Raw genomic sequence first — 285,312 nt, forward strand, 5'->3', positions numbered from 1 at the left:
TTCCAAGGAGATGCAAGAGACAGGTTTGATTCCTGTGTTGGGAAGATCCCCTGGAGGAAGCATGGCAACCCACTCCAGGTTTCTTGCCTGGAGAATCCCACGGACAGAGGAGCCTGGAAGGTTACAGTCCATGGGTCGCAAAGAGTCAGACATGACTGAAGCGACTTAGCACGGACACACATCCTTACAGTAGAGGAGATTAGGACACAGAAATGTGGGAGTGCAGAAGAGAGACCAATTGAAGACACAGCAAGAAGGTGTCCAACTACAGTCCAAGGATCGAGGCCTCGGGAGAAACCCAACTTGCCAAAACCTGGATCTGGGCCATCTAGTTTCCAGAACTATGAGAAAAGAGATTGTTTAAGCCACTAAGACTTTGGTATTTTATTATGGCAATCCTCCTAGACTAGTACCACTGCTGCTGCTGCTGCTAAGTCGCTTTAATTGTGTCCAACTCTGTGCGACCCCATAGACGGCAGCCCACCAGGCTCCCCTGTCTCTGAGATTCTCCAGGCAAGAACACTGGAGTGGGTTGCCATTTCCTTCTCCAATGCTTGAAAGTGAAAAGTGAAAGTGAATTCACTCAGTCGTGTCCAACTCCCAGCGGCCCCATGGACTGTAGCCTACCAGGCTCCTCAGTCCATGGGATTTCCAGGCAAGAGTACTGGAGTGGGAGAAACCAAATCATAGCAAAATACCATTCCTCAGAAGTAAAAGGAATTGACTACATTGATTCAATGTTTCTAGAAACTGCTGATGATCAGTATCTGTTTATTGTATATCCACTCTGTTTGGGGCCATGTATGGCCTTGTGTACAAAGCAGTGTTCTTGTCTTTGGGGTCCATTCTGCCCCAGATAAGGTCCAAAACAACACAGAGTTTCAGTGTCCTGTGTGGATTTTTTTTATTGCCTTTGCTCCTAATAATGAGGAAGAAAGGAAGGAAGTTGCTCCCTGCTCTTCCAAGACACAGCTTCAGATTTTAAATTGTAGCCAGTGAGGGATTCTGCCCCAGAAAAGATCCAAAACCACACTGAGTTTCAGTGTCCTGTATGGATTTTTTTTATTGCCTTTGCTCATAATGATGAGGAAGAAAGGAAGGAAGTTGCTTCCTGCTCTTCCAGGATGTAATTTCAAATTTTAAAGTATAGCCAGCGAAGAGTCATGCACCTTATCTCTCAGCGTCTGTGTCCTCTGGTGGACAGACTGCAAACTTAGATTGAGTGCTTAGAAATTACAAGGAGAGAGAAGGGGTGGGAAATCTGCTCAGGGAGATAAGTCCAGGAAATAGAGGCAGTGAGTCGAACAGAATCCATGAGCAGAGCAGTCAGATTGACCGGGGCTCTTTAGGTTTTGTGTGACCCGATTAATTCTTTGATTCCCATCACATAACAACACATACACACACTCACACACAGAGGCACATTCGTACATATTCTCAGTGTAAAGGAGGATCTACCTTAGCATGAGCAGCGTGGGATGCACAGCAGGGAGCATCCAGAGCAGGGGTGGAGGATGACTGGGGCTCAGCCACCCAAACAGGGATAAGAGAAAGCGCCTCCCCCAGCTGACAGACTCACCCCTCACCCCCACCTATACATCAAACCTATGTTAAGCTTCCCAGGATTGGGGATGAAGAGGTGAGGTTATTGGAGAATGAATGGGACCATGCTTTAAAGCAAAGAGGCGCTCTGAAGACCAAAGATTTTTTATACAGTTTAGATTCATTCTTCTAAAGCCCTAAGCAAGTTTCCCCCCGCCTTTAAAGTTATCTCTTCATGGATATCAGTTGACTAATTTTATTTTAGTAGATAATCCCTGAGGTCTTTTCCAGCTTAACTTTTCATAACCTTAAAGAACCCTGGTGGCTCAAACAGTTAAAAGTCTGCCTGCAGTGCGGGAGACCCGGGTCTGATCCCTGGGTCGTGAAGATCCCCTGGAGAAGGAAATGGCAACCCACTCCAGTATTCTTGCCTAGAGAATCCCATAGACAGAGGAGCCTGGGAGGCTACACGCCATGGGGTCACAAAGAGTAGGACACGACTGAGAGACTAACTTGCACTTTCAAGGAGCACATTACTAACCCCATCTATGGTTATCGTTTTCCAGGTTATTGGGAGATGGTCCCCTTCCTTGCTTCTGTTTAAAAACTGTAGAATGTTTCCTTCTTTTAATAATTCCAGTGTGATTCCGCATAGGGTGATGCTTATCCATCACAATGAATTAAATCATTCATTCGTCAGGGGTGGGAGGATGGGTCATAAGAAGGGCCTGAGTAGTATCACTTTGCTCTTTCTGAGAAGGCAAAGGTTTGCAAAGACTATTGTCTTTGCTCTATCAGTCTGGCCTTGCTGCTGCTGTTCAGTTGTGTCCGACTCTTTGTGACCCCATGGATTGTAGCCCGCCAGGCTCCTCTATCCATGGATTCTCCAGGCAAGAATATTGGAGTGAGTTGCAGTCTGGCCTTACTCAACCCTAAAAAAGAGGAAGGAGAATAAAATTAAAAGGAAGCATCAGTTTCAGGACCTCTTATGGAAAGAGTTGCCTTCACAATTTAGGGGAGAATGAATTGGTAACTAAAGGATTTGAAACATAATTGCACAGAGTGGAAAAGCTGGTCCATCTCCTTGCAACACTGAAGTAGAAGATAATTGTATTGGTTGAAAAAAAACAACAAACCTTTGGGCTACCCTCTGAGAAAAATGCCACAGAAATGAGAGTGGACTTACCCTGACTGCCTAGGACAGGATAGAGAAATAGGATTCCATATTATTTGCCCTCTTCCTTCCTTAATGACCCTAAATTAATACAAAGAAAAGATACGTGTATATGCATTACCAATTTACTGTGCTGTATAGCAGAAACTAGCACAACGTTGTAAATCAGCTGTACTCCAATAACAGTTTAAAAAAAGAAAAGAAAAAAAAACAACAACAGAAAAAGCCACCCTGGGCCAAGGCCAATTCTATCTGACATGAAGGTCTTTGGCATGTTTTTTAATGAAGATGATAGTAGTGGAGTGATGAATAGAATATTGAGGAGAGATATTAACAGAATTGGGCTTTCCAGGTGGCGCAAGTAGTAAAGAACTCACCCACCAATGCAGGAAACATAAGAGATATGGGTTTGATCCCTGGTTCAGGAAGATCCCCTGGAGGAGGGCATGGCAAGCCACTCCAGTATTCTTGCCTGGAGAATCCCATGGACAGAGGAGTCTGGCAGGCTACAGTCCATGGGGTCCCAAAGAGTCAGACACGACTGAAGCAACTTAGCACACACGTATAAACAACATTCCTCATACTTTAATGCCTGAGGAGAGTCTTTTAAGAACCGAGAGACTTTTGGCCAAGCGCTTCCAACTTCCAGAGGAAAAAGATGCTATATAAATACTTGCCTGATCAAATATTGGTCTGAAGTGTCATTATTATTATTTTGGTGACCTTCAGCTTTGACAGACAGCGGACTTTGGGGTCCTGAAGAGAGCATGGCCGCTCAGCATCACTTCAATGCACGCAAAACAATGTACCCCACTAAACACAATAAACACTGGAGACCCATCGCCTGCCTTGTGAGTTCCTCTAGGGAACCTGGCTTTCTTAGATAAGAGATCAAAAGTGGAGGGTATGTTTTCATTTTCTTGGTGTGTGTTTTTAAATCAGACTTTGTGAACTAAGATGTCTCCTAGAATTCTGGTTGAGGGCAAGAGGAACATAAATGTATTCCAAATCCTACTTTATCTTTGTAAAAGATCTGACTGGTGGGTGGCACATAGATGAACTGAGTATTTGATTCAGGAATTCTCATTGTTTTGAAGGGATCTGTAAGCTGGCCTTGGAAAAAGAAGGAAATTATATGTCACTCTCTATGCAGCTTGCATGATGCTACCTTGGTTCTCTTTTACAAGAATTGTCCAGAACACAACAGGGTGGCATGGAGTAGACCTTGAAGACATAGGGCTCCCCTTCAAGTGGATGGTATTCCCTCCTGTCCCCTCTTGCCCTCTTCCCCAAGTTCTGACTAGAGACTGAGATGGCCTGGGTGCGGCAATCAGAACTTGCTTGATTTTAGTTAAGCTAGTCCCAATGTCCTTTGTTAACTCAGCTGGCCACCTCTGCTGGCTGGCTTGTCCTTTGAGGTCCCTACCTTTTTCAGCCCAGGAACATTTTTATCTAAGGGATACCAGCAGCAAAAAATCAGAACCAGGCAACAGTGTGCCCACCAAACATTTCTCCAGTTGGCTGGACAAGTGGCAAATGGGCAACGTGGCTTCAGCTACTAGCTAGGGGGGCGGGTACCCCAATCTTTTTACACACCCCCAGGTGATTTCAGTGTGCAGCTTCATGAGAGCCAGTTTCTTCATTGCCTTAGGAATTCCTCAGGTCAGAATACCACCCAGGGCGAACATTCAACAAATTGTTTGGCTTGGTTTCCTTGCAAGGACTGACAGGGGTGGGTGATGATCACATTTTTTCAGTTGGGCAGTCCTTTCGATCTGGAACCAAAATAAATTTTGGCCTGCATCTCGAGCAGAGAAACTAGTCATAGCTGTGGGGCCCAGGACCCAGTGATGATAAGGACTAGCAATCTTGAGTCCTTATCTCCTCCTGTATCTGGCCTTCTTGCTTCTATAAAGTAAATCGGGAAATCTCACCGCAACAGGCTTTCCTGTGAGGAGGCTGGCATTTCCTGCCTGCCCCAAAGGGGACAAGGATGGAGGGAACACATTGCTGATGCTGAGGCCACGAACTAGGTGATTTTCAACTGCACCCACAAAGATCAACAATGGTTTACGTTTGAGCTACAGAGGTGGTTATTTTCCAGACACATTTTCCATATAGCTTTCCTACACATGGAATAAGAAAAAAAGAATCCATAGTTACTTGCTTGAATACACACACACACACACACACACACACACACACACACACAAGCTCATTCACACATATGTACTGCGTGGATATTCATCTGACATTGATGAAACTGACATACTCCGACAAACTTCACACCATTAAATTGGTGATATTAAAATTAGGTCATATTTTAATGCACTGGGGAAGCTGTTCTATAAACTTCACGGCTTAGCATTTTTTCAAATTTTGTAAACAAAGATTGCTTCTGCAAAGAGAATTGCCTTTCCTCACCTCTATTTTTATTTCAATCTTAACAAGAGTGCTATTGAAAGGTCGTTTACGCTAATAAAGATTTCACATATCAAAGAGACACCAGTGTATGTAGGCAACTTGATTTTGTTCTACTATCAGAACATTTACATGATTATGTTTTATGCAGCCCTTAGAGTCATATGCCATTGGAAAGGACTCTAGAGAATTCAAATTCAATTGCCAGGTGAAGAAACAGAATCTGAAACAGAAATTACATTTTTTATGGCAATATTTAAATATGCTCTTGCAGTACGTGACACGATTATTGCTATCACCATCTTTTACTGGTACTTGATGAAAAGTGAATCACAAGCGAGAAACCCGAGTCTCTTAGAATCATCTTTTACACGTTATCGAAGTAACGTGTTTTAGACATTATCTAAGTAATTACATAAGCAGTTTGTCAAACTTTGCAGGGGGAGCCACAGGGCCTGGCTAGAACCCAGATCTTTTAACCTCTAATCTCATATTTCCTTGTTGAGTTTCTATCCATGTGACCCTTGAAATAAAGTACTTTTCCATCTCCTTTAGGTGGTGTTGGGGGTTGGTTTTTCACTAACAATGCCAATTCACTGACTTCATCACTTCCTTTTCTCTTTCCATGTTTAAGGCATCCAATGTGACCTTCCACTTCCCTTCCCTTCATCCCTAAAGGAAGAGTGCAAAGATAGTAGAGTTGAGCTTGCATACCCTTCCCCAAATGTCCCCATATTACGTAAATAACCATGGCATGACTACAAAAACTTAGCATCAGTATAACACCATTCACAAATTACAGACTATTTCAATTTCATCAGTTTTCCTGCAGTGTTCAGTATCTGCTCCGGGGTTCAGTTCAGGGCCCACATGACACTGACCTGTAGGGTCTCCTGAGCCTATTCCCTCTGTCATAGTAACTCAGTCCTTCCTTCTAGTCCATGACCTTGACATTTTGGAAGAGCACTGGTGAGGTTTTAAGTATGACGTTCCTCTGTGGGTTTGTCTGAAGTTTTCCTCATGATTAGATTGAGGTTATGTTTTGGGGAAGAACACGTAGAGATGAGATGTTTCCCACAGGTCATCATTCTGGGGCATCCATGCACTGCTGGTGATGTTGATCTTGAGCACCTTGACCAGGACCCCACCCCACCCCCCGTACTTTTTGCCTCTGTAATTAATAAGTATTTTGGGGGGGAGGGATACCTTGAGATCTTACTTTTTGCTCATTAATTTTAACATTTCACCTTAAGCAATAATTACTTTAGTGCCTCTATGAAGCTCCAAGTCCTCATCATTTAAATGGAGGCATGTCATCCTACAGATTATTCACACATGGAATACTTGATCAAAGGCGGTATTGGCCACAGAAAGGAAACTTTGAGTGAACAATGTTGATAAAAGTTCTCTATCACCGTCTCACCATCACGAGATTCTGTTCTTCCCACAGAACTGTCCTCGGAGCTGGTGAACCCTGGTGACAAAAATGAAGCTATTTGCATTCAGATTTTTTTGCTTGATTGGAAACCAGGCTGGAACCATATCACCAGATTCTCAGTCTAAAGCGAGGTGCATTCTTTGATCCTCTGGAGTCAGTTTTTCAGGAAGCTGAGGACAGCCCCTCAAAGGGTGACTGGGCAGCATCAGCGAGTGGGGACCCAGACACAGGTTCACAAGAGTCCAGGAAATGCAGTAACACCCGAGCTCGGGAGATTTGTTCAGGTACCAACCTGGTGGGGCTCAGGGATCTGGAAAAGTTGAAGCACCCGGGGCTCTCCATGGTGGGTAAGTCTTCGTCTTTCTTCTCCGATTCCATTTCCTGCCTCTAACGGCCACAGCTTGATCGTTGAGACTTAGCCACCCGTGACTGTTGAGGGAAATAGAGGGAAAATTGAGCCGCTGCATTCATCTCCTCCTGGCATAAGGGGCAGGGCCCAGTCAGAGACCATCACTCACTGTCACCCTCCGTTTTAAAACTATTCTCCTAGGACCTGGGAAAGAGACTCTGAGAATCTTATAGAAGAGATACTTTTGCATTTTTCTTTTTTGTCTTTTTTGAGCTTTAAGGATGAGGAAGTCTGTCTCTGATGGAGAAAGACAGAAGTCATGCCCAACCAAGGGGCAGTGTTTAATTCTAGGGAGGGAGCCAGAATAGCAAGCAAATATTGAGAAATGGATTTGAAGAATGATGCAAGTTGGAGTCCCAGCCATAAGAGCTATAGTTATCAAGGAACTATCCTGTCTAGACCATCATCTCTGCTATTCAACCACTGGAAACTAATGCTGGTCATTTCCCTTCATCTGGGCCTCTGTTTTCCCAGTCTTTCAAGTGGGGATATCAGGCACTGTTGAAATGAGGTGAGACTAGCCAGGGGTAGCAGAGGTCTTAAAAAAACCCACCCTAGGTCCATGTACAGAGCACCATGCCTTATGACTTGATTCTAAAAATTCACTGATAGTTAAAAATACCCTGTTGACACAGGCCTGTCTGCACCCTCTGATTTTTTACTTTTCATGCAAAAATTTATGTTTTTCCATTTTCCTTGGCCAAGGTTCTGTTACTTGAAGGTAAGATGTGGGAAGTCCTTCAGAGGTTCAATAGGAGACAGAGAATTGGATATAGTTTTTCTCTCTGGAAGGAACTTTCATCGAGATTAAAAAAAATGTTTAGGCTCTGCTTGCTACTGTAACCTCTAGTCTTCTGCCAAATGGCAATACAACAAAGAAATCCTCCTTTTCAAGTTCTGGTTAATAAAACAACACAACGCAAGACAAATAAACAGAAACAGAAGGCTTGAGCTCGCAGAACTTAGTGAGTCCATGTGTGCAGTGAAAAGGAGCCACTGTGCCTGGCCGGGCAAGCAACGTCTCCAGAAGACCATGGTACCCCAGACATGGGCTCAAGGTCTGAGACCCACCGTGCATGCACACGTGTCCCCAAGCCAACAACATGGCAGACTGGAAAAATCTCACCAGTTGCACCCCCTTTTCTCTCTCTTGCCTCCTTGCTCTTTATCTTTGGTTCTTCTTCTCATGGAGACTAGAGCTGATGGCTTAGCTTCTGGATGTCATGGCTCCAGACTTGTTGACTGAGTGGATAGTGCTCAAAAGAGTGGATGTCCTGCAGAGGTAATGGTGACTTATCATTTTGGGTGCTTTGGGTAGAACTGAATGAGCAACTGAATTATTGAAACTCTAAGCTCAGCCTTCTCAGGCTGCTGGTCTTTCCTCTTCATGATGTTATTTCTTAGGGCTCAGCTGGGAGTGGGTGAAGGCTTGTGTTAGGTGAGAGGTGGGGGGTAAGGTGCAGGGGAGCTGGTGGCCTGCAAGTACCTAGAGGATTCATGCAGCGCTTGCAGTGTGAGCTAGAGGCAGGAAGGTGACCGCTCAGGAAGCAGTGTAGTAACAAAACCCACCCGTCACTTCCACGCTTCTCTTTTCTCTTCGACCTGTGAAAATGCTCTCTCCCTTCTGCCTGCACTGGACTCCCTCTCTCCACCTCCCACCAGTGGCTTTCAGCACAGGATTGAATGTAAGCCCCAAACCCATGAGGAAAGCATTTCCTAGTAGCCGTCTTTCCTCGGCTCACAGGGAAGTGGTTTCTCAGCTCCTCATCCCTGTTCTCAGGGGACATCTTCAGGCCATTAGGAGGCCGTATCTATGGATCAGCTGCTGCTAAAACCTGGAAGCAGAGTAAACCCAACACTTGAAGAACTGTTAAGGATTTATGATGTTTCAGAGGAGAAACTCTTCATAAAAAGCTGGCCAGCCAACTTCTCTGCAATGTGTTAAATAACAAACCAAGGATGGAGAGCTGTTTTTATCTTATTTGGAGCAAATTACATGACAGGAGAGACCATGAAGCAGTTGGTGGGATGTCCTTGGAATTCGAGTACATGGAATGTTCACGTTTGGGGGGATTTCACGCATTCGGTTGCTCGTCCTTCAGACTCGTTACTTCTCCTGCTTTTGATAAATGTCTCTAGGAGATCTTCTGGGGTATATGATTCTTGTGGATTTTGCAGAACTCTCCCCCAGTTTCACTTTCTTGCTGGGTGTTTTATTGTGCTACCTGCTAAATTGCTTCAATTGTGTCCGACTCTTTGCAGCCCCTTGGATTGTAGCCCGCCAGGCTCCTCTGTCCACAAGAGTCTCCAGGCAAGAATACTGGAGTGGGTTACCATGCCCTCCTCCAGGGGATCTTCTTGACCTAGGGACCTCTTGCATCTCCTGCATTGGCAGGCAGGTTCTTTACTAGATTAGATTCATCTAAACCTCTGTTTTTGTGGAGGATGATCACCACAAAGAAAGCAGACCTGGACGATGCCCTCAGTAGGAAGCATTAAGTTTTGGACACCATAGAGGGCTTGATGGCTGCCTACATGCCTTCCTGTCCCTCCTCCTTCTTTGGCACTGACCACATCCTGCACTGTTGAGCCACCCTCCACTCCAAGGATAGCCCACAACTTGACTCCAGGGTAATTCCCTCCTTGAACTTGGTTGGCCCAGGAGTAGTCATGAGACCTTATCCTGTTTGAGGCCAAGATCGCAGAGACTCCTAGGAACATTTTTTCTCACTTTTAAGATAAGCAGCAAATACCCCTTTTCTCTCTCTGCTTCATTTTCTGTCAATGGCCTTTTTAAGATCATGAAGGAAGCTGATCTAAGAACAAGGCTGATGCCCCAAGGAAGGCAGCTTGAGAGCCTCTCAGGGAAACGTAGCCAGAGTCTTGACTGCATGTTCTTAGAAGCTGCCCAACCTCTGGACATCCCGCTATAGGAGCAAATAAAATTCCTTATTGTTCAAGCCATTTAGCAGAAATTATCTTAGCTGATCTAGGGCTGTAGACCCCTAGCACAGAGGGCTTCTCTTATGGCTCAGACAGTAAAGAATCTGCCTGAAATACAGGAGACCTGGGTTCGATCCCTGGGTCAGGAGGATCCCCTGGAGAAGGGAATGGCTACCCACTCCAGTATTCTTGCCTGGAGAATTTCATGTACAGAGAAGCCTGGCGGGCTACAGTCCATGGGACAGCAAAGAGTCGAACATGAGTGAGTGACTAATACTTAGAGTGCACCCAGGGGAAAAGAACACAGGAATCTGAGGCTCTAGCCTGGAGTCTGGGGCTACCATGTACTAATTATGGGCCTGGGAGCAAGATGGGTCAAACTTCCGTGTTTGATTTCCATGTTAAAGGAATGTGATCATCTTTGCAACAATGTCACAAGGCCATGTGTGGGTCAGATAAGCCAGAGCTTTAAACATATAGGGTCAAATGTTATTACCACCCTTTTCAGTTCAACTCTATCATTCATTTTGTCATTCTATCATATCATTCTATCATTTTCATTTTGTCTTCACCACATATCTTCACCATAATTTTCATCATACTGAAAATTACAGTGGCTAATTTCACCAAGAGGTAATGTGTGTCAGGCCCTGTGCTAATTGTCTTAATGACTGAGCTCATTTAATCTTATTGCAATCCTATAAAGTATGTTATTATGTTCCCATTTAACAGATGAAGGAAAAGTATTAGAAAAATTAATACTTTTTTCAATATTATTCATCTAATATGTGGGGGACCTTCCTAGTATCTGAGGATAATGGTACTTGCTAAGCATGTGTGAAAAGCTCTGACCAATCTAGACAGCGTATTAAAAAGCAAAGACATTACTTTGCCAACAAAGTTCTGTCTAATCAAAGCTATGGTTTTTCCAGTATTCATGTATGGATGTGAGAGTTGGACTATAAAGAAAGCTGAATGCCAAAGAATTGATGCTTTTGAACTGTGGTAATGAAGAAGACTCTTGAGAATCCCTTGGACTGCAAGGAGATCCAACCAGTCAATCCTAAAGGAAATCAGTCCTGAATATTCATTGGAAGGACTGATGCTGAAGCTGAAACCCCAATACTTTGGCCACCTGATGTGAAGAACTAATTCATTTGAAAAGACCTTGATGCTGGGAAGGATTGAAGGCAGGAAGAGAAGGGGACGGACAGAGGATGAGATGGTTGGATGGCATCGCTGACTCAATGGACATGAGTTTGAACAAGCTCTGGGAGTTGGTGATTGATAGGGAAGCCTGGCGTGCTACAGTCCACGGGGTCGCAAAGAGTCGGACACGACTGAACAACTGAACTGAACTGAAGCATGTGTTGAAGAAATTGTCAACAATTGCACAAAAATTGCTACCAGTTCTCCATTCTGTATTAGTCTTGCTCCCATTTTCTGTGTTTTGCCATTGATGCTGTCACATCTTTCCTGCACTGCTCCCCAAGTTCTGTGCTCAGTCACTAAGTCATTTCTGACTCTTCGTGACCTCATGGACTATGGCCCACCAGGCTCCTCTGCATATGGGGTTTCCTAGGCAAGAATACTGGAGTGGGTTGCCATTTCCTACTCCCCAACTCCTTAAGTTAATACAGATTTCCCTTTCACGATAACTACTCTACTTATTTACCTCACTTGTAAAATGAATAGTTTGTGCTGGTGGTGTTTTCACCTCCCCGCCGTGTGTGTGTGTGTGTGTGTGTGTGTGTGTGTTGGAGTATTAATGGAAATAATGGGTCTTTCCAATATTTTGAGCCTGTTAAAATAAGTGCACCTATCAAGGTGTCTGAAATAGTGGTTTACTGATCACAAATTGTATCTGTAAGTGATTTAATATCTTGCCTGAAATCTTGGAGGTGGGTATAGATTCTGTGTAATAAGGGTAGGGGCTTCCTTACTGTCAAGACCAGCAGTTTGCAAGTGAGGACGGTTTTACACCCATCACTCTCTCGAGGCACTGTCAGCCACGTATGGAGACATCTTGAGCATCAAAACCAGGAGGTGATTATGTGCTATTGACATCTAGTGGGTAGAGACCAGGGATGCTTTCAAACATCCTCCAAAGGCACATGACAGCCCCCACAACAGAGAATCATCTAGCCCCATTTGGCAATTGTGCTGAGGTGAACCGACCCTGGTCTAGACTTCCCCAATGTCCAATGCTAACCTCTTCTTTCCATGCCATTCCTGCTGGGTTAGGACTCTGGCAACTCATCCTGTTCTGAGGAATTTGTATGAATGGAATGCTCACAATTTGATATCCACAATCAGTCTCAGCAAAATCCTGGAGCCTGGTCAAGGGTCCTTCTACTGGAGTATCCACAAGCTTTTTGCAGAAAACTGATGATGAAAGGATCTTGCCCCAAAGAGTTGAGGTCAGCACCTTTTAAACAAAGAGGGATGGTTTTTGATCTTTCAGTTCCTAGAGCCCCCCTTCACCCTGCCCCGGGCACTGAGCTTCCTATGATGCTTGACTGTCTCTTCATAGGTGTCCCCTCACTCTTGTGCCCTCAGGTTTACTTCTATTGTCCCAGTCCCTGACACGTTGCAAAGTCCTGTCCTCAGCACCTTTGCTCCTCTATTGCCAACCTAGTTTCCCATCATCAAATCTCTTTACAGCAAAGTGTATGATCACTTTCCTTTCCTTCTGATTTATACACATCATGATAACACACATGATTTCCCATTTCACTCAGGACCTTCCCTTTTCATTCATAGGAGTTTAAGTTAGAACTTTAAAAAGAACAGGCTATTAGAATGTCTTCTTTTAATCTTACACTGAAGTTGAAATTTTTCTTACAGCCTGTAAATTCCTCTAAATAACGACAAGGGAGTCAGGACACACAACAAGGAAAGAAAAAAAATGAAATAGATGAAAATGTCGAGATCTTATTTCACTGCATTCGAGATTTCATACGTTTTTCTGCTCCCTGCACTTTGGAGTTACGAAGGAGCTAGTGGTGTAGAAGATAGTTTTATGGGTTTAGCCAGATGTTATGGACATCTGGTGACTAGATGTTTGTTTTTGAAGCATTTCTGAATGTTATGCTCAGAGGATGGGAACTGGGAGTTGAACGGTGGCTGCTCTGACCAGTTTAATAAACAGTATTTGCTTTGAGAGCAGAGATTAAGGAGAACAGAGATTAAGGGGCAGAAGTAAGGAGAAGTGGTTCAGGCTAGGCAGAAGCAAATTTTTGCTCCCTGTGCTTCCATTTATTAATTTGAAGATGAGACTACCTGATATAATAGCCACAGCAATAATTCACAGAGTGTTTAGTGTAAGACAGGCACTGTGCTAGTCCCTTTGCATATGTTTTCTTATTTACATTTAGCTCTCATAATGTTCATCTGTGATGCTCCATAAGGATGTCTTGTAATACTTCTAGAATTCACATTATTCTTTTTCTGCATTATCTGGATACATGCCATTTTTAGACTTAAACATGTGGTTCTCACATTTAGGAATTTTACTACTACCAATCCTAATATTTTTTGTTTGCTTGTTTCCCATGTGGTGTTGATGGGTTGTCTTAAGTTGTCCATGTTCATTGGTCCAATTTGCTTAGAGAAGTTTCCAGGTTCATGGTGTTATTGTGAGTGTGAAAATCTTTATGGGAAATGAAATTCTCTACCCCAAAGTCAAAACTTGGACTTTTGTTTCATAAATTCTAGGGTGCAACTAGTGAATCAGTTGATATCTTTGAAGAAAGGGCTAGATTTTCTGGAGGAATACCTCTCAAACTTGAGCTTTTTGGAGGACTATCTCTTGGACTTGAGTTTTTTGAAGGACTATCTATGGGACTTGAGTATTCTTTCTATTAGAGACAGGCTGAGGAAATAGAAGATTGCATTTGGTGCTCAAATTCATATTTCAGAAAAGGAAAGGCTGCTATAGGGATATACTTGGTGAGTGGATTGAAGGCTAATAGAGAATACTGTCGGAGAAGGCAATGGCAACCCACTCCAGTACTCTTGCCTGGAAAATCCCATGGATGGAGGAGCCTGGTAGGCTACAGTCCATGGGGTCGCTGGGAGTTGGACATGACTGAGTGACTTCACTTTCACTTTTCCCTTTCATGCACTGGAGAAGGAAATGGCAACCCACTCCAGTATTCTTGCCTGGAGAATCCCAGGGACGGCGGAGCCTGGTAGGCTGCCGACTTTGGGGTCTCACAGAGTTGGACACGACTGAAGCGACTTAGCAGCAGCAGCAGCAGAGAAGACTGTGAACAGAATTCTACCTCTTCCCAAACACCGTGACTGACAACTGTGACTGTCATCCCAATGAATTAAGTTGTCTCCTGACGGGAGATTTTCTAGAGTTGGAGCAAGGTTGTCAGCGGCCTTAACAAGAAGGTTCTAAGGTAAGTGCTTAAAAAAAAAGGTGGGGGGGGGTAAAAACAGACAATATATGCTGAATGGAACAAAAGATCCAAAGAGTCTTTCAAGGAAAAGAGCAGGGTGTTGCGATCAATAATTCAAGAGGTGGGCAGAAAAGATCTTGATGTGGGAGCCAGAGACTAGTGGTCTAGTTAGAGTCCAGAAGAAGCTGGGAGATGTAGACCCAGCTAGCCCTTGGTGAGGGGTCCGGAGCTGGCCTTTCAGACCCCACCCCCCAGTCCCAACTGTAGCAGTGGAGCAACACTGGAAGGGCTCAGAACAGCATGTGCCATGGTCAGTGGTAAAGGTCTGGGGAACTGGTGATACAAATGAGCAAGCCTGTACCTTGACCTAGAGGCTTCAAGAACACCTGCCCATTATTTGAAGACTAGAGACTTCTCATAGCTTAGAGGGCTCACAAGGGATTTGCCTGTTGCCTTGGAGTGAACAGGCTCAGCGTACTCAGATGAGGCCATGGCGTCTTGTTTCACTAAGTTGGTGGAAGGATTTCATTTATCAGGAAAGTCCTCAGCTTCACAGAATGAGGAGGGACACAGAGTGGGGTGAGTAGGAATAAGACATACACTGGAAGACAGAATGTGTTAAGGAAGTGTCTTCAAAGGTGATATCCTCATACCTCCTCTAATTTTAGGAGAGAAGACTGATTTGAAACAAGCAAAACTAGTGTAGGGAGTTTTCAAAAAGCTTATAAAGCAACTCTGAAGACCATAGAGCCCCCAAATAATTCACATCTTACTTCTCTTTTTCTACAACTTTTCCTTTCAGGATGGAGCGGTCAATGACATCAAGATAGGGCTGGGAACCAGGACCCCTCTATGTCACATTCTGTTCAGTTCAGTTCAGTTCAGTCACTCAGTCAAGTCCGACTCTTTGCAACCCCATGAATGGCAGCATGCCAGGCTTCCCTGTCCATCACCAACTCCCAGAGTCTACCCAAGCCCATGTCCATCGAGTCGGTGATGCCATACAGCCATCTTACCCTCTGTTGTCCCCTCCTCCTCCTGCCCCCAATCCTTCCCAGCATTAGGGTCTTTTCCAATGAGTCAACTCTTCGCATGAGGTGGCCAAAGTATTGGAGTTTCAGCTTCAACATCAGTCCTTCCAATGAACACCCAGGACTGATCTCCTTTAGGATGGACTGGTTGGATCTCCTTGCAGTCCAAGGGACTCTCAAGAGTCTTCTCCAACACCACAGTTCAAAAGCATCAATTCTTTGGCACTCAGCTTTCTTCACCATCCAACTCTCACATCCATACATGACCACTGGAAAAACCATAGCCTTGACTAGACGGAACTTTATGGGCAGAGAAATGTCTCTGCTTTTCAATATGCTATTTAGGTTGGTCATTACCTTCTTTCCAAGGAGTAAGCGTCTTTTAATTTCATGGCTGCAATTACCATCTGCAGTGATTTTGGAGCCCAAAAAATCAAGCCTGACACTGTTTCTACTGTTTCCCCATCTATTTCCCATGAAGTGATGGGACCAGATGCCATGATCTTAGTTTTCTGAATGTTGAGCTTTAAGCCAACTTTTTCACTCTCCTCTTTCACTTTCATCAAGAGGCTCTTTAGTTCTTCTTCACTTTCTGCCATAAGGGTGGTATCATCTGCATATCTGAGGTTATTGATATTTCTCCCGGCAATCTTGATTCCAGCTTGTGTTTCTTCCAGCCCAGCGTTTCTCATGATGTACTCTGCATATAAGTTAAATAAGCAGGGTGACTATATACAGCCTTGACGTACTCCTTTTCCTATTTGGAACCAGTCTGTTGTTCCATGTCCAGTTCTAAGTGTTGCTTCCTGACCTGCATATAGGTTTCTCAAGAGACAGGTCAGATGGTCTGGTATTCCCATCTCTTTCAGAATTTTCCACAGTTTATTGTGATCCACACAGTCAAAGGCCTTGGCATAGTCAATAAAGCAGAAATAGATGTTTTTCTGGAACTCTCTTGCTTTTTCGATGATCCAGCAGATGTTGGCAATTTGATCTCTGGCTCCTCTGCCTTTTCTAAAACCAGCTTGAACATCTGGAAGTTCACGGTTCACACATTGCTGAAGCCTGGCTTGGAGAATTTTGAGCATTACTTTACTAGCGTGTGAGATGAGTGCAATTGTGCGGTAGTTTGAGCATTCTTTGGCATTGCCTTTCTTTGGGATTGGAATGAAAACTGACCTTTTTCAGTCCTGTGGCCACTGCTGAGTTTTCCAGATTTGCTGGCATATTGACTGCAGCACTTTCTCAGCATCATCTTTGAGGATTTGAAATAGCTCAACTGGAATTCCATCACCTCCACTAGCTTTGTTCGTGGTGATGCTTCCTAAGGCCCACTTGACTTCACATTCCAAGATATCTGGCTCTAGGTGAGTGATCACACCATTGTGATTATCTGGGTCATGGAGATCTTTTTTGTACAGTTCTTCTGTGTATTCTTGCCACCTCTTCTTAATATCTTCTGCTTCTGTTAGGTCCATACCATTTCTGTCCTTTATCAAGCCCATCTTTACATGAAATGTTTCCTTGGTATCACTAATTTTCTTGAAGAGATCTCTAGTCTTTCCAATCTGTTGTTTTCCTCTATTTCTTTGCATTGATCGCTGAGGAAGGCTTTCTTATCTCTCCTTGCTATTCTTTGGAACTCTACATTCAAATGGGAATGTCTTTCCTTTTCTCCTTTGCTTTTCGCTTCTCTTCTTTTCACAGCTATTTGTAAGGCCTCTTCAGACAGCCATTTTGCTTTTTTGCATTTCTTTTCCATGGGGATTTTCTTGATCCCTGTCTCTTGTACAATGTCACGAACCTCTGTCCGTAGTTCATCAGGCACTCTGTCTATCATATCTAGTCCCTTAAATCTATTTCTCACTTCCACTGTATAATCATAAGAGATTTGATTTATGTCATACCTGAATGGTCTAGTGGTTTTCCCCACTTTCGTCAATTTAAGTTTGAATTTGGCAATAAAGAGTTCATGATCTGAGCCACAGTCCGCTCCCGGTCTTGTTTTTGCTGACTGTATAGAGCTTCTCGATCTTTGGCTGCAAAGAATATAATCAATCTGATTTCAGTGTTGACCATCTGGTGATGTCCATGTGTAGAGTCTTCTCTTGTGTTGTTGGAAGGGGGTGTTTGCTATGACCAGTGCGTTCTCCTGGCAAAACTCTATTAGCCTTTGCTCTGCTTCATTTTGTACTCCAAGGCCAAATTTGCCTGTTACGCCAGGTGTTTCCTGACTTCCTACTTTTGCATTCCAGTCCCCTATAATGAAAAGGGCATCTTTTTTGGGTGTTAGTTCTAATAGGTCTTGTAGGTCTTCATAGAACCGTTCAAGTTCAGCTTCTTCAACGTTACTGGTCGGGGCATAGACTTGGATTACCGTGATATTGAATGGTTTGCCTTGGAAACGAACAGAGATCATTCTATCGTTTTTGAGATTGCATCCAAGTACTGCATTTCGGACTCTTTTGTTAGGTAAGTGCAAAAATAATTGCAGTTTTACATGATTGAACTTTGCCATTTAGTATTTGAATACATTCTTAAATAAAAGTGATTGTTATACATCATTTTAATGAACATTTCTCACTTTTTTTGCTAATGACATTACTTTCATTAGCTTTAATACATTAAAATAAAAAGTATTTTTATTTTAGACTCTAGAAATGATATTAGACAAAAAGCAAATTCAAGCAATTTTTTAGTCCAAACTCAAAATTTGGTGTAAAGCCACAGAGACAACTTGCAACACCAGCAACATATTTGGCCCAGGAACTGCTAATAAACGTACAGTGCAGTGGTGGTTTAAGAAATTTTGCAAAGGAAACAAGAGCCTTCAAGATGAGGAGCAAAGTGGCTGGCTGTTGGAAGTTGGCAACGACCAATCAAGAGCTGTCATTGAAGCTGATCCTCTTACAACTATGTGAGAAGTTACTGAAGAACTCAATGTCAATCATTCTATGGTCGTTCAGTATTTGAAACAAATTGGAAAGGTGAAAAAGCTCGCTGAGTGGGTACCTCATGAGCTGACCAGAAATTAAAAAAAAAAAATTGTTTTGGAGTGTCATCTTCCCTTATTCTATACAACAATGAACCATTTCTCTATCAGATTGTGATGTGCAATGAAAAATGGACTGCATATGACTACCAGCAATGATCAGCTCAGTGGTTGGACCAAGAAGAAGTTCCAAAGCACTTCCTAAAGCCAAACTTGCACCAAAAATGGGGTCATGGTCACTGTTTGGTGGTCTGTTGCCCGTCTGATACACTACAGCTTTCTGAATCTTGGCAAAACCATTACATCTTAGAGGTACGTTCAGAAAATCAATGACATGCACCAAAAACTGCAACACGTGTAACCAGCACTGGTCAACAGAAAGGGCCCAATTCTTCCCCATGACAATGCTTGACTGCGTGTCACAACCAATGCTTCAGAAGTTGAATGAACTGCACTACAAGGTTTTGCCTTATCTGCCATATTCACCAACCCCTTGACAACTGACTAACTCATCTTCAAGCATTTCAGCAACTTTTTGCAGGGAAAACACTTCTACAACCAGCAGGAGGCAGAAAATGCTTTCCAAGAGTTCACTGAATCCCAAAGCAAGGATTTTTACTGTACAGGAATAAACCAACTTATTTCTTGTTGGAGAAAATGTGTTGATTGTATGGTTCCTATTTTGATTAATAAAGATGTATTTGAGCCTAGTTATAATGATATAAAATTCATGGTCTGAAACTGCAGTTACTTTTGTACCAACCTAATTACAAAGAAGAAACCTTTTTAAAAATTTGGAAATCTTCAAATTAGAAAGGATAGTTTGTGAATGGATCCTCTCAATAAACAAAAAGAAAGATTACCTTCTATGATATCAAATTTCATGTACAGTTTAAGTATCTTTACCATACAGGACCAACCAAATACTTTTAACTCTATAAAGTTTCCATTATTTCATTTCGCCAGAGAAATCTTCCAGCAAATAATTTGCTCAGCTTGGAAAAATTTTAACTAGCCCTTTCCATATCGATCAAGTTCAGGGACAATATATTTCATGTATCAGTACTCTATAAAGTTTAGTCTTAGAAATGTGGACTATATTTTTAATATTTATTAAAATTTTTTCTTTGTCGGCTGACTTATTTTAGGTCCACAGGCATGTGCTTTTATTGCATTTATTGTAGGCTTAATTCACGTGTTCAGGCAACTCTAGCATCCTTCTGTTCATGAAGATCATTTAAGATGAAAGGCATTAAAATAAGGTAGACTCTGGATAGCAAAGCATCTGTTTAATACAACCCTTCTTTATATTACTTATTTCTGGTGCTGGGCATCAAAGAAAAAAAAATGAAAAGTCGGCAATGTTCTCTTAAAAATACGTCAAGGGCCCCAACTCTTTAACAACACAGGAAATGTCAAATATTATATGGATATAAATAACTCAGTAAAACAGGGTTACAAGAACATCTGGCTTTGCACAGTTCCACGCACTCGGCTGGCGCAGAGATATTTCAGTAATACTATCCAGTCGCTGGGTTGTGTGAGACTGTGGGGCACAGAAGGGAATTTGAGTGTCGAGTGAAAAATGTGCTTGTAAAAGGGTCTGAATTGTTATCTGTCTAATCCGTCCTAATCTGTTCAGTCATTTGTTCCGGGGGCTCCAAAGAGGGAATACTGACCCCCTCTGGAAGCTACCCTCTTAGACGGACACTCCCAGAGCCCAGTGTGAGGGGCGGAGAGTGGAAGGTTAATGATCCTTAAGACACACTCTGTCCTGTTGATAACTGGAGAGATCATTTTAAAAGGGACATCTCAATTTTCAGGGGAAATTGCAGCTTTATTTCAGCTCTAACATTGGGAAATCGTCGGCAGGGAAGGATGGTGACACATGTCTCCTTTGTTCTGGTCAGTTCTGACCCCTTTGGGCTTCGCACTGTGTATTCCCTCCTCTCTCTACTGCTTCTTGGTACCCAGTGAAGGCTTCCCCGGGGTCGGATGGGCTGGGGAAAGGTGGTCTGTCTGGTCTAAATCCTTGGGTGTTCACATCATTGTGCGCACTTAAAAAAGAAAGCGAAATCCTCACCACAAATACACACAAAGCCTTCACACAAGGCACTTAAGGTATCCTGCTGTCCTCTCCGTTATGACGTTCAGCATTATTAAGACTAAGAAAGGGCAATACCATCCACCTCACTGGAGGGCAAAGACAAACATAAATGACCGGTACCTCTCAAATTTTTTCGGGCTCATTCCCAAATAGCGTTCACTTGTTTATTCTGCAAATACTAACTACCATGCACCAAGCTCTGTGGTAGGTAAAAAATTCAAAAGTCCTTCTTTTGCCTTCAAGGAGCTTGCAGTCTGAAGGGGGAGGCAACACTTGAACGCTAACAGTTTCAATCAGATCCAACCCAATCCATGCCAATCCAGTACATTCCGGTCCAATACAGTGTATTCTAAAATAATGTAAACCGTTGAAAGAAATTAATTACTAGGTAAAGTACTTGCTTAAATAATTCCTACCAAACTTTTGAAAATCTAGTCATACCGATATCTTTCTACATCTCCAAGAGTCTTTTAGGAAATTAGTTGATCATCTGTTAAAGTCAAGTCTATGCTGGGGAAGCACAGGTGACTTATCTGAGCAGCAGTACTGACCAGGACTGGGACGGGAAGCAGAGGTAAAGCTGATTTCCAGCTGAAGAAATTGTCTTGAGGTGAAAGAAATTCCTTTCTGGGGAGTATGATTGGTAAGTGTGCCAAACAATCTGGCTTGTTCAGTGGTACCTGGAGACCCCAAATGTGTGCTCAGTTGTGTCCGACTCTTTGCGGCCCCATGGACTGTAGCCTGCCAGGCTCCTCTGTCCATGGGATTCTCCAGTGCCATGGGCTTCCTAGGTGGTGACAGTGGCTTAAAAAAAAAAATCTGCCTGCCAATGCAGGAGGCACAAGAGATGTGGAGACCCCCAAAGTGCTAACCTTATGGCATATTTTTTGTTCTTGCTCAAATGTGTGTGTGTGTTAGTCACTTAGTTGTGTCTGACTCTTTGCGACCCCATAGACAGTAGTCCACCAGGCTCCTCTGTCTATGGGATTCTCCAGGCAAGAATACTGGAGTGGGTTACCATTTCCTTCTCTGCCTTTCTCAAATAACCTTATTCAATTCACCAATTAATTGGTTAATTTAACCAATGTGTTTCTATGGAGCATCTTCTAGGAGTGAAGGTCTGTGAGAGATGCTAATTCTTTGTTTTCAAGGAGCTCAGTTGGATGGAAGAGCTGTGTAAATGGATACGAGCAACCTCATCCCCCTTGAGGAAAGAAACTTTTGGTTAGAAGGTAAAACTCCAAGGAGGATGGGTTGGAAATCATTGGATGGGTCAGAGTAATTCTCACACTAAATATTCAGAGGTTAAATTGAATTTTTCATTCCAAATTATCCTGATTGGCTGTATACCTTGTTTGCATTAACTGAATAATTTCCCAGAAACCTTTTACTGCATTCTCTGTAGACTTGACTTGAAAGGGAATGGTCAGTCACCTGAATTACAGGCTTTGCATAGACTGGGAGTTTGGTTCTTTAGAATGTCAAGGGGGTGCCCCTTTAGGTTTATTTGTTGGTGGGATCCCAGCCCCCGCACATCAGCCAGCCCTAGATGAGCACTGCTGAGCATCACTTGCCAACTTGCCCTCCTGCTAGTTTTATGCAAGAAAAAACTGCCCCCATACACCACTGAGATCGTGACAGGGGCCAGTACATTTCAGGATATTCAAATTGACAGAAACTCCAGCCTTCTGCTCTTGCCCAAGTGGCGTGATGTAGCAAGACGCCAGCTCAGAGCCATGGGCTGCCACGGAAGGTTCTTGACCCTTTCTGCAGAGATGGAAATGCCTGGGGGGCTGAAAGCTTTGGCAGAGTTGAGATAAATACTCAGGTTACGGCATTTTTCATCTGTTTAACCAGATCTCATTATGTTGTCAAACAAGACTGTGGTGCTTGCAAGAAACAGCGACAGTTTTCTTGTTGAGAGTTGAGACGAGATGTAAGAATTTATTTTTTCCATGGAGGTTAATTTCCCTAATGCTGGGATGCATTAGGGAAACAAAGTTTTCATTGGGATGGAAGTGGGGCTGGTGGTGGAGAGAGTAAAGTTCTCAGAGTCTTTGAAGAAAGTTTGATGACACATAGAGCCCCCACCTTGCTGGTGGAGAAATGAAGATTTTAGGGATCATCTTGCTTGAATCCTCTGCAGAGGACTTTCTCAAGGCTCCCTACAGAATCTTCCCCTAATCATATACTCCCCTACTGTGGCTTCTCTCACACACCCCTTCTGTTGATTCCAGGAAAAGGCTGCTTTATTTGTATTTAAAGTAACTTCTCTGTCTTTTCCAGGTTCAGTTAACTTTAACAATTGCTTAGTCCTGATGATGCTCAAAAGCTAGGTAAATTACCGTGCTACATAGACATTTGTTTGATTTGTATAGGAGTCATAGAAGAGCTGTACAAAAAAGATTTTCATGACCCAGATAATCACGATGGTATGATTACTTACCTAGAGCCAGACATCCTGGAATGTGAAGTCAAGTGGGCCTTAGGAAGCATCACCACGAACAAAGCTAGTGGAGGTGATAGAATTCCAGTTGAGCTATTTCAAATCCTGAAAGATGACGCTGAGAAAGTGCTGCACTCAATATGCCAGCAAATCTGAAAAACTCAGCAGTGGCCACAGGACTGGAAAAGGTCAGTTTTCATTCCAATCCCAAAGAAAGGCAATGCCAAAGAATGCTCAAACTACCGCACAATTGCACTCATCTCACATGCTAGTAAAGTAATGCTCAAAATTCTCCAAGCCAGGCTTCAGCAATGTGTGAACCGTGAACTTCCAGATGTTCAAGCTTGTTTTAGAAAAGGCGGAGGAAACAGAGATCAAATTATCAACATCAGCTGGATCATCGAAAAAGCAAGAGAGTTCCAGAACAACATCTATTTCTGCTTTATTGACTATGCCAAGGCCTTTGACTGTGTGGATCACAATAAACTGTGGAAAATTCTGAAAGAGATGGGAATACCAGACCATCTGACCTGTCTCTTGAGAAATCTGTATGCAGGCCAGGAAGCAACAACTGGACATGGAACAACAGACTGGTTCCAAATCGGGAAAGGAGTCCGTCAAGGCTGTATATAGTCACCCTGCTTATTTAATTTACATGCAGAGTACATCATGAGAAATGCTGGGCTGGAAGAAACACAAGCTGGAATCAAAATTGCCGGGAGAAATTTCAATAACCTCAGATATGCAGATGATACCACCCTTATGGCAGAAAGTGAAGAAGAACTAAAGAGCCTCTTGATGAAAGTGAAAGAGGAGAGTGAAAAAGTTGGCTTAAAGCTCAATATTCAGAAAACTAAGATTATGGCATCTGGTCCCATCACTTCATGGGAAATAGATGGGGAAACAGTGCAAACAGTGTCAGACTTTATTTTTGGGGGCTCCAAAATCACTGCAGATGGTGATTGCAGCCATGAAATTAAAAGACGCTTACTCCTTGGAAGGAAGGTTATGACCAACCTAGATAGCATATTTAAAAGCAGAGACATTACTTTGCCAACAAAGGTCCGTCTAGTCAAGGCTATGGTTTTTCCAGTAGTCATGTATGGATGTGAGAGTTGGATGGTGAAGAAAGCTGAGCGCCGAAGAATTGATGCTTTTGAACTGTGGTGTTGGAGAAGACTCTTGAGAGTCCCTTGGACTGCAAGGAGATCCAACCAGTCCATCCTAAAGAAGATCAGTCCTGGGTGTTCATTGGAAGGACTGATGTTGAAGCTGAAACTCCAATACTTTGGCCACCTCATGCGAAGAGTTGACTCATTGGAAAAGACCCTAATGCTGGAAGGATTGGAGGCAGGAGGAGAAGGTGATGACAGAGGGTGAGATGGCTGAATGGCATCACAAACTCGATGGACATGGGTTTGGGTAGCCTCTGGGAGTTGGTGATGGACAGGGAAGCCTGGCTTGCTGCAATTCATGGGGTTGCAAAGAGTCAGACACAACTGAGTGACTGAACTGAACTGAACATATGATCCATGTGAAAATCCTTATCCATAGTCCTATAAATGGACTCACTGAAACAGAACATCTGCATTTTAGAAAATCCAGAGCAAATGTCTGTTAAGTGAATCTTTTCATTAGCCACTGACTTCTAGCATGGTGCTCTTTATATTTGTGCCATGTATTTCACATATTAAGCTCATTTTTGTTTTAATCATAAAACTCTATGATATAGCTTAACATTTCAAAGTTAATTCTCCCTTTAGAAAATATTTGAGTCACTGGTTTGTGAAGGTGATCTTATGATGTTCCTCTCCCACATTTGCATGACTATTTTAAAATTTCTCCAGTGAAGAATGGATACATGTGTACATAAGGCTGAGTCCCTTTGTTATCCACCTGAAACTATCTCAACATTGCTGATCAGCTATATTCCAATATAAAATAAAAAGCTAAAAATAAAAATTTTAAAAACATAAAAAATTTTTGTGTACTTAAAATGGACAAGTTGTGGTGGTGTGGTGGTATTTAGTCACCAAGTCGTGTCCAACTCTTTTGCAACCCCATGGACTGTAGCCAGGCAGGCTCCTCTGTCTGTGGGATTTCCCAGGCAAGAATACTGGAGTGGGTTGCTGTTGCCTTCTCCAGGGGATCTTCCTGACCCAGGGATCGAATCAGCATCTCCTGCATTAGCAGACGGGTTCTTTACCCCTGAGCCACGAGGGAAGCCGTGGGCAAACTTTAGAATACGGATATTATGACTCAATTAAGCTATTTTCAAAAAGCTGAAAAATCACAATTTCACTTACATATTTCTTATTAATAAATTAAAGCAATATGTATTCAAGGAATTCAACCTTTCGGTTTTCAGATTCTTTCAACAGTTAATGAGGAAAGTGGGTCCAGAAACATTCAATAAGTGTACTTGTCCAAAGAATAAAATATTTCCCACTTTGTAGTTCAGGGGAAAAACGAAACTTCTCAGCTCTCCTAGACCTCTAGTGCTCTTGCTTCACCTCCTGCCCTGTGGAGGTGGTTCTGCTTCACTGGGAAAAAGGAAACCACCAAATGGGAATCCCTTTAACTTCCTGCCACCAGATCTGCATCTTGTATCTGCCTCTGTATTTCCCTTCTTCCTTCCTATGGCAGTGGAGAAAGGTCTCTTAAGTACCTGTTTTACAAAGCAGGAAACATACAGCATGACCAGAAGAGCTGTCTAAAATCTTGTATCCAGCAAAGGACAACAACAGAATTTGAACTCAGGTCTCCAGATGCTTTGGTCTTACAGACCTTCGTTTTTTTTGTTTTTTCATTTTTAACAGACTTTATTCTTTTAGAGCAGTTTTAGGTTTCCAACAAAGTTGAGAGGTAGGTATAATTTTCCATACAATACATTCCCTGCTCCCACAAATGCATACCCTTTCTTAACAGCAACATCACTCACCAGAATGGTACAATTTTTTTTTTTTAAACCAAGGATGAATCTACATTGACACATCATAATTACTGAAAGTCTATAGTTTACCTAGGGCTTCCCTGATGGCTCAGTGGTAAAGAAGCTGCCTGCCCATGCAGGAGACGCAGGTTAGATTCTTGGGTTGGGAAGATCCTCTGGAGAAGAGAATGGCAACCCACTCCAGTATTTCTTGCCTGGAAAATACCATGGACAGAGGAGACTGGCAGGCTACTGTCCATGGGTTTCCAAAGAATCGGACACAACTTAGCGACTGAACAAAAACAACAAATAGTTTACCTAAGGGTTCATTCTGGATATTGTATGTTCAATGCATTTAGACAAATGTATAATGACTCGTATTCATTGTTATAGCACCATACAGAGTATTTTCTCTGCCCTGACACTACCCTGGGCTCTGTCTGTTTACATCACCACTGCCTTGCCCTGCTATCTGCCTGCTGTCTGGCCACCGCTGATACCCTCAGTTTTGCCTTTTCCGGATGTCATACCATTGGAATCATACGATATGTAGCCTTCTCAGATTGGCTTCTTTCACTTAGAAATAGATATTTAAGCTTCCTCTATGTCTTTTCATGGCTTGATAGCTCATTTTTTTTAGCACTGAATATCCCATTCATATTCTTGATGGACCACCATGTATTTTTATTTGTTTATTTTTATATGTATACCTATGGCTGATTCATGTTGATATATGGCAGAAACCATCACAATATTGTAACGTAAGCATGCTCCAATTGACAATAAAATAAAACTAAAAAATAAAAATCATTTGTTTTTGAAAAGAACATACAAAAGAAGATAACAAGTGAAAGCACATCAGTGAGCATATAGTTCTTTTATTTCAATACTCTCCATAAATACTCAGCCAATCTTAATTTCTCTTTCCCTGTAGGTTGCATGGTATCTTACCTGTGTATTTGTAGGGTGTTTTTCCTGTTATCCTTATGTTTACAATAAATTTCCGTATCAAAGGGTGATAATATATACTTGTATTTTTGAAGTAGTAGAAGAATTTTCCTCCTGTAATATGGATATTAAATTGATACCATTTACTTTCTTCATGTATGACAAAAATGGAGATTTCAGCCCAAAGCTGGAAAGAATAGAAACATTTGAATAGTGGGGAAGACCTGGATTAATGACAGGTTTCTGTAGCACTTTATGTCCACAGAGCCTTTTTGCTTGTATATTGCCAAGGATACTATTTTGAGTATTCAAGATGGTTGGGAGTGAAAAACTCAGTTTACAAGTTTTTGAAGCAGCTCGGACTCTGTTTAACATGAGGGGTCCCTGTCAAGTCCTTCATCGCATTGTGGCTTGCTCATCTTCCTGCCTCCAGTTCTGGAATAGTTGATACAGAGCAAATTTTTGCTGAATTGGAAGATCCTAAAAGTTACAAGTGGCAGAGCTGTGGAGCTCTGTGAGCAGCGATTTTGGAGCCAGACAATCTTGGGTCCCGAGCCTGCCTGTGATGCTAATTACCTGGGTGTTTGGGGACAAGAACTCCATTACTTTGTGCCTTATTTTTCCTGCATGGAGAATACTAGTATGCCTCAGAAGGTTACTGTAAAGATTAAATGAATTAATACAGTCAAGTGCACCAACCAGCTGGCCTTGAGAAGTATTTGGTGTTATCATTACACAGGGCCAATATTTGACTCAGATATTAATTGAATATCTGTCCTGTGACAGGTTGACCGAGGGCAGATGCATCTCTGTCCTGTGCCAGGCGTTGTGCTCAGCTGTGGGCAAAAGTGTAAATAGGATCCAGTTTCTACCTTATTTATACAGTAAGGGGTTCAAACAAGTAAGCGGGTGATTGTGTGTGCATGTGTGCCAGTCACTCAGTTGTGTCCGACTCTTTGCAACCCCATGGACTGTAGTCCGCCAGGCTCCTCTGTCCATGGAATTTCCCAAGGAGTGGGTTGCTGTTTCCCTACTCCAGAGGATCTTCCTGACCCAGGGATTGAACCTGTTTATCCTGTGTCTCCTACACTGGCAGGCGAATTCTTTACCACTGAGCCACCTGGGAAGCCCAATCAGGTGATTACAACAGTGATTTTATATACATACATATATAATTTTATATATAAAATAACAACAGTAGTTATTTTATAACTTGGTCCTGGGAGCTTTGGGAGCACACAGCAGGGGTCCCTTCCCCAGTCTTGGCAAGCATTTCCTGAAAAAGTGGAGTGGAAACTGACCAAGACCCTTCATGCCTATGGAAGGAAGTGAGGACTCAAGATCCATTCAGCTCATCGTTGCCTTGGATTTCCTGGAATATTAGGGATTTAAGGACAAAGCTATTAGCAGATGTGCTTATTCATTTAAATAATCGTCTCAGCGCCCTTCCCTGGGGCAACAGCAGTGACTGCTACGAGGTCGCAGCCTCTGGGGCCTATACGTGGCGTTTCGGGGATTATTTGGTCTCCTGTTTATCTTAGCTTGTGCCCAACTGGGCACCATGTCTGGGTCCACAGTGTGTTGGTTTATCTTCAGAAACACTTCTTCCTCTTCTGGACACTTCCCCGTAAGTTTCCTGTTTCCCTCAGAACTGACGTATCCTTAGAGACTCTGGGCTCATGGATGAAGCCCACGCGCCAGGAGAGTCAGACTGCCCTGAGCACTCCACGGAGCAGCTCTTTTTTCTTCCCTTTCTTTCCTTGGTCCCTTCCTTCTTTCCACTTATCTCTCCACTCCATTCCCCACTTGCCCCAAATCCTCTGACTTCCTCTGTCAATTCCGAAGGAGGATTTCCGACACCTTGTCATCCAGGGCCTCTATTAGGGGCAGGGGGCCTCTTGAGTCCACTTCAGCTTTGGACAAAGCAATTATCTTGGTGCAAGCAGGTGAACAGAATAAAATCTGCAGGTTATTCAAAACCTCCAAAATCTCCCCTCTGCCTTACAAACCCTTTGGCCTGGCAGAGCATTAATTACCCTTACTCACTGAGGTCAAGGCAATAAAGCCTGTTGAGATTTCAGATGCTAACTGCTGCTGCTGCTGCTAAGTCGCTTCAGTCGTGTCCGACTCTGTGTGACCCCATAGATGGCAGCCCACCAGACTCCCCTATCCCTGGGATTCTCCAGGCAAGAGCGCTGGAGTGGGTTGCCATTTCCTTCTCCAATGCATGAAAGGGAAAAGTGAAACTGAAGTCGCTCAGTCGTGTCCGACTCTTGCGACCCCATGGACTGCAGCCTACCAGGCTCCTCCGTCCCTAGGATTTTCCAGGCAAGAGTACTGGAGTGGGGTACCATTGCCTTCTCCCAGATGCTAACTAAGAGAAGATAAAAGAGAAGATAAACATTGGTCACTGATCCCACAGTACGAATTAGTCCTCTGCTACCCCTGCCCCAGTCCTGAAGGCATAAAACCCAAAACACGGGATTTTGTTCATTTGTTTTTGTTTTAATTTTCATTTTATATTGGAGCATGGTTGATGAACAATGCTGCGTTAATTTCAGGTGTACAGCAACGTGATTCAGTTATACATATACGTGTATCCATTCTTTCTCAAATTCTTTTCCCATTAACATGATTACAGAATATCGAGCAAAGTTCTCCAAGCTGTACAGTAGGTCCTTGTTGGCTATTTCAAATATAGTAGTGTGTGTATGTCTATCCCAACCTCCCAGTTCATCCCTCACCTCCCCACCCTTCCCCCCTGGTAGCCACAAATTCATTCTCTAAGCTTGTGAGTCTGTGTCTACCCAAACATGTGGTTTTTATAGGAACTAAAAAATCTGGAGAATGAGCGCTCTTACCTGAAAGACGGAGGTTTTGCCACAGCAGAGGCCCTGTTGGCATGGGCTTTGAGAATCTGGAAATAAGGGTGCCTAGTTTTCCCCTTCCTGTCTTCCTCTCCCCTGCCCTCTTCCTTCTTCCTTCCTTCCTTCCCTCTCTCTCTCTCTCCCCTCATCCACCTGGTCAGTGAACACCTATCTGTGAATGCCCCTTGCAGGCAGGTGATGCTCTGTCTGCCTTCAGGGAATTTGAGGGTGAACAGCTGAATGAAGCAGGATGACAGAGGAAACAAATGACGAGCCTGCACAGTAACAAGTCTCACGAGAGCTGGAGGCACTCCATACCCATTCTGGTGGGATCAGAGACATTTTCTCGGGGCATTTGAGCAGGAACTTGAAGACAAAATAAAGATTTTCCACCTGGACTTGGTAGCGGAAGGACTGAAAGTCCCTTGGACTGCAAGGAGATCAAATCAGTTCATCTTAACAGAAATCAATCCTGAATATTCACTGGAAGGACTGATGCTAAAGCTGAAGCTCCAATACTTTGGCCACCTGATGAGAAGAACTGACTCACTGGAAAAGACCCTGATGCTGGGAAAGATTGAAGGCGGGAGGAAAAGGGGCCGACAGATGGTTGGATGGCATCACCGATTCAATGGACGTGAGTTTGAGTAAGCTCCGGGAGTTGGTGATGGACAGGGAATCTGGCATACTGCCGTCCATGTGATCGCAAAGAGTCAGACACGATGGAGCAACTGAACTAAACTGAACTGATGCGGACAGATGACACATTGGAAAAGTCCCTGATGCTGGGAAAGATCTAGGGCAGAAGGAGAAGAGGGCATCAGAGGATGAGATGGCTGGATGGCATCACCGATGCAATGAACACGAACTTGGGCAAACTCCAGGAGATGGTGAGGGACAGGGAGGCCTGGCGTGCTGCAGTCCATGGGGTCACGGAAGAGTGGGACACGACTGGGCGACTAAACAACAACAACAACAACCCTGGATGAAGCAGCTTGGGAGCCTGGGGTGGTCTGGGAGGACAGCAGCCCCCTGGGTCTGGGGACGGGATGTGGGCAGGACTGGGGGAAAGTGGGAGAGAGGGTGACTGTGGGAGGTGGGGGAGATGAGGCTTGAGAAGGGCTTTGTGGACTTCTCTACACTCAGGCACTGAGGGAGCTGGTTAAAGCAGAAAGCGCTGGGTGACCTCTTAGCAAGCATCTCTGTCGTGTGGAAGTGTGCTCAATGGTCCTCATAAATGGTCCTTTTCTTGTAAATCCGTGTTTCACAAAGGAAGACCGAATGCCCTGAGTGAGGAGCACGCGGAAGAGGGAGGAGGCCAGTCTGCTGGGAGTTGTGGGTTTTCCTTGGAGCCGGTGTTTGAGGGAATAGACAGCATGGAGGACCTCACACACACAGTCATCAAACACAGTGAAAATATGACCAATGGGGAACTCATCGTCAACGCGCTAATTAAAACCAAAATCCATTTGATTTTTCTTAGATTTTCCTGTTTGGCTTTGCACAAATGAAGTATAATTTACTGGAGTCTCCCTTCTCTCTGGACGGCTGGTGCCAACCTTGGCCACCTTGAGATTCATCCCTTCGTAGGAGAGAAGCAAGGGGAGAGGACAGATTCAAGGCACAGGAGCTTCTCTGGTGGCTCAGTGGTAAAAAATCCATCTGCCAATGCAGGAGACACAGGTTCGATCCCTGGTCCAGAAAGATCCCACATGCTGTGAAGCAACTAGGCCCGTGCCCCACAGCTACTGAGCCTGTGTTCTGGAGCCTGGGAGCCACAGCTATTGAAGCCCACAGGCCCTGAGCCTCAACTAGAGAAAAGGCCCTGGCAGCAACAAAGACTCAGCACAGTCAAAATAAACAAATAAATACAATTATTTTTAAAAAGGTTCAAGGCACAGAGGACAGACAGTGAACAGAGGTGCTTGTGTGGGTGGCTGGCCTTATCTGTTACACCTCCCTTGAAACACCGGAGACTTTTTTAGGAGAGGACCCCATGGACTTTGTGGGTCTCCTACAAGTGAAGCCCCATGGAGGCTGGAGGTAGTGGGGAATAATCCAGTGGGAGGGACGGGAGACGTAAACGTGTGTCCGGTCAGCACCTCCTGTTTATTGCTTTTGGTCCCCAGGAGTGAGACTTCTAGCCGCCTGTGGGTCTCTGGGGTCCGGAGGAACGGGGGAGGGGGGGCCCTCCTTCTCCTGCGGGACAGAGTCTATGGTAGGAGATAGAACAACAGCAAATGGGAGGATATTGCCAGAGGGACAGAGGCAGCCTTGCAGACCTTGTGTTTGCCCAAGGCAGGACCTAATTCTGGCTCGAATCCTAGGTCAGTTTTGTCTCCAAAGTCATTTTGGACCAAAGCTCAGGCATTCGAGGTCAGCTGTGTGCAGCCAGGCTGCTTATCCCTACGACACAGTCATGGCCGGCCGGGCCCGTCTCGCCCCTCCGCCAGTTTGCTTTCTCTCGCATGCACGTGGGGCCCTGCTGCGGCTCGTGCCTCCTCCTGTCCCCTCCCTGATCCTTGCCAGTGCGGCCTCAGGAACCATCAGTCCAACTTTTCATCATCCTCTACCACTTTTAAAGGACATTTTAAAAATACAAGTAGAATTTTTCAACCCAAAGTTGTGGTCTCCTAATTCAGCTGGACTCAGAGGTTTCCACCCACTCTGTCACCGGTTTGGGGTCATCTGTTTTCATGACCTTCCCATCCTGCTTCTCCCCGCTCTCTTCAGGCTCCCTTTAAATATTCCAATCCCTGATTTGCATGGCTGTCCTTCCCATTTCACAGAAAGGAAAAGAAAGAGAGAGCGGAACAGGAATGTACTTCCCCCCACGCCACTGGCTGCTTACACATGTCTCTGCAACTTTCTGCATTGTGTTGCCTCCTTCTCAGCTCCAAGCAGAAGGGATTAGACTGCTGCAGTGTGGAGCTTGACTGTCCAATGCCAATTGCCCCTGTCCACCTGACTCTTTCTGTGTTTTCCAGGAATCGTAGCTGTCTCTTCCTATGTCTTAGCATCTCTCTCTGTTGCTTATCCCCTTTGGCTTATAAAGGTGCCCAACTCCTCCCCACCTTTCACTGCCTCTTTCAAGGACACCCCCCTCCCCACCGCCATCCAAGTTCTCTTGCTTTTTGTGCCCACCGTCCCTGGAGCAGTTTTCATCTGAAGTCTCCATTCCCTCTCCTGACCTATACTTCAGATCCACTCCAAACCCTGTCTTGTCCAACGGATGTCAGCTCATCCAAGAGCACCAAAGGGAGACTTATTTTACAGACAAGAGCTGAGGCTCAAGACAGTCACCAACTAACAAATGGCAAAGCTAGAATTCAGAGGTAGATTTTATTTATTCTAACATCTGTGCTTTCTCCTGATGTGATGCTGATGGGAGGAGCCGGCTGTTGGTACCTAGATACCTCTCTGGATTTGTTCTAAAAAGCAGATGGTGTTGCGGGTAGGTGGAAGGGAATTTTAGAAGTTAGAGGCAAGGAAACTAGTCAAAACAGCTTTCTAGTTATGGCAACTCCTACTTACCCCTCTCCAATGCTCAATCTCCTCTCTCAAGCGCACTATCAGATACTTACAAAGACCAACATGTGGCATGTTTAGCAGAACACATCATAAACACCCAGTGATTATTTGCCAAGTGAATGAAAGCCCAGGCAGGAAAAGAGGCAAATGTCCATGATATGTGATCCTCAATTGTGAGTGGGGAGGAAGCCCCGTCCTGGCTCATTACTCCTTTGGCCTGGAAGGAGGCCATTCTCCAGGTCGCTCCAGCCATGCCTGAGACCCCTGGTGAACGGGGCAAGGAGGGCGTGTCTCTGAGAGGCAGCACACCTGTGTGCAGGTGCCAGGTGGGTCTGGCTTCCTCTGCTGTCACGTAGCCACTTCCCACTGGGAAAGGGGGATATCGGTGTGTTTACTTCATGAGGTTGCTGGGAGATTTCAGCAAGCTTTTGCAGCACGGCACCTAGGACATGGGGACTGTGAGAGCTTAGATGCTGCTGGTGTTTAGTGATGAGGATGCTGATGGGGGTGAAGAAGATGTCATAACCCTGCTGTCAACTTAGTGTACCCGGCGAGCAGTGCTTGAGCGCCTAGTGCATGCTGAGAACTGTGCTCGGTGGGACGAGTGTGGGAATGAACTAGACCCTGGATGGAAGGAGACTCGGGGCTCACTGTGATGACTTCTGCACTCTGGGACTTGAGTGGGCAGCCTTCCTAACAAGTGAACACCTCTGGTCTGACAAGAGCCTTTGAGGAGGGACTCCTCCAGGATCTCAGGGGCCCCCCTTTCCTGCTCTTTCTCAGAAAGAGGGCTGTCTTTTGAGCCTGAGTGCCCTGGGGCAGCCAGGGTTATGAAAAAGCCATGGGGTGGGGACCTGGGCAGGATCACGTTACCTGCCTGGGAGCCCCTGCTTGGTAACAGGAGCTTGTGAGAGCCGGCGAGGCTCCAGGCTTTGGGGAACCCCTGGGCTTGGCGAGGTGTAGCACTCTATGAGTTTTAGGTGAATGGTGCTCTTTGTAAATAAATGGTGCTGGGGCAGTCTCTCCATTTGGTCCTTTTTGCCAAATGCACTTTGCCCTTCTTCTCCCTTCCCAGGATGGCGAGACAGAAGGGAGTGCCCAGAGCCCAGGGCATCAAGAACAAGCAGCCCCTCCGAGTATCTGCTGAGCGAGCCACCTGAGGCCAGGGTCTGCTTGAGCTGGGATCGAAACTTCTTATTCCCAGTCAGCTATCCCATTTGGGTCTCATAGGGACCACTCTTCATGAGCATTAAAAAAGGAAAAACTACAGAGATGCTAAAGGTCTGGGCCTTTGGGGACACGAGTCATTTCTTTTCTGGCTCAGCTGTTGCCTCTTCTTTCACAAAGGTCACCCAGTGTTGCTGGGTGGATGTGATTTATCTTTCTTAAAAACGGCGCACGTTTTAGAGGTGAATTTAGTAAAGCTTTTTTTCTAAACAAGATTTTTTTTTTTTGCCCCTTTACCTCTATTTTGTTGCAAGTCCTCTCCTAGTTGGATTCTGGTTGTCCCAGAATCGCATGGTGGGAGGGGCTTTTCTTTGGTGATTATGTGCTTTAGATCAGGAGTTGACTGGGGCTCCTTAGCTAGCTCCTTCATCATCAGTGCAGCATGTTGTGCCCAGGAAAGAGGTGATAAATGACTTTTAAACAGAAACTCAGGCTGAGAGAAGATGTCACTGGCTCCTTGGGAGGTCACTGCCCTGCCACTTTGCCCCCACATCATTCCAGTGCCAGGCCAGGCAGGCCTCCAAGTGGAGGCTCAGGTTTCTCTTATAAATCTCCAGCAACTTCTAAAAAACCAAAGAAGCTAGGACAAATTGTTAACCCTCGGCGTGAGTTCCCACCACACCCCCCTCATCCTGCCTTTTCCACCATGTGCCCCCTTCCCCCGTGCCAAGTCCCTCTTCCCAGGTCTCCAAGGCTCGGCACACTCTCCTTTGACCAACCGTTCTTTTCCCTGTTGTATTTGGCTGATGGTCCTTCCCAGTAACTCAAGTGGTTCCTCATCTGATAAGGTTCTGTGTGTGCTTCCAACATGGTGGTCACTGCCCTGCTGTGCCCCCTGGCCAGGACCCTCCACCCTCCACCACAGCATTGTCACGCATGCCAGCTCTTGCCTGCCACAGGCTCTGAGCATCTCAGGGAAAGGGTCCTCTTGTCTGCCTGCCTGTGGGAGTGGGAGCGCCCAGAGAGTGGGAGCCTGGCTGAGCTTGCTGGTTGATGCGTGGTCCACGGTGAACACAGCAAGGGTATCGCGGTGCCTGACGCATCAGGGACCAGAGCGGCTGCCCAGTTGCTAGTTTGGGCCTCGCCTGTTTCTCAGCACCTCCTGTGAGATCTCAGCCTCTCCTGGGTTGCACCACCGACATTTGAGCAGAAGGGGTCTCTCCAGGCGCAGAACACAGGTTCCCTGCACTAGAGCCTGGGAAGCTGCTGAGAGGAGCCTCGTCTAGTGAGGAGCAAGAACCAGGCTTCCTGGACAATCCCGGCCTCACTGCTGTACAGAGCAACTCTGTGCCTCTCCTGTCTCCAAAGGAATGCTCCTAAATTTGGCCTCCAGCTGGAAGGCGTGCTTGCAAGACCCTTCCCTATGCAAGACAGCTTCTCACCTCCCTCCTAGCCCTAAACTCAAGTGTCCTTTTTGTGAAAATAAAGTACATAGGGAAGGAGTTTCTCTCTCTTCCTTTTTAAAAATATTTTAATTATTTTAATTTAAACATTTCATTTTTAATAGTAATTTTATTAAAATAAATATAATTATTTGTATTTTAATTTATTTTGTGACAGCAATTATCATGTCCTATAACTGCCAAATGGTGTAAGGTAAAACATAAATTAGACTACATGGTTTATTTTAATTGAAGAAATAGTTGACTTGCAATGTTAATTTCTGCAGCATAGCAAAGTGATTCAGTTATATGTATATATACATACAGGTATGCACATTCTTTTTTAAAATATTCTTTTCCATTATGGTTTATCATAGGATACTGAATACAGTTTCCTGTGCTATGCAGTAGGTCCTTGTTGTTTATCCATCCTATATATAATAGCTTACATCTATTAAGACGTTTCTCTTTATAACAACATTTGTATGTGTGTGTAACATGTATCATTGGGAATTTCTTCCTGAACTGAATTTTTCTCCTAGTGTCACAAGTTAATATCAACAATCAGCATACTAAGAATTTATAGTAAGAGTTAATTATATTTTTTTGAATCATAGCATAATTTATCTGGATGTGGTATGCCAATTGACCGAACACCATTTACCTGTTCATTTTCTGGTTAATTTGACACATCATTCTCATATTCTATTTCCCCACAGTAAGATAGCATCTCATATCTGTCAGGATGGCTGTTATCAAAAAAACAAAAAGACAAAAAGTGCTGGCAAGGATGTGGAGAAATTGGCAGCCTTGTGTACTGTTGGTGGGAATGCAAGATGGTACAGCTGCTATGGAAAATAGTATGGAAGTACCTCAAAAATTAAAAATAGAACTAACATATGATCTAATACTACTACTTCTGGGCATTTGTCCAAAAAGAATTGAAATCAGGATCTTGAAGAAATATCTGCAGTCCCACGTTCATTACAGCACTTGTCACAGTATCCAAGATATGCAAACAACCTAAAGGTCCATTTGGTTTCCCTGGTGGCTCAGCAGGGAAAGAATTTGCCTGCAGTGTGGGAGACCTGGGTTCAATCCCTGGGTTGGGAAGATCCCCTGAAGAAGGGAATGGCTAGTATTCTGGCCCACACCAGTATTCTCGCCTGGAGAATTCCAAGGACTTATGGGGCCCATGGGGTTGCAAAGGGTTGGACATGACTGAGTGAGTTTCACTTTCACTTTAAAGGTCTATTGACAGCTAAGTGGATAAGGAAAATGTGGTACATCTGTGTATACAATAGAATACTACTTAACCTGAAAAGACTTCCCTGGTGGCTCAGAGGTTAAAGCGTCTGCCTCCAATGCGGGAGACCCAGGTTTGATCCCTGGGTCGGGAAGATCCCCTTGAAAAGGAAACGGCAACCCACTCCAGTATTCTTGCCTGGAGAATCCCATGGACGGAGGAGCCTGGTAGGCAACAGTCCATGGGGTCGCAAAGAGTTGGTCACGACTGAGCGACTTCACTTTCACTTAACCTGAAAAAGATGCTATTTGACACTATGGATGAACCTGGAGGACAGTGTGCTAAGTAAAATAATCTGGTCATGCAGGAGTTGGGGAAAAAAGTGTAATTGTTCAGTCATGTCTGACACTTTGTGATCCCATGGACTGTAGTCTGCCAGGCGCTTCTGTCCGTGGGATTTCCCAGGCAAGAACACTGGTGTGGGTTACCATTTCCTTCTCAGGGAGTCTTTCCAACCCAGGGATCAAACTCGTGTCTCCTGCATTGGCAGGTGGATTATTTACCACAGAGCCCCCAGGGAAGCCCAAGCATCTTCTTATTTACCCCTTTTTACCAGTTCCCTGCATGATTGGTAACTGTTATTGCTGAGTATTAACTCATTTTGGGTTCTCCCTCCCACTTAAGAGTGGGAAGAGGAGCTTGGTCCTGCTAACGAGACTGTAGCCGGCGTTCTTCCTCTAATGCCACGTCCTGTTGAGGTGAAGGTGGTAGACAGCATTGACTCTGTGTTACAGGGTGGACCCATGTGCCCAGGGGGTCAGGACACTAGTGAGCCCCTGCACCACCCTCTCTCCAAGTCTGCGTCCTCATCACGTCGTGAGGACTCCTAACCAGCCTTCCTGTTACCAAGAGTCCAAGAACCCCGAGCAAGGGCCGAGTTGAGGGGAGAACCCATGGGTCTTGGCTTTCATCTCTGTAGACAAGATGTAGACGTGATCCATTGTGTCACTCTCTAGAGTCAACAGAAATGGAATGGCTTAGATTTCACTGAACCTGTGGCATTCTTTATTTTTTTTAAGAAGTCAGGATTTATTAACTATCTTAATGGGCTAATGAAACTATGAGACCTTATAATAACTTCTGCCAGTTATATTGACAGGTGTTTACAAGGTGAAATATTGTGGTACCTGTAATAGGAAAGATGGAAATTGTCATTTATACATCTGGAAGAACAGTCACCTCTGATGTGTCTATTTGGGTTTTAGGATGCTGCTGGCCTCTGTTCTTCTAAGACTTCAGCTTGTAAGAACCAAGGTATGAACCCTCCTAGGTGAGTAACCATCTGCTTAATGCTGTCTATTTCTTTTTTTCTTTAATTTGGAAAATTTGATATAACCTTTATTTTTTAAATTAATTAATTTATTTTAATTGGGGGATAATTTCTTTACAATATTGTGCTGGTTTTTGCCTTACATCGACATGAATTACCTAGGAGTGAACCCGAGGTATTCTTAAGGACCACTCATCACTTCTTTTCATTGGTCAGGAGATATCCTGAGGGGTGACATAGTTTTGTCTTGTAGATTCTATGAGAATTCTCCAGATGAAGAACTTGAGTTGACTAAAAATGGGAATCTAATAATAGGAACCTATTATATATAACCTAATAATTATTAAACCTATCTTCTATTTATTGAGCATTTACCCTGTGCCAGGCTCAGAGTGAAGCAGTTCTCATTTCTCTTTCCAGTGTTCCAGGGGCCCCGCCTAGAAGTTTGCAGGGCAGTGGGATGAGTCTAGGCTCCCAACCACACCACCCAGCTTCCAAACCAGCTGTGAAGGTTTCTAACTCTCTCTGGGCCTCAGTTTTCTCACTGGTATGAAGTGGATAATAATAGCACAGAAATCATTGGGTTTGGGGAAGTATGAAATGGGCTAACACATGCCGAACACTTACAGCCTGCTGCACAGTAAGCCATCCAAAAATGTTATTTGCATCCATGTTATGCAGAAAGGAAAGTGGAGTCAGAGAGGTTAAGCAACTGATCTTTGCTGGAATTTCATCCCAGCCTGTTTTATGCAAAGTCCAGCCTATTTCTGACCTGCATAGCCAGCCGGGTGACCACAGAGCTGAGGAGGAAAGAAGCGACTTGGAAAGGAGCGTTTGTACTGATTCTACCTTCCTGCAGAGACCCTGTCTTTCCAGGCTGGTTCCTGCAGGTTCCTCACGCTTGCTGCACTCCTTCTTATTGGCCTTCAGAGGGCACCATTGAGCTGCATTCACGCAGTCCCGGCCAAGGCACCCCAGAAATTACACAGGAGGAAAGGAAAAGGAAACTCAGGCTGAAATCCCAACTGCTAAGACTTTTGTCTTTACGACAAGCAGCTCTTACTAAAACAAAATTGCCCCCTTGCAGGAAGAAGGGGACTTTTCAGAAGTAAAGGTTATTACAACGTGTGTTGTTTTCTTTGCTCCAAGTACTTTAAAAAGAAAAGGATGAAGCTACCTTAAAACACACACACGGACACACACACACACACACACACACAAACACACACCCCTCTGGAAACAGTGTCAGACTGCAGCCTTAACCTTGTCAAGGATGGAGTCTTAGCCTGGCTGACCACCGAGAGAAAAGACAAATGTTTGTCTCTGGTTAATGCTAACAGGAATCTAACCCGTCAGAGAGAATGGGAGTCCTGCAAAATAATTGAGAGCAATTTACCCTTTGCTTATATGCCAAACCTGAAGTGCTGAACCGGGTGGCTTCCCTGGAAGCTTTCAACAAGAAAGGCCAAGTGTCCGGATGCTCCAAGAACCGACTGTGCTCACCTGGGACACTAACACGCCCACCCTCTCGCTCCCTGGACTGACCCCGGATGCCGGCCTCTGCCATCGGCCTCCTGGAGACTTGTCACAGTCCCCATGATTACTCTTTTATCCCATAAATGGTGCATGCTCATGTGGTGGCTATTTCTGTCTCCTCCCAGGCAGAGGCTAAGTGTGGAAGAGCTCCCGGCTCCAAAAAAAAACAGTTTCAATCCCACTGCTCCTGGACGTGATTGACAAGCATTTTCTGCCCAGCTCTGAATGGAGGCACCTTCAAATGCATTAGACCAGGGGTCCCCAACCCCCAGGCCCCAGACCAGTACCTTCTGTTAGATCAGCAGTGGCATTAGTTTAGAAATAAAGTGCACAGTGAGTGTGGTGCTCTTGAATCATCCCCAAACCATCACCACTCCCCACCACTCTCCCCCGGCCACCATCCTTGGAAAAACTGTTTTCCACGAAACCAGTCCCTGGTGCCAAAAAGGTTAAGGACCTCTACATTAGGCCATTTTGTCTCTGCCAACAAGCTCTGTGACCATCTCTGTACCCTGTAAATAATCTTTGTACCCTGTAAAACGGGGTACAGAGGGATAAGGTGGTCAGAATGCCACTCAGCTATGAGGATTTTGGGAGGTTCTAGGTCCTCTGATGTAAGTCCAGGAGTCTTTAATGGCCAGATCTTAGCTGAGGATGGATCACTCAGCTTCACTGGCTCTCTCTCCTCTCTTCTTGCAGGGCTTTCCAGGGTTGTGCTGTTAAGATCTCTTCGCTCTGTCTTCCCCTGCCCCATCCCCCAACTCATGCCTCCTCTCACCCTCCAAAGTTCATCTTTATCCAAAGGCCCTTCTTTTGGGCAGAGCCATCAGAGCCCATCTGGTGGCGTCTAGGGTGCACACAGAAGCTTCTTCAGGTCTCCCCCAGGCCCTGATTCTGGCCTCAGCCTTCCTGGCTTCATGTTCACGTCCATCTCTTGCAGCCCTGGCATGACTTCCGCTCTGTAAAATGCAAATGCCTCCATAAGGGATGAATGACTTCATCCCTAACATCTTTGTGTGATTCTAGTTTACAGCTCCTTTGCTGACAAAAATTAGGATTCGGAAGTGGAAGGAGGAGGAGCAGGGACCAAGGCACAGAAGGGTGTAGAGCCTGGTCCTAAGGATGGGTCCCCAGCCCACCACGGTGACTTGAGCTGTGCTTCAATCCAGGCCATCTACCCTGTTTCAAAACATCCCTGCCCTCCGCACCTACCCAAGTCAGCAGAGAAAGGTAGAGGTAGACCTGAATATTAATGGTTCACCCCCTAAGCCCTTTGAAGGCATCGGTGAGGTCTGACAGTACATTCTATTTTCCGCTGTGCTGTGTGGGTGACCATGAAACACTCCTCAGGGACACAGAAAATCAGATTTGACTCTAGAAACCACTTAATTCTGTTCCTGGAAGGGTCAGTTGTAAAAACGGAGCTTTCCTTCGAAAGGACTTTAGAGCACACACACAAAAGAATCAGAGACACAGTTAATCTTTTACAGGCTTCAGTGGGGTTTTTTTTTCCTCTTTCATTTGTTTATGAAATGTTTCTGCTCCTCACCTTTGGGAAGAAATTTCACAGCCCCTCTGAATTTGCCATTACTCGAAGCACTGGGCTAAACCTTGTCCTCAATTCAGCTCAAGAAAACCCTTGAAGGAGCTCTCCAAGTCCATCTTTTGGATTTCAATCCTGGAGAATCTTCAAAGGTCTGTACCTCACTACTCCATCAGTAACCCCAACCCAAAAAGAGCACCCTCTGGAGCCCACCGAGGTGTGATCCTCTGGCAATCATCTGAGCAATGTCCAGGTCACTGGGCAACCCCAAACACACGTAGCCAGGCTTCAAGTGGCTGGTGTCTTTTCTCCCCAGGCAGGAGGCAGCTGGACTCTGACTTCCTACTAGCAGCTCATAGTCGGTGACCAGGAGCACAGACATGTCCTGTCCTCACCCGGTCCCTTTCTTCCCTTAGTGTTCGGGCAGGGTGGTCCTGAAAGGGGCCTGCTGCCACAGCCTGTGTGCAGTGTGGCCTCTGAGCTCACGGGGTACGGGCCCAGGGGAGGAGGAAGGAGGGCAGTGGCCCCCGATGTTACCGGGCAGCTCCCCACGGTTCTGCTCTCTCTTTGTCCCTCTTTCTTTCCTTCCCACTCTTCCCACCTGGTGACTTTTGTCATGAATCCCTTTCCTCATAGATGATAGAGTCCCTGATCCCCGCTCTCCCAACACTTCTGGAAGATTGGAGGAAGACAGGCAGATTCCCCCATCGGGGTCATTCTTTGCAGGACACCAGCGAAGACTGCTCCTCAAATGCGGGAGAAGAGAGCCAGTGTCTTTTGATCTCTGCAAGGGGCCCGGCTGCCTCGCAAGACCTGGCTAGGCTCAGAGCCTCCACAGGGCCCCGGGCACCTCCAGCCCCCAGAAAGTCTTGCTGTGGGGTATGGCAGCGCCAGTTTTGGTAGGGAGGGGGGCTTGGCAAACCCAAGGGCCTCCTCCCTGCATTTCTTTTGTCACATCTGCTGAATTCGAGCCTTGGAACCAACCCCACCCACTTCCCAACAATCCGCGGCATCTAATTGCTCCTTCCTTTTCATTTTATTTAGTAACTGGGTTCAGCCCAGGAAACCCTGGCTTCCAATCTTTGAGTGTTTTGACTCAGGGACCGTAAACTGTCTGATTTCTTGGACAAACACAATCTTGAGGAATTTTTCTCTTTACACAATGGCCTGGCTGTGTGAATGTCATGGTTCCCCATTCAGGCCTTGGTAGGTTTTTATTTTTTTTCCCTTCCTACAGACGTCAATCTACTTAAAATAAATATTCCCTTTGGTTTTGGGGGCCCTTTCCTTTGGATTACTCACGTTTATCTCTGGGATTAGAAAGCAGCTGGGAAGCAGAGATAGGAAGGCAGGAGAAACCGGCCACACCAAGAAACCCAAGTCATATTGGAGATTTTTAGCCAGTCTGGAGCTCACCTTTGGCTTTGTGGATTATACTCATTGACTGTATGGGGCCATCAGCCTGTGTGGTTTCCTTTTAGGAAAGGCTGCTAACTCCCCCAGCCCCCACTTCCCCTCCCCTGGGACCCCTCCCTCCTCTGCAAACTCCCCCCACCCTGGGACCCCGAGCCAGTAGTATCTCTGAAGCAAATCTGGTCCTGTTTCCCCCGTTGCCCCATTGGTGTTGTTTAGTCCTAAGTCTTTCCAACTCTGCGACCCAGAGGCAATAGCCCAGCAGGCTCCCTTTGTCCAAGGCATTTTCAGACAAGAATACTGGAGTGAATGTCCACTGTCTCCCCCATTCCCCTACCGGAAATCTCTGAGGACTTGAATTAGAGTCCCATTGCTCAGCCAAGGTGGGCCCATCACAGTATGGCCATGACAACTCGCTTCTGTTTTTGTAGCTTTCCCTCCGTAGACCATGATACGGGTCACCGGAGACCAGGGATCCTCCCGCCTTGGCGTTTGGCATGTGTGATCCCTTCTGCCTGATACACCTTTTCCTTTTCCTGTTGGATTCTTCCTCCTCCATAAAGACCCACTTTAGTTTTCACTGTATGACAGTCTTGCAGCCTTGCTCGTGGCTACCAGTTTTCACCCTGCACAAAGCTGCTGGCTGACTACTGTTCTTATCATTTCAACCCAGATACACTGGTCAGTGCTCTTTTCTTTTTCTCTTTCTCCCTCTATGTCTTCCTTTTCATGTCTTCCCTTTCTTGGTAGCTTATAAAATTATCTTTGAAATCTCCACTGGGACCCCTATGGTATCTGGCATTCTACCAAGAAAAAAAAAAATGAAAGATTGCCATGCTGACTTTTGCATTATCAAATATCTTCCATGCCTTGACACCGACCAGGCACCTTCTGTTTGCTATCTCACTGAAATATCACACCCACCCGGGGAGCTAGATCTTATTTTCTGTTTTCACACGAGAGTGAGGCTTAGTGAGTTTAATTCCTTTTCAAGGTCACACTGTTAGCAAAGGTGGAGTTCAGACTCAGGTCTCTCTGAGCTCAAAGTCTGGGTGTTTTTTCGCTGCCCTTTGGCACCAGCACAGGGACTCCAGGGCTGAGAGGGCCTGGGCCCCAGGTTAGGTCTCATGTGAGCCCTTGACCTTCCAATTCTGAGAATGAGATGGAAGTGTTAGCATGCAGTGCTCAGGATGGTTGCTAAGTGCAAAACAGGTTCATCAGAAAATGATCGCCATTGTTCAGCATCAGAAGAGAGTAAGATTCAGAGGGCTTTTACCCGCTTCCCACTCTCAGTTCCTATCCCAGCCCAAATGTATCATGCTTTGGCTCAAAGAAGCTCATTCTTGGGGAAAGGGGTGCAGTGAGTCTGGATTGCTGGTAAAAACCAGGCTTTTGTGTCTTTGGATGTTGATCAGGCAGGAGTAGGTTCATGGATTGTGGTGGCTCATGTCCAGTTAGAACTGGACATGGAACAACAGACTGGTTCCAAATAGGAAAAGGAGTATCAAGGCTGTATATTGTCACCCTGCTGATTTAATTTATATGCAGAGTACATCATGTGAAATGCTGGGCTGGATGAAGCACAAGCTGGAATCAAGATTGCTGGGAGAAATATCAATAATCTCAGATACACAGATGACACCACCCTTATGGCAGAAATCGAAGAAGAGCTAAAGAGCCTCTTGATGAAAGTGAAAGAGGAGAGTGAAAAAGTTGGCTTAAAACTCAACATTCAGAAAACTAAGATCATGGCATCCAGTCCATCATTTCATGACAAATAGATGGGGAAACAATGGAAACAGTGACAGACTTTATTTTTGGGGGCTCCAAAATCACTGCAGATGGTGACTGCAGCCATGAAATTAAAAGACACTTGCTCCTTGGAAGAAAAGCTATAACCAACCTAGACAGCATATTAAAAAACAGAGACATTGCTTTGCCAACAAAGGTCCATCTAGTCAAAGCTATGGTTTTTCCAGTGGTCATGTATGGATGTGAGAGTTGGACCATAAGGAAAGCTGAGTGCTGAAGAAATGATGCTTTTGAACTGTGGTGTTGGAGAAGACTCTTGAGAGTCCCTTGGACTACAAGGAGATCCAACCAGTCCATCCTAAAGGAAATCAGTCCTGAATATTCTTTGGAAGGACTGATGCTGAAGCTGAAACTCCAATACTATGGCCACCTGATGTGAAGAATGGACTCATTGGAAAAGACCCTGATGCTGGGAAAGATTGAACGCAGGAGAAGAAGGGGACAACAGATGATAAGGTGGTTGGATGGCATCCCCGACTCAATGAACATGAGTTTGAGCAAGCTCTGGGAGTTGGTGATTGATAGTGAAAACTGGCCTGCTGCAGTCCATGGGGTTGCAAAGAGTCGGACATGATTGAGCAACTGAACTGAACTGAACTGATGTTCAGGTACTCTGTGGAGACCAGGTAATGCTGAGTGAAGGATGGAAACGCTTATGTAAATGGAGTGTTAGGGGAAGGTGGGTGGAAGTTGGCAGGGGAGGGGAACACACAGCCCTCAGTTGCTCTGAGCTGGGGTCAGACTGGCCTCTGGTCTTGAGCTGCTGAGTGAGGGGTATGAAGGTGGGTGCATTCTTGGAAGGACTCAGCATGATTCCCACCTGCTTGGCTCCTGTTCTTTACTCCTCTCCCTTCTTCCAGAGCTAGAATCCACTAGAATCAGCCCGTGCCTACTCTTTGGAGCGCCTACTGTGTACAAGGCACTAGGAAGTACACAATTGTAAGCTGCAGACCCCGTTCTTAAGGTTAGGCTGGGGAGGGATAAGGTAGCGCTAGTGGTAAAGAAGCCTCCTACCAATACAGGAGACATAAGAGACGCAGGTTCGATCCCTGGGTCAGGAAGATCACCTAGAGAAGGGAATGACTACCCACTCCAGTATTCTTGCCTGGAGAATCCCATGGACAGTGGAGCCTGGCGGGCTACAGTCCATAGGGTCGCAAAGAGTCAGACACAGCTGAAGCGACTTACCACACACGCACACGGACTTACTCCTTTAACCTTTATTGAGTGAATGCCTTACTATCTTCAGGGGTGAGGTGGGGCGAAGACCCACACAGCATCACATCAGGTGGTGACAGTGGCTGTTGTGCATGAGGAGTGTGGAGAGCAGGGAGCGCGTGTGGAGCTCACACCATTCTCCAAGGAGCCGTTGGGAAGCCCCACAGAGTGGGGCATCCCTGACCCACAGCCAGGTCCGAGCTGACCACCAGTGCAGAGCCTGGGCATGGAGCTCCCCTCTGCTGTGGCAGGAAGACCTGTGGTCTGCCAGTTAGTTCTGCATATGGACCATTCAGACAGCAAATTGAAACTGGCTCTTGCCCAGGAAATCCAGTAGATCTGTTGTCCTGCTGACCCGATGGTGCGCTTTAGTTCCAAGGCCCCTGCTCAGGTATCTTCATCCTCCCTTAGATCTTTTCCTGTGATTAGTGAGGCAGCAGCTCCCAGCGTGAGTGCATGTCTCTGACCTGTCACTGTCTTTCAGCACTGCTTTCTTTGTTCCCCAGCCATCAGCCGGGAGCTCAAGGAATGCCCAAGGCTTGACCCTGTCTTGGCCTCCTCCCCTCTCAAAGAAAGCCCATGGTCACCTGGCTTTAGAAACCTCTTGTCTGGGGCTAATGGCATCTCACCAACAGTATCAGCTCCAGTGATGGTGACGTTGGCAGTTAACAGTGACAAAGTTTCCTGGTGCCCAGATCACAGTCTGAGTATCTACCCACCTCGGTTCTTCAAAAACAGGAAGTCACCCCAGGCTGGTGTAAGTCGGCCCCAAACCCAGAAGCTTAGATCTCATTAGCACTCAGAAAGTTGGTATAAAACTTGGCAAGTTTGGTGTGTTTTTGCCTCTTCCAGACGCCTGGGTGTTTCTTCCTGTCCTCACTCTCGGCTTCCAAGTCAGACTCGGGCTTCTTGGTTGAGACCTGGAGGAAGAGACAGCGGCAGGGAGGCTGAGCCCCTCCCAGGGGTTTAAAGACCTCTCGCTCTGCCCACAGATGGAAGATAAGGTCTCAGATCCTAGAACCTAGGGGTGCTTGTGTGTTATTTGGTCCAAACAGCAGCCTTAGAACCAAAGTGATACATCCATGTATTTCACCATCAGGAGTAAAAATACTCTAAAAATACCAGTCGTGCTTTTTAGGAGGAATGCTTTTCACTTTGTCCTAAGCTGCTATTTTGGGGGTAGATCAAGACACAGACACGATGACTCAGGCTGATGCTGATCAGGGCAGGAAGAAAAGAACAAGACCAGGGGGTCACGCCTGCAGCCTGTGTTCACGTCAGGACAAGAGCATCCTGCGTCAGACACGCAGGCTGAGCCTGGATCATCTCCCCTGGGTCAGGTGACGGGGTGCAGCCTACACATCTAACCGGCATAGGCCTTCTCCCCCCTGGTCTGCTGCAGGCACACATGCCCTCTGTCTTCCTCACCTTCTAATCTCCATCCACTCTGATCTCTTCACCTCTTCTGAATCAGAATTCCTTTCTGTGGAAATGAGTGGCCTAGAGGTCTGAGAGAAGGAACAAATAGCAAATAAATGTGTTACCTTGCTGGTTGTCGCTGAGATGTGGCTGCCACCTGCCTTGCATTTGATGATCAGCTGCAGAAGTTTTCCTAGGTGGTTCGGCAGTAAACAACCCGCCTGCCAAAGTAGGAGATGTGGGTTCAATCCCTGGGTTGGGAAAATCCCTTGGAGAAGGAATGGCAACCTACTCTGGTATTCTTGCCTGGAGAATCCCATGGGCAGCAGACCCTGCAGGCTGCAGTCTATAGGGTGGCAAAGAGCTGGACACGACTGAGCAACTAAGAAACAACAACAATGTCATAATCTGGAAAGGGCTTCACAGGTGAAGCTGGCTTCTGGGGAGAGAAGGGGGGATTTGAAACCAAGATCCAAGAAATAAATCCAAGAAAGGGATGTTGTGGGAAGAATTCATGCTGGATAATCTCTGAGGACCTCTCCCTGCTGGGGGAGCAGACTTGCTTCCCCCAGCTCTCTCTGCTCCTCATCTGCCCCAGGGCCATCCCCAGGCTCCCCGTGTGCCATCTTGGCATCTTGTGCCAAACAAGCATGCAGGGAGGACTCCAGACTCCTCCGGGCTCCGCTGTGCTTTGTGGCCCAGAGGAGGGTGATTGGGTGGGAGAGAAGTTGAGAAACTTTACAATTTTGTCTGGGGACATTTTCGAAGTCATGTTTTAAGAGACAGATCACATCCGATGCAACACGAACCCATGGCCAAGCCATGAGATGCATATGTTCTCAGGCTCTGGAACCCTATGGGAAATTTTCTATAGGCCCCCACAGCCTGGGAAACTGGCCTGGAGGTTTTATAGAGTGACTAATATCCTACAGGGATCCTCCGGGTCCTAGGACTCGCACTGAGGTCAGTAAATCAGCCCCTCTTAGAGCAAAACCCCTGGGACCGTCCGTGTCCATCTGGAAGAAACTAGTCACAAAAGAACGGATTCAGGACTTAAAATTCTGTTTCCCACCTCTCATCCAGCCGTGTGTTTACACATCATTTTATATCTTCTGTTGGGAAATCCCTAAGCATCTAAAAGGCAAACAGAGATTCTCAAGCTTCAGGCAAAGGTATAAAAATGTTGGATGAAGGGAAGAGAGTGGTGCTGAAGGAAAAAGGAGAGAGAGAAACATAAAGAGAGAAACAACAGAGAAAGAAGTGAAATGGCCAAGGAGAGGCTGAGTCTCCTCTCAGCATTATAATGCTGTAATATTATAACGAATAGTCCAGTCAATCCTAAAGGAAATCAACTCTGAATATTCATTGGAAGGACTGATGCTGAAGCTGAAACGTCAGTATTTTGGCCACCTGATGCGAACAGCTGACTCATTGGAAAAGACCCTGATACTGGGAAAGATTGAGGACAGGAGGAGAGCAGGACGCAGAGGATGAGGTGTCAGAGAGCATCACCATGAGTTTGAGCAAACTCCGGGAGATGGTGAAGGACAGAGGAGCCTGGCGTGCTGTAGTCCTTGGGGTCACAAAGAGGAGGACGCGACTTAGTGACACAACAATCCCGTCACATTTGACACTATGTGTCACCACTGTAGATGTTTAATTTGTAGGACTGGGTGAAACATTGTCACAGAAACACAAGTTCTTTCTCCCCCCATTTGGGGATATTGACCAGCAGGGGATGGGATGTGTTTACTTGTTTAACTGGTTGTTGCTAACCTGGGGGCTCGTCCCCACTGCCAGACAAACATGGCATCTCCTCTGTCACCGTCCGGATGGAGAAGAGTCTCCCACTCCCTCATCACCATGAGCTGCTGACACCCTGACTTCACACTGTCAGCCCGAGTCCCCGGCAAGTGGATAACTTTGTGACTCGGTGTGATTCTTCTGCATCAGCAAAGGTAAAGCTTGAGGCTGGGAGAGGTCTGGGGAGGCAGAGTGGAGACAGAGACCTACAAATGCCTGAGATTTGGATGACGTTACAGGGCTTCCCAGGTGGCACTAGTTGTAAAGAACCCACCTGCCAATGCAGGAGACATAAGAGATGGGGTTCCATCCCCAGGGTTGGGAAGATTCCCCTGGCGGAGGTCATGGTAACTCAGTCTAGTATTCTTGCCTAGAGGATCCAATGGACAGAGGAGGTTGGCAGGCAACACTTCACGGAGTCATAAAGAGTTGGACAGGACTGAAGCAACTTAGCACAGACACACGGTGATTCTAAATCCTAATTTGTTGCTTGTATGGTTTTGTTAACTCTTCAAGATGGAGTTTCTCCCTATGAATAATGTCAGAGCATCTCTGCAGATCTCGTATGTTGCATGTGCATGCTTAGTTGCTCAATTGTGTCCGACTTCTTGTGACCCCATGGACTGTAGCCCACCAGGCTCCTCTGTCCATGAGATTCTCCAGGCAAAAATACTGGAGTGGGTAGCCATTTCCTTCTCCAGGGGATCTTCCTGACCCAGGGCTCGAACCTGGGTCTCCTGCATTGTAGGCAGATTATTTTAGCAGTGAGCCACCTGGGAAGCCACATGTTGTGTAGGGAAATCAATCAATAACAGCTCTTCTTAGAATCTAGTATAGTTGTCTCCTTCACCCAGATGAAACTAGAATCCACACTGCCAATATGCACAGAGGGGAGATTCTGTAAATACTTGTTTAGTAACATTGAAAAGCTATTCAGGACCCTAAAACCCACGTCTCTGGACTCCGATGCAGGGCTCTTTAGAGTCAGTTTCGCCTTGTCCTTCTCTAAACAGGCTTTTTCTCTGCTTTCAATCCCACAGGCAGCTGGAACCGACTCTCTTGGAGGATGCGATGTGGACCTAGTGAGTTTAGCTCCCTGGAACCAGCAGAAGCAGCTGCTTCTTGGACTAAGAGACTGAGCTGGGGGCTCCAACCAGAAGAGGAACTGGCAGATTACGCTCTCGCCCCTGCTGGTCTGGCTAGAGGTTGATAAGCGATCTTCAGAGAACTAGGGGGAGTCGTCTGTCCCTGCTTCCTTGCAAAATCATGACTCAGGAATATGGTTCACATCCTCAGGATGGCAGAGAAGCTAAAAATAAACCGTGACCAAAAAGACCCCGGCAAGGGCCGGGGGTGGGGATGGGAGAGGGCGGGGTGGCAGTGGAGAGGCGGGAAAGCGAGAAAGAGAAGAAGGGGGGAGGAGGAGGGGAGAGAAGACCACACAAGGAGAGGGAGGGGTGGAGTCGGAGCCTTGACTCAGAGTGGGGAGGGGGGAGGGAGAGAGAGTCCTGGAGAGAAGACGTGTCTACTGCACGGACATGCGATTAGCTTTGAAATGGTGACACAGGCTGAACGCTTGGCTGAGGGTCATCTCTGCTCCCTTTGTCCCTAAATGGCAATGTCCAACGCTCAGCATTGGACTCCATCTCCCTCGGTGATGTCCCGAATGTCGTCAGTCACCAGTTCTGTGCTGGGAACCCCAAATCTTCATCTCTGACTCTAATCTCAACCAAGTCTGATCATTCTGTTCAACTGCCCCCAGCAGTGGGTACCAACATTCCTCTGAGGGCTCCCTGGGATCTGAGGTGTGGGGAGGGGGGTGTGGAGGGGGTAAGGATTGGGGGCCCAGCTAGTTTCAGTCTAGCACATCTCCCTTTGATCTATAGGGTTGGCCAAAAAACTCGTCTGGGTTTATTCAGGAGATGTTACAGGAAAAACAGAGCACACTTTTTGGCCAAACTCATATTTTATGTATTAAGTTTCCTCCTAAGATAGTTTTCGGCGACTTAAAAAAAAAAAATGAAAATTTGCCAACTATTGACTTTGGGTTGAAACTGTCTTTGCTGACATTTAAAATAACCCTAGTTAAAGTGCCCACCCCTATGTGTTCCCCACCGCCCCTCCTCCTTTCCTTCACTGTTTCAGCCATCCTCCCAGTGTGCAGACTCAGAGCATGGGAGGAGCATGGTTCCTGCCTACACCAGATCCTGCCTGCATGCATGTGGCCTGCTCAGTCGCTCAGTCATGTCCGACTCTTTGCGACCCCATGGACTATGACCCGCAAGGCTCATATGATTTCCCAGGCAAGAATACTGGAGTGGGTTGCCATTTCCTTCTCCAGAGGATCTTCTCGACCCAGAGATCAAACCCATGCCTCCTGCATCTCCTGCATTGGTAGGCAGGTTCTTTACCAATGAGCCACCTGGGAAGCCCATGGATCCTGCCTGTTGCCATGGAAATGCTTCTGGGGTTCAGCACTTTCTTGCCCACCTGCTATGGTCCAGGACCCTTGACCCTTGCCCCCTAACCCCCCCACCCCCCACCCACCTGTTAGGACCTAGATGGCTGTGGCATCTAACTAGCCTGTCTCACCTCTCCTGCTTTGTTTATGTCCCTGTCTGACAAAACCTCTTTCACCTACACTTATGCTGGTGCCCACCTTTCGAAACTTCCAGTGCTCCCGTGGCCCCTCATGGAAATCTTTTGACCTGAAGTCAAAAGGCCCTGGGTGGGTGCCCCAGCGGTTTGACCCATCACTCTATCTGGTCCTGCCGTTTTGGGATACAGACCTCTTTCAGTCCCCCCCCAACAACCCAGGAATGTCCCCCACTCTTTAGAACTTGCCCAGACTTGCCCATGTTTTGCTTTTAAAGTCTAACCTTCTCTATGTCCTTCTCCAAGACACCCCTATTTATTTCAGCCTAAGGATTTTTGCAAATCCTTGCAGTCTCTCCGGTCTGCCTTGCATAGCTTAGTATTTGTTTACACACAGCTTATCCCCAAGCCTGGCCTGGGCCCTGATACCACACATGCAGCTCCCAGCCCCTAGCTGGGAGGCCCTCCAGCCTCTGGCTCCATGGAGCTGGCCCTCTCTCCTGCCCCCACCCCTCACCAAGGCACAATGGGCCACTTAGGCCCACTAGCCTTGTTTCTGAGCCACAGTCTCCTGGGGTGGGGCAGGGGGTGTGGTGGTCAGGCCACAGCCTGACATAACTGCAACATCTATTGCTGCTTTGGATTAGTTCCAGCATCCTCCACCTTGATGCCGCTAGCAGGAGTGTCATCATGCCCCCAGCCTTTCTTTTTTTATTTTTTTGGCTGCACTGCATCTTTATTGCTGTGCCTGAACTTTCTCTAGTTGTGGTTCACAGGCTTCTCGTTTTGGTGTCTTCTCTTGTTGTGGCTCCCGGGCTCTAAAGTGTGGGCTCAGTAGTTGTGGCACACGGGCTTAGTTGCTCTGCCGCATGTGGGATCTTCCTGGACCAGGGATCAAACTCCAGGTTCCCTGCATTGGCAGGCAGCTTCTTTAGCAGTGGACCACCAGGGAAGTCCTCCAGTCTTTCTATTTCCCTTCCTCAGTGGAGCCCCTTGGGCACGTTCTTATTCGCTGCACTGGAGCCACTCTGGCCTCTTCATCTCTCGGAGGGCCAGGCTGCCTCCAGCCAGGGCCTTCCCACCCCACCTCCCTTCCTGCTGTCTTCGGCTGGGTCACTCCTACTCACCCTCCACATCCCTGGGGCACGCTAGAAGTCACTTCCTGGGGGGCACTTACCCTACTGGGTCAGATCCCGCTGATACTTGCTCTCAGAGCATCCTGTGCTTTTCCTCCACAGCACTTTGCACACATGCAACCATGTGCTTAGTTCCTTGTTTACACACTTTCCCCCAGTGGCCCTATGCACCATTTGGATGAGGTCCTAGCTGGTATTATTTTCTGCTTTGTCCCTAGTGCTGAGAACACACAGTGTCAGGCCCAGGGCAGAAGCTCTTGATTGAAATCTACACAAGATGTGCTGTGGACGTGACTTGGAAGTCAGAGGCCAGTTGGTCCAGGACCCAAGGGTATGGCCTTCCAAACACACTGTGAGCTTGTTTGCCTTTTGCCTTGTGTTGAGCCAAGAGTCTGCTTGGAGGGGATGTTCTTGCCCTCCTGTGTTTTCTCTCAGTCCTTGAAACAGAAAGTCCGGCTTTGGCTCAAATTTTCCACTCCTCTAATATCCATGGCAAAGTTCCCCTCCCCATCTCCCAATCTCCCCCAGCCCTGGCACAGACTGGAAGCTGGCAGATGAACGGACACAGAAGACAAAGCTTCTGCCAGTCCTCCCCTCAAATCTCTGGGCCAGTTCCCTTTCTGTCTTCTGGATCTGCAGGAGACTCCTCACACCAAGTACTGGGAGAGGCAGAGCTGGAAATCAGGAAGGGGTGAGAAGGAGTCACCTGAACAGGAGCACAGCCCTGGGAAAGACAGCTCGGAGCGGGGGGTTCAAGGTTGGTGTCTGAGATGTAGCTGCAGAGCATCAGTCATGTTGGGCAAAAAAACTCCACTGTGTGTTCATTTACCACCCACCCACCCATCCTTCCACGCACCCACCCACCCACCCATCCATCCATGCATCCTTCCAGCTAGTGTTTACTGAGTGCCCACCACCCGTCGTGTTCTCACGGAGCTCACAGTCTATCGGGGATGTCAGGGCCCCAAACAAGTCACCAGATCATGAATTACAGATCGATCTTAGGGCCTGGAAGGAACAACAGGTTTCAGGGTGGGGAAATGTTTGGCCTCTGCTTTGAACTTTAAAGGTCAGAATGAGATATGTCTAAGGTGACCAGGTTCATCTTGCTTCCCTTCTTCCACCCCACCCAAGGTTTGTTCTATCTTTCAATAACTTTTCTTTCTTTTCTCATCTCTGATCCATTCTCATATATTTACATCCCAATTTCCTGCTTTCTAAGTTGTCTCTCTGCTGGTCTTTGGTCTTTTTATGTCTTTGGTTCCTATTTATCAAGAAGTTTGAAAACCTCGAAGCTTTCTTTTTCTTTTTCATTTGGCTTATTCCAGTGAAAGCCCTGGAGCCCCGCATTCAGGGTCATCCCCCCAAATCACTAGGTCTCACACACTTGGAAGTGAGCTAAAAGGTAAATGTACCCAGTCCTTTGATCTTCATCTTTATCCCCCTCCCCCAGCCTTTCCCTCTCTCTGTCTTTCCTCATTCTCCACCACTCCATTCCTTTGCTCTTTCTCACCTCCTGGTGTTTCTGTCCTGTTTGTCTTGCAGGATGACAAGTGGTCACAAGATATGAAGGAGAGCCTTTCTGCTAGAGCAATTTGGTTTTTTTTTCCAGGCACGTGGAGAGATCTTGTTTCAATTATCGCCTTTTTGATATGGGTCAAGTTGATTTGCCACAGTTCTGTGCCTTTCACTTCATCAATGCCCGTTTTTGTCCTGTTGTCTTTGTTCTATGAAACTCGTGGGAGAAGGAACTGGGTAATTTATTTTTCTCTTGCTGGAGAAGAGAAGACGCAGCGATGGGAGGATCCAGGAACATCTGGACTGTTCTTTTTGGTAAGTAGTACCTAGCTTTGTTAAATCTTCTCTCCCTTTCTTTCTTGATGCAAAATACTTGAACAGTAGAAAAATGACATGTAATATCTGAGTGATCCTTCTCCCCTGAATATCAAGGAATCTAGGCCCAGTGGCCAGCTAAGGTAGCAAGCCTGGAGGTACCATGGAAATAGCAGGAACAACAGTGTGGCCATTAATTAGCTGGGCAACCTTGGGAAAGTTACTTCATCCTACTGAGCCCCATTTTCTTCTTGTTCAAATGAAGACAGACTAGTAATGAATTCCTAGGTTGTGTGTGAGGATGGACTCTATGAAGGTATTTAGAACACCCATTGAGGTGCCAGACGCACTCCCATCATTCCAATTATTATACATATACTTAACCCCTCACATTTGATTCTGCAAATTGTACAGAGCCTGGGCCATGCCTTTGGGGTGCAGCGAAGAAGCAGCCAGGATTGGGGGCATCAGGATGCAGACACGGTCCCCTCCTCTGCCCAGGGGGCTGGCTCTGAGCTGGGCGGTCAGGGCCCCTCTCCTCAGGAGCTGTCATAGCTCAGGAACTGGCCCCTGTGCCAGCATCTGGATCTTCTTAGATCTAGGTCTGGACTCCTTCTGCTTGTCTTGCAGAATCACTTACCAGCAGCGAGCAGGCGGGGCTTTGACTTTCGTCTCTGTGGTCCAGCCAGCTGACTTCCTACCCATAAACAGCCTGGAGTGGGGCAGGAAAGTTACTCCCGGGGCTGTGTGCTCCCTCCGTGCCTCCCTGACCTCGGGTGCTGCCTACCTGATGCTAATGCAGGGCTTCCTCTAGTTTTCCTTCCTTCTTCCTCCCCTTAGCTGAAAGGTGCTTAGGCACTGGATGGAAGATTCAAAATTGTTTGAAAGAGTGAGTGTGCAGGGCTATCTCCACTCTCCATCCCATCCTTACTGAGGTGCTCCTGCCAGCCACCCCCTTCCCTCAGGCTTCTTTCCACTTCCTTGCGATCCTTTTAAATCTGTGAACTCGTGATCCTTTTAAATCTGTGAACTCGTGAGTCCACGAGCAAAGGCTGGTTGCAGTTTTGGAATCTGATCTTCCATTAGTGGCACCCTGGAGATAACACCCGTCCTTGTTCTGTGCTGGGGCCTTCTGGGCTGCAGTCCTCAGGTGGGGTTGGGGAGAGTACCACCAACAACAGGCAACTGTTCGGGGGAAGAGGTTTGGAGGCTTTCAGGTGACTCTGGAAAAAGAATGACCTCGTTTTTGTTTTCCACTTGAAACGGCAACCCACTCCAGTATTCTTGCCTGGAAAATCCCATGGACAGAGGAAACTGGCAGGCTACCATCCATGTGGTCACAGAGAGTTGGACATGACTGAGCACGCACGCGCATACCCTCAGTGCCATGGGACACCGTCCTTCTCTCCCTTTCTCCTTGCTGCACTTTCCTCCCTGGACCGTGGGGACGCCCTCCCTCTGGGCCTCCTCTTGTCTCCCTGGTCTCCATTCAGCCCCTTCTGAGCTTCCTCTTGACGTTGGAGGATCCCCAGCTCTCCTTTTAACTCTCTTCTCCTTACTTGAACCCAGCCAGGCTCACAGTTTGGGGAGCATCTAGAGCCGGCAACCTCACACTGATAATCCCTCTGACTCCAGACACACACGGACCTCATAACATGAACATTTCAGGACTCCTGTGGCCTCAGGTGGGTGTTGGGTCTCCCAACACAGCTTCTCCTGGCTTCCAGGTCTGAGACTGAGATCCTCGGAGTCTTGCTTAACACTTCTGTTTCTCCCGACCCATATTCAGCTGTTGGTCAGTAAGTCCTGCTGGCTCTGCTCTTAAGCTCTATCGGGGGCCTCCACTGCTCTGAGTCCCCTGCATGGCCACCCCTGGGCTGAGCACCTCCTGCCTGGAGCCTCCTCCCACCTCCCTACTCCAGCCCCGCTATTGGCATTGCAGAAACTGGATTGGACAGACCTGGGTGCCCTTCCTCCCTCACCTTCCTCCAGTCTTCTCCCAAATGTCGCCTCTATGATACAGCTGCCCTGACCTTTCTATGGAAACTGGCATCACTCCCTTCTCCCGGCTGCCAGCCCACTCATCTCTATCACCTGCTCTATTTTGTCTCCAGGGTGCTTAGGTCATTACTATTTTTTTTAAGAAAATTTTACTTTATTTTTCTTTTCCATCAAATTGTCTTTTTTTTTTTAACTGAAGTATAGTTGATTTAAAATGTTGTATTAAAATTTGCTGTACAGAAAAGGGATTTGGTTATACGTCCATATATAGTCTTTTTAAAACGTTCTTTTCCATTAAAATTTATCCTAGGATAGTGACTGTAGTTCTCTGTGCTATAAAATAGGACCTTGCTATTCATCCATTCTATATAAAAAGCTGTGGTGTTGGAGAAGACTCTTGAGAGTCCCTTGGACTGCAAAGAGATCCATTCAATCCATCCTAAAGGAGATCAATCCTGGGTATTCATTGGAAGGACTGATGTTGAGGCTGAAACTCCAATACTTTGGCCACCTCATGCGAAGAGTTGACTCATTGGAAAAGACCCTGATGCTGGGTAGGATCGGGGGCAGGAGGAGAAGGGGACAACAGAGGATGAGATGGTTGGATGGCATCACCGACTCAGTGGACATGGGTTTGGGTAGACTCTGGGAGTTGGTGATGGACAGAGAGGCCTGGCGTGCTGCAATTCATGGGGTCGCAAAGAGTCGGACACGACTGAGCGACTGAACTGAACTGATATAAAAATCTTATATCTGCTAACCCCAGCCTCCCACTCCACCTGTCCCCCAGTCCCGCCTTGGCAACCACCAGTCTGTCCTCTATGTCTGTGAGTCTGTTTCTGACTCAGGTTCATTTGTGTCATATTTTAGATTTCACATATAAGTGATAGTCTATGGTATTTGTCTTTCTCTGTCTGACTTACTTCACTAGTATGATCATCTCTAGTTGCATCCATGTTGCTGCCAAGGGCCTTCACCACCTCTCTCCTTCCCCAGGTGAGGCGGCACCTTTGTCTCCCAGCCTCTAGAACTTAGTGAGGCATCCCAGGAGCTCTGCAGTGGATGGAGCTTTGCTGTTTTTGGAGGCTGGCCTCCTCTCACCTGCAGATCTGACCTGAACCCCACTTTCTGAGGCAGCACCCCTGACCAGGCAGTGTCTCCCCACCCCACCCTCCCGCGCTGTCTGCAGGTCTCTCCTTCAGGCCCATTGTCAAAACTTGTAAGCTCACATTCGCCTGTCTGCTCGCTTGTTCGTTGTCTGTCTCCCCAGCTGTGACCCTGTTACAGCGTGTCGGCTTTGTTCTCTGCAGCGTTCACAGCCCTGGCAGAGGCCTGCGGAGAGTGGCCTTTTGATCCATTTTGGTTGAATACTGTGAATACACATTCTGTGTATTTTCTTACTTGATATGAGGCTCAGAGAGGCTGTGTATTTGGCCCACAGACAGAAAACCAGGTGGCAGAGCCAAGCTTGAACCTGGGTCTGCCTGACGTGTGTGCGTGTCTGTGTATGTCTGTGTGTGTTTGTCTGTGTATATGTCTGTGTGTGTTTGTGTATATGTCTGTGTGTCTGTGTATATGTCTGTGTGTCTGTGTATATTTGTCTGTGTCTGAGTGTCTCCGTGTGTATATGTCTATGAATGTGTATCTGTGTATCTCTGTGTGTTTATGTGTGTGTGTGTGTGTGTGTCTGTATGTCTGTGTGTGTGTATGTCTATGAGTGTGTATCTGTGTATCTCTGTGTGTGTGTGTGTCTGTATGTCTGTGTGTGTGTCTATGTCTCTCTATGTGTGTCTGTGTGTGTCTGTGTATGTTTGTGTGTTTGTGTCTGGGTATGTTTGTCTGTCTGTGTGTCTGTGTGTGTGTATATCTATGAGTGTGTCTGTGTATCTCTGTCCGTGTGTGTGTGTGTCTGTATGTCTCAGTGTGTGTCTATGTCTCTCTGTGTGTGTCTGTGTGTGCGTACATGAGTGTCTGTGTGTTTGTCCCCAGTGCCACACTGTGCAGGCCGCAGCATCCCGTGTGGTGGTCCGTCCACAGCTGGCTTCTCCACTGACCCCGGCAGAGCAAATACTGGCGGGAGAGACTTCTTCCCTCCTCTTTAGGGTTCTTTCTCAAGAAGCCTACTCTGGAGGCCCTGGTGCCCAGCCCCGTGAGGCCCCATGTCTACCTGAGGCCCTCTCAGCTTCAACAAGCCCGTGGCCTCCCAGGGGACGAAGGACCAGAGGTCCCTCGTCCTTGGACACAGAGCCTGGGGCCAGCCCGGAGGCTGGGGGCATGCAGTGCACAGGCGGTCACCTGAGCCCCCTCCCACCGCAGGGTCCATCGTGTCCAGACCCCGCAGCTGAGCAGCAGCAGCTGCCCCTGCTCCATGAGGCGAGCCCTCGGGGGCACAGCTGAGAGGGCCCAACGGTCCCCAAGCCTCCCGCCCGCCGCAGGTGTCAGGCCCACAGCTGCGTCCCACAAGGATCCGCTGCTCTTTTCTGCAGAAGGGCAGGGTGAGGATGATGCACTGCAGGCGCTTCAGAAGCGGGGAGGACCGGGCTGCCCTCGCCAGCCGAGGGCAGGATGTCCTGACCCGTGAGCCCGAGAGACTGGGGGCCACGCCTCTGACCCAGTGCCCGCGACCTGGCCCAGATAAAGATTTAGGGAATAAAGTCTTAATCGATGTCATTTTTATGAAATTCTTCTCAGGATGCTGATAGCAACTGGCTTCTACTGAGAAGAAGAGAGAGAAGGAAGGAAGGCAGGTGGGAGAGAGGAAGGAGGAGAGAAGAAACAAAGAGAAAGAAGGGAAGAAAGAAAACAGGAAGAAAATGATCTCAGCGTCTCTTTGGCTCTGTTCTGTGCTCAGGGCAAGCCCACAAACCATGATGAGGGCACACAGCTCCAGCTCCTGGTTTTGCTTCCAGGATCCGAGACCCAGCACCCACCAGCTGTGCCCACAGACGAGACTGGCCAGCCTTCCCGGTCTTCCGAGCCAGTCAGAAGATGGTGAACGTAGAACATGGAATTCAGGGTCCACGCAAACCTGCTAGGGCCATTCTGGGAGAAACGGGCATCGCACACAGACCCACAGGGAGCTGGATCCTGAGCGGGGCCTGGGGGAGCAGCCACAGCTCAACACCCTCAACCCCACCCCGGTCAGCCTGGCACCCTGGGCTCCGCCCAGGCCCACTCATCCACACCTGTGCCTGCAGCTGGGTCCCCGGGCCATCTCCACCCTGAGCTGTCTGACAGTATCGCCTGTTTAAGGCAGTATTACGTCTTGAGGCCAGAGGCACGCGCTAAGGGAGGTCAGCGGACACCTCACAAGTGAACCCTCTGTACTCTGGAACCTCACGGTCACATGTCCTCTCACCTGTTGTCCTGACTGTTCCTTGGCACCAGGAGGCTGATTTGAACTTTTTTGCCTGATTCTCAGCTCAGCCGCAGAGCCTGCAGGCCCATCCTAGAGAGAGTTTTCCCCCCTCCACTGCCCCCTCTCCCCCACCCACTTCTGCCTTCTCTTCCCCAGGGAACCGGATCCAGCTCTCTGTGCCCCCAGCCCCAGCTGGATCTTGTACAGGAGCTCCGATGTCTCAGCGCCCAGGACAAGCCAGTGATGTCGGCTCTCCCCTGATCGGCCCCTCAGTGGCCCTCCAGGGCTGAGCTGCGCTTGAGCCTGACCTCCCAACTGCTGGACTGGGCCAGTCTGGTCCTAGGCGGCTTCCCAGACCACATCACCCCAGGCCTTCTCCTCTGCCTCCTCCTCTGCCTCCTCCTCCATCTGCCGCAGTCTCCAGTCCCAGAAGCTTTCATATCAATGCTTGTTCATGTTAGGGTGGCCTACGCCGCAGAGAGAAGAAATGTCTTGCCTGGGACCCTGGGCTAGTTGGAGCATTGTCTGGACAGTGCCTAATGTATTTAGACCTTCTGTCTGTGAGCTTCCCCCAGGTTTCCCCTGGACCAGCAAACCCCCACATCTGTGCAACACGAACCGGTGGGCACCCTGCAACTACTGAGAACCCAGAACCAAGCCTGACCCCACAGTCAGACGCTGGCTCCCCCCACCCTTGGCTCCCCAAGTGGCTGTTCCTGCCAACCCAGCACCAAACGTTTGCCATCTCTGCTCCTGCAGGTGGCAATTTGCATGGTGGGGTGTACCATCTCCCATGAGATTTTGCCTATCTGAGTTTCTTTTCTGCTCTTGGGAGGTGAACAGCTTCTTTAAAAAGAAAGAAAAACAAGACCCCAGTAACTCTGCTCGGAGGCAGGCCTTAAGGTGTTTCAAAGCCTCCGCGGCTATTTCTGGCTCCATTGTCGTCGGGTCTGAGAGGAAGGCCTCATGGCAGTTCTCTGCTTTCAAGGCAGAAACAGGACATTGTTTCTCCCGCTTTGATTTAATGGCCAAAAACAGTTATAGGAAACTGTTCAGCAGATGTTTTATGAAACTCAGAAAAAATTGGGTCTTTGAGAGGGGTTATTTTTAGACTAATGCTTCCTACCATTGGGGGTTTGGTGCTCACAAAAGGAACAGAAAACGGGAGAGAGAGAGGTGGAGAGAGCTTTGAACATTTAGACCACCACATTTTATTTTTTCTGCCATTTTCACTATGAATTAAATGTACATGGGAATCCATGGAGGACAGGATACAGAGGAGGTTCCAGGGAGGAGTTGTGCATTTTACAGTTTCCTTTCTAAAATGAAGGTTTGCTGAGTGCAAGAAAAATCTCTGTTTTTCATCTTTCCCCACCTGCTTGATGCTACATAGAAATGTTTTTTTCCTTGCCACTTTGTTTTCTTGTCTCTCTTTGCCTGAAGTAATCTTTCCTTCTCTCATCCCATCCCTGCTTCCTTTTCTCTTCTGTTTCTTTTACCTATTTCACTCTAAGGCATCATTTACACTCAGGCCAGGAGCTTCCTCTTCCAGGAAGTCTTCCCTGAACTCTCCAGGGTAGATTGTTGGACCTCCTCTGAGATACACAGACCATATTTCAAACACTGCATGTACTGCCTTGCTTTACAATTTATTTATATATCTGGCTACTTTCTCAGGCTGTCAGCTCGATGAAGTTGGGAACTCTGTTTTAATTATCATTGCGTCCTCAGCATTTAGCACTGTTTAAAGTTCAATAACAGTCACAGAATAAATGTTTCTTGAGAGAAGGGACTGATGAAGAATAAAGGGATTGAGCAAGTTAGGGAGTTTCATCCAGTTGGAAAGGTTTTATTTAACCTACAGGAGCAGAAATGAAGTTTGCTTGGTTTTTTTTTGGTCTTTGCTGTTCAAATCAAACCAAAATCTGTTACTACTATAACGTAATCAAGTAATTATTATACTTTGAGGTGGTTATTATGATTTCCAGGAAACAGGCTTTGAGACAATAAACAAAAGAGCTGACGTGAGAGCACTCAGCTTCAGATATTTAATTAAAGCCTTTTGTTTTCTCCACTCTATGGAGAGAGTCATATTTAAGGCAGCCTTGGATCCCTGGGTCCAGGTAGGATCCCTTGAAAGGGTACAGAAAAGGGAGCCTGGGAAACTAAAGCAGACTTTTCCTCCTGCTTTTCTGGGGCCACTTCCAGCTGGAACAGGAGGGCAAGAATAGCCCCAGATGAGGAACAAATGACCTTTCACGTTCTCACTTGTCCCGAGGCCTCTGGCCAGTGTTTCAAAGTCAGGTGAACAGAACAAAGGCTAACGGCTTCTAACTTTCTGGAATGTCCTGGAACTCAGCCCAGGAAAAATGAGGTTCTCCCTTGATTTAACCCCATCAATCATCATGGTCTCCCTAATTTCTGAACACCTTATCAAGCACTTCCCAGCTTTTATCTGGTGGAGGTGGAGGTAAGATCTGCTATCTGGAAAAAGCATCAGCATTGCCTGTGAGCGGGCCAAAGGCCACATCAGTGAGCTCTGGGCAAGAGTGTTCGAGTTTCCTGGAAGCTGGGCCTGGGTAGATCTCCCTGCCGTGTTCCAGGGCCCTGGGTGAATGTTTCCATATCCTTTTATTTCCTTAGACCTTTCTTTTCGAATGCTAACTATGCTGCAGTTAGTTACTATGCTAAGTTCACTAGAAAATGATGTCATTTAGCTTTATTTAAGACTTTTTAGAAAGCACATATTTTTTTCCTTATTATTAAGGAACATTACCTTCTTACATCTTCAATAACCTTAAGAACTGAATTCTATTCTTACCCCCATTTTCCAGATGAGAGAACCTGAGTGGATAGAGAGCTTGAAGGAACTTGCCCAGAGTCACTGAGCGGATGAATGAAACGCTGAAACTCGAGGTCAGGTTGGGCTGACACCATAGAGTTCAGTGTCCCAGTGGATTCTGACTGAGGCCCCGTCAAGCTCTCTAGTGGAACCTTCTTCCCTTTCCAGTCTTCGCACACTCCCTCGGACAATCTATTTCTAACTCTCCCCAGAGTTGTCTGCCATCTTCTAGGACAACTTACGGCATTTCTTTACTCTGACTTTTAAATTCTGCAGGCAAAGACAGAGACCCTCCCTGCTGAAGAAAATAGCCTCAAAGCGAAAGACACGTGGAAAAATATGAAATGGCGGCGGCTTTGAAAGACTCTTTTCTAGAAGCAGAACAAGAGTGTAGTAGGCAGACCTAGCAAAATCTTGTCCAGGGGTGGTAACTTTCCCCAAGGCGTTGCCAACCTGATTTATTCACTTCCTACTTAAATCAGCTACAATCTAGCAGTTGGTATAGAACTCAGGGAATACTTGTGGAACACTTCTGGACCAGCCAGGCCAGGCTAGGAGACATTGTGGTGGCAAGCGCCAAACCTCAGTGCCTCAAGCTACAATTGCTACTCAGGCTGTTTGAGCTCGGCAGGTTGGCAGGGGCTTTGTGCCATGGCATTTGAGTCACTCAGGGCCACGGGTTACTCGGCAGCTGTCACCTGACACATGCCCAAGAGAAAAGGAGAACGGTTGAGACTCTTCATGGCTTCTCCAAGTTTCTGCCAGAAGAGCTCCAATTTCATCACTGAAAACAAGTCCTAAGGCCACTCCCAACGTCAAGGGTGCAGGGAAGTGAGTTCTACCACATGCTACACTGAGAAGGAAAAGCCAGCTTTCTTTGGTGAATAAACTGGAAGTGCTGCTGACAAGTGTAAAAAAATGGATAGCTAGTGGGAAGCTGCTGTATGGCTCAGGGAGCTCAGTTCGGAGCTCTGTGATGACCAAGAACGGCAGAATGGTGCGGTGGGGTGGACGGGAGGTCCAAGAGGGAGGGTGTATGTGTATACGTATGACTGAGTCACTTCGTTTACAGCCGAAACTAACACAATATGGTAAAGCAACTATATTCAAAAAAAAAAAAAATTGGACATGATTAATTTCAAGTTAGGTATTGTTGAACAAATTCCCAGTCCTGCCTTCAGAAGCTTTATATGGAGTTGAGGAACTAGGACTTACCATACATCAAATAGTTAAAGGACATTATGAGTTGGTATATTAATAAAATGATATATCCTGCCAAACTACAGGATTGGGGGGAATAGTAGGGTTTTAGATACCGTGTTTCAGACCCCTAGGAAGAAAATGAGGAGAATAAAAATTCTCCTGATCTATTAAATTTATTATCACATTTTTATATTATAAAATATTTTATGTTTTATTTTCATCCATTATGTCTATTATTTATTGAATTTATCTACTATAATTTATTAAAGTATATATAATTCATATATTTAATTATATTCTGATCTATTAAAAATGCCCTAGATAATAAGATGTTCAAATAGAAAAAGCAATTATACAAAATTTGAGAATGAAAGCATCCTCCAAGAAGATCAGATTTAGCATCCTTAATTCTTCCCTCCTCTAACTCCATACAAGCCTCCACTAACCATTTAGATCATCTGCTCACTCATCCCCCTGATAAATGTCAAGCTCTAAGAACAGATTCGACTTTATCTTTTATTTTCAGTTCTTATAAAATATATGGAGCCCAGTTGTTGTTTGGGTGAGTTAATCCTGCTGAGCCCATGATGTCACAGGTTTCTTATAAGGAAGAGTTGAGGACCACCCACAGAGAGTCATGGGCTGCAAGAAGTCTTTCTTAGGAGAAGGGTCTCTGCATTTCTGTCCTTTCTCCAGCAGACTAGCTCTCTCACATCAACCCTGCAACACACCTTCTGTTCCCTGGGCATCTTCTTACTTCCACCTCTCATCTGACTACTCCAGGAAGAAAGCACCTTCCTTTTCTATTGCTTCTGCAACAGCGATTATTCAGAACAAACCTTCTTCCTCTGCTCACACCAGAGTCAACATGGCCAGAGGTCTTTAAAACGCTGAGATTTTAAAGCTGAGAGGGCTCTGGAGGGACCCACCAGCCCACCACTGTTGTTTTCTTTGCAGAAACTGGAGGTTTAGTGAGCTTAGAATACCCTCCCAAGGCTTCCTAGCAATCACTGGGAAATCTAGGCTCGAATCCAGGTCTTTTGAATCACATTTCACTGCTTTTCATACTCTATATTTATAGATGCATATTTCTGTTTGGACTTTTGACTAACTTTACACTGATACCTGAGACGTTGTATTTTCCCCTTTATATCAAGATAATGTTTAAAGTGATGCAGGAATGACTAAAGGAAATGAAAAAACGTAGTTTACATGCAAGGAAAATAATAATCCTGTGCCCAACATAAACACGAGAATCTCACAGAAACCTCTTCACCAGCTCAAATGACACCAGTGCTACAGGGAGCGAATCTTGAAGTCCACCAGCGGAAGTGGACCGTTGCGTCAGGATGGCGTCAGTGGGCAGGCACTGATTCTCCTTAAAGGTTCTCATAGTTTTGTGGAGAACCAGTGAGATCTGGAACCAGATTTGACTCAAATCTCAACTGTAGGGATTTCACTGGTGGTTAACATTTGACCCTCCAATGCAGAGGGTGCCAGTTCACTCCTTGGTCAAGGAGTTAAAATCCCACATGCCTCACAGACAAGAAATCAAAGCATGAAACAGAAGCAAGATTGTAACAAATTCAAATTCAATTCAGTTCAGTTCAGTTGCTCAGTCATGTCCGACTCTTTGCGACCCCATGAATTGCAGCACGCCAGGCCTCCCTGTCCATTACCAACTTCCGTAGTTCACCCAAACCCATGTCCATCGACTCGATGATGTCATCCAACCATCTCATCCTCTGTCATCCCCTTCTCCTCCTTCCCTTAATCTTTCCCAGCATCAGGGTCTTTTCCAATGAGTCAGCTCTTTGCATCAGGTGGCCAAAGTATTGGAGTTTCAGCTTCAACATCAGTCCTTCCAATGAACACCCAGGACTAATCTCCTTTAGGATTGACTGGTTGGATCTCCTTACTGTCCAAGGGACTCTCAAGAGTCTTCTCCAACACCACAGTTCCAAAGCATCAATTCTTCGGCACTCAGCTTTCTTCACCGTCCAAACTCTCACATCCATACATGGCTAGTGGAAAAACCATAGCCTTGACTAGATGGACTTTGCTGGCAGAGTGATGTCTCTGCTTTTTAATATGCTGTCTAGGTTGGTCGTAACTTTCCTTCCAAGGAGTAAGCATCTTTTAATTTCATGGCTGCAATCACCATCTACAGTGATTTTGGAGCCCAGAAAAATAAAGTCAGCCACTGTTTCCACTGTTTCCCCATCTATCTGCCATGAAGTAATGGCATAATCTTAGTTTTCTGAATGTTGAGCTTTAAGCCAACTTTTTCATTCTCCTCTTTCACTTTCCTCAAGAGGCTCTTTAGTTCTTCTTCACTTTCTGCCATAAGGGTGGTGTCATCTGCATATCTGAGGTTATTGATATTTCTCCCGGCAATCTGGATTCCAGCTTGTGCTTCCTCCAGCGTTTCTCATGATGTTTCCCATGATGTACTCTGCATGTAAATTAAATAAGCAGGGTGACAATATACAGCCTTGACATACTCCTTTTCCTATTTGGAACCAGTCTGTTGTTCCATGTCCAGTTCTAACTGTTGCTTCCTGACCTGCGTACAGGTTTCTCAAGAGGCAGGTCAGGTGGTCTGGTATGCCCATCTCTTTCAGAATTTTCCACAGTTTATTGTGATCCACACAGTCAAAGGCTTTGGCATAGTCAATAAAGCAGAGGTAGATGTTTTTCTGGAACTCTCTTGCTTTTTCGATGATCCAACGGATGTTGGCAATTTGATCTCTTTTCTTTTCTTTTCGTTCTTTTTTATGTGTCAGATCTCCAGAATTTATTTATCTTCTTATTACAAGTTTGTACCCAATATAAAAATGACAGAAGAAAGTCCTTACCAGTAATTACATGAAATGTGGAGAACTGAACATCAATCAAAAAGCAGAGACTGGCAGAATGGATTTTTAAAATATAACCCACTATACACTATCTACACAAAACACACTTTCAATGCAAAGGTAAAAACAGATTGAAAATAAAAGGAAGGAAAAAGACATGCCATGTAAACAGTAACCAAAACAGGACTGGAGTAGCTATACCGCTGCTGCTGCTGCTAAGTCGCTTCAGTCGTGTCTGACTCTGTGCGACCCCATAGACGGTAGCCCACCAGGCTCCCCCGTCCCTGAGATTCTCCAGGCAAGAACACTGGAGTGGGTTGCCATTTCCTTCTCCAATGCATGAAAGTGAAAAGTGAAAATGAAGTCGCTCAGTCATGTCCAACTCTTCGTGACCCCATGGACTGTAGCCCACCAGGCTCCTCCGTCCATGGGATTTTCCAGGCAAGAGTACTGGAGTGGGGTGCCATTGGCTTTTCCTGATCTCTTTTCTAAAACCAGCTTGAACATCTGGAAGTTCACGGTTCACACATTGCTGAAGCCTGGCTTGGAGAATTTTGAGCATTACTTTACTAGCGTGGGAGATGAGTGCAATTGTGCGGTAGTTTGAGCATTCTTTGGCATTGCCTTTCTTTGGGATTGGAACGAAAACTGACCTTTTCCAGTCCTGTGGCACTGCTGAGTTTTTCAGATTTGCTGGCATACTGAGTTCAGCACTTTCTCAGTGTCATCTTTCAGGATTTGAAATAGCTCAACTGGAATTCCATCACCTCCACTATAAACCTTTAAAATGGTCCACATCAAAAAAAAAAAAAAAATCTTAAAAAAAAATATCCCAACTGTATCTTATTTTTGAGCTTCAGTTTTGTTATCTGTAAAATAGGTTAATAATCCCACCTTGGTGTAGGAAATGGCAACCCACTCCAGTATTCTTGCCTGGACAATCCCATGGATGGTGGAGCCTGGCTGGTTACAGTCCATAGGGTCACAAAGAGGACACGATCCTGCCTAGCTTAATTTAAATGATTGTCCTTTCCATCCAACAAGATGGTAAAAATGAAGTGAACACAAAAATTGAATTAAACTCTGATTCACAAAAGTTAGTGTCCAGAGGATTATTTCTTCTCCTGAGTTTGAGGCAGAGATAGAAAGAAAGTGATTTATCAAGGTCATTGACCATGGCCATCCTTCTAGCTCACCCATCATTTAGGGTTTTGATAGAAAAGAGGCTAAGAAGAGAAAGTATAGCACTGAAAATCACGGTGAGGGTCAGATGAGGACCAAGGCAGGTAGGAAAGGAGGACAGGTTACCTCTCAGAAGTGAGGGCTGAGTTAAAATTACCTGATGGATAACAACAATGATACTACCTCTCACTTCTCTTCTCTGAAAGCACCGCTTCTCCAAAAATAAATCAGAAGCATAAAGGCAGTACCATATTGTGGTCCATAATACGGGCTGAAGAGTCAGACTAACTTGAATTTGAATTCACATTTGCTTGGATGTGACTTTAAGCAAATTATTGAACCTCTTGGAGCCTCATTTTTTTTTTCTTTCGGCAAAATGAGAATAATGATAATACCCCTTCCCTGAAGGACTGTTAAATGAGATAATACAGGTCAAATGTTTAGCTCAGGGGCCTTCCCTGTTAGAGCAGTGGCTAAGACTCTGTGCTCCAAATGCAGGGAGCTGGGTTCCATCCCTGCTCAGGGAACTAGATCCCACAGGCTGCAACTAAGAGTTTGTGTGCTGAAACTAAGACCTGGTACAGACAAAACAAGTAAATAAATATTTTTTAAAATATTTGGCTTAGGACAGAATAAATAGGAAGTATGCAGAGTGTTAGCAGTTACTAATATCAACCAGGTAGCAATTAGGAGGAGAAATTCTTTGTGAATTTGAGCTCTAACTCACGTAGACACTCCCCAGATGAATGAACCCAGAATCTTTGTGCCCTTTTCCCCTTCCCCTCCTCTCTGATAAATGTGTACTCTTTTTCATCTAGTCTTAATTAAAATTCTGTTGAGTATTTTAAGTGTTGGTAACAATCGAAGGCAAATGAGACAAGGAACTTGCCCATAAGGGGTTCTGTGAATTAGGACCAATTTAGGAACTTCACTAGCTGATACAATTTTCTGTATTTCTGATCAGGCACCCAACTGATGGGATGTAAAAGTAAGAATACGCCATACTCCCAAGATCCTACGAGGATGGTCAGAGCTGCAACTTCAGGTCCCTGACAGCCAATGAGGTTCCAAGAGCCTTGCCTGAGAGTACAGGCTTGGCTTCCATAGAGCCTCCACTGCATTGTTATAACTGGTATCATAATTAGCTGAGGTGAGGTCTTGTTTCCTGTTTTTTGAAGCCACGTTTGCTGTAACCTCGGATAAATACCCTCCTAAGCAGTCATTAGACCAGGAAGCATTTTTTAGGGCCTATATCCTGTTCTGGCAGAGAGATGGGATCAAATGAGCTAATGGGTCTTTCCATGACTAAATGCTGTGACAGCTGCCATGTTAGCAGTGGCAGGAGCAACAAAACAGTGAGCTGTCCAGTGTGAGAAAGGTTGAGTTTTAATTTCCATCAGCATAGGAAAATAAGGAATCAAGGCCACCATGTTCATTGTTAGTGTGGAAATTAAAGTTAGAATGGAAGGTTGTTGGAACCCACCTGTTCTAGGATGTGTCATTGACTCACAACCAGAAAGGGTACGTAACAACAAATAATAGTAATAATAGCAACAACAATAATGATATAAAAATAAACCCCTTGGGATTATATTTTAGATCTGCAGAGAAAACATGTAGTCCATACCTCCCCTGTTTTGGTGGCGGGGCTTCAGAGAAGTAGAAGATCTGAATGGTGCTGAGGCCATTCATTCATTGAGTATTTATTAAAAAAAAAAAAAAGATGTAGTCATAGTGATGGGGGTTGATATGAGGTCTGTTCCCCCAACTCTGTGTGGGGAAGATGGGGCTCAAGTCTTTCCCTTCTAGCGAACATCCTCCCCAAACCTTAGCTTCCAGCCAAGTGGTTGGAATTTCTATTGTCAAGCACTTGTCTGCTGGTCGGATAATGACATCTACTGGTAACGTGGCCTTGGGAAAAGACCAGAAAACAAGCCGGTCAAGAAACAGAGTGCAGTCCTGTCTGGGCAAATAGGCTCTGATCTGAATCAAATCTGAGCTTTGATGTCATTATTTATTAAATGGAGAAAATACGGTCTTGCCTTCAAAATTTACCTGGAGGACAAATGAATTAAAAGTGTAAGCACTTTGATAGTTTCGGGTGAACAGTGAAGGGACTCACCTATACATATACGTGTATCCATTCTCCCCCAAACCCTGCTCCCATCCAGGCTGCCACATAGCATTGAGCAGAATTCCACGTGCTATACAATAGATTTTTGTTGGAGTCCCTTCATTGTTCACCTCAAACTATCACAACATTTTTAATTGGCTATACCCTGGTACAAAATATTTTTGGTGTTAAAAATTTAAAAAAAAAGTCAAGCCATAAAAAAAGTTGTAAGCACTTTGAACTTGGAAAAGAATCAACACGCAGCTGAAATGATTCTCCTCCCTCTCTTCCAACCCTGAAGTCTTGTTTCTTTTGTTTGTCTGAATTGTGGAATGTTCCAGGTGCCTGCTTCAGCTCCATCTGGCTGCAGGGTGACTGGGCATGGCTGGTTTGACCTCAGAGACAGTATCCAGCCCGCGGATGTGGGTGACACATAATGGAGCCAGAACAATTGCTCCTGTTGGCTGCCTTCCTCTGTTCCCAGGTCCCTCCAGGGACCATTTTCTCACCTCCTTCCCAGTTTGTGAGGAACACAGAGACACTGTAGAGAGGTTTCTCCTTTCATAAGCCTGACCAAAGAGAATCCAGCCATGGGGTCACCTTCTCTTACTCTTTCTGGCCTGGTGGGAGGAGAATGGGTGTCAGGCACATTTCAAAGCCATTTTGTATAAAATCAATGCTGCAAGTCAACAAGAAGCCTGCACTCAGCATTCCAGGCAGGGTTTGCCAAGGAACAAAGATCTGATTCATACTAACTCATTGACTGCCTTATTTGTAATTTCCCCCTTAATATTATAAATGCAGGCGACGAGGAATGTAGGCTTCTCAGATGAGGATTTGCACAAATCATTTTTGTTTTCTATTTTCTGTATATTTCTTGTCCACCCGCAGCCCAGCCCAGCCCAGCCCAGCACACCCCTGTGGAAGGGCCATCACTCCAGGGAGGGGAACCCGAGAGTCGTTTGTTTAGAAGAGTGGGGGAGAGGTCCTAAAGGGCACCTTTACTGTCTTTTAGAGCCCAGGGCACTAGAATGAGTTCTTAAGAAAGGAGAGTCTTTAACAAAGTCTTTTAGAAAGACTCCCCAGAGTCTTTAAGAAAAGAGATGGAGGCTGGCTGCAGGTTCCTGTGAAGTAAGTTTCCTATCCACTCCCCTCCCCACTGTTTGTTTCCCTGGTATACTCTGACTTGCGTGGGTGGCTGGCTGTAGCATGTTCAGTACATCAACACCTTCCTCAGAAGATCTTCATTCAGTAAGATCTTTGGGGCTGTTGACTCATACCGAGTCCTTTAAACAAAGCTATGGTTTTTCCAGTAACCATGTGTGGATGTGAGAGTTAGACCCAAAAGAAGGCTGACTGTCAAAGAACTGATGCTTTCCAACTCTGGTGCTGGAGAAGACTCTTGAGAGTCCCTTGGACTGCAAGGAGATCAAACCAGTCAATCCTAAAGGAAACCAACCCTGAATATTCACTGGAAGGCCTGTTGCTGAAGCTTCAATACTTTGGCCACCTGATGTGAAGAGCCAACTCATTGGAAAAGACCCTGATGCTGGGAAAGATTGAAGGCAAAAGAAGGGGGCTGCAGAGGATGAGATGGTTAGATAGCATCACCGATTCAGTGGACAATGAGTTTGAGCAAACTCTGGGAGACATTGGAGGACAGGAGAGCCTGGCGTGCTGCAGTCTTGGGGTTGCGAAAGGTTGGACACAACTTAGTGACTGAACAACAGCAACCTTTCAACAAAGTTTGGCACATTCATTTGCATGTCTGAAATTCAAAAGAACTAACCTCTTCTTCTCCACAGTTTCTGGCTCATAGAGTCTGAGAAAAATGCTGTCAGGGTTTCCTAGAGCTTAGAGTTTGCACATCTCATCTCCTTGGAACCCTGAATAAAGGAGTAGAATGTTATGGGCAAAGCCACCATTGAAGAGTTAGAAGATGGAGGCATATAAATGTGTTAAAAGATTTTTCTAGGATTACTGTTTCTTTTGACTCCAAATTCTACAGTCTTTCAAAGATCCTCATAACTTCCTTAAACACTAAGTCAGAGAGAAATAAAGCAAATTTTTATTTTTAGTATTTTCTTGGTAAGAGATTTTTCTCATCCTGACACACCAAATGTCATAAGGGACATGGTTACAGGCCAGCATCTCCCAGTACAAATGGTCTTCTCTTTTAAAAGTCAGAGGGTTTTTTGTTGTTGTTGTTTCTTAAGTATAAAAATAATATATTCATGTGATACTGAAAAGTCAGACTTAACAAAATATTATGAAATACAATGTGAAAGTCCATAGTCTCATCCCACAGCCAGTCACACCCCATAGAGGTAACAACTATTCATATTTTCAGCTTTTTGCTAGCTAATTCCATATTATATGGAATACTCTTCTTCTGCTATTTCTTGGCTTAATCACTTAAAAAATACCAGTTGACCATCGACATAAAACAAAATATGTCACTCACTTACACTACATCCAACCCCATCAGTTTCCCAATGTTTAAATGTTTTAGGTTTTTATTTTCTTTCAGTTATCATTATAACTTTGAATAATACATCTCAATTTTTAATTCCTTGATTCATCATCTTTAGACAATGTCTATGACCCTATGCCATATGAAAGAAGGAAATTAGCACTCTTGTGTTTCTCTCCATCTTATCACATTTTAAACAATTCATTTATTCACTCACTGATCATTTACTTGTCTAGTAAATGTTTGTTGAACCTTTGGTACTTGCCAGGCACTCTTCTAGGGGGACAATGAACAAAACTTGCTAAGTATCTTCCCTTTTGATGAGAGAGGCGGCAAAGAAGAAACAAATAAACAAGTAGATACACGTTACGTTAGATAGAAATTACTATGGAAAAAAATGAAAGCAGATGAAGGTAGATAGGAATTAGTGAGAGTGGAATGGACTGTTTTATTTTATAGAAGAGTCAAGCAAGAACTGCACTGAAGAGCCAACATCTTTACGTGATATGTGTGAAGCAAGGGAGGGAACTTCATGGAACTGCAGCTGAAAGAGCAAGTGCAAATGTCCTGTGGTAGACATTCCTTGCTCTCTAATCCCTTTCTATCTTAGCCCAGAAAGGCATCTGGGGGATTCATAAACATATCTAAAAGTTTGTACTCATGTCTTGTTGCATTGAAGGCTGCCAGAGGATTTGCAACTAACTTTCTAGGCTCTAAAATAAATGAAAAACCTATGCATGTTTTCTACCAAATAAAGGTACACTGAGAAGCTCCTAAGGGCCAGGCACTAAATGAGATGCTGGAAATACAAAGATAAATGAGCCCTAAGTGTAAACAAACAACCAATATGTAAAGGGCTTCCCTGGTGGCTCAGATGGTAAAGAATCTGCCTGCAATGTGAGAGACCAGGGTTCAGTCCCTGTGAAGTTTCTCTGGAGAAGGGAATGGCTACCCACTCCAGTATTCTTGCCTGGGCAATCCCATGGGCAGAGGAGACTGGCGGCTGTGAGAGTGTGACAGTCCATGGGGTCACAAAGAGTCGGACACGACTGAGCAACTAACACAAGGGAGCAATTACTTATTGGGTTTATGGACAAGGTAAATGGGAATGTGAATACCTGATCCTGTAGTGATGTTACTGGTGAAAGGGTAAATCTGTCAGGGGAGATTCAGAGAGGAGAGGAGATGAAGACTGAATAAGATTTTGCTAAGGGGAAGGCAGAGGAGAGCATTCTGAATGGCAGCAACCTTATATAATACCCAACAACAAATACAGCATTCCCATCAAGAATTTTTATTCAATTCAATCTAATTTCTATAGATTTAAGAGTAACACAAGCATATTACCTTTATTTTTCCCTGAAAAAGAAAGCCTAAGAAAAGGAGTTATAAAGTAGCAGGACCAGAGGAGGACTGTAAGCAAATGGTCACTACACATGGCTTTCTTCTGATTTTTAAAATACAGTGTGTGTGGCTTTGGATTGGAGGAGACATGTGAAACAGAAAAACCGGAGTTGGATTAAACATCTGGAGTTTGTGGTCTAACACTGGTAGGGTGGCTTTGGTCACCTTACTCTCCCACAGTTACATCTACTTGTTGCTGCTGTTGTTCAGCTGTCGGTCATGTCTGACTCTTTGCCATCCCATGGACTACAGCACGCCAGGCTTTCCTATCCTTCACCATCTCCCAGAGCTTGCTCAAACCCATGGCCATAGAGTCGGTGATGCCATCCAACCATCTCATCCTCTGCAGCCCCCTTCTCCTCCTGCCGTCAATCGTTCCCAGCATGGGGGTCTTTTCCAACAAGTTGGATCTTCGCATCTACTTGACTTTGAAACAATAAATTGTGTAACATATCCAAATGTTTGAATGTTGTTCCTCTGCTGTGTGAAAGTTCTGCTGCTGCTGCTAAGTCACTTCAGTCATGTCCGACTCTGTGAGACCCCACAGACAGCCCACCAGGCTCCCCCGTCCCTGTGAAAGTTCATCTTCCTATAAATTCTATCAACAGGGCCTGGTTTGATATATTTGAAATGAACTACTTCCTCTTCCACATAAAAAATAGCACTAGAGCTCATCAAAAATAGTAGAATTACAGATTCTTAGAGCTCGATGGAACCCTGGCTGTCATCTCGTCCTGTGGAAGAAACATCTCTACAGCCTCCCTGCTGGCTGGCCCTCCAAATCCAAAGCTTTTCCCGGCTCACATTTCTCATTTGAATGGCTCCACATCTTTAAAAGTTCTCCAAACACTCAAAAGCACTCCATCATTTTGATCTGAAATATGCTTCCCTGTAATATTTATCTACTGATCCAAGTTCTGTGACACTTGTCTATTATGAGGCAATTTTAATTCCCACAATGAAATATTATGACAGTCTGCTGCAGGGAGACAAGGCAGGATTCATCGGAGCTATCATAAACAAAATCTCCAGTCCCTTTCATATGCAAAGCATTTCACTTTCAAAGCATTTTCTCTCTCTATTATTTCATTTTATTTTTCAACATTTCAACGAGAAAAGACATGCTAGGCGCGTAAGCAACAGCAAGGAAAGATGTCTAGTTCTCTAGACATGAACTAGATGTCTAGTTCTCTAGACATGTCCAGTTCTCTAGATGTGAAGATTATTGGTACATTTAGTATCAAGGACGAGGATGGGAGAGGAATCAAGAAGGAAACATCTCAGAGGGTGCTCAGTGATCTGATGCCGCCATGCTTTGGAATCCTGCTTGCTGATATGCAGGAATACCAGTGCCTCCTGAGATATGGGATGCACCAGGGCTATTCCTTGCTCTGCTCCTATTTCATACCAGAATCTCAAGTCTCTGGGGTCAATGGCATTCATGATAAAAGCAAAACATCAGAAGCTTCGTCATATCTTCTCTAGGCTCTCTGATGAGATGTTTGGGTCTTCTTGAGATACCCAAATTGAGAGGCTCCAGAAATAGGCAGAGATAAAACTCAAGTCTGTATTCCATCTCTTGATCTTTGTTGGTCTTGGGCCAGCTCCATGAGCAGCTTGGTTAGACCTGAAGGGTAGGGAAGGGAAGAGAGATGTCCTTTCTTTCAGGCCATGGGCATGAGAAACACCTAAGAACTCAGTAGTGCAGGATTGTATGTGGAACTCAGGAAACCTGACACAACTGTGAACTACTGTTATCATTCCTCAGGGATTCCTTTGAATTCCAAATTACTGGTGAATCAGGGCCCCCATCCATCTTCATCGTCTACAGTGGAAAACATTGTCTCTTCCTTGCTTCCTTTGGATGTGAAACACAGAATCTTTACTGGCCCCTTATAAGAGGAAGATATTTATGTTTCTGTTTCTGGTCCAAAGGAAATGAATGTGTCTTTAACATTTTCTCATAGTCTCTCTCTGGCTGGAATCTTCAAGAAAGCAGAGTCTTCAAGTTCTTGGAGTCAGTTTCTACCCCAGGGGCTCAGAGCTCAGATGAGCCCCCAGTATACACATGGAAGTACCTGCCTTAAGCTTGGGGCTCAAACCAGACCTTGTACTTCACAGCAGGAGACTGGTGCTGAGTTTGCAGAAGCAGGGAAGAAGCCAATCACCCATCTTCTGGTGAGCAGATCAAAGGCATCACATTTCATTGTTTCAGGGGAAAGGAAATGGAAAAATAAAGGGAAAGCAAATCACATAATGAAGGGAAAGGGGAAATCCCTCTCATGTGGAGAGTCCATAATAGGCAATGAGGAGCAATTAAACAGTTTTATGACTTATGTATCAGAAGTCCTCTTCTGGGACTTTCTAGAAATTAACTATATAATCTTATCTCATGGATAAGAAAACCAATGCCCAGAGAACTTTCCTCCAAACACACAACTACTTTGTGGAACTAGGAATTGAATCCATGTCTTATGATTCTTTTTATTGCTTAAAGAGTCACTATAAAATGAAGGCTCAATCTTATACTAAATTTCTAGATGTTTTTAAGAATACACGTGAGCATACCAGATAAAATACTGTAGGGGCAACAATTTAATGGCATGAAAACTAGGTTTAGGATTTATAATTAAGAAAAAATAGGCTAAAATACCATGTGTAATATCTATTATTTTTTATTTTATGTAAAACAAAAAATAAAAATACCTATCTACATAGAAAGACTACATTTATCCATGGAAATGTTATTACTGACTATCTCTGGATGGGGGGTTGATTATAGATAAATTTAATCCGTTTTTATTTTTTCCATATTTCTCAATTTTTAAACAACAAACATGGATTACTTTTGGATTAAAAAGGATAATAAGTACTTGGAAAAAGAGATAGAAGGAAGAATTGTTCTTGGAGTCAAGGTTAAAGTCCTTGAATGTGAATCTTGGAGCATGATTTAAGAGTAAGAGTATAACTTCAATATAAATTCTTTTAGCTTCCTTGGATTTTGCAAGACTAGAGAGCTGAGCTCTACAGTCTGGACAAGCACCAGCCCTTCTGTACCTCTGACCCATCACAGTATTTTGCCCTACTCTAAGTTAGAAGTAACAATGCCTTTTTCACTTTTATTTATTTTTTGTTTCTTTTGGACCTCTTTGGAAATATCTGTTATCTGAACACCCAGAATTTCTAAAAACTCACTTTTGAAATGCCACAAAAATAAAATAAAGAGTGGTGGACTGTATCCTGCTGTACTCTGGCCAAGGATGAACTGTGAAGCACGTTGCAAGAAACAGCCCTAATTGGGAGTTCAATTTCATTAGATAATGAGTCTGATTCTCTCTGGTTACAAGCTTCTCTCTCCCTGGGAGCAAGGTCAGCATCTTTGCTATTCCACTCTCTGGATGGTGCAAAGGCTGAGTTTAAGCTTTTGTGATTTCCTTCACTGCCTCTTTGAAAAAACAAATGGTGCTGTAAGTAACTTGTTTGTGTGCTTATTGGGTAGTCAGAATACTGGATTGTCAGTATTCTATTAAAAATGTTTCTTTCCATTCTTCATGCTGGCCCCATTCCAAACTAGTACTGAGATCACATTTCTACACACCTCTATGCTGTGAGGAGTTTTCTGTGGCCAATAGCCATGGATAAGAACGAGTAAGATATTTCCGGAATTTTTCAGACCTGTAACTCTTAGAAAACAAACTAGTAGTGAAAAAAAAAACAACAACAACCCAAACTCTAGATTCTCAGTCCAGCAATCACAAGTCAATTGCTTCCATTTTGCTTATCCTTAAGGAAAAATAAGATGAAAGATGCATTGTGGCAACTACTCAAGTGGTAAGGGAAAAACACACCAGCTGTAGACTGAATTACCCAAGATAACAGACAAAAAGAAATCTAGTGCAAAGTGGTGACTCATTCTCTCTGTTTACACAGCCTGAATCTTCTGGTTAATTGTCAGTTTTTCACTTTGTGCTATGTAAATGATAAATTATTCTTCTGACATGCTTATTTTTGTGTTGATTGAAAAAAAAAGTTTATGTTGGAACAGTGGTGTGATGTGTACTCTAGAGAGAGAGTTGGGTGCCAGAATTTGATATCATGTTATGTGACAACAGCAGGAGCAATGAGAGAAAGATTAAAGGTCAAAGAACCAAGTTAAGAAATTATGAGTTAATTAGATAATGTAGAGCCAATATTCAAATGTCCATCTATCCATTTGTTCATCCATCCGGTCATTCATTCATCCACTTGTTACTCCTTCTGTTCATACACTCATTCATCCATCCATCTATCCCCACTCACTCATCACCTCCATCAGATACTCATATAGTCTTCAGTTTTCTGGAACAATAATAAGAGTTACAGGAACAATGGTGAACGAGGTTGATCCATTTCTTGCCCCTGTGATTTTACAATAAACAAAGAAGACGAACATTACACAATTAATTACAGTATAATTTATGCTACAAAAGAGAAAGTCATATACTATTAAAACATAATGAGATGACATAGTCCAGTGAGAGAAGAGAGAAGGATGTTCAGAGAAAGTCTCTTTGCAGAGGTAGAATTCAGGTCGAAACCAGATGTAGATGAATGTCTGGGACATCTGGGTCTTCCTAGCTTGTCTCTTTGGTCCCTGAGTTCAGGGATCATCTTGACTATGTTGAGGAAGAAAGGGAAGTATCCAGGATAAAGATGTCAGCAGCAACCCTGGCATTTGGTTGAAATGGCATTCCAAAAAAGCTCAAAAACAAACGAGTCTACTGCCAATCATTCATGAGTACCTGACCAAAATAAAGAGTACATTACCCACTGATGATGTTGCTTTCCATAAATCTCTCAATGCCTTTATGGCTGTGACTAACTGTGGTTATTGGACTTCTGTCCTAAGTATGTTTTGAAACAGTAAAATTCATGATGATCTTTTGTGGTATCTGGATCACTCTTTCTTCTTCCTGGCTTACTGGGGGCTGAACTATCAACTGAATCCCCAGGCACTTGATGTGAAAAAGAGAATTAACCCATCAACAGTTCAATTAATCTGAATTTTGCTCCTTCAGTCCTGGTTCCTCTAGCTGCAAACACAGACTTCAACTCACCCAAGATACTTCATACACAACTGACAATGGTTCCTACAGACAGGCTAATCATTTAGCTTTGAAGCTGTATGGTAAATTTACCTATTAACATTCTCTTAACCTAGAGTTGATCTCTCTGATTCTGTCTGCTTATCTAAAAAGGGAATGAAACTGCAAAATCCCTAAATACTCTTCCCAGTTCACGATCTTATGGCTTCTAGAATAGTAGATCATGATGGTCTGGTTCAAGGAAGCATATCTTGTCTGAGCAATTGCTACTGGGTTAGGTTGCTTCTATGTCTTGATAACTGTAAATAATGCTACTATGAATGAGTTCACATATCTTTTCAAATTAGTGTGTTAGTGTTCAGTTCAGTTCAGTCGCTCAGTCATGTCCGACTCTTCCCGACCCCATGAACTGCAGCACTCCAGGCCTCCCTGTCCATCATCAACTCCCAGAGTCCACCCAAACCCATGTCCATCGAGTTGATGATGCCATCCAATCATATCATCCTCTGTCATCCCCTTCTCCTCCTGCCCTCAATCTTTCCCAGCATCAGGGTCTTTTCAAATGAGTCAGCTCTTCACATCAGGTGGCCAAAGTATTGAAGTTTCAGCTTCAACATCAGTCCTTCCAATGAACACCCAGGACTGATCTCCTTTAGGATGGACTGGTTGGATCTCCTTGCAGTCCAAGGGACTCTCAAGAGTCTTCTCCAACACCACAGTTCAAAAGCACCAATTCTTCGGCACTCAGCTTTCTTTATAGTCCAACTCTCACATCCATACATGACCACTGGAAAAACCATAGCCTTGACTAGACAGACCTTTGTTGGCAAAGTAATATCTCTGCTTTTTAATATGCTGTCTAGGTTAGTCATAACTTTCCTTCCAAGGAGTAAGTGTCTTTTAATTTCATGGCTGCAATCACCATCTACAGTGATTTTGGAGCCCAGAAAAATAAAGTCAGCCACTGTTTCCACTGTTTCCCCATCTATCTGCCATGAAGTGATAGGACCAGATGCCATGATCTTAGTTTTCTGAATGTTGAGCTTTAAGCCAACTTTTTCACTCTCCTCTTTCACTTTCATCAAGAGGCTCTTTAGTTCTTCTTTGATTTCTGCCATAAGGGTGGTCTCATCTGCATATCTGAGGTTATTGATATTTCTCCCGGCAATCTTGATTCCAGCTTGTGCTTCCTCCAGCCCAGCATTTCTCATGATGTACTCTGCATATAAGTTAAATAAGCAGAGTGACAATATACAGCCTTGACGTACTCCTTTTCCTATTTGAAACCAGTCTGTTGTTCCATGTCCAGTTCTAACTGTTGCTTCCTGACCTGCATGCAGGTTTCTCAAGAGGCAGGTCAGGTGGTCTGGTATGCCAATCCCTCTCAGAATTTTCCACAGTTTATTGTGATCCACACGGTCAAAGGCTTTGGCATAGTCAATAAAGCAGAAATAGATGTTTTTCTGGAACTGCCTTGCTTTTTCAGTGATCCAGCAGATGTTGGCAACTTGATCTCTGGTTCCTCTGCCTTTTCTAAAACCAGCTTGAACATCTGGAAGTTCATGGTTCACGTATTGCTGAAGCCTGGCTTGAAGAATTTTAACATTACTTTACTAGCGTGTGAGATGAGTGCAATTGTGCAGTATTTTGAGCATTCTTTGGCATTGCCTTTCTTTGGGATTGGAATGAAAACTGACCTTTTCCAGTCCTCTGGCCACTGCTGAGTTTTCCAAATTTGCTGGCATATTGAGTGCAGCACTTTCACAGCATCATCTTTCAGAATTTGAAATAGCACAACTGGAATTCCATCACCTCCACTAGCTTTGTTCATAGTGATGCTTCCTAAGGCCCACTTGACTTCACATTCCAGGATGTCTGGGTCTAGGTGACCGATCACACCATTGTGATTATCTGGGTTGTGAAGATCTTTTTTTGTACAGTTCTTCTGTGTATTCTTGCCACCTCTTCTTAATATCTTCTGCTTCTGTTAGGTCCCTACCATTTCTGTCCTTTATTGAGCCCATCTTTGCATGAAATGTTCCCTTGGAATCTCTACTTTTCTTGAAAAGATCTCTAGTCTTTCCCATTCTATTGTTTTCCTCTGTTTCTTTGCACTGATCGCTAAGGAAGGCTTTCTTATCTCTCCTTGCTATTCTTTGGAACTCTGCATTCAAATGGGTATATCTTTCCTTTTCTCCTTCACTTTTCGCTTCCCGTCTTTTCACAGCTATTTGTAAGGCCTCCTCAGACAGCCATTTTGCTTTTTTGCATTTCTTTTTCTTGGGAATGATCTTGATTCCTGTCTCCTATACAATGTCACGAACCTCCATCCATAGTTCATCAGGCACTCTGTCTATCAGATCTAGTCCCTTAAATCTATTTCTTACTTCCACTGTGTAGTCATAAGGGATTTGATTTAGGTCATACCTGAATGGTCTAGTGGTTTTCTCCACTTTCTTCAATTTCAGTCTGAATTTGGCAATAAGGGGTTCATGATCTGAGCCGCAGTCCACTCCCGGTCTTATTTTTGTTGACTGTATAGAGCTTCTCCATCTTTGGCTGCAAAGAATATAATCAATCTGATTTCGGTGTCAACCATCTGGTGATGTCCATGTGTAGAGTCTTCTCTTGTGTTGTTGGAAGAGGGTGTTTGCTGTGACCAGTGCATTCTCTTGGCAAAACTCTATTAGCCTTTGCCCTGCTTCATCCTGTATTCCAAGGCCAAATTTGCCTGTTACTCCAGGTGTTTCTTGACTTCCTACTTTTGCATTCTAGTCCCCTATAATGAAAAGGACATCTTTTTTGGGTGTTGGTTCTAGAAGGTCTTGTATTGTGTTAGTGTCATTATGGGATTATATGAAATCATGTGTGTGAAACTTCTGAAAATTGTAAAATTGTATAGAGTTCAAAGAATCCTTCATTCAATAAAAGAAAGAAAGAAAGAAAGAAATTGGTTTGCCTTCTAAAGCAAGACTAGAAAATGTGATGGGAAGCTTCAAAGGATAGCCTTGCTATAGTCTTTGGGAGGTAAGTCTGATTCCAAGACTGGCCTCCATCTGTAATCAGTGCAGTTTCAAAGGGACACATTAACGCAGTCAATGTTACTTAGTGTGACTCACCAAGCTGCAGCTGCTGCTTCTACAGTCTCAGGACAACTCCTCCTCTCTCAGCAGGCATCTTGTTGCACTACTGGTGGCTGCATCAGTCTCTTTCTTCCTGATCAGCAGGCAGCACTGCAGCCAGGAGGGATGATCAGCTTTTGTGGAGTGTAGGGAGGATGGTGCTGGGCTGGGAAATACTAGTCGTGGGTCTAGCTCTAGCCATGCTGTTGATAATGATGGTTAATATTTGTTGAGTACCATAAAGAAGGCTGAGCACCAAAGAATTGTTTCCTGTGAATTGCGGTGCTGGAGGAGACTCTTGAGAGACCCTTGGAAAGCAAGCAGATCAAACCAGTCAATTCTAAGGGAAAGCAACCCTGAAAAGTCACTGAAAGGACTGATGCTGAAGCTCTGATATTTTGGCCCTTGGTGCGAAGAGCTGACTCATTGGAAAAGACCCTGATGCTGGGAAATATTGAAGGCAGACGGAGAAAGGGATGATAGAGGATGACATGCTTAAATAACATCACTGACTCAATGGTGATGAGTTTGAGTAAACTCAAGGAGATAGTGAAGGACAGGGAATCCTGGCGTGCTGTAGTTCATGGGATCACAAAGAGTCAGACTGAACAATAACACCATAATACAACATTTTAAAGCAATTATCCTCCAATTAAAAATAAACAAATAAACGTGTAAAAAATAATAAGTACAGGGCTTCCCTGGTGGCTCAGTAGTGACGAATCCATCTGCCAATGCTGGAGACACAGGTTCAGTCCCTGGTCCCAAAAGAGCCCACAGGCTACCATGGAGCAACTGAGCCCATGTGCTCGATTGAGCCTGTGCTCTAGAGCCCAAAAGCCACAACTACTGAGCCCACTCACAGCAACTACTTAAGCTTGCATGCCCCAGAGCCCGAGTTCCACGACAAGAAACACCACCACAATGAGAATCCCGGGCACTGCCCCCAGAGAGTAGCCCCTGCTGTCTGCAACCAGAGAAAAGCCCATGCAGTAGCAAGACCCAGCACAACAATAAATAAATAAATAAAATTATTTAATAAAATATTTATTGAGTACAAACAATACTGAGCACTCATTACCCTGAGATGCACACATCACTGTCCTCATATTCCATATGAGGGAAACAAAGACCAGAAATTTTTCATGAAATGCCCAGGGTAACACAGAAGGAAGCAGGGCTGGGATTCAACCTCAGAGTCTTCAAGAGATGAGAATACCAGACCATCTTACCTGCCTCCAGAGAAATGTGTATGTAGGTCAAGAAGCAACAGTCAGAACTGGACATGCAACAACAGACTGGTTCCAAATTGGGAAAGGAGTACGTCAAGGCTGTATATTGTTACCCTGCTTATTTAACTTTTATGCAGAATACCTCATGCAAAATGCCAGGCTGGATGAAGCACAAGCTGGAATCAAGATTGACAGGAGAAATATCAGTCACCTCAGATATGCAGATGACACCACCCTTATAGCATAAAGTAAAGAAGAACTAAACAGCCTCTTGATGAAAGTGAAAGAGGAGAGTGAAAATGCTGGCTTAAAACTCAACATTCAGAAAACTAAGATCATGGCATCCGGTCCCATCACTTCATGACAAATAGATGAAAACAATGGAAACAGTGACAGACTTTATTTTTCTTGGCTCCAAAATCACTGCAGATGGTGATTGCAGCCATGAAATTAAAGGATGGTTACTCCTTGGAAGAAAAGCTATGACCAACCTAGATAGCATATTTAAAAGCAGAGACATTACTTTGCCCACAAAGGTCTGTCTAGTCAAAGCTATGGTTTTTTTCAATAGTCATGTATGGATGTGAGAGTTGGACTATAAAGAAAGCTGAGCACAGAAGGGTTGATGCTTTTGAACTGTGGTGTTGGAGAAGACTCTTGAGAGTCCCTTGGACTTCAAGGAGATCCAACCAGTCCATCCTAAAGGAAATCAGTCCTGAATATTCATTGGAAGGACTAATGCTGAAGCTGAAACTCCAATACTTTGGCCACATGATGCGAAGAAATAACTCATTGGAAAAGACCCTGATGCTGGGAAAGATTGAAAACAGGAAGAAAAGGGGATGACAGAGGATGAGATGGTTGGATGGCATCACCAACTCAATGCACATGAGTTTGAGCAAACTCAGGGCGTTGGTGATGGACAGGGAAGCCTGGCATGCTGTAGTCCATGGGGTCGCAAAGAGTCAGACACGACTGAGCGACTGAAGTGAACTGAACTGAACCTCAGAGTCTGTGCTATCAGTCTGTGCTCTCCTGTCATCTTGGGCCAATAAAGTCATATATTTAAAACTAAAATACCCGTCCTTCCTTCACTTGAATGGAACAGGACATTGTATGAGAATCAGAAAACACAGACATATAACATGAATAGAATAAAAAAAAAAATCTCCCATGCCACCAGCAAAGACTACTTAATACTTAGGTGATCTGTGCATTTAGATCTCAAAAAAAAAAAAAAAAAAAATGATGTCATCTTGCACATACTATATTTTGACCTGTCAAGCCATAACTCTACACACTGATCCAGTCCACATGAATGTGCATTATGTTGAGGGAGTATGCTGAAGAGGCCCTTTACATGATATGATAATGGCTGTCCTCCCAGAATCACATTCAGGTTGGGGAGATAAGCAGGAAGACATAAGAGGGAGAGATGAGTGCTTCCATAGCACCCGGTGACAACATACGAGCAAGATGATGCCTTTGTGGGAAACAGAAGAAAGAGAAGCCTGGGGCATCGAGGAGACACAGAGGAAAAAGCACTCGAGGTGGAACTGATGAAATACGATGAAGGGTCAGGACTTGCTGAAATGAATGAGGTCACTCAGATGGGGCCAACACAGAAAGCTGACCTTAGTAAATGCACTGCCAAGTGCTTGATAGCAACCTGAGGGAAAATACCTATAATAAAATCCCATGGAAAAGATATAGGAAACAATTCTAGAGGGCTGCACATCAAACTGTGAATAGTAGTTAACTTTTCGATATGAGATTGGGTGGAAGGGGGCAGGGCTTTTAGATGAATTTCAGGTTTTAATTCATCCCCTCCTGTAATGTGTGAATAAGTTAGGACCACATACCAATTTTGTGATTAAAGGCAGATTTAAAAATGACCTGGTAGGAGTTCGATTGGCAGAGGGAAAAAGTAAAGGTATTTTGAGGGAGAAGGGAACGGGGGCTGAGTGACAAATTTACAGAACAAGGAATAGAGTCAAAGAAGGAGGTTAGAGAGGGGTGTTCAGTGGGCTCCAGTGTATCCTGCAACCATCCATGCTGGCTGTGAATTCGGAATCTAAATGGGGCTTGGTGGGCCCAAGAGAACCAGAATGAGAAGCATGTTCCATAGCTTTACCTAAGCTACTTTGCAGGGTGTCCCTCTGGGGCTCCTCCCCCACCCCCAAAATGTCAAATACCTTGTCGAGAGCTAGGAAACAACAGAAAGCTGGTTCAAGCCCTAATAGAGCTGCCCGCCCTAATATTACTCTGCCAAGAACCCCAGCCTCTCCACAGGCTCCCTGGCCCACAGAAGGCCCTGCACCTGGGAGCCAGATGTGAGCTCACACGTAAGTGGGCCACTGCTGATCTGTCTGGCGCAAGACAAAGGCTTGGCGTCTGATCCTGGAAAGGAGATCGATTCATTCAGAGTACAGGATAAGGAGTCCCAGAGCTGGGGTGCGAATAGACAAGGGTTCTCTCCTCTTCTCTTCCCTTTCATCTTAGAGTCTGCGGCCTCCTCCGTCTTTGGTGACAACTGCTCTTGTACAGGTCTCTAGGTTTTACGCCTCCTCAGTTTTCATAATTCATTTAGATATTGCTTCCCTGCGTATATGGAGCCTTCTGAAGCATCAGAAGTTTTTCCAAGGGAGCTGGGAGGAAAGAAGAGATAACATGTGAAGGTAATAAAGGGCGATTTCATTTTGTTTCTCGTTAAACTGAATGCCATTGTTCAGTTCGGAACTTACTCCTTTTTATGTGCTGATAGTGGTATAAAGAATCACTGTATATGACATGCACACACTACTATATTTAAAATAGATAGCCAACAATATAGCATAGGGAACTCTGCTCAATACTCTGTAACAACCTAAAGGGGAAAAGAACTTGAAAAAGAATAGATACATCTATATGAATCACTTTGCTGTACCTCTGAAACTAGCACAAACTAACACAACTAGCTAATCACCTACACTCCAATATAAAATTTTAAAAAGAATTGAAGTAGGTCACCGTGAAGGGCGTTCCTGCTTTTTGGGGGTTGGAGTGGGAGGAAGGGAAGGTTGATGGTGGAAGGGTTGAACATCCTGGGAAGTCTAAGTTTCTGAGAATTTAATTCCACATTTTCCCTCTTCGGTTCAGTTCAGTTCAGTTGCTCAGTCATGTCTGACTCTTTGTGACCCCATGAACTGCAGCACGCCAGGCCTCCCTGTCCATCACCAACTCCCAGAATCCACCCAAACCCATGTCCATCAAGTCGATGATGGCATCCAACCATCTCATCCTCTGTCGTTCCCTTTTCCTCCTGCCTTCAATCCTTCCCAACATCAGGGTCTTTTCAAATGAGTCAGCTCTTCGCATCAGGTGGCCAAAGTATTGGAGTTTCAGCTTCAACATCAGTCCTTCCAATGAACACCCAGGACTGATTTCCTTTAGGATGGACTGGTTGGATCTCCTTGCAGTCCAAGGACTCTCAAGAATCTTCTCCAACACCACAGTTCAAAAGCATCAACCCTTCTGTGCTCAGCTTTCTTTATAGTCCAACTCTCACACCTATACATGACTACTGGAAAAACCATAGTGTTGACTAGGTGGACCTTTGTTGACAAAGTAATGTCTCTGCTTTTTAATATGCTGTCTAGGTTGGCCATAACTTTCCTTTCAAGGAGTAAGCATCTTTTAATTTCATGGCTGCAGTCACCATCTGCAGTGATTTTGGAGCCCCAAAAAGTAAAGTCAGCCACTGTTTCCACTGTTTCCCCATCTATTTGCCATGAAGTGATAGGACCAGATGCCATGATCTTAGTTTTCTGAATGTTAAGCTTTAAGCCAACTTTTTCACTCTCCTCTTTCACTTTCATCAAGAGGCTCTTTAGTTCTTCACTTTCTGCCATAAGGGTGGTGTCATCTGCATATCTAAATATACATAATTCAAAATGTACCATTTTAAGTGTATAGTTTGGTGGCATTAAGTAACTATCATCGTCTTCCAGATCCAGATTCATCAGCCTGATCTGAAACTCTGTCTCTGTTAAACTCTAACTCCCCAGCCCCCCTTTCCCTCAGACCCTGGTAACCTCTATTCCACTTTTTGTGTTTATGAATTTGATAATTTTAGATACTTCTTACAGGTGGAATCATACCATGTTTGTGCTTTTGTGTCTGGCTTATTTCATTTAGTATGCTGTCCTCAAGCTTCATCCATGCTGTAGCAGGTTGAAGACTTTTATTCCTTTTCAAGGCTGAATAATATTCCATTGTTTGTGTACACCACATTTTGTTTATCCAGTCATCTGTCAAAGGACATTTGAGTTGCTTCTACATTTTGGCTATTGAGAATAATCCTGCTATGCATTATCAGTGTACAAATATCTGTTTGAGTCCCTGCTTTCAATTCTTTTGAGTATATACCTAGAGTTAGAATTCTAGATGCAATGGCAATTCTGTGTTTCATTTTATAAGGAACCACCATACTGTTTTCCGCAGTGGCTGCACTATTTTACTTTCTCATCAGCAATGAACATACCTTCCAATTTCTCTACTTTGTCACCAACACTTGTCATTTATTTTATTGTTTTTTTGATTCAGGTGTGAAATATACCAAATTTCACATTCTTACAGGTGTGAAATGGTATCTCATTGTGGTTCTGATTTGCATTTCCTTGGTGATTAGTGATGTTAACGATCTCTTCAAGTGTTTATTGGCCATTTGTATATCTTCAGAGAAGTATCTATTCAAGTCCTTGCTCACTTTTTAATGAAGTTATTTCTTGCTGTCATTGTGTTGCAAGTGTTCCTTATATGTTCTGTAATCCAAATTGTAAAGGATTTGAAATTTTTTTCTCATTCTGTGGGTTGCCTTTTCACTTTGTTAATGGTGTTCTTTTACATGTCAATACCAACGTTTTTAATTTTGATGAAGTCTAACTTGTCTATTGTTTCTTTTTTTTTTTTGTCTGTGCCTTTGGTGTGATTCTAATAAATCATTACCAAACCCAGTGTCATGAAGTTTCCATCTATGTTTTCCTTTAATCATTTTATAGTTTTAGCTTTTATTTAGGTCTTTGATCCACTTTGGGTTAATTTTCACATAGCGGGTAAGGTAAGGGTCTCCCTTCATTCTTTTGTGTGTGGATATTCATCTGATGTTATAGTAACACTTGCTGCTCCCCGAGGTGTTCTCCAGGCCATCTTCAGCAGGTGTGTGGCTTATTTTCCGCTCTTTAGATTTCTCACTTATGCTCTTGGCCACCGTGATACGCAGGAGCAGAGGATGGCCCTAAGGTTCTGAAGGGGTGATGTCTATGTGGACTCTGTAGACAACGCCAGACTCCAGAGCTCTTCAAAAACCACACTGTACACCCACATAAGGCAAGAATCCAGGTCTTCTTTACATTGTTTTCTCTTTTAAAACTCTCTTACAATTATAGTGAATACAATTATAATTGGTTGTGACTGGTTCAGTTGGCCATGGGCTTTTGATACTGGGCAGTGTGCTAGAGCTGAGCCAGCTTGAGGGCATGGGCTGAAGCTTCTGTACTCTCTTCACAGATGCTCTCATAGCACGTGTTACACTTGATGAGATGATCAATTTATGTGGCTGTCTTCCCACTCCAGTGCAAACTTGACATTTTCCCCCATGCCTATCACAGTGCTTAGCACAGATATTTATTAAAACTGAACCAGTACCACTATCTCTTCTTTCCTCTAAGCCACTGAATGTGCAAAGGAAAAAGATAAGCAGTAAAATCTTGTTTTCATGACAACACCATCTTCATTGCACTGACGCCTTTGTACAACAAAGGATAAAGATGATGTTGCCCTAGGAAGAACATTTACTAGAATTTCATAGTTTTTCAAACTTGAGCATTTGTGTCTTCCTTAGAAAGGGTAAGGAGTCAACCATGGCACATTTTAACTCCCACCCATTCCTCAAAGTAAATGGAAATTTTTAGGATAAAAGCCTTAAACTATGCAGCCAAATACTGACTTTTCAAAAAAAATATCTCTAGTGAAATAATCCTATTCAGAGAAATGATATTACACTGTAATATTTTTCTGAATCTGTATATTTTCACCTAGAACAAGAGTTTCGCACTGTTTAGATTTTCTCTAAATGAGGAATATATCAATATTTCTGCCCTTTTATTCCTGAACCATGGACTGGGAGTCAGAGTCACTGCAACTAATCTGTTTTAGAGATCACCTAAAACCAGACTTACATGGAGAGGGTAACTTAGCTTAGTTTCAAAATTCCTAATTCTCAATTTGATCTGCTTGCTTCCATAGAGTTATTTTCATTTCCTTAGGAAACATCACATTTCACATCAGGTTGCTAGAGATAAAGCCTGGTTCCTAGAGATAAGCTCGGCTGGTGATGGGATGATAGACAGTATGCTCTCTGCCAGTCTGCCCTGACCTTGACAACTCTCTCCTGACCCCTGGTCTAGGTTAAATGGGGTCTCCATTGAGAAAGTCAAGAAATGTGAGTCATGAATATTCACATATTCAGTAGAGACTAAATCTAGAGCGAATGCTGAGAGTTATCCCATTGAAGGAGTTCTCTTTAGTTCACATCTCTCCAGGCTACTCTCCGGGGCTGAATTACATTTAATTGAAGGGCAATTCCAATGATATGAGTTAAAGTGTGATCTGGTGTTATCTCAATAAGTAATATGATTTGCATTTCCTTCTAGACCGCAGAGCCTATCCTAGTGGCTGCCTTCGTGGAGTCAGGGACCCGTGGAACACTGCCTTTTTTCCAGCTTTTCTGGGCTTGACCACACCCCCCAATTTAAGGAGGCCACTCTATTAGGAACATTATGGTCCCTGCATCCTCTTTAGCCTCCGAGCAGAGGATTCCCGCAGGTAGTTGGGAAGAGACCATAGACTTTGAGGGAGCTCACTCTGGACCCATTCTTCACCCAGTCTCTCCGGCAAAGTAGTAAGTGAGTGGGGTGTGAGTGGAGTGTGAGTTTCTGCCTATAACTTTGCGGTCCATTTTGCTTTTTTTTTTTTGTTCATTTGGCGGAATTAACCGGTAAATTGATGGGGACTTTCAGTATACAAGCGGCTTTCTCTTTCTCTTTTCATATTTTTCTATATTTTTCATTCAACTGCTTAAGAACCATTTTAAAAAACACTTCCTAACCTTGTTAGAATAGTCTGAAATCAAGACTGTCTCCCCTTTTGTCCTGTTTCATAAGAGCAAAATCACGCACATTTAGACCCTCGCCGATTAGTTGTCAGAAACTGAATTTTTTTCACATCTTGGAGCGCTTGCAAAGAAATAAAGCTGTACTTAAATGTAGACATTTCTTTCCTTTTTTCTCTTTCACTCCTAGTGAGCCATTGTTTTACTTCTGAAATTTTTGAAAAATTTTCTTTTAAGCTCAGCAGCTTCATGAATTGCTTATATTGTGAGAAAATTGTTACAGGTTTGAGTCTTGCAAATCAGACTAGGCTTTTTGGTGTTTTTTACCTGTTCCTTGACTCAGTTTTCCAAGGGATGGTACTTCTTCTTTTGGACTGTACCTGTGGCAGGAGGAGTTTGAAAGTCAAGGTGGGTATTTCGTAGAGCTTGAATCTCTGGGCAGCTTTGCGCACAAGCAGGGAGTGTGGATGGCCACCTTCTTCCATCGGTGATTTTTATATCTGGCAATCTCATTTTGTTTGGGGCTTTTCATCTATTATGAAAACATCTCTGTCACCCCCTTTTAAAGTTGCATTTCATGTAGGCGAACTGTTCAAAAGATGCTGGGTTACCGAGATCAAGGCATTTGATTGCAGGTTTTCCTAATCACCTTTTGGCTAAGTTTTTTTTTTTTTAAATCACAAGGCCATTTTCCCTCCTACTTCATACCATTCCTGTGCAACTGAAAAGGGAGATATTTGTTAAACAACGGGAAATCCAGGTTCTGAAATGGCAACTCTGGCAGCTCCATTTGATTTGTAAAACGCTTGGCACTCTGACTCTTTCGACAGCTGTTAAGTCTCGATGGCAACGCCTTCTTTTTATCTAAAGAGAAACCTCTTTGCTTCTGCAGGCATGGGCCGGGCAGGGGGGCTCTGGAGATTCTTCCTTACCTGTTGTTTCTGAGTGGAGGGGAGAGAGAGCTAATGAGTTAATGTCTGCAAAGTGCTTTGAAGATGAAAAGGCCTTTTCATGTGTTCAGCATCGTCGTTATTAATATTAATATTTGAAGAAGCACGCTGCTCCTAATTGTAAATCAACAACTCCCATCCTTGCCAACTCAGGAGTGAAAAAACAAACAGCGAAGGCAGCCAGGCAGTCTCTTCCGTCCTGGTTCCGCCACTGAGGATGTGGGAAGCCTGATTCCAGAGAGAGCTGCTTACACGGAGGTGCTGGTTATTAGAGGTGCAGGGAGGTCCCAGAGCAGAGCCTGGGGGAGGGTGGGTAGCAGGGTGGAACCCTTCAACATGGGGTCACCTGTGACCTTGGAGGACGGGGTGAAAGCATGGATCTGGGCCAACTGCCTGGCTCAGATGATAATGGAGTTCAAAGGTGATGGGGTCAGAACTGGCACTAGTGCAGGCTTTGGTCTGTTAGAGATTGGCTTTGGAACTGAGAACAAGTTATTTGATGTGACTGTGCTTTCTTTTCTTCCTCTCTAAAATGGGAATACTGAAAAAAAATGTGACTAACGATTTGTGCTCCACTTACTTCATGAGAATAGAAGTAAACAGCCTAGAGCTTTGAAGAATGAAAATAGTGCCAATAAGGCTGAGGGAGAGTCTGAAGTAACCTTGTAACAAATTGGGTGTGTGGGTGCCAGGTCCTCAGGGAGGGTGAGTCAGAGGGCCGACAAATGCTCCGGAAACACATTGTTGGCACTGCCAGGTCCCTCAGTGATAGCATCAAAGTGTTGCTTGATTTCTTACTGATAATTCAAGTTCTGCTATATCGCCTGGTTTTATTGATTGGTGAACAGATCTGTTTCTTACAGCAATTCTCCTTCTCTAATTACCCACTCAAAACTCCCATTTCTGCATCAAACAGCAGAAGGGAGCTGGGACATCCTTTCCCTCCTCCTCTCCCTCCTTCACCCCACCTTCCTCCTCTCTCTCTTTCTCTCTCTCCTTCTTTTTGGAAATGAAAATATATTTAGCATTTGAGCACAATAAGTATGGTGGACAGCTGTTTAGTGCCATTTGAGGGGAATCTTCATTCCTGGGCCAACCCAGATGCGAAGGCCACTCACTTATTTGCCCCTGCATCTCCTTTATCCCCGCTCTACTGCAAATGCAGCTGTAGGGAACTCTACCTTTTAATCCTGATGATTGTATGGGTGTAATACCTGTCTTTTCCACTTCACTAGACGAAGGATAATCACCCCTGAAGTTTCCTGAGCGCTTGGCATGTCCTGGGGCTCTTGTGCTCTGGACGGGCTGGGCTGCTTCTTTAACCTACAATGAAGTTGGTGAGGTGGGCACTCTTGTTATTCCCATTTAGCAGATGAAGACTCTGAGGTTGATACTCAGAATGATTTGCTTGGTGGTGAGACCTGATTAGAACCAAAGGCGTATATACGTATACTGATTCACTTTGCTCTACAGCAGAAATTAACGCAGCATTGTTAAGCAACTATACTCCAATAATTTTTTTTTTTTTTTTAAAGGACCAAAACCATATGGATGTAGAGCTGTGGCTAGAGTCATGTCTCATAGGAACCTCAGTAACTTTGAGGCACTTATACAAATACAGGCTAAAATTTTCTGCTTAGCCCAATGGTTGATTTATCTGGGAGAATACCGTGGCTTACGCTTCTATTCCAAAGGAGAATCTGTGAATTAATGATTCATTGTTAGGAAGACACTGACTCTGAAGAAATGCTACAAGGTCTAGTTGACAAGATCAGTAAATCTTGATCCTCTTGGGACAAATTTTGATGGAATTTCTTGGGACAAATTTTGATGGAACTTCAAAGAGCTGCAAAACATAGTGCAAAGAATTTCCAAAAGATTCAAGTCCTCTTTTAAGTTCAGCGTGCATGAAATAAGACTTCCCTGGTGGTCCAGTGGCTAAAACTCAGCTCCCAATGCCTGGGTTCTACCCTGGTCAGGGAACTAGATCCCACATGCCACAACCCAGTGCAGTCAAATAAATAAATAAATATTTTTAAAATATGAAAAATAGAGTGCCCTTTGGAGCTCCCAGTGATCCTTAAGCCAAAAGGATTCCTCTGGGTGGGGGAAGAGCAGCGATGACTGTTTCTCGACATTCAAGGTGAGGTAGCTCAAACCCTGGCTTCTTAGGAAAGGCGGGAAGCCCCCACCCTCACCTGGGCACAGGGCTTGAGAGGGAGGCATGGCTCCTGGGCTGCACCTTCTCCCTGGCTGAGCTTGCAAGGCAACTAAGATAACAACCAAACCTCTGCTCAGCTTGTGGCCCAGACTCTTCTTGCCTGTACCTCAGCGGGCTCTGCCTTCCAAACACCTTGTTGTAACCACTCCTGAATTTAACCAAGGAAGTCCGGACATTGCCTCGTTGCTCAAAATGAGCATCGCAGGGGATCTTGTCGGAAATGCAGACCGTCTGGCTGTACCTTGAAACCTGCTTCTCAGGTGATTCCTAGGTGATTGCTATGCAAATCAGTGTGGAAAGCATGGTTTAAAAGCAAAAGCAAAAACAAAAAAGTTGTAAAAACCGAACAAACAAAAACTCTTGCAGTATTTTCCACAGCAGCTTACTACTTGCTTATATTGATATCTCGTTGCCAAAGTGTAAGGCCACATAAGAGTCATATTTCTATCAAAGGAAGCTGGATATTTCCCCTGTGTGCTATGCAATCTTTCAGCCTGTTTGTTCCCCAAGGTAAGAAAACTGCTTACTTCTTGGTTTTATGCATAACAATGGTACAAGCAGACCGCCATTCAACAGAAATTGTGGTGCTTTTCTCTTGTGAAATTCTTGGCTAACGCTACTCAACCTGTGATTATGGGAGGGAATCCTATTTTGATTATTTAAATGCAAGTCTTTTTAGAAAGAGATAAGGTATATTGGCTATCTGGGTTCTGCTTCTAATATATAAATAAATAACCTCTGCAGTAAAAACCACAATTACTATTCATTAGTCAATGCTTACTAGTGCCAGGCACTGTGATAAAATAGCGATAATAATAATAGCCACTATTTATTGACCATTTTATCATGTGTAAAATAATATGCAGGGGTTTCATTTTATATAATCCTCCTCAATAATCCTGAAAGGGTTGGTATTCTTTTTTCCATTTTACAGTTGAGGAAATAAAGACTTTGTGAGATGAAGAAATTTGTCTTCACACTCAGTAAGGGCTTCCCAGGTGGCGCTAGGGGTAAAGAATCTGCCTGCCGATGCAAGAGACATGGGTTCGATCCCTGGGTCAGAAAGATCCCCTGGAGGAGGGCATGGCAACCCACTCCAGTTTTCTTGCCTGGAGAATCCCGTGGACAGAGACGCCTGGTGGGCTACAGTCCATAGGGTCGCAAAGAGTCAGACCCAACTGAAGCGACTTAGCACACATGCACACACACACTCAGTAAGGAGGTCCCAGTCAACCGCAGTCTATCTATCTTTACCACTCTGCTAAACACTTAACCTCTCTGGGTTCAGTTCATTCAAATAAAAAATGGACAGATTTGATGAGATTTTTTTCCAACTCCAAAATTCATTGACTTTACCAAATCCCTCTTTATATAAGCATGCCAGGAAGCTGTTTAGCAGTATGCTGAGAAATTTGAAACTTACAATTTGGGCAGTAGAACAAATAAAACCCCACCGTGAAAAATGACCATCAGACGTAGTCCAAGAAGTTGCTCGCTGGATTTGAGAGCTTGAAGGCAGCTGGTGTGCTTCGTTCAGTGTTAAAGGGCATTATTAAAACTCTCTGGACTCCATTCATTCATTGCTCTCTCAATAGCTATCTCTATATTTACGGCATCTCTCAGTTTTGTTGAGAGCTTCTTAAGAGCCAGAGCCATATCTACATTCTAGATTTTATCTGACCTAACTCCACGCGTTGTGGGTTGAAAAGTAGTTCTTTAAACTTCTAGGCTCCTTGGGGATTTTTTTGGCAGTCACCATGGGGTTAGAGTTGACATTTTAGCTTGAAGCTCTCTCTGGGTTCAACGTGGCCAAGAATCTCATATACCATGACCTCTGCTATAGCTGTCCTTGAAGCCAAGATGCTTCACATCATTCCTCCAGCTTACTCATTTTTGTTTCCAGTTTCTTAGAAAAAAAATCTAATTTTTAATACTATAACTTTATATTTCCCCAGCACACTTTTTTTTAATTAAAGTATAATTTGCAAACAGTAAAAATCACCCTTTTTAGTGTATAGTTGTACAAATTTTGGCTAATGTATAAATTGTATTACAATCAAGGTATAAAACAGTTCCATCATTCAAAAAAATTTCCTTATGCTTCTTTATAGTCAAATCCTCTTCTCACCTCCAGGCCATGTTCTTTGACCCTATGGTTTTTCTTTTTCAAGAATATCATATAAATGGAATCATATAGTAGGTAATCTTCTTTCATTTAGCATACTTTATTTTAGATTTACTCATGCTGCTGAGTGTATCAATAGTTCTTTCCTTTACATTGCTATGTAATATTCCACTACATGATATTCCAGTTATAGCTTTAATTTTGATAATATATTATTGTTAAGTTTACTACTACTACTATTGCTATTTAAATCTGTATCTATACTAAAAAAGTCCAACCTTTTAGTTTGGTAATCTGCCCTAGAGGGTCTTTCAATTTCATCTCCCACTTCCCTACAATCCATTTGACTATTGGGTTATTCTTTGTTCTCTAATCTACTGTTTTCTTATTTCTGAGTCTTTGTGCATACTTCTAGCTACCCATTTTTCAAGGCCTATTTCAATGCCAATTCCTCTTGAAGTTTTCCTTCAGCATCCTTCCAGAAGTCATCTCTTCATCTTTTATGTTCCCGTAATATATCACTTACACCAGCATTTCTCAAACTTTAATGTGCTTATGGATCATTTTGGAATGGAACCTGAGCTCTGTAGTTCTCCTAGCTCCCAAGTGCTTGTCCATGCTACTGGTCTGAGAGAAACCACCGTACTATTGAGTAGCAAGGTCTTATAATTGTCTCATCAACTAGAAAAATAACTATATAAAAAAGAAAAGTGATTTATTCTCAGCTTGGGAATTACCATAGCATCTAATATAGGGTTATGCAGCTGGTCAATACTAGCTAACTAGATCAAATCCCATTTTTTTTTTTTTTACCATATTTGAGATTCATTTTATTCATTCAGAGCTTAGCACTAATCTAAAAATGTTTGTTATTCATGTAATTTTGGAGGCATGCATGTAAATTTGATGAGCTCGGGTACGTTCAGGGTGGTATGGCCACAGACACGCATGCATGTAAATTTGGAGACAAAAAGAAACAGCTGACACTCATAACTTTCTCTTGCATATAATTAACATCAATAGTATGGAAATATAATTTGGTCCTGATAACATTTCACACATTTATTCTTTCCCAAATTTACTATAATAGCTTTCTTGCTCTTATAATATAGATTTTCCATGTAATTGCTTTTGAAGTTGTTGTTTAGCCACTAAGTTGTGTCCAACTCTTTGCGACCCCATGGACTGTAGCACACCAGGTTTCTGTGTCCTTCACCGTCTCTCAGAGTTTGCTCAAATGCATGTCCATTCAGTCGGTGATGCCATCCAACCATCTCATCCTCTGTTGTCCCCTTCTCCTCCTGCCTTTAATCTTTCCCAGCATCAGGGTCTTTTCCAGTGAGTCAGCTCTTCACATCAAGGGCCAAAATATTGGAGCTTCAGATTCAGTATCAGTCTTTCCAATGTAATTGCTTAGATTCTACCTAAAAAGTAAAAGCTATGAAGAAGAACATTTCACTGTTAATATCTGGCCTGTAATTATCCTTGAATCTACCTTTATCTAATTCTGTTAGCCAAACACTCATTTTGCCACAGGGTTCTGAATGATGCAAATCCCATTTTTTTATTTAGCTGTTTATTGAGTGCCTACTACACGCATGGCACTGGAGTACGTCTGAAGAACAACCATGGTTATTTTCTGAATTTCAGGATTCGATAGAGGATGAGGAGTGCCATTTGAGGACAAGACTGTAGCTACTTTTATTGTCAGACAGCTGATTGAATGTTACGTTTAGTTTTGCAGAGGATGTCCCCATACTAGAAAGAGCAGAGCCTTAGTTTCCGGAAAGTTTCGGAGACTTAAGACTGGCATTGTGCTCGTAAAATTCCTAGACATAGAAGAGCGGGCAGCTTTTAATATACTCCCTTGAGGTTTACGAGAGATGCCCCCTTCTGCCTCTGTTGACAGCACCATCCCAGCAGAGTAATGGAGAGGTATTTTTTTCCAGGAGGAAACATAAAATGCTCTGCAAGGCACTATTAGCCCCTGATTATCACAGCTCAGCAGATGAAAACCATCTTAGTCTCTGTTCCTTTCGGGAGATGGTTAGTGAGTGACTTTTGTAATATTATAATTACAGGAGTCCATTTTTAGTATTCTAAGAAAGACTGGTTGAGCTGTGTCGATTCATACAGGACGTGAGAGTGTTATGGTTAATTAGAAGATGAGACTTGTTCAGAGAAATACGAGATGCATATGAGTCATTTTCAAGCCTGTGTTCAAGTAAGAGCTGGGGGACTCATTAGCAGTGAAGCTGGGGAGAAACAAGACTGACATGTTCATTAATCTGTGAGTTGATGTTTCGTGAACTTAGTGAAAGAGTCAGTGAATTGACTTTAAGATGCAGAAGCCAGTAACCCATGGATCAGAACATGGTCTTTATGGGCTGGTTCTGGCTCTTGAAATAAGATGGAATATTTATTACCATCAGTTGGAATACTCAGTCAAGAAAATCAGGTTCTTAAAGAATTAGGAGTGACAGAAAGAATCCATCTTCAATTCTTACCAATTTCTTTTCTGCTTATGGTGACCACAGTTTCTTTGGGGGACTGAGGCTTGTTCAGCTATCTAAATCTGCTTACAGTTGAGTTTTTGGAGATTTAGACGTGGTAGCTTCTGTTACACTGGCAGATCAAGGAAGAGAATGTCTTAAATGGCTTGAAAACTACAAATGCACTTCTCATGAGAATTAGAAAGAAAATGATGGGAGACAATACACTCATCAATGGGCTATGTCCATTAGTTCAGAGAAGAATATGATCCAGCTTGCAGTTAATATTAAAGAAATCTAACCTTAAGGTTGCATATGGACACATCATCACAGATGATGTCCTTTTTTTCCTTTGTCTTTGCTGACTTGGGTATACTCAGGCACTGAGACATAACTCCTGCATATGTTAACTATATTCACATACGGGTCTTTTCTTCATTTAGTCGTCAAGCATATTGCACATCTGTTAACACAATGTGTCAGCTAAAAAGACACAGTCCTTACCCTCTGGCAACTTATGATGCAGGATCAGAAACTTGTGATGCAGGAAGTACTCTGGACTTTGTTAGGTGCATTGTGAAAGTGAATCCCAAACCTGAGGATCGAGAACGTCCATCAGATTGACAAGATTTAGAGAACGCTCCCTAGAAGAGGTGACACTCAGTCTGAGTCTTTAAAAAACAGATTTATATTCAGAAGGAAGACATTCAAACTCCTTCTATTGTAAATGAAAGATGTTGCTTCGGTGACATGGGTGACAGTGTTGTCTCTAGTTTGACATGTGTGTGCGTGCTCATTTTCTTGGTCATGTCCAACTCTTTGTGACCCCATGGACTGTATCCCTCCAGTCTCCTCTGTCTATGGGATTTCCCACGCAAGAATACTGTAGTGGGTTGCCATTTCCTTCTTCAGATGATCTTCCCGACCCAGGGATCAAACCCACATCTCCTGGCTCTCTTGCACTTCAGAATTCTTTACCTGGGAAGCCCTTAGTTTGGCAAAGGTACTGCTGTTTAGGGAAAGTATCTTTCGAATGACTAATCCTATTGGGAGCCCAAATTCTTTTTCTCTTGCCTTCCAGAGTATGCTTGGAATATAAATTTATGGGAACTCTAAATTGTTGATATTAAGAGAAACATTTGTTGCAAATCTATTTAAATTGTGCACAACTTGCAAAAGGGGAAAAAAAAAGGAAAAACCTGCATCATCTGTATTTTCTGTGACAGTTTTCTTATACTTCTGTACTTCCCATGTGTAGTCTTCTTACCCTGGGTATGTTATAGCCATAGTTCTTGACCTAGAAGACTAACACAAAGACCAGACGGCAAGGTCAAATTTAAATCACAGTGGGTTTGTTGGTAGCACGATAATTTTGGCTTTTAAAAAGGATATTAAAAAACAGAAAAAGCTATGATTTTTCCAGTAATCATGTATGGGTGTGTGGAGAAGGCAATGGCACCCCACTCCAGTACTCTTGCCTGGAGAATCCCATGGATGGAGGAGCCTGGTAGGCTGCAGTCCATGGGGTCGCTAAGAGTCAGACATGACTGGGTGACTTCACTTTCACTTTTCACTTTCACGCATTGGAGAATGAAATGGCAACCCACTCCAGTGTTCTTGCCTGGAGAATCCCAGGGACTGGGGAGTCTGGTGGGCTGCCGTCTATGGGGCCGCACAGAGTCGGACACGACTGAAGCGACTTAGTAGCAGCAGCATGTATGGATGTGCGAGTTGGACCATAAAGAAGACTGACGCCGAAGAATTGATGCTTTCAAATTGTGGTACTAGAAAGACTCTTGAGATTCCCTTGGACTGCAAGGAGATCCAACCAGTCCATCCTAAAGGGGATCAGTCCTGAGTGTTCATTGGAAGGACTGATGTTAAAGCTGAAAATCCAATACTTTGGCCAGCTGATGCGAAGAGCTGACTCATTGGAAAAGACCCTGATGCTGGGAAAGATTGAGGGCAGGAGAAGAAGGGGACGACAGAGGATGAGATGGTTGGATGGTGTCACTGACTCAATGGACATGGGTTTGGGTAAACTCTGGGAGTTGGTGATGGACAGGGAGGCCTGGCATGCTGTGGTTCATGAGTAGGACACGACTGAGCAACTGAACTGAACTGAACTGGGAGATAGTGATGGACAGGGTAGCCTGGGGTACTGCAGTCCATGGGGTAGGAGATAGTGGAGGACAGGAGAGCCTGGTGTGTTGCTGTCCACGGGGTAGGAGATAGTGAAGGAGAGGGCAGACTGGTATGCTGTGGTCCATGGGGTCACAAAGACAACAGCAACAACAAAATAATAATCCCAATGCAAACCTGTAAGTGACATCACAGGTATCAACTAGAAGCGGAACAGAGCAGGGGGCAGAGTTGAGGGGAGCTGGTTTCAGCCTCCACTGAGCCTGGTCTCCCCAGGGTTCCCTGCTCTTCTGCTTCCTTGACCTGAAACACCTCTCTGAGTCCCCACCTCCCTTCCTTCTGTGTGTCTCTCAACCTGCACCTGGAATGACCCAGATGGAAGCAAGTGTCAGCCTGTGTTCAGGACTTGTGGAGAGCGGGACTCCAGAGGCCATCACATGCTTTAGAAAGAACCAAGGGCTCCCCAGAGTCCCAAAGCATTTTATTGGACGCAAGATGCCCACATAAACCAAAAGGCTGCATTTTTTCCCCTCTGCATGGTGTGCCCATTTTCATCCTGAAAGTCCAGGGTGGTGAGGATGAACAGGCGAGGTGGCTGGTGGGCTAGTGGTGGGCTAGGGCGGTGGGGTGGTGAGCAATGGGGCTGCAGTGGACCTGGAGGCTGGAATGCACGAAAGCTTGAAGCCCACTGCCTCCTGAGCACAAAGTCGCTGCGGACACTTTTGCTTGGCTCTTGGGCACTGCGGCTCCCGTTCAAGGAAGTGAGCTCAGCTCTTCTCTGCCCTCTGTTACCAAGAATTCAAATCATTTCTGCATTCAGACAAGCCCATGGATGCCTCTAGGCTGGGGGGTAAAGCTGAATTCACACAGTTGTTTTGTTTAGGCAGAAACATTTATAATGCCAAGACAAAAACGTTGGTCCAGCCAATATCCAAATAGCTGTCATGTAGGAGGGAATTCTCCTTGGCCAACATGTCAAAATTTTTTTTTTTTTTTTACCCAAACAGTCCTTGTGCTTTTTCTGAAAGGATTTACGTCTACAGCAGCTGGTCTCTGTCACCATCTACAAGTGGAAACAGGGAGGGTTCTTTTTTTCTTTCTCCAAAAAATAATGAAGTGGTCATCCATTTCTGTCCCAGAGTTATTTCCTGAGATGAGAGCCCTCCAGAGCCCTGGCAACTCCCTCTTTCCAGCTTCCTCTGTGGGCAAAGGGCTTCTCCCCAAGGGAGTGTCAGTCACAGTGAGTGAAGCGTCATGAATTCAGCTCAGCTCACCCCCTGGGTGGGGCCACGGGGTTACTCACTCTTTCTCTCCATCAGAAAGAGAAAACACATTTCCACTAAACCTTTTCCCCAGCTACGTGGAGGGTTGGTAGGGGGAAGAGTGTTGTTTTTGATGCCTTTGAGCTAGGCTTCAGGACAAGGCGGCTGATCCCAAAAGCATTTCTTTTGCAAATGTCTAAGTCTAGCAAGAATTCAGAAGGGCAAAGACTTTCCCCTGTTTGTGGAGTCTAGGGACCATCCGTAAGGCCAAGTACACTGTGCAGTCTTCCGTGGCTTCCTATTCCCCAGGCTTTGGCAGAACTGTTTTTGGTGTTGTAGGTAAACCCCTCGTCATCTTGTATTCTAGATCTCCGTGAGTCTGTCTTCTCCACTGCCTGCAGATGGAGATCCATCCTTCTTGGCTTTATCCCGAGGCAGATAGAACGTAAGGTCCACGAGGGAGGGGTCTTTGTTTACCTGTGTGTCTTGAGCATCCCAAACAGTGCCTGGTGCCCAAGAGGCACAAAGTAGCTATTTACTGAATGATTAACAAGTTCCTGGCAGAGGAAGGCTTGAGGTGCCTGTTGAATAAATTGAGGTCTGTGATGACTCAGGGGACCCCGGGGGCTTTCTGGAGGAAACTGAGGGCTAGATGGCTTACACAAAGCAGCACTCTCCATACCTGGACATTCTCCTAAGGTTTAGGTTGCCCTGTGGGGCCCTGGAGGGGTGGGGCAACTTTTCCCTAAGAAATCAGATCTTGGTTTAGCCATTATCAGTATGACACAATCTGTGTTATCAACTTTTAAATCTCGTCTAAGAGTAGATATGACTTCCCTGGTGGCTAAGACCGTGAAGTGTCTGCCTACAATGCAGGAGACCCGGGTTCAATCCCTGGGTTGGGAAGATCTCCTGGAGAAGGAAATGGCAACCTACTCCAGTATTCTTGCCTGGAAAATCCCATAGATGGAGGAGCCTGGTGGGCTATAGTCCATGGGGTCACAAAGAATCGGACACAGCTGAGCAGCTTCACTTTCACTAAGAGTAGATATAAAACTTTTGAAGTGAGGGTGGTTGATGACTTATTAGGACTAAAATTTGATTTTGAGACAAAAAGCAGGAGCACTTCTGTACAGTATATGGGCCGTGTCCACGCTGACCAGGCCCTCTTCCCTCGTGCAGAATCTGATATTTGGTAGCTGCTCTCACTGCTTTTAGAAGCAAACACTGAATAGGGAACCACAGCCCCAGCTCCAGGTGGGAACAGTGTCCTGGGACTAGAGTAATTCGATCTTTTCCAACTCTTCCTCTCTACTACCTGGGAGTTCCTCCTGGGAGCCATTTTTGCAATCAAGTCCCTGAAAAAACTAGAAAACAACATCTTGATGAACATAATTGTTGTTGTTTAGTTGCTATGTCGTGTCTGACTCTATGCGATCCCATGGACTGCAGCCCACTAGGCTCTTCTGTCCATGGGATTTCCCAGGCAAGAATACTAGAGTGGGTTGCCATTCCCTTCTCCAGGGATGGAACCCATGCCTCCTGCACCGGCAGGTGGATACTTTACTACTGAGCCACTAGGGAAGCTTGATGAACATAGTTACTCTTAGGTATTTTACATTTTTAAAATTAATATTATTTTGATTGCATCCTACTTTTTGGGAGAAAAGATATCATTTAAAGGTGATGATTTAGTTAAACACAATAAGCACAGTTCTGGGATAAGTTATGTCTTCAGAAGATTTTTAACTTTTTTCTCAACTGTGTGAAAGTAGTTGCTGTGTGATGGTAGGTCTTAGTCAGTACAATTTTGTTGTGTAAAACTTTGTCTATGTTATCTAAATACACTTCATATGAAAGAAGATGTATATGCTCATTGGCTGTCAAGTTGTATTCAGATGGTGAACAGAGTTGCAAATTCAGCATAAGACCTACATTATTCTTGATATTTCTTGAAAGGAGGTCAGTGGCTTCAATTGTCCTCAAGAATAAAGGGAAAGGACAGACAAATATAAAGTGGAAAGGAGCTAAGTTGAAACTCAAATGTCACTCCCTAGCAATAGGAATTTGGCTTCTGAATGACATACCCAGGAATTGAACCTTCTAAATCATTCAAGAAAGACATTTTTTAAAATGTGTAATATCGAACTCATGAAAGCATATGGACTAGAGAGTGTTTGGATCAACAGAGATGTTTGCTATATAAATGATTTTCCTGATGACTGACAGCTAGCTGCAAAATCCCTTTAGCCAGAACACTCCTCAAGTGTGATGTCATTCAGACTTTGAATGGAGATAATGGCTCTCAACAAGAGTTATTTAATAATAGCCCTTCTCCTTTGTGAAGATGGGTAACATGCATTCCCTTTTGGGGTTTCTCTCTGTTTATCTGTCTCGGGGTCCTGGTTGTCATGCCTTCTCAGTAAAGGTTTTCCACCCCTCCTCTCTCCTGCTGCTGCTGCTGCTAAGTTGCTTCAGTCATGTCCGACTCTGTGCGACCCCATAGACGGAAGCCCACCAGGCTCCCCCATCCCTGGGATTCTCCAGGCAAGAACACTGGAGTGGGTTGCCATTTCCTTCTCCAATGCATGAAAGTGAAAATGGAAAGTGAAGTCGCTCAGTCATGTCTGACTCTTAGTGACCCCATGGATGGACAATCCTCCATCCATGGGATTTTCCAGGCAAGAGTACTGGAGTGGGGTGCCATTGCATTCTCCCTCTTCTCTCTTACCCTTTCTCTATTTGGTCTTTCACCAATTGATAAATGCCACACTGCGTGTGGAGGGCCAGGCTGGGGTCGCGGGTGGAGGGAGTGAGATACAAGGATGGGAATGTGACTTGAAAAGACCTATTCCTGCCCAGAAACCCTCTAAAGGGTCTTTCTGAGGTCTCTGAGTGCTTACTGTCTGCAGCAGACACCACCATTCAGGCTATCTTGCAGTCAGGAGTCAGCCTTACTCCCTGTTGGTCGCTTTGTTTTTCTATAATTATCTTTTAAAATATTTTTTTATTTATTTGGCTGCATCCTGTCTCAGTTGCAGCTCTTGGGCTCAGTAGCTGTGGTGCCTTGGCTTAGCTGCCCCGAAGCATGTGGGATCTTCGTTTTCAGACCAGAGATCGAACCAGCTTCCCCACATTGGAAGGCAGATTCTTAGCCACTGGACCACTAGGGAAATCTCCACTTTGTTTTTCTACATTTTCATTTCTTTCTCTGTAACACAAACAAGTGACCTGGATGCTTCTAAGGAAATCTGATCCGAGGCCTTTGGTTTCTCGTCCATACATGCTCTTCGCCCAGCAGCTCAGTGAGTGCTTTTTCCCACGCAGGTGCTGACGGCGTGATGAGCTACTTTATGGATTCTGCAGTGAGTGGCCCTGCCACCTACTCAGCTGCTCGACCGGCAATGCTGGTAAGTGGGACTCCTCCCCGGCCCTTCCCTGGCCCACCCTCCCCTCCCTGGGTCTCCTGCTCTCTGATCTCTCTTAGACAGAAGCAGCCAGAACACAACTCCAAGCTGGAATCAGCTTTACATCTTTTAGAGGGACTACATTGCCAGATTATCTGTCTTCTCATCACCATATAAAGTGAAACATCCAAGACTGATAGATTTGCTGAGGAAGATTTTTTAGCGTGGTTGTGTTGCAGAGAATATGGATCAAACTTGAACAATGGTTAAAGCCAGGTGACTTTTCACAGCTCAGTTCATTTGCTGAAGATTTTTCCCACATTGATGTACCTTAGACCTATTCTTCGGAGAAGGCAATGGCACCCCGCTCCGGTACTCTTGCCTGAAAAACCCCATGGACGGAGGAGCCTGGTGGGCTGCAGTCCATGAGGTCGCTAAGGAGTCGGGCACGACTGAGCGACTTCACTTTCACTTTTCACTTTCATGCACTGGAGAAGGAAATGGCAACCCACTCCAGTGTTCTTGCCTGGAGAATCCCAGGGACGGCGGAGCCTGGTGGGCTTCCGTCTATGGGGTCGCACAGAGTCGGCTACGACTGAAGCGACTTAGCAGCAGCAGCAGCAGCAGACCTATTCTTAGCATAATTTATCTTATTTTGGTCCTCATATATAAAAGCTAAAATACAGAAGTTTTCTAATCACAGAATTTGAAACTGGAAATAAAATGTGACCAGTTCATAGGGAAAATTCCTGAGTCCTGGAAAAAGAGGAGTAACAGGAATTTTAAAATTCCTTTTTAAAGAAAGTTTTTTTGCTCTTAGGGAAGAAGGCTTTTACCCAAGTTATATGCTGATCCATAGAAATATTTAGCTAAATTCCTTATAAATTTGATGTGTGAGATCCCCAAATGCTGTCATTCATCAATTCCACTGTTAAGTGAACTTTCAATATCAGCAGAAGAATCATTAACTGTTGATTCTAAATTCTGTGTGTATTTTTACAGAGGTGGCCATCATCTATTACTTACTCTGAAAATGGACAGATAAGTTTAGTGTTAATCCTTCCAAATACATTTATTGGTCTACATAGACACCAATTGACCAGAGTGCTTTTCTTCCTCCTCTGCAGAGTTTTTAACCCTGGTACCCTTCAGTTTGCCATGACCTCTCACTATAATTGTCAAAAGATCTGATGTGTTTTAATCTGTAATACTAAAAAAAAAAAATTACTTGAAAAGCTATTCCACATTCAAGGAACAATGAACACATCTTTCTTCCCTGACTGTTCTGTGACACATATTTCTTCTTTTTTAAGTGGCTTCTGTTTCCATATAAACACCATTCACTATATTTAAAAAATTAGAATCAGGGAGATGTTTAGAGTACAATTTACGTCAGAAATATATTTAAAACACACACACACAAGTTCAGACCAAAAATCACTTCATTCTGCTTAGTAGAAATTGCTAAGGGACATGTTAAGGTCCATATGGCTGGAGACTTGGCCAGGGAAAAGACTGCTTCTGCTTCTCACAAAGAAGTTATCATCTAAGGTCAGCACATATGACACTAAATCTTTCTTAAAGATAATATTGTAAAGATTTGTTAAGTAAGGATACTGTGATTCCAGGGCACACTGTGTCATTGACTTGGAAAAGTGGATTTAAAAGCAGCTTACGTTAATTCTCTTTGCCAATATTGTAATCCAATTAAATAAGATTAATAACTTGTTTAGCAATGCCATGCAAATTTGTGTTTATTTTATTTTAGGCACTGAAATAAATTGCAGTACAAGTACATAAGTTGCAGGTATAGTATTAAGTTATCCTAGACAGGGCATCTGGAAATTGTATGAGATTGAAAAAAACTAAAGAACAACTCTAAGTGTGTATTTTCAACTAAAGACCTCACCCTCAGCTGAATACACTTGGTTATTTTAATGCATTTTGAATTGTTTCCACTGGTTTCAAAACAAAGAACTCATTTATCCCCACCCCCAATAGCCATATCTGAAAAACATTATCAACCCTTGGGATCCTTTTCAATACGATGTTTCAGAGTTGCCTGGGTAAAAGCAGAAATTTACGTAAGCGAACCAATATGTTATTGTTACAGTACTTTTCGCTCACGACTTCTCTCTGGGGCTCAGTTTCTCCACCACTGGAGCTAGTTGGGCAAATTTCTCCGAACCACTGAGCAACCAGGGAAGTCCTCTGCCTTCTTCATCTATGTCTTCTTTATTTAAAAAATTAGATAAATAAAGTTGATGGGTCCAAGCTCGAGTTCAGTGAACTAGTTCCGACAGATAACCTCCAACTATGGGCTGGGCTATGATGAAGTGAAAGAATTTGTAAATCACCTCTAGAATATAAGCTCCGGGCATTAGCAGCAGAAGAACTAGCAAACCTCATCCTTTCAGTCCCAATCTGAGATCTCCTGGAGGAGTGAACCCAGTTTCATGAACTTTCCTGGACGAGAACATGAATGCCTCAGGCACCTGAGTCTTCTCAGTTCTGTTGGAGCCTTGTCGTCTAGAACTCAACCAGTGGTGTTTAATCCAATCAACCAAGTCCTCCTGCCTGGCGCCCTGGTCTCTGCGTTAGTTAGCCTGGGCCATCAGGAAGAGAAGCTATCCTAGAATGGGAAGTTTGAGGGTAAAAAGACAACCAGTGGATTTTTTAATCTGAGGTGATTTTGCCCCCAGGGGATATTTGGTGATATTTTTGGTGGTCAGAATTTGGGGAGTAGGGATATTTTTGGCTTCCAGAGGGTAGAGGTCAGGGTTGCAACTAAGCATTCTACACTACATGGTACAAATCCCCATAACAAAGAATTGTCCAGCCTCAATTGTCAGTAGCGTCAAGGTTGAGAAGCTGTGCCCTAGAATGGACACAAGATCGGGTTTGAAGGAGGGGTGGTAGTACTATGTATTGTTGTTAAGTTGCTAAGTTGTGTCTGACTCTTTGTGACTCCAGGACTATAGCTTCCAGGCTCCTCTGTTCTTGGGATTCTCCAAGCAAGAATACTGGAGTGGATTGCCATTTCCTTCTCCAGGGTATCTTTCTGACCCAGGGATTGAACCCGCATCTCCTGCATTGGCAGGAAGATTCTTTACCACTGAACCACCTAGGAAGCCTGATACTGTGTGTAACTCCTCGTATTTGAAAGGGAAATCTTAAAAAAGAAAAAAAAGTGAGACTATATTCATGTTACAAGGGTTTTTGCTAAACAGACTGCTTTAGTTGTCCAAGAGACAATCTTCTAAACCAAGACACAAATATTTTCTAGACCCCGAAGACCATTCAGTCTCAGATTCCTTGACTGAGAATTGGAACTGGCATTAGTATGATTTGATTATTTGCTGTACCAAGAGAAGGCTTAAAATAATCACAGCAACAGTTGCAAAATTCAACCTATTCCTCCGGTAAGGGCCATTGTATGCAGAACTCACATTATCTGCCTTGGGGCCCCTTTGTCCAAAGCAGGACACAAGTTCTCCCCTTTAGAAGGTCAGCCTCCTGGGAGACCTTCATGAAAGAAGTGATGTCACAGCGGGGGAGGCAGGGAAACGACATTTCTGGAAGTTGTCTGGCCATTGTGTGGGAGGGGGTGACGTTTGCAGGTACTTATATGGGCTGTGTGTCAGGGACCCTTTCATCCAGCGGGAGGAAGCACTCCTTCCTGTTATGCTGGCTGGAGAGCTTGCCGCCTTGCTCCTGGAAGTCCCTCGCACCCCTGGTCCTCTCCTGCGTCAACCTCCCCTTCACACTGCTTAGCCTTCAGAGTGGGGGCAGGGCAGGAATGGGAGGGGTAGGTTTCCCCTGGTTTTGACCAAGCATGTCCCTGTCCTTGGTTCCCTCACCAGTGTGTGGAGGAGGTCCTTGGGTCACTCGCGCTTAGGAAGCACCTTAAACTGTTCAGAGGGAAGGAATAGACAACTGCCCACTCACCTCCTCTCGGAGCTCCGGCCTTTGGGCATGCTGCAAGTTCCCTACACAGTAAGTCCCCTACATACGAATGAGTTCTGTTCTAAAAGCGCATTTGTAAGTCCCATTTGTGTGTAAGTCCAACACAGTTAGCCCAGGTACCCAACTAACACAACCCACTCTGTAATACTGTATTGTAATAGGTTTATAATACTTTTCATAAAAATAATACATAAAACATAAACACAAAAAAAGAAAAACATTTTTAATCTTACAGTGCAGTACCCTGGACAGTACAGCAGTACCGTACAAGAGTTGGCATCCAAGGGCTGGCATCGGGTGAACAGGCAGGAAGAATTACTGCCTGAAGGATGGAAAGGAGGGGGGAGATTGCAATAAGAGACAGGTGGCAAGCTGTAATGTCACTCATGCCTGATGATGATGGAATGCATGCTTGTGTCTTTGAAAGTTCGCGACTTGAAGGTTCCTATGTAGAGCACTTACTCTATAGCAATATGCCAGCCAAGGGAGACTGTTCAGAGTGTCAGACCACCTGGAAGGCCCTGAGCCTTCTGGCTTGGGCCAGGCAGCTGTGGAACATAGCCTGGCCACGCATTGGGTTGACCAAAAAGTTCCTTCAGGTTTTTCCATAACAGCTTGTGAAAAAACCCAAAGGAACTTTTTGGCCTATCTAATAGTATGGAAAGCACTTAGGCTTTGGAGTCAGAAAGACCTGAGTTAAATTTTGGTCTGCTACTCCTCACCCACATGACCTTGGGCAAATTTCTACCTCTGAACCTCAGTATTTTCATCTGTAAAACAGGCACAGGGTATAACTTACCATGTCAGGTCATTGTGACACCAGCCAGAAATATGACCTCAGTTAATTCCCTTTCCCTATGTTTACCATCTTTCTCTGGACTTTTCGATTATGTGAGATGGACACAGGGAGGGAGGAGTGGAAGTGATTCCACTGACTTTGTCCTTACAAGGGTGTGGCTAGAACAAGATGGGGCTTTGGAATGAGTGGAGCCATTCTTATTTCTCTTACTGAGAAACCTCCCTGCTTCCTCTCTATCCTGGACCAGAAATAGCTCCCCTGCCACCAGATCAAAGTTCTCTTGTAATGGGCTGGTGGTTTACAGCCCCATTGTGTAAACAAACTTGGTTCTCTTATCTCGAGTAATTGCAGTTTAATTGGGCTTCCTTGGGAAGCAATTCTCTTCTTAGCCTTTGCTGTTCGCACTCTTCACCTCCAACCCACATGCCTTAGGATGTGTTCACAGGAACGTCTGTATTGTCCCTGCAGGTCTGGGAAGTTGGGAAGGGCTGGTTCTTGTTTCTATGAAGCTTAGCATACACATTTTTCCCTTCTTTCTGGGGATCCTGGAGAGCAATGGATAAGGTATCCCTGATTAGAGAAATGCTGCTGCTGCTGCTAAGTCGCTTCAGTCGTGTCCAACTCTGTGCGACCCCATGGACAGCAGCCCACTAGGCTCCTCTGTCCACCAGATTCTCCAGGCAAGAATACTGGAGTAGGTTGCTATTTCCTTCTCCTGGATTAGAGAAATGAGAAGACAGAAAAAGAAATTTAGAATGTAAATGGAAACCAGAAAAACATTTTTTTTTCTCGTTGCTTGGGGTGGTGTTGGCTTTACGTCTGGGGAGGTGCTGGAACATGATGTTTAAGAAATGATCTATAACCATAACTCTTAGTGATAGTCAGAAGAAGTGAAGGAAAAGAGAGATTTTTCCAGAATATTAGTGAGGATTTTCTAAGATATGGGGTTCAGTAAGCACAAGCCAGAGAATTTCAGAGCCAGACCATAACCTTGAGACCATCTCCCAGCATCAGGAAATTCAGGTCCTAAGAGAGTAAACAAAGTTGCTTGAGTTTACAGGCTGGTAAAGGATGGAGTGTGGTCTGGATCTTCTGGCTCCTGGCTTGGGACACTCCTTATCATTAAGTGCACCTTGATCATATTTTTTAAAGATTTTTTTTTTTAATGTGGGACATTTTAAAAGACTTTATTGAATTTGTTACAGTACTGCTTCTGCTTTATGTTTTGGGTTTTTGGCCATGAGGCAGGTGGGATCTTAGCTTCCTGACCAGGGATCAAACCTGTACCCCTGCATTGAAAGGTGAAGCCTTAACCACTGGACCACCAAGGGAAGTCCCCATCTTTTTTAAAATAAAATTTAAAAAGTTTTAATTTATTTTTCGCCTCACTACACAGCACTCGGAATTTTAGTTCCCTGACCAGAAATTGAGCTCAGACTCCCTGCAGTGGAAGTAGAACCTTAACCACTGGGGCACTAGGGAATTCCTGGGAAGTCCCCGTCTTGATCATTTTAAGAAATGTGGGCATGGATAAGAATTTATGCCAACTCACGCATCCGTATGATTGAAGATTGAAGGCGGGAGGAGAAGGGGACGATAGAGGATGAGAAGGTTGGATGGCATCACCAACTCGATGGACATGAGTTTGAGTAAGCTCTGGGAGTTGGTGATGGACAGGGAGGCCTGGTGTGCCACAGTCCATGGGGTTGGACATGACTGAGCAAGAACTGAACTGATACATCCGTATGCTTTATTCACGGTGAATTTACCCTCCTTGGTTTAGGGAAAAAAACCGGAACTCCATTTTGTAGACTGCTGAGCAAATTGAAATTCCTGTCCAGGTTTTTCAGCATGGGAGGTTCGCCCAATCTCCTCTCAGGAGGCTCTGAGTCAGGCCCACGCTCCACCTCCAGGCTCTGGGCTGGATGCCTGAGGCTGGCACCCTATGGAGTCACTGGGAGTCTCAAGGCTTTCTGTTAATGAGTAGAAGTTGATGGGTAACACAGGATCTCACCCGCTACCTCTTAGCAAGAGAATGTCTCTTGAGTGGAGGGGACTGTGATCTCAGACTGATGTGAGAAGCTTCACCCTTGGTCACTGTCTCCCTCCCCTGACTTGATCTGCAGCCCCAGGGAGGGGGGCATCTCAGGGCAGCTTCAACTGTGGTCCAGGGGGCCCGTTTGGAGGCTGAGCACAGCTTCTCATGGAGAACGGAATCTGACAGTCCCATCTCTGCTCTTTCTGTGCTTCAGATTTGTTTCTCTCTCAGGAATCTACAGTGGTCCGACCTGCTCTTTTGCCAAGACCCAAGCCCATTGCTCTTATTGTTTTAAAAACAATTTCCTGGCCTTGAATCTAAAATTAAATCGCCCTTTGAGAGTTTCCTATTTTGTCTGTTCCTGTCTCTCCTGTGGCTACACCACCCTGGCCCCCTCCCCTCTGGTGGGAGAGCCGAAGGTGGGGGGCGTTTCCTTGTCGCCTCCTTCCCTTCTTCAGGGAGCAGGTCCCACGTGTCCCCCTGAAGCAGAAGAGCCCCAGTGTTCTTCTGAGGGCCAGATACAGTTTGCCCCAAACCCCTCCCCATGGCGGCTGAAAGCACTTCTCTGAGTAAAAAGAGGTGCTGGCTGGTCTGACATCCTCTGAAGATGAGGAGTCTCAGATGCAATGAGATGTCTGTGGAGTTGGTCAGGCCGGCCGCGGGTGGGGCAACTGGCTGCACAAGGGGAAAGGGTTTAGGATGAGAAATTCCCCACTTACTGCACAAACTTGCACCTCGTATGTGAGAGCCCCTGGACAGCTCAGCAGCCAGGCACTTCCTAACTTCATTTTTCTCTACTGAAAAACAGGGGATGTGGGGGCACAATGGTGTGTAAGCATATTTCGGGGAAGAATGAAGACAAACGACATGAAGGAGTTAATGCCTTTGCAGGGGACACAGCCTGGCATGAATCTAAATGATGACGAATTCTGGTGCTCTAGGCTTTCCCACCCTGGTGTCGTTATTTATCACATGAAAGTTGTCCGTCACAAGGTCAGGAGAAAGAATGTGAACGGATCAGCAAAAATGAGACTTGTATTTGTAAAGGAACTTGGCGATCATTGGGGCCAGTGTCCTCAGGAAACAAAGGCTTACGGAGGTTAAGAAACAGGCTGGAGACTAACCAGCTCCTTAGGGGCAGTCGTTGTTCAATCACTAAGTCGTGTCCAACTCTTTGCAACCCCATGGGCGCAGCACTCCAGGCTTCCTGTCCTTCACCATCTCCCGGAGTTTGCTCAAACTCATGCTCATTGGGTCAGTGATGCCATCCAACCATCTCATCCTCTGTTGTCCCCTTCTCCTCCTGCCTTCAATCTTTCCCAGCATCAGGGTCTTTTCCAGTGAGTCGGCTCTTCACATCAGGTGGCCAAGGTACTGGAGCTTCAGCTTTGGCTTCTGTCCTTCCAATGAATATTCAGGATTGATTTCCTTTAGGATTGACTGGTTTGGTCTCCTTGTAGTCCAGGGTACTCTCAAGAGTCTTCTCCAGCATCACAGTTTGAAAGCATCAGTTCTTCAGTGCTGAGCCTTCTTTATGGTCCAATTCTCATATCCATTCATAATTCCTGGAAAAACCATAGCTTTGATTATATGGGCCAGAAAGTGAAAATGAAAGTTGCTAAGTAGTGTCCAACTCTTTACAACCCCATGGACTATACAGTCCATGGAATTCTCCAGGCCAGAATACTGGAGTGGACAGCCGTTCCCTTCTCCAGGGGATCTTCCCAACTCAGGGATTGAACTCAGGTCTCCTGCATTGCAGGCAGATTCTTTACTAGTTGAGCCACCCGGGAAGCCCAGATCAGGACTCAAACCCAGGCTTCCTGATTTCCAGTCTCTCATCTTCTTACTGGAGCATGTGAACATCAATGCCAGGCCTAGAATGATACAGATTTACTCCTGTGGATTGCAGACTCCCGTACCCATCCATTCAGTGTTAAGTCAGCTTTGCCTCTGGGAACATACATTTTTTTTAAGCTGCAGCATCTAGAAGTATTTATGTGTCTTGTATGCTTATGGTATGGTACTAAGGCTAAACCCCAGGATTGTGTAGTTGGTTAAAGAAAAGACAGATTTTTTTGTAACACACACACACGCACACACACACACACACACACACACACACACGAGAAGGATCAGGAAGGGTTTGAGGAGCAAACACTTGGACAAGTAAGGATGCTTGGCTCAAGACAGAAACGAACTCCTATAGACATGCAGCCTCCATCTGTTTTTGATTTAGTGTTGAAAATCTACTTCCCTTTTCCCTCTTTTCTAATTGTGGGGATCTTTGGGGGCAGAGGGGAGGAAAACTCTGAGCAGAAGCAATGGTATGAGGTTTGGCAGGGCTGGGAAGTAGGTGAAGATCAGCCATAGGGAGGGAACTGGGTGGGTGGGGAGGAGAGACAGGTCCCTGATAGAAGCATAGGGCAGGTTGGGCGGGTGAGAGTGACGTAATGCAGTAGATGAAGCCCTGATTTCAGAAGAGGGCGGTGGTCACTATGGTGGAGGCATCAGGGGTGGTTTACTTTGGAGCAGGAACAAGTGTGTGTCCATCATCCTAGTAGATTCCAGACTTCAGAACTTCATGCTATTTCTTTCCAGCATCAGAAAAGTGAAGCACTTAGGTTGCAGGCTCATGTCCTCTGAAGCCTCCACAAGGATTACTGGGGTTGGGGGAGGGTGCTCATCACAGATTGCCACCGAGCAGGTCAGGAGCACATGGCCATTTAAGGCTGCCTGGATACCACCATCTTCTTAGTGTCTGTAGTGTTTTCTGTAGCTCTGCCCTTTTCACTGAACGTTGTGGTGTTTTTCCTCCTGTGTCTTCAACTGACCCTTCTTTCTTATTTCCTCTTCATTTCTCCTCCCAATGGCCGGCAACTCTATAGACCCATTTTTTTCAAAATTGAAGTATACAATATTATACAAAATTGAATTACAATATTATGCTAATTTCAAGTGAACATAGTGATTTGATATTTTTATACATTACACATGAAAAGGTCACCACAGTAAGTCTAGTAACCATCCCCATATAAAGATATTACAATATTGTGAACTGTATTCCCTTGGCTGTACTTTACATTCTCATGACTTATTATCTGGTAATTGCTGAGTCTCCTTCACTTATTTCACTCATCTCTCCACCCCCGCCCCTCTGGTGACCACCAGTTTGTTTTCTGCATCTGTGAGTCTCTTTCTGTTCTGTTACTGTTTCTTGTGTGTCATTTCTTTTTTTAGATCCCACATATAAGTAGAATCACACAGTATTTGTATTTCTCTGTCTGATTTATTGCAATCAGCAAAAATCCTTTGGGTCCATTCCTGTTGTTGTGAATGGCAAGATTCCATTCTTTTTCTATGACTGAATAATATTCCAGTGTATGTATATGTGTGTGTGTATAATTCTTATCCATTCATCCATCAGTGTACAGTTAAGCTGCTTTCATATCTTGGTTATTGTAAATAATGTGGTAGTAAACATTGGGATGTACATATCTTTTCAAATGAGTACTTTTGTTTCCTTTGGATAAGTACACAGAAATAGAACTGCTGGATGGTGTGGCAGAGCCATTTCTGACCCTTTGTCTTTTTATTTTAACTTCCATTTCCCCTGACTCTACACTTTAACTAGATCCTCAATGTTTATAGATCCACCTTTATCCTTTCCTGTCTTCTGTCATGCGACCACCAAGGGAACCTCCCCCCAGTCGCTCCGCCCTCTCTCCAACTGAGCACAACCAAGAGTGAAATTTTCTTCCAACCTCTTACCTGTCTACTTAAATTCACCATTTTCCCTATTACAGAAGCAAGCAATCTAAGCATTTTTTTGGATTACTCCCCCCACCGCTTTCCTTCATCTCCTCTGAGTCATAAAATCATGTTGACTCTTTCTTCAAAACATATCTTATATTTCTTGTTTCCTCTTCACCTCTACACTTATGACCCTAGTTCCACTCTTCATAACTGGACTGTTGGGGGTGGAGATCAGTGATAGAGCATTTGACTGTAATACTGGCTTACCACTCAGTTCACATGGGGCCAAAGCCTAAGGGCTGCTCCCAGACTCAGTACTCAAGCTAAACAAATCTGAATGTAATATTTCTTTTTTTTTTTTTTTTTGATGGATGGGACTGTGTTCCTGTCTCACTATTTGTTTGGCCTGGAGGTTTCCAGCCATGGAATCAGCAGACATTTGGGTAGAGAGCCAGGTCTTCGTGTTGAGCTGTGGACCTCTGAGATAGCTCTCTCTGATTAATATTCCCTGAATATAATATTTCTGACCATCAAAATTAATGCAAAAATTATTATAAGAAATAAAAATTTAAATACAGTGAGGGTCAGTAGTACTGATTTTTACCTTTGTACCGAAGACCAGTATGGCTCTGCAGGGCACAGCTGCTGCCTTGTCAGCCTCCTCGCCTGCTCCTGCTCACTCCATCCTACTTAGCCCTATCAAATGCGTCTTTCTATAACATCTTGACTCTACATTCTACATCTTGACTCTAACATTCATGCCACTACCTTTAACACCACCTCGAATTCCTTTCTCCTGCAGCCAGATTCTGGTCTGGTTTTCATGACCCTCAACTCTGTCCCTCCAGCTTTCATTCTTATTAACTGCCCTCCATTGCAGGTGTTATCATTGCCTGGAGGGCTACAGTCCATGAGGTCTCAGAGTCAGACATGACTGAAGCGACTTAGCATGCACGCACGCATGCAGCACTGTCCCTCCAGCTTCCATTCTTACTAACTGCCCTCCACTGCGGTGTTCTATTGCCAAGAGCATGCATTCCCCTCATACTTGTCACTACCAAGTCTTTCTCTCTCTCTCTGTCACCATTCTGAGTCTTTCTTATTCTTCCTTACATAGGTGTAGGTGTTCCTTGGCACTTTTAGGAGTGTCATGTCATCTTTTGTTCTCTAGACCCTTCACCAAATGTTCTAGGCTGAGTCTTACTTGATCTTTCAGTTATTACCTTAATCTGCTTCCTCCAGGAAGTCTTACCTGCTGCCACTCTCCTCGCCCATACCCATCGGTACTTCACTCTTGTCACATCCCCTCGCTGTAATTTCCTGTTTACTGGTTTGTGCACTTCAGAGGGTAAAGTTCATGTCTTGCTCATACTTTATTCTTAGCATCTAACATAATACTTGGCATAGACTGGTTGTGTGATACAGATATGTTTCACGACCGTCCATTATCATAATCCATTTAGTGCGTTGTCATGGGATAGCGGCCTCCCTTCCCGAGCCATCCAGGCCACAGAAGAGTCATGGTGCACACAGTCTGAAATCAAGTAGGTCTCAGCTAGAACTCTTTCTTTAAAAAAAATGTCTATTTACTTATTTATTTGGCCGTGCCGGGTCTTAGTTCCGGCACATAGGATCTTCAATCTTTGTTGCAGCATGTGGGATCTAGTGCCCTGACCAGGGATTGAATCTGGACCCCAGGCAGAGGGAACACAGAATCTTAGCACTGGACCACCAGGGAATTCTCTCTCTGTTATTTTACTAGCTGTGTGGCCTTTGGATGTTTACTTGCTCTCTGAAAAAAACCTCAGTTTCTTCTTCCGTGAAATGGAGATAAAAAAGTGAATCTTGCACAGCTATGAGGATTAAATGTGAAGATTAAATGCGACCGTCTCTTCACCATGTTTAGCTCACTGATCAACATGGAGCAGTGTGGGACCTACATTAGTTCCTTTCAGTAATCGCTTGTGGGGTGAATGACTGAGGACCCATCAGATGGGTTCTCTAAACTATGACAGGGTCAGGAGGGTGGCTGGCATCTCCTGAACTCATCTCCATTCACCAGCAACCAGGAGGAAGATGTTGACTTGAACTTGTTTAGGTGGTGCCCTTTTTCAAGCATGGAGGTGGGGCTTTGCTGTCCAGATTTCTGACCTGTTACTAACCTGCTTCTTTCTTCTAAACTGAGGTTTCATAATGAACTGGAACTGGCTCTGTGGTTGTCTTGAGTAAAAATGTCATTCTCGTACTCTATGAAATAGGTATTAAGTCAGTTTGTGACATATCGAACAAAAAGACAGGTGTCTAGGTAACAAGTGTCATGATGCTCCCAAGAGCCTCTGTGAGCAAAGATGTTTGTGGTTCATGGTAGGTTTGGTGCATTAACTCCTTCTCATTCTTAAAAATAGGGTCCCCTGGCACCACTGAGGACAGTTAAGGAGGAAATATATCTTAAAAATAGACTTTCCTGTATAAAATAATAAGTGAACCCTCCTTGACAACAAGGAACCTGGTGTGGGGGCAGGAGGCACTCCACTAAAAATAAAGCCAATCAGGAAACTCAAGAAGATGCTGTATGTTGTTGTTTGTCAAAGCTGCAGGCTGACTCACTATGTAGCCATCTGGTGATGGCTCAGGTCTAGAACCCAATATTGTCTAGCTTATCCATAAGCCGCCACCTCCATCTTCCCTCTGCCCTCCATCTTTCCTCTACAGGGCACTCATATTTTCCTTCAATGCCTCTTTGCAAAGCACGCCTCACCTTCTGGGGTCTTTCCTTAGCAGAGCAAGCCTCAACTTTGACGCTTGAGTTCAAGTTCTCCTCTTGTTCCCACCACTCTAGCAGGGCCTGGACCAAACCATGCACCACCTGTCTACAAAGATCCTACTGGTACCACCCCACTGCCTTCTTACAAGGACTTTCTTGTTTAGGCAAACCATGCACACACTGCTCCTAAAGAGGACAAGGCCAGGTCACTTAGATTCCCCCTTTATACCGCTTAACGACAAAATTTCCCCACCTAGACCTTATTGCTAAAACTCTGATACTTGAAACTGCATTTTGAGAAAGACTCTAGAGAAATATGAAAAAATGGGGATGGATTTTGAGAACACACAGCTCATTTAGAAAATGTGCTTCAAGTTGATACTTTTGTAAAGAATTGTTGAAGACCTGCTTATCCTTGGGGTTCAAAAGAAAACCTTAATGTAGTTGCTGCAGGAGCTTGCAGTGTTAAAATATGATGTCAGCAAAATGGTTTTACACTAGAATTTGCTGACTGGAAGCTCAATTGAGTGTTCTTGCTGATGATTTTCCTCAATCTTGGTCCCAAACTCAAATGGCAGAACTGCCATTGCTCTGTTTATATTCATGTGGCTCTCATAAGAGCTGCCTGGTAACAGAAGCCAAGGACATGAGCCTTTGATATACAGCAATTTGGAGCTTCCCAGGTGGTGCTAGTGGTAAAGAACCTGCCTACAAATCCAGTATTCTAGCGTGGAGAATCCCCATGGACAGAGGAGCCTGGTGGGCTACAGTCCATGGAGTGGCAAAGAGCTGGACACGACTCAGTGACTAAGCACACAGCACACAAATGCAAGAGATGTAAGACATGTGGGTTTGATCCCTGTGTCGGGAAGATCCCTGGAGGAGGGCATGGCAACCCACTCCAGTATCCTTGCCTGAAGAATCCCATGGACAGAGGAGCCTGGCGGGCTACAGTCCATAGGGTCACAGAGTGTTGGACAAGACTGAAGCAACTTAGCACACACACACATACAGCAAGTCAGTGTGACTCCATGCAGTCCCAGGGTCTTATTCCATTCTCAGCACCTTTAACCCACTTGGAAGAAGAACAGCCCCAGAGTAAACTTTATCCAGTATTGTTTTCTTACACATATTATTTCATTTACTCCTCCTACTTATGAGGTAGATATTTTTCCCATCTTATAGTTGCGTAGGTTTAGATAAAAGAACAGGCCTAGGTCCCTGTTAGTAAGTGATGGAGCCAGGATTTGAATCCATGTATCCCTGGTGTCATAGAACAGGGCCTTAAGCACTGCAAACCATGGTCTCCCACATACTGTATTTGTCCTTCTTAGAGAGTACTGGGTAGAGAGTGTATTTTATGAATTTTACAAAAACTAAAGAGAATTGAACAAGTGCCCAAACGGGGAAAATGAAAATTCTGATCTAGCTAACAATATCATTAAAACTTAAGCACAGGACTTCCCTGGTGGTCCAGTGGTTAAGGATCTGCCTTCCAATGCAGGGGATGCAGGTTCAAGTCCCAGGTCAGGGAACTAAGATCCCACATGCTATGGGGCAACTGAGTCCATGTGCTGCAGTCAAAGAAGCCTATGCACTGCAATGGAAAATCCCACCTGTCTCAACTAAGACCTGATGCAGCCAAATAAATATCTTAAAAATAAAGAAATAAAACTAATGCACATTGATTAACTAAAAAAAATTTATTAGGTAAATTTTATTTTATTAGGTAAATACATTTTTTGTTTTTTTCTTTGGTGCCTGTCACCTATTGCTTCTATGATATTGGAATGTCTTATAAGAACAGCTTTCATGGTATTTTTATAGACTGAGGTAACAATAAAAAAAAAGAAAGAAAAGCCAGGATTATATAAAGATGACCAAGATTCTGCCTTGCGATTAACCATGGATCCTTATTTGAAAATTTAAAAAATTCTTCAAATGGGTGAGGAAATGCACGAAAATAAATGTATACATAGTTCAAGTCAGAAACCTTTCCAATTCCTAGGTTTTTCTTCTTCTTTTGAATGGGGGAGGGTAGTGATCAGTAGTTGGTTCTACATAGTGTATCACTCAGGGAACTCTCCTCAGTGCTCTGTGGTGACCTGAATGAAAAGGAAATCCAAAAGGGAGGAGGATATATGTATAAATATGGCGGATTCACTTTGGTGTACAGTAGAAGCTAACACAACTTTGTAAAGCAACTATATTCCAATAAAAATTAGTTTTTTAAAAAAATAGTTTGTTCTATTCTGTTATCTATGAATGCTTCTCATTTATAGATGATATGAAGTTACTGTTCCATTGCTGCTAAGTCGCTTCAGTCGTGTCCGACTCTGTGCGACCCCACAGACGGCAGCCCACCAGGCTCCGCCGTCCCTGGGATTCTCCAGGCAAGAACACTGGAGTGGGTTGCCATTTCCTTCTCCAATGCATGAAAGTGAAAAGTGAAAGTGAAGTCGCTCAGTCGTGTCCGACTCCTAGCGACCCCATGGACTGCAGCCTACCAGGCTCCTCCATCCATGGGATTTTCCAGGCAAGAGTATTGGAGTGGGGTGCCATTGCCTTCTCCTACTGTTCCATTAGGGAATCTTAATGTATTTCCTTTTGTTTCCTGGTCACAGAGGCAGGGACCTCTCAACTCTTACGAAGATCCCCGAATGGCCTGTGGTTTCCAGTCTGCTTATCATCCACCAAGAGCTTGTTACCCGTTCTGGGAGGAGACAGCTACTCAGGAAGTGCCCACCGGCCTTGAACACTATGGCTCAGGTAGGAAGATAAATGGAGGCTGAGACTGAGGATTGGAGTTGAGGGACCGAGGCAATTGGATGTGGGCTGCATCCTGCATCATTTGCCACCACAGCGGCCCTCGCTTATGTGGGTACTGGATGTTCTTATTCTATGGGAAGTCCCAGAACTTTTCAGTCATTTTGAATGACTTTATTCTCCAGTGACAGAAAGACTATACTCTAGGAAAGGGCCCACACGAGGTTTCTTTACGTCTTCATTTTGTATATAGCTTTCTCCACTGTACCTGTCTGAGCTTTATCCCCTAAAACCTGGCTGTTGACAAAGGACCTAGAAGGTTTTTAATTACGAAGTGTGAACCAAATGGACAGAGGTGTGTGAACTAGTCAGCCTTTGTTGTTGCTGTTGTTTTAATTTTTATTGGAGTATGTTGCTTTAGTGTTGTGTTAGTTTCTGTGCATGTGTGTGTGCAAGTGTGCTAAGTTGTGTCTGACTGTTTGTGACCTATGGACTGTAGCCCACCAGGCTCCTCTGTCCATGGGATTCTTCAGGCAAGAATACGTGAGTGGTTACCATGCCCTCCACCAGGGGATATTCCCAACCCAGGAATCGAACTCTCACCTCTTACCTCTCCTACATTGGCAGGTGGATTCTTTACCACTAGTGCCATGTGGGAAGCCCTATCATATAGCAAAGTGAATTAGCCGTATGTATACACATATTCCCTCTTTTTTGAATTTCCTTCCCATTTAGGTCACCACAGAGCACTGAGTTATAGAGTAGGTTCTCTTTAGTTACTTATTTCATGAAGTGAAGTGAAAGAGAAAGTTGCTCAGTCGTGTCTGACTCTTTGTGACTCCATGGAATTCTATACAGTCCGTGGAATTCTGCCGGCCAGAACACTGGAGTAGGTTCCCTTCTCCAGAGGATCTTGCTAACCCAGGGAATGAGCCCAGGTCTCCCGCATTGCAGGCGGATTCTTTACCAGCTGAGCCACCAGGGAAGCCCAAGAATGCTGGGTAGTTCATCCCTTCTCCAGCAGATCTTCCCAAACGAGGAATTGAACCAGGATCTCCCGCATAGCAGGGGTTCTTCACCACCTGAGCTACCTATTTGATACATAGTATCAGTAGTGTATATATGTCGGTTCCAATCACCGAATTTATCCCACCCTCCTTTCCCTCCTGGGTGTCCATAGGTTTGTTCTCTATGGTCAGTCCTCTTACAGGACGAAATTTGTTTCATTTGTCTTCTCTTTTCCTCATCCTCTCCACTCTGCCCTGCTCCGCATTTGGCTTCTTTCTCCTCAGCTGCTGCCTCTCTCCTCAGCTCTTCCTCAGAGGAGCTCCTCTCCTCAGAATTCCTTTCACTCCTGACTTGCTGCTCACAGTGCTGCCCTCTGGTGAACAGGAACCACTCTCCCAAGGAGCAGACAAGTTCCAAGTCTGTACCCCAGTTCTATTGTGCCAGAGTCATTGTGTTTCTCACAAATTCCATTGGTCCTTGCTAACTGGCTTTTTTTTTTTGGTTTATTTTTGATACAAAATGTAAAACTTTAATTTAGGGATCCTGTAATGATTGATTCTGACAGTAAGTTCAATTTTTCAAGAGATCAGGTTATGATAATATATCCAGATACCAAAAGCCACATTTGTTTTCTCCCAGGACGAATTCTTAGCGTAAGAAATTTCATGATGCTTACATGTTGTGTGTGTGTTCAGTGCTCAGTCGTGTCCAACTCTTTGCAACCCTTTGGACTGTAGCCTGCCAGGTGCCTCTGTCCATGGGATTTTTCGGGCACGAATACTGGAGTGGGTTTTGTGACTTCTTCCTCCAGGGGATCTTCCTAACCCAGGGATAGAACCTACCTCTCCTGTGTCTCCTATATTGCAGGCAGATTCTTCATCCTCTGTTATGATAACGTGCATAGGTGAAAAGCCACTGGAAACTAACTTAAATGGAACTTTTTTTGTTCCATATCTCTTTACCTGAGAACACTATATGGCAAGTTATTTTTATAATAGTGGAGAAATAAAGGAAATATTTGTTTTGTTGCCTACACTGTATCTTTCACCTGAAATACACCAACAGACACAGAGTGAGATGTGGTAATACCTGATGGGGGCTGAGAAGGATGGGAGTTGGTTTGTAGTTGCCAGGTTCTCCTCCCGGGCAGAATGAAGCTGACCCTGTGTTCCCTGTCTTGACTCAATAGCCCTTGATCTTGGAGGTGTTCTTTGGCACTACCTTGGATCTCAGACAGGATAGCATTTGTGTCATCACTTTCTGCTTGGCATCTCAGTTCCCCCCAAGGATAAACACAGAGGTCTCGGCTATTGACCCATCTCATGAGGTGGCACAGAGGATTTTATAGTTGTTCACAGGTTAGACTTAGGGACTTCAAGTTTTAAGAGATGAGAAAAGTGATCCTTTAAACATCTAAACCAAAAAGAAAAAGATTTTGTTTGTGTAAGCAAAAGAACAAAATGGTTTTGTCTATATTTGTATATTCTTCAATCCTATTCACTCCACTAGGCGTTGAAGTCTTGTATCTCCCTATGCAACAGAGATTAAATCTGCTTGCCTTAACACTTTCAGCTCTGGATGGTGCTTCTGCGTGCTACCAATTTACAGTTTATTACATTTACTTAATACATCTTCTTAGTAGCTGAGGTCATCTCCACAATTGTAGCTTCAAATCAGAATACCTCATTTTCTTCAGAAAAAGACATGGCCCATCTCTTTCTTAGCTAAGAAGTACATAAATAAGTGAAGATGATTTTTCATTCTCCTCGTCAAGTTTCTCAAAAGTAAGAGTTTTTACTTCAGGGCCAATAGACAATGTCTGTGAAGATTTTTAAGAACCTCAGGAGGAAGCTTCTTTATTTTATTTAAAAAGAATTTTTAATTTTGTATTGAGGTTTAGCCAATTAAACAATGCTTTGATATTTCAGGTGAACAGTGAAGGGACTTAGCCATACATATACATGTATCCATTCTCCCCCAAACTTCCCTCCTATTCAGGCTGCCACATATTAATGAGCAGACTTATCTGTGCTATACTGTAGGTCTTTGTTGGCTATCCATTTTAAATACAATAATGTATACATGTCCATCCTAAACTCCCTAACTTATCCCTTTCCTTCATTCTTCCCCCATGACAACTGTAAATTCCTTCTCTAAGTCTGTGAGTCTCTTTTGTAAGTTCATTTATATCATTTCTTTTTAAATTCCACATATAAGGGATGCCATATGATACTTCTCCTTCTCTGTCTGACTTCACTCAGTATGACAATCTCTAGGTCCACTCATGTTGTTGCAAATGACATTAATTCATTCTTTTTAATGGCTGAGGGTCATTGGAAAAGACCCTGATGCTAGGAAAGACTGAGGACTGGAAGAGAAGAGAGCGACAGAGGATGAGATGGTTGAATGGCATCATCGACTCAATGGACATGAGTTTGAACAAACTCTGGCAGATAGGGAAGGACAGGAAAGCCTGGCGTGCTGTGGACCAGGGGTCACAAAGACACAAAGAATTAGACATGACTGAGAAACTGAACAACAAATGGCTGAGTAATACTCCATTGTATATATGTACCACATCTTCTTTATCCATTCCTCTGTTGATGGACATTTAGGTTGCTTAGGGGGAAGCTGTTTTAAAAATGCTAGGACTGATAGTCGTGTAATAAGAGTCTACTTCCCACAGTCTACCTCTTTAAGAAGGAAGCTGGAGTCACCTAGATTGGTGGCTCTTGGGTAGGATGGGAAGATGAGGGCATATAATAACCAGTCCTAAAATGACTTGGATTGTCACCAGCTGCAGCTCAGACACTCTAGCCAGCTTCTATGAGGCAGTGGTGCTTTGGTGGCGAACTTGCTATCTGTAGTTCCCTGTATCCTAGGCTTCTTCTGATGGAAATATCTGGCAAAACTCCTGAGCTCCTTTGCCTTCTGAGCTGTCCAGATGAAGGAAGGGGTTGCAGTGATTATTTCTGGGCTGTGGTCCAGCCCTCCTCAGTGACGGGTGTCCTTTGGAAGGAGATCTTGGGGTTACAGGGAAGGGAGATGAAGACATGGACCAATCGATGATTTCTCCAGCTGCAGCGCATTTCCTCGGAGATGTGTTGACCAAGAAAAAAAAGAGAGAGAAAAATACTCTCCTTTTTTTTTTCATCTTCTTTTATCCTATTTATAACTTCAGTTTCCTTCCCATCCTCCTGGCCACTCCCCAGCCCTGCTTCCATCTCACATTTGTGCTCTGAGAAGGGACCTAGGCTCTTCTGTCAGGACTACGCTTCTGTCAGTGCCTGGGCTGCCCGGCAGGAGGGGCCATCGAGGACCAATGAGGGTCCTTCCTCTGAATGTTGTTACTGTTCCCTGAAGAGACTGAGGCTGAGAGGGAGGAGAAGAGTGGAGGGAGGGAAGAGGGGGAGAGAATAAAGCTGAGAGAAAATGTGAGCGGGGGAGAGGTTATCAGGTGATGGGAACAGAATGCTCAGCAATTCAGACTAGTCGAGAATTAGTTGGACAGAATAGCTGGTGAAAGGGGAAGAAAGAAGAGGTGTGTGGAAACAGACAGAAAAGAAAAGTGGGTGTTAGTAGACAGACAGAGGAACTCTAGGACAAGAGACTGAAAGATGAATGGGAAGGGAAAAGAAGGGGAGGGGCAGATGCCATGAAAGAGAAAAAGAGATGAATCTGAGGACATTAACTCTACAGCTAAAAAGGGAAGCCACATTTGCATGCAATTGCCTGTGCAGCTGTACATCTCTTCATGACAATCTTGTAGTCATCATTTTCTTTCATTTCTACCTCCTCCTGCTCGCCTCTTCCCCCTCCTTCCCATCAGCCTGAAGCCATTAGCGACAGCCAATGGGGACAGAGAGTGGGGTTCTGCATGAATGAATGGGCTCTTTCTATCTTAGCCTCTCCTCATCCCTCTGTCGGGGAGCCTGGTGAATCAATGGAGCCCCTTACACGAGACATGGCTGAAATGTCTGTTGCTGTTTATAGTCTGACTGGAGTGGAGCCCACTGGCTCTGCCTTCCCACTGTTCCCTCCTTCTATGTTGTCCCCCCACCTCAGCCCTTTCTCTCAATCATTGCAGCAAGAAGCATTTTTGTAAATGTCAGTCTCTTGTTCCCCATCTCTGAGAACTCACTAACACTTCACTGTCTCTTACTGTCATGACCAGCTCCCATCCATGGCCCCACGGAAGGGATGGAGTAGAAATGGCAAACTATTTTTAGACACAGACAGTGAGCTCAGAGTGGTGCCCAGACCCAGCTGGAGTCATGGAATGCCTGTTTTCCATTGGGAACCAGAAAAGTGACATCAGAGACCCAACTGAGCACCCAGGCCACACGACCGCAGTCCCTCCCATCCGCTGATAGCTGTCCATGTTTGACTTGAACCTCATAGCTCTGATGACCATGAATGATAATAATGTATACCAGAAACTATGACACACTTTCAGAGTGACATATTATCAAAGCATTTTTCATTTCAGGGATGGATCTGTCTTTAATCAGCTAAACTTACGCAGGTGTTCTTTGACCAAAGTTCACTTTTGCAAAATAGTTGTTTTGAGTTGGAAAGCATCTGCAGGTTCAGAACACAGTAAACCCAACTTACCCTCATGGGAACGGACCTATGGCCTCATTACCGTGGTCTTTGATTTGATAAGAGACAGTGCTTTTTTCTTTTTGGATTACGCAATTTGCAGTGTTTTTGGTCCTGGGTCATAGTAAAAGCCTCACCTACCGACAGTCTTATTTCTCATTCTTCGGGAGAGAGGTGAAGTTTATGGTGAAGACTCCATCCTCTAGAACCGGATTGCATGGATCTGCCCGTCAGCCCTTCCTAACTGTGTTGCCTTAGACAACTTATTTTATATTTCCATTTCCTCATCTAAACCAGTGTTTTCAAAATGTTTCAGAGTCACCAGAGGGCTTGTTAAAACGCAGGTTGTGGGGGTTCTATCCCCAGTGTTTCTGAATCAGTGAGTCTAGGGTAGGGCTCAAAATTTACATTTCTCTCAAAGTTTCAGGTGGTGCTATGGCTGTTGCCGGTCTGAAGACTACACTTTGGGAACCACCAAGTTAATATATGACAAGCGTAAAGCAGTTCTGTCACTAAGCAAGCACGATATGAATGTTTGCCACTGTTAAGTGGGCACTTTGTCCTGAAGTGCCCAAGCATCCAGAAATGTCTGGGTGTCACTGAGTCAGAAAGTAACCCAGTGATGGGGTGAACATTTTTGGTGGCCAGTGCCATGCCCTGGAAACTGAGAAGAGAGACAGAAAGGGGAAGACTCATGCCTTGTCTCTTAGCAACTTTAATCCAAATGTGTATATGAGACTACATTTATGTGATGTGAAGAAATGATCCCTAGATGAAATATCACATTTATGAGATAAAGGTTAGCCATTAAGTGTGTGACTTTGAATCTTGCCACAGTATCTAAAATTTCTAAAATACATTTACTAGCAAAAGGGTTGAACAAAAGAGTGTCTTTCCCAAATAAACTTCGGAAGTTCAAGTGGGAGACTGTACTGAAAGTCTGAGTTCACGGTCTCTCCCGAGCCAGACGGCCAGGCGGCTGGGAGAGATCAAACCTGGACCAGTGTTTGGAAAGGGCTATCGACAACCAGGTGGGAAGTTTCAGCAGGAAAAACAGATGCCTCTGACTTGGCTTTTAAGTGTTGAGAACATCGAGGGAATGCCAGAGAGACTTGTTAAATGGAGATTCACCTTGCTCTGAAATGTTTATTCTCTTAGCAGTCTTGTTCTTTCAGCTGATCATCTCAGATGGCCTTGTGGTTTAAAAAAAATGATATTTTAAACTCTATCTGCTGCATATATCTGTTCTTTCCTCATTCAGGGTATGTTTTCTTTTTTGAAAGTAGCTGTTCTAGTTTCTTTGTTCTTCAAAACAGTTCTGATCCTGTGTGTGGGGGTGTGCATGCATATATCTATCTGGGATGTAGTAATATGGACCACTCCTCTCAGGGAAAATTTTGACCTCAGAACCCGACTTGGTAGTTGTGTCTGGAAGAGGGAAGCTGTAAGCCTGTCTCAGGTTTTAGCCTTTCACGGAAGGGGCTACAGTTGGGGCCAAGCTGCCGGACAAACTGCTTCCAGGGGATAGTACTGCCAGAAGCTTGATGCAGGAAACCCTCTCCCCACCTGCATCCCATCTCTGAGAGGACCAAAAACGGCTAGGAGCAGAGGCTTGGGGAAAGAGCGGCAGGTCTGCCTCCAGCTAGGAGCGCATTAGGACGAGCATCCATATGCAAAAACTAGCCTACACTCTGGCTCTATCACTTTGTTCTTCTGATCATGAGATTTTTACCAATGCCTGAACCTCTTCTCCATAAGTGAAAGGTATTTCTTTGGCTATGGATTGAATTTGCTCCTATTGGCCAGTGTTACATTGTCCCATCCATCTTATTCACTCCCAACCCCATCACCTTGGTAGCTTTTCCAGCTTATGCTATTTCATATGCAGATTACCATCACTTTCAGTTTAAGTTTTTGAGTATAAGCTGAAAGGTATTGAGTCCTAGCAAAGGGTTAGGGCAGCGATCCCCAACCTTTTTGGCACTAGGGACCAGTTTCATGAAAGACAATTTTTCCTTGGACTGGGGGGTGGGGGATGGCTTCAGGATGATTGATGTGCATTACACATTTTTGTGTGTATGCACTTTATTTCTATTAATACTACATCAGCTCCATCTCAGATCTTCAAGCATTAGATCCCAGAGTTTGGGACCCGTGGGTTAGGGTGCTTGGTGGAAAGAGCAAAAATACACCTGGGATCTTGTTCTCTAACCTTTAACAGCCCCGATCATTACACTCATTTCAAAGAGTCTTGTGCTATTACATGGAGTGCTATATTTCTACTTCAAGAGGTGTTATAGTATGTGATCAACAGATGTTACCTTTTCCTTACACCACGATCTGAATGTGAATTTAAGTGACCCAAAGAAACCTGGTGCCCTATCCTTAAGTCCTGAGTGTTGCCCACATTGATCCAGCCCCAGACTGATTTTCTGACACCTGCCAATTTTTCCTTCCCTTGTGTCCCAGTTTATAGAGAAATGAAAAGGGAGCCTGGTGAGAACCAGAAAGAGAAGCTACGGGTTAGAGACTCCAGCAGCCCAGGGGACGAAGGACTGGAAAGACCTTCCTAAACGTAAAACACCCCTGCAGTTCCTCTGGAGGGAAGGGAACCGAGTGGGAGAAACCTGGGCCGGGGTTAGTGAATTACAACGGGGATGCGTGCGCTCTTTGGCAGTCCTCCAGGGCTTCTTCTCAAAAATCCTAGGAAGTAACAGCATTGCACTGGGAGTCCCAGGGGGCTGGGGAGAAAAAAGTTCTCTTAACTTTTTCAAACCACAAATATTTGGTCCGAGTTGGGAAAAGGTCCCTGGGGCACGGAGTTCTTATTGGATTCAAGCTGTCTGACCCCTCCTCGGGAACTCGGTGGGGGGAGCGGGGGCTGGGGACCCCGGTGGAGGCCGCCTGGCGTCAGCCCTCCCCTCCCCACCCCGCCGCCCTCGTTGAATGAAGTGCTGGTGGGTGAGGGTGCGGGGGCTGCAGGCCGGCGAGGGGAGGGGGCCGGGCGGGGGACGGATGCGCGGAGGCAGCCTGTTGTTCTCAGCGTCTGGCCGCCTGGAGACTTACTCTCTCCAGATGTTCGCTGTGTTTATAGCTGCTGAAGCAAGAGACCCAGCTCCTTCATTAATAAGTTTCTTTCCTGCGCTGTGGCCAGGGGTCTCAGCTCAAGGCTGCAGCTGGGAGAGGCGCGCTGGGGGGCAGGGACGAGGGGAGGCGCCCCTCCCCACCGCCCCCGCCTCCGCGTCCCTCAACCCCCCACCCCGCCTTCCTCCTCTGCAATCCTCCCAAAATACACGAGCACACAAAAAGAAAAACACCAGCAGATTTTTTATTTCAGAGAGTAAACACTTGGGCCGTGGGGGTCTGGAGGTTATGGGAAAAGAGGAAACCATCAGGCTAATCAGGCCGGCACACACTTCCCCTGCTGAAATAAAACAGAAATCATTGCTCCGCAGGCCGGCGGGTTAACCCCGGCGCTGCCAGCGAGGCGGGCGCACGCAGAAGCCATCCGAAGGGAGGCAGGGCGTCCGCACACGCTGCAAGACGGGGCTCCGGGAGTAGAGGAGGCAGAGAGACGAGGACCGCGCTGCCTCGGCCACTCCATTCGGTCGGGGGAAGTACGACTGCCCCGAGCCCGGCTTGAGAAAGAGACCATTGGAACAGAAGAGACTGTGGGCGTAGATTCAGTTTTGCAAGAGGCTGGAGGGAGTTCTAGATGGGTCGACAGAAGATAGCGGGATGGGTAAGGGGACGAACACTCTATGGAGCGCACGTGCTCACTGATTCGGCTGGAAAATGAACAAGGGAGTTGAGGAGACTGGCCTGGGCCCAGGTTCTAGCCCCGCCACCTATCAGCTGTGCCACACTGGCCACATCACTGACCCCTTTTGAGCCTCAGTGTCCTCATATGTGATAGAATAATGCCTACCTCCCAGAATTATGGTGAGGAACTGAAAAACCGTATTGAAGGTGGACATGGTGCGCACCAAAGCACGCCTGTCAATTCATGATTTCATAGATTAGATGACTTCAAACTGACCAAGGCCTTCCTCCCTCCTGTTTTCCTTCCGTTCTTCCTTCCTTCCTCCCTCTCTCCCTCCGCTCCCTCCTCCTCCTATTAAATGCCTTCAGCTTCCATCTTCACTCACTTGCCCCCTAGGCTGGCTGTCTGGAGATCGTAAATATCTCATGGGCCAGAGGTCATAGGTCAAACATGAGACCTAATTGCACTCTGAGAGAAATTACCTTCCCACTGATGTAGAGGGCAACCTTTGCCTCTCAGGCTGTCCGTATAACAGGCCCATCCGCTCTGGTTCGGTCTCTGCCCTGCCTACGGTGGCCCAGTGAGCTGACCGTTCCCCGCACCCCCATCGCTGTGAGAATGAGGAGTGGCGGGTGCCTTCCCCACTGGGTTCCCCAACAGCCCCAGTTAGAGTCATTCACCACATGTTTTGACTCTTTTGGACTTTTTTGCAGATCTTTAGGATTTGTGTTCCTTCTTGAAGGTGACACTGAAAAAACAAAATTCAAAACTCCCAATGCCTGATGTTGACCTACCAGTCTTTCCTGTACCTCCTCAGACTTGCTAAAGTGAACCTTGAGAAACAGAGGCAGTGATTTTCAATATCTACAGAACCAGGATTCTAGTTGCCTTTGCAGCTGTCATGTGATTTCTTACCTGCTTCATACATGCTTTTTAAAAAATCAATCCTGACAACTTCTGCAGTGTCTTAGGCCTATAGAGTCTCATAGAGCAAGGGTGCTTGATGCAGATGTCTCAGAAACATGAGGTCCCTCTGAAATTGTGTGCAAGAGTGTTTCTAAGGGTCTGTAGCTTTCCTTGGATTCTCAAAGTAGTCTGACATCCCCCGGGAGGTTAAGAATTGCCAAGGGAAAAGGTACCTTTATAGCCCCAGCAGCACTTACCCTGTTGTACTTGGCGAGTGTGCCAAGCACCCTTTGTTGAACTCACTTGAATTCCCTGCTAAAGCTTCCTTCCTATCAACCCCTTCTCACCACTCTGGTCAGTTCCAAGAGACTGCCTTTAAATCTGGAAATGGTTTCTATCCTATTGTCTTGGAAACATTGGGCATGGATGCTATGCCAGAATTCCAGCCACTTCTCTCCTGTTTCCTTTTTAACACTCCCCCTTTACTGCATGTTCCTTAGAGTGATCTGTCTGAGTACCCATGAAGGGTGGGGACCTGTGGTCTCTATTGGGAGTTGCAGGCGGGATGGGGCAGAGCTCTTAGGACCGCTTCAGATCTCCGTAAAGGCGTCACACTGTGATGTGTTTCTCAAGGACTAGCCAGTGCATGGGAGATTTTCCCAGCATTGCTGTCTCATGCAGTGGGGAAAAATGAGCTGGAGGAACAGGGCCTCTGAAAGGGGCCAAATCCAGAGCCAACGCCCCCTCCCACAACAGATGCAGAAACTAGGATGGCACATAGAGATCCTTCACTCAGTCACTGCCTCCAATGCTGCCTGCCCTTTGGCATCTTCACCCTAATTTGTTCTTTGCGTTCTGGTGGAACCTGAACATTGGCTATTACATCTGCTGCCACAAACTAACTTAGACAAGTGGAGACCACTTTCAGGGTCTCAAATTGCCCCACCCTGGTCACCTACTTGGAGCAGCCGAGACAGCTTGGTGTTTCCTTGTTGGTCAGCCCAGATGGACATTTTTCACCAGGCAGGACCGACAGACAGCCTGCATCCCGTTGATAGACTGAACACTGGGTTTTATAATGAAAGTGGCTGAACTGCCTGTATCCTGTTCCTGGTCTGTGGAGACAAGACTGGAAATAATAGAAAAGTTGTTGTGAAATAGACATTTCATCAGTATTATGTGCTTTGAACAATTTAAGTACCTGAACAGCAAAACCAACCTACCATGATGCAAAGTTTGGTATTTTTGTATTGTTTTGTTTTCAACATGGTCCAGATCCCTCAGACTTTTCAATGAGATATCTATGCTTATCTCTCTTCCTTGTTGCTTTTCTGCTGATCAGTTAAAAAATTTAGAATGAACAGTAAAAATAGTTCCTGTCTCATTCTGCTTCAATTTTAAATAATCTTATTGGAGAAAGTCCAACAATGACAAACCTAAACAGTATATTAAAAAGCAGAGACATTACTTTGCCTACAAAGGTCCATATAGTCAAAGCTATGGTTTTTCCAGTAGTCATGTATGGTCCATGTGAAAATTGGGCCATAAAGAAGGCTGAGGCACCGAAGAATTGATGCTTCTGAACTGTGGTGTTGGAGAAGACTCTTGAGAGTCCCTCGGACTGCAAGGAGATCAAACCAGTCAATCCTAAAGGAAATCAATCCTGAGTATTCATTGAAAGGACTGATGCTGAAGCCGAAGCTCCTATACTTTGGCCACCTGTTGTGAAGAGCCGACTCATTAGAAAAGACCCTGATGCTGGGAAAGATTAAAGGCAGGAGAAGGAGATGACAGAGGATGAGATGGTTGAATGGCATCACTGACTCGATGGGCATGAGTTTGAGCAAGCTCTGGGAGATGGTGAAGGACAGGGAAGCCTGGTGTGCTGCAGTCCATGGGCCCTCAAAGAGTCGGACACGACTGAGGGACTGAACAACAACAGGAAGTCCAGGAAAAGACCTGCCTTCTTTCTAGACCAATATGAGAGGTAGAATAATTGTCATTCATTAAATACTTTGTCTGCTAAGGATCACACATGTGTGGTCTTTCTGACTCTTACAATATTCCTTAGAAGGACAATATTATTCCCATTTTACAGATGAGATGAATGAGGCTCAGAGAGGTCAAGTCACTTCCCTCAATAAGTCTAACTATGCTTCTGGGAGATGGGACAGTTAAACTGAGATCTTCCTCCAAAGCCCATGCTCTTAACTATAATACAGACTGCTGCCCAGTATTTTTTTAAATTACGGATATTTATCTATTTATGTCTGTGCTGGGTTTTTGTTGCTGTGTGGGCTTTCTCTAGTGGCAGCGAGCGAAGGCTACTCTCTAGTTGTGACGGGCAGGTGTCTCATTGCGGTGGCTTCTCTTGTTGCGGAGCACAAGCTCTAGGTGCTCAGGCTTCAGTAGTTGTGGCACATGGGCATAGTTGCTCTGCAGCATGTGGGATCTTCCCAGACCAGGGATCAAACTTGAGTCTCCTGGATTGGCTTCCCTGATAGCTCAGGTGGTAAAGAATCTCCCTGCAATATGGGAGACCCAGGTTTGATCCCTGGGTTGGGAAGATCCCCTGGAGAAGGAAATGGCAACCCACTCCAGTATTCTTGCCTGGAGAATCCCACGGACAGAGGAGCCTGGTGGGCTACAGTCCATGGGGTCGCAAAGAGTCGGACACGACTGAGCGAACACTCCCTCCTTGATTGGCAGGTGGATTACGGAAGGTGGATTCTTAACCACTAGACCACCAGGCAAGTCCCCAAACATTTCTTCATTGTCACCTCAGTCCTGGTGGCTGATGTCCACCCTGTAGAATGAGATAATACACGCTTTCCTAGTTTCCCCACAAGCTGGAAACTCCTAAAAACCTTGCGGGAGGAAATGGGTGTCTGCAGTCTACATTTTGGACCTTCCCTCTGGTTTCTTTTGGTCCAGCAGTGGTTCCTCGAGGGCCCGGAAGGGCAAGGTCATTCGTAAAGCTGCCGTGGAGGATGGTGTCTTTTGCTGGCGTTCGCTTAGGGTCTGTCACCAAAGTTTGGCACTCTCCGTTCCCCTTCCCGCTTCTTTACCAGCCCAAGTCGCTGAACCTGACTCCACCCTGAGAAGTTCCTGAAAGGTTTATCCCCTTGAAGCTCTCCACAGTGTGGGCAGCACGTGCTGAAGTTTACACAGAGTCTCCAACCGCTGAATAGAGGGACTAATTGTGGGGAGGCTGCTTTTCAGCACACAGGATGGGCTGTTCTCTGTGGGTTTTACTATCAAAAGGCTTTTAAAAGTGCAGCGGAGCCATTGTTGAATATTTCACAATGAATTAAATACCATTTCTCTCCTCACAGCTGTTCCATGTGAGTGAGCGGAGAGTGCTTTTTTTTTTTCCCCTGGCAGAAGACGTCTGCTGTGTAAACCTCAGCACTGGGGTAATGAGATTATTTGTGTGCAGATTCTTTAGGAAAAGCATTTCTTTATTTTAAACTCAATGTGATGTGGGACTGCTGCTGAGGAGCTGAGAGGGAGAGCCTGGGAGAAGAATGGGATTGAAATGTCTCCAAGCAGGACTGGGAAAGGCAGGGGTGAGGGGCCCTGGGACCAGGCCTCCAGCCTCCGTACATTCATCCACATTTCCCCAGGGCCACCTCATCTCCCAGCCCTACTTGCTGGGCTCTGGAGGAGGGAAATTCCGTCTAGTTTTTTTAGTAACAATTAATCACTTTTCCATCTGCCCTTTCAAAATTCCTTCCTGATCTCACAAGTTTTTAATGGCATGAAGGAACCTTGTTTTGCCTTCTACCTATTTTTGTATCAAGGAGGATTTAGAAACTTTTAAGTTGTAAAAGACACAAAGAAAGCAGCTTTCTTGTAACGTTGAGGGCGATTTCCACAATTAGGACATACTTGACCTTACTGTTGCTAGAACATAAAGTGCTCCATGGGTATCCACTCATCTCCCCTTGCCTGAATAATATTTCCCGGCCAAATGACCTCTTCATTGCCTTCCATAGACATCAGGCTTCAGGTAAGCAGTGAGTTGCAACTAAGTATAAAATCGATTAAGATTAAATACTAGCGTAGCCTTAACTCTTCTTAAAGTATCACTGAGGAGTTACCAGCTGTTCTTTAGATCTACTGAAGATCAAGTAAAAAACAGGACAAAAAAGGGAAAAGGAGGGATTTAGATTAGCCATGGTGAAATTTAACTCTGAAATCCATTATTGAAGGACTTTGCGAACTGCCTCTCCCTTCAAATACCTTTCAGGATATTTCACAAGTAGTCTCAGTAATTATTGTTTTTTATTATACTTCTGCTTCTATCACAGAAGACAAAAATTCTAAGCCTTTTAAGAGAATTTCAAGGGACTATTTAAGGACACTGTCCAAAGGGAAAGAGCAGGTTGGATAGGAGAATAAATCTATTGACTTCGAGACTAATCTTTTGCTTCTGCTTCCGCTGGTGAAGCAAAAATTGGACTCAGGTTAGACGTGCTAGCATGGCAATCCACTCCAGTGTTCTTACCTCGAGAATTCCATGGACTAAGGAGCCTGGTGGGCTACAGTCCATGGGGTTGCAAAGAGTCGGACACGACTGAGTGACTAACTGCTACTACTAGGTATGCTGGCATGAGAACCCCGTAAGATTTGGGGGCACAGGATAGAAAGTTTGAAATGTGATTCTGAAATTCTCCCATTTCGATCACTTACTCTCGTCATTTCTCCCATTTCCCAGTGTCTATGATAGAATGGGCAAATGAAAGTTAATCATTCTTTCCTCCCTGTAACGGATTGAAAGACCTGCTGGAAAGGCAAGAGAGAATCTATGCTGTTTTAGTTGCTTTGAGAAGCCGAATCTTTTGTGTGCTCTGCCATGTGCGCATATACCAGGTTTTGTTTACTTTTTTGTAATAATCACTATAAAAATAATAACATCTCTTTAAAGAAAATGTATCAATTGAGGAGTGGGTGGAAGGGAGGTTCAACAGGGAAGGGATACACACACACACACACACACACACACACACACACACACACACGTATATACATATACCTATCTATATCCTGATTCTTTGTTGTACAGCAGAAACCAACACACCATTGTAAAGTGGTTATACTCCAATTAAAAAAAAAAGAAAGAAAATGTGTAAATTAAAGAATAGTAAGAATGGTGGGGTTGCGGGGGGATGCAGTTTAGTCTCATCACTAATGGTTAAGACGTTGAAGTCTCTTCTGTATATTTGTCTGTGAAGACCTCCCCTGGATATCACAGGGACATCTCGGTACCCCTGAGCGCATCACTTGCTCCCCTGCCTCTGTAGGAAACCTACCTTTGCTCTCTACTCCAATGTCCCCAGGCTGGAAAGCAGGGAGTTTCTTATTCACTCCCTGCTTTGTGCCTTAACACCTGTGTTGGTCAAGGCTCTTTTTGTTTGCAAGTGGCAGAAACCTGGCTTAACTGGCTTAGTTTTAGCAGGGGATTCATTGAGTTATAGAACTGAGAAGTCTAGTAGTAGAGCCAGCCTGTGGAACTCTAAGAAATCAAGTCATCTTGTCAATTCCCCCTTTCTCCTCCTCTCTCTCCTCCTCCTGACCCCCTTCCTCTCTCTCCTCCCCCTCTCCCTCCCGGGGGATGCTGTACTGGCAGAAGAGGAGGAACCTCTCGAGAGATGACCATTTATCCCTCAGATTTAGCTTAGTCACAGGTCTGTCCACTTTATCTTCTAAACATCTCCTGTATTCATCCCATCTTCTCTTATGATTACTGTCAATGCCTTCAAGCCCCAGAGTTGAGTCCCTGTATTGTAGAGACCATTGCAGTCCCTAATTTGTCTTCCCTTTTCGTGATGGGACCAGATGCCATGATCTTCGTTTTTGAATGTTGAGTTTTAAGCCAGCTTTTTCACTCTCCTCTTTCACCTTCATCAAGAGGCTCTTTAGTTCTTCACTTTCTGCCATTACAGTGGTATCATCTTCATATCTGAGGTTGCTAGTATTTCTTCTGGCAATCTTGATTCCAGCTTGTGCTTCATCCAGCCTGGCATTTGGCATGATGTACTCTGCATATAAGTTAAATAAGCAGGGTGACAATATATAGCCTTGATGTACTCCTTTCCTAATTTGGAACCAGTCTGTTGTTCCATGTCTGGTTCTAACTGTTGTTTCTTGACCTGCATACAGGCTTCTCAGGAGGCTGGCAAGGTGGTCTGCTATTCCCATCTCTTTAAAAATTGGACTGGTTTAGGGTTTCAGTTTACCTTGGTTGTGCATGCTCAACCATGTCCCACTCACTGCAACCACCTAGACTGTAGCCCACCAGGCTCCTCTATCCATGGGATTTCCCAGGCAAGAATGTTGGAGTAGGTTGCCGTTTCTTCCTTCAGGGGATCTTCCTGACCCAGGGATCGAACCCGTGTCTCCTGCATCTTCTGCATTGGCAGGCAGATTCTTCACCACTGTGCCACCTGAGAAGCTGTACCTTGGTTAGAGCTCTTTCGTTCTGTCCTTCATCTATCAGCATGTACATATTGAGCTCTTATTCTACACAGGGTATTGGGGCCACAAAGTAGAGTGACATCTTTTTTCTCAGGAAGCATCAACAGAGCCTTGGTGGCGAGCTAAGGAGGACATGACTACGCCTGGACAGTTGGGTGAGCCCTGGAGAGTAGGGATGATAAAGACAGTATTTCTGCTTTAGACCCGGTAAGGAGTGATAAACACAGCAGAGCTCCCCATGTCCTCTTTCAAAACTGTGTGGAAAGGAAGGTGGGCAGGGGGAGTTGGTCTTGAGTTTCATTCATTTGTCCAAACTTGGTCAGCAGAACGGGACAGGGAGCTTGATTTGAAAAGAGGTTGTTTTACTGATGTTTAGAACAGTGGCCACTCCTGTTCTGCTTTATGTATCCTGGTTCCTCGTTAGTCTTTCCTCCATTCCCCCGTGTTGATGTTCACCTCCCTGGCCCGAATCTGCCTGCCTCCAGGGTGAGTTTACACACCACCCGGGCTTCCAACCTGAGTGAGACGTCCCATCCCTGGGGTCTGCGGCTCCTCACTTCATTAGCGTTGCCAATGTTTATAAAGCCAGCAGATAATATTTTTAGGTTCCATTCAGAGTTTCCTGGGCAGCTTCTCTTTAAGCCACTTAAAAAGTTTAGAAAAGAAGGTCACAGAAATGTTAGATGTTTTTCCACTGAACTTTGGTTAAGCAAATGGTCTTGGGATGATGTTCACAGACTCTTCTGGGCAGACTTGATGACTGAAAATTCTTTTTCTCTTTTGTTTGTCTTGCTTCACCTCTGGAAAAGCAGTTGTGTTTTTTTAATTGAGATAAGCTTTATTGAGATATAATTCATATATGATACAATTCACCCATTTAGAGTGTACAATTTAAAGAGTTTTAAAGATAATTCACAGTATCTTGCAACCATCGCCATGATTTAATTCTAGAACTTTTTTGTCCCCCTTAAAAGGAATGTCATCCTCATTAACAGTCAGACCTAGTTAGTCTTCTCCCCCTCCCCCCACCCAGCCCCATGCCCTAGTAGCCACTAGCCTAATTTTGTCTTTATACATTTACCCTTTCTGGACTTCTCATAAACGGAGTCATACAATATGGGGGCTTTTGTGACTGATTCTTTCACTATTTTCAAGGTTCATTCATGTTGTAGCATGTGTTGGTACCTCATCCTTTTTAAATCGCAGGATACTGTTCTATTATATGGATATGTCCCAACTTCTGTGTCCACCATTTGATGGACATTTGTTTGCACTTTGTTAGAAATAATCCTGCTATGAGCATTCATGTGTACATTTTTGTGTGAACATGTTTTCATTTTCCTTGGGTTTATGCCTAGAAGTGGAATTGCTGGTCATATGGTAACTCGGTGTTTAACTATTTGTGGAACTGACAGACCAATTTCCAAACTGGCTTCACTTTGACATTTCTGCCAGCAATGTACAAATGTTCCAATCACTACATATCCTCACCTAGACTTGTTAGTGTCTGTCCTTTTGATAGATCTCATAGAGATTATGAAGTAGTGTCTCATTGTGGTTTTAATTTGTGTTTCCTCAATGATTAATGATTAGGAACATTTGTTCATATGCTTATTGGCCATTTGTAGATCTTCTTTGCAGAAATATCTATTCAAATATTTGTCCATTTAGTTCTTTTGCCCGTTTTAGTTCCATACGTGTGTGTATGTTCAGTCCTTCAGTCATGTCTGCCTCTTTGCAACCCTGTGGGCTGTAGCCCACCAGGTTCCTCTGTTCATGGAATTCTCCAGGCAAGAATACTGGAGTGGGTTGCCATTTCCTCCTCCAGGGGCTCTTCCCAATCCAGGGATCGAACCCTCTATCTCTTACATCTCCTGCATTGGTAGGCAGATTCTTTACCATTGTGCCATATATATATGTATATATATGTGATGTGGAACTAAATGTTTTCTCTGCTAATATGAGTTGCTGTTTTCGGTTCTTGATGTTATGTTATGCAGCACAAAAGTTTTTAGTTATGATTAGCCCAATTTATCTCTTTTGTTTGTTTTGTTTTTCATTGTTGTTTGTGCTTTTGGTGTCATATGTAAGAAATCATTGCCTAATGCAATGTTGTGAAGATTTATGCATTGTTTTAAGAATCTTATAGCTTTAGGTCTTAGGTTCAGATTGAGGATCATTTTGAGTTAATTTTTGTGTATAGTGTGAATAAGGGATCCAGTTTTTTCTTTTGCATATGTATATCTTATTGTCCTAGCACTATTTGTTAAAGAAACTTTTCTTTCTTTGTCTTGGCCCTTTTATAAATAGATATTCTTAAATACATAGGCCACTTATGTTTATGAACTGTCTTCTTAATCTATGGCATAAATAATAACTTGTATTAAGTGATCATTCAACATTGTTCACTGCAATAAATGAGTATTTTTTGATTTCTAGTGAACTTAGAAATCTTCTAAACTCCTAGTGGGTTGCAGATATCTGAGTTCTAAGTCTGGTTTGGAGTGTGATTTTTTTAACCTGAAAAATACACCCAAATTGCCATGTATTATTTATTTTGAGCCAGATACTGTTGAGTACTTTACATACATTATCTTATTTAAGTCTGACCAGAATATCCTGAGTTATTATTAGCTCCATATCATAGACGAGGAAGCTGAGCTTTATGTAGTTAAAGTAGCTTGCCAAGAGTTACACCATTAGTAAGTTTCAGACTTCAAATTTGAGCTCAGGTCAGCCTGATTCAGTAGCTTAGTATTAAACACTGTGCTGGGACTTGGGCAAGCTATGTGAAATAATAATAACCAGGAATAAAAACAGAAAACAACCACTATGTGTGCAATTTGTGAAGAATGCAAAATCTGAAAGTCTAGTTATGTTAAATGATGATCAATCTTCACATCTCTAGGAACATAACACCTTCCCCTGACCTTCTCTATTACAATTAAACCAAGACAAACCAAGTATTTAATTTTGAAGTTACTTCAGTGTATTTTAACTCCAAGAAGAAAAAAAAAAAAATCAACAGACTCTTTAAGGAAAAAGTCATCATGATTTTATGCACTACTTGTATAAATCTCAACTTAATGCAAGTGTGTTTGCCAAGAAATCCGTATTTCTTTTTTCATCCTTTTGGTTTTATATTTGATAAGTTTCAAAAATGTCACTAACAGTTGTCTGGAAAACACCCCAAGCTTACAGAGTTGACCACACGAAAGACTTTTAATAAAATTAGTATGTTCAGTTTGGGTGTCTTAAAGGAATAACCATTGTGAACCCAAGGGAAGTAAAAATGCCTGTAATATTGAAGGTGTCAATACACAGAAGACTTGAAATCATCCCCCATGTGCTCTTCCCCATCCCTCTTCTCTTTCTTCCTTCTTTCCAGTGCTCACTTGCCTTTGGTGAAGAATTTGGGGTTTGTGACTTTACAACAATGGAACGTTTCCCAGAATGTATACTTTGTATGTTTGTAATGCCATGTTCTACTTGTCATGAAGTCTCTACTGGAACGTGTTATTATAAAAGCTCAATGAACATATCTAACTGGGGGGAGAAGTATCAGAAAGATGAGTTTTGTGACCAGCTGCTCTTATTGCTGCTCTGTCCGCACATTTTCCTGCAGCAGCTGCGAGGAGACGCGGGGCATCCTCTTCATCTCAGTCTCCCTCACCCCTGCGTTCCCATGGGAAGGGAACTGACGCCTTCCTCCCCTTCCCCTTCATCCCTAACCCAGACCTGACTCCTCTGGTTTATCCTTGAGCTCCGGCAGAAGCATCACTTGGGGCCCTACTGTGTCCTCCTCTCAAGGCAGCTTCTCTTGGTTCTCTTTCGAGTAGAGATAGGTAGGACCATGGGTCACAAAGAGTTGGACACGACTGAAAGACTATCACTTTCACTTTCATGGGTAGGAATTAATGCCTGAATCATCTTCTCTTTGCTGCACTATGCCTTCCCTCCTTCTCCCCACACTTTCTTGGTGGGAAAATGATGACTCGCTTTGTGATGCATAAGTGATAAAAGGTCGAACAAGAAATTTGAGAAATGATGACACAAGACTTGGCAGGAGAAAACCACATTTGAAAGTCTCCAGGTGATAGAGGAGAGTAACTTGGGACACAGGAATCATCTAAAAGAGTTGTGTGAATGTGTGCTTCAGTATTTTGCACGCTGACTAGGGTCAGAGTCTTGCAAATTTGGAAAGTCTCTATACCCTGGACAGATGCTGTGTGCTGAGAGCCCGAATGCCTCCCTCCTCCTGGACACCTCTCAGAGGTGCTGGGAGGTGCTGATGGAAGTGACCTTCCAGGCTACAGAAGGTTGTGAAAGAAAGTGAAATTTAGTCACTTAGTTGTGTCCGACAGAAGGTAATACTTTGCTGTTATTTCTGTCAGAGGAGAGAAGCCATGCCAACTCAATTTAGGTTCTGAGATTTGGCACATAAAGGACTTAAATGACCCAAACTCTGTGAATAGTGTGAAGGGGTGTCTCCTAATTGCTCAGAATCATATGGCAGCTTACCCTGAAGTCATTGCTTAAATAACCTGCTAAATGAAATATATTGACATGAACTATCAACACAACTGCTCCCTACAGTCCATTTTAAGCTCTTCCTGCTCCTAATAAGAGGTTTCTTGTGTGTCTTGCTTTGTCTATATTATGCTTTCTAATATTGCTCCAAACCATAATTGGATTTAGAAAGGGGCTATTGGTATCACACATAATGTATGCTATTTGCTAAGACTTTAATCATATTGTGTTTGCCCCACTGTACTTAATTCTTGTACCCAACGTCTTCATGACAGTAGTCATATTCACAGTACATATTTCTTATCTTTATGTTCCTGTTCTTTGATTCAAGTGTATTGATTATATTCCTCTGATAGTCCTATTTAATGAACGCTATGGCATTCACATTAGTGGTAAAGAATCTGTCAGCCAATGCAAGAGACATGGGTTCCATCCCTGGGTTGGGCATATCCCCTGGAGGAGGAAATGGCAACTCAACTCCAGTATTCTTGCCTGGAAAATACCATGGACAGCAGAGCCTCGTGGGCTATAGTCCATGGGGTCACAAAGAGTCGGACACGACTGAGCTACTGAGCACATACACATACATACATATGGCATTCACACCTACCTTCATTTCTTCTCTTTCTACCATAATTTCTATTTATTTTTGTGGTTAACCATTTATTCCTGCCGTATAGTTTATATAATCTGTCCTTGATAAAATAACAGTGAGCTCAACGCTAACTGGCTGCTTTGTAGTCATACCAAATGATACTTTGAGGAAAAAGATCACAATGAAAATGCAGGTTGATTTGTCTTTGTTTATTATCCTACTTTATCCATATCTTAGAGGTGTGGATGAGTCTTCCTTAAGGCAAGGTCTGAGAATGGAGTCACACTGTGGTAAAGGAGAGTAATAAAGAGCTATTGCCAGCCAGAATCTAATTTTATAGCTTTCAATCCATTATGATCCTTATAAAGTGGGCATTGCATTTAGCAAGTAGGAGGCTTGCCAGAACACAGTGACTACCAAAGGAATGGCAGTGTTTTCTCCCTGGGTCTCAGGTTGGAGGTACTTCTTTGTTGATATGATTACTTACTGTTGTAAGATCGTGGACTCTTTCTCTATGTCTTTATTCCTTGCTTTCTCTCTCTCTATAGAAGGCACTCTCAAATACTAGAAAAACACAACTTTCTAGAAGTTGAGACCGTGATGGTAAAATGACAAGGGAAGAACTGACCCCAGATGGCATTGCACATGGAAGTGAATTTATACAAGAACCATCAGGGACTGACTTTTGCTATAAGGCTTTTTTATGTTTTAAGGATGGGAATCATTCAGTGACTTTGGCTGTTTTTAAATGTTTGTGGATTTGGCAGAGTTCAAAATCTGTTTTGCCAAGTGCTTTTTTTTTTTCCTGCTAATTTTGAGGTCCATGAGTATTTCATGGGAAACTTAAATTGCATATGGGATTGCTTTATAATTTAGTCATCCATTCATCTGTATAGGACATTCGAGAAGATTGGTGAGTCTTCTTAAAAATACTTAGAAGGAAAGGTTGGTATGGTCTGATGATTAAATGAGCTACAGTCCTCAAAGACTGGAGCTGATTTCAAAAGTTAATCTCTAGAACTATTAAACAGACTTAGAAAAGGGCTGGTCTCCTTTCATTTTATTATTAAACATTTTTGTATCTGAAAAGTGTGTATGTGTGTATATTAAATGGAGAGAACCATGTCATAAGATAATAATGCCCTTTTCCAAGCATGCAGGGCTGTCTGTGGTGAAGCTGGAAGTGGGCCTGATTTTACCATTACCGTCTTAGATCACTTTTAATACCAAATGGCTGTTTTATTCATTCCTCTATTTATTCATCATTTCATTCATTTATTTAATTATTCTTTCAACATTTATTAAGCAACATTTACTATATCATGAGGTCCAAGTCATCGTGTTTTAAGCTTTGTGGAAATTAAAATTCGAATAGAATATGACTCCTGCCCTAGAAGGGTGGAGATTATTTATTTGTTTTGTTTACTCGGCTGAATCTGGTCTTAGCTGTGTCATCTTTCATTGCAACACATGGGCTTTCTCGTTGTGGCATGCATGCAGGCTTGGTTGCTCCCCAGTGTGTGGGATCCTAGTTCCCATCTAGGTAGAAACCCTTGTCCCCCACACTATCAGGCAGGTTTTTAACCACTGGACCACCAGGAAAGTCCTTGGGCTGAGGTTATTTTAAGCCAGGTAGCAAGCACTCAGTCAGAAACCTGACTTGAAGGCAGTTTGTTAGGAGGTGCAAAGGAGGAAGAGCCTGGTTTTATCCCAGAGGCCCAGGAAACCTTCAGGGAGTGGGGGGTGGGGTATTGGTGATGTTTGCTTTTGTTTCCTGGTGGATGAGTGGGAAGGGTGGAGCTGGGCTTTCCAGAAAGGAAGGTCTGAAAAGCACATAAAATGGTGAACACTGGGGCATGTTCAAGGGATACCAGCAAGTCCAGGATTGTCAGAGAACAGGGAAAGAAAGAGAAGCAGGGTTGAAAAGTGGGCAGGGGCTAATGCGAGCCATTTGGGTAATGCTTTGATTTTATCTGCTTAGCACTAAAGAGTCTTGGAAGGCATTTGTTATTTCTACATCATGTTTTTAAAAAAAATGGGTGGAAATGTTTTCTTGTATCTCTGTTTTACAGTGTCTTTTAAGAAAATTTTAACTGGAGGATAATTGCTTTACGGTATTGTGTTGGCTTCTGTCATACATCAACATGCCTCTACAGTGTCTTTCTGAGAAGTCTGTGCTTCTGTTTCATGCCCGTCTGAGCTGGAGGGCCACCTGTACAGTCCTGGCTGTGTCTTATTCAGTCTCCTCAACTTCTATGAAAAGTCCTTCCAAGAAAGTTACACTGCTGGGGTAGCAGTTCCAGATTGTGATAACGGTGGATTTCCACCAAAGAGTCTGCATTGTGACAGAAATGTTGCTTTCCCAAATCACTTTTTTTTTTTTTTTTGGCTGCACGGCACATGAGCTCTTAGTTCCCTGACCAGGGATCGAACCTATGCTCCCTGCAGTGGAAGTGGAAGTGTGGACTCTTAACCACTGGACCGCCGGGGAAGTCCCTTATTTTTAAAATAATATAAAATTTGTCTCTTCCTTTAAGTTGGAGAACTCAAATCTGAGCTCTGGATGAGCACATCGCCTGAACAAACCCGACAATAGTGACGAGGTGGCTTTTTCAAAGGCCAGCGATCGGTGTTGGGGGAAAGTCAGAGAAGTAGAACATAAGCTGTCTATCTCTAGGCGCTTTGCAGACGTTCCGGGCAGAGGAAAGCTAATCAGGAGACCTGCATGGGGAGAGAGGCGTGTTATTTAATTAGCTTTACAATGGGCTGACTTGAAGGCACGTGGTGGTTTTAATAGAGGCAGATAGATGTCCTTTTCTGCAGGCCTAATTGTTGGGGAAAAGCAGGGTCTTTGTTCAGGCACAGCATGAGGGCTCTGATCTCTTGGAGCCCAGGGCTGCCCTGCTTATAATTTTAGACAGAGCCATTCAGGGCTGCCCTGTAGAGAAAAGAAGAACAAGAACAGTATTGTGTGTGCAGGATCCATGCCCAAACCTCCCCAAAGTCACTAAGAAAAGAAAGAGAGTAAGTGAGAGGACCCAGCCTTGTGCATTTTAGAGTATTTCTTCATCATTTTTTTGCTCTGGTTGTTGGAAAGGGCAGAGCTACACTTTAATCAACTTGGAGCTGAGGTGGGATGACTTAACACTCTCAGAAATCCAATTAAGTCCACTTTCCCAATGATACGGCGTTCATCTTGCCAAATGGAGCAGGCAACTCGCGAGGAGACTGTGTGTTCCGTGCTGCCAGCCTTTGCCGGCCAGATGCCAGGCACAGGCTGTGCGAGAATACAAATTATGTAGCGGATGCCCCTAAATAGCAGAATCTGTGCTGCTGACTGGCGGCGTGAGGGGCAAGGTGGGGTGTCTTTCCTTAGGTTCAGCTGGTCAGCACAAGTGGAGACACAGCAAATAGAACACATCATCTGAATTCCAGAAGGCAAGTTGGAGCTCGGGGTAGGGGGGTGCTTCATGGGTCCAGAATTATGTAACCACAAATGCATGAGTACAGTGCAGTTGGGCTTCCCTGATGGCTCAGTGGTAAAGAATTTGCCTGCCAATGCAGGCGACGCAGGTTAGATCCCTGAGTTAGGAAGATCCCCTGGAGTAGGAAATTGCAACCCACTCCATTGGGAAATCCCATTGTCCATGGGAAATCCCATGGACAGAGGAGCCTGGCGGGCTACAGTCCATGGGGTTGCCAAGAGTTGGACATGACTGAGCAACTGAGCACGCAAACACAGCATAGTCAGAGATAGTTAGAAGTCCAGGTTTACAGTACAAGTTGTTAGGAGACTTCTGGCTGTCAGAAAGAAGATGGGATAACACAAGAGAAGACTTCTGAGAAGTGAATGCAGTGGTATACTGGGCACTAGTTTGGGGAGAGCTCAAGCAGCAAGACACAGGGCATGACCTGAGGAGTGTGTGTAAGATTCTGCTAACTTGGTGACAAGCCCAAAAGCCAAATAGTGAGGCCATTTGCTTGGGATCTTATTTTGCTCAGTTTATATGGGATCACTGAAAGGGTATCAAACATACAACCCAGAGTGGGGAGAACCCAGGATTGCAAGGAGTCCTAGAGGGCGTTTATTCCTCTCTGCATGGCTAGTGTGTAATGTAGCTGTGACCATACATTTAGAAGTTCCAGAACCATATTTCACATCTATGTAACGGGAATCAACCCCCTTTCATCCAAAGGGGCTGGTGTCTGGATCTGTGTGATTTACATACTCAGACTTAAAATTATATTTATTTTAATACTATGTCGTGACTTTAATTCCTGGAGAAGGAAATGGCAACCCACTCCAGTACTCTTACCTAGAAAATCCCATGGACGGAGGAGCCTGGTAGGCTACAGTCCATGGGGTCCCAAAGAGTTGGATACTACCGAGGGACTTCACTTTCACTTTCACTTTTCATGACTCTGATGGGACCACTATGTCCCCATCTCCTGGATTAACTTCCATGAAAATTTTATGGTCACCAAATCCAAAGTCAACATTTTGATTTTTTCAAATGAATAATAGCAGCAGAATGTTGTTGGGTGCTCATTCTGTGGTAGACACAGTGCAAATGACTTGGCACAAATTCATTCCAACCTCAGATTAACTCTGTCAATGAGCACTATGATCACCTCCGTTTTACAGGTGAAGAAACTGAGGCTTTCTCAGGCCAAGGGACTGACAGCTGTAGAAAGGCCAAGCTGACTCAAACTCTTATCCACCTGAAGCCATGCTTGTGCCCTTAACCACTCTACCACATGCCTCCTCAGTTCTTTTAGAGATTAAGTACATTCCTTATAGTTAGAAAACCAAAGCCTGACAGCTAATGGCAAAAAACGACAGGTTTTTGTATAGGATATATACATATATATAAAAAAATATATATTTTTTAATGAGGACCACTTTTTTTCTTAAGTCTTTATTGAGTTTGTTATAGCATTGCTTCTGTTTTATGTTTTGGTTTTTTGGGCACGAGGCCATGTGGGTTGTTTGGAATTGTCCCTTACCTCCACACCTCAGCTCCATCACATTCAATTAAAAAAAAAAAAAATACTCTCCTGGAGAGAAAATGTTTGCTCACTAAAACGGGAGTGCATGTGGATGCTAGGTCTTTCCTGGGTCTGGGTTGGTGGTTGCCAGCCATCTGGTGTCTTTCAAGGCTGTAGAATTCCCTGAAAGAAAAGTCCATAATCGTTTTGATTTTTCAAAATTCTGAACATTATTTAGAATTTTTAATTCCTGGAAAGGGACCTCTCCTGGGAACCTGCTACAAGAGAACCGCCCACCGGTTGCGCTTTCCTCCCACGTCTGCTGCCAGCTCCCCAACCAGCTGCACTCCCTCCTCCCTGCTCCCTCCCCTCCCCACCGGGTCCCTGGTGGCGCTTGCTTCCACCCAAGGCCTTTGTGTGATGAAGTCTTTCAAGATGGTTTCCGCGTCTGGGGAAAACACATGTTTCTGATCAGTCTGATGAAATACACTTCTATTAAGGAATAACTTCTCTGTTTTCTCCTTTCTTCCTTCTCCACCTGACCTATCATCTCGGAGCCCCCAACACTTGAAAGTATTTCTCGGGCCTGACTGATTAAATGGCGCCTTCTTGCACGTCAGACACACCAGGTTAGCCTCTCCCGTCTTCATCAAGGCAAAGGGAGAAAGGTCTTCATTGTACGCGAGCCAATCCAGATAGATGAGATGTGAGCCGTGTCTCTTCCACCTCATGCGTCATCACCAGAACCATCGGCTCCCTTCCGACTCCTTCACTCTGGGTGATGCAATGTGCCGAGTGAGCCCAGCTGGCTCTTTGTAAGTTAAAGAAGGCTTCGTCTCTTTGGCCCTGAAGAACAGAATTAAATGGGAGCTGTCATCCCAGAGAAGAGTTGACATATCCCTTCTTGAGGTGGTTTTTCAACTGTCAACTCTCTATCAGTGGCATAGTTGGTGCTCAGTACATTGTAAATATGAATAATGACACTGGACACCCTAGATTTTGTGTTTATGGATATATAGTCCTGTGTCTTCATGAAACTCAGATTCTGTGCACGTGTTCTGGGGACCGTACACATGCAAAAAGGGACTTGAAGCAGCAAGGGACTTGAATAAGTGCTCTGCGTTCCACGTTCTCTGTTCCTAGGTTCAGCATCAGCTAAGGGAGGACTCGTATAAATTCATTATAACCCACTGATGTGGTGAAGTGGAGGATGCTGAAGTGAAGGGAGGAGCAGATGCCTGAGTGAGATATTTGTAGACAACGGCTTCAAAGAATGTTGTATTTCCTGGCTAGTAAGATGTTCTCCGTGTAACACGCTTCATTTTTTTCTGGGGCCAATTCTGTGTAATTAGCTTGGAGGAAGTGATGTAAAATGATGTGTGTTCCTGATTCTCATGGCAGTTAAAAGGCAATGGTGGACCCCAACCAAACCCATTTTTAACTTGATTTCTGTGGTTGAAAATCAGCCTGCTTTTCCATGGCAGCATAGTCACGACCCATCAGGAGACATAACTAGTTTAGTGCAGGGAGGTGTCCTCTGCCGTGGTCCAGCCAGCCAGAGAGGTCAGGCATTCTCTCTGTGTCTGTGCCACCTGCTAGGTGGTAACAGCTCAGTTGACTTTCCCTATTCTGTCCTTTCCCATCTTCTCCCAACACATCCCCTATCTCACCGGAGGGGATGCCTATAGTATGGTCAAACAGTTTTTAAAAAATGCATTGTTTCTGGGGACCTGACAAATTATAGTAAATTTGAGAAAGTGAAGGGGATGCATAACAGACACTGGACTCCCTATGAAGTGTCTAGCTTTTCTTCCTCACAAAGATGGAGAAAATTAGGTTCATCTCACGTATTGTCTTATCTAAGTAACGGATACAGGGACTCCGAATCTTACCTTCATGGTAATCAGTGAAAGAAAAGATGCAACTTAAATTCAGGAATTTCTGAAGACTGCTTCTGACAATATGAACAGTATGCTGTGTATAAGTTCAGACCAATGACAAAATGATTGGTTTGCATTTGTGGTTAAGCCGAACACCATTTATTTTTTCACAAACAACTATATCCATGAATACTCATATGAAAAATTAAATGAATATGGTGACCTTAGCAATATTTTCCTTTAAGGGCATCAGAGGCAGGTGATGAGAACAGGAGAGTTAAACTTGATAAAGACCTTTTCAGTTAAAAAGAGTCCCCTGTTTACCTCTTTATCTTTGGTTAACTTTGAGTCTCACATTAGACTGAAAAAAGAAGACTATTTGAGTTCAGAGATCTGTACTTGAAATTTTAGGAAGTTATTTGTTCATTAATTAAATAATCAGTGACATTTATTGAGCTCCTACTGCCTTGAGCTGAGCACTGGAGGTGATGACAAACTAATCGCTGTCTTTAGGGAGTGTAGGAGGCAGATGTATATATTTAAATATTCCCTTGGGGTGTTCTGGGCACAAGAGGATACCTTGTGGGGATGGGATGGAAAATTCTTTGTGTAAAGAAAGTGCCCATGTCTGAGAAAGACTGAGAAATGCCCTCTGTGTTTGGTGTAGGTTTTCCTCTTGACCTTTCGTTGCATCTTCTGTGCAACCTCCTCCTTTCTGCTCTGAATCCTCTTCTGGCTTGAGGACCACCAGTGATTTGTTTGGTTGTTATTCCTTGACTATTGGCCATGCAGATCAATGAAATTGACTCAGGCAAGGTACCAGATACAAGACCAGGCCTCAGTTTCATTTTGGAAACTTGGAGACTTAAGTCCCAGAATAACAAGGACATAGAAACGCTGTGACAGTACCTTCTTGGGTTCCCCCTCGCCCATCCTCCCACTGTTGTCAGAAAGGTGCCCTCTTCCTGCTTCCTCTGGTAGCATCTCCCCTTTTCCTCTTAGAGCTAGTCTTCTACTACCACCTGCTTCCTCTGCTTAACTTGCAGCATCAAAAACAGAATGTAGAAATTCTCCACCCCACCTCCTCTCCTTCATCTCTAGGGTGGTAAAGGTTAGTCCTTTGGGGTAATTGACTTGACATTTCCAAATGAAAAGGGGAAAAGAAAAGGGAAGATGCCACAATAAAATTATCTTAATTTAAGATTCAGACTACAACTGCATAGAACATCTGTTTTGAAGCCTGGTGTTGTCTTTGTAACCCAAGAGAAAAGCAGGGTGAGATCAGACGGGTGGCGGGGAGGGGGGCGGTTCTTAGCCTTCCACCAGATGAAACCACCTGCAGTCTGGTTGAGGGGGGGGTTCAGGGTCCTGTTCTCCTGGGGTTCCGAGCTCCCCCCCAGGAGCCTGGTTCTCTGTTCCGGCCATGATATCAAAGAACACTGGTTTTTCCACCATTTTTGCACACGCCATCGTCCCTCTCCATCCTCCAGGGACCAATTTAGGACAGCTTACGTTAGAATTCACACTTACACACATGAACCCAGCGGCTCCAGGGTAGCCCGCATTCCGCATGACCCAAGCCCAGACGGGGCCAAAATTCCGAGACAGGTGCTCCGTTCACCTCAAGGAAAGGAACTGTGGTGTGGAGGAAACCTCAGATCCTGTAAGCTTGATTGGCAGCTCCTCACCACCTTCTGTGTGAGCAGAAGTCTGAGCTGCTGCGAGAGAAGTACGTGCTGTCTGAACTGGTAGATTTTCAAATGTCGCCTGGTCTATGGATGAGGCCCATCCATCCCACATTGTTGGGGCTGCAGATGCAGCTGAATGGGTCGTAATTACAGCCTAAAGAAATGGCAGACAGCGATGAGCCAGCCCAGACCCTTTCTCTCCTTAAGCCCATGCCAAGCTGTCTCCCACAGGGAATGCTAGTGTGGTTACCCTGCAGCATGTGTGCCCAAAGACAACACATCCAGGGCAGAGGAGACTGTTAGATTTCCAGAAATCGAGTCTGAGCATCTCTCTATTCCTATGTATGCTGAATCCTGCTTCGTTTCTCAAGGGTGGCTGAGAACAGACCAAACCGAGTGACAGTGAGTGACTTCCCCTGCAGTGTGGTGAGCCCAAGTTGTGAGCAGGGGATCCCTTTCTAGAAATGACAGTCTTTTCTGAACTGTTTGGCTTTGGGCAGAATGACTTATTCGCTCAGAGTTATTTTTCCCTCTGGAGATAGCAGGGCTGAACTTGACTATCTCTAAGGTAGTCCATCTAACTATAACATGTGACGAAGCCGAGACCTAAGGTCTTGTCTCCAAAGAGGCACCGCAAACATGATATTCCTTCTGAATCTGACATACAGCTTTGCCGTGACTTTTAAATACAAGTCTGAAGTTTCCTCTCCCGACCAGGTAGTGCCGGAATATCTAAAGCGAGGTCCAAGCTGGGCAGGTTCTGAGGGAGTGGGTTGGAGAGATTTTTTAAAATTACATATGATCGTTCTCCTAATCTATCCATAAGACAGTTCAGGTAAATAGAGGGTCTACCTTACTCTGCAAAGGGGGTGGCCATGGAGATTTTTTTTGTGATTTCTCCTACGCCCTACCATCTACATGAGTGTATGCTCAGTAGCTCAGTCATGTCTGACTCTCTGCGACCCCGTGGACTGTAGCCCGCCAGGCTCCTCTGGGATGTCCTAGGCAAGAATACTGGAGCTGGTTGCCATTTTCTACTCCAGGGGATCATCCCGACCCAGGGATCGAACACACATCTCCTAGATTAGCCGGTGGATTCTTTACCACTGCCCAACCTGGGAAGCCCATCCCACCGTCTATTGGCTCTTAAAAGCAGTAACAGTGATTAAACTTTACTTGAGCTCTTTTTCCTGACCTAGGCACTGTGCTAAATTCTTTCCTGCATTATCTCACGTAATCCTGCAAGCAACCTTACTTTCAACAGGGAGGGACTGAGGTTTGGGATTGTTTAAAAGACTTCTGTGGAGTAATTCAGCTGGTGAGTGGGGTCAAGCTGGAATTTCAATCTGAGTCTTATTCCAGAGTCTGCACTACTCAGGCTCCCCTTGGTTTTATCCTGGAGAACTTTCCCAGGGCAAACAGGCCCCAAGTCCTCCCCTCTCTGCAGCCCGCCCTCTCATCCCGGCTTCCCTTACTTATCGCTCATTGTTTATTGTACCTTCTAAACAATAGTTAATGAGTCTGTATTACACGGTCAGGGGAGAGCCGGGGTGATTTTTATTCCCTGAAACAGGGATGAGGTTGTGACACAAAAAGGTTAAGTGGCTTCGGTGAGGTCACAGAGCCAGCCTGCAGTCAGCGACAGCCCAGCTTGAGTCCCCCACTTGGGTTCCTGAACTGACCCTAAGGCCTTTGGGCATCCGAGTTTAATTGAGAGAGTTCTTTTCATTTTCTCCAGTTTTCCATTTTATGGCAGCTTGATAACGCTAGATATGGAAGCCCCAGGCATCTTTCTCCCTGCAGGGTGACTCAACTTATCACAGAGAAACCACTTGCTTTAGAGTTAAGCTTTAGAAGCCTGTTTCTGTGTGTGGCAGGGTGACTGTTGCCTTTTTTTCTCAGAGAAAAACAACCACAAACGCAAAGCGGGAAGGTTGTTAATTGAAAACTTTTTTTTTCAATCTTATATTTAAACCAGTAAATCATCTGTGAGTCATAAACTTGCTCTGGATTAGCCGTTAGCGGTCTGGATGTTTTTGCACCTACCTTTAATAAAGCGTATTTTAGCTCACAACTCTGAGATTATTCAGTTTTTGGTCAAGATGCGAGAAATAGACAATTTATTCCACTACACTTCTGGAGAGGAACAGGCTTCAGGATCTTCCAGGGTTGTCTAAAATTAGGTGTATTTTTATATTTCTTTTTTATTGATACTGGAGTACCGTGGAGGGAGGAAAATAAAAGAGAAAGTTTATGTGTTTTACATACTCCATGTTTTTGAGGGAGTTCTTATAAAAAGTGACTGTTTTCTTGGTGTCATTAATGTCTGACTCCACACCCCTGCCCCTCAATGCCTGATGTCTGTTCTGAACCCTTCTGACATGATGTCAATAGTTTGAGGAATTTCAGTGCTTGCTGGGTGTAATTCCCTAAGTCTTGGCAATGTTTGAAGATACAATTCTGTTTTCTCTCAGGTGTAGAAAAAACAGACTGCTGCATTACAAGCAAAAACAAAGTCATTCCTGGTTGATTTCTCTTGAGTGCCTTAAAAAGCAGATAGGGTCTTGAAACAACCTGTCCAAGGGGCTGGAAGGCAAAGCTCAGATGACCTTGTTTTATTAATGGGGAGTGCTGGGGAATAGAGCTTGTGATCAGCCAAGCCAAAGGTCAGACTTAGAGGCAGAGTGGTTCACACTGTTTAACTCATTTTCACAAGCCCTAAGTATCAGACTCACTCAACCTTTGTATTGCGAAGCTTTGGTGGCAAAGTAAAAGTCCCTAGTGACCAGGGAGGTCACTACTTACTTACTTGTGTGTGTGCTCAGTCTTTTTTGTGTGTGTCTGACTCTTTGCGACCCCATGGAATGTAACACTCCATGCTCCTCTGTCCATGAGATTATCCTGGCAAGAATACTGGAGTGGGTTGCTATTTCCTCCCCCAGGGAATCTTCCCTACCCAGGGATTGAACCCATGTCTCCTGTGGCTCCTGCATTGACAGGTGCATTCTTTACCACCTGAGCCACCTGGGAAGCCTGATAGTTGACAATTCAATGAATATTTATTGAGTGTCTACAATGTGTCAGGCACCATGCAAGGCACTGTTTTTTAGGATATAGTAAGATACAAAGTGGAGGGCATGGCAACCCACTCCAGTATTGGCACCTGGAGAATCCCCGTGGACAGAGGAGCCTGGCAGGCTACAGTCCATGAGGTCGCAAAGAGTCAGACACAACTGAGTGACTAAGCACAGCACACAAGATACAAATATCATCTAAAGTCTGTTGGAAGATTTAGGAAAAAATCTACTTGTGTCCTACAGAGAATAAAGATTTCATTTATCAAAATTATCAGATTAACCAAGTGGGATCCTTGCAGGACTGACTGGGTTACTCAAATCCCAAATATGTAAAAAATACTTTAACTCTGTCCATATTAAGTGCTCCTTGTCCTTAGGGAAGTTTCATCCAGATGGGAAGTTGGATGTATAACTTCTGCTAACGTCAATATTCACAACTGGCCTTCTGCAGGGTAACTTTCCTGGAAGTCGGTGGTGGCCCCTGGCTATCTCCCAAACCCCATTCCCTGATGGGCACAGTCAAACCTTTTAAGCTTCTGTGCTTCAGGACTGGGTTAGAAAAGGATGACTGACAAGTTGAGCTGTCATCATTGAGGAACTGAAGGAATAAACTTCCCCCACTGCTGGAGTGGACAGTGTTTTTGGATCTATCATGGCAGGCTCTTTGAGTGTCTAATTTGCAGGGATGGGGGTGGTTAGCAGTGTTTAGGCTAGCCTGGAAAGAAAGCTGAGAAAAGGACTGAGGGAGAGAGACAGGACTTGCTCTGAGAAAGCTGCATTTGAAACAGAATACTCACACCTGGATTAAAAAAAAATGCCAGCATTTCCTTAACATAACATTGATAAGACAAAATTCCCCAAAGCAACTCCTGATTTGCACAGTTCTTCTTGCTGATGTATTCACAGTGGGTAAGGCAGGATTGGTTCAAGATCTGTTTCTTGGCTGCTCATTTGAATGTGTAAATGCACAATTCATTCATGCGCTGTTTCCCCCAGCTCTTCCCAGGATCTGATGGGTCTGTTTGTCATCTGGGGGCCCGCACTGTTTTCTCATACCTTTTGGAAACACAACTGGATGACAACAATCCTTCGTCTATCAGGCTTACCCCCGTACAAATACTTTACTCTGCAGTCACTGGAAGACGAGCATAATCTGAAGTTTGAACCAGGAGCCCGAGATTTGAGATTTATCTTCTCTTCCTGGCTCCTTCCCTCCCTGGATGTGGGAAACCTGTAAATTACTATATTTCAAGAGGACAAAACTGGAGTTAGATGAGGTAAGCAGGTGTGTTAAGACTTATCAGAGGCTGAGGTTACAGTTATAACCATATGGTGGGAGTTCAATATATGCTTAGAAATCAGGAAACAGGATTAAAAATAGCTTTCTCTGAGGTTGTTCAGAGAGATTTATGTTTAATCTTTTAGTTTGTCAAAGATAGGTAACAACGCCTGGCTCCTGAAATATGTACGTGTGTCTAGGTGTGCACTTCTATGTCTACTGCTTGGTTTGTTAATTAGGACCAACTCTCTCCGTTTATAACCAATGTGCCAGTGGCAAACTGTTAATTATGCAGGGATCATGTTAGGGTATCCTAAGTGTCTGGGCTTCCCAAATGGAAAAGGGGGCTGAAACTGTGATTCTGTCATGGCTGCAAATGATGTACTCCAGAAATTTCAAACCACAGAGCTGTGCATCATATTTTAGACAATGGCAATAGGAGGATTGTCAGTTTTATCTAGTAGAGGAGAGTTTGTGAAAGGAAAGACAAAACTTTGGCCAATGGTGACATAATTAGAGGAACAGAACCACTGCTGTAGGGAAACTGGGAGTTCAAGGAAGCCCAGGACTGGATTCTAGTTTGGGGGCCCAGTTGTTGACTTCCTAATCCTGTAGAAGTCGTTGAGCCTTTGTTTTGGGGTCTCCAGGAGGCAGCCTTGGGCTCCATCTGTACCAGTGGCAGCTAGGTTCTTATCAAGGGCAGCTCACTTCTTAACTAATTTCTTAACGATGACGCTGGTGGGCTCTGGAAAAATCGAAGGCTCCTCCAGCAATACAGCCCCGATCCCTGAGTCACTAAGCGGCCGGAGTCTAGTATTCCCAGAGCCCTTTGAGGACACTGGCTCGGAGCCCCTTGCTCGCACGCACGCACGCCCCTCCAGCCGCTGCCTCACGTCCTGTGTGTCAGTCTTTGTGAATGAATGATGGACACGCACTTGGAAAACTATGCCGCTCCCGGGAGGGGGCGGGAGCGGGTGACCAAGTCCTCAAGAATGCGTGGAGAATCAGACGGACTTTCCCAAACGGCCGGGGTGGCCGGGGCACCAGCCGGCCCGCCCGCTCCTGGCTCTTCTCGCCCAGGTAGGGGGCTTCGCGAGCCGTCGGCTCTGCGCGCGGCTCCCAGGCGACCCGGCTGCAGGACGCCGGCAGCCGAGGGCGCGGTGGGCGCGGAGGGCCCCGAGCTCCGCCCCGCTTCCTCTAGGTTTGGACCGCCGCCGGCGATTGGCCGAGGGTCCCGGGCCCCGCCCCCCCGGCGGCGCCCGCGTCTCGTCGCCCCGCCCCTGGGCCCGCCCCCGACAGTCCCCCCCCACCGTCCTGCCCGGCAGAGATCCTGGGGGTGGGGGCCGGGCGCGCAGACCCACGGCCGGGGCCCGGCGCCGTGAGCTACGCCCCAAAGAGGAGGGGAGAGCGTGCGGGCGAGGGAGGGAGTCGGCTCTGGAGAGCGAGGGCGAGGGCGAGCGCAGGCGGCTGCCCGCGGAGAGGAGGGAGCCGGGCGCGGACGAGGAGGGAGCCGGCGGGGCGCAGGCGAGGCGGGGACCCGGCGCGCGCGCACTTTCCCGCAAAGTGCCAACTACCCCGGAGAGAGTTCTGGGCGCTCACCGTCTGGGCGCGGGGCAAAGTCAGCGGAAATTTGAGATTTTAAAGAAGAAGGTCCGATTCCCCCCGTCCCCTTTCCCCTGTTACTCATCCCCATTAAAAAGAAAAACAAGAATAACAGCAAACTCGCTCTAGCCGCGTCTGTCCCCCCTCCCCACTCCTGGCACCATGAAGGCGGCCGTCGATCTCAAACCGACTCTCACCATCATCAAGACGGAAAAAGTGGATCTGGAGCTTTTCCCCTCCCCGGGTGAGTGGTGTGACTGCCGAGGCCCCCCACCCCAGCCCTCGTCCTCTGGCCTGGGTCCCCTCCACTTCTCCCCCTGTGATCTTCCCTTCCAGGCAAGTGGTGCCTTTCTGCCCCAACTTCTAAGTAGGCGATGCTGGTGGCACCTGGAAAGAGGTAGACAGGAGGAAAACTGGACTGTTGGTGGCCCGAGACCCTTGTTTGAGGGAGGAGGGGGCTGGTATTTATTTCACAGCTGTGTTTTTGTGAGTAGTGGGAAAAAGCTTTTAGAATGTCCAGCACCCTCATTCCTGCTTTCTTATTTTTCCAAATGAGCGGGAACCCTCTGGCCTTATTCCTTAACGTTAGTGAGGGTGGACACTGCCGCCTAGGACATCATCCCCTGACCCTGCCGACATATCCCAGAGTTGGAGCTAGATGGAGGGAGCTGGGGAGTAAGAGCCCAAAGGGTATCTAACTGGCTGGCCTTCAAGCACATTTTCAAATGGCCTGCCTTCCTGAGCTCGCCTGTCACATCTTCCTTTGCTGTCTAGCGTCTCTTTTCGGGGTTGAGGGTATGGAGATGGAAGCATAGCTGAAATGATCATCTTACCTCCGTGAAACATCCCCATTCTGTTTATGCAGGTTACTTCATCCATCTTTCTAATCTGCCATAAATTTGTCCTTTGCTACCTAAGATCTGTGAGAAGAGGGAAAACCTCCCAACACCAAACATGACTTTGGGTCTTTGGTTGCTGTGTTATCAAGCTCTTGGATTTGCAGAAGGGATAGGAAAGAAGTTTCACTTTGTCTTAGACACAGTTTTTGATGCTAAGCAGTTTAGTGGACTCTGGCACTCCAGAATTTCTGGAATAAATGCAGTTTGAGAAGAAAAGATGCTTTCTTTCAGGATAGGAACTGCCCGCTGTCCTTAAGAGCTTCATGATTTTGGAGGTAAAGGTATACAGAAAGATGTAGAGGGACAAGCTGATGCTTTTGGAAAATAATTAATTGCAGTAACAGGCAGCCCAGTTGTATCTGACGATCAATAAGTTCAGCGGCTGCTCCCAGTGGTTAACACTTCTTTGCCTCCACCGTAATTAGTTGCTTATTTTAACCCTTTCTTAATCTGTTTAAACTTGCAACACAAACCAAGCTGAATTTTGTCATTTGAAGATCTTTCAGAGACCTTAATGAAGACACAGCAGTGGGTGGTGACTTCTCTTAGATCCCCTAACACTCAAGCCCAGGGTTTCTGGGTTGCTCCTTGTGAGGTACAGAAAGACTAAGACTGTTGCCCCAGAGATGCTGAGATGAACTAGAATCTCAGGAGACATTTCAGGCACAGAGAGCTACAGTTTAGAAATGATGCTGCTGTGATGGTGGCCTTGGGGGCGGGGGATGGTGTTAGAGAAGCCAGAATAAATTCTGTTAGTCCCAATTGATGCTATCCATTTATAGAGGAAGTGAAAGGAGAAATCCCAGCAAAGATAGATCTCAACTAATGCCTCCTTTTCTTAAGTATGGCTTGTTTATATGTGTGTTTATGAGGAAGAGACAGATTTGGTTGTCTGGGAAATAGCGTGTCAATCTGTCAGTCCAGAAACCTACAGTGGATTTGGTGTGCTGGGAAGGAAAAAGGGCCCCCTAGCAACACATGTTTTAGATCACAGTAAACAGCGGAAGCCTTTTGGGGGAGTGTTTTAGTAAATATTAGAGGTTTTAAGTAGATGATGCTGTTCTGTTGGTTATTGATAAAAATAAATCCTGAGCAAGTAACTATTCTTAGCTTTGTCATCTGTAAGATGGGGACAATGAGGCCTAATGCTGCAGTCATCACCATTATAATAAGCAAATTTACAGTGCCCTTCCTTTGCAAAATGGTTTACATGTCTCTGATTTGATTTTGTCAACAGCCTTCAGTACAACAAAATTTCAACTGATCAAAGAAATTGGGAAGTCTTCAACCTTTCATTGTAACGAGATTTGATTTCTGGTGCTATCTTGGGATAACTAAATAGAGAATCTTGAAAATACAGAACAAATATAACATCTAAATTTGAGTTCATTTTCTTTTCTGGAGGGTTAGTAGCATATACCTGACTATTATACCTATACCTCAGACAGGGAAATAGAGGCACAGAGAAGGTAAGTTACTTACCTAAGAATGTCTGGTGAGCCAGCAGCTCATGTAAAATATATCCCCGTTTCTCCCTTTTCAGTGTACAGTTGCCTTGAGTAATACTGCAAGTTGCCTCTGTAAAGCTTGGCAGAGAAATTTCAGTTGAGACTTGAACTTGCAGGTGCAGGGGTGCAGGAAGCATTGGCCAGGGCTGCCGGCTTTTGTTGGTGGAAAAAGACACTCACTGGCAAAGTGGGGATTTGCTTTGCCTATAAGACCATGCAGGACATTTTAAAAGTTTAACTTCTCATAGCATGGCTTTGTGTTTACAGCTGTGCCTTAAATGTTTGTCAGAATGATTCTTTGGCTTGTTTAGTTTCTTACGTGTGGAGACAACTATATGGGGGAACTTAACTGGTTTTAATAATTAGACCAGCTATCACCTCTGCCCGTCCCCCCCCCCCCCCCCGCAATGTTTGAGAGCTTGGTGAGACGCAGGAGGGAGGTGGGTGTCCCAGCAGGAGCCCAGGGTTATTTGCCAGTCTCAGCGGCTAGGGTCTGATCAAGAACTTTTATTCTGGATTGAGGCCTCATAGGAGTTTTGACAGCTTGTAGGGCCAAGTGAACATATACTTGGAAATAACATTGGCATGGAACTTCCCTTGTAAGTGTAAAGTTGCATATATCACTTTGATTGTAATACACCATTGCCAGGTTCTCGGAGCTTAAATGGGTTAAAACAAACACAACCACAGAGTGTCCCTGGAGTTCCCTCCTGGTGTGGAGTTTGCTAAGAAGGGGTGGAGGCTGGGTATCAAAGCAAATACATCCCAGCCGCTTAATTTTTTCTCTCCTTCCCCACTTCACCTTCTTAGCGAGGTGAGCAGTAATCTCAGAGAAGAGCAGGAATTCTAATTCTGAATGTTTGCTCTTTTACAAGATTGAAAGCATCAGCCCCCTTCCTACCCTAGAAAAGGCTGTCCATCCCTCTGACCTGTATTGCCTTAGGAGACAGGGAGAAGCTCCGTCTTCTCCCAGTGCCTTTGGTCAGTCTATGGAACTTCAACTATGCAGACAAAAAGCGCAGAGCTGCCGCGCTCTTAGGATCACTCTTTCACTGTGTTTCCAGATCCCCACGGACCATTCTCCTTTCAGAGCAGGGTCTCTGGAGCTAGCCTGTCTGATTTTGGATCTCAGTTGTGCCACTTACTAGTTTTGTGACTTTGAACAAATCTCTCCGTGTTCCAGCTCCTGCATCTGTCAGATGAGTACGATCACCATTCTACCTCATAGGGTTGATAGAAATAAATCCTGTTACTGTATGCATATCTTAAAACAGTGCTGATCTGTAATAACAGCACAAAGTGACCTTGGTGAATGTAGAATTGGTTGTGGGGGGGTGTAGCTTGAAGTGTTTTATAGGGGCTACAGCCGTCTTACGCACCTCCCCTAATCTCTTACTTGAGAGGGAAAGAAGAGTGAAGTTAGAGAAGACCTTTTCACCTGCCTCACTGAGATCTCACACTGTATTCTGCGCCCCCGACAGCAAACTCAGTGAACCAGGTGACGCTCAGAGGGTCAGGGCATCTCTGGGACTTGGCTATCAGGTACAGGCTCAGGGACTCAGTCAGTTACTGTGGGTGATGGAGGTTGTCAGTGCTGCCTGGGAGCTGGAAGGCCACCAAGACCGGAGGCCAGGGCACATTTGCAGGGTTGATGGAAATGCAGAGATTTTCAGTTATGCAAGGTTGAGAAAAGCATCATGTCCAGTTATTGTAAAGTATCTCACGTCTTATTTATTTATTTGGTTGGCAGAGCTTGCATTCCTGGCATTTTTGGTTGGTTTGTATTGCTTTTTTTTTTGTCTCTGTAACTTTTTTTCTTTCTTAAAGAGACCAGACCACCCTGTAGGGGGATCACCTCCTCCTAGGAGACAGACCAGCCCGCGGTCTACCCTACCAGAGCTCAGCTTGCTCTGGGCTCCATCAAACTACGCAGAACCGAGAGCTGGTTAGTGTAGGTCAGGATTTTTCAGGAAAGCCAGGCTCCCTGTTGCAAAGAGCACAGATAACTCCGCAGTGGCGACAGGGACAGTGTAATTACAGTCGTCGCTGGTTTGCAGAATGAATCACCCAGGGCAGTGGTGGCATTCCCTGAGTTCGCAATGAAGGTAGATCCCTGCCATTCCCAAGTTGTAGGGGTATTTCTGAAACATGTATTGAACCTGCGTTTTGAACCAGGCTCTTTCCGACGTCACACCCCGACTCCGGGGTAGGGGACGTATTATCATATCCCTTGTTTAGATGCGGAAGAGGATATTTCAAGATATGCATAATTTCCTCAAGGCTCAAGGTTAGAAATTTACAAATTGAGGAGCCGTGTGGAGCATTTCATACCTTACATAAAACACCATGTTCTTCACAGAAAGCCAGGGAATTAAAAGAGGCGGCACTGGGGGGGTCGGTGCTTTGGGAGTCAGGAGAGCAAGGGTCCCCTGTCACCCTGCACGACTCCTCTGTGTTAGGGGCAAGGGCCTGTCTGTCCCGTGAACTCCCTCCAGGGCCAGCAGTCCAGGTATGTTGCTTTAAGAACATGCGTAAAGATTCCTGTAACGCTTGCCTGAGATCAGCAAGCAGAGAACCAGGCTTCATGTTTTTCCAGTGCCTTCCAGACGGAGTTCCTTTTCTCACAGGTGAGGATGGGATTGTGTTTACTTCCAAGGTTGCATCCTTCCTGGAGCTTCCCCATTCGGCCTGTTTTACCTCTTTCATCATGGACACAGCTCTGCGTGGATCTCACTCACAAACAGGGTGACGAGAGACATAGATCAGTAACTAGCTTGTTTTCTTAGTACAGATGTAATTTAATTTTTCTTCTTGTAAAGAGGCCAGAGGTACCTGCGTTTGTTGTCTGTGCAGCAAATACATTCTACTTTTTTTTCTGCCTAAAATGTAGACTTTTCAAGCCCATGTCATGGGTCAGGGCATGTTGTTTTTATTGTTGTTCAGTCGCTAAGTTGTGTCTGACTCTTTGCAACCCCATGGATTGCAGCACACCAGGCTTCCCTGTCCTCCACTGTCTCCAAGAGTTTGCTCAAACTCATGTCCATCGAGTGGATGATGCTATAACCATTTCATTCTCTGCCACCCCTTCCCCTTTTACCTTTGATCTTGGGTGTCTTCTGGTACAAGGAGGGAAGTTGAGCCACAGGATGCTACGTGAGACCTGCTCGCCCTGCACGGCCCACAGCTCAGTGGGAAACCAACAGACGCCTTGGAAGCTTGTCCATGGGTGAGGTCTCGGTTCCTCAATCACTGTCTTATGGGGAGCATTTTCTCCATACAATACCCCTGGGCCCCCACAGTTATCATAGAGAGCAGTTTGTCCCCATGTTTATATCTGGCTGCTCTAGAATGAAACATTGATCCCCCTGCTCAGACGGAATCTCTGATGGAATTTACTACCCTGTTCACAGCATTCTGGGCTTCCCTGGTGGCTCAGCGGTGAAGAATCCGCCTGCCAATGCAGGAGAAGCAGGTTCAATCCCTGATCCAGGAAGATGCCCTAGAGAAAGAAATGGCAACCCCCTCTAGTATTCTTGCCTGGAGAATCCCATGGACAGAAGAGCCTGGTGAGCTCTTCTCAGTTGATGGTGTCGCCAAGAGTCGGACATGACTTAGCAGCTAAAACAACTCTCAGCGTTCTTGGTTCTTTTACTTACAGCTATTAAGCTCTTCTTAACTCAGGGTTCAGAATGTCAAGACAATCCCCCAGTCTGTCATGCTTCTTTGTCATGTATCTGCAGCTCCATTTTGTTGGAGTTGGGTTGAAGAGATCTTTTTCCAAAACATTAGTGCCTGTTTTTCAAGTTGCAGAAACAGCCTATTTCTACTTGGCCACTTCTCTGAAGCCCTATGCCTATCTGTGTTACTGTTTTCTTTTTAATTGTGTAGTTTATAGTCTCTGTGCAGATACAGAGAGAAATTGGCCTGTAGGGTAGGTTACAGCAGATCCAATTTCATTGGCAGGGAGCCATGCTTACAGAAACACTCAAAATATTGCTGTTAGAGCCATAAGTGTTTATTGATTGTTTGGCCACATTCTTCATATTTCCCAAGTTCTTTCCAGTTTCTGCCACTTGGGACCAGGCTTGTCAATGGGCACTGGAAAGGTGGCTTCTTACTGCTCATCAGCTGGTCTCCATTGTCCTTTTTCTGTAGCGTTTCATTCTGTCTCTAAGAATTGTAAGATATTGGCCCAGATGGTCCTTTAAGACCCAGTGCAGCATTGGAAAGTTGTAGGCTATTGGACTTCAGATCTTGATGGTGTATGCTTAAAATTAACCATCTATACTGGGACACTTTTGAGAGTATAAGGGTGCTCTTAGTGATTATATCAGAATGAGAGGTAAACGTAGAGTAGGACTCTCCCCGGAAACCGGGTGCACACCTTATAGACACTGATTTTGGACAATAGTATTTTTATGATATCTGCTCTAAGTTGCTAATTTTAGGGTTTTAGGCCATCCAGAGTAAGCTAAAAGGACAAGATTCAGAGTTTGAAAAAATTCAAGTTGTGTGGTTCCCCCAACCGTGAGTTATATTTTTAAATGTGTTTTTGACACATAATAGAATATTTCTCAGCGCCTGGGAAACAACTAAAATCAACCTCAAACGAGTTCGCTCTAAACATTTGAAACCTCTTGGTAGCTTTGGGGAGCTATGCTGAGCTGTTGATTTCTGCTTTGCAAGGTTCTGCGGAGAAACTGTAAGCTCTAAGCGTGTAGGGCGTGTGTGTGTGAAAATGAACTTCTGAGTAGGGGGAAATGTTCCCCCTACTTGTTTCATTTATACATGTGAAGACGATGACATTTTTTTGTTTAATGTTCATCCAAGATAGAAGTTTTGCATTGGGATCAAAAGGGGCAAAAAAAATAATAAGTTTTTTTTTGTACCATTAACAGGGGTAAAAACAATGGGTAAAAATGCAAGCCCTTCATTTTTTAGGATGGGAGGAAGGGAATTGGTGGATTTAACTGTAGTATCTCTTCTCTAAAAAAAGAAGAGAAAGAAAAGAGAAAGAAGAGGTGAGGGAGAAAAGAGTAAGAAATTATGAAAGGAGTAATGAAAGAATGAAAGGAAATAGCAAAAAAAAATTAAAGAATTTAAGTGATATTTTATAGACGTTTGGGAAAACTCCCCTATGGACCAAACATGGCGCTTAGGTAGGAATTCCAGTCCAAGTGGCTGGGTGGGTAGTCTTGGATCTGCTGTTTCTACTCTGTCTGTGTCATCTTTTCTGAATACTTTACATCCTGCACAGGTCAGGGCAACCCAGATGGAATAGTCCCTGTGCTCCAGGTGCTTTGCTGGCCAATAGTGCAGGAGGACCATTACTTGAATTTGTAGAAGTACATGGGGGTCAATGATTGTTTATATTTTCTGTCTGTTGGGTGCTTTCTTCCAACACTTCTAGGCTAGAATAATTTCCTGGGTCAGCTTCAGGGAGAACATGGGTATTTCAAAAGCATTTGAAAGAGGTGCTAAAAACATGGAGAGGATTATTTTAGATAGAATAGCATGGGGAGAATGCTGAAAGTTTGGAGTGACAGAAAGGCTTACATAAACATGAAGAAAAATACCTTGATTGTAGAAAGAGAAGAGAGACAGAAGTGTCAGGACAGGACCCGCGTGAGAACCTTTTGCATCTCAGGATGAATTTTGCCTTTGAAAATAGGGAGATTTTAAGAAAAGAGCAGTGTTATTAAAAAGGCTTATGAGAGAGCTGTTGTCTTTTTTTTTTTTTGGGTAGCATTACTTTATCTCCCACTCATACTGTTAGTTGTTAAAACCTCTATATCAGTTTATCAGAATAAACGTTAAACCTCAGAGAAGATGACAGAATCAATCAGGTACATATTTTCAAGGTACAAATGGAAAATAAGAATCTAGGTCAGGCCAAGGGTTCCTAACCTTGGTGAGTGTTTGTAGATAGATGGTTTTTGAAGTGTGTATTTAGAAACTCCTACTATGCTTTGGTATTATACACGCTCTCAGTTAAAGATACATTTTTGTGCAATTACAGTTTTGTACGCGGATAATCACTATGATTATTCATGAGAGTGTGCGATTGAGTCTAATGTTCAAATACCTTTCAGAAAATCCACTACAGGGAATTTTCTGTGGAAAAGTTTCCATGTGTTGACTTCTATACTTCTAGTATTAATTTTTCTTTTTCTTATTTGAGGTTCCCTGCCTAGGGTTGTTTTTTTTTTTTTTTTGGTTTTATACATTATGCGTTGGTTATCTTATTTCATTAAAATGCTAATTAAATGCCTGGAATGCAATGAGGATTTATGAATGATAAAGGGAGACCTCTTAGCCTCCTAGGATTACATTTTGTGTTCAAACTAAGTCACATGTCCACTCTGGGGGACCCATCACTGCCTGGAGAGCCAGGAGGCCTGGATTCTAGCCATGATTTTGCAACCATTTGTCTGTGTGACCTTGAGCAGGTAATTTCCTTTCTCTGGACCTCAGACTCTTCATTGGTGAAATAAAACTCAGTGGAGAAGACGGCTTGTAAAGTTTCTCTTAACACAGATAGTTTATGACTCTAAATAACATTTGAAATAATTCAGGCTGTGAGAGAGCATGAAATGTCATTCAAGAGGTGAGCAAAAATGGGGATATTTTTCTCCGGATCCCCAGATTCTGTTAATCACAGTTCCATCCTTGAGATGATTTTGAGTACATCTGTGAAGATTACTGTTCACCGAGAGAGGCATTGGGGGTTGTCCCAGGCCTTGCTTACAGTTGGAGAAACGCATGTCTCTGGGGTGATGCTGGACCAGGCATCATGCCTCCCTCTTGGTCCCCATCCATGAAACAGCTTCCTGTTTCCATCAGCCTTTGCTACCGCTACAGCGGGAAGCAGCTGCAGTCTTACGGGGCTGGGGTAGGGGGCAGGGTCTGCTCTGGAGGAAGGTGATGTAGTCTGGGGGTCCATGTGCATCCTCAGGGCTGACTGAGCCTGTGAGCTGAGCCAGAGCTGCTTTATCTCAGCTGCCCTTCTCAGGGCACTGCTCTGGGGGTAAACAGTCCCCTCCTGCAGCAGGAACGCATTCTGCTCAAAGCCGCCCTGGTGAGGCCCCAGTCTCCTGTTTGTACCCAGGGAGGGGCCCGGCCCCTGGCTGCTGGGCGCTTAGGGATAGGGGTCTGGCTTTCCTACAGGGCTGGCTGCCTGGGGATCCCAGCTGCTCTGGTTTCCCCAGGTCCAGGAAGCTGTGAGTGTGTGCTGGGGTGTGGTGAGTGTAGGCTGCTGGCCTTTCAATGGCGGTGGAGGCATGGCGCCTGTATACAGCTGTTACCTGAAAATCAAGTTCTTGATGTTATTGCTGCATTTTGGGTCCGACCCAGGTGCCCTTTTCTTTCAGGAGCAGGGACCTTAGATCAGCGTGCAAATTTGGGGGAAAAACTGATAAGAGGGCAGAGTTGATCTGTGTGTACTTGTGTAGGCATCTCTCATCTCGTTTTTATCTACTTCTTTTTTTCTTTTCTGTTAGTTGTTGGATGCCAGCTTACTAATGTGCCAAGAATCTCATTCTTTTATGTCATCTCTAATAGCTGAGCATTATTCCTGTCTCCCAGATGAAGCTTCCGTGAGGCTAAACAATGTGCTCACAGCCACATAGCGGGTGAGTGGGATTTAGATTTAAGTCCAGCTGCAGTTCATGCCGAAGCTCACCCTTCTCAAAAATATTTGGGTGTTTGTTTACTTTGGGGAGATACTAAGGTCTGTTTATGCATATTGTTTACTATTTCACTTCTTCCTTGGTCCTGATCCCATAGCATTTTGCAGTTTGACACGTGACTTCCACCTCTTTGAGGCTCAAGTCGTCCCTGGAGTTACCATTGTGTTGCAAGTGGGGAAACTGATGCCTATTTGTGATGGCAGGTCTCTTTCCCAAGGTGATTTGGTGGGTAAGGGGCACAGTTAGAACCAGAGGCTGGGGTTCTCCAAACCCCTTGACATTTCCATTTGGCCACACACATTTTAAATCTTTTCTTGAATTGATGAGGACGTGGTATAATAACGTTCACGTTACTGCTGCGGCTGCTAAAGATTAGCTTGAGATAGAAATGTTAACAGAACATTCTCTGCTCTTTTGCTAGAGAAATTTCACTGCATATTTTCTATGTGTTTAGTGGGTCTCCTGTCCACAGTCGGCTAATTACTGAGCTTTGAGTAGGTGGCACAGATTACTATGACATAGGATCTGGAAAGTTTGCCTAGCTTTCCATGATGCAGACATTGGACAAACTTTAAGTAGAATGGTAGGTTAGTTAGTTCTTTCTCAAGAAGTTAAAAAAAAAAAAAGATGAGTTACCCCAAAGAAGTTAAAAAAAAAAAAAGATGAGTTACCCCACAGACTTCTAGACAAATATGCAGTTCTCCTCTAGGGGCAGGCTGAACCTTGGACTTTGAGAAATACACTTTATTTTTTAATCTAAGGAGTTTGGGAAAGAATTCCTGTCCAACCTCTGTTTCGCTAGGTTGAAATATATACACAATTGCTTTGGTCTTCTGAGCCTCAGTTTACCCTTTTTAGCAAATGAAGTCCATTTTAATGACGAACAGGAATTTCGGGTAGCCAGAGGAACACTACAAGATAAAAATTAAAAGATAACACTTTGCCTCTCCTACTGTGTACTGTGGGAAAGAACTGTACCAAAGAGACGTACAAGATTTACATTTTCGATTTTCTTCCCCGTTAGTTTCCACTTGGGACAGGGCCTTTGGCTCTGGCACTAGGTATAGATACACTTGGAGTTGACTGAAGTTACATTAGATTGTCCCCTTAAATCAAAGTGTGGTTCCTTAGCAGTAAAAGTAAATGATCTCCCCCTCTCTGTTTTGGTCATTCTGGAAGCCAGAGCATTCCAAGACCAGATATTACGCAGGGAGAATAGCCCCTTGGCATGTTGCTGTTTCCTTGGAAGTGAGTTTAATCCTAAATGGCCAGCAGTGTCCTGGCCAGGGGATGGGGCAGGGTCTGGATTCTCAGGGAAGAGGAGCGGGTGATGGGTGTAGAGCCTGGTTTACCTGCTTGTAGCAAAAATGGAAACAATAGGGTTATTTGGCATTTTTGAACTTGGGTGCTAACTTCAGTCTTGTCAGGAAGGTTTAGTCTTGCAAAACAAATGTTCGTGTGACTGCCAAGGGTGTCACCTCTTCCAAATGGGGTGCAGGCCTCCACTTCTGAGTCATTTTGGTTAGACCTGCGGAATCCTCAGTCATTCCTTTTCCTGGTTGAGCATTTTCTGTGCTGACAGCCAGACAGGTGTACCCAGATAGGGGCTCATCCCCTTTTACCTTTTACTGCCTGGCATGAGAGTCAGGACACCTGATTTGCTCTGAGCTGCCGGGTTGAGCCTCCTGTCTGTGTTAGCTATCAGCTCTGCATTCCCTGGAAGCAGGGCATTCCTGGGGCGCCAGCTGCCTTTGCTTGGAGAGACTGGGAGCATTAATGAGCTTGCGTTTACAGACTCTGGAGGCATGGGTGATGCAAGGAACATTATTAAATCACTAGAAGAGTTGATACAGCGTGGCCATGCTGAATACCTAGGAACTCTCTGAGGGTGAATCATGTGTATGTGTGCAGGAAATGCATCCTTGATTTCACATCAGATCACGAGGTCAGTCTTACACCTGCCTCGCCTCCTAATGGGAACCAAACGTGCTGCTGCATGCTTGTTTTTGGTCTCTGTATGTATCTGCGCCTCAGTTTGGAGGCATGAGAGAAGTGAAACTAACAGTTCTGCAGCACCTACTATGTGCCAGGCACTTGCAAAATGTTTGCACAAATAGCTACATTCTTTAACCCTATGAAGTTGGGATTTTATTTTTTTTATTTTTAAAAAACTTCTTAATTGTTTTTATTGAAGTATGGTTGATGTACAATATTATATAAGTTATGGGTGCACAGCATAGTGACTCGTAATTTTTCAAGGTCAAAAGTCATTGGTAATAATTACAAAATGTGGGCTATATGCCCTGTGTACAATATCTCCTCGTCCCTTGTTTTATACATAAGAGTTTGTACCAAGATTGGTGGTTTAACCTCCCTTATGAAGGTAAGAAATGGAGCTCCAGAAAGGCCCTCATAATTTCCCCAAGCCCATAGAACTTTCAAGTCATACATTTAAACTTAGATCTTCCTAATTACAAAGTTATACCAACTTAGAATCTGTTTGGAGAGAAAATTTCCTAACATTCTCATCAGAGGCTTTGATTCTTGATGCATCTTTCTCAGCCGTGTGCTCTTTTGGGCTCCTCATTAAGCTCAGGCTAAGGAAGAAAACATCCCATCTATCTATAAATATAGACCACTGGGCTGTGAAATAGAGAGGAAGCCAAAAACATAGTGCCCATCACTTCCATGTGCATTTTCAAAAGTGGACAAATGAAACGTGGGTACCTAAATTAACTGAACCTGTGTAAGGAGAGACGGGGCATCGGCCCCCATTTTCCAGATTGGGAAGCCAAGGAATAAAGATAGCCCCCCCACCCCCCACCCCGTGCTTGAGAATCCTCCAGGCAGCAGATATTCAGAGGCACACGGCTAACTCTTGAGTGCACTTGATGCAACAGGAATGTTTGTAGAAAAATAAACACACGCATGGAATGAATCAGTGTCTACATGATGGACCTAGCGTTCACCTCTGATTCAGTTGGAGATATTTTTTTTTTTAAATCAAGTATCTCTTTATTTCTGGATTTCTGAAGGCCTCTCTTAGGGGAACCTTGTGGCTTTTCCATGCCCTCACCTGTGATGGGTGGGCTGATAGGAGAAATGTGAAAAGTCTGGTCTGGCTGCAATGTCTCTAAAGGGTTTGGAGCCCTGGATGAACCAAACAGCAGTTTCATGTTTTAGATGAGATGGGGTCCTGGCAACTTGCTTCTGGCTTCACAGAGTCGGGTCAAGCCTGTGTTGCTCACAGGCACTAACTGCAGACAGCAAGGAGAGACCAAGGGTGAGTCCAGGTGTCCCGGGTCCCCAGCCACCTGCTTTGTAAGAGAAGACTATCGGTGTTTTTGTGGGCAAACCGGTTTCAAGGAATTAGTGTTTGAATTTCCAAAAGCTGGTGCACGATACACAGGAGACCCCTCCCACACAAACAACCCCACGAATCTATTTGAGAATCTTCTTCAAATTCCTGTTCTAATGGAGTCTACATGCAGTCCGCCCTTTTAGTCATTGGTGTTCGGTTCTTATATTCATCAGATGGTCTGTTTATGCCAAAGGTTTCTTAGCATCATCTTAAGATACAGATGCAGTCTCTTCCTATTTGGTAGAGGAGACCTGATAGTCGCAGGGGAGGGACCTGTAGTTGGGTGGCTCCACAGAAAGTCCTCTTCATCTGTGAATCCCACAACCTCTCACTCATGACATTGGTTGTGATGTGGTCTCTCCCTGCAGCCACTGCCCTGCCCTGGAAAGAGCAGGGTTTTGAGACAGCCCTGTGCTTGAATTTTCTGCTTGCTAATGTGCCCTGAGGGAAAGTATTTAACTTCCCGGAGCCTTCCTTTTATCAACCTTGCAAAGGAGGTCATCCTAAGGAGCTTTCAGGGCTCTTGTAAGGGTTTGAGAGAATTCCTGTGGGACACCTGTCCGCTGGCACAGGGTCTCCTGAATGGTGTTGTTATCCTCTCTCAGGCTGCTGTGTCTGTACAGATGTTCTTTGCTGACAGTGCTGTTGCTACTTTGGTGGTTGTTAGGACTGTGGTTACTGTGAACCTGGTTACAGAAAATTTTCCACTCGACACCCCCATACAGGGGTCAGAGCAGTCCCTGTGGCTGCTGGTCGTGTTTTCTTTCTCTCACGCACACTTAACCAAACTCGAGCCAGGCCTCAGGCCCCACGGGTCCAGCTCTAAAGCAGCATGTTCAGGCCCTGGCCAGGTCAGCAGGGCCAGTTCTTGGAATTGTCGTTATCAGGATATTGAATTATTTTAATTGTCCTCCTCCTCTTTCCTGGGAGTGACCTAAGTATGTGAGGTTTAGGAGGAAACCTCTACAACCTGTCAGTGTAGGCGACCCAGAATAGAGCTGCCTCCTCCAGGCTGCCCTCCAGGGGTGAGCCTGCTGCTGGGAAGGGCCAAGTCAGTGAATCCACTTGGCAGCCTCCTAAAGCTAATAAGCATCAGATCAGAAAAAGCCCACTGGCCGTGCTTTCTTCTCCACACCCCATATCCCCACTGTCCCCCAGAAAATGTCCAGCAGACCTCACCCCTCCACCAGTACTAGCAGACTTTTCCACTAAAGTGCTTTGTCCCTGAAGATGCCTTCAGTACCCTGCACCTTTGAAGTCTGCCCGTTGCCAATTTTCATGGTTGATTTACAGCCAGAATCTGGCAGCTGGAAGAGGGATCCTGTGTCTTTAAACAGCTGGGCTGCAGTGTGTGTAAATGTGCTTGCTAAGCCAGTGACTAATTCAGTATATTATAAAGCAGCAATGAGCAGGCTGCCAGGGCAGGGCTGGATCCAACTGGAGTGGTGTGTAAGGCTCAGAGAATTATTTCTTGAATTCCGCCAACCCACCAGTCTCTGGAGCAGACTGGACTTCTCATCTCTCTGTCCCCTGCACCAGAGTGGGTGCTTGCCTTCTCCAGGTTCCCATGCTGCTCCCGCCCCTCCTTCCCCTTCTTGCTCCCTCCCTCCAGTCCTTGGGTCAGTTTATATACTCATCCGAGGGTGGAGCCGAGGGTGGAGCGGAGGGGGTGCGCAATCTGAGTCAGGGTCCAGGGAACCAATCAGAATTGCTCTGGGGCATTCCAGGGGCCCAAACTCAAGATCCCTCCTGGAAAAGAATTTTCCAAAAGGTCCCTTTTGATCACAAGTGTTGTGACTGCGTCTCTCTTGGTTCGGCAGCCTGGTCCCCAGTTTGTTTGCCTGAAGCCTTTTCTGTCTGCCCTTCCTTTTCTCACCCCCCTACCCTTCCCGGCACTGGGACAGAAACCTCCAGAAAGAGCCAGGTCTGATGGAGACGTCCTTCTCTTGAAAGCCTTAAATGGAGAAATGTACAAATGCTCCTGTCACCTTCAGTGAGCACTCAGGCAGCCCCTTCTGGAGACAGCTTGGGGTGAGGAGAACTTGGGGGGATCTCTGCTTGTCTCCTGGAGTCCGTGGCCTCCCTCTTGGTCCTCGTGTAAATGCTCCCAGGAGTTGTAGACCCCAGGTGTCCACCTCCCCACTGTCTCCCCTGATTCCCATGAGTGGGCCCGTCTGCTATCTCCTGAGGCTTTCCTGGGGCAGAGGTCACATCCATGTCTCGTCCCTCTCATGGATACCACCCACCTGGCCTTGGAGTTGCCCTTGACACCTTGGTCCCCTCTCCTTCCTCACCCCCTACGCTCCGGATGTCAACATCCCTGCCCCGGTGCTTCTGGAACCCAGCCTGTTGCTCGGCCCCTGTCATCCCCTCAGTGCTCATCCTGAGCAGTAAGTGTGGAGCTGCTGTCTGTGTGCTTCTGTGGGGTTTGTTTATCCCACTAGAGGGAAGGTCCCAGGGCAGGGTGCCTGTCTCCCGGTCCCCGAGGTATTCCCACTACAGGGCAACTCCCGGGGCAGGGTCCCCGTCTCCCCATCATCAAGGTATTCCCACTGCAGGGAAACTCCTGGGAGAGGGTCCTTGTCTCCCCATTATTGATGTATTCCCACTGCAGGGAAACTCCCAGGGCAGGGTCCCCGTCTCCCCATCATCGAGTTATTCCCACTGCTTGGCTCATAGCAGGCGGATTGTTAGCTCTTTGAAAAAACAAAATACTATTTTTTAAATTGAGATATAATTTGCTTAATATAAAATTTTCCATGTGCAAGTATACAATTCAGGGGGTTTTAGTCCATTCACAGAGTTGTGCAGCCATCACCGATCACTGACTCTGGGACGTTTCCATCACCCTGATAGAAGCCGCATGCCCATCAGCTGTCAGTGACTCTTTTGGAATAAAGGTGTGCTGGTCAGGCCGTCCAGCAGGGCCCAGGGGGACGTGGACCGGTGTCTCCTGTTGAGAGCCCCTGCTGTTCTTCCCTGATGCTGCGAGCGAGCACGCAGCCACACACCCTGGAGAGCTGGGGGCTCGCTGGCCGTGGCTCCGCCGGGCGGGAAGCTGGTGTCTGTCTGGGCAGATAGTGAGCCCTTTCACTAGCAGCAGGGCTGTTCTATCATCCGACTTGGGGTTGTGGTGGCTGCAATTTCCTGATGGCTTCCTGATGCGGCTGAGCCACTACCAGGAGTGGATGAAGACTACGCATCCCTCATCCCACGACCGTCTCTCTCTTTCCCACCTGAGGCCTTGGATGGAGAGCGGCTTCTGCTCCCTCCCCTTGGCATTGATCTGGGCTGCTCTGCTCTCTACCCATTGGCCTATCCAGCCCATCGATCTGGGGATGGAGGTCTGCTTGGCGACTTTTCAACCTCTTGGGTTTACCCCTGAGAGAGGCCTCAGAGGTTGTCTGCTCCAGGCTGATGTGGGCGAGACTACAGTGCCACCGAGGGGCTGTCAGAATGCCCTGGGCTGGGTGTTTGGGGCCTCATTCTAAAAGCAGAGAAAAAAAATGTGAAGTTTACAAGAGACCGCAGCACAACCCTTAGCTCTCTGCACTCTGAGTGCATTTGTCATTAGAAAGCGACCTGCTTGTATCGCTCTGGGTCCTGGCCTTTTTGAGTTAGACCTATGGCCTCACTAAATAGATGCATCAGGTTCAACGTTCAGGCTTAACGCCCCTGATTTTATGCTCTGCCTTTTCAGTGGGGATTGGTTGTAGTGTCCCAACGCTGTCACCATGCCTTCCTTCCCGTACCACCGGGACTGGAATGGACCCAGTGATGATCTCCATTCAATGCCTTTTAGAGAGAGGTCACTGAATCACTGAAGTTAACTGCCACCTTCACTCTTTGTGGATCAATAGGAATAGGACCTCAAATTTTAGAACCGTTGTGCATAGAGGTTTGGTGTAGCTGAAGATGGGTGTTGGAGATTCTTGCTTTGTGATCCTGGGCATTCAGCTGATATCCCTGCTGGAAGGGAGATCTTCTCCAGGGGAGTCTGACCATTGTGGTTGAAAATATAGCACAGAGAAGGAGCCGATCCCATCATGGGCCGGTTATATCCCAAGTCACGTCTGTTAGACCTTTGGGTGGCTTGTTCTTCTGTGGTCAGCGTGAACCTGGGGGGGAGGAGAGTTCGTTGAGAATGATGACCAAGGCTTGTTAGCAACGAGGAGAGAGGCTGTCTCCCTCCCAATCCACTGTGAAAAGGGAACAGGGTGGTGCAGAGGTTGGAAAATACTGGCCAAGGAGCCAGGAGGTCTAGAGTTAGTAACCACGTGACCATGTCACCTCCCTGAGTTTCGTTTTCCCCATCCCTAACGGTAAGGGGTTGAACCGGGTGATGTCTGAAGCCTCCTCTAACCCAGCGTGTTCTGGGAACTGGGTCTTGTGGGCCTCCTCACCAGTGCCTGTGCTCACCGGCCCCTGCTGTCTACGACAGCTCCCTTTCATTCATCTTATAATTACGTTGAGTTGCCTGGAAGGGGGAACATCCCTCCAAGGGCTTGTTAAAGCTTTATAGCGAATTCTGTGAATTCCTCTTGCCCCTTTTTGTTCCTAGATGAGCTGTGAGCATCAGATAACCACAGGGAGGGCAACAGAGAGGAAGCAGAGGCGAGGAAAAGTGTGAACCCGCCAGTAGGGTGCCCGGGGTGCCCGTTCCTGCCCAAAGCTGTGGAGAAGGCCAAAGCAGAATACATCTCAGGGCCAAAATTCTAGATCAGGAATAAACAGACCTGGGAGCAGCCTGAGATGCTGGGTTTAGCAGGGAACCTGGTGGTTTAGGGAGAGGACCCAGATTCCTTGAAGCTCTCTCTCAGGGTCCTAAGTACCTTCCAAGCAGCTCAGGAAACCTCAGCTGGGACGCCGAAATTAGTCCCTAAACTCCTTAAAGCAACAAGATTTCTGATTCCTCATTAGGGACAGACATTTGGATTTCCTGAGCTGACCGGGGCCATTATTTCATGAGTGGTTGAACATAATAAAGCCTGATGCTGTGAATTCCAGATGCTCCATGCTAGGCTTTCACATTGGTTTGGGGTGCATTTAGCTGGTGTGCGCTTTGGTAGCTTTAGCAGGCGTCTTGGAAGACTGTGATAGGTCCAGAGAAGGGCTATCTCACATGCTTGCCAGATACACTATGGGCGGAAAGTTCTGCCTCTTCTCTGATATCAGTCTCTTCGGGGTGGGAACGGGCACTCCTCTGCCTTCTTCCTGTTCCTGCCACATGGCTCCCACGTGGTTCTCTTAAATGACACTGGGATGATTCAGCAGGGCCCTTGGAAGAGCAGGAGTTTCCCTTATGGTTCAGCTGGTAAAGAATCTGCCTGCAATGCGGGAGACCTGGAGTTTGATCCCTGGAGAAGGAAAAGGCTACCCACTCCAATATTCTGGCCTGAAGAATTCCATGGACTGGATAGTCCATAGGGTCGCAAAGAGTCAGACACAACTGAGCGACTTTCACACTTTGGAGAAGGGGATGATAACTTAGCCTGTTGGGAGCAGGGGTCAGGGAGGAGTCAAGGAAGCACTGTTTGAATGAGGTTCTGGACCAGGTTCAGTGACCCCAGCACCCTCTTAGTCCTTCACAGTTTAGTGCATTTTAGGGGGTCAGGTGTTTCACCTGGGTTTCAGTCTCCACCATCTGCTTAGGACAGAAATGTTTGCGTGTCATGGCCTTGTAGGTGGTGTTGGTATTTCAAGTTCATGAGACCACTCTACAGATGGTCTGACATGAACGTCTGGACCCCTGCACTTTTTAAAAAAAGTATCACTTCCTTTATTTTGGGCTCCCAAGGTCAAAAGGAAGATTAGAACTAATACTCAATTTATCATAGATGTTTACTATGCTCAATGCAATAATGCGCCTGGTACTTCTGAAGTCAACAGAGAGAATGTGGTCCAGGGAAGGAACCCAGTGTATCACTTCTAATCATTCTGTGGTTGTAGTGCCCCCAGCCCTGAGCACACTGGCCCTAGCCCTGGGCACTATTTGCCTGCTCTGTGCTTAAGCTTTTAAATGATAAGGCATTTTAAGTGCCTACCCCCAGCTCCCTCTCCCTGTGGTGACCTTGTTGTTGTCGTTTAGTTGCTAAGTCACGTTCAACTCTTTTGCGACCCCGTGGACCAGGGTCCTCTATCCATGGGATTTCCCAGGCAAGAATACTGGAGTGGGTTGCCATTCCTTCTCCAGGGGATCTTCTTGACCCAGGGGTTGAACCTGTATCTCCTTCATTGGGAGGTGGGTTCTTTACCTCTGAGCCACCAAGGAAGCCCCGCGGTGACATTACTTGGGATATTCTGAATGAAACACCCAGAGCTATTTAAATGAAAGGAAAACGATCTTATTCAGCTTCCTTTCTACCTGCTTACTGTTGGTTTTTCAGTAGCAAGGAGGTTGGGGGCAAGAACTTGGAGGCATGAGTCGGGGAGGTTTTTCCTTGCGGGGTCGGGGGGGCGTCTAGATGAATCTGTGGCAAGATGAATCCTTGCCTTTGGGATGTTCCATGTTTGCATATAGGATTCAGAAGGCTGTAGGGCTGGACTGGATCCAAGGGAGCAGTTACCGACTCTGTGGGTTAGAGGACGGCTGCCTAAAGGACTCGTTCCTGGGTCTCCATGCCTCCCCCGCCAGCCCGGGCTTGGCTGGCTGATTTTCTTCAGTCTCGTGTCTGTCACAGGCTTATACTACCATGGCTGGTCCTTGTTAGGAAGCCTCTTGAAGGATTAAGACTATAAGTAACACAGATGGGAAGGATTAAAATTGTCACTCCCAAAGTTCTGTCAGAGCTGAAGATGGCATTTCCAGAAAAGAGAGAAACTGTTCAAAGAGGATGAAGCGAAGGGCAGTCTGAGGCCTCTATTGAGACATGGGGTACGCATATCCATGAAGATCAGCCCTCAACTTCTTTATGCTCCAGAGAATTGAGGAGGGAGCTTTCCCCTGGAGAATCTCTCTTAGGAGGACTCCAGCCAGGTGTAATGAACAGGCCTGTCGGGGCTGTTGTCTCAGGAACGGTAGAGCTGACCGTCCAGTGGTCAGGCTTCGCGGGGCATCCTCCCTACTTCCCTTCCCTGCTCTGGGCTGAGCTGAGCGGCAGTTGCAGTCTGGACTCTTGGCTTGGCTGTGTTTTTAGCAGTGGGAACGCACACTTCTTCACTTGGCTAAAGAGAGCCTTTAGGCTAAGAAGGAACTACTCTGCGAGCAAAAAAAAAACAACAACAACAAAAAAAACCCGGAGCCTATTTCTAAGCAGGCAGCGTTCTCGGTGACCTCATCTTCCTCCCAGCCCAGATCCAGTTGGAGCTGCGCACACAGGGCAGAAATCCAGTTCCTCCTGTCTGGGACTCACAGTGGCAGATAAAAATAGACCAAGACTTTGTCTGCAGCCATTGTTCTCTAAGTGCCCATTGTTTCTGGAAGCAGAGTGGCTGGAGCTCTAGAGTCTTAGGCTCTGCTCTCTCTCTCTCTCCTTCCCTCTGCCTCCTGTCTCTCCCCCCACCCCCTTCCTCCCATTTTCCATCTTTCTTTCATTGTGCAGGTGTCTGAGTCCCAGCTGCTGCATTTCCTCAGCCACCTTTGCACTTGTCTGGAGCTCCCCAACGGGTAGATAAACAGACTCCACTAAAGATTTTGTCCAGCTCTTTCTCTTATATGTTTGTGGCCAGAATGAGTACCTGTGGATTCAATGACAGTAAATGCAAGATGATGTGTAATTGGTTGAGCAGCTAGACCCAAAGGGTGTTGATCAGCGCATCAGTATCAAACTGGGGTTATCTCTGGTGTTATGCTATGGGTCACAGAACTTGGTCGTTGACTTTTCAGTGTTTATATTGGGGGCTCAGATGAGAGAAGGATGCAGAAAGCCTACTTAATAAATTTCAAATGGGGCAACTCGAATAGGATGAGGATAGATTCGTGGTCTAAAAAAGAGCTCTACGCGTGGAAATGTGGATCTGAACAAGGTGAAGTTGAATATGGATAAATGTAACCTCTGCCTGAGGTTAATAAGACTTAGTCAACAGGTTCAGGGGCTTCTCAGGTGACGCTAGTGGTAAAGAACCTACCTGCTAGTGCAGGAGACTAAAGAGACGTGGGTTCGACCCCTGGGTCGGGAAGATTCCCCTGGAGAAGGAAATGGGGTCACAAAGAGTCAGACACAACGGAAGCGACTTAACATACATGTGTGCAACAGGTGCAGAACTGGCTCAAACTCGGAACCTATGGAGAAGGTCTCGCAGGGCACTTTGAGTGGTTTTTGCAATGTGGCCTTTAGAATGATTGAGGTTGGTCTGCACCAACAGAATTGCAGGAGTAGGCTGGTCATCTCCATGTTTTCATTTGTCTCCTGAGAAGTCTGGTTCCCCCCGGGAATGTTTGCAATGCTCTATAGGGATGTGGGCATACAGGAAGGCCTCCGGTGGGGGCATGGCCAAACCAGGACGTCACCAGTGGATGAAGAAGCCAAGAAATTTTAATACCTGGGTGGAAGTGATGACACAGGGGTGAGTAAAAGTACTGAAAAGCAAATAGATGAAAAAAGATTGAAATTCTACTGTGTCATTTCAACCAACAGTGCTCAGGCCAATGGGTGGACATAAGAAGGCAGATTTTAAACTCAGTGTGTACATGTGTTTTAAAATGATTTTTGCAGTCCTAAAGTGAAATGCAATGGCTCAAAAAATGCGGAGTGGCTGAATGTCGTAAGTGAGGAGTTATACAAAAGCACCGCTCTGGGCCTTTCTAGGGAGTACGGCCATCCTGCCCCAGGTCCTGCCTTTCTCTGCTTGTCATTACTCATTGCAGATAAGCCTTTGTGGGTGGGAAGCTTGGGGGGTGATGCACACAGAGTGTATTGCCTCAGTGCCTGTGGTTGGCATTTTGAGAACGGTTGGCATTTTGAGACCATTTGTCTCTGCACTGGGAAAATGGACTTAGATATTCTTATTTTTTCATCGTGGTTTTGCTGGGTTGAAAACAGACAGTTGCACTGTGTGAATGTCTAGGAGTCTGCTTTTCCCTTCTCTGTCCAGATTTATTTATTAAAAGAAAAACACATCTGCATAAAAAAGCCTTAGAACACAGGAAGAATGTCCACTTTGTTTTTCTTTCTGCAGCACCGAGACATGTGGGGTTTTAGCTTCCTCCGAGGGGTTTTTGAAGACTGGCTTTCATCTCCAACAAGGATTTTTTTTCCCATTGGAAAAAAACAGCCCTTTTTTTTTTTTTGGTTTGAAAATGTATTTATATAATGTATAAATAAATAAGAAAGACAAGAGAGAATTTCCTTTCGAAATTTATGGAAAAATGCTGCTTTTTGAGCATCATTATTTGGGAGTAAGTCGCTGACTCTTCCCAGCCCAGTTCCACTCAGCCATCTGTCCCCTTTTTCTGGTTTAAAATGTTTCAATATTGGCTTCATCTGCTTTTCCCTTTCTTTTCCCTCTGTTCCCTTCTCCGCTATCCATCCTTCCCCATCTTCACGGCCCTCTCTGTCTCTACTCTCCCAGCTCCTCCCTGTCTGTGTCCCCCACTCCTCCTGCCTTGCTCCCCAGCCCCTCTTCCTTCTGCTTTGCCCGGGTAGCTCTCGGTGACCGGAGCCCTCACTGGAATAAGCCTGCCTCTGTGTTTGTTTCCTGCGTGGGAGGGAGAGGCCGGCCTTGAGAAAACAGTTCAAAAGTGCAGAAAAACTCTACCTCTTCCAGCCTAAATAAATGGGCCCCACTCCGTTTGTTTGTCCAGATTTTTCCTTTGCCCATGGAGAAAACTGCCCGTCTTCCACCTTGACCAGCCCAGTCTTCCGGTGATGCTCCGACAGCCCCTCCGTGCCTGTCTTGCCCCCAGACCACGTATAGAGAAGCCTCGAGCCTCTGACTTGGGATTCTGGGTGGGATGGTTCTTGGAGACTCAAGCTCTGGTATTGCAGCTGCTGTCAGCCGAGTGCCTTTGTCCAGAAAGAACTTCCTCTGTAATGAGAATGATGGAGAAAATGAACGGAGATGTTCTTGTGTCCATCATGTCTGCCTCCCCTGCTTTTAACTCTATTAATAGGTGGAAAGTACCCAGCTTTTGTGTCTGAACATTGGAGTCTGAGTCCTGGTGAGGTCACTCGACTGGCCTGGTCACCTTGGTTCACTCACTTAAGGACCCTTTGTGAGCCTCCACCCCTTCACCTATCAAATGCAGAGAATACTGAACACTTGATCGTTTTCAGGCTCATAGTAACATAGGGGAGAATACATTTTCCAAAATGTAAACCGCTTCTCAGATAGCGGCACTGAAAATGATAGGTGGGGATCAGGTGATGTGGAAACGAATTGGGCAGCCTGATGAGCCAGCATCTCCAGGGCCTCACAGAGTGGAGCATCAAAGAGTCATGTGTAAACTGAAAGAGCGGAAGCTGGGACAATAGCGAGATGTAGGATGTCAAATATTTTCCATAGTCCTCTTGAGTGGGGTTATCCTTTGCCATATTGTTGCCAAAGCCTTCTGACCTTGTCATGAGTATTTTATTTAGTTGAAGGCAGGGCAGGAGTTTGCCCTGGCCCATGGGGAAGAACTAGTGGGGTACACTAAGTGAAAGTGAAGCGAAAGTGTTAGTCACTCAGTCATGTCTGACTCTTTGCGACCCCATGGGCTGTAGCCTGCCAGCCTCCTCTGTCCGTGGAATTCTCCACGCAAGAATACTTGGGGTTATGGTTCCCTTCTCCAAGGGCTCTTCTTGACCCAGGGATGAAACCCAGGTCTTCTGCTTTGCAGGCAGATTCTTTACCCTCTGAGCCACCAGGGAAGCCCTGCGTTACACCAGTTTGGCTGTCTGCAAACTTTGGAGCTGAAAGAGCCCAAAGAGTGCTTTCCTCCTGAGTAATATGGAGAGAGCCTGCCCTCTGTGTTCTCCATGACAAAAGGAGTGACTCTGTTCTAAGAGGTTTAGGACTTATAAAATGCCTGGTGTGGAGTCACGTGTAACTATCTATATAGGAAATGATTTGAAACCCATGATCTGCTCTGTAAATGGCTTTGAATGATTGTTTAGGAAATGTATTCTCTAAAGTAGGGTTCCCTGGTGGTTCAGATGGTAAAGAATTGGCTGCAACGCAGGAGGCCTGGGTTAGGCAGCCTTCCTTCTATGCAGGAATCTTAATCTCAATGATGAAAACATTCTTTTAAATTGTGAGCATGCTGTTCATTTAAGGGCACATGCATGACTCGGGTAAAATGCAGTTTGGGTTCTGGCAAATGACAAACATGGAAAAAAGTTTTGAGCACAAGATTAGTTTTGTTTTGTGCCATACTGACTCTAAGCTGGCATTCTTAGGAAGTTTTTAAAACTAAAAGATGTCTTAGGTCATCTGGCTCCTGGAGCCATGAGATGTTGTCATGGCAAAATACGTAGATGATGATTGCTACAAAAAAAATTTCCCCCCAGCAGATTGGCGGATACAGAGTAGGTAAGGAGTTTTTTGAAACAAAGATTCGGGGGGTGTCAATTTCCATGTATATCTCAGAATCTGATTTTTGCATTCATTTTCTCAGTTGCTTGGTTGTACTTGGGGAAATTGCCAGGTTCCTTCTCCTAGCCGTCTCTCTAAGCTTTGGGGGAAATAAAATCTTGTGTGTGTGTACTTAGTTGCTCAGTCATGTCTGTCTCTTTGCAACCCCATAGACTGTAGCCACCAGGCTCCTCTCTCCATGGAGATTCTTCAGGCAAGAATACTGGAGTGGGTTGCCATACCCTCCTCCAGGGGATCTTTCCAACCCAGAGATCGAACCTAGGTCTCCCGCATTACAGGCGGATTCTTTACCATCTGAACTGTATATGTATATACATGTGTTTTTCTATTTTACAAGACCATTTCTATTTTACCATATGTGTGTGTGTGTGTGTGTGTGTGTGTATGTCTTTGTATTTTACAAGACACTTTTCAGTTGAGTATAAGTCACCAATAATTTATTGAGCACTTCCTGGGCTTTGCACACCCAATGGCTCAGTGGTAAAGAATCCATCTGCCAGTGCAGGAGACATGGGTGTGATCCCTGGGTTGAGATGATCCCCTGGAGAAGGAAATGGCAATCCACTCCAATATACTTGCTTGGAGAATTCCATGGACAGAAAAGCCTGGTGGCCTACAGCCCATGGTGTCACAAAGAGTTGGAGAGGACTGAGCGACTAAACAACAACAAAAGGCTTTGGAATGTTCGCACGTTTAATTTACTCCTTGCTGCCAGGCAGGTAGAGAATCCTAGCTAGTAAAGGATGCTCTTGAGCTCTCAGTGACCCCTGAGGCCTGTCTCAGGCCCCCTTCTCTAACCAGGGCTGCTGGAGAAGGCACAGAATCAGGAGCTGTTCCAGCAGGGCACGCTCATTCAAGTATTTCTCCTTTCAGGCCCTGTGCCCAGTGTTTGGGGTGGCCGATCTGAACTGTGCTAAGTAAGGAAAGAGCAAGAAAACGTAGCTGCAGGACCCAGGGGATGGTTCAGTTTTCTGGCCCAGCTCCTGGAGCGGAAGTGCCTCTCTGGGTTTCCCTGAACACCTGGGATTGATTTGGGGTTTGCTTCAACATGGAAACACTTGCTGAGGTGGAGGACGGAGAAGGGGAGTAGGGGTGGGTGGGGGGGAAATAAATCCAGTGATTAAAAATAGCTTGTGCGTGTCAGGTGCCTGAACGAATTGGGGAACATGCCCGCAGTCCCTTTTGTCTGGCAGGTCTGAGCTCCGGGCTGCCGAATTACAACCGCTTTCATTTGTCTTTCCTGCTCTCCTACCATGTAATGGTCAAGGGCTCATTGGAACCATGTGTGAGTCTGGTGAGTCACCAGATCCTTAGGACTTCAGCCGTAATCATGTGTTAAAACTCCTTTCGGGGGATGGGGTGGGTGGGGGTGGGCGAGGGGAGAAGGGAGGGACTGAAGTCACTTCCTACAGATGTTCTGATGCTCAGCTGTCTCTGCCGCCTTGGTTCCCAGGCCGGTCTTCCCCGGTGCAGTCTGCAGGCTGCTTCGCCTCTCAGAGGACCAGCCCTTCTGTCCTAGGACAGCATCTCTCCGAGAAAAGGCATCGACCTTTGGGGGTGGCACACTGCACCCTAGCAGTGTGCAGTATTCCCTGAGGTGGCAGGACTGGCTCCCAATTTTGTTCAGTCAGGTCATTGGAGGATGAATTGGGAGTTTTCTGTGCAGCTACTTTCTCCTTCCTTCAGAGTGTCTTTTTTTTTTTTTTTAAACTAGTTGGTATCAAGAAGACGAAAGCCCAGTTGGTTTTTTCCAACTGATAAGGAAAACCTGTTTTGGGGACAGGGTGTCCTATTGTTTGGGACAATGATGGACTGCCTAGTTGGGATCATCAACCCATCCCGGGGACACCGAGCTCTTGCTTTTTCCTGGAGCCAGGAATCCTGTCTGTCTTTCATTGCTTTGTCACTTCATTAGGCTTGTGAAAATGGGGCCGAGGGACACAGGAGGGATGTGGTTCCCTTCTTTGCGTTAACCTCAGTCAGCAGCTTTGTGGATTCTACTGACTCCCTCAGCAGGAAGTCCTGGCTTGCCAAGTTTCTAGAGCCTGTAACAATTAAAAGTGTAGGACAAAGGGGACCCTTCCTAGCTCCAACCCATCCTTCCATCAATGAGAGAGAGTTTGAGCAAGATTCCTTGTTCAAGTCTTCTGAGATACTAGCATCTTATAGGGTGAGTTTTCTTAGGGACCAGTAAGGATTTTTCCAGGGACAAGTAACTCCAGAGACAGTCCCTAGCCATGGCCGTTTTGCTGTCTCTGTTGACCTGAAGGACTAAAGGCGCCTCCTCTGTTGTTCCAGGCAGTCTGACATTTGCCCTTTGGGTGCTGGCCAGAATCCTCAGCCTTTTCTGCCCACTCCTAGTCACTCCTAGTAAGTTCGTGAGACGTTAGCAGTCAGGAAGAATTATCTCTGCAGTCTTCTGCTTGGAGGACATGGGGGTGGCAAGGGTGATAGCTGACCACTGAGCTTTGCAGTCATCCCTCTCTGATCCAGCTTCATCACTCTTCATATCATGGTCAGGTTGCTTTTTAAAAGAAGCCCTGTGGTTCTCGTGGGCCAATGATGAAATGTAGACCTAGATTTAAGCACCGTGGAAAGTAATCTGAAGCTTTCTTTTCTTTTTCCGTGAGCTTATCTGTTTCTTGTAAGCTTTCATAATATGATCCTCCTTTATCTCAGAAATATCCTCGTGACAATAAAATATTTGTGGGTGAAATGGCATGTTGCCTGGGATTAGCCTTGCAGTTATCCTGTGTGTGTGTGTGTGTGTGTGTGTGTGTGTGTGTAGGGAAGATGAAGTAAAAACTGATAGTGTTGATGGATTTTAAATAGGGATTTATTACACCATTCTCTCTGCCTTGGTCTATGTTTAAAAATAAGCCATAGCGGCTTCCCTAATGGCTCATTGATAAGAATTCGCCTGCCGTGGCGGCAGGAGACATGGGTTCTATCCCTGGTCTGGAAAGATCCCACATGCCTTGGAGCAGCTAAAGCCCGTGAGCCACAACTTCTGAGCCCACGTGCCCTAGAGCCCATGCTTCACAACAAGAGAAGCCACTGCAATAAGAAACCTGTGCCTTGCAGCTAGGGAGTAGCCCCTGCTTGTCACAACTAGAGAAAAGTCTGTGTGCAGCAGTAAAGACTCAGCACAGCCAAAAATAAATAAAAATTTTTAAAAAATGAAACCCTATGAGGGGTAGACATTACCTATCCACAGACCTCTTTTGAGCAGTGCATTGGTTGAGTGACTTTACCCAGTGTGATTATACGAGTGGCAAAACTGAGAACCCATGGATTTTGACCAGCAAGCCAAGGCAAGCCCGGTGCATGTCCTACCATGTCTGTTCTCCCTGTCTTAAGAATCTTCTCTTGCCATTTGTGACAATTGTCCTTTTTTCTTCTCTGGTTGAATGAGGTTTCTTCTTGGTCCTTTCACTTTAAGAAACCTATTTCAACCAACCAGACTTTATGTAACTAATTAACCTTATATTATGTGCACAGTTGCGCGTCAGGGTGACTTAAGGGTGAGTGCAGACAGGGAAGGAGGCCAGGTTGTCGTCTGTCATGTGTCACTTTGTATGAAAGGAAGGAAGCCTCACAACCCTTAGTTCCAAGAAAGGACAGGATTACAGTCAGTTCTGTAAATAGCTTTTAATTATGTCTTTATGGGGTGAGCCATGTGAAATCTTGGATTTCTTTGATCTGGGAATGGTTTTATTTAATTTTTTTTAACTTTTGTTGGTGTATAGTTGACTTACACTGTTGTATTGGTTTCTGCTGTACAGCAGAATGAATCAGTTATGCATATAGTTACATCCACTCTTCTTTAGATTCTTTTCCCATATAGGTCATTACAGAGTATTGGTAGTAGAGTTCCCCGTGCTATACAGTCGGTCCTTATTAGTAAGCTGTTTTATATATAGTAGTGTGTATATGTCAATCCCAGTCTCCTAATTTACCCCACTCCCCAGAGTTTTTTTTTTTAGTTGCTTATGCCACAGCTTGCAGGGTGTTAGTCCCTGATCAAGGATTGAACCTAGGTCCTTGGTGGTGAAACCAGAGTTTCTAACTGCTGCCTCAATGAATAGGATTTTCAAATTGAGGAATATAAGTCCCATTTTCTTTGTCTTAGCTGCAGAAATTTTTCTCTTGGATTTCTGATTTCTCTTGGATTTCTGGAGCAACTAAAGCCCATGAGCCACAACTACTGAGCCCATGCTCATTCCAATTTCCAGCAGCAGCAGAACAGAGTGAAAAGACTGTAGATATACGAGTTGAAAGATGGGAATTTAAGCCAAGTTCTTGATCTCATACACTCTTGGTTTCCTCATCTGTGAAGTGGAGGTCCTGTCATACTTTCCCAGCCCTGCTCCTCCGCACCCAACCCCCACCCCACGCCACTTCATGTGGCGAGGATATTGGGGAATAGTCTGAGGGAAAGGTCTTGGTGGACTGTAGTAGTTTTCAGATGTAAGGCGTATCATTCATTCTCGGTGTTTCTCTCCTGCCGCTCTTGATGGGGACAGTACCCACCTCCCATGGGTGGTGTAGTCATGGTAATCCACCAGGCTCTGGCCAGTCCAGTGGCTGCATACAACTGGAACATGCACCTTGGATTTCTAATCATCACCTAACTCTCAGGTCCCAAATGTTCCCGTCTTCCTGCCATTTATGTGAGGAGGGGGAGAGGAGGAACCTCTCAGGTCAGCAAGGCCATTTGTCTTGAACTTCTGGAATCAACGCCACTTCAAGCTTAGATTCTGGGTACCATTGTTGATATGAGCCACTCAGTTTCAAACAACTTTAAAGAATGATATGAAAAGTCAGGTGAGTTGGGTTCTTGACATTGAGCAGGCCTTAACTTTGAGTTCCCTATGAGTGATTGAAACCCTTGTTTTGCATTCGACTTAAAACATCCTGAGCTATATAAGCTTTTGTTTAGGACAAGGTCACACTGAACAACAAGCAGATGTTCCTCTGTGTTCGTAGCTCCTTGTGTCCCTCCTGATTCACTACAAGCTGTCCGTTCATTTCTACTCCAATACTCTGCAGTCGTGATTGGACAGAGTTTGGGACTGTTGTTTACTCTCCATCTTCTGTACAACTCTCCTCTCAGAAACATGGGTGATTCTTATAAACATTAACTCAGATTTAGGGTTCTGAGGAATATTTGCTGGGTCAGAAAGAAGGCTGAATACTGAAGAGCTGATGCTTTCAAACTGTGGTGCTGGAGAAGACTCTTGAGAGCACCTTGGACTGCAGGGAGATCAAACCAGTCAATCCTAAAGGAAGTCAGTCCTGAATATTCATTGGAAGAACAGAAGCTGAAACTCCAATATTTTGGCCACCTAATGTGAAGAGCCGGCTCATTGGAAAAGACCTCGATGCTGAGAAAGATTGAGGGCAGGAGGAGAAGGAGGTGACAGATATGAGATGGCCACAATGGACATGAGTTTCAGCAAATTCCAGATTATGTAGGACAGGGAAGCCTCGCGTGCTGCAGTCCATGGACTCACAGAATCGGACACAACTTAGTGACTGCACAACAGCAGAAATCTAATGTACTTGTAATATGGTTGTTTCATAAGTATATTTAGAGTCTCCACTGTTATCATCTTACTATATATTTCCAGATCAGGTGTTTAACATTTTGAGACAAATGTGTTATTGCTATTTAAGATATTGCCATTGGAGAAGGAGATGACAACCCACTCCAGTATTCTTGCCTGGAGAATTCCATGGATAGAAAAGCCTGGCAGGCTGAAGTCCATGGGGTTGCAAAGAGTTGGACACAACTAAGCAACTAACACACATTGCAGTTATTGGGCTTCCCTGGTGACTCAGTGGTAAAGAATCCGCCTGTCAATTCAGGGGACAGGAGTTCGATCCCTGGGTCAGGAAGATCCCCTGTAGAAGGAACTGTCAACCCACTCCAATATTCTTGCCTGGAAATCTCACAGACAGAGGAGCCTGGTGGCCTGCAGGCCATGAGGTCACAAACAGTCAAACACGACTTAGTGACTAAACAACAACCACCACACTTAGAATTATCAGCACAGAGGCAATTTTAGTACTTGTCCGTAAAATACATTTAGTTAACTACTGTAGAACCTTGATTTCTTTCTGGGTGCTATTGCTAACATTAGAAATATTTTTGGTACCTAATGCAAATGTATTTTAATAGGTAATGAAACAAAGTATGGTAAGCATAACAAAGGTGCCTGTTTGGGCTAAACCATGTCACCTCCACCTGTGTAATGATTTCTTTACTGTTGTTGGTGATTATCATTGACAGAACTGGCATTGACATAAATGAGCAACATAGAGGACTTTTTTGCATTCATATTCTACATGATAAGAGTTTAATATTTTGTATTAATATCTGCATTTGAATGTGATTATTCATCATCATTTAAATGGAACCCCTGTGCTACTGAAAAATGCAATTCCTGCCTGATTATCCATTCCCTTATAGAGGAGTTTAGATTTTTTTTTTTTTTTAACCCCAAATTCTACACTTTTAAGAAAATAGATGAAGCTCTGACTTTCCTGTCTGAGTCCTTTGGGTCCAAGGACAGTGATACACCTTCCTCCGAGCTCATCAAGTGGAGGTGTCAGAATGTGTGGGGTTGTCTTTCCCTAGCTGGGCTGTGAGCACCTTTGAATCCCCACCCATGGGCACAGCCCTTGAGCGCTGTGCAGCTGCAGCTGATGGCATGCAGATCAGGCTTTTGAAGATGGCATCAAGGTGGGCAGGCACAAGTAAGTCCAGCTGCTTCCCTTGGAGAGAATTAAGCCAGAACCTAGAAGTGCCAGCTCCCAGACAGGAAGCAGAAACCTGTGTGGGGTGTTGTCAGCGTAGAGGCATGCACATCGTATTGGCATCTGACTGCCCAGGCTTTCCTGTTTAGAAGTTGCCTGGGGCCTTCTTGCCAGTCTCATCCTTCAGTTCCAGTTCACAGAATCATCACTGCCCATCCATTTGGCCTGGCTGTCATCTTCCACATGTGGTGTCCTGGCCAGTTTCCGCCATCCGTAGAGTCCTTTTCATTGAGTTATAAATCCAGTGGCAGGAACAGACACACACAACAGAACCCACACAGCTCAAGTTCATGGATTCATGCTGGGTGGGGGCAAAGGGAAGGAGAGTCGATTCGTATTCGGAAGACACTGAATTCATCCAGCCTCTGTTGATTGACTCCCGTGTTTCGGTCAGAAGCCATACTCTTGCTTAAATAAAGAGTCCTTTTCTGTGAATCAAACTGACTTCCACTCTGAGAGGAGACTTCCTGGACCTGTCCCATAGCTGTTCTGGGGCGAGGAGAGTGGCGACGGCGGCCGGGGCGGGGGGGCACTAATGTCTTTCTTAGTGACTCATTTGATGATTACTCCATTGTTCAAAGGACTGGATGTTATGTAATCAACATTTTATCCCCTCCCCCCACTTTTCCCCCTGTAACAATCTGGGAGTTTCCATCATTTTGTCAGTCTTCCTGGAGGCATGTTGATTTTTCCACTAGGTTTTTTTGGGCATGACCCAAAGCAACCCAAACTCTCTGCTCCCTGGAACAGATCCCCCTCGGTGCAGGGCCTGGGAGAACCACGGCTGTGAACCCTCCTGTTCTTCCAGGGCAAGAGGGCTGACACTGGGCAGTTTCCTGACAGCCTGGCTCAGAGCAAACTATGGGAAAGTGCTGCCTGCCCTTTTTTCTCGCCTTGTAATTTCCATTCATTTTGACATTCAGAAGCAGTTGACTTGCCTCGTTTTTCAGTTGTCATATTTTTTTTTGTCCCTCAATGTTTCCATTTTATCCAGCCAATAACACGTGGTGTATATCCAGGGAACTTTTTGGATTTCCCAGGTGGCGCTAGTGGTAAAGAACTTGCCTGCCAATGCAGGAGTCTTAAGAGTCGCAGGTTCGATCCCTGGATGGGGAAGATCCCCTGGAGGAGGGCATGGTAACCCACTCCAGTATTCTTGCCTGGAGAATCCCATGGACAGAGGAGCTTGGTGGGCTACAGTCCATGGGGTCGCAAAGACATGACTGAAGTGACTTAGCCCACTGGGAACTTTTTAACCAGCCAGAGATGGCTGGTGGAGGAACTTCTCAGTGGCGCTCCCTGGAACTTAGCCATTTTATGACCATTTCACATGAAACATGGAAGATTCAGAGAGAGTAGGAGGGCTTCTGTAAATGACTGCAGTGAAGTGCATTGATGTCTACAGTCACAGGACAGCTTGTAGGAATTCTCAAGTCATTTCTTTTTCGCTTTTTGTTGGAAATTGTGCCTGAGGTGGATTTGGAGGACTTTTAACTTGAACCATAGCTACATGTCTTGGCTTTGAACATGGTCTGCGAGTGCAAGAGCGATTGGATACAGCAGAGATGAAGGTACATGTGACAGTAGCAGAGGACCCATTTGTGATTCTACAGATGTTGACACCTCACTCTTCTTCACCACCTACATAAATCAGGTTTATAGCTATTGTCTCCTCAATGCATTTCACATCTGCCCACTTGAACTTCTCTGCAGAGCCACCTTCCTAGGCAAAGCCACCATCATCTTTCACTGAAACTGATGCAAGAGCTTTTTAACAAGTCTTCCTTCACCCATTCAGAAATACCTCCTAAACCATATGGGGCAGCTAAAAAAGTTTTTTTCCCCATTTTTAAAAATTGTGGTAAAAATGAATATAACATAAAACCTACCAACTCAACCATTTTTAAGTTACAGTTTGTGCATGCATGCTAAGTCACTTCATTTGTGTCTGATTCTTTTGAGACCCCATGGACTGTAGCCCGACAGGCTCCTCTGACCATGGCATTCTCCAGACAAGAATGCTAGAGTGGGTTTCCATGCCCTCTTCCAGGGGATCTTCCGACCCAGGGATCAAACCCATGTCTCTTATGTCTCTTGCATTGGCAGGCGGGTTCTTTACCAGTAGCGCCATCTGGGAAGCCCAAATTACTGTTCAGTGGGATTAAATACATCCACGTTGGCCATCACCACCATCCACCTCCAGAACTGTTTTCATCCGTAGAACTGAAACTTTGTTCCCAAGACAACTCCCCACCCCCTCCACCCCATTCCCTCTTCCTTCCAGGCCCTGGCAGCTACCAATCTACTTGCTGACTCTATAAATTTGTACCTCATATAATCTGCCTTTTCATGACTGACTTATTTCATTTACCATAATGGGAAGTCTCATCCATGTTGCAGTGTGTGTTAGAATTTCCTTCCTTTCTGAGGCGGAAAGATATTGCATCGTATGTATATACTATTGGTGCATTTTGCTTATGCTTTCATCTGTTGATGGACAGTTGACTGCCTCTACATTTTAGTTCTTGTGAACAATGCTGCTATAAACATAGGTTTATAAATATCTCTTCAAAAGACTCTGCTGTCAACTTTTCTAGGTATATGGTGGTGGTTTAGTCGCTAAGTCCCATCTGACTCCTGCAACCCCATGGACTGTAGCCTGCCAGGCTCCTCTGTCCATGGGATTCTCCAGGCAAAAATACTGGAGTGGGTTGCCATTTCCTTCTCCAGGGGATCGTCCCAACCCAGGAATTGAACCTGAGTCTCTTGCATTGCAGGCAGATTCTTTACCGACTGAGCTACGAGGGATATAGAGAATGCCTAAAACTCAACAAAAAACAACAAATAACTCTATTAAAAAAAGGTCAAAATGCTTGAATAGACATTTCTCCAAAGAAGGTACACAAATGGCCAGTAAGCGGATGTAAAGATGCTCACCATTACTAATCATTAAGGAAATGCACGTCAAAACTACGGTGTGATACCACTTCGTGTGTATTAGGATGGCTGCTATAAAAAATGCAGAAAATGGTGAGGGCCGGCAGGGAGGTGGAACTGTTGTGCGCAGTGTTGTTGCTTAGTCGCTCAGTTGTGTCTGACTCTCTGCGACCCCATGGACTGTAGCCCACCAGGCTCCTCTGTGCATGGGATTCTCCAGGCAAGAAGACTGGAGTGGGTTGTCATTTCCTCCTCCAGGGAATCTTTCCGACCCAGAGATTGAACCCATGACTCTTGCGTCTCCTGCATTGGCAGGTGGGTTCTTTACCACTGGACTACCTGGGAAGCCCGATGTGCACTGTGGTGGGGTAAAATCATGCAGCCACTGTGAGGAAAACACGATGGCAGCTCCTTGAAAAATTAAAAATAGAATTACCATAGGGACTTCCCTGGTGGTCCAGTGATAAAGACTCCGTACTTCCAATGCATGGGGCGCAGATTCAGTCCCTGGTTGGGGAACTAAGATCCCACGTGCTGTGCAGTGGGGCCAAAAAAAGATTTACTACAAGGTGATCTTCTTCAGACGAAATATAATCATGTCATTCCTCTGCATACAACTCTCAGTGCCTTTCTGTCTGACTCAGGATACAGTGATAAATTCCTGAACACCCTCCTTATTTACCTTTCCCGCCTCCTCTCCAGCTGCTGTGCCCCAGTCACTGTGCTCCAGCTGCACTGACCTTTTCGATGCTAAAGCAACCGAGGTTCCCCTCTTCCCCCATCTCAGAATCTTCAATTAGGCTATTCCCTTCATCTAGGATCTCAGTCCTCTAATATCAGTGCTCATGAGGGTTGCCTGGATTCTGTGTGGAAAATGAATTTCCAGGCTCCACCCCCTCAGAGGTTGTAATTCAGGAGGTCTGGGTGGGGCTGAGTTCCCAGGTGATGCTGATATGGCTGGTCTGGGGACCACATGTTGATAACCACTGGTCTGGAGTAATTTTCTTAAACTCCTATATCCTGTATCCTTCAGATCGCAAATCAACATCTGTCTTCTGAAGGAGGTTTTTGCTGATTCCTCCAGACCTATAGGGCACTCTATTATGGGTTAACACTTCATCTTCTACTCCTGTGAAGCCCTTGTTGACGTTGTATTTGAAGTTAAATTGTGCAAATAGATTTTTACTAACTGATTTCCCCGCTGGAACCTGATACCTAGCTCCACCAGGGTGGGAATCATTTCTGTCTTGTTCTAATCTCTTGCATGTAGCAAGGGCTAAATAATTACTTATTGAGTGAATGCTGTTATTTCCCTTTCAGAGGTAACACCAAGTGCGCAGAAACATTAATATTCTCAGTGAATGTGAAGGATGAGTAGAGGCTATGGGGAATTAGTAGAGCTATTCAGAAAGAATTAACGTATTTTGTCAGAGATACAGACATTCAAGGCAAGAGTCAGGGATTTTTTTTTTTTTTTACAGACCCTACCACACTATGGAAAGCCCCCCAAATTTTACCTTCCCTGGTGATGATGGCTACTACAGTTATTTCTCAGCTTGCCTCCTTCAGCCCATTCATGCTCTATTATATTTTATGGGTGGTTAATTACCTTTCATTTTTAAAATTGAAGTATAACTGACATGTATTTATTACTTTCAGGTGTGCAGCATAATGATTTGATATTTGTATATATTGCAGAATGATCACCACCATCAGTCTAGCTGACACCCATCACCTTGTTCATTTTTATTTATATTCATATGATATTTTTTGCCTTGCAGATATGGAATGTGCAGATGTCCCACTCTTAACTCCTAGCAGCAAAGAAATGATGTCTCAAGCCTTGAAAGCTACTTTCAGTGGTTTCTCTAAAGAGCAGCAACGTCTGGGAATTCCAAAAGGTAGGTTTTGTAGTTGGAAGGTGAGAGGATGGACCAGACTTTGAGATATGGTTGAGATAGACACTGTTGGTTGAGCTAGACACTATTACTCACCATCCTCAGTCAGCAACCACAGACAGATGTCTGTTGGAACAAGCGTAGACACATGCTGATGCTCCCTCATCTCCCAGGCTTGTCCCTGCCATCTTGGTGTTAGGGCAGTGGTGCCCAAACTTGTTTGAACAGTAGATAGGGGATCATCAGAAAATTCCACAGCCCAGGCCAGGTCCCAGACCAATTAAGTCACAATTGCTGGTAGCATTAGCAATTGTAAAGTTCAAGTGACTCTGTTGTACAGGCAAGTTTGGAAGGCATGGTCTTGGTGTCATTCTGGGCTGCCATTAGTTGAACTCCATGAGCTACAGTTCTGGGAATTTACTCTTTTTCCATGTCCTTTGGTGAAATGTGTTTATACTTGGGTATTCTCTGAGGGCATTCCAGGTGGCGCTAGTGGTAGAGAACCTGCTTGCCAATGTAGGAGATGTAAGAGATGCGGGTTTGATCCGTGGGTCGAGATCTCACGGAGGAGGGCATGGCAACCCACTCCAGTATTCTTGCCTTGGAGAATCCCATGGACAGAGGAGCCTGGCAGGCTGTGGTTCACAGGGTTGCAGAGTCAGACACAGCTGAAGCGACTTAGCACGCATGCATTCTCCTCTGAAAGGTTTTATTCGGGAATGTAAAGGGAAGTGAATTGTAGTGGTCAGAAAGGAAAAATGACTGGGGAAGACTTAAACCTTGACCAAGCGGCGTTTCCCAAGCAACTGAGAGCAGAAGGAGCACATTTCTAATGAGTAAGAGAAACAGAGGCCGCCTTTGCACCCAGCCAGAGCTACTGCTACGGGAGTGGCTTCCACCCTGCCAGATGCAGGCCTCAGGAAGATTCCATGAATGAATCTGTCTACCTTTCCACATATTCTGCTTTCCCACAAACCTCTGCTGACAGCAAAGCCTAGTCATAAAGCAGAATAAAGTGAGTTCTGACCATCCGCTTTTCTACCATCTCATAAAGTCATCTTCTAGATTGAAGAGGATAACATTGAGAGGAGGTAGGAGGTGTGCTGTAGGTACCACACCCTGCCATCACCTGAGTTCTTTCATTGTCATGAGCTGGTATAGTCATGTTAAACCAGGGCCACACATGAAGGTTATATATCGTCTGTTCTACATGGCTCCTCAATGCAGGGCTTGTCTTATGTATACATTTTGCAGGTTTTCTGGTATAATACAGGTACCTAATAACATTGTTGGGCTTCCCTGGTGGCTCAGTGGTAAAAGAATCTGCCTGAAGTGTAGGAATTTCCAGGGAATTCAGTCCCTGGGTTGAGAAGATCCCCTGGAAAAGGAAATGGCTACCCACTCCAGTATTCTTGCCTTGGAAATCCCATGGACAGAGGAGCCTGGTGGGCTACATACAGTCCATGGGATTGCAAACAGTTGGACACGACTGAACTAACACACACACAATAATGTTGTTACTACTAAGTATCACTTGAATGGCGTACTGTTACTAGTTGCTGTGATTACTATAGTTGGCCCTCTGCATCCAGGGGTTCCATATTGGCAGATTCAGACAACCACAGATCCAGTTCTGTTGGCTGAATCTGGGGATGTGAGAACCCACAGACACAGAGGACTGCGTGTACCCCACCCTTTTACATATATAAGGGAACATGCACCTCCCCAGATTTTGGTATCTGTGGGGGTCCTGAAACCAATCACGTTGGATATGCAAGGACAACGGTACTTACCATCATTAACTAAGATAAGAATAATTAAGCATCATGGCAGCGAGTAAATTACACGAGTAAGTGCAGGGAGAGGTGAGTGCAACGTCCAGAGCACACTTGACTTGGTCATTATTGCCATTAAAAGAGTCGTTTGTTCTCTTGTCCCAGGCTTTAATAAAATCTGGTGGAAATAAGGCAGTGCGAGAGGAGATTCCTGGAACCTTTCGGAAGGTTCCATGGATGGAGAAGACTCTTTGTTACTTTTTGGCTGATGGCAGTGGTCAGCTGACTGGTGGGATAGAGAAGATGGGGCTGACCTGGATGTGGGGAGGAGGGTTATGGAAGAGACTCCATTAGGCCTTCCTCATTCTGTGAATCCGAGAATGTCCTCAGGGGAGGTCGGGTGCTTTTGTGTAGTCTCCGAGGCTCGGGGAAGAGTTGAGACCCTGATCTGCTGGGACATCATCTGTTCTCTTCCCGCAGACCCCCGGCAGTGGACAGAGACCCACGTTCGGGACTGGGTGATGTGGGCTGTCAATGAGTTCAGCCTGAAAGGTGTGGACTTCCAGAAGTTCTGTATGAATGGGGCAGCCCTCTGCGCGCTGGGGAAAGACTGCTTTCTCGAGCTGGCCCCGGACTTCGTTGGGGACATCTTGTGGGAACACCTGGAGATCCTGCAGAAAGGTAAATGCATGAGGACGGGGTCGGGGGGTGGTGTGGAACTGCATGGGGCAACTTCCAGAGCAGACTGCGGAGCGAGGTGCCACATTGAAGGCGTCATCTGGGTGTCCAATCACAGCACATACAGTCTATGGAGACTTGCCGTATGGTGCCTGGTAGGTAGCAGGTGCTCCATAAACGTTAGTTTCTTTTTCTTCTCTGTACTGGATGCTCCACTTTTTTTTTAATGTTTATTTATTTTTAATTGATTGATTCTTGGTTTACAATATTGGTTTGATTTCTGTCACACATCAACATGAATTAACCATAGGTGTACATATGTCCCCTCCCTCTTGAGTCTCCCTCCCACCTCCTGCCCATTCCCACCCCTCTAGGTTATTCCAGAGCCCCAGTTTGAGTTCCCAGAGTCCTACAGCAAATTCCCATTGGCTATCTATTTACAAACGTTAGTGTATATGTGGATGCTCCACTTTTCATCTTTACCTCCTTAAAGCTTATCAGTTTGCCAAGTTCTAATCTCCATCTTTATCTTAGACTCACGTACTGCTTGAACAAGCAGTGCCCACAACCAGCAGCGAAAGAGTATTTCTTTCCTTCTTTCTTTTTTTTTTTTCTTCTGGCAATCATGAAACACACTCCCTTGATCCACGGCCACATCCAAGCTCAGTGTTTCAGAGCTTCTTAATAAGCAGTCTTCTCTGCCCACTAACGGGATTGGAATTGCAGTCGCGAGGTACACCTTTTCCATCTGAAGCAGAAGTCAGGGTTATGTCAGGACGCTGTGTTGCAACCTTGTAATGACATGGCCTCTCCTACCAGCCTCTTCCAACCTTTTTGGACCGAGTGACTCATGCACCACAGTCCAGGCTGAGTATAGAAACAGCAGCAGGCGGCAAACTTGGGTGTTTTTGCGCTTATTTTTCTGAATTTCTTCTTAAAATAAATTGCAGTTACCAGCAGTCAGCAGTGCCCTCCAGCTGACTGTAAGCCTAGAAGCCCGTTGCCCTCTCTGACCCAGGCCCACCCTTTCCCTGTGGTCACCAGCTCCAACCCCTGGCGCAGACGCGGGGGGCAGGGAGCAGAGCTCCAGCTTAGCACTTTTTATTCCATATAATACCTTCCTTTGTTTAAGGATATTTTCCATTCTGCAATGCCCAGGAGAGACCCAAATTAGACTCCTCTGGGCACAGAAGTGTTACTTTTTTCCCCCCTCTTTTTCCCCAGCTGTAGCTGAAAAATAAATAAATAAGCAGAATTGAGAAGTAGGTGAATCTGGCCCAAGACTGCTGGGCGGCGGGACTGGCTTCCCCGAAGCCACGCCGTGATCTCGGTGTAACTGCACCCAAACCACTCATAACGTGTTGACGTGAGAGCCTGTTTATAGAAGGAAAGGATACGGCAGGCTCAGAACAGGTCTGATGCAAGCATTGGCTTATAAACATGGCAGTGGACTCTATCAGACCGTGTCACCCAAATATATGCTGCCAAAGCACCGCTTCCCTCTAGTCAGCACCCCAGGGCAGCCAGGTGTTCCACAGTGTCTCAGTCGGCCTCTGATCAGTTACAACTCATCTATACAGCGTTTCCTTGTTTCCAAAGGGCTTGAAAATACGTTTTCCTTTTTTTAAATTATGAAATTGTAATAAGACATTTACAAGAGACTTGGAAAATATAGAACAAAGGTACATATAGCTCCACTGTGTAATTGTTTTTTAAGTAGATAAATTAAGATTTTTAGTTGGAGTTTCAATACCAAACTCTCAAAAATTAATAGGGTGAATAGACAGAAAAGTTTGCACTGTGAACCAATCCGTGTGGATTCTCAAAGCAACCCTGGGACACAGGAAGGGCATGTCCTCTTAGAGTGAGTCCTTGTCTGTAAAATGAGGACAGGTCAGGTGCTTTCCTCAACATCACTTGTTTCCTTAAACCTGGGTCTTTTCGGTCAAACTTCCCGTCCTGTGTTCTTTGTGTAGTGATACGGACTCATGAGGGAGCTTCTGGCTTTGTTGTTGTTCATCCCCAAGTCATGTCCGACTTTTTGTGACCCCATGGAATGTAGCAGGCCAGGACTCCCTGTCCTTCACCATCTCTCAGAGCTTGCCCAAGTTCATGTCCATTGAATCGGTGAAGCCATCCAACCGTCTCATCCTCTGTCATCTCCTTCTCCTCCTGCCTTCAATCTTTCCCAGCATCAGGGTCTTTTCCAGTGAATTGGCTGTTTACTTTCCTGCAGAGGAATCATACCAGTGAATTTAGGAGAATGAGAGAGTAATGGAGTGAGTTTGAGAATATCTCACCCATTTTCAAGGGAGACGGAGGACTGTGCTTCTTCAGATCCTCCAAGAGCTGAGCATGATGTTTGTATTGAGGCTACAGCTTTTGTTCTGTGATTAAAGTAAGGCAACCCAGTGCTGAAAAAAACATAGCTGTTCTGGGTGGGGTGGCAGGCCAAAGGTACAGGGGATGTTTCAATCTGATAAGCTGCTGAAGCAGAGTTTAATCATTTTATCTCAGCTGGGAACTGTTTTTCTGTGCAGGCATGAACTTGTTTTCCCAGCAGTCTCTGCTCCCAACAAGCTATCAAATACCCGAGGAAAAACCCAAACCAGCCCCCTCTGTCTACGTCTGATTCTTACAGTGAATGTAATCCGACTGTTCCATACAGTAGTCAGGGGCTGCCACCAGATTCCAGGGTCATTAGGGGATCCACAAGTTCACTTGCGTTCAGTGGAGAAGTTTCTCTGCTTGGTTACCTTCATCTGCATTCTACTGTCATTCCTATGGAGCTTGGCACCAGGACAGAACTTTGGTTATGTGGCTCTTCTGTCTTTGCTTGAGCCCTGTCATATTTCACCAAAGTAGAGTCTTCTTACTAGTGTCTTATCTGGGCCTGAACTTGAAATCTGAGGGCAATGGAAAAAACACCAAACACCAGATATCTGTTGGAAGAGGTGGAGGCTCTGAAATCTACCCGCTTGGACTTCTCTGGTGGTTCAGTGGTTGGGACTCCACACTTCTGGTGCAGGGGGCAGGGGTTCAATCCCTGGCTAGGGAACTAAGATCCCCCGTGTGGCGCAGCATGGCCAAAAATAAATAAAATAGCAATAAGAATAATAAGAAAATAATGCAAATCTTCCTGCCTAAAAAGATTGTCCTGTGTTTCTGAAAAACTTTGGACCTGATCTGTTTGAATGTTGACGACTGATTTTGGTAAACTCCCAAGGTGTCGGGAAGATTCGCTGGAGAAGGAAATGGCAACCCACTCCAGTGTTCCTGCCTGGGAAATCCCATGGACAGGAGAGCTTGGTGGGCTGCAGTCCATGGGGTCGCAAAGAGTTGGACTAAACAACAACAACAACAATAAAACATCTTCAAGCCTTGGAGGCTGGCGGTACACGCATGCATCAGAAAGAGGGTGGATGCCTTCCCAGCCCTTCGAGATTACTCATGGGCGTGCTTTCCAAGATATTAAATCCCCTTTTCCAGCTACTGAAATCATAAACTTAGCCATACTTTGGTGAGCTCATCTGTAGACAAGGCTCCAGTCAGGGGAGGCTCAGACACTAGCTCAGTTAGGGAACATGCAGATATTCTTGCTGAGGGACTGAGAACACTGTGGTCCTCGCCTCCAAGGTCCTCTTTGGCTGAGCACTGCTCGCATGCTGACCTCTTTGTTCCCTTCCTTCCTGGTCTGTTGCAGAGGATGTGAAGCCATACCAAGTTAATGGAGTCAACCCTTCATACCCAGAGTCCCGCTATACCTCGGATTACTTCATTAGTAAGTTCCTTTCGGCTCCTCTTCTGTCTTCCTGCTCACTGTGATGGGAACTTAGGAAGGGAACCCTGTCCTAGGCTATCTCAGGCTCCTGCCTGGCAGTTCTACAGAAAATAATATCTTCTGACATATAGACTCTTGGGAACTTCCCTGGTGGCCCAGTGGTTAAGACTTCACCATCCAGTGCTGGGGGTGCGGGTTTGATCCCTGGTTGGGAAGCTGAGATGCCATGTGCCTGGTGGCCCAAAAGCCAAAACATAAAGCAGAAGAAATATTGTAATAAATTCAATAAAGACTTGAAAAATGGTCCATATAAAAAAAAAAACAACAAACCTTAGAAAACATGTAGACACTTGCTTATTTGCTTTGTTATTCCTGCAAAGCACAAGGTTTCAACCTGTTGCACGTTTTATTCACCTGCGTGCTCCTACACTGGGGTCTTGCTGATATCTTCAGCATGACAGATAGTCACAGAGAGACTGCGATTTGCTTGCCTCCAGTGGTCCTGTTTGACGCTGGGCCATGTGGTGGCCAACAGATGTTCGGGTCAGGGATTTTGATCTTGTTCTTTCCTTTTTGCTAGTACATGTGACAGCATTCCCTTTGAAATCTTTCCTCCAGGGCATGCCCTGCAGCTTCGGGTTCTGAGCAGAAAGCCTTGTCTTCCTGGTGCCTGATCCCTCACCAGGTTGCAGGAATGGCCAGAGGAAGAGAATTAGTGTAGGGCTGTGCTTATCTGATGGCTTTGCTTTCAAAGGGTATCTTAAGTAGGTTTGTTTTTGCTTTATCGTTTTACTTTATGATCTGTATACTCAACAACAACAATGAGTTTATTGTGTGCTAGAAAGGTTGGTTGTGTGCTGTCATTGGATCTTCATCACAATGCCCTGGGGAAGATTGCCATCATCCCTATTTTAGAGATGAGAAAATTGAGTCAGAAAAGGGAAGTGTCTGTTAAGGGCCATGGCAAGGTTGAAAACCCAGGCCCTTTTGACTTCAAGTATTTGTCTTTTATTCCCTAAGGAAGTCAGCTTGGTTAACATCATGGGGCCGTTGCAAATGGGGAGGGAACAGCCTGTTTTTGGTACTCACCTCTCCTCTCTCCAATCGCACACTCTGTGTTTCCAGGCTACGGTATCGAGCACGCCCAGTGCGTCCCTCCCTCGGAGTTCTCCGAGCCCAGCTTCATCACGGAGTCCTACCAGACTCTCCATCCCATCAGCTCGGAGGAGCTCCTCTCCCTCAAATATGAGAACGACTACCCCTCGGTCATCCTCCGGGACCCTCTGCAGACGGACACCGTGCAGACTGACTACTTTGCCATCAAACAAGAAGTGGTGACCCCGGACAACATGTGCATGGGGAGGGCCAGTCGTGGTAGGTCACATTTCTGCTGTAGAAGTTTCTAAGAATTGCCTCACTTGGTGCATTTCCCAGGTCCCATTTTTTTTCCTCCCTCGCTCTTAGCCACGGGCATTCCTGAGTTTTTGCTTTTCCGTCTTAAAATGTCTAGCTGTTAAGAACTTTGTATCATGAAGTCTTAGCCGAGGCTTTCGTGATGACAAAGACTGTGGATCCATGGTGGAATTGAAATCCGGCAGGAAGACCAGTCACGTTTCTTAGTTAGGTGTGACATTTCACCAAATAATGTTAGGTGCATGTATGCTGTATTTTCCTTGAGAGGATTTTGCTTAAGCAGAACACAGTCACGTAAAAATGATTCCAAGAACCCTCCCGGAGAGAAATGATCTCCGCGTCGTCCTGGTGTTCAGATATTCCTGAGTTGGACTGCCGCTCTTGGCTTGGTGTCTGATGACCTCTGCTTCTCAGCCTGGGCTTCCCAACCTCTTGTGACTTCTCTGGTTTGGGAAGATAGAAGATGGTTAACCAACAGCTTATTTGGAACCAGTCATCAGCAGTGTGGTCTAAGTGTGTATTTAGCTAGAGGACCAGGGAAAGAGGTGGCCAGAAGCTTCCAAAACTAGATATTCTCTCTTACTGCCGTGACTCTTATGACAAAGGTAAGATATTCACTGACAGTGAACTACATGGTTCTGAATAGAGCTGACTGATCTTACAAAGCCAAAAAAGGTTAAATACACTCAACTTTAAAGATCAGGACCTAAACACTCAGAGACCCAACCCATCTAGTGACCTGTCCAGACGGTTTGCTCTGATAGAAGGACAGTCCTGTATAAAGACAGGCTTGTTCATAGGGGAAGAACTAGCTGATTTTTTTTTTTTTTTTGATATTCTGGATGTTACCTTTTATCCAAAATGAAACAGAAATAAGACATGATTTCAGATATTATAGAATTCTTCCTAAAAGCAGAGTAAATTAGGTTTCAGAGAAAAGGGAACAGAAGCCGAGAAATGTTAGGTGACACATTATTATTATTGAGTTTAAGTGTCTTGAAATTTTCTAATTCAAATATACAGAAGCTTACCCAGGTTCCTGCCAGTCCTATAATCTACTTTTCTGCCAAATATTTGAAATGATGCTGCAGATCACTCACAGGAGAACTAGCTTGACTGTTCTGATGGATAAACTGGGAAGAGTTAGAGACAGGAAGAGGAGCAGGAGAAAGTCTTTCCGAGTGGTGCTTGCGAGGCCTTTGGTCATAGAGGTCAGGCCTGGCCAGCCCCGCAGTGATTTCTGCTCCGTGCTGACCCCGCTCCCCGTCCTGTGGCCAAGGCCTTGTGGGCTTCACACTGCCAGCTCCTTCGAGTCTCCAGGCTCCCACTTTCTCCCAGCAGGCCCTCGGAGGGAAAGTCCCAGCAGAATCGGAGCCTGTAATCTGCCTCCTTAGGGCCACAGGGTGTTTGTGTTTCAGACAGAAGGGGATGGGTGGGACCAGCTTTACCTTCCCCTTTCTTCTTTATTTTTGGATGCAGGTCTATTTAAATACTTACACTCACATGTGTACCTTTTTTCTCAGGCGGGTCACAGCAACAGAATGCTTGTCTTTCTCATGGGGCTTTCTGTGAGTGTGCAGTGAGGCTGTGCACGCATGTGTGTGTGTGGGGGGGGCCCAGCATGCTGTCACTTTGGGCAGGACTGTTGCCGGTTGTTTTCCACTTGCGTCTGGCTTTGCTTTGTGTATCTGGCCTCTTCCCTCTCCTCTTGGTTCCTGCGACCCCAGATGAATGATGGTGGGCCAGACGGTGAACTGCACAGAGAAACAGGAAGGCCTGCTCTCTGGCCTCATTCTCCTTTGCTCACACCAAGCATCTCACCACACAAATGTGGGGGCAGACCGTTTTGTTCACGGTTGCTCTTTTACGAGTGAAAAGTGCTGCAAACAGGACGTATTCCAGTGGGGTGATTGACTCTGCCATGGCAGGGTTGGGGTAGACTGAAAGCATCACTGTTAGTTGAAGATGATGAACAATAATCGCAGTGTTCCCAGACTGCATTAGGGTAGACAGAGTGTTTCTATTCCACTTCCTTGGACTCAGAGAGCTGTCTTCTTTGTGCTGGTCTGTTGAGTGGGCTGCCACGGGGCTCCCCCACCTCTTGTTTTGGGTGCCCTGAGGTCTGTGTGGTGGGGTCAGGGAGCTTTGCAAGGACCTCGCTGAGATGTTTCTCAGGAAAGCTGGCCGATGGATGTCTTAGAGGACACGAGCTTCCCCGCCCCTGAACACAGTAGCCTAACTGAGCGACTCATCTAGTTGGAACCAACCCATTTTGGGAGAAAATACCCGTAAATGAAGGTTCCCAGCTCTAGGATTGTGAAAGAGAGCTGAAATGAAAGCAGCCTCCTGCTATAAACCGCAGCTCTCAACAGAGTTGCATTTGGCTCATGTTTGAGAGGCTGCCAGGGGGCGGTTATGGCCTTGTTCAGTGTCTCTGCTTACTGGGGCTCCTTGGAACCTCAGCTGTCCAGCGAGTGGAAATTCCAGTCTCCACGCCCTCCCAATATAAAAATGACTGACGGAATCATCTCAGGGACTTTTGAGTGTAAATGCAGGGGACTTGGTGGGGTGTTCTTCATGAAAATATAAACTCTTTCTTAGGTTTTTGGTATGTTTAAGATGGACAGCTGGAATGAGCAAACACCTTTTTATGGGAGGCCACAAAATTTCCTGTTCTGTTGAAAAGAGGCTGCTGCATTCTTGGTTGGGGTCTGTTGTCTTGAGACTTAATGTGAATTTCTGGAAGGGACAATCCCTTCTTTTTTAAGATTTTTTATTTACAACATTTTGGGGGAGTATAATTGTTTTATAATGTTGTTTTATAATGTAGTTTCAGGTGTACAGCAAAGTGAATCAGTTTATATATATATATACATATATCCACTCTTATTCTTTTCCCATGTAGGTCATTACAGTGTATTAACTAGATGATAATAATAATGATAATAATAAAAAGTTGCAAATATGACAGTGGACTTGGCAGATAGGGCCAACAGCTCCGGGGCTTTCTGGGGATTGCCGTTCTTTGAATGAGTGGTTGGAAGAAGGAATGAGACGAAGCAGATAACTAACTAGATTTTTGTTCCAAGCAGTGTTGGGAGGGATAAGAGGCTCAGGAAATTTACAGAGTAGATAATGCAAAAATCACCTATTTAGCTTCTTGTATCTGGGGTTAAAAATCTATTTTGGAAGAGATATATCTTCCTTCCTAATTACTGTATATTTAATTTTGGTTTGGACACCAAAATTAAATATTTGAATTTCATTGTCTTAACAAATTTCCTCTGTTGTGAAGGGGAGGATACACCAGAAACTTCCTAGTATTACTTTGTATATACCAACTTTCTTCTGGGATGTGAACGTCAGAGTAGGCTAGCCGGCCTTGACTCACAGGTATTTCTGCATGCACATTTGTCACGTCCTTTGGCCTCTTGACTTTGCTGGACTCAATCAGCCATTTAATCTCCCATGATTTAATTGAGGTTGCCTGGAAAATATCTGGAAATAAAACATAAAAAATATTCCTGTGAGCCTTTGCAGCAGTTAGCTGCATTTGTTTTTGTCCCCCTCGTTTTCAGCCTCCTTTTAAATGGCATTTTTTGCCAATGGAAATTTCTCTAGGAGCTATTATGCAATCATAGCAGCTGTTTATAACCTGGTTTGGGAAATTAATGAACTTGCATGATCTTGTGGTCAGTTAAGAATGCCTTAAGCAACTCACAGAGTAAAGGATTTCTGCCATTGCTACTGACCTTAACTCTTCAATCAACTTCTTTGTTTTTTTTTTAATTGCCTTCGTTTCCCTAATACAGCAAAAATTTCAAGTACAGATAGTGCTTGGTAAAGAATATGGATTTCTGTTTAGAAGAATGATAATGTTTTCTTTTTTAACCTCCTGGAAAAAAAAACATCTCATGACTTCTTTTTCTATTTGAGAAGTCATAGAGGCAGTACGATGTACATTTCAAAGAATGTTTGGAAAAAAGGCTAAAAAATAGTGTTTTAGTTCCAAGGTCAAGGAAGGTCAATCCTCTTCTAGTGTAATGGAATTTTTTTTTCTTATGACCAAAGTATTTTGCCAAATGGGGCCTTTTGAAATCATCTCCCTGGCTTGAGTTAGGGTAGAGGGTGAGTTGAGCCTGATGCAGCTCAGATTTCTTCATCCACTCATTGGGTCTAGCTCATCGGCCAGAAATCTCGTCATAACAGACGTGTTTCTCAGCCTGTAGGTTTCTGGTTCTGGAATTCTCGTCGTTCCAAATACTGCCGTCTCCCCCCGGCACAGATGAGTAGCAACACCCGGCTCTGAGTCTCGGTCCTAGGGGCTCTGGAGCAAGACCGGACCACGCAGGGGGCTCTCAGGCTGGGCCCAGGCAGCTCCTCTTCCCCGGAGCAAACCCACGCACCTCCACCCGCGCCGGCCGCTCCCTCTCTGTATCCCTCCTGCTCATCCTCACCAAGAGGATTTCACAGTGTCTCTTCCCATCCCTCCTCCCCGCCCTCCTCCTGCCTCCTCCTCCTCCTCCTCCTCTAGGTAAGCTTGGGGGCCAGGACTCCTTCGAGAGCATAGAGAGCTACGACAGCTGTGACCGCCTCACCCAGTCCTGGAGCAGCCAGTCGTCTTTCAACAGCCTGCAGCGCGTCCCCTCCTACGACAGCTTTGACTCCGAGGACTATCCAGCCGCCCTGCCCAACCACAAGCCCAAGGGCACCTTCAAGGACTATGTGCGTGACCGCGCTGACCTCAATAAGGACAAGCCCGTCATTCCTGCTGCGGCCCTGGCTGGCTACACAGGTAGGATGCCTGGCCTTCCTCCCACCCGCTGGGATGGGCTCCCTGGACACTTGTGTGCCGTCCCCAGCCCCTAAGGTCACCCCCTTTCTTTCTGGGGGACAAGTAGACTCTGAGAGGTTGGGTCAGCCTCTCAGGCCACTCTGCAAATAGCCATTGGGTTTTGGAAGCAAACCATATCATTCTATTTCAAGGGATTCTTTCCAAGAGTGGTAGGAAAACTGATATTTTGGATCTGTAACTAGGGGAAGGGAATTCTGTTGATCTGGTGCTTCTGGAAATTCTGCTTTCCAGCCTAGCATCAAGGGGCTTCTGCTTGCCTGCTCTTGGAGGTCTCTCTGAACACAGCCAGCAGCAGCGTCGCTCAAAGCCATCACTGAATGGGTCTACTCCCTGGACTCGTTGGCAGTAGAATCCTCATTGTCAGGCAGGAGTGTGAATGGGAAGAGTGCCCTCAGTCACCCTACACTCTGGCTACATCCTGGCCTCTAGAGGAAACTTTTCTTCTCACTGAGCATTATTGTTGACTTTTTTTTTTCCCCAGGAGTGAAAGTTGTAGTCATGGTGAACAAAAGAAAGATCATAGAGAAAGGAAGGTGTATGTTGAGAGCTTGGGTTTTGATTGAGAATCTGGTTATAGAGCAAAATGATTCATTGTCCAAGTGAGGTGGGGCGCAGAGGCTTCAAACCTTGGGAAGGTTTGAAGAGTGTATCTGAGAACTATTCAAGGAGTAGGAATATATTAATGATCAAACCTTTTCTGGAAGATTGTGCCTGTTTAGTCACTTCAGTCCAGCACTTTGTGACCCCATGGACTGTAGTCCACCTGGCTCCTCTGTCTATTGGCTTCTCTAGGCAAGGATACTGGAGTGGGTTGCTATGCCCTCCTTCAGGGGAGCTTCTTGACCCAGGGATCGAACCCACGCAGGCAGACTCTTTACTGCAGAGCCAGTGGGGAAGCCTGTAAGATTGTAGGGTTTTCTAAAAATCAGAAATTGTGTTTTGAGTGGAGCTTGTTTTAAGCTTCGATTGCACAGTGGTGGTGTTGGCCTCTCTTGCAATTTATCTACCCTGGGCAGGTCACCATGTGGGGACCCTTTGTGTGGATGAAGACAGACACCTAAATCTGCATTTCTAGAGAGGTAGACCTATCTGATCTTAAGACTGAGCTCTATCCCCGTTTTTGTGTGAGGGAAAACTCAAGGAAAACCAGCTGACCTTTGAGAACAACTCACATGCTTGGAAAAGTTCCTCCTCCTTCATGGATCAGGGGTGTGTCTCTTACGTTGCATCCCTCCAGCTCCTCGTGCAGTTCAGTGCATGCATAGGCGCTCAGAAGTTACGTTTGGATTTCAAAGTAGTGACCAGGACTATATACAGAGTCATGGGCCAGAAAAGAGCTTAAAAGTCACTTACTTTTTTTTTTCTACAGTATTCCCCAAGTCCTTGCTTGAACATCACGAGTAGATGGGAAATCGCTGTTCTGCAAGGGGGTCAGTCCCTTCCCTCTGGGCAGCAGACAGTAGAAAGTTTGTCCCTTTCTATTAATGACATCTGGAATAAAGAAAGTATGTAAAGTGTCTTTCAGGGTGTATGAGAGTGCTGTGTGTGCTCAGTTGTGTCCGACTCTTTGCGACCCCATGGACTTGTAGTCTGCCAGGCTCCTCTGCCCATGGGATTTTCCAGCCAAGAATACTGGAGTGGGACGCCATTTCCTTCTCCAGGGGATCTTCCCAACCCAGGGATCGAATCTGCATCTTTTGCGTCTCCTGCATTGGCAGGCGGGTTCTTTACCCCTGCGACACCTGGAAAACCCCTTATAGTAACCCTTAGGTATTTTGAGAACTGGACTCCAGTTGGGTACACCGATGGAGGAGAAAAAGATTGCCTAGTTAGGAGGGGGAGAGGCAGAGGTAGCTATGAAGTGAATTTGGGCTGTGGAGGTGGCAGGCATCTCTGAGTGGCTGTGTTTGCCTCTGTTCTTGTGATGCAAGTGCTGTCATCTGCCCAAGTGTAAAGGCTACCACCTCTCCTCCCCCTGCCACCCTGACTTCCAGGACCAAATCCTCAATGTAGCTTCTCCTTATTAAAGGTCTTGCCTTATTCCCTCTGACATAATCTCTACCATAACCACTGTCAGCAGGCATGATCATAATTCTTCTCCTGTAACAGTTTTCATCATTTTCTTTTCGTTTAGTGTGCAGTTCTAAAAATTTTGCTAGTTAAGGAGGTTTTGTGGATAATGACCCTAAATACACTGACTTTAAGTTCTAAAGTTTGGGTTATGGCCAAAGAAAGCCTTATGATTTAGGTCAACCTGCATGGGGTAAGATTCTGGTAAGGAATCGTGGCTACTCTATAGAAAGTTTAGAAGTTTCTAGAAATGGTGAAAGCCTGATCTCCACCTCAGATAGAAACTCTTCTGAGAAGGGCACGTGTATAAGTTATTGGAGTCTCTGGTGGGAGAAGCCTGCAGAGCTCATAGTCTGCAAGAGTGATTTGAAGAGTTTCAGCTAAGATGATCTTGACAAGAATCATCTGAGAGTTGGAAATCTCTCCCAAGTGTCATAGTTTCAAGGAGAGAAGGGAAAGGATAAAGTGGAATGTTAAGACGTAGGAATGAGTGTGGAGAACGAATCTGGACATGAAGATAGCCATCAGGAGCGCCAACACCAAAATGCCACCTATGAGCCTTCTCACCGGTGGGCATTTCTCATCCAAAGCCAAACAAATCAGAACATCAGAAGCTCTTTTCAGGACAAATACAGGAATGTCCTGGAAGTCTTGAGTTATGTTTGATGTCATCCCTTATTTGGGCTTCCCAGGTGGCTCGGTGTTAAAGAATCCACCTGCCAATGAGGAGATGTGGGTTCGATCCCTGGGTCAGGAAGATCCCCTGGAGAAGGAAATGGCAACCCACCCCAGTATTTTTGCCTGGAGAATCCCATGGACAGAGGAGCCTGGCGGGCTACAGTCCATGGGGTTGCAGAGGAGTTGGACACGACTGAGCACGCATGCGCTTCTTTGGGTGGATTGTTCTGATGATTGCTTCTTCCTTCTGTCGTTCCTTCCATCCTTTTCATCCTTGCTCTCGTTTCCTCTCTCTTTCTCTGTCTCTATCTCTAAGAGAACAAAGGAGAAGATGATTATCAGTTAATGATCTCAAAAACTCCAGTAGTCATTTGAACTAAAATACAATTTTTAAAGTATCTTACCATTCAGCTTTTTCTTCTTTATAACTGGGGATTTTACTTTTCAAGCCATCTCAGATGGAGGTGCAAACAATAGCCCAGAAAACAGAAGTCCTCCATGCTCCCCCCAGCCCTAACACACTGTGTGATTTTAGGCAAATTTACCTTGTACCCTCTTCCACTTTTAGCGAAGTGGAAGTGTCCCTCCCTCTCTTGGTAGGAGATCTGTGAGCATGTAATTGAACTAACTCAGTTAATGAGACAAATGAGCGCCAGACAAGTTGCTAGACGCAGGAGAGAAAGCTCAATCGTAACAAATCAATTATTTCAGCAGATGTTTCTGAGCACATGTTGAGTACAGATAAGTAATCGTAGCCCTGGAAGGTTCACTATCTTGACGAATTCAAGATATTGTCATTGTCCTTAGACTTGAACTGCATTTTCTTATTGCTGTGGTTTGATGAAGGTCAGGATTTGTTTGGCATGTGGTGTTAGTCGCTCAGTCATGTCTGACTCCCTGCCACCCCATGCTTGGTGTGTGGGGAGTGGTCCAAATTTGGGTGGCTTTCTTCCCCCCATCCAACCTCCCCCCCCCCCCCGCCCCATGTTCACTGTGTGGTAAATATCTCCTGTCCACAGTGAAAACTATATCTTGCCCCTCATTGTGACCCCTTATCATCTCAGATACATCCTAGGGAACAGGCCAGGGAACGGAACATGCTTCCCTAGGCCCCTCCACCACCTGGGAAGTGTACAGTGACTGGAGTTCTTATAAATGAGTCTCTGAGTCTATGCAGACATGCCAAGATGACCTGAAGTTTGGAAAAGTACTTTGGAGAATGGAAATCATTGTATAAGTGTTGGCAAAACTCTTTATTGCTCATAAACATCACACCTACTTTCTGTCTCAAGTTCTATGCTCTTTTTTTTTTTTAATCTGTTTTCTTTAAATTTGCTTACCTCCAGGATATGTGTGGCCACACAGTAGGAGTGCATGTATACCTTTTATGTCACTATTATTTGACCTGAACTAAAGGATGTCTGTATTGATTCCCTGAACTGGGATATGAATCCATTTTCCTGCCTCTGGGAGCCCAATTCTCTGTCCATTTCACCAAAGGAATACATTTGACTTCTTCTGATGCTGTCTTAGTTACCGCACTGTAAGTGTGGAAATCAGTTAGAAACTGAATTTTCACATTCTCTTGCACAGTTACATTCTTCCTCCCAAGATAAGAAAATTGCATCAACCTTCATTGGGCTCCCATGGCAACTTGTTAAATTAGGTCAAGATGTGGGGGCAGATAACAGGGCTTGAAAGCCTGCCTGTTAGCTGAGTTAAGAATACATCAAATGCAACACTAGCTTCCGCCAGAATGCACCTTCTTACCTTGCTGGGACTGCTTGTGATTATCAAACTGATACAATCAGAAAGCTCCGTTTTCTTTTGTTTGAAGATACATTATGAACCTCATCTGATTACAAAACCATCTGAGAGAAGTGGCCCAGTGTTTTCTGTGAATCTGATGGACCTAAACAAAATGCTTTCTAGATCCTTGACAAACATAGGCATCCCTGGTTTTTTTTTTCCTCCATTTCAGTAGGTGTAGAATAATATGCTGGATTTTCAAGAGTATTGATCCCTTCCCTTCCCTGTCCCTCCAGGCTCTTTTTATCAGTGACGAAACTGATAGGCATCCCTGGTTTTTTTTTTTCCTCCATTTCAGTAGGTGTAGAATAATATGCTGGATTTTCAAAAGAGTATTGATCCCTTCCCTTCCCTGTCCCTCCAGGCTCTTTTTATCAGTGACGAAACTGAGACACAAAAAAATGACTTATTCCAGGCCTTCTGCAGGAAGGTAGCTCTTGAACTGAACCTTAAGTGCCAGATGTCTCACCTGAGTATGAAATCTTTCTCTCCCTTAAAGAATGAGAATACTCATTGGTTATCTCAGTTACTCCTAATAGAGTAGATTAAGGGCCTTGTCCCTTGCTTGTCACTCATTAACACTGTGCAGGGGTGGGGCGTGGCATGCAGGAGGGGGTGGAGCTATAGTCTCTAAACCACCTTCATAGAACTTCACTCCAGATTGCCAGACTTTAGTTGCTGCAGATAAGGAATTCTTTCCTGTCACTCCTGCAGTTGGTATGGAGCAGTTCTGCTGGTAATAGTTGTGTTGTCAGTGTGTAGGTATGGCCCCAGCTTTGTGTTGCAATTGTTGTATGAAGTGCTCAGGGTTTCTTCTTTATCACGGAGCCTGGAAAAAGGCTAAGCTCAAGCCATTCATTATCTGTAGTGAAATTATGATTTACTAGGCTGTGCAGACTTATGAACAGCTGATCCTTCAGCCTCTGAAAGACTACATTTGAGACCATCAGGAATTCAACTTGCAAGAATTTTTGAGTGAGACATTGCACAAAGTGGTACCAGCCTTGTAGAAATGGAAGCCCTAGACAATCCCCCATTGCTTTTAGCCCGAGATAAACCTTCTTCTCATTTTGTAGATAAATTAGAGCCCACCTACTCTCACACAATAACAGAGTCCAAGGGCCACACCCAAAACCTGGGCTTTCTGACTGGTCACTGAGTTGTAGGGTTCAGAAATATAAAGCTACTGCTAAGACATATTTTTGAAAATAAACAACGTTCCTGCAAAAGGAAGGGCTTCCAAGCCCTTCAGTTCAGAATGAAACCTGAGCTTGGGCGGCATTCCCTGAAATCACGGTTTTCTGAAGGAAAGCTGGATTGCAAAATCATCTCAGTGTCCTCAGTTACAACCCCTAGGGGAAGCTTCTCATGTGAGCCTCAGTCACTGATGAGGAAAGGAGAGTGGGTCCCCAGAGCAGAAGAGGACTGTGGTGTGAATTTGTGCAGGAGATTCTAATTCTAGCCTACGCGCCCATGGAGATGTTATTAGGAACAACTTGGAGCTTTATAATTGAGGGTGAAGGGATTATTCCCTAAGCCAGGTTCTGGAATACAATCTCTCCATGTCAATACTGTGGCTGTAAGGTTGTGAGTTGACTACAGTCTTTCTTGACATAAGTGTATAACCCTGGTGCCCATTTTGTGCAGTCCTGCCATTAACAAGGGTCCTGAGGTTCTCAGCCCAGGCAAAGCTAGACTTGGTCTCAGGCTTACAGGGAGCATCACTGTCTCAGGGTAGAGCATCCATGGGTAGCACCTGGATGGCTGGGAGGAAAAGAGTTTGGCAATGAGAGAGGCAGAAACAGGGTCTGCCCTTTACTCCTCAGGGGCCCCTGTGAGGGGCGGGTTGTAAGAAGCCAGACAAACCCCCTCAGCCTACGTGGAGCCTAGCTACCAGCCAGCATCTCAGAAGCTGGGGAATTCTGATACTCTGCACTGTGTTTGACGGTGGGTCTTTAGGGCACACATGGAATGCAAGTGGGATCTCACTGGAGTAGCGAGTTAACATGCTGCTCAGTTGAGATCACTGGGGAAGTACGTTGAAGCTCGGGGGAGGGGGGTCCCCGGCAGCTCCGAGCTGGAGGGATCAGAATCCCCTTGGTATTGTTATCTGCGTGGAGGTCTCATTGCCTCTGCCTCCTGACTGGTTTGTGTGGGGACAGTTGGTCTTAGTCATCTGCCACCTGTGGAGAAAGATCACGTGGTGGGAGGACTCAGCCTCTGGTGGGAGGACTCAGCCTCGCTGTTCTTTTTTTTCCTTCTAAACAGCTTTGAAGGTGTGGACAGGGAGGTTCCCTGTTTCTGTCAGTCGCCTTTGAAGACCGCAGCTGGCTGAGCCACCCCAGGGTCTGGACGCAGTTCCGGTAGCTCCAGCAAGCTGCCTTTGGAGCAGAGAGACCCCTTTATACTGTACAAAACAGATAGCAGACCCTGGTGTGTAAACCACCTGAAGCCTATGGGTGCCTGGATTTGGAGTCAGGAAACTCACAAGGGGACTCATCTTTTTAGGGGACACAGCACCCCCCTCTCTCTGCCAACCGCCTGCTTTTGAGGCGTCTCTGGGTCTCCCATTTTCTGGGTGGCTGTTTCTTTAACAAACTCTAACTTCGTGTGGTGGAACTGGGTGGTGACCGTGCTGGAATGCCACTCTGCCTCCTCTTGGAAGCTCCACCTTCGTGTCTTTGAAGCTGATGTTTCCCCTGAGCAGAATCCAGCCCGTGTGTTGCTGAGGCAACCAAGCAGGTCCTGTTGGTCGTGAGCAGCTGGCCTGGAAACTCCCGCGGCCTCAGCTGCGAAGGGCTCTGCCAGTTGGTCCTTGATTTAGCCTGTTGGCATCTCCTGGTTTCCCAGTTGCCTTCCCAGCTCGGGGTGATGTCGGACCAGTGGCTTCTCAGCATGGAGACTCATTCCATTCAACAGACGCTACAGTCCACCCTTGAACACACCGGGGGTGAGGGGCGCCGACCCCTGTGCAGTCAGAAATCCGAGTATAATCCCCAAACTTAACTACTAGCCTACTGTTGACCTGCTAACATAAACAGTCCACTTACACATATTTTATGTGTTTTATGTACACCTACATGTATTTTATGCATTCCTAATATCCCTTTTTTTTTTCTTAATGTTTTCATATTTCTAGGCTATGCAATTTGTCTGTTTTTTTTTCAAATTGCTGCAAATCTACAAAAAATATTTTTTAATATGTTTATATTAAAAAGAAATCCGTGTATAAGTGGATCTGTGAAGCTCAAACCTGTGTTGTTCGAGGGCCTGTGTGTATTCCCGCCTGTCTGCTTCCCCCTAAAGTGACTTTCTTGTGATGCTTACAGATGCCACTCTTATGCCTTCAGGTTTAGGTTCAGCTTAAGCACATGAGAGGTGAGAGGCTGTTTGACCATGGGCTGCGTGCCAGAGGCTTCATTGTGTCAGGGTTGAGAGCGGGGACTCTGGAGCCAGGCAGCCAAAGTGTGTCCTGGTTTTGCCACTGACCAGCTGCATGGCTGTGGGCAAGCTGACCTTACTGTGCCTTAGTATTTTCATCTGCAAAATGGTCACAATAGCAGTTTCTGTCTCTTTGGATTGTGGTGGGAATTGCATGAATAGCATGTGGAAGACACTCAGCACAGTGCTAGGTCCATAGGAAACCCTCTTTAGGTGCTAATTGTTACCGCTGTTTCATATTATTCTCCAGACCTTTTGTTTTTCCATTACAGTTCTACATTCCTTTGGGTCAGAGGGTGATGGGTTTAACTTAGAGAATTCCAGTCATTCCTGGCAGTGTCTTTTGGGGCACAGCTGATACTGCCTTAATTTCAGTTTAGGTCAGTTCATGAAGTCTTCCAGGTGGCTCAGTGGTGTGAAATACCTGCCAGCCAATGCAGGAGATACGGGTTCGATCCCTGGGTTGGGAAGATCCCCTGAGGAGGAAATGGCAACCCACTCCATTATTCTTGTCTGGAGAATTCCATGGACAGAGGAACCTGGCAGGCACAAAGAGTCAGACGCAACCCAGCATGCACGCACCCCCCACCGCCTAGGTCACTTCAGGTCTTCAACTCAACCCACATGTGTGCTGAGCTCTTACTGTGTGCTAGACTCTTTCATATGTGGTCATATTTTTTAAAACTGTCACCAACCACTACATGGAGAAAAATCTGTTATCCTTACTTTATGAAGGAGGGAATTAAGGTTCCCAGGGAGGGAAGAGGTCTAGCCCGGAGTCACACAGCAGACAACAAAGAAGAGGCCTTTCACAATTTTTCACAATGTCAGACAACTGGGAGGAAAATATCCAACATTAGTGGCATGTTAGTTTGGGTCTGCTGAGCAGCAGATGTCGAGACATGATTGGACTTGTAAGAAATGTCCGGGGGAGGGGGGGGGGAACGTCTGAAGTACAGAGTGGCAGAGAGCAAGAGAAGGTGGAGGGCTTTCAAAGAGAAGGCGGGGACCTTTCAGGCCCCGTGGCAGACAGGACGGAAGGAGACTTGTGAGAAGAACCTCCAGTGGCACAGCAGTTCCAAGGAAGTGGTGTCCAGGCTCCTGGGAATTTCGGTCAAAGTTGCCCAGTGGGGGCGCTCTCCCCGCCTGGCAGGAGTGGCCTTATGTGACCTCCATGCCCGGTCCCTGGCCGCAGCAGCTCCAGGAAGCATGTTCTTGGTGGGGACTTGGTGGATGGAGTCACAGATGCTCCCTGTGGCCAGAGGGTGGAGCCTCACGTGGCCGTGGCCACATCAGCCCTGACTGATGAGTGTGGCGTCCGGCTGGTCGTAGAGCAGGACGCTGGACCACGATCCCGACGCTCCTGGACTGGCTTCTGGGTTCAGTGCCTGCTATTGACATTGACTTACCCAACTGCATTGTTTGCTCTGTGACTCACCTTTCCTTGAGCGATAATGAGAGTGAAAGTTGTCCTAAGGTGGGTGAATGTGAAAGTTTGAAGTTGGTGTGGGGCTGGGACCTGCTCTGCCAGAGAGGTGCTCTCAGGGCTCTGCTCTGAGGGGGTGTTGACCTTCAGAGCCAAGATGGGTGCAGTTTCTCGTGAGGGCCCCTGCAGGCTGGGTTCTCTGTCCTTTCTTCTTTAAAGGCGTGGGCAGTCCCTTTTCAGCTTATCCCATTACAGTGGAACAGAAGTGTTTCTTCTGCTGCCTCCTTGATGCTCTTAATACTCTCTTGATGCGCTTAATACTCTCTTCTGTTATTCCACCCCGGCTGGCTACCATGCTTTACATCTGAGGGGTGCTCAGAAATTATTTATTGGGTAAAGGCTTGAAAAGTTGTGTGCTCCAATGATGGTTTAAGATATAGTTCACCACCCCAAGAATTTGAATACGTAAACTAGTGATTTCTCTCATCTTTGGTACAAGGGGGAAACTTTACTCCTAGGATAAAATAAAGCTCAGAGTTTGCATGGAAAATCTACTAGGAAAGGTCCAGGCTTCAGAACTCTCAAGTCTTATTTTCTAGTCCTAATCAGTGAACCCATCTTTCTTCTTATGACCTAGATGCTTAAGAAGGCATTTTCTTTTTTTTTTTTAATTGCCTGTAGGATATATATATATATATATATATATATATTTTCATCTTTTAAAAGAAGTTTTGTTTTTCTAATTTTTACAATGTTGTATTGGTTTTTTGCCATATACCAATGCGAATCAGCCATGATTATACATACATCCTTTGGATATTTATATTAGCTATCTAAAGTATCTTTTATTTCTGAACACAATTTGCACTGTTACTGTTCAGTTGCCCAGTCATGTCTGACCCTTTGCAACCCCATGGACTGCAGTACGCCAGACTTCCCTGTCCTTCACCATTTCCTGGAGTTTGCTTAAGCTCATGTCCATTGAGTTGGTGATGCCATCCAACCGTCTCATCCTCTGTCACCGCCTTCTCCTCCTGCCCTCAGTCTTTCCCAGCATCAGGGTCTTTTCCAGTGAGTCTACTCTTCTCATCAGGTGGCCAGAGCTCCAATAGGAGCTTCAGCATCAGTTTGTACTCTATACCCTCAAATCCAGACCTCACTCATTTCTGGTGACTTCTTAAAACAATCAGTTACCTAGAAGACATTGGGAGGAAAAGCTCTGAAGAAACCCACTTCCTGGCTTGCGCTTTGCCAGCTCGCTGTCCAGGAGTGTGTCTGAGTGGCAGGGTGAACGTGATTAGACAGAGTTCTTGAGTTTGGAGGGAAGGTGCCTGCCTTTGAGGACCGGCTGCCCCTTTAAGAGAGGACCCATCTCTTCTCCTTGCAGCCACCCCCACACGTGTGTTCTTGAACACTTGCAGGTGTGAGTAACGCAAGCAAAAACAAGGGCCTTTCCTCCAGACACTCAAGTGTGTAACTGTCTTGTGCTCAGGCCCCAGGCAGACTCAAGTGAGTCTCAGTTAAGTCTGCCCCGAGTAGGGGAGTCTGGCTGAGCTAAGGCCAGCCAACTAGGCTACCTGCCAGGACGGTCTTGGACATTGATCTCTGGACAAGACTTTCTACTCTTCCTTCGATCAGTACTGATGGGATCTGTCTCTTGGGCCAAACTACAGACAATTGTGGGGAATGCTGGACTTACTATGTAGCTCAGTCCTACGTAATTACTAGGTGGAGTGGGCTTGCTGTGGAGTATAAATGATTAGGGAAAAAAAAAAGTACATTGGGGGAAAGAGGATCTAAGTCTGTCTGTGGCCAAGATTTCCCCAAACCATAAATGTCGGCGATACTTTCACTTGCAAAGCAGCTTGCATCTGTTCTTTTTGTGCCTGCCTACTTTGAATTAGAGCAAGGACTTCAGAGTTATCCCTCACTTGAAAAAACCTTAACTCTCTTCTCATCCACAGTGTTTAAAACACTTTACATTATATATGTTAATCATTTTGTTTTCGCCTCTAACTTTCTCCTCTTTCAAAGTTGCCATGTAAAAGGCCAATTGAATTCGTGGAAGAATAATTGAATTTTATTTAGTGCTTTTGGTATTTTGTTTTTCTATTGCATCTTGTCTTTCCTTATTTTTCTTTTAAAAGTCTGCTTTTAAAAATATTTTTTCTGTTGTTGAATTCTTCTGTTTAATTCTACTGTTATGTTTTATATTCCTAAACTGTTCTACACTGTGGTCAGCTCTCTCTCTCTCTCTCTCTATATATATATATATATATATATATATATATATATATTTATAAGGCAGGAAGGAGCTGTGATAACTATTTTCATTTTAGAGATGGATAAACTAAAGCCCAGAGAGGTTAAATGAGCTGTATGAGATTGCTCAATGAATCAGGGAAGAATTGGGGTCAAAGCTTTAGACACTTAACTGCCTATTTTGGGCATTTCCCACCATCATGTGTATAATTTCATTTTATAGGATACTATCTGCTGTCATCTCAGTCAGTATGCCCAATGTCTGACATGTTTGTTCGTTTAAATTTTTTGAAACTCTTCCTCCTTTCTTTTGGTCTACCGTTTCAGAGACATGGACTTGACATTAAAGACTGATTTTGTTTTCTTGTTTCCATTGCTAGCTACTGGCTATTCCAGCAGTCAGTAAATGCACGGGCATGAACCTGTTGTCTTTCATGATATTCACGAGGGATGTTTTTCAAGCACCTGTTAGAATGTTGTTTGTGGTTATGAGCTGAGTTATAGGAACTTAAATCCTGGATTGCTGCCCTTGAGTTACTAGCCACTGATAGAGAACAAGTGTTCAGAACATAACGGTTTAGAGTGATTTGTTGAACCAAGGCATCTCAGCCAGTTACAGAATGGATTGTGTGTGGATTCTGGTGGGGATGAGGTGAGATTGGGTTGAATTGGGAGAAAAGGAGGGACATAACTCATAAGAAATGGGGAAAGGCTCTTACAGGCATAAGACCAAGCCAAAGTACCATGCAATCTCTGCTCTTCCTTCTTTTGAAAATCTTCCCGGTGCCCTGGGTACCGACTCCTTCATCCTTAGGCAGAAGACAGTGCAGCTTCATGTTGAGTTTGGCCCAGAGGTCAAGACACTGTCAGGATGCTTTCAGTTCAGTTTATCATTAAACGTCATGTCATAAGAACTGAATGGAAAAAGAGGGACTTTGGGATCATTTGTGAATGATAATTTAGAATGGGGTTGACAAGAAGTGGGTGACGCTTAGATTCTGGGGTCACCCACCCACCCCTAGAGGTGGGCACTCCTGCAGTTGCCGCTGTTCAGTCGTTCAGTTGTGTCCAGCTCTCTGTCACCTCATGGTCTACAGCATGCCAGGCTCCCCTGTCCTTCACTGTCTCCCGGAGTTTGCTCAAACTCATGTCCATTGAGTCAGTGATGCCATCCTGCAGTAGTTTGTAAGAAAGATAGACTTGGGAACAGATGGGTCATTTCTGGATTCGAGTGTTCTGTTTTTGCTACCATCGTTTGGCTGTGGGTAGAGACACCTGGGTGGGAGGGAGGGGCCGCTTGGTCCCGTTCCTCTGTTTTAGGACCACCTGTCAGATGTGTGCTATCGGGACCAAGTGAACCCTGCTGCAAGGGTGACCAACCATGAGAGTTTCATAGGTTAAAATAAATGCGGTGTCCTGCCCACACTGAGGTGTTTGATTTGACTTTGAGAGTCGAGCTACAGAGATTATTCTCAAAGTAGCAGATGAATCCCCAAAGGACCAGAGGTGTGGTCGTTTTTATTTTGGGGTGCATGTTGATGAAATGTAGCCTGGGAGTCCCCCATATTGTTTGGCCCCAAATATAGTTTAATAGAGAGAAGCAGTTTGGGTCACCTTTTCAAAACCCTGATACCTTTCCGCACAGGAGGATTGTTTGAGTAAGACAGTTCAGTAAATGTTTACAGAGCTTACCTGTCCAAGACCAGGTCCCAGGCCAGGCACTGACTATGCCTGTAAGGGTCAATCAGATGCAGCCCAGGCTCCCAGGGAGCTGACAGCTGGATCATTTAACAGCAAGCAGGTTTTTTGATAGCTGGTATTTGTTGGTGAGGCCCCATCCCAGGCTTTGGGTTACAGCAGTAGAAACACACGGGCCCTGCCCCTGGAGCATGTGTTCTAGTGATGAGAGAGATGCAGGGAGAGCCAGCTATTGGGGCTGGCCCTGCTGAAAGCAAAGCATGACAGGAGGCTGCCCGAGACGCCGGCTGCACGGGGCCTGACTCTGTGTGTGTTAGCCTCGTGCTGGGCACAGGTGACAGAGGGAGAACGTGCAGCTGAACTGGAAAAGCTGAAGTCCCGCTCTGACTGCAGTTCACGAGCAGTGAGATCATTGCCATGGCTGGCAACCCCCACGCCTAGAAAATGAGAAGAAAGATACCCACATGTGGCCACGTGGAGAAGTATTATGATCTGGAGCATTGGGGACACCTTGCTAACCTCCCATCCTAGCCTGTGCCTTTCCTTTTACTTAAGTAGCTCACATCTTAGCCTCAGAGTAACAGAGGGGAAAAAAAGCAGGGCTTTTAAATAACCACCCCTCATCTAGATAGATGGGGACCTTCTAGTCCCTAGACAAAGAGAAGGGGTGTAATCAACTCAATGAGTAGAAATTCACTTGAAGGTTTGCCTTAAAAAGAGAGATTATAGCCTTGGATTTGAAATGCTTCAAGGGTCCCCCTGGAGGGAGGCGTCCTCCTGCGACTTGCCTTGCTGTCCTGGGGTCCCTCCCAGCTACCCACCCGATGTTATCTGTCCGGAGGCCGTGTCACCGTTTTCAGATTGGGGCTGTCAGTGTTGTACTGAGAATTTTCCTCTTCCCCAGAAGCCGAGAAGAACAAAGCAGTCAGAGGAAATTCCCCACTGCAGTCGTGGAGGGGGGGAGTCCTCCCCACCTCCCGCCCCGCCTGTGAGAGAGACTTCCTTCGAACAGGGACCCTCTGTTGTTGTGGTTCAGAGCTTCGACTTGAGAAGCATAGTTTCCCAATGATGCCACTGGATTCCTGACGTGTGACACCCCGGGGCGGCCTGGTGAAGGCCGCTGTTGACTGCCCTGGGCCCCTGGACAGGGACAGCATTGTGAGTCACACTCGGTGTGTGAGCTCCCCTGCCAATGACTGGCACTATTATTAGTACCATTCTCCGCTCCTGGGACAAAGGTCACTGGGACCGGAGTCCGGTTGGGTGGGTGGAGGGGGCTGGGCCCAGGGCCGAGAGGAGGTGTGAGTGGAATGGAGGCGAGGAGAATGCTTTTCCACATGAAGATGCGTTGGAGGGAGGGAGGCAGGGACAGAGCCCGGGTCCCGCAGATTTGGGCAGACTGACGCTGAGCGATGCAGAAACAGCCCCTGCGAGAGCTCAGATTGAGCGGGCCAGCCTCAGCCAGCATGTGGGCAAGTCTGGGGCTTGAGAACTTCCCTTGGGTCTGGATTTGGGTGCTGCCAGCAGGTCAGAGGCACCTCTGGGAGTGGGCCACCCTGAGAGGTCCTAATCTTCCCTCCCAGACCCAAGGGGAGGATGGATACATTGTCATGGAAACAGGCTCCAGCGTGGGACTCTCCACTGGTCCAACCTGGGGACTAGCCACCCCGACGCCCACATTCCGGACTGTCTGGCTGGGAAAAGAAGCGCATGTCTGTTCTGTCTCTGATGCCCGCACAACCTAAAACAGGGTTGGGGTGTCAGCAGAAATATACAAGAGAGGAATTTCTGAGAGGCATCATGGATCCCTTTTATTCGGGGTCACATTGCGGGCTTTCTGAAAGGTTAGCAGCGGCTTCCAGAATGCCCCGGGAGCGCCGTGCGTGCCGTTGGCCTGGGGCTGGCGGGATCTCTCCTCAAGAATAAGGGGAGGAAACTTGTGCTGACATCACTGCTGCTATGACTTCGCAGACACGTCCCTCCCTGCCTCCCCATCCTGCGCCCTGTCCTTTCTCTCAGCATCTGGTTTTCCTATTTACCCTCCCTCTTCCCTTCAGTAAATAGGAAAAAAAAGAGGCACCACACCTAGGACTTGGGCTCCCAGTTCCCGAATTTCAGTTTTGTGTTCCGTATGAACAAAGGACAAATCACATGGAGGGGGAAAAAACACCCACGTGCAAGGACTCACCCCGCCCCGGGCCACATCCACAGACCCCAGGCATGAGATATACGTGGACAACAGGGTGCGGCTCTGAAGTGGCAGCAGGAGCAGCGGGAATCGTTCTGTCTGACGTCCCTTCCTTGTGAGCTGGTCCCTGTGACGCTAATCCAAGCCCCGTTGCCACTCCATGGCTACACATCTGAAGGGTGGGGGCCAGAAGTGGCTCTTGGACCCCCTCCCCGGGAATCCGGATGTGCTTGCTTCTCCCTGCCATTGACCACAACTTCCCGGGGAAAAGAATCCCCATGATTATTCCTCTTTCCTCAACCTGGTATAATTAGACCCCTTATACCTAAAGGGATTTTAAGACAAGTAGTATAAAAGAGGGGCATACCCCATGGCTCAGCAGTGAAAAATCCACCTGCCAATGCAGGAGATGCAGGAGACTCAGGTTCGATCCCTGGGCCAGGAAGATCCCCTGGAGAAGGAAATGGCCACCCACTCCAGTACTCTTGCCTGAAAAATCCCATGGACAGAGGAGCCTTCATGGAGTCGCAAAGAGTTGGACACGACTGAGCACGCGCACACACACACACACACACACACACACACACACACACACACCCCATATGAGAGAGGTTTGAAGACAACTAGTGGGGGTGAGAAATAATGAAATTACATGGCCTAATGGTGACCATGAGGGGTTCAGATGGAGCTGGAAGTGTCACCTGTGTAGGGGACATCAAGGTCCCCAGTGGTCAGACTGACAGGGGAACCACTGGCCATCCAGTGTCCTGGGCTGCTTGCTGTGAGCCACGGAGAAGAGATGTTTTTCAAAAGCAAGGTCCTTTTATCCCCAGGATCATTGCAGCCAGCGGGCAGGTTAGATGCCAGCTCTGGGTTGGACTTGCTTGGGGGCTATGGAGTGTTGAGATGGAGATTCAGGGGGTCAGGCTGCCTGAGTTCTAGCCATACCACTTCTGACCTGCACAACCTTGGACAAGACACACAGTGGGTCAGTTTTCTCTGCTGTACAGTGGGAGAAACAAATGTGATAATGATAGTATGTACTCATGGAGTTATTGAGAAGGATAAATATTGGGTTGGTCAAAAAGATCATTCAGGTTTTTCCATACTATGTTACAGAAAAACCCGAGTGAACATTTTGGCAAACCCAATAGTTGCTCTAAAGCATGACATATTACTATGGTACATAGTATGTGCACAATAAATCCTAGCACCTGTTCCTATTGTCCTTTACCAGGTGTCTGAAAGCAGACCTCCCTCCACCATGTCTGTGGTCTGTGGTCTTGACCCAAGAGAGGACCATGAACTCCCTGGCTTATTTACATAATTTTGGGATAGTTGGTTTTTCCTCTCATGTCTCATTTCAGTGGTTCAGTGGGTATCTATTCTACACTTCTTCAGATATCTATTATGTCACAAGGGCTATTGTAGCTGCTTTTTTCTTATTATTTTCCACCAAGAATTCCATAGCATTTCTTAATAGAAATTTGGTTTCTTCCTCCTGCCCATCCAGCTGGCTTCTCAATGGATACCTCATAGGAAGTCATGACAGGACATTCCTCCTGGCAGAGGGTGGTAGCTGGTGACTGCTCGGCTGCCAAGGAAACTGCAAATGTGTCTGAGCTGTCTAGAAAATGTTTTTTTTTCATAGGGGTAGAAACAGAGAAGTGGGTAAGGCTTTACCAGTGTCGTTCCTCGGACTGTTTCTTCAAATGTTAATAGACTTTGCAGGCATTGGCTGAATTATTTCATTCTAGAATATGTGTAAGGTAATTCTTGCAAGATCATTTTAAAGTACTTGGGGTGCATCATAGAAGGGTGAGGTAGAGAGATTTCATTTTCCTCGCCGAGCTTGGGCTGGGCTGAGGAGGGACCGTTGGGATGCTGTTACTGTAGCCAAGGCTTCCTTGGGGTGTCCCACCAGTGGTGACGCACACCAGCCGCTGTTTGCTTGTGGGCGTCCATCAAGGTTACCCTGGGGCCTGCAGTCAAGGTCTGGGGATTGATCCACCGTTTTCTGACTGTGCCTAGACCAGTGTCACGTCATTTTTTCTGAGCACCTTATTCTGCACCGATAGAATGGAGGCAGTCAGCCCAGTGTGCCATGCCTATAAGGAGATTGGGGAGTGGGTTTTAGGAACAAGGCAAATGGTGAATGTGAACATGTCTTGTGCATGTGTCTAAGACATGACAAGAGATTGCCCTTCTAGATCATGAAGGGTATTTCTTTATTAGATCGAGAGGCAAGGCAAAGCTTGTTTCCTACTGCATCTCAGTTTACTTAGGGTCAGATACTTTTGAAACTCAGGTTAAGGATTAGAGCCTAACAAACTCGAGTTTTCTTGTGTGAGTCAGAGCATGCCAGCCTTTATTTGTCTACACGGACTGGATCTCTCCAGCTGCACTGTGTCCAGATTGTTTCTGAGATGGCGTTAACAAGGCCTACATGTCTACACAGTGTAGACGTGTAACAAGCGATGTGGACTTTTGAGCCCCTATCTGTCTCTCTACCTACACTCATAAATAGGAAGCTCTGGCATCATTTTCATTTCTGAATAGAAGACTATCCTAGAAGGAAATCTATGCAGCACAAACTCTTTTAGTATAAGATAAACTGACATTCAGAGTATGTCAGGCCTTCCAGAACTAAGATGTTGGCAGTGTTGATGACTAAGACAAGAGAATTGTGTGTGTGTGTGTGTGTGTGTGTGAATTAGAGTCTACTGAACCATGGTGAATATCTGAGACAGTGCTAACCTGGCCTTTGAGGATTTCATAGCTGGCAAGTTAATTCCTCCCTTTCTTAGTTTGGATGCTTGCCTGTAGGCATCTTGGGGGGCTGGATTGTGGTAGAGAGGAATATTATGACCAAGAGAACATCTAACTTCTCTTCCGTTGTTAGATCACCCTAAGGTAGTGATTCTTCTCCCTCGAAAACCAGAGACCAAAGGGTCCTTACTGTAGGCTTTGCTTATGGGCTTTGACTTCTGCTTAGAGCTGGCAAAGACACTCCTAGGTTCATATCTTGAGTACTTCGTATGGCAAAAGTAATGACTTTGTTTTTGAAGGCCAAACAGACCATGTTGCCTTAGAATATCTCAAAGGAGCAATCCAGGATTTTCTTTCTAGAGTTTGCTTAGCCATAAAAAATGGACTGACTTTTAAATCGATCTAAATAAGGCAATTGATACTCCATCCTAAAGGCGGTTTTGGTGGGAATTCTTCACCGTTCCGGTCTGTTCCACCAGCTCCTGCAACTCTTGTGCCCTGGGTATTCCTCGTTTTCCCCTGGCTGATGGGCTGGGAGGGGAGGCGCCGGGAGCACCCTTTAACGGGATTCGCTGCTGAGCATGTGGCGCATCTGATTCACTGTGGCTTGTATCTCCAGGCAGCGGACCGATCCAGCTGTGGCAGTTTCTTCTGGAATTACTCACGGATAAGTCCTGTCAGTCTTTCATCAGCTGGACAGGAGATGGCTGGGAATTCAAGCTTTCTGACCCAGATGAGGTAAGGAGGGAGTGACTTGAGAGTGTTGTATCGAGGGAGGATGAGAGAGAGCTCTGGGGATGGGTTGTATGGGGCTTGATGGTGTTTCCTAGGGTTTGAATCCCAGCTCTGCCACCTGCTACTTGGGGGACCTCCTCTGAGCCTGAGTTACATCATTTGGAAAACAGAGAAAAGACCTACGTTGCTCGTTCATTTTTCAGCCTAATGGATAGGACATGCCTACAATGCCTGTCACATCTTAGGCCTTTTGTAAACACAAATTGGGCTTCCCTGGTGGCTCAGTGGTTAAGAACACACCTGCCAGTGCAAGATACTCAAGTTCAGTCTCTGGGTTGGGAAGATACCCTGGAGGAGGAAATGGCAACCCACTCCTATATTCTTGCCTAGAAAATGCTGGTGGGCTGCAGTCCATGGGGTTGCAAAAAGAGTTGGAAACAACTTAGCAACTAAGCAACAAAAACCTAAGTTGCCTTCTCTGACTTTGTTCCCTTCTTGGCCTTGAGGCTCTGTGAATATGGAAGGCGTTGGACAATTTGAGAGGCCTTCAAAGTTTGGTGCTATTTGCTCATTATTTTGTTTTTTCATCAACAAACAGTGAGGGGAGGAGGAATACACTGAGTCTGAGATGAACATATACACATTGCCCATGGGCTTCCCTGGTAGCTCAGTTGGTAAAGAATCCACCTGCAATGCAGGAGACCCCGGTTCGATCACTGGGCCAGGAAGATCCACTGGAGAAAGGATAGGCTACCCACTCCAGTATTCTGGCCTGGAGAATTCCATGGATGTGTATAGTCCACGGGGTCACAAAGAGTTGAAAACTAGCAAGGACCTACAGTATAGCACAGGGAACTCTAGTCAATATTCTGTGATAATCTATAAGGGGAAAAGATCTGAAAATATATGTATGTAGAAGTGAATCACTTTGCTATACACCTGAAACTAACACAACATTGTAAATCAATTATACATCAGTAAGAAAACAAAAACAAAAAAACAAATAGTGAGTCGTTGCTCTGTGACACGCCCAAATTTGAAGGATGCAGAGCAGTGAAGAAGAGAGAGACAGGCCCTCTGCTCCAGCTGAAGTGAGAAGCCCTGTGCCTCGAAAAAAAACAAAAGATACTTCCTGTTGATGAAAGACAGGTGTGACTGTAACTCAGTCCTTCGTCCCTCACATCAGATTTCATGCTTTCGATACAGGGTAAGAGGAGACTCTATAATGTCTTCTATAAAAAATGACTTTTTAAAATATCAAATGCTTTAACTCCACTCCAGAGAAGTTCAGGGTCACTGTGTTTTCATCAACTTAAAAGAATCAGCTTCACTGCCAACGTAGTCTAGCCCTCAAAACTTGGAATTCAGAAAAGTAACTTCTTTGTCGATGAATCTCTAGCCATCTTTTGAACATCATGGGTCATCACCAGTGAGTGCAGGCATATTAACATGTATCTTTGGCTTATTCTAGAGGTGTTCACCCCTCTTCTTTTTTAAAAATTAAATTTCAGGTGGCCAGGAGATGGGGAAAAAGGAAAAACAAGCCTAAGATGAATTATGAGAAACTGAGCCGTGGCCTTCGCTACTATTATGACAAAAACATCATCCACAAGACAGCGGGTAAACGCTATGTGTACCGTTTTGTGTGTGACCTGCAAAGCCTGCTGGGGTACACGCCCGAGGAGCTCCATGCCATGCTGGATGTCAAGCCCGACGCCGACGAGTGATGGGCGCCAAGGGGCCGGGGAAACCCTGCTGAGACATTTCAGAGAACAACCATGTCGGTCGGACTCTTAATTTTTTAATTGTTATTCTATTTTTAATTTTCCAGAACTCATTTTTTTTACATTCAGGGGTGGGAGCTAAGTGAGCTGCAGCTATAATCCATTGTGCGCCGTTGGAGGAGAGCCAGGACTGGTGGGGTGGGTGGGACAAGAAATTCTGGAGCGGATTTTCAGGAGACAAGGGCCTTCTTAGAAGCTTGAAGAATCTGGCTTAAGGGAGGAAGAGACTAACATGTCCAGCATTTAAAAAAAAAAAATCATCCACGAGAAAAAAAATATGTCTTGAGTTATGGACCTATTAGCAAAAGAAATTGGTGCACCAGGAGTCTTGAAACTAATGAAAGGCAATTAATTTCCTTTTGTCTTTAGGTCTGGGAGGGCAAAAAAGAGGGAGGTAGGATAAAGCCTTTTGTTTGGGGGTGCACTAAAAAATCGCGGACTATTGACCTTTTTGTTCTACTTGCGAAACAAAGATGGACTTCAGTGGGGAGGGGCTGAAACTGTTTTTGTGTTAAAATTTATTCTATTAAATTTTGTGCCAGTATTTTTTTTTTCCTTAAAAATCGTCTTAAGCTCTAAGGTGGTCTCAGTCTTGCGGTATCATGCAATTTTGTTTTTATTTGCCGACTGAGGATTCTGACAACAGTGAAAGGAAACTGTTTATATAGACCCCACTGGAAAGACAAAGTGCCATCACTGAGATTTGGGGATCCCAAGTTCATGTGACTGATGTGCGAAGGAAAAAAATGATGCTAATTTGGGTACAAGGGAACTGTGCTTGTGAATTTCTCCTGTAATTTTTAAAAATTATGATCACACCCCTCTACCTATTTGTCATGAGTGTATTCTCAGAGTTTGGACTTAACATTGAGCTAAGAAGCATTAAGTCTTTGAACTGAATGTATTTTGCAGCCCTGCTTTGGACAATAGTAAATGTAGGAGCACTGTAGAAGTCTTATGAAAGAGGGAGTGAAGGGAGAAGATTGACCTGGTTCTCTACTGGTTTTTTAGACTTATAACATACATGACTTGGAATAAAATCTGTATGCATGGGCATTACCCCTCAGGTCTTAGGAAATAAGTCCTGAATGCATGTCCTTCCCAACTAACACTCTGTACTTTGTCCTTTGTGTCTTATTTTCCCAGCATCCCACATTTATCACTTTTCCCCACTCTGTTGTTCAGTAGAAGGAAATGTACAGCTTTCTGATGGGTGAGTTAAAGAGTAGCCGCAGACGTGTCATGAGTTGGAGAGTGTCTGATAAAGCCATTTAGATGTCCTGGGTTTTAGAAGCCATGGAAACTGAGGGAGCCTAGGAATAAAATGCGGCTCAGCTGTCTTTGGGAAAAGTGCAAGGCTTTCCTTTGAAGGGTTTAAGGCAGCTGAGTCGGGTGTCAGGTGAGACTGGGTGGGCAGGCAAGGTGCACAGAGCAGATGCTATGAGGGCCCCGTGCTTGGATCTGTTATCCTGGTGCAGGGTAAGGGAAGGTTGGTAATTGCAAAGGAAAGAAGCTTGATGGCATAGGAACTATAAGGAAAGGAGCTTGGGTGTAGCAATAAGGTGGTCCATGAGACTCAAATCTACTTTTACTTCTCCCAGAGTTGACCTACAAACATCATCAACCAAGGCCATTGTAAACGGTCATCTGAAAATGGAGTTTGGGGAGAGGGGACCAACATCTGACTACTAAGGAAAAGTGCCTAATACAATTAGAATCCCCTCTTCCTCGACTCGACAGGTGGCGGATTGAAAAGGAGGGTGACGAGGATGGCTTTCAGCTAGGGAGGGGAAGAAACCTTCAGGACGGGCTTCTTGGGGTTGGCCCTTGATGGGCTCCAGCTGAGAAACTGGAAGTCTACTAACTACCTTCTAGCATAGCTTCAAGAAAGTGGATTGTTTTCTCCCAGGTCTTCTTGCAGACCCCGGATTATCAGGAACTTAACTCTGTGATTCACGCGCTTCCTCATACCGAGAAATCGGAGCATCCGCTTGGAAAGCAGAGGCAGCATTTCGCCCAGCTGTGTATTGTGATCTTCTTCCGGACGCAGGTGCCTTAATGAAGCTCTCAACATATTTTAGGAGCTGCTCAGGGAGTGTTAGGCGGAACTGTTTGGACTACATCGTTTTCTCTTAGATTATGTGATCTTTGTTGGGCACTGGCAAAGATGTGTGTGTGTGTGAGTGTGTGTGTCTCTGTGTGTGTTTGCAGACGTGCAGAACTGCAGCTGAGAGAATGCTGGGGCTTTCTCGTGATGTCTTTCCACATTTCAGTGATGAGTGAGAGTAGAACCAAGGCCAAACTTTGGTCCTTGCTTCTTTGCCACCAGGCATATCACTTTCTCAGCTCAACAGCCCTTTCCTTTTAAATTGATGCTGAGACCCCCTCCCTGTGTATGTCTGACTCCTGCCATAATTCCCTAGCAGAGAAGACGTAAACAAGTGCCTCCTCATGCTCTTCAGCCGCTTGTTTGCTAAGATGCACTCCACTCCCCGAGCCTGCCCTCTCTTGGTCCACCGTTTTCAGTATTTGTAGATAGCGTGTTAGTTCAAACAGCTTTGTCAATCTGGCCAGATGCTTTTTTTTCCCTCCTTCTGTCCAGAGACCATCCCAGGAAGAGTGGTGGGTGGTTTATACACTGGAAATGGAGCAGAATTGTTGGATTTCTGCTTTAAAAAAATAAAAACACATGTTAACTTCAGAGGAAGGATGGGCAAATCTGGTTGAGTTGGGTGAAACTCTGTTTTCCTGGAGATGCATCTGTTAACCCATGTTGGTTTGGGCTGTAGGGTTCAGAGTCACTTTGGTTCCCTTTCGCATTCAGGGGAGGGACTTCCCTACACAGAGCCCTGGTTTTGTGGCTATGGAGATTGGAAGTAACATTCAGAGATCAGATATGCTTTTCCTCACTTTGGAGCTGAACACTCTGGGTTTTAGAGCATTAACCTGCCTAATCTTCATGGTGAAAACGACACCTTCTCTATCCTAGTCATGCTGTGCATGCTGCTTTCTCTGTTGGGGTCTATATAAATGGGTTGAACTCTTATCTACATTCCAAAGAAGTTTCGAGGAACCTAAATATATGTATACATATACATATATAAAATATATATATTAAAATGAAATTTATCTCTATCAGGAATACTGCCTCAGTTATTGAACTTTTTTTTAGAATACTTTTTTTTTTAAGCTGAGAAGTATAGGGGTGAAAAAGATGTTATATTGTGTTTGACTATTTTCCAACTTGTATTTTCATATAATTTATATTTTTTAAGAGCTGAAAATTTAAAAGCAAGATGAAAAAAAAAAGGAAAAGCAGGTGCTTTTTAAAAAATCAGAACTGAGGTAGCTTAGAGATGTAGCGATGTAAGTGTCTATGTGTTTTTTTTTAAATGCAAAAAGAATTTCTTATGGGGGAGTTTTTTGTTCGTTTATTTTAGTAGCTGATGCTGGCACATCATTTTGCTGGAGAATTTTTTATATACTGTAGCCTGATTTCATATTGTATTTTAAACTGTGTGAGATTAAAAGCAAAGAAATTCATTCATAACGATGTGGGTTTGGCTCCATTCTTTCCTGTCTGGTTCATGTGTGAAAGCAGGACAAATTAGCCAACCAGAGACAAGCACCGGAAGGAATGCAACTTCATCTGATCTCACTAGCTCTGCACCATTTCAGATAAAGATTTCCTAATAAAGTGAGGACTAACATAGGAATATGGGGAAGTGTCATCGGACATCCCAGTTACTGAAGAGGGAGTCATCCTTTGTGGAATGTCCCCGCCTCATCATACCACATTTTGATTGTGTCTGAGGACTAAGAGGCACATGAAGAAACATTTTAATGACTCAACAGATAAACATTTGATTTCAGCTAGGTAAAGTTCCTGATATTAATACAGGACATTGAACATCTCTGGTCCATGCTCGGAAACAGCTCTCTTCTCCCTCCTTCTTACACTCATTTTGTCCTGTGCCAATTCAGACCCATCGCATCCATCTTGGCCCCAGCTCTTTTGAGGGGCGCTGAAAATGGGAAATGGTAACATCCAAGCCCTTAGCAGTCATAAATACAATCGTATTTATAGGTGCTTTGGGGAGAAGGGTTAGGAACACATGCTGCATGGTGCCTTTTCTCTTGTTAGAACTGTAGAAGGTGGATGTTTTTAATTAACACCAGCATTCACAACATGAATCCCGACTCACAGCTGGAAAGAGAATTTTTGCTGAATTGGTCACAAAGAGAGCTCTGTTTTTGGAAAATCGGTTTCTTCCAGCCTGGAGCTTGAGGTTTCCTGAGTGCACATTAAACACTGACTGTGTGGTCCAGTGGTCAGGGAGCCCGAGTGGCTGAGAGGAGGGCTCCAGGTCTACCTCCCAGTTAAGCCATCATCACTCACTGGGGGACCGTGGTGAGATAGCTAGAGGTCCTTATATTTTTTAGTCTTCATCTGCCAACCTGGGCAAAACCACAACTCCAGAGCCAACCTGAGGCCACATCTGAGTTCTTCTCCTCCTGAATCCACAGAATATAGAGACAAGGACTTCGTCTCAGTCAGGGATCTGGTCAGAGAGCTTTCCATCACTGTCAAGATGCTGTTATTCCTACAGAGTATGTTATTTCATGCTGGCTAGGTTAAAAGATACCAGATACACTTGAATGAATCAGCTTAGACCTCTGTTGCTCAAACTAAGAGCTAGTGTTTGGCTGGGGAATTCTCAGACACGTAAGCTTTGGTCATCTCGATGATCCTGCTGAGACCACCATATAGAAGCTGAGGTGATGGAGGAGAGACGGTATCTCTAAAACTCCCTCCAGACTTGGGGTAACTGGATCTGGATAGAATAGAAGGTGGTGCAGGGAAAAAAGGAATCATTCAAAAACACCTGGTATTTTTACTTCTCCTACCCTTCCCACTATAGACGTAGTATATTTATTTCACTGTCATGTTGATTTTAGAACTGGCCATATGATTAACTTTGACCTATGAGTTGTTAGAAGAAATAATGCAAGCAAAGACTTGAATTGTGCTTGCCTGATAGCAGTGTGCTCTCTTGCACCTCTCTGCCCATGCAATGAGAAGATCGTGCCTCAATTTTTCCCCCTGTTCCAGTGAGAACAAGAGGAGCACCATCCATTTAACCCACCGTCCTGAGTTTGGAATCAAACTCAGCCTGCTTCAGCCCAGATCATTTCATCCCAAGCTGGCTGGCAGGCATATAGTGAGTTTAAATGATTCTTTTAAACTTCCCAGTGTTAGAGTGGATATTATACAGCAAGAGCCACCTGTAACAGTGTTTAACACGGCAGTCTCTGGGTTGCAATGCGTTTTCATTTCTTATCTTCTTTTCACATTCTTTACAAATGTTTTGTTTGCTTTTTTAATAAAGATAACTTAAACCATATATGAAAAACTTAAAAAAATGAAGCTGATGGTCAGACATCTACAGGTTTTGACAGGCTTTGGGCAGTTGTAAGATAGAGTAATTGCCCAAGGCTAGTCTAGCCCCACACTGCTATGATCTTGGAGCAACCTACAGCACCCATGCCAAAAATAAACGAATAATTAAGTGTAGCTTTTAACCTAAAGAAGGAAGAGGGTTGTGAGTGAAACGAGCCAGGCAGTGGAGACTGCAGAAGACACACAGGTTGTCTGTGGGCTGGGTTTATAGCACAGAGGTGCTCAGTGTGTCCTTGACAGTGTCAGCACTCACCGCTGCAGCTCAAGTGTCTGGCAGTAAGACCATGGGATTGTCTCGGAATCCTGCAGAGCAAACCCCCGTGAACTGGCTGAGTGTAGGCTGCCCCTCCAAGATGCACATGAATCTCCTGTCTTGTCTCCAGTGGCTCAGCCCCACATTACATTCCTGCCTCGTCCCTGTAGAATTTGAGTTTGCCAGCCCTGTGACCATCTCTCCACCTCCCATGTGTTCTTGGCGTGAAACTTAACGTTATTCTGGAAACCTACCGTGGAAGAGAGCACAAGAGGTCATCGAGTTCATCAGAACCAGCTGCTTCTAAGCCCTTGTTCTTTCTGTGAAGCCATGTTGCCACCCAGGAACTCTGAAAGGTCCCTTTTGATGCTGCTGCTGATGGCTCACCCACCCTGGGAACCACAGCCCTGGTTACTAAGAGAGATGCTTCATACACCCAACAGGGACAAGGACAGTCTTCTTTCAGTAAGGAAGCTTTTCCAGTCCCACACCCTTTCCAAGCCCCGCTTCTCCCCAGCCCTTCTCTGGGCCGTGGTTTGTGGTGAAAATGCCAGTTGTACAGAAACCTTTCTGTAGCTCAGATGCAGGGCTTCTTGACCCTTCAAGGACTGGCCTGTGCCCTTTAATGGGTTTACTGCTCAGCATACCGCAGATTGTCTTCTGGTCCTTGAGATTCCTCCCAGTTAGGAGAATCCTCCCCAAAGAACAATGAGTATCAGAAGAGAAAAGGTCTTTTTAAGGCTCCTCTTGCAATAAGGCAGGGGTTTAAGGAAGTCTGATAAAAGCAGCTGTTGATTGACCAGTGAAAACGTTAAAAGGCTTGAAATGGAAGGGAAAATAAAACATTTATTGGGAATTGAGAACTCCAAATTAGCTGCGGAGGGTGGCTCTGGCCTCTCTGCCTCTTGGTCAGTGCCATTTCCTGCTTTACTGAATGTCCCAGACCCTTTCTTTTTTTTCTTTTTTTTCCATTGTCCTGGAAAATATTTCTATCCTGGGAAAGCTGGTTTCATTTGATTGCCTGGTGTACCTCAATGTGCTGACGCCCAAGGTGATGACAGTGATGACCCTCTGCCTGGAGCAGCCCTGGGGGCTCAGCAGTGGCCAGCTCTCACCACCTGCTGGGCAATCCCCAAACCTAGTCCTGCATCTCATCTCTCCTGCCATCCGGGTTGTAATGGGCTCTCAGCCATAGCATCTTTCAGAGCTGTGATGTCAGGTCAGCTCTGGTCCCTCCATGTGACAGCACGCGGAGAAACAAGGAGGTTGTCAGCAGCCACTTATGGGACCTACAGTGGTCAAGAGACAGCCACCTTCTCCCTGCCCATTCCACATTGTCAGCCCAAGACACTGCCCTGGCAGGAGCAGGCTGCCTTTAACTTTTCTACAGGCAAATCCTGAAATTTAATCATGACTCTTATGCCCTTTTCTCCCAGCCCCAGTCCCCTTCCTCTACTCTGTTTGACTCTCATCCATTTTCCAGGTAACACATCCTAGTTTAAAGTTGACCCCAGTTGACTCCCTGGTGGCTCAGACGGTAAAGAATCTCCCCGCAAGCTGGAGACCCAGGTTCAATCCCTGGGTTGGGAAGATCCCTTGGAGGAGGGCATGGCAACCCACTCCAGCATTCTTACCTAGAGAATCCTCATGGACAGAGGAACCTGGTGGGCTACAGTCCATGGGGTCGCAAAGAGTAGGACACGACTGAGTGACTAAGCAAACACAGATACAATTTCTATTAGTTCTAATGGATTCCAACAGTCTGCTCAGTGTGGATGTTCAGGTTGGGTTCTGGGGTGGCAGAAGGCTTTTATCTCCTGGTTTTCAGAAACTAAGAACACAGGGTCTTGTAGATCACAGTTCATGGGATTATAGGATGTTCTAGCTGGAAGGTACCCTACACGATGACACTACCCCCCAAATTTATTCAGGTAAAAGACATTCATTGAACCACTGCTATGTAGGTCTCAGTGGACCCAGTATTAGGGAAACCAGAAGGGAAATATAGATGCAATTTTCCCTTTGCTCTGCTTTTAGGGAATGACGGGTTGTAGACAAGTAACTGGAAGAATTCCTATCCAGTGGAATAATGGGGTGCTTTGAGATCAGGAGAAACACTGAACCTGGAAGAATTTATATCCTAAAGGGGAGTGGCAATTAGCTAGGTGGAGCGGGAAAGACATTCAGGTCTAGAAGTGAGAAGGTGTATGGACCAACAGAGTCTGAAAGTGGTTCTGTGACCCCAGAGCACAGGATGAGGATGGGAGAACAGAGAGGAGATGGCTCAGGGCCTTGTGGGACAGGTGAGAGTAAGGTGGGGCCCCGAGGATCTTCCCAAGGCTAAGTCACTTGACTCGATCTGTGCTCAGAAAGATTATTGAGGCTGTAGAGCAAGAACGAATCAGAGGGGACAAGGATGGGGTCAGAGAGACCAGCCGGAAAACAGTCTCATTTGTTTGGGAGAGAAGCCTTCCAGAGAGTCAGCCATGAGTGGATCAGCAAGGTACTTCGGAGATGAAATTCCCAGGACCGGGTGGTTGGTTGGTGTGGATGGGGGCGGGGGAGTAGGGCCATGGTGTGAGCTCTGGGGTTTGGGTGGCGCCCAAGGATGACTATTACAGTCCTTGTGCTCAGTCACCATGTCCCCAGGGCATGGATGTTAGGTCTGGAAAGAACCTTAGAGATAAAGTCTGTTTCCTTCATCGTATAGGTGACTTGTGTGAGGTCACATAGCTAACTGGTGACAGAGGTGACAGGTTTTAGCTTTGCTGATTCTCAGGCCATACCTATGTATTCAGGGAAGGTTGAGGGCTTGTCCCTCCAGCATGGTGAGAAATAGTCCATCTCTTCCCTCCCTCCCTAACCCCTTTCCTTCTCTCCTTCCTACCCTCTCTTCTGGCTGAGAACAAGAGCTGTTCAGCTTTCAGATGAATATGACAGGTCTCCCTGTGTGACTGACATAGGCTGTCTCCTCTCATCATGGCAGTCTCCATGGAGCCCTGGACACCAGCCTCCACCCCAGGCTGTAATTGAAAAGAAAGAGGAGGTGTTATTTCCTCTGCTCCAGCAGCCCTTCTCTGGCCTCCCCCTTCTCCTCAATCACCCACCTCCCCACCCCCCAAGCCCCCCGGGAGCTGTCTCAGCCCCACTTGCTGAGCATCACTTAGCATTATTCCCAGGACCCTGTTTGGGGCAGAGGAAAGAGCTGGTATCTGTTCGATCAGCTCTGTAACAGCTTCCCTTCCCCAGCCAGCACTTCTTGCCATCTTTAAATCTTAATCTCACACACCTCTCCTCTGAGATTGACAGCCTCCTGCTTTTTTTTGGTTTTTTTAAATCTCTCTATTATCCCAGTTCTTTGTGACTCTTCCTCTTTTTCTCACCTGTTTCCTTTATTCTCCATCTGAATTTCTTCTCTCTGTCTCTCTTATCTTACATATCTAGAGGGGAAATATCATAGACTGGAGACGAAAGGCAGTGTGACATTTAAGAGTATGGACTCTGATGCCACTTTGGGGCTGTGTGACTTTGGGCAAGTTAATTAACCTCTCTGTGTCTCAATTTCTTCATCCATGAAATAACCTTACAGGATTGATGTAGTGTTTGCTGTCTAGTATATCTTGAAACTTGACACATAGTAAGTGATATGTAAGGGTTTTTTGTTTGTTTAGTTGCTAAGTCGTGTCCAACTCTTTTGTGACCCCATGGACTGTAGCCTGCCAGGCTCCTCTGTCCATGGAATTCTCCAGGCAAGAATACTGGAGTGGGTTGCCATCTCCTTCTCCAGGGATTGAACCCGAGTGTCCTGCTTGGCAGGCAGATTATTTACCACTGAGCCACGAGAGCTAGTAATAAATGAGAAGCTACAGCTCAAGAAAGCTTTTCTCTCCCTCTTGGGAGAACCCTTTTTTCCCCCTGGATTTGTGGGACAAGGAGAAGTCTTGGGCGTTCCGTGTAAGGGCTCTAAAGGGCCTGTCTGCAGAGTCCAGAGTGTCTGCTCCGCCCTCCCAGGCCTCGGGAGGGAAGGTTCTGGTGCCAAGGCCCCTTGCCTGGCACGGCCAGCTCGCTGCCACAGCTGCAGGTGGGCAGAGCGCTGGCTCCAGGCTTGGAAAGGCGGACGCTGTTCCGGCCAGCTCCAGGACTCAGCGTTTTCCACTACTCCTCGCTCTGTTTGTTTTCCTCTCTGGGCTCCCCCCGTCGAGTAGGGGCCCCTGAATGACGTCCAACAGCAACGCTGGGCCGGCTCTGAGCCCTCCCGTTGGCAGCGGAGGGCCCCAGGCTGGCAGCCCCTGCACAGGGCTCTCTTGCTCACAAAGTGCCATTGTACAGGCCGGTCTGTGGGAGACAAATGGAAGGGATTTCAAAATCAACGGCGAGTTATTTTTATCTGTGGAAGGGCTGAAATGCCTTTGTTTTCCATCTCGGAAAACAAACCTTAAAGGATCTCTGAGCTGCAGAGAATGTCTCCATTTGTCCCAGGAGTCAAGTTCACCAGAGAGGCTTCTGAAAGGATGCAGTTTAAACTCCAGGCTACCAGGGCCCACGTGGCCTTCCCAGGATGGGGTCTTCCAGGTTTGGTCCCAAATCTATGCCTGGTGTGAACTTCAAGCCCTGGAGCTTTGCTCCCACCAGTGACTGAGCACTGACTCTGCTGCTCCAGAGTGGGTGCTTTCTTGTTCCCCCACCGCCCGTGCCCCCCAGTTCTTCACGGGCAGCTTCTCTCCTCCAGGCCCTCAGCCTTCAGCGGGGCCCAACTTAGGACTATCCTGTCTACTTCTTCTCAAGCAGGAGTCTCACGGGGGGACGTGCATACTCTGCGAATCACACAGAGTAAGACATGGACTATGGTAGGACTTTGACTCCCATTTATTTTCACTCTAAAAATAGGAGACACAATTTTGTTACTATGGAATACCCTTATCCATCTCAGTGCTTCTGGTCAGCCTTCTTCGGCTCCCGTGCATATACTCAAAGCACTATAAGGGGACTTCCCTGGTGGTCCAGTGGTTAAGAATGCACCTGGCAACTCAGGGGACTGGGGTTCAATCCCTGGTCACAGAACTAAGATCCCGCATGCCATGGAGCAACTAAGCCTGCACACCACAATTAGAGGGTTGGTGCCCTGCAACAAAAGATCCCACGTGAGGCAACAAAGATCCTTCAGGCAGAACCTAAGACTCGATGCAGCCAAATAAACAAATAAATATTTTTTAAAAAACACTGTAGGCCAAGCATGGATCATGCAATACAGAAGGGGGTCTACACCACTACCCTTCTTTCTCGTTTTGCTTCCAGAAAATTACAATGTTTTAAGGTTTACATGTACCCAGTGAGCAGATTTACAACCCAGAATATCTAATTTTAATCAAACAGCCCTCACAAAAGAGACAAGTGGCTTAAAATGTTTCCTGCAATGAAACTGGATTATAGATGATAGGAACAGTTCAGGCACATGAAGACAAAAAAAAAAAAATAAAAGTGAGATTATGTCGTTAACTCCTGGAACAAATTATTTGTCAGTCATATGCTGAGGTTAAGACAATAATTTAATTATATCTGGCAAAAAATTTTTCCAAATTATCAACACTATATTAAATATAGATGTAAATCCATTGTCGTTAATAAACAGTGCCTGGGCACTCATATTATTATCAATCAGTACTAATAGACATTAGCTAGTGCATCTAATCCATAAATAAATATGCATATACTGGAAGTGCTGCTCAAAGAATCTTTGGTGATGGGGGTATAGGGTCAGAAAATTTTTGAGATGACGGCTGTAAAGGAGTATTTTCTGTGAGCTGGCAATTTTTCTGCTTATGATGGAGAAAGCTCATTTGCAATCAGTTAAAATCAGGGTTTAAATTCTGACTCCATCACTCAATAAACTACTCAGTTTCTTTGAGTCTCAGTTTCCACAAAATCACAATAATGCCAGTCATCTCGCAGGTCCATTTTGAAGATCAATATAATAATTTATATTAATTACACAAGTTTCTGTGCACGTGTCTCTCAGTAGTTTCTGGGTCTTTTTGGACCCCCTGGACTGTAGCCCGACAGGCTCCTCTGTCCATGGGATTTCCCAGGCAAGAGAATACTGGTGCGGGTAGCCATTCCCTTCTCCAGGGGATCTTCCCAACCCAAGGATCAAACTCAGGTCTTATGTCTCCTGCATTGGCAGGTGGATTCTTTACCACTAGAGCCACCTGGGAAGCCCACTGCCTCTCCCTCAGAAGCACTTAGCATACAGGAAGCACTCAGGGATGCTTCTCCTTTTCTTGGTCTTTCTCTTGCTTCTACTAGAGCTGGGGAAGATCAGAGAGTTCATAATGGAATGGAGTTCACTCTCCAGAATCCCACTTTGACCCTCAGGGAACATTTCCTTGTGACTGAGACAGTGAGCCTGCGGTTTTCAATACATGACTGGCTGTTCTTGGCTGTAAGAGGAGAGAAGATTTGAGTGTGTCTGTGTTTAAAAACCAGCCTGGGGAGGCCCTTCCTGGTGGCTTCCTAACAAGTGTGCAATAAATGGTCCTCTGTTGGTTTTAGTCGAGTTCCCAGCAGACTATTTTTCTACATCAGAAAGTAGAGCTCAACAGTGCTCCAATTGGCAGTAATTAGCCCCCCATGATGCAGCTCAGCCACAGATCTCAGAAGTGAGTGAGCCATGGAAATGGGAAACCCCCACCCAGCCTGGGCCCCTGGCCTTTGGCAGAGGATCAGGCACCACCCAGCTGTGTTACAGAAGCAGCAGGGTGTGGGGGTAGGGTTGGGAGTGAGGCTCAATCCTTCTGGTTCATTTCCTCAGCTCCCATTTTGCATATGAGGATGCAAGATGAAGGATGGTAGAGCCATCAAAGTGTGAGAGCCGCCATCTTCCTCTCTACCCATAACTGTTTCTCAAACGAGGATTTGGATGAGCACATTAAAGCCAAATGCCAGCTTTGAGAGAACACTGACCAACATGAACACATGGATGCCCCTTACCCCTCAGACTCTCCATTCTCAAAGAGCTTCAGGCTCAAGTCTGAGTCCCAGATCTTCCATCCCATTGTCATTGAACCTGGGAGAACTTTACAAGGAGTCGGAGACTCCATTTCAAAGTCTCAGAGAATGATCTGTGAATGTTTCATTCACAGTCCTAAACTGGGTGATGCAACAAAGAGCAAATGAGGTGGTTCAAGGCCAGCGTTCCAAGTGTGATGTAGACATTGGAAGAGATTCACTTCACACAGAAACAGCCTCCAACCAAAGGTGGAGGGAGCTGGTGTGACCTGAGCGGTCGACACAGAAGCTGTTCTGGTCCATTGCTCTCTGGGTGACCTCAGCGGTGAGCTCTCCCAGCCATCCATTCCAGACAGGTGACCAACCTGTGAGTCAGGCTTGCTTGGGCAGGAGGCAGCTGATACAGAGAATACACCTCTTCCTGTAACCTGACAGTCATGAGCCTCTGAGGTGGGGTACTTCATCTGGGGGCAAAGCTGCCTTTGTCCTACTAAGCTGCCCATAGGTTGTAAGGAAGAACTCCTTCCTTCCCTCTCCTTCTGCTTGCCACCCAGGGTCTGGAGCTCATGGATTTTCCCTGAGACACCCACTTCTTTTTCTTTATCAGGCCAGACTTTCTTGAGTTTCAGATGAACTGTACTTGATTTGTAACTTTCCCTTCATGAAAAATTTGCTTTGTCTTTTTAAGAGGGAACTTCTAGAGTCTACTGTGTCAGCTCCCAAGCCTGCAGTCAGTGATAAACTTCTGGGACTTTTCTATCCTTCTTAGTACTCTTTACTTTCTGAATTTCAAAAAATCCACCTCAGCAGCTTAATTCTCTTAAGTTCAAAACAAGGACTTCAGAAGTAGGCAGACTTAAGATCAAGTTGGGGGACATTTGACACAAGACAACCTTTCTGCAGCACCATTTCTTCTTTTGCAAATTGGATAATATCAACTTAAAGAAACTGCCTGCCAATTCAGGAGATGTAAGAGACTTGGGTTTGATTCCTGAGTCAGGAAGATTCCCTGGAGGAGGGCATGGCAACCCACTCAAGTATTCTTGCCTGGAGAATCCCATGGATAGAGGAGCCTGTGAGGCTGCAGTCCATAGGGTCACAAAGAGTCAGACATGATTGAAGCAACTTAGCACATGATAGAGTTACTATATCAATCAAATGGAATAATGTAATCAAGTGACTTTTAAGAGACCTGATATATAGCAAATGCTCAGTAAGCATTAGTTTCCTTTCCTTCATTCATTCTGTAAGGTAGAGAATTCCCCCAAAATACTTTCATTCTTTTTTAATATTAATTTTACATTTTCTAAAAAGGTACTATATTTATTGAAAATTTAGATAACTGAAAAATACTCAGAAGATAACTTAAAAACACCTCATTGTCTTCACTATTGAAATTTTGATGTATATTCTCTCAGAATTTGTACATATGCACATGCATTTGATACTAAGCATGCTTTTTTATTTATGAAAAATTTATATACAGTGATGGGCACAGATCTTAATTGTCCCTTTGACAAATTTGTAAAAGTAGCACATCCCGTCTCTATACCCTGTAGGTGTTCACTATTCTAGTTTCTATTACCATAAGTTAGTTTTGCCAGTTCTTGAACTTCATAATTCATGTGGCATTGGGTGGAGTATTGAGAAAGGTTTTGCATCAGTCCTGGAACAAAATTAGCCCTTGACTAAATACTGTTGTACTTCTGCCTAATAAAGCTGAAAAGTAAGACTCAAAAGGGTCAAACTATTTCCAAGTCATTTAGCTCAAGAATATTTTTAGAAATACAAAAATACCCAGCAAATCCACAATGTCTGGGATCCAATAAAAAATTACCAGGCATTCAAAAACATAAGAAAATATGACCCCAAATGAGGAAAAAAATCAGTTGAATATTTCCCAGGAATGACACAGATATTAGAATTATTACACAAAGATATTAAAGAGAGTAATGATTTCACATGTTCAAAGAGCTATGGGAACATGATACATAGAGATATGAAACATATTTTAAAAATGACCCAAGTTAAGCTTCTTGAGATGAAGACTATAATGTATGAGATGAAAGATACACTGGATGGTATTAATGACACGCTTAACACTGAAGAAGGAAAAAATGATGAACTTAAAGTCATAGCAATAGAAACTATGTCAAACTAAGCATATAGAAAAGAAAGACTGAAAAGAAAATGAGCAGACTGTTAGTGAGCTGTGGGACAAATCTAAGTGTCTGTTTAAACATGTAACCAGAGTCTCCAAATGGCCAGGAAGTATGATTAAAAAATACATTTTTTAAAGAAGGATTAATGACTGAAATTGTTCCAAGTTTGATTAAAACTATCAATGCACAGCTGTAAGACACAGAAGCCCAACAAACTCTAAGCACATGAAAATTGAAAAAAAAAATACTGTAAAGCACATCAGGATCAAATTGTTTACAACCAGTGATACCAAAGAAACCTTAAAATTAATTAGAAAAGAAAGACACATTACAAAAAAAAAGGACAACTGCAGGAATAATAGCATATTTCTCATCAAAAGCAATGTAAGCAATAATATAGTATATAACATCTTTACTGTACTGAAAGAAAAGAAATCAATCAATCTAGAATTCTATACTTAGTGAACACATCTTTAAAAAGCAAAGGCAAAGCAAAGACTTTTTCAGATATAAAATATTGAAGGATTTTCATTACCAACAGAACTGCACTACAAGAAATTGTAAAGAATATTCCTCAAGCAGAAAGAAAATAACACCAGGTGGAAATCTGGATCTCACAATGGAATTAAGATCCTAGAAATGGTAACTATGTGGAGACATGGAAAATATGTTTTTTTCTTATTATTTAAGTTTATTTGAAAGAAAATTTATTGTTTAAAGCAAGCAAAAGAGCAGTGTAATATGAGGCTTATTACACATGTAGAAATAAACTGTGTGATAACAGTAGTTAAAATTCAGTAGGCAGATAATGGAAGTATATTGTTGGAAAAGTCTTTTAATATATGTAAAGTGGTATAATATTACTTGAATGACAATTGGGATAAATCAAAGGCATAGCTTGTGAACCTAAATCAACCATTAAAATAATACAACAAAAGAGATAAAATGGAAAAATAAAAAGATATGCAATTAACTCAAAAGAGAGCATAAAGAAGGGGAAAGAGAACAAAAGATGGATGGAATAAATAAAAAAGTCAGCTGGTAAACTGTAAGTTCAGTTCAATTCAGTTCAGTCGCTTAGTCGTGTCCGACTCTTTGCAACCCCATGAACTGCAGCACGCCAGGCCTCCCTGTCCATCACCAACTCCCGGAGTCTACCCTAACCCATGTCCATCGAGTTGGTGATGCCATCCAGCCATCTCATCCTCTGTCGTCCCCTTCTCCTCCTGCCCCCAATCCTACCCAGCATTAGGGTCTTTTCCAACGAGTCGACTCTTCGCATGAGGTGCCCAAAGTATTGGAGTTTCAGCTTCAGCATCAGTCCTTCCAATGAACACCCAGGACTGATCTCCTTTAGGATGGACTGGTTGGATCTTCTTGCAGTCCAAGGGACTCTCCAGAGTCTTCTCCAACACCACAGTTCAAAAGCATTAGAAATAGTTTAATTATCCCAATTAAAAGATAGTGCTATTATGGTGATAAAGAGAAAGACCCACTTGTATGAATATACATCATATACCCAGCTATGAAGTGAAGTGAAGTGAAAGTCATTCAGTAGTGTCTGACTCTTTGCAACCCATGGACTATACAGTACATGGAATTCTCCAGGCCAGAATACTGGAGTGGGTAGCCTATCCCTTCTCCAGGGGATCTTCCCAACCCAGGAATCGAACTGGGGTCTCCTGCATTGTGGGTGGATTCTTTACCAGCTGAGCTACCAGGGAAGGCCATACCCAGCTATAAGAATATATATCACACAAATAGGTGAAATTAAAATGGAAAATTATATACAATGTTAATTACAAGATTAAGTCAGAATGGCTATATTAATGTAGCCATTAATATGGAAAATGTAGATTTTAGAACAAAAAAATACTACCAGTCATAGAGAGGGTCATTTAATAATGATGAAGTGGTCAATTCACCAATATAACAATCTTAAATATTTGTGTAACAGATAATTGAGCTTAATTATACATGAGACAAAAAGTGATAAGGTGATAGGAGAAAAACAAAGCCACACTTACTATAAAGTCAGAGATTTTAATAATTGATAGAAAATGTAGACAGGAAGTATCTAGAAGATTTGCACAACACTGTTAATCAAATTAACTTAATTGAAAATTTTAGAATACTATACCCAACAATGGCAGAATACACTTTCAAAAATCAATGAAACATTTACCAAGGTAGACAATGTATTATAATAAAACAAATCCTAATAAACATAGAAGAGTCAAGTCATAGAAAATCAGTTCTACAGCCACATAGAATTAAATTATAAATTAACATCAGGAAAATAGCTGGAAACCTCTAAGTAATCCAAGCTAATATTCATAAATAACTCATAGGTTATAGATAAATCCAAAGAGAAAATTTAAAGTGTGTTAAACTGAATGAAGGTGCTTCCTCAGCGGCTCAGATGGTAAAGAACCTGCCTGCAATGCGGGTGACCCAAATTCCATCCCTGGGTCAAGAAGATTCTCTGGAGGAGGGCATGGTGATCCACTGCAGTATTCTTGCCTGTAGAATCCTATGGACAGAGGAGCCTGGCAGGCTACAGTCCATAGCGTTGCACAGAGTCGGACACAACTGAAGTGACTTAACACAAACTGAATGAAAATGAAAACCCAACACTAAAATAAGTGGTTTCAAGCAGTACTTAAGGGAATATCTATAGCCCCAAATGCCTTACAGTAGAAAAGAAAAAAGGTCTAAATCAATGAACTACTTCCACCTTAATGAACTAGAAAAGAAAAGCAAATAAAAGTAAAGAAAGTAAAAGAGATGCAAGAAGATAAGTCAAAATCAACAAATTAGAAACAGAAAAGCAATAAAGAAAATCCATGAAATAAAGAGATGGTTCCTTGAAATGATTCTTAAACTCAATAACCCTTTAGCTAGACTGCTCAGAAAAAAAAGAGAGAAGACACAGATTACTAATATCAGGAATGAGAGAGGTGGCCCAGCATGAGTTACATGCTTATCCCCCCGAACATTAGCTACAACGATGGCTAAGTCACCCTCTAGCTGGGACCTCCTCTAGGGTGGGCGGGTCCAGTGAGCAGCATCTGGGCAGGCAACTCAGTGTAGTGTTTCCACTCTACTGGGTCAAAGTTTATGTACGTGACTATTTTAATTCCTTCAAACAACTTACATTCCCACAAAGAGTATATACGAGCAACACTCTCTAAATCAAATTAACAGAATGGAATAACGCCATTTGTAACAATGTGGATGGACCTAGCTATTATTGGGCTAAGTGAAGTAAGTCAGAGAAAGACAAGCATCATATATCAGCCACATGTGGAATCTGATTGAAAAACGATACAAATGAACTTATTTATAAAACAGAAACAGACTCAGAGATTTCAAAAACAAATTTATGACTTCCAATGAGGAAGAAGGGAGGTATAAATTAAGAGCTTGGGATTAACATACACACATTACCATATATAAAATAGATAACCAAACAAGGACGTACTGTATAGCACCGGGAGTACTCAATACTCTTTAGTAACCTATATGGGTGAATATCTGAAAAAAATGAATATATGTATAACTGAAACACTTTACTGCACACCTGAAACTAAGACAACGTTGTAATTCAACTATACTCCAATAAAATAAAATTTTAAAATATAGGCCATAAAAATAAATCAATCAAATGAACCACTCATTTGTCTGTTCCACAACATCCAAGTTCTGCAAATATAACATTCAACTTAGGTAAATAAAATACTGGAGAGGGAGAATCTAATGTTATGTCTTTTCCTGAACATGGAGCATGGCTCCTGTGTCTTTAACTCAATTCTTTTCTAGAGTCTCCTTTTCTTCTGCCCCTAATTTTAGGGAGGCCTTAAGGATCTAGACTTAGCATCCTGGGAGTGCTCCCTCTTAGGGAGTTCACAAACTTTCATGACTTCCTTTAGTACTTTTGTAATAGCAATCTTCAACATCTACTGCCTCTTCGTAACTGTTCTTATAAGTCATAATATTTGTGGCCAGAAACTGAGACATCAACCTGGACTTGTTTTCCCTCTTTTGCTACATCCAATCTTTCGGCAAGTTTTTGGCCGTCCATGTTGGCATCTTTCTTTCTCATCTGCCCACTATCTCTCTCTGTTATTCAGACCACATGAAGGCAATGAATGGCAGATTCTCAGCCCCCAAGTTTAGATTTTACAGTCCAAGGCCCATAGGAGGATGGACTATATATTTCAGTCCCAATTCCAAAATCTCTGAGCGGATCACGTTCCTATTTCTGAACAGTTACATACAGCCAGAGGTCAGAGTCACACAGCAGAAATATGAGAGGTTATCAGCCCTGTGGGTGGGGGGTGTTGTTCCCAGAAAACAGAGTCTGGGAGGAAAACTCTGTAGCTGGCCTTCACATGAGTCCTCGAAATTTTATGGAAAGAGCTTTAAGCTTTATCTGAAGTCAGAATTTGGGATATATTCCACACATTGTCAGTGAAGTTAGGTTCAGATATGGGTTTCCTTAATATTAAGCTGGAAATATTTATATAATTATTTTCATGAAAAAAAAAAAAGTCCAGAATGTGCTAAGAAAGGAAACATCATCCCATCTTCTTGGCTTTCATTTAAGTAGAAAACTCACAGCACCAGCCATCAGCAGCCTTTTCAGACCCTCATTTTTTATTATCCAGACGTGTGGCATGGAATTCCCCCAATGCCAAGGTCAGTGGCCTTCAATTCCTTGCTGCTCCATGCCATTGGGGTGACATCAGCATTCTGGGCTTTCCCAGACGTGAGCCCAGAGACTGTTAGTTCCCTTAATATGTGTTGTTTTTGGATTCCACAGAGTAAGCTGACAGGTCTAGAGGAGACTTCCCTATGACTTAGAATGTTGTCCCTAAGTGCTCTAACGCCTGGGGATTCCCAGGTGGCGCAGTGGTAAAGAATCCGCCGGCCAATGCAGGAGACGCAAGAGCCGAGGGTTCTAACCCTGGATCAGGAAGATCCCCTGGAGGAGGAAATGGCAACCCACTCTAGTATTCTCACCTGGAAAAATTCCATAGACAGAGAGGAGTCTGGCGTGCTACAGTTCACGGAGCCACGAAGAGTCGGACACGGCTGAGCATACACACTGCACCAATGACTAAAGTTCAACTCAAAGAAAAACAATAAACTCAAGGAGAGAGTCACTCTTTTGGCTGTTAGGTATTTGGGTATTTCTATTAAGTATTCGAAAGTGAAGGACTGCCTCATCCCCTTCCTATCTCATCTTTCATATTCTGTGCTACATTTGTGAAGGATTTTTTTTGCATCCAAGGATTTGCTGTACCATCTCATACCTCTGGGTTTATGCAACTGTTGCCTTTGACTTTTCTGTGTAGTTGGAATCTACTCGTTCCCCAAAGTCCAGCTCAAATATTTCTTCTTTTATTAAAAGTTAATTCATTAATCAATTTGGATCTGCTGGGTCTTCCTTGTGCTTCATGGGCTTTCTCTAGTTGAGAAGCATGTTCACAAGCTAGAGCTCTAGAGCTCACACGCTCAGTAGTTGCCCTGCAGCATGTGGGTTCAGTTGCCCTGTAGCATGTGGGATCTTAGTTCCCCTATCGGGGATAGAACCCGAGTCCCCTGCATTGGAAGGCGGATTCTTACCCACTGGACTATCAGGGAAGTCCCTCCTCTATTTTGAAGTCTCCCCCAATTTTCCCTTCTCTTCCACTTCTGCTGTTACTGCTATTCTTTCGTAAGTGAACCTGCGATACTTCGGCCCCTCTCTCTTCGAGGACTTTTAACAAATAGGTTGAACACCTATTTGGTGCTAAGCATGAGTGTTTGACTTGTACAGGTTGAAAGTATAGGATGAAAAGTCATACTTCTTGACTACAAGTATATTTAATCTCATGGAGAGGCAAAAAAGAAAATAAAACACCATATAAATCGATGGAGAGTTATAATGTGTGCATAAGGAAAGGAACAGGCCATTTTCTTCTCTGCTCCTGGTGTTTCCTTTAATGTGGGAGGCGCTCCATTAGCTTAACACTCTGAGCCTTTCTCTGAGCCTTACAAGCTCTGTGCTAAGGAGTGATATATTGATTGGTAAATTTTGAAAGAAGAATTTAGTCTTGCTCATAAGGGATTCATATTCTCTTCTCTTACCCCTTCCCACAAATCTTCCAGTGGGGAAGTCTGACCCCATCCATCTGAGCCTGTGTGTCAGAGGGTAAGTTAGCTAAATTCTGAGTCTTCAGGAAGCTTTTTGTCTACTTATCTATCAAGAGGTACAAGCTCCTCACTATTAAGTCAGCTTTATCAGTAACAAGGGTAATATTTTGGTATTCTGTTCCATCTACTTTTTGGGAGGTTGTTTAAAAATTTTTTTCAGGGACTTCCCTGGTGGTCCAGTGGCTAAGACTCTGTACTTCCAATGCAGGGGGCCTGGGTCCAATCCCTGGTAAGGGAACTAGATCCCACAGGTCATAGCTAAGACACAGCACAGCCAAATAAATAAAAATAAATAAATACTTAAAAAAATCTCTTTCAGACCTCATGTGCAGTGTGTGTTCTTCTGGGAATGAGCTACTTTACCTAGTATGATGTCTTCCAGATCCACCCACATTGTCACAAATAGTAGAATTTCCTTTTTTTTTAAGGCTGAGTAATATTCCATCATATACATACACTACATTTTTTAATCTATTTGTCTGTCAGTGGACATCTGGGTTGTTTACACATTTTGGTTGTTATAAACAATGCTACAATGAACATGAGGTTGTAGTTACCTCTTTGAGACACTGATTTCAATTCTTTTGAATATATACCTAAAAATGGGATTGTTAGATCATATGGTAGTTCTATTTTTAAGTTCTGAGGAACCTCCCTACAATTTTGCACAAAAGTTACATCATTATAGGGTCCCACCATCAGTGTACCAGGGTTCCAATTCCTTCACATCCTCGCCAACACTTGTTATCTTTTGGGTTTTGTCTGTGTTCTGTCTAGCCTACTCATTTATTTTGGCTAAAGTTAGGAAGAAATGACCCAACAAGGTAGACACCCATGTGGCAGGTCTCCAGGGTGAGCCTTGACAGATGGGAGGGTTGGTGGGGTACGGAGGGAGGGAGGTCAAAGCGGGTAGTGGAAGAGTCTGCCCTCAGGGACTAAGCCCTTCTAATCTCACGAAGACAGGGGGTCGAGGGGGAGAGTTCCCAGCCAGTGAAGGCTCCAGACATCTGTTTCTCATCTTTCTATCCATTTATGATTTTCTCTCTCTTCCTCCCTCTGACTCTTGGGGTTGGCTGCAGCCGGAAAGCCCATGCGGAGGTAAGGTTCTCGGTAAATCACCGAGAAGGCTCCAGGGCTTTGGAGCTCATTTTTCACTGGAAAAAGCCCAATCCAGGGGAGGGTGGCGAGGACTGGTAAAGAAAGCTGGCCTGGGATGTCTCCATGTCCTGCTGCTTCTCTGCACCGTGAGTGGGGAGTGAGGGGCAGAGGGTGGTGTTCGTGTGGGTGCATGCGTCCAGGGATGGCTCAGACCCTTGCTTGCCACTTTCGGCAGGCAAAACCTCTAATTGGCTGAAGCTTGGCAGTCTTGTCCACACTCCCTAGCCCCGTACAGCTAAGGACAAGGGTGTCCTTCCATGAGAAAGTCTCTGTGGAGCCTGGTCTGAGCCCAAGCTCCTGCTCTTCACTCGCCGCCCACAGACTTCACAGGGAAGTGAACGGGGGCAGGGAGATCACGCCCAGATGACGAGGGAATTGTGGCCAAGTGGGAACAGAGCGAGGCAAGGGAGACTGTGAGCCCGTAAAAATTAAGTAGTAGGAAATGCCAGCTTCTGGGATCTCTTAAGGGCTGGAATCTCTTAGTCTCTCTAGAACAGTGTTGCCTTTAAAATTTAAGCTGCTTTCTACAATTAAGCTATTTTGCATCTATATTCAATGAGAGCCAGGTTAGGACATAAGTCTCCACAGGCTAAGAAAGTCACAGCTGAACATATGAGGACAATCAGGGTCTGGTCTGAGCTCTCTGACAGACACGGAAACTTCGTGTGGGTCATTTAGCCTCCAGGCCTTTGTTTCATGAGCCTTGAGAATTCAGGTGATGCTGTATTAGAAATAACTCGATTTTGCTTTGAGATTCTCAAGAGATGGTGTTAATAATAATTCTCTATTATGAGCTCCATCATTCACGGGGGGAGGTTTTCACTGGAACTTCAAGACTTCTGAAGGCCTTGGAATCATCTGGAAAAGGCCTTTGTGGTATAATGTTTGTTTCAATATATATATATTTTTAAGATTTTTTTGACATGAATCATTTTTAAAGTCTTTATTGAATTTGCTACAATATCACTTCTGTTTTATGTCTTAGTTTTTTGGCCAAAGGGCATATGGGATCTTAGCTCTCCAACCTTCACCCCCTGCACTGGAAGGTGAAATCTTAATCACTGGACCACCAGGGAAGTCCCTACGTTCATTATTATCTGTGGTCTCTTCCACTTACCAGCCCATCAAAGTCCTAGAGTGACCGGTCCTCTGTTTAGGGTTCTTCCCTTGAGTGACTCAGCCCACTTAAACAGCCTAATTTGAGACTCACATGCATGAAAAAGGATATCTGTAACATATTCAAGTGTGAGAAAAGCCTGGGAAATGTAGCTTCCAGAAAATGTGGCTGGTTTATGAGAATAACAGATAAGATGATTTAAAATTGAGATCATTCCTGACAACCTAGGACAGAAGGTTCCTATTGCACAAATACCTTTGTAATTTATTTTTTAGGACTCCGAGAAGAACCTCTGGCTTTCCTCAGGGTTTACCACAGACCTCCATTTAACTCTTAGAATATTTTTTTCAACGCTTCTACTGAGGAGAGGCAATAGTCTGGTAGAATTCATACGAAGAGGAACATGACTAATATCACAGCCTGAGAGCAATAGGGGGAGAGTTTGAGTGGCTGAACTGAACTGAACAGATAACCCCACTCCCTACTATAAACGACAGCGCAAAATCCCATTCAAGAGACCTTCCTGATTCTGTTTATAGCAACATCTGGGAATTTCCCACAGTTTGTTTAGCTAAAGCTTTGCTCCTGGGACAATTCACAATACCTGTACCTAGCTTCGGCTTTTCTTAGAATGAATTCTTTCCCAGAGACTCCACAGAGCTAGTAAAATGAAAGATTTTTTTAGATGACCTTAACTATGAATTGGACAGAAATGCACAAGCATGTTTGCATTCAGCAGAGAATGCAGCCTATTAGTTGAGTTCTTACTATGTACCAGGCACTGTGCCAGTCACTCAGCCTAACCTATATTATCTGTCACAACAATGCTAAGAGGAAATTACTCTTATTGCTCCATTTTGCATATGAGAAAATTGAGACTCAGGGACAGATGTTAAACCACCTGCCCAAATTCACACAACTGATGTGTGTGCTCAGTGGCGTCCGACTCTTTGTGACTCCGTGGACTGTAGCCTGCCAGGCTCCTCTGTCCATAGGATTTCCCAGGCAAGAGTACTGGAGCGGGTTGTCATTTCCTACTTCAGGGGATCTTAGAGACCCAGGGATAGAACGTGTGTTTCTTGCACCTCCTGCATTGGCAGGTAGATTCTTTACCACCGCGTCACCTGGAAAGCCCTTCATACAACTGATAGGTGCTGATTATTTGTACCTAGGCTGATTGATTGCAGAGTCTATATTTGCCCTAATTGTGTTTGCTGATTCTCTGGGAACTGGGAGCCTGGGATTAAATCAACATGTATCCCAGCACGTGCTTAGAGCATCATTTAACAACCCTTAGCTGATCTAACTAGTCAACACAACTGATACTTGGAATGGTAAGAGGATAGGTCTCCAGGACTGGGATGTGAAGTACCTCTCTCCTTCCATCTTCCTGGGAATCACTACTGGCAATGTCTGTGGTTCTAGTGCTCATGTTAATTCCATTTCAGTGTGGATGTGAGTGAGAAGGGAAAAGGGTGGACATGGTTACTGGTACCCCCTGGAAATGTGGGAAGGAATATCAGCATTCCTGGAAATGTCAGACTGCAACATGAGCAAATTCAAAGCAAAGGTGAGAAGCAGACAGGTGATTCCATCTCTCCCACTTTTCCCTAGCAGTTTGATGTGATGGAAAAGGCTCCCATGATGGAAAATGGTGATGGATGTGCCAGGTCTGGACTGACCAAAGGGAATGTGCTGAGATCAGCCAGCTCAGCCAGAGGCACTTGGATCCTCCCATACTTGGGAGAAGGAGATACCCCCTTTCCACAGTCTGCACAGAAGCTGTGGCCCCTGGGCCTCCCCTCTTCCTTTGGCCCTGATGTTCCACACTTTGATGGCGAAGTCCCTGTTGACATTTTGGGGAGATGATAAGAAAGTGAGTGGGTGGGTGGGTTGCAAGCCCTCTTCCCCGCTGCTGTGACCTTTACACAAGCTCTGCATTCTCTGCCTGGAGCCCACAGGAGGCTCTCTCCATGTGTGATTTGCATCTCTTTCAACTACCTTCACTAGAACATGGGTGGGAGGCAGGATCTGGGGCCTGGAGGGAATCCGCCCTCAGACAATGGGTGCTGGGAGGCTTGTCTACCAAGAAGACAGTACAGCTGGAGCTTCAGAGATGGCCTGAGGGTCTTCCCACTGCCTGGTTTGAGACATGATGTTATCTGAAGGTGGTCATTCAGTGGTTCAAATAATTTCTCTCTTGGAGTTCAGAGCCCTAGGTTTTGAGTCTAACAAGTGGCCAAGTCTTCTCAAAGCCCATCTATAAGCAAGCGCAGTGCTGGCTGTGTCACAGGTTAGCTGAGACTCAAATGAGGCCTGAGTGCCAACATGTCCTGACCATCCATTAGGACTATTACTGAGTAAGAGATAATTGCTATAACTACCCAAATAAGGGGTATGTTATTAGTTAAAGATATGTGTTCATTCAGTTTTCAGTTCATAATATAAACAGTATTTATCTAACAGACACTGCATTAAATATTTTTATTCATCTTAGTAAAACGCGTATTTATTTTGGGCCTATTAGGTGCCAGGCCTCTTCTTCTCCATAAAAACATCAAATGGCAGATGATGCCAGTGCTGTGGGAGGGCCCAGAGGCCACAGGGTCCCTGGAATGAGAAGCCGTGGTGGCTTCCGTGGAGGCTTCAGTGTCTGGAGGCCAGAGTGGAGGCCAGGGAAGAGGCCGCGGAGCTCGCAGAAGCGAGAGGTGCCAGGCATTGTCCTAGGAACTGGCAATTCAGTTGAAAATGAGATCCTAGCTCTCCTGGGGTTTGTGTTCTCCTACCAGAGACAGACGGTGAACAATTGTATGAAGGTAATGACCGTTTTGGACATTAACAAGCACTATGAAGTGAATAATATAGGAAATGGGACAGGGAGTCTCTGAGGACACATATAACGGTTTTATATGGATGGTTGCCTTCCGAAGAATTGATGGATGTGCTGGATCTGGAAGAGGTGAGGATGGAGCCAGCCATATGAGTAGGGGTATCTTGTGGGAGGCGGTTGTTTCTGGGAGAGAAGAGCCATGTATAAAGGTCCTGATGTTAATTCAAGTTCATGTGCCTGATGCATAGTGAAACCAAACAAATGGAAACATTGGGGTTTGGAGAGAAAGGTTTATTGCAATGCCATGCACAGAGAGATGAGGTGACTCATGCCTTAAAAAGCCTGGAGCTCCCCGAAGGGTTTTGGGAAAGCGTTTTTGAAAGCCAGGTGAAGGAGGAGGGTCACAGGGTCTGTGATCAGATTGTGCATAATTTCTCATCGGTTGATGGTGAGGGAACAGGGTGGTATCACAGGGGTGAACATTAGCAGTTCTTAGGCTCCTGGAGGCCTGGGGCTATGTGCTCATGGTCGTCAGGTAGCTAATATCGTCCAAGGTGGGAAGGCGGTTTACATCTGCAAAACAACTCCGGAAATGTGCATCAAATACTATTATCTAGATACTTCAGAGAGGAGGTAAAACAGAGGGTATGGGGGAAGGCCCCCTAAGGTCCTGCTCGGTTACACTGAGGCAGAAGCGAACGTAAGGACCAGAAAGAGGGCTGAGAGGTTGGAGGTGGTCTGGGCATGGGTCTGGGGCAGGAGATGAGCTTCGTGAGGCCTCCAGTGGCTGTGGCCTTGTGGACCACGACTAGGATCCTTTTGGAAGCCCAAAAGGAGGCTTTGAAAGCAAAGCATTGCTATCTGATGCATCTTTTCACAAGAGAGAGAACTGGCTGCTGGTCGATAAGCATCAGAATGAGGCAAGAGAGGAATCAGGAGATCTGTTAGGAGGAAACTATTATCTCAACTGATTATCATAACAAATGGTGACAGATGATGGGTTATCATCTTAATTGGGAAACTGAGGCTTTCGGGGACATTGAGTGGCTTTTGCCAGGTCCTACACTGGTGAGTGGAGGGCCAGGAAAGGAGCCTGGGCAGCTTCATCAACCTTCGGGAGACTGCTTTTCTTCGCCAAAGGCTTTGTCAGCCTCTCTGAGTGATGCTGTTCATTGTGACTGACCAGTGGATGCAGGGAGAAGAGGGGATGTGGAGAACGGTCCAGCTGGGGTGGGACTGAGCTGGCGGTGGAAGAGACCGGGCAGCTGTTCCTCGCATTTTGGCCTGGATGGCCAGCATGGCCACAGCTTGGGGCTCCTTCCATGCTCCCGGGTGGGGGCAGGGGAGAGTTCTCATGTCATCACAGGGTCTCCTTTCCCATCATAGCCGGTTCCAGGCTTCCGTCTGTGTTTGTACCGAGTGCTCCACCGAGGCCTGTGGTCACAGGACAGCTGCCCTCCACACTCTGCCTCAGGGTTCGAGCCATGGGGTGAAGATTGGCCATTTCTGTTTTGCCATAACGGCTGCCTCCATGGCAACAGCCTGTGATGTCCCTGGAAAAGCGATTTGTGGGACTATCGAGCAAGATGGAGGGAGGCGAGGGGGCTGGAGGGAGCTGCAGAGGGGGTGGAGGGCAGCTTGCACGCCAGGGCTCAAAGGTGTTACACACACGGCCCTCCCGTGGGCCCTGTCATGTCCTGTCTCCTGGGTCAGGCTTAGCAAACCCAGATGTTCTTCGGAGAGCTCAGGCATATTTGGCCCCTTCGTAAACGTCTCTTCCTTTTTCAGCCAATATGACAAATACTTGTACTAGCCTCTGAGTCCCAGGGCACCTCAGGACTGGAGGGGGTTAACGGGGCCAACCACTCCTCAGGGACTGTCCCTGCCCTCTGTTTCTACTCCTCGGTCGGCTGGCCCGGGAGGACTCACTGTCCAAGGGACCTCGTAAGACATCCAAGCTGTCATCTGAGCAGTCTTTTCTTAGAAACAGGAAACTGTCCTCAGCCAAGTACAGATGAACTGAAGCACCCAGAAACCTGAGGACTGCTCCAAACTCAGAGGCCTGGAGGCAGACAGGGAGGGGTGAACCCCTGGCCGGTCTCTGTTTCATTCGCTCATGAATGGAATGGATCTCAGCTGTGTCTCAGCCATTCTTCCTTGCACTCAGCCCATTCTGTCTGCAAGTGCTGGGAGTACATTCATTGAAACAGTTTTAGCAAAATCTTTCTTACCCCTGAAAAGAAATACATGAATCACGATGATATCTGACGGATCCAGAGATTATCATGCTAAGTGAAATAGGTAAGCCAGACAGAGAAAGGCAAGTATCATAGGATATCACTTATATGTGGAATCTAAATAAATATATATATATGACCTTATTTACAAAACAGAGACTCACAGACATAGAAAACAAGCTTGTTACTAAAGGGGAAAGCTGGGGAGGGTACAAATCAAGAGTTTAGGATTAACATACACACATGCATGCATGCTCAGTCATGTCCAACTGTTTGAGACCCCATGGGCTGTAGCCCACCAAGTTCCTCTTCCACGGAATTTCCCAGGCAAGAATACTGGAGTAGATTGCCATTCTCTTCTTCAGGGGATCTTCCCAACCAAGGGTTGAACCCCTGTCTCTTGCATTAACATGTAGAGTCTTCACCAGTGCACTGCCTGGCAAACCCCTAACATATACATATTGGTATAAACCAAACAGATAACCAAGAAGGACCTATAACAAGACTTTTAGTATCTACAAATATCATGATAGTAACATTGGGATGAAATAAGGTGTGGATGGACAGAGCCTGATAGTGTCCAGCCCAGAGCCTCTGCACATACTTTCAGTTCAGTTCAGTTCAGTCGCTCAGTCGTGTCTGACTCTTTGTGACCCCATGGACTGCAGCACGCCAGGCCTCCCTGTCCATCACCATCTACTGGAGTTTATTCAAACTCATGTCCATTGAGTTGGTGATGCCATCCAACCATCTCATCCTCTGTCGTTCCCTTCTCCTCCTGCCTTCAATCTTTCCCAGCAGCAGGGTCTTTTCAAATGAGGTGGTTCTTCACATTAGGTGGCCACAGTATTGGAGTTTTAGCTTCAACGTCAGTCCTTCCAATGAACACCCAGGACTGATCTCCTTTAGGATGGACTGGTTGGATCTCCTTGCAGTCCAAGGGACTCTCAAGAGTCTTCTCCAACACCAGCTATACATATACACATATTCCCTCCCTTTTGGACTTCCTTCTTATTTAGGTCACCACAGTGCATTAAGTAGAGCTCCCTGTGCTATACACTATGCTCTCATTAGTTATCTGTTTTACACAAAGCATCAACGGTGTGTATGTGACAATCCCAATCTCCCAGTTCCTCCCACTCCTCTCAATTTCTTTTAAGTGTACCAGGTGGTTGGTTGGTTTTCCCACTGGTGGAGATCAGCAAGTATCTTCCAGCCAGCCCGGGTCCACTCTCCTCTCACTGTTTTTTCTTTTAAGCCCAGAGCCAGTAAGTCTCTCTTGTCCGGAGCGAGCTGCTTCTCCACGAGGGTCACCTTCCCTGGGTGTCCAAAGTCTTCTCTCGATGGTTCCTGGAATCAACGACGCAATGAGTCTGACTGAGCGCGTCACAGAAACTTCAGAACTTTGTGTGTTTTGTTAGCTGTGGGTGTAGAGCATGGGAGGGTATTTTTGCTGTGCTTTTTGCCTAAAATCAGACCTGGGATGAGCACTGATGACTGTGCTTTATGAGCAGCAACAACCCAGGCTGTGAGGAGATCCAGGCCCTGGTCCAAGCCTTGCCTTGGTTCCATGCTTCTCTGCCCATCCCTGCCCCCACCTCCACACTGGGCACAGCTCTTCTGGAGGGCCCCTCCTTCTGCCAAAGCACTCGGGCTTTCCGATGGGCCCGCCAGCCAGCCCAGGGAGTGGTTCCTGTGGTTCGGTCCCCACAGCTCATTTTCCATTAGGGTCACCAGGCAACCACCAGAAAGCGACAGCTCCTGACGCAAACCCTGCTCTGCCCAGCGACAAGCGCTGTATCTGTTACTGAGCCTGGGCTGGCTCCAGGGCTGTGGGTGTGCCATAGGCGTGTTGCTGGTCAGCTTGGCCTGAACAGTTCCAGCCGTACCCTCCGCAGAGCTGGGGGGCTGGGAGCTTGGGCCAGGGCAGTGGGGGGAGTCAGATAGGGGCACTAAGGCTTAAAGTCAGACATGGGTCCCGCGTGACGCCTTCTCCTTCGTCCCGTTCTGCTTGGGATGTTTTTCTTTTCAGGTGCCCCCAGGAAATGAACTGATGGGCTACTTGAAAAAATGATGCATCACATTTTTACGTGGTGACGGACACTGTTCAAGAGGGATATATTTCCACGGTTGAAACTGATCATCCCACACACTGTTTGAAGTAAGTAATTACTGTCTCCATTTTAGAGATGGGGAAACTGAGGCTCAGAGACAAGTTTACTAGCCAAGGATCACTTTGGTGAATACAGTATTGACTGAGATCAATCTTAGGACTTTTTTTTTTATCACATTAAGCTGAGTTGTTCATATGTCCTTTCCCAAGGACTCTGCTGTACCTTGAAATACAAGTTAGTTAATCCAGTCATTTACTTACTTGTTCATTTTACGCACGCTACGGAGTGCTATCTATATGACAGGTATCCGTAAAGCAGTGAATAAAACATGCAACTACCCTGTCCTCGTGGCATCTAAACTCTGAGAGGAGACAGACAGGAAAAATACACGTGAGATGTTGAGTGGGGTAAGAAGACTGGAGAGAAGTAAGTCAGAAAGAGAAAAACAAATATAGTATATTAATGCATATATATGGAATCTAAAAAATGGTACAGATGAACCTACTTGCAGGGCAGGAGTAGAGAAGCAGATGTAGAGGACAGACTCATGGACACAAGCGGGAAAGGAGAGCGTGGGACAAATTGAGGGTAGCATTGGCATCACCCACTCGATGGACAGGAGTTTTAGCAAACTCCAGTAGACGGTGAAGGACAGGGAAGCCTGGTGTGCTGCAGTCCATGGGGTTGCAAAGAGTCGGACACAACGGCAACAACACCATGTGTAAAATAGCTAGTGGAAAGCTGCTATATAAGCTTCAGTGCTCAGCCCTGTGCTCTGTGATGACCTAGAGGGTGGGATGTGTGGGAATGCGAGGCACAAGAGGAAGAGGGTATGTGTATACTTATAGCTGATTCACGTTGCTGTACAGCAGAAACTAACACCGCATTCGAAAGCAGTTATACTCCAATTAAAAAATAAATTAAAACAAGAGAAGACTGGAGGAAGTGATGCAGGGTTGGGGGCTGGAAAGAGCCAGGTGTGCCTGTGTTGAAGAAGGAGTAGAGCCCCTGTCTATACAGATTGATAAGAGAAAGCCTTTCAGTAAGTTCCCATTGGAGTATAGCCTGTAAGAAGTGAGAAAGTGAGCCCTCCTGGTGGTTCCTGGGTGTGCGCTGGGTGACACCATGTCTTAGGGGCTGCACCCCAGATCTCCCCAAGGTTGATGCTGTTACCCCAGTGAGAGATGAGAAACACTTTGACCAGCTTGCCCAAGCCCCACAGCTCTGAGCAGGGAAGACAGGGTGCAGACCAAGGTCTGTCATCAAAGCTCTGCTTTTAACTACCCCCAATATGAGGCCAAGAGGCATCTTATCAGGTGTGGAGGTTTGGGGGCAGGGTCCTCTTTCCTTAGATGCCTCAAGAAACATTCGGTGTTTGCCAATCTCGCCTAGCAGATTTCAACAAGACAAGGCAGGCATAATAAAAACAGTGGCCTGTTTTTTATTATTTGACTTCCTTTTTATTTCCTGTTTATATGTCACATCAGGCAAAGGACCAGAGCCTAGAGATTACAATCTACAACAAGCATGCTGTAGCCAGAGAGACTGGAATAGTGATGATAACATTTCTTCAAATGTCACCACCATATGCCAGGCTCTGTGCTAAGTACTTTATATCTAGTATCTCACCGAACTTTCACAAAAAGCCTATAATGCAGGTTCTACCCATATCTTCATTCTACAGATGATGAGCTTGGATTGAGTGGCAAGAGCTGATGAGAGGAGGCTTAAGGGCAATAGGCAGAGCAGACTGTGGATCTACTTTACTGGGCTTCATGTTTATCTAATACACCCAAGTGGAGTAAATTGGGATCAGCTCTAAGTGAAAGCTTTTGTGTCTAGAACTGTACTATAGAAATACGACAAAAAAATTTATGAACTCACTAAGAACATGGGGGAGCTTCTTGACATGCTTAGCATTTGATTTTTTAATTTCCTTTTCTTCTCACTATTAAAATATAGGCCTGGAACTTCCCTGGAAGTGCAGTGGTTAAGACTGCGCTTCCACTGCAGGAGGCAAGGGTCCGATTCTTGGTTGGGGAACTAAGATACTTCATGTGGTGCAGTTCGGCCAAAAAAAGAAAATTAAGAGGGGGAGTGATAAAAAAATATAAATCTCAAAATATTGGCTTATGGATAATAAAGGAGAGCATGCAGAAAAGTGTGAAATGAAACAAAAGCATCTCTATTCTGACCACTCCAAGAGAATCACCATTACCATTCTGCTATCTCAGCATCCTGGCTTCTTTCTAGGCCTCCTTAAAATATGTAAATTCGCTGAAAAATTCTTTACATGTAATGATGCAGGATCACCTCCTTCTGTGAATGGAACTCTGCCTGGGACCCCAGCTCCACACATGGAACAGCTGGGGTTCAGGCTCCCCTCTTTCCATCACCTATGAGTTCCTCGGGGGTCTACGTAAAGCCAGTTTCCTGGCTTGGCACAGAGGTCTCTGGAAGAATTTCTGCTGATCCTGAGCTCGGATACAGCCATAGGACATATGTCCCTGCTACTGAGCTATACGTTTCCCTGACAGGCACTCCTCTTCGTCCTCTCTAGACGGCGGACACTCGCCAGCAGACAGCAAGATTCATGGCCGTCTGGCTTCTCCCTGTCCTCCCTCAGAGGAGCTGAAGCCAGATGACAGCTCCTGAGACAGACCCGAGGAGAGGCAGCTGGAGGATGGATGGCAAGCCTAGCAGAGGTGGACAGTATCTGGTCCCTACTCGGCCTTCGGCTTAATCATAATCACATGAGCTAAGTCAGGGCTGCAGAGCAGAGCTGCGACTAGAGGCCAGTCTTCTTTGGGAGACTGATGGGGATAAAGTTATTACTGTGTGAGATTCTGTACTATTGCCAACGACATCATCCTGGTAACAATAATGGTAGCAGCAGCTGAAGTCTACTGAGTGCTCATCATTTGCTGGGGATGGTGCTCAGTGCCCTGGGAGGGGGACCTCATTAGTTCTCGTAACACACTGCGCAGGTAGGTGTTACTGCTGCTCTCTTTGTGGAAATAAAGATGCTGAGCCTCAGAGAGTAAGTAAGATGCCCAAGGTCACTCTGCTCTTTGGTGGTGGAGATGTGCTTTGAGACAAGGAAGTTTTACTATAAATCCTAAACCTCTCCCTTGAGGTTCAAATTCATTCATTCACAAACACGCATACTAATTCGAGTTACTGTCATCTCTCACCTGCACAACAGGCAATAATAACTTCTTAAGTCATTCCTTTCTCTGATAGACAGAGGTTCAAGCTTGGCTGTACCTTGGTTTTGCCTATGAAAATTTCACCGCTATGGGTGCCTAGTCTCAGAGAAGCTCATTTAACTTGTCTGAGATATGGTCCAGGCAGAAGCTAGGTATATAGGGTATACGTTGTTGTTTAGTCACTCAATCATGTCAGACTCTTTTGCGAGCCCATGGACTGTAGCCCACCAGTTCTGTTCATGGGATTTTCCAGGCAAGAATATTAGAGTTTGTAGCTGTTCCTTTCTCCAGGGATCTTCCTACCTGCATCTCCTGCATTGCAGGTGGATTCTTTAATGCTGAGCCACTACACACACACACACACACACACACACACACACACACACACACACACACACTAAATTCTGATCATGCCCCTCTTCTGCTTTAAATATTTTCCTGGATTTCCTGGAATGTTCCAGGCTTCTTGCTGCCTCAGGGTCTTTACATGCTGACCACAATTTTCTTCCCTGTTTGTCTGATTGACTTCTACTTACTTCTTTAGGTCTTAAAATGATGCAGTTGATTACAAATATAGTCACAATTCTCCACTCCTCCTCCATGTGCACTTTTTGCCATGGAACTTCCCGTCGAGGGGCAAGGTCTCTTTGCCCACCTCTGGAATCCTAGCTAACCTGTGACTCGCCTCCGTCAGTAGTATGCTGCCGAAAGGAGGAGCCTGAGTCTTGCAGGCGTCTGCTTGCTCTCTCAGAATCCCACTGTCACTGAGAACAAGCCTGGTCTGGTCTGCATGCGGATCCCGGCTGAGGCCGTCTTAGATCAGCTAACCTGGAAAGGAACCACAAACTCAGCTAGAGGCCCAGTTGAGATCAGAACCTGGCCCAGATCAACAGAATCTTTCAACTGATCCACAGACTTGTGAGCAATAATAAATGGTGGTTTTTTAAGCCACTAAGTTTTGGGTTGCTTTGTTATGCAGCAGAAGATAGCCTATACACTTCAATATTACTTCCTGTTTCTCTTCTAGCCCATATCTGCTTCTCCCATTTGTCCATACTCATAGCACCTTCTAGTCAACTGCAGCATTTATGATAATTGTATCAGAGTTAAAAATTATGCAATTAATAATTTTTTTCTCTGATTAGAGTTTAAGGTCCATGAGGTCAGAGGCCATATCTGACTTGTCCCCTGAAATAATCTTATCAACTAGTCCTGTTTTATAAATACATCTAGAGAAAAAATAGTTTCTGGAAAATGCTGTATGAAAATATTTGAGATGATGGTTCTCTATCTGATGAGTGTGTAGAAACAGATATTCAGATGCTATAGGTGGTACTGCCCTTAGCAATGTGACTTTTCAGAATGATTAAAAAACTTGTTAATTTTTCATACAAGACAAAAAAGGCTGTTGTCCCTTGATTTACATAGTAGTTGCACTTATAGAAAATGCAAAGTGCACAAAAGTATGTTTTAAAGTTGTACGAAAATTAGGTCCTCTGTATTTATATGTAAATGGAATAAAGTATTAGACTCAGATAATTATAAATAGGTTTTCACCCACATGAATGTCTGAAAGGACATCTGAAAACCAACCATGTGGAATGCGGGGTCACTTTTTCTGGCCCGAGAATATCCTCTGTATGTATTGGAGGGTATCTAGCTCCTCTAGCCCTTTCTCACTAAATGGCAGTACTGTCTACTTCCAATAGTATGACAACACAAAATTCATTTTCAATTTCTAAGGCTGTTTTTTTTTTTTCTTATTTTTTCCCCCATTGTGGAGCCACAGCTGCACTGAACTACCGGTGCAAAAAAAATTGCTTTGACTAATTCACATTCATGTTTTATGAAACGTTGTTATTTGAAAGTCCTATGCTTTCTGTACAAGTGTTCTAACACTTTGAAATTACTTTGGTGTAATTGTAAAAGAGGATTCAACAGATTTCTTGAAGAAGAAAGAATCTGAATACACCATTTCTATCTCTGGAAACAACTACTCTTAGTATCTGTGCCATTCTCAAGAAGGATGTGGTCAGGAAGCCCAGCAAGCCCACATTTCCACAGTAGTGGGAACAGCCTAGCTAAAAACTCATTTCATGGTTCTCAGTCAATATCAGCATAAAACCTGTGACATTTCCTGGAGACTTTATTCTGAATAGAGCTAGTCCTCATTCATTTTTACTGATAGAAGTAGTTTGGATTAGTGAAGAATCCTAGCTGTCAGACATCTGTTTAACATTTAACAAATAATTTTCAAGGGTACTTAATGAGCAAATATTTGAACACCTCCATTAGGTGAAAGGGGCTTCCCAGGTGGCGCAGTGGTAAAGAACCTACCTGCCAAGGCAGAAGATGCAAGAGACATAGGTTTGATCCCTGGGTAGGGAATATCTCTTGGAGAAGGAAATGGCAATCCACTCCGGTATTCTTCCCTGGAAAATCCCATGGACAGAGGAGCCTGGTGGGCTACAGTCCATGGGTGGCAAAGAGTCGGACACATCTAAGCAACTGAGGACAAACATTAGGGGAAATCACTGTGCTGGCTACTTGGACAAGGCAAAGTGTTAGTTGCTTAGTTGTGTCCAACTCTTTGCAACTCATGGACTGTTCCGTAAATCTTTAAGGAAACAAAAGTTTAAATTTGGAGCTAGGATATAACTTGAAAAATTTATTGACAACATAAATGGCAAATGTTGAGTGAGCAGGACAGGCACTAAAGGTTTTTGGAGTTCAAGGGCAAAGAGGTCATTGATAATCAGAGTCATCAAGGAAATTTTCACAGAGGCTAGAGAAGACCAAAAAGGGCATTACTGGTGGAAGCAATGGCATGAGGAGACAAAAGGAGACAGCAACATGAATGTCATCTTCTAGAAACTGTGAATAGACGAATCTGGCCAGAGCAATTCTAGACGATAGCTAATAGTGATATTACCACAACAATTTATATCCAGATAGTTAATCATCTCTCATACCAGGGCAAGATCTCAGTCTTGGTGCTCTAAGGCAAGAGGGGTCATTGAACATTTTGATCAAGAGAGTGAAAGGACCAAAGGTTATTTAGGTAATGGGAGAAACCTTTTGGTTTTTTACCCTTTTTAAAAATAAGCCTTTTTAGTTTATACCTAGTAACTCAGATGGTAAAGAATTCACTTGCAATGTAGGAGGCCTGGGTTCAATCCCTGGGTCAGGAAGATCTCCTGGAGAAGGAAATGGCAACCCACTCCAGTATTCTTGCCTGGGAAATCCTATGGACAGAGAAGCCTGGAGGGCTACAATCCATGGGGTCACAAAAGAGTCGGACACAACTGAGTGACTAGCTCTTTCACTTTCACTTATATCTCATTGCGGATAAATCTCTAGTACAGAAATACTCGTGGTCTCTGAATCCCCTAGTACAAACAACATCAGGGAAAGAAGAATTCTTTTTCTTTGTTTGTTTGTTTTTTTTGCCACACCACCTGGCATGTGGGATCTTCATCCCCCTACCAGGGATCAAGCCCATGCCCTCTGCAATGGAAGCGCAGAGTCTTGACCATGGGACTGCCAAGGAAGTCCGAAGAATTATCTTTCTGATTGAGGATTTGGGAGACACACCTGGGCACGTATTATTTAGCCCCTTCCTTACTCCTCTCCAGAGATATCCCTGAAGAGTGTATATCTTTGCTACTTAAGCTCTGACTTTTGCAGGAATGGGTCCCCATGGAGAGGTATGTGTCCAGACGTGCTTGTGATTGGGTTAGTCACTGTCTAATTCAGAATGAGGTATTAGCATGTTCACTTTGCTGCAAACCCCATCTGCATTCTCCAAAATAGATTTCATCTATAAAAAAAAAAGTCTGACAGTTTTATCCTTACCTGTCTAACTCCCGTGTTTCTCTCTTAATTAATTCCAATTTGAGTGAAAGAGTGTTGGTGCTTATTAGCTTCTGCCACTTTGGAGATAAAAACATCCATTTAGACAGAGGTGGAGGAAAAGCCTCACCAACACAAAGGACCTAAAAGAGATTCATCAAAGAAAGCTTATGCTTGAAACACTTTAGACTTAAAAATTAGGTTGGCACTGGAATAGTTAAGATCCCCGGGTGGAGAGATCTCAGGATACTCCAGATTAGGTGTTGACAAACCACAGCTCACTGAGTTAAATCAGGTCCATCACCCGTTTTTGTAAACAAACTTTTATTGGAACACAATTTGTTGTTGTCATTCAGTGGGAAGTCATGTCCTCCTCTGTGATTCCATGGACTGCAGCATGCCAGACGCCCCTGTCCTTCACTATCTCCTGGGGAGTGTGCTCAACACTAGCAGACACATCCACGACTGAGCGTCATTTCTGCTTTGGCCCAGCCACTTCATTCTTTCTGGAGCTATTAGTAATTGCCCTCTGCTCTTCCCCGTAGCAAATTGGACACCTTCTGATCTGGGGGGCTCATCTTCCAGTGTCATATCTTTTTGCCTTTTCATACTGCTCGTGGGGTTCTCCAGGCAAAAATCTGGGGTGATTTGCCATTCCCTCCTCCAGCGGACCACATTTTGTCAGAACTCTCTACTATGACCCGTCCGTCTTGGGTGGCCCTGCACAGCATGACTCATAGCTTCACTGAGTTACACAAGCCCCTTCCCCAAGACAAGGCTGTGATCCATGAAGGGGTGGAACACACTATTTATTTACATATAATCTATGCTTCAGTATTTAGATATATTCATCACTTTATTTATTTAGATATTTTCATCAGAACTGAGTAGTTGCAACCAAGACCATATGGCCTGCAAAGCCTCAAATTATTTCTGAGTTTTGAGTGGTCACTGGGGATCAGTTACCATTTACAAATGTTTTTATTTTAGTTTACAAGAGTGTAGTTTACTAAATTTAAAGTTGGAGGTAGATTATAAAGGAAAACGAATGACCTTCCTCATTATTTCCATCAAAATATAAACATTCAGAGATAAATCACCTGCCAAATAAATAGCATCACTAAACATCCCTCATCAATTTATTCTGTTCATGAAATTAATTCCTGGGCTGCCAGATTTTGGACAGCAGTCTATGTTCTTGAATTCATCTGCTTTTGAACTAGAAAAATTCCTCAGTCCTAAGATATAGTGTGACAATTGACTCGGCATTATCAGCTTTAAGCTCTGAAGCTTGACTTTAAGGATTTCTACCCCTTGAAATATCAATAGTTAAAAGCACTTGGTAGAGTCATTTACTTGAACTTCTAAGATTGTTCTTTGTTGAACACACACACAAAAAGCTGTGAGCTTTTAGGTAAGCATCTGAGGAAAGCAGAAAATATGCGTGTATGAAATTAACAATAGTTTGGGTCCTTAATTCATTACAGTCATCAATAATAGCCAAATGGAGAAGTACAAAATTCTCTACTAGGGGACAACACATAACCATTCATAACAGTTTGACAAACGTTTCTCCTGAGGATAATAATACGTTATATGGAGTGAAGGCATTAATAAATCTCCAGGTATCTCCAATTCATAAAGTGTATAGTTTCCCTGGTGGCTCAGATGGTAAAGAATTTGCTTGCAATGCAGGAGACCTGGGTTCAATCTCTGAGTCAGGAAGATCCCCTGGAGAAGGAAATGACAACCCACTACAGTATCTTGCCTGGAGAATCTCATGGACAGCGGAGCCTGGGGGGCTATTGTCCATGCGATCTCAAAGAATTGGACACCACTGAGCAATTAACATTAAATTTAAACAATCTCAGAAGCATTTATATTAATGACATTTTACCTACATAAAATTATCCTTTGACTTAACAACTCTTCCCCTACAGCTTGGGAAATATCACTGAACTAATTAAGAAGTACAGATTATACCAAGTGTATCTAATCATTTATAGTATTTGTACTTATAGAAGATGAAAGGACAAATCTTTGTGACTGGCCAGCCCTTTCTGGGAAATCTCAAAAATAATTTTGCATGTACAATAAATAGTAATTTCTCTCTTTTTCTAAAATTTGGGAGATACTCTTTAAATTCAAACAAGTTCTAAAAGTAGACTTGGTGGGTTGTGCTAGGATCACAGGTACCTGAGAATCAAGTGTGAAAACATGTACCTGAGAAATGGCTGGGCCAAGGTGCCCAGATAATCAGCCAGATGTTATTCTGAATATTCCTGTGAGGGTGTTTCTGGATGAGATTAACATTTAAATTGGTGGATTTTGAGGAAAGCAGATTGCACTCCACCATGGGAGGTGGGCTGTACCCAATCAGCTGCAGGCTCAAATAGAACAGAAGCCTGACCTCTTCTGAACCAGAGGGAATTCTGCCAATAGGTGGGATTGAACTGCAGCATCAGCTCTTCCCTGGGTGTCTGTGCTGCTGGCCTACCCTCATGTTCTTCTTGATAAACCAAAATACATTCCATCAATATGCAAACACAGTTGTATTCTCATGCCCCTGTCTCTGCTGGTGCAGTATTAATCATGCATATTTACTGCAGCTTGTAACTAAATTAACTAGCTTCTAGTTTCATAGCAGAAAAACTGGGAGGGAAGTGATTGATAATTATGTGTCCATTCTCAAGCATTTAAGCAGAATTGCAAGGATAGGATATACATGGTACAACTGCTTGCAGTCACACACACCCATTTTAGAACTTTTTAAAAAGTTGTTTTTAGTTTATTTTCTTTATTGTTTTTGGCTGCACTGGGTCTTCATTGCTGCATGTGGGATTTCTCTAGTTGTGGCCCTCAGGCTTCTCTTTTTGGTGGCTTCTCTCATCACAGAGCATAGACTCTAGGCGTGCAGGCTTCATTAGTTGTGGCACACAGGCTTAACTGCCCCACCACATGTGGAATCTTCTCAGACCAGAGTTGGAACCTGTGTCCCCTGCATTGGCAGGTAGATTCTTAACCACTGGACCGCCAGGGAAGTCCTACAACTTTTTACAGTGGCAAAATGAACATATTTGTTAACATGACCCAAAGTGACAGTCATTCCGTAACTTACAAAAATAAGAAACAAAAGTATATAGATTATGATACATATTATCATCAATGTTTTAGTATTGTATTTGACTTTGAAGCTATTTAGGGGAACAGAGATTAACCATTAATTTAATAAGAGGTCTAGTTGAAGTTAACTAAGAATCTTGCAGCTTATTTTTGAACTGAAACATTATAGAACATGTTAAAACTTCGTTGGAATTATATTTTAATTTAGTTGAACGTCAAATTTTATAAAAATAAAATATATGTTTATATTATATATCTAACACTAATAAAACCAGGTTTTGAAAATACGGCTATTTTCAAACAAAATGACCAAACCAGGATGGATTCACTCTAATTATGTAAACTTAGATTTTTACATAAAAATACTTCTGGGCTAGCTGTTTCTATGAAAAGAACTTTTTATTCCATTAACATATATATGTAAAGTATTACGTGTTTAGTTTCTTTATTTTCTAGGAAAATATTCTGAATTCTGGGAAAATATTGATATATGTAAGCATTTATTCTCTCTAAACTTAAGCTCTTTTAATTAAAATACATTATGATCTAATTTCTTAATAGATTTCAGAGGTAGAAAAATATTTTACATTCACACACTGAGAAGTAAATACTTTCCTCCCTTATACACAGAAATACCCTGGCTTCCGTTTTACAACTTTAGCCATGGGTCAAAATAAACACAAAAACTCACCACCCTAGATCTGAAAGATTAGTTCTCTTCCTCAGAGGATATGTAATTTTTATTTGAACTCAAAAGTAGACAGAAAGACACACAAAAATTAGCAAACCACATTCTCTGCTGTTCTCACCTTAGCATAGGTGTCCATCATCCAAGGGAAATCACCAAATGGTCAGATGATAAAATTAGATGCCCAATCTTGCTGCCATCTATAGGGAATAACTCATTAGCCATGCACAATACAGACCCAGAACCAAACCTGACTAAGTATAGAAACCAAAAAACACAAAATCTGGGGGTAAAAGATCAGAAAAGGAGTCAGGACAGGTTAAGTTGCCATGCCCCTTAAGAATCACTCCAAGAACCAAGAAAAGACAGTTTAATTCATGAAATGAACTTTAATTCATTCCTGGACTTAATTCATGAAATGAATATTTGGACAATTCTGTTTAATTAGCTCTGTAGGCATCTCATTGGAACCTCCACAATTGTTAAAGAATAATTTTCAAAAAGTTAAAAACAATGTCTTCTCAGTGGTGAAGAAGCTGCCTGCCAATGCAGGAGATTCGGGTTCAATCCCTGGGTCGGGAAGATTCCCTGGAGGAGGAAACGGCAACCCACCCCAGTATTCTTGCCTGGGAAATCCCATGGACAGAGGAGCCTGATGGATTATAGTCCATGAGATTTCGAAGAGTCAGACATGACTGAGCACACACACACAGGACATTTTGAACAATATTAAATAACAAAGTTTCAAAAGAAAGTTAAAAACATGAGTCTCATTCACATATAAAAAGACTACCTCTTCAACATTATTTGTAATTTTTCATCCGTGAGAGAACCAGTAAGATAGTAGTGCTGCTTCAGAGAGGACAGCTTCAAGGAACTGGATATTTTATAAACATAAAAAAAAAGAAAGAATGTTAGAATAAGCTTTCTAGGATGGGGCCCAAATCAGTTAATGTCCACCAGGACAATAAAACTGTAATCTTTCAGATTTTCTTCTCTACTAAACAGAAATGTGCTAGTTAACCTGAAACTTTATAGCATCTGGGCTTTAACCAAACTGTAATAGGAAAGTCAGACATACACAAATTCCCCCAAAGGAATGAAAGTGTCCTTGGGCAGACCTATTCAATAACAACTGAAAGAAAATACTACTCTTCCTTTTGATTTTTTCCAGGTTTTGGGCAATTTTATTAATATTTGATTGCCCCATTCTGTTTGTGTGACTCAAAAGCATTTTGATTTTGCAAAGAATTCCAGTCACTTTTGAATTTCCTAGGCAGGCTGGATTGCTAGAGATCAAGTCTTTGAGACATAGTTATTTCAAATTCTCTTCTAGCATTTGGGTTTACAATGATTCCATTTTGTTTTTGTTTTTGTTTTCTCTTTATGTCCTCCTAAAATAATCGTATATTCTTTTAATAATAAAACCTCTCCTACCTTTTCCTTCATTTTCTAAAACAATCTAATATTCTTCTGTGGGAGAAGTTGTTAGCTTGGGACTCCGACGTCTAAAGCTTCTTTCTAAAAATACATGATTCACTAATACATTAGTAAATACATTTACTCTGGAGTAATTCTTGCGCTTCTGAATAAGCTATTTCTTCAACATTTTCCTCTTTTGGCTCTAAAAGAGCTTCAAAACAACATGGAAAAATGAACAAAATTATGGGTACTTGATCTAGGACTAATTATTCCTAATTTGAAAAGTTAAAGCTTAGCATATCATATCGTAATGTTCTGTAGCCCAAGTGGAAAGCTTGGGCTTTTTAAAAATTTATTTTTTTGTATTTATTTATGTATTATTGAAGTATAGTTGATTTACAATATCAAAAATGTTGATACTAGAATACGTGCTCCATCTCATACTAGAAACTGGAAAACAACAACAAATAAGATTCATAGGGTTTCAACTCTCTTAGAATTTCTAATTTTGATGGAAGACACTGAACAAATGCTTGCCCATATCATGGCTGCCAAAATGCAAGAAAACACAGGACCTTCTCTGGAAAATGAAAGTCCAAATCAAGTTGGCTTAAGGAAAAAGAAGAATTCTGTTTGCTTACATGGTTAAACAGTTCAAGTTTTTAGGCATATCAGGCAGTAGGGTTTCCAAAGCCATTGAATGTGGTTTCTCAACTCTGCTTCTATTGTGTGCATACCATGCACTGTTTATGCAAGGCTCTTGTAGATGCAGAGGCTCTAGATCTTACATCTCAACTTCAAGGTTAGTGGAAAAGGCTGAGGATATTTATAGTAACATTCTTAGAGAAAAGTTTGATTGGGTAATTAACCCATTTCCATGGCAACCACTTAGGCTTTGGCCTTGGCCTGTGCTCCTTGGAGCCCCATCAGAATAAGATGTGGGGTCTATGAATGAAGGAGAGCCTAGGCCCCCCAAAAGATGGGATAGGCTTATTATTAGAAGGTTGAATGGAAGCAGGGGCACAAAAGCCAAAGATGTTCACCATGAATTAGTCCGAGGACAACAGAGAAGGCTTCTCTTCAGAAGACATGGTAACTCTGTGATCTGAAGATTGTATGGCTGTCAGTTATAGTTTACAGGTGGCAAAGAGCATTCCAGTTTGAGGGAACAGTGTATGAAAGATTAGCAGGGAAGGAAATTATATATTTCAGGCCACGTGATCAAAAACATGATTAAGGGGAAGGGGAGACAGAGACAGGAGAGTAGGTTGGAAATGTAATAGGTATAGATTATTTCAGGTCTTGTAAATCATAGCAGAGTCTTTATTCTTTTGGTTTTAAACTAGCCGTTTGGATCAAGGGATGGTAGACAAAGGGAAAAAGAAAGAAAAGAAGAGGGAAAAAGAAAGAAGAGAAAGGAAGGAAAGAAGAAGGGAGATGAGGGAGGAGGGAAAGAAGGAAGAAAGGAAATTTACCTGGATTACTATATATTCCTTGGACAACATTCCATTACAAACTCAAAGGTCTGCCCGCTTTTTACAATGTCCTTGAATGTAGATGTATTTAATACTTCTTAAAATAAGTGGTTCCTTAGGTGGGCATTAGAAATCACTGTGCTCACCAGAGATGTCTGATAAAATGATGCTTAGTGGGAATGGGCTGTGACTTAACATCCTGGAAAAGAAGACGATCACCATTCATTTTAGTTTGGACTCACTCTTCTTCAAATAACTTTATCTTTCAATGATGGGAGCCAGGTCAGTTCTAAGCAATAGTCATGTATTAATACTAAGCATAGGAGAATGTGTGTGCAGTGTCTCAGCTCAGCCGTAATTTCACCAATCATAGGGTCAGTGTGCCTGGCTGCATTCTCCTTGGCCATCAAGATTCCTTGGAAGACAGAAATGTTTTAGTGAACAGAAGGCAATAGAAACACCAGCCTGCAAATTCTCTTCATTTTGCTGTCAGGTTTTTTTTTTTTTAAGCTACTCTATTATTTATTTATTTATTCTTGGCTGTGCTGGGTCTTTGTTGCTGCATGGGCTTTTTCTCTAGTTGCAGTGTGCGGACTTCTCACTGTGGTGGCTTCTTTTGCTGTGGAGCACGGGCTCCAGGAGCACGGGCTCCAGGAGCACGGGCTTCAGTAGCTGTGGCACATGGGCTCTAGAGCACAGGCTCAGTAGTTGTGGCCCATGGGCTTAGCTGCTCCGAGGCATGTGGGATCTTCCCGTATCAGGGATCAAACCCATGTCTCTTGCACTGACTGCTGGATTCTTAAGCACTGAGCCACCAGGGAAGCCCCTCGCTGTCAAGTCTTTTCACCTTACCATTGTCCAGATTATTAAGAGATTAAAACCTACTGCAGAGATAAGGGGACACATCAAGAACTTTTGTAGCTGACATTGTAGGGAGAAAGTTAATGACTGAAAAATATTTGTATCCCAACAACATTGAGATGAAATAAAAGACTCCTTTCTAAGGGAAACTGAAAGAATAAGAAGAAAGTGTTATAGGGAGAGGCTGGAAGAAGTTTAAATCATAGAGTGGATCCTCTACTGAATCAGGATTAGCAATGGTGACTTCACAATATTTTCCTAAGCGTTTCTTTACTGGAGCAATGGCAGAAAAAAATTAGGGGTAATGCCCTAACTGGCAGAATCTGTCATCTCACAGAAGAAAATGTACTTACGTGAGATGATGGATATTAACTGAACTTACTGTGATCATTTTACAATATATACATGTAACAAGTCATTGTGTTGTGCATCTTGTACTAATAGAATATCTCTCTCTCAAAGTCGCTTAGTCATGTTGACTCTTTGTGACCCCATGGACTGTAGCCCACTAGGCTCCTCTGTCCATGGGATTTCCCACACAAATTTACTGGAATGGGTTGCCATTCACTTTTCTAGGGGATCTTTCTGATCAGGGATCGAACTGGAGTCTCCTGCATTGCAGGCAGATTCTTTACTGTCCGAGCCACCAGGGAAGCCCACTAATAGAATGCTATATGTCAATTATATCTCAGTAAAACTGGAGAAAAAAGCTAGGAAGTGTCAAGTGAAAAAAAAAAAATGTCTCGTGTATGCCAACTGTGTATAGCTGCTGATTCAGAAATATAGGATGTTTTGGACTAAGAAAAAAAAAGGGAAGAATGTGTATTAATGGATAGATGTGTTTCTCAGGAGTAGGAAGATGTTGAATGGAGCCCCAGCTTCCTAAGAATCAAAAGTGTAGAAAATGTAAGTTGGAAATCTTAGAGATGTAACGAGACCTAGATGAGAGCTACCTTAGTGATGATTCACACGGAGAGAAATATATGAATGATCCTTGCTCTTCTGCGTGCTAAAATCTCCAGTTCAGAATGTTTCTGGTGAGGAAGTTAAAGAAGGTTTTAGACTTTAGGGTTGTGTGCAGAAGAGCCTTGGTGTGAGAGCACGTGTGTCTAAACCTGTTGCTATACAGTAAGTGTCTTTGCTTCTTGTGGTAAGGCTACGCCCTCTCCCAACTTGTGAGCTAAATAAAGAAACTATTCTACCATCAGGCCTATTGTTTCAAAGTTGATGAGAAGGAGAGATAGAAAAACATTAGACTTGACTAAAAGGAAATCAGGCTGTGGTGTTTTTGAATTTGGGTGAAATTTCAGAGCTTTGATACTGAACTCCTTTGGGCTATTTCTATCAGATATATCAATCCTGGCTTGTGTTTTAGTGTCAGAAGAGATTTGTAAGCCTTCTGTGGGCTAACAGAATTGAAAAATTGCTATGAGGTTGTTTGAACCAGTCTTTCAAGGATGAGTACTTCTTTTCATATTTCTTTTGGGGATTCCAAATGCCATGCCAGTGATCAGCAGCAGTCTCTCAATTGTTTGGGGTCAGATGAAATCTGGCAGAGCAGGGATGGGCTTTGGTTTTGCAAATTGATGATTGTACAACTTGAGGAAAGGCTCACAGTTCCCTCTTAAAGAATAGCTTTCTCGGCAGATGGGAACTACAGAAGTTACAAAGGTCTTAAAGCAAACTTACTGGCAGGAGCAAGCTCCTAGGAAAAACACAGTGAATTGCTGAAACTCTCCTTACCATAAGCAAGAGTATCTACCAGGTTCTATAAACTAATTTACAGCCTTGCCGATCTTTCTGCTACCTTTCTCAGCCTTGCTCCAAATCGGAGATTTGGTCTTTGGTGCCTGGGTCCCTGGAAAAATAGTTTCCCACCATTCTTTTGGTCTTTATCTTCAGCAGAGACTGCAGGAGGCAGACAGAAAGAGGTCTGTCTGCAGTCAGCGTGACAGTGAGAACTGTTTACATCTGTGTGAGAATACGGGAATGACACGACAGTGGTTGCTCAGAAACAGAATATGAGATGCGGGTGGAGGTAATGGGAGACCCATGGGAGCATGAAGAAAGGGTACCAAGGGTGGGTTCCTCTGCTAGGGGAAAGGAGGGAAGGGTTATTGCAGAGCTCAGCTTGCACATCAAAGGTAATCTCACAGGCCGAGCTGACCTCTTCTGTCCTGTCCATCTTAGGCAATATTCCCTCTGGTCTCTTGTCTCCCCTCCGCTTCCCTTCTTTCTCTTCCCTCTCTCGTTTAGTTGGTCGTTCATTCCCAAGAGTCTTCTCTTGTGACCTTTTACCTTTTTTCTTTTCCCCACCAGTGCCCAAGGCAAAGACAAAGTGTGTGTAGAGGCCATTTAATGAGCAGGAGAGTTGGGATGTGGTGTGGGGAGGCAGTGGACCACCGCCATGACGTGGAGACCACGAGGGGCTTGGTGGACACCAACTTTCCTTTCAGTTTTTTGCCATTATGCTCTTACATTTGTGTGATTGTTTATTGGGTAATTATGTTACTTTTCTTACCTTTGGAGGTACACACACTTCTCTCTTCAGAGAGATGAAGAATTATTCATTTCAAACAATAGGGTAAGGCATTCCAGGGGTGCATATTCACGGCATATCTGTTAACGCATAGCCGGTGTCATGAGGGCAGTTCTGATCACTATGTCTCTTTCCCTTTTGTCTGAAGTAGGTAGCATTTCACAAGCTTCTGGGCAAGTGCATGCTGGGAAATGCAATGCATTCGTCAAGGATGCTTTGAAGACATAAGGAGTGAGTCTGACCTCCTCTCACAGAATTTCCTGATGCATAAGATGTAAAAATAGTTCAGACTCCCATCGGTCATTGTTTTCAAGCCTCTTCATTTTACAGAAAGAGAAACTGAGGACCAGACGTGACGGAGAAGTGACTGATCCAGGACTCCTTTTTATGGTAGAACCAGGACTAGCATTTTAATTCCTGATTCCTTGTCCAGGACTCTTTTCAGTCAACAGCAATACACTTAGAGCCACTCACCCCCCCTCTCTAAACCCTGGAGCTGTGGGGGGACAGATATGCCAGTTGTTTCCTTCAGTTCTCAGAGCCATCAGCTTCTTCATGGGGGATTTATCCGTAATTTCTTCTCCCCGTCTCCTGAGATTCCTGGGTCACAGCCCTGGCTAATCCCAGAGAGTGCCCTCCCGGGGGGCATCCAGTGAATGTCAGCAGTTCCCATCTTCTCTGAAACAGAAGTGGCAGGACCTCAAGAACTTTTGCTTCTTAAGACTCAGCTCAATCTCCACCTGACTCAGCAGAGGTTTCTGAAATCTCCTCTCCATGTGCCGACCAAGTCTCAGATGGGCACTAACCAGAAGCGGTCGATTGCCTCTCTGTTCCTGTAGTGAGAAGTCCAGAAAAAGCTGACGATGATCACTGAGAAAGAAAACATGCAATATATAAACACAGTATTCTCTGCTCTATAAATAACCCTAATTAAAAGGAAAACACCCGCACAGACTCATCTTTTTTTAAATTTTTTCTGCTGGACACCATGGGAGGTCCTTGCAGCAGAATCTCTAGTGCTTGCCAACAATAACTAGGCTCCAAGAAAGAGAAGTTTCTATGCTTTTTCCATTTTTCTGGCCAACTCGACTCTGAATCCTTTCTGAGGCTCAACGCTGATCCATCCTTCTTTCCCCTCTTGTCTTTTCAGGTGACTTTCAGAGCCCCCATGTCTGATTCTGTATTCTCTCCTAAAGTTCCAAGTTGATTTATGAGAGCAGTTCAGCAGGCTTTAATTCATTACCCGGTTAAAATAGTGCCAGGAGGGCTTCCCTAGGAGGGAGGAGTCGTGGTTATTCTAGGCTCATTTTTAAAAGGGACCAGATAACATTAGACATTGCACAGAGGTCTCTTTCTCTTAGAGACTGGTGGGCGTGGGAGAAGTGGCTTAGCTATCTGAGCCACCCACTTTATTCTGGTAGCTTATAATCTAGTAAGAGGCATAAGAAATAAATTTATTTCCTTATACAGGAAGATCTTCAAAAATCACGTTTATATAATCCAAATACTTTAAAACTTGATGTCCAAAGTGGTTCTTTCCTTGGTTCCATCATCTTCTTACTCCCCTTCCTCATCAATCGCATAGATAATTTTAGATGCCCTGAAAAGTCCCCGATTCTAGTCACTTTCCATATGGAGTATATCACACCCTATGTCGACATCCAGAGAAGGCAGTGGCAACCCACTCCAGTACTCTTGCCTGGAAAATCCCATGGACGGAGGAGCCTGGTAGGCTGCAGGCCATGGGGTCGCTAAGAGTTGGACACGACTGATCGACTTCACTTTCACTTTTCCCTTTCATGCATTGGAGAAGGAACTGGCAACCCACTCCAATTTTCTTGCCTGGAGAATCCCAGGGATGGGGGAGCCTGGTGGGCTGCCGTCTATGGGGTCGCACAGAGTCGGACAGGACTGAAGCGACTTAGTAGCAGCAGCAGCATGTTGACATCCAGCTTATCCTTCAGGATCCATTTCATCAACTTAAAAAAAAAATTTTTATTGGAGTTTAGTTGCTTGACAATGTTGTGTTGGTTTCTGCTGTACAGTAAAGTGAATCAGCTATACATATACATATATCCCCTCTTTTTTGGATTTCCTTCTTATTTAGGTCACCACGGAGCATTTAGAAGAGTTCCCTGTGCTATACAGTCAAGATCCATTTCAGATGCTTATTTTTTCTGATCCATTTTACCCACGAGTGGTTTCAAAACTCCTTCCACACACTCTTTGTCCCTTATTGATATGACAGAGCCTTTTATATCGATTTGGCTGGTTGTATGAAGGGAATTGTACATGTGTTTCCTTCCGCAGCCTGCATGTTCCTCATAGCTAACTGATTTCTAACTCAGCAGCTGGCAGTGCCTAGATTAAGAAGTGCAAATAACATGCTCAATGCAAGTTTGTGGAATGGATTAATAAATCTACCTCGGTAGGCTGAATTTACCTTAGGCTGGGATGATATCATTGCATCCTTGTCACATGTAACACAAGGTTTTGTTTTTTAATCCAGTAGATACTAGTTTCATTCATGTTTGTTGATTGAAAGAACAACTAGGAATTACAAAGGAGCCAAAGTGCAAAAGTATAGTGTTTCTTAGGGTACTTGCTTAGGAAGCCGAGTTAGGCAGTAGAAATACTATGCTCCCTTGATAACGTGTTTCTGAGCCAGTATCTAGTGGGAAGTGGGGAAGGTAGGAGGAAAGTATAAAAATGGAAAAAACCAGAGAGGACCAACAAAGAGAAATCAGCCTTCTACATCCTCAAAAAAAGAGCCTGGAGAGATCAATGCCACATTCACAGCTCCCATGTCAGTTCTTCAGCGGATGGGAAAGTCAGTGGAAAGATACCAGTTTGGGGGTCAGAAGTTGTTTGTTTACTTTGAACATCCATTTTCTTATCTATAGAAGAATAATTTGTTTCAGGCCCACTGGATGGATCAAGTGAAAGAATATACAAATATAAATCTGAGCTGCTTCTCTTTTGACATTTGAAGCAGCTTCTGGCATTTCTCTCCTGAGAATTCTCCCCTACTGGATCTATTTTTCTTGTTTGTCCCTTTTCTCTGATTAAATTCACTAAAGATCTTTCAAAAACATTGAGACCTAGGAAAAGTGCACAAGGAGCCCTTGTAGTCACGGATTAGGGGGTAACCAGCTATGGAAGAATCCTCCTTGGGATGAAGGGTGAAGCCACATCTGAGATCGGAGATATCTCGTTGCTGGCTCTGGAGAATGGGGTTCATACATAAGCTGCACTCAGATTATTTTATCTCTATCACCATCAGGGTTATTTATGATTCTGAGCACATTCTATGAACAGAGCCACCCAAAGCTCAGAGACCATCAATCCACCCTTTGAATGAGCCAAGGCATCTAAAAAGTGACAGTCAGCAGCATTTCTAAGGAAACAGATTCAGGGGCTAATAGAATACAGACTGGAGACAGTTGAACAAATTTATCTCCTGGATCAAGTGGAACAAACCCTGTGTCTTTGGATCAAGGGTCAAATAGCAGAGATTGAGAATGAAGAATCTCACATGGGTCATTTGCCTTCTCACTCCTCACTGCTGTCACCATGGACCACATCCTCCTGCAACATCTTGCATTCCACTGGGGCTGTTAAAACTACCCACTCAGCTCCCCGAAAGTAGGAAAACTCTTATGTCAACCACAATACCTCTGGGATGAACAGGTCCTTCCAAGAACTAGCTAGATTTTAGAGTCTGAAACGAGTTCCCTGTGACTTTCTCATCCCCCATGAGGAATCTCCACTCACAGGGAAATACTATTCTGTGATCAGTATTGGAAAAGATGACTTAAAGCATTGCTATTTTAATTTCTTTTTTCTTCTTTTTTGGCCATACCACGCAGCATGTGGGATCTTAGTTCCCCAACCAGGAACTGAACCTGCGACCCTGCATTGGAAGCACAGAGTCTTAACCACTGGATGGCCAGGGAATTCCCAGCATTGCTGTTTTAGATATTCATAGAATTTTTACCAAATAAATTGGAAGGATTTTCAAGGGAAAAGATACTTCAGTTTTCTCTGAGTGAAATTTTGGGTCTGTGATTGGAAATCTTTGTAAGGACTGTATTTAACCCATCTTATTTTTATCTGACTTGATGCTACACTGAGTCTGTAAGATTAGGACATTTTATCTAGCAACTTCCGTATAGAAACAAAAGTAAAATTATTGAAAGAACAAGTCAGTCTATGTGGTATCAACCCTTTTGGGTCTCAATTGGTAACCAAGTTTAGCAAACTGGGGCTCTTTTGTGAGAAAAGACCTTGAATTCCAGTTTAAATGGAATAAAAAGGAGATAAAAATCACATCTAAACTCCCTCTAAATGCTTAAGAAGTGTACTATTGGGACTTCCCTGGCAGTCCAGAGGTTAAGACTCCACACTCTCAATACAGGGGGCATGGGTTCGATTGTTTGTCCAGGAACTAGGATCCCACAGGCTGCAAGGCCAAAAACAAATAAAATAAAAATAAGAGGTATACTGTTGTTTTCTACTTTTGTTATAACATAATTGCTTCTCAATTATTTGACCATCAGGCATCTCGGTAAATGAAACAGGAAAGTTCCGGCAAACTAATAATTCCAATTTTATTGTTACATGGTTCGGCTATTTCCTTTGGAGGTACATAGTGAATACAGGAAGACCGCACAGAGAGAGAAGCAACACAGACAAAATAAGAAGAAAAAAATGAATCCTTTTATATAGGTGGAAACATAAAAGAAAATGAATTTCCTTATGAAACAAGAGGGGAGAGCATGGGAGAAAGGATTCTTTACACACGAAATTGTGTCCTCACTGAGCTAGAATCTGAGATACCCTCTTCCTCACCACTGATTAATGGAGGTTCCTTTCCACTCCATGAGAGGTCGCTCCTCGACGCCTGGGATCCCTGAAGTTGGGGAGAAGGTAACAGCCTTACCGTTGCCTGGGCAGGACACAGTCAGGCTGTGTGGTCCAGCCCAGCAGACTGCCATGCAGAACTTTTCTGCCAGCTCACTGTCTGGGTGTGAACCACATAACTTAGCGCTCATCGTCTGAGTCAGACCATCAGATAAAATGTAGCGAGCTCCTGTTGTGAATGATGGGAAAAGATGCAGAAACAGGGAAAGTGCTATTTATTGCCAAGCGCAGTCCCTATTTGACATCTGAAATGGAGATTGTCGTGATTTATCAGGTTGGGATCAGGATTTTCATAAAAGGATCCCAGAGAATGTCCCTGCTAATCTGACCCTGTGGGAGAAGTTAATCTTTTCCCTTTTTTTCTTTCTTCCTCCTCCACCCCTCTTTTCTTCCTTCCTTCCCTTCTTCCCTTCCTCTTTCCTTTTCTCTCTCACTCCCCTCTCTTTCTTATTTCTCTCACTCTTTCTCTTTATGATGATTAATTTTTACAAGAGAATTTAAGAACAATATGTTAGGGCAGATATATCTTCTTCCTTCTCAAGGAACATTCCTGGGCAGCCACCAATGGACTTGAGAAGGCAGGTGATTATAGCAACCAGGTAGATGAGCTTTAGAGTCAAACAATCTGTGTTTAAGTCCCATTTCTCCCTTAAAATTTGTCTAAACTTGGGCAAGTCTTTAATTTCAATGTCTCAGTTTTCTCATCTATAAATCAGGGTATTGGTAAAATCAGTCCCCACCTCAAAAGGTTGTTGTGAAGATTAAATGAAATGATATTTGCTGGACTCAAAGTGTGTTAACTTACATTATCATAAAAGCTATGCCAAGTTACAGCCACTCTTGCTCCATCATTTCCAGACACTTCAGCTGAGGCTTAGACTTGACGTTTATAACTAGGATCTGCAACTTCTCACTCAGTAGAGGAGAATTCTGGCACCAGGGCATCGTTGCGGTTCTCAGGCTTCCTGAAAATCTAGTGTAGACATCTTTGAGGGGCCCCAATCTTGTTTTTTAGGCACATCTCATTGTGTGGGTTGATCTCTGCTGGTTAGTAATGAAAACAGGACCTATTTCCAATGCAGATAAGTACCCTGGCATAATAACAGGGTTTAAAAAATTAGCTGAGTTTCACATGAGTCAGAAGTAAGATATGGTATCAAAAATGACAATGTAAACTCATCATAATGATGGACATCTGGGAACTAGAACAAAGAAGTGCTGTGCTTGCTACATCCCATGCTGGTCAGAACTCCGAGTGAGTATCTTAATTATTTCTGAGCACCACACTTTAAAAGGACCTTTGACAAACCAGAACCAGTTCAGAAATTTGGAACCAGGTAGCAAAGAGTCTTGGAACTCCATAACTAGGGATAGTTGAGGGAAGTAGACAAAACCAAATGGAGGCCTTCTCTGGTGACTCAGTAATAAAGAATCTGCCTCCCAATGCAGGAGACATGGGTTCGATACCTGCCCTGGGAATATTCCCCCATGCCAAGGAGCAAGTAAGCTGCTGCACCACAGCTATGGAGCCTGTGCTTTAGAGCCAGGGAACTGCAACTACTGAAGCCTACGTGCCCTAGAGCCCTGTGCTCTGCATCAAGAGAAACCACCACAATGAGAAGCCTGCCCACCAGAGCTAGAGAGTAGACCCTGCTCTCTGCAACTGAAGCAAGGCCTGGGCAGCAGTGACGACCCAGCACAGTCAAAAATAAATAAATAAAATTATATATAAAAAAACCCAACCAAATGGAGACACTATCATCTTTAAATATTTACAAGAGAAATAATTAAACATTTTTTATCCAAAAATGAGGACTTTGAGGGTTATAAGTAGCCCAGTGGGAAAGAGGTTTAACCAATTTATGACTTAATGTAAGGAAAGCCAAGTCCATTGGGGTAGAGACTTTATTTTGGTTTGTTTGCTTGTTTACAGCTTTTCTCTAATGTCTAAAATAGAATTTGAACATGTAGTTGTCTCTTAATAAATATGTGTTGAATGAATATGAATAATGGTTTTTAAAACAGTAAGAGTGCCTCAAAATGGGACTAGGCTTCTTTGTTTCTGGAATTATCCAGATATGAACTTTGGTGAGACATGATAGAAGACATTCAGGCATGAAATTCAGACTGGGCTAAGTGACCTTCATGATCTATATCAACCCTGAGATAGGGTTATTCTATAAACCATCGAAAGGGTCAGTGCCCAGAGAACAAACATGAACTTCAGTACCTTTCCAAAGGAGCCTCTCAACAGTTCATTTATTCCCCAATGCCCCACCCTGACTCCTGAGTTTTGGTTGTAATGAACTCATGGCTGGTGGAGGGACTCATTCATTAATGGCACAATGGTTACGACTCCTCTAATCTGACAAGGACACAGCTTTCAACTCTGACTTCCATCATCTTCCCCTAAGAGTGTCCCTGAATGGAGTCTGGCAGTCATCAAAAACAGGCAAGTGTGTGCTGTTCACTGAGAATCCAGGATCCGTGGGTTGCTCCTTCCTGTGCCCATCACCTCTCACCCCTACGGCCAGTGAAAGCCCTGCAGCCCTCTGTCTAGCCGCTCGGCCCCCTACTGCCCACACACCCCACCTCTGCACATTTTTTTTTTTTTTTTATCAGAGCTGGAACTAAATTCCCCAAGCCCCTAACTGTTGTGTAGACTCCGAGTATAAACACGATCCCTGGCATTAATCAAGGGTAATAGAAACCAGAGATGAACTGTCACGTAGTTGGCTATCCTGTTGCTGAGTCAATGCAACCTTTTAAAAACACACTAAGAAATACACACGCCGGCTGGGAACGGAGCATGAAAGAAATTCCAAAGCATATTTTTCTTCCCCCATCCCAACCCCTTTGCTTTTCTTTTTTTAATTGCACAGGAATTCAGTAACCAGAAAAACATAAGAATTAAAAATAGAATCAGGACTTCTAAGGATCTGCACTAGAAGAGTATGTCGAGAGAAAGCTTTTTATTATTTATATGCCATTCTTGTAGCAAGAGGTTTAACTATTTCAACATGGAAAATATACATCTCCATCCTCAGTCAGTTGCTCCTCTTGGCAACACTGTTGTCAGCCACATGTTTTAGAGGAGTCTTGAAGTTAGAAGAAAGATCTGAGTTTCAATTTTATACATCCTTTATTATTTCTGTAACTTTAGGTAAAGTATTTACCTTCTTGCTAAGTTTTATCGAGCTCATCTGCAAAAATAGAATCAGAATATTCACCACACAGAATTTTAATGAGGATTTAAAGACATAACCATCTGTTTAGTCCAAACTCTGAAACAGAGCAGGCACTTGACAAATGTGAGTTGATTCTACATCTTATTTGGAAAACACGTCAGAAGCATGAAGGCTGCCTGACACAACCCAAGAACACGATAACTATTCTTCACTCAAACCTCATGCATAAACATATCTGATATAAAAATTTGGGGGTTTTCTAGGGTATTTCACATAGACAAAATCATATTCACAATGATGTGAAATCACTGTGGCCATTCTAACACTTTTTACTGTTAGGATCAACAGATGCCCAGCAAAGCATGGAAAAAACACAGCAGCTGGCCCAGTTGGTTCACCATTGGTCATTTCTAAAGAGAACGTGCTTAGAAGATATATATATTTATGATTAAATATATGCATGTGCTAAGTTGCTTCAGTCCTATCCAACTCTTTGTGACTCTATGGACTGTAGCCTGCCAGGCCCCTCTGTCCATGGGATTCTCCAGGCAAGAATATGGAGTGGGTTGCCATGCTCTCCTCATTAAATATATATATATATATATATGCATTTATGTATTATAATATAATATATCATATCTATATATACACACACATATATATATAATTAAAACAAGTTGAACAACAAGCTGACATTCACTTTGTATGGATGTGGCCATCAACTACAATCTGCTAAGCTATATTGCTGATTAGTACTTAAGCATTTTGTTCAATTTCTATCCAGTTTCTAAGCCTCATTATTTGCTAGACTATTATTTGTTACCTGGTGTAGCAAGCTTGAAGCAATTATTCCCATTTCACAGATAATGTGAGTAAAGGAGAGAGGCTAAATAATTTCCAGAAGCCACCCAGTGTCTACTATGGAGTTAATTGGAGGATGCAGATAGGTTTTGAGTTCTTTTAGAATAGAATGACTGGTAAAATGAAGCTAACTGTACCTAATAACCTCTGTTAAGCCGTGACCACAGGGCCATGTGAAAGTGGCTCTCTAAATGTTGACTGTAAATGAGTAAACATACTCCATATGGATAGGATGACCAGTTTATAATTCACTGTTCAAAGCAGAACACTTTTTAAAAATTGAGATACAGTTTATGTACAACATTACATAAGTTTTAGGTGTTTAACATAGTGATTCACAACTTTTAAAGGTTATACTCCATTTATAGTTATTAAAATATTGACTGTATTCTCTGTATTGTACAATATATTCTTGTAGTTTATTTATTTTGTACATAATAGTTTGTACTTAATCTCCTATCTCTGTTGACCCCCTCCCTTCCTCTCCCCTCTGGTAACTACTAGTTTGTTATCTGTATCTGTGAGTCTGCTTTTTTGTTGTTACATTCATTTTATTTTTTAGATTCCACATATAAGTGGTATCATTTGTCTTTCTGTGACTTTAACACCCTCCAAGGCCATTAAATGTTACCACAAATGGCAACATTTCACTTTTTTATGGCTAAGAAGTATTTCATTGTGTGTGTGTGTGTGTGTGTGTGTGTGTGTGTGTGCGCATATACATATATGTATACCACATCTACTTTATCTATTCATCTGGTCTCCATTGTGGATAACTTGCCATAACTCCATAGTGGCAAGTTAACAATACAAATGAATACAATTTCAAATGTTCTGAATAATTTAAAAGTA

At 44.8% G+C, this 285,312-nt stretch overlaps 1 protein-coding gene and 3 long non-coding RNA genes across 11 annotated transcripts; 1 reads left to right on the forward strand and 3 right to left on the reverse strand.

Moving 5' to 3' along the window:
* Positions 1-45,884: 45,884 nt before the first annotated feature.
* On the reverse strand, positions 45,885-53,013 carry LOC145522341 (uncharacterized). The gene is made up of 3 exons (XR_014065989.1): positions 52,892-53,013; positions 47,442-47,537; positions 45,885-46,817 (listed from the first exon to the last, which is right to left on the reverse strand). It is a non-coding gene; the product is annotated as an uncharacterized LOC145522341 (long non-coding RNA).
* A 37,408-nt stretch (positions 53,014-90,421) lies between these two features.
* On the forward strand, positions 90,422-228,890 carry ETS1 (ETS proto-oncogene 1, transcription factor). Of its 7 annotated transcripts, none has more exons than XM_081536318.1 (10): positions 90,422-90,499; positions 105,225-105,307; positions 121,252-121,396; positions 194,303-194,422; positions 196,675-196,875; positions 200,576-200,653; positions 201,779-202,027; positions 206,601-206,861; positions 225,882-226,000; positions 227,509-228,890. In XM_081536318.1, the coding sequence occupies exons 2-10, from the start codon at positions 105,239-105,241 to the stop codon at positions 227,722-227,724; spliced, it is 1,458 nt and encodes a 485-aa protein (XP_081392444.1). In that variant the 5' UTR covers positions 90,422-90,499; positions 105,225-105,238; the 3' UTR covers positions 227,725-228,890. The 7 variants fall into 7 exon arrangements, with proteins under 7 accessions (XP_081392444.1, XP_081392443.1, XP_081392447.1 ...); XM_081536317.1 differs by having other exon boundaries at positions 90,422-90,495; XM_081536321.1 differs by lacking the exon at positions 206,601-206,861 and having other exon boundaries at positions 90,422-90,495.
* LOC145524298 (uncharacterized) lies at positions 197,452-221,451 on the reverse strand. Of its 2 annotated transcripts, XR_014067384.1 has the most exons (7): positions 221,127-221,451; positions 220,300-220,742; positions 209,779-209,980; positions 208,275-208,412; positions 205,458-205,564; positions 199,512-202,509; positions 197,452-199,102 (listed from the first exon to the last, which is right to left on the reverse strand). It is a non-coding gene; the product is annotated as an uncharacterized LOC145524298 (long non-coding RNA). The 2 variants fall into 2 exon arrangements; XR_014067385.1 differs by lacking the exons at positions 205,458-205,564; positions 208,275-208,412; positions 209,779-209,980; positions 220,300-220,742; positions 221,127-221,451 and adding an exon at positions 203,098-203,528 and having other exon boundaries at positions 197,470-199,102; positions 201,743-202,509.
* Positions 228,891-234,323: 5,433 nt separating the features above from the next.
* Positions 234,324-240,643, reverse strand: LOC145524299 (uncharacterized). Its single transcript, XR_014067386.1, has 3 exons — positions 240,483-240,643; positions 236,879-237,830; positions 234,324-236,518 (listed from the first exon to the last, which is right to left on the reverse strand). It is a non-coding gene; the product is annotated as an uncharacterized LOC145524299 (long non-coding RNA).
* Positions 240,644-285,312: the final 44,669 nt, after the last annotated feature.

This window comes from Giraffa tippelskirchi, chromosome 10 (genome assembly GCF_054371585.1).
Source record: "Giraffa tippelskirchi isolate mGirTip1 chromosome 10, T2T-mGirTip1v1.2.pri, whole genome shotgun sequence".
Lineage (NCBI taxonomy): Eukaryota > Metazoa > Chordata > Mammalia > Artiodactyla > Giraffidae > Giraffa > Giraffa tippelskirchi.

Coding starts and splice junctions, on each gene's coding strand:
- ETS1 (XM_081536318.1), top strand. CDS start 105,239: ATGAGCTACTTTATGGATTCTGCAGTGAGTGGCCCTGCCACCTACTCA. Junction 196,876..200,575: donor CCTGGAGATCCTGCAGAAAG/GTAAATGCATGA, acceptor GGTCTGTTGCAG/AGGATGTGAAGCCATACCAA. Junction 206,862..225,881: donor GGCCCTGGCTGGCTACACAG/GTAGGATGCCTG, acceptor TTGTATCTCCAG/GCAGCGGACCGATCCAGCTG.